Below are 288,358 nucleotides of genomic sequence, written 5' to 3'. Positions count from 1 at the left end.
TACTAGACACTGATAATAAACCACTGCACTGCCACAACAAATAGCTGGACAGAGTAATTACTTCTAGAATGGGAAATATGATTTTTTTTTTCTGAGGCAGAGGACTGAAGACCATCAAACCAACCCTAAGATGACTCAGGAAAATTTACCAAGAGTAGCATATGTACACAGGGAGACCCTTTTTGGCATTACAGACTGTAAATTATGGTTATTCCTAGGAGGCAACAAAAGAGGTTCTGTCAGTTGTACAATTACTTTTTATTGGCAGGGCTCTTTCAACTCAAGAAAACATTGGCTGAGGTTCAAGATCCAGATTTGGCTCAAATGCCACCATAATTTTTCAGAAATGTGATGAATGTTCCTCAAGAAATAGTTTCCTAAGAAAGCCACAAAAATGTGTCCAGCTAGGTTACAGGATATCTAGAATGATATCCAAAAGTTGCTCCCACTGAAGATCAATTGCCTTAAGTAATTTCACCAAATGAAATTTTTACCTGTTAGACTGGCTGATACTCTCTGACAAAAAGATACCCAACACATTTGGATGAACTGTTTCATAAATATTGATGTCTGTATACATGTATATAATTCATCACACATATCTCAAGCATTCATTTTGAAGAATAAACTATTAAAAAAAGAAAAAAAAATCTAGCAGCAGTCGAAGAAAGTTCTGCCACTGTGAAGGTAATGACATTTTGGACATGCACTAATAGCCTGAGGGTCATATAATGAACATAAATTCAGTCAATATTGTCTCATGCCATATTCCCAAGCCTGAGTGAAAACTTAACTTCATTGAAGCTGATGTGAATTTTTCCGTTGCTGTCAATGAAGGCAAGATGTCAAAAGTTTCTCCTGCTGTCTTCCCTGACGATGTATCCCTACACTATAGCAGCGGTAAAATGTATCATTACTGATCTCAGTTCTAGCAAACTTAAGAATATTAGTAAACATTAGTAAACTAATCTTTAGCTTATCCTGACTAGAATCTTAAATTGCTAGAAGAGACTGGAGATGAGTCATGTAAAATGTGCATGTTTGAAAAGATCACAAAACACCTTTAATGATTACTGCAGTTATCAGGAACACAAAACACTACTTGTAGCATTTTTTCTACAACGCTTTATACAGAAATACTGGAAAATTGCTAGGTACTTCCAGAGAATTCCTGTTTGCAATGGGATGATGACATAAGAGCATAACCATCAAGCAAAAGCAGGAGAAATAGTAATTTCTATCTGTACAACATTCATACAATTAGAAGTGTATCTCTGAGGAGGCAGATTTAAAATCATCTCAATTCTAACATATATTGGGAATATCTTCTACAATTTCAGAAAGTTAATCTCTTTGCACCTTTAATCAGCTGTACAAACTGGTAATACTAATTTTCTTGTTGGCAGTATTGAGTTAATTAAATTTAGTGACATATTTAGAGATTTACCAGCGAAAGGCATTGCAGCTAGGAAAGTAGTTCAACCCTCCCCTAACTGAATGGGCCTCTCCAAGCCTGTATTTTTACTCTTTGCTTTTTTCTTTCCTGGGCTGCAGAAAGATTTTAGGTCCATAGTTAACCCAGAGGATGTTTCCATCTCTCTACCAACTCTCCAGTGAATTCTTGTTACTTGTAGTTTTGATACGAGTGTCATCAGATACTTCTTCCTCACACTCATTTCCAAGTTATTTTAGATTATAAAGGCCTGGCATACTCTCAAGCACAAATCTTAAATTTGGCAACATTGCTAGAACAGACACATGCATACAGAAAGCAGAAGGCTAGACAAAACAGGGTAATTTGAAGACTGTATTTAATAGCACAGGAAAGAAACAATTAAATTCCCCCAATTCGATAAGATTGCTGCAAAGAAATGAACCTGTAGCTTAGTCAAATGTGTAAGTTTTGCCTCTCTGCAGGCAACAAAAATTAATGCTTACTAGTTAGGGTTCTAATGTATTTAAATAATTTGGTTCCTATTTAACTGCCTTTCTGGGGGACTGAGAATAAATAGAAAAATATCCAAAGTTTGTTTATACTGATTAAAACCTTTCCCAGACCTTAAAATACCAGGGGGAATTTTCTTCCCAAAGAAAGGTTAGATTGATTCCTGATTTAATCAGTTGCTAATCATCATTTAAATCAGGGGTTTATATGGTGTCTTAGACCCAGATATTAACCCCGTACCATCTGATAGTACCCTCTATATGAAACAGACCAAGAATATAGTAAGCAGGTGACAAAAGACACCACAGAAACAGGTGATAACATATTCCTATGTCTTTAATGGAAACATTTTGTTACAATTTAGGTTATGTGATATTCTTGCATTCTTAAAATGTGTGAAAGAAAATGCATAGAATAAAAAGTCAAAGGACACCAATGAATGTAGATATTTTAAATGACCAAGTCATAAAAGAAATAAAATACATTACACAAATAAACAAAGGTTATATCCACAGTCATGAATATGCACTCTCCTCTACACAAAAACAATAAATAAAGTCACATTATATGCAGATAGTTCTACTTACATCAGTACAATATACTGTGCAGCTTTCCATTTGTTTTCTACCAAACTGGTACTAGGTTTCTCTGTTGTCCAGTATTTTTACATTAATAATGAACAGTATCACCAAAAAAAGGGGACAAAGTTAACGTCCACAGTGTCTGTCCTGAGTCCTCTTAGTTTTGTGATAATTACACCCTATGCACAAGAAACACAGCAAATTCTACCCATTGCCTTCACCCTGCCATTCTACCCAAGTCTCCTCAGCACCTTTAGACCTGCACAATAAAGATGACATTGTTACTAAGTAAATACCCAACCTAAGGGCATGGTACACCCTGAGCAGGTCCTATGCACCACTTAAATCCTGTTTAAATTTTACGTAAGGGAGCTATGTGAGATTTAAAAGGTGAATAAGCTTTCTGCTGAGTCTCTAAGAAAGTAGACATTGAACAATAAAGACAGTGTACTGTGCAGAAAGAGCTTCATTCCATCCTCCATACAGTCAATAGTATCATCATGGGAGTATAATCAATCCTGGAGCATTTTCCCTCTTCTCTCTCCCTAACAAAACTGCACAGATATTTTCCCTATATTCTCAACAGATCTTTTCATGCTTTGCACCCTATACTGCAGAAGTCATCACATTATCTGCCACAAAGCTACATCAGGGAGATACTAAATATGGGAGGAAATATTTATCATCTCACATAGCACCAAGATAAATGACCACTGATTAGTAACTGTGATATTGCCATTTCAGTGGTGGCTCGTTCTTCTGTCACACTGCATATGCAGTTCACAGAGAAAGAGAAGTCCAGATCATCACCAAGTACGAACCAACATAGCTGTGCTCGTTATGTCTGCTGATGGTTTAGTGTAACATTAGCAAAACCTCTGTTCATAGTTTGGAGGGCAGAATTGTGTGTTCCCTTTGCATACCAGTCGGGATTACAAAAGAAACCATTAAAACAAGATTATTTTTTTAAATACCCTTTTTGGTACATTTTCTTTGCTTGCTCAAGTGTCCTCTAGAAACATTCACATGACAGAAACACCAAGCAACAGTTCACACAGAGTGGATTTTAACCTTTCAAAGATTTAACACCTAATGAATCCACATAAGATTTCTGAAGTACTATAGCTTAACATACAAACTTTAACAGTGTCAGGTTATTTAGAATATTTTGCCTTTAATGCAGAACATTAACTTAGTGGTTAGTGAGAGATTTTGAATGAACCTCTCCTTTCGAAAGCTAGTTTTGTATGCTGTAAATTTGGTGTATGTCAGTTAGGAGTCATTCTGAAAGGTAAATTCTGGAAGAAGGAGTAGCATAATAAAACAGTCTATGTAATGACACACTGGACATAATTAAACACTAGCCCAAGAAAGCCTCAAAGCTGTGGCATTATCTTCTTGATCAAAACCAGCAGTAACCTCATAAAAACCACCAACATTAACCTTTATCCTTTCTTCCTCTATGGGTGAGATAAAGGGAGAGCTGCATTTATGCCAGACTTAAGGCTTCTCTGGGGCAAACCACAGCGCTTAGGCTTCCTGTCATTCTTGAGAAGAGAAAAGACACTATCAAAGTCTGCCGCACAGCTTGCTGACCCCTGTAGAGAGCCAGGTCTGAGGTCTCTCACAAACAGCTATTTGTTTTAATTTCAACAATCATTTTCCATCAGTCTCAGAGCTCAGATGTTAAAAGGTATCTGAGAATGGAAAAAATACAGGCCTCAAGCCATCTGAATTCATTTCTGCCTCTTAGCAGGGATATGCACAGTGCAAACACTTCCATTCTTCCACTTGAAAGGTTTCACACACACACAAATCTTTTTGTGCTTTCAACAGCAAAAAAGAAAGGGGGGGGAGGAGAGGAGACACACACAACACATCTGAAGGCAAAACTTTTTCCAGCATGTCCTTAAAAACAAGATTCCGAAAAGTAACTTTTTTATTTCTTTGTTTCTAAAAAGGGCTAAAATTGCCTCCTACAAAACATGCACTTTGCTGAAATTTGTCCCTTCATCGCTCACTGTTGTGAGACAAGTTACTAGGGCATGTTGCTGACCAACAGAAAAGGTAATGTACCATTAGAAACTCATTTCTGTTCCCATATGCCCTGCTTTGGGGAGGGTGGTCACTAGATTTGATGTCATTTTAGAGCAACAACAATTAGGGTAAAAAAAGAAAAAAGACTAGCTGACATCACTTGACATCATCTCACCGTGCTTGGACTAGTGCATCTTCTGTGAGCCCAGCAGTGCCCAGTAATCATTTTAGCTTTAATGGGACTGCTTCTATAACCACAATTTACGGTGCCAGCCTTGGGTGTTTTTAAAAGGAAAGGATGCCAGCTGCAGAATTCAGATTAAACTTCAGAAGGTTTTTGGTCAATCCAATTTTCCAACTTTGCTTGGTTAAAAGACAGGCAACATCAGACAATTCTGGGTCTAGATCTCCAATAATGGCCAATGTGGCCATGGGCCAACACAAGGTGTGCTGGCAGCTGAGCAGCACAGCGGCAATGAACAACAGCTGAAATTACGTAAAAGCCACCTCTCAGTGAAGAGGGAGCATTTCTGACTAAATGATGGGAAATGGCTGTCTCTTTTCAAAGTACTTCTGAAGTTAGAGAAAAGAGCATGAAAAAAATGGGGAATTCAACAGTGTTCACTCTACCCTGGGAGAAAATGAGGAAAAATAACCTCAACTGCTTTATTTAAAGAAACAGAACAGCTACATGGCTACTCTAAAGCACAGAGGAGGGTAGTGAAGGATGTGGAACTGTCTTGAGCTCCGGAAAAGGTGGACTGAATTGCCAAAGAAATTTATGACCAGGACTATTAGCTTCCTGTCTTTGATGTCTATTCTTGGCTTTCCAGAAGCATTATGGCATTCATGAGGTGAAAATCGTGCTGGAGCCAAGGTCAGCTAAGGCTGATGCAGCCTGTTCTACTGCAAAGCTGAGAAATCACTCTGAACTGCTTCAAGATGCTGAGTTTAAAGCCTGAAGACACTTCACTGAGGGCCTGAGTTTACTTCCACTGAAGCAATGAGAGGTTTTTTTCATCACCTTAATGAGAGTGTGATCGCATCTCCAAGCCAAAAAATGAATCAGAGATCAACCTTCCAGTAAAACATGCTGTCAGGGAGCACAGTCTTATTTTGTCCAGCACAAATGTTTTCAAAGCATTAGCTACACCTTAATAATTCTCCATTAAAAAAACAAAAAAATACTTTCAATAATGCAATAAAGCATTTCTTAAAGACAAATTGAAAACAGATCAATAAAATTTATTTTCAGAAGTGAATGAATATAACTCTTTAATAAAGTGAATTCTGGCCACAATCTTGCAAGGTGCACAGCACTCTCAATCAAAAGTTTCAGCAATGACTGAATGTTCTCAGAACTTAGCTGGGTCTGGTCTTCAGTGAAGCACATCACAGAAGGAACTGGTAATTAACTGGTGATGGTGGTAGTCACAGACAACTCAGGACACACAAACTGTCCAAAAACAAAACTTCCAGAACTACCAATGGCCCAGGACAAAGCATCTAGGCATCTGACTCTGAAGTTGTGGGTCTCAGCATACTAAATCACAGGCACTATTGAAAGTTTTGCTTCATCTTTGTCAACTTGCAGTGGAAGTCTACGCGTTGAAGATAAGAGGGTGGAAGTCAGGTAATTTGTCCATAGAATCCTCAAGAAGAGGGTTCTGAGGTGAATCAGGTATTAAGCTGACCAATATTTGGTAATTTTAAAAAATGCTAAATTAACAGAATTTGTCAAACTTTAAACAAAAACAAGTATGAAGCCACTAGTTCAATTTCAATTTAACAGGCACAACTGTAAGATTTAGCAATAAACATATGGCCTATGGGGCCAACCTTTCTCCGATTCAAGCACATAGCAAGATTCCCTTTGGTTCAGCCATGGCCAGGATCATACCCTTTGGTCCCAAGTGAGCAAAGCACTTAGAAGCTGAAGTTGAGCATATTTTAAGTGTGTTCTAAAGTGCTGAGCTGAGTCAAGGCCCTTCTTGTGCTGCTCTGTAATACAGACGTATGTTTGTAATACGGGCAATTTGTTGAAGCCAAAAATGTAGGTTTTGAAAACTCTTTTGAGAATCAATTATTATTATTTTGATTAGACATTCCCTTATAGAGTTTGAAGCCTAAACATTGTGGCATTGAGCTAATGCAGATGAACCAGAAAGGAAAAGTGCATTAGCTGGTAAAGAATCTCTCTGCTGAATAATCTAAACTCCAGGCAGTTTTTCATCTATGGTCCATAGAAGACCTGGGAACTATTAGCAAGAGGCCTGTGAAAGGCAGCTAAGAACAGCAAGTTTTTTCATGCTATACAGGAATCTACTTATGTGAAATGTCTTAAATGATCTCCACACTTCCATGGGAAAAATGCACAGGTAGGTGTGCATCAATTTAGAAAGATTAAAACCCATTGATCTAAAACGTTCTAATGTGCAAGAAAGGTTCACCTTTCCTGGGATGTGCTGGGATGTAAAGTTGTGGCTAGGCCTCCATCAGCATCCCAACAGACATCTCATAAAAACACTTCTTGAGGTCATGATTAAAAACCCTACATAAAACTGGGGATCAGAATTATTATCTTTTCAATTAAAAGTGACCTTTCGCTACACTTTTTTTTTTTTAATATGTTTAGTTATAGTAAGATAATGCAATAAAAACGCTGTCTTAACAATTTATTGTCCCAGCCAGATCTCCTGGCTCAGATCTTCTGTTCTGACCTGACTGTGCACGGCACAGGAAAAATGCAGATCTACACTACTGTCTTGCTCCCTAACTAGTGACTGTTTGAGTACTAGTTCACACTGCAAGGCAAGTCACAACAAACATCATTTTGAAAAAAGTTTATGCTTCAAATCATACCCTCTTTTCTCTACATATTTAAAAATTTTCCTTCCCTTTTTCTGTTGTGAAGTAGTCAAATGGATAAAAGAAAGTAAAAATACTGAAAAGCATATTTGCAAAACAAGAAGTAGATCAAAACTCCTTTGGAAATTATTTAAAAAACCCCAAACCATAAGCATGCCCAGGGGCTAGACAAACTCAACTGCTTGAAAAAAATTCCAAAAACTAATCAGGAAGTCTTTTTTTCTCCCCAACTACACAGCAGTATGAATGCTGCTCTAGCCTACATTCTTCTCTGGTGCCCATGAGATAAGGAGGCTACTTCAGAAAACTGTCCATTGACCGCAGTGTTACTTTGGCTAAGGCACCTTTGCAGAAGGCATACAGGCCCAGACTGGGAAACGGGATGCTGTAAATCTACTGTGTGAACAACAGCTGTTACAGTGAGTCCTAAAGACACCACATCTACCTGGTCTACATCCACCACCTGTACTGGAGCTGCCCTGACAGTCAGGAAGCCCTGCCCTCTGGCTGCCTGGGACATTGGACAGTATGTCACAAGGGCAGGTGATGAACCCCTGCATATGCTAAGAGACAGGTGAAACATAAGAAAAAAAAAAGTCCAAGAAAATAATCCATGGGGTATTTCCCCATCAACAAATAAAAGGCAGCAGGAAGAAGACAGAGCCAGCTTTCGCTCTTCATTCACTTCCAGCTACCCCAAAATGGTTTCTCTGAATTGGCACTCTGGCTTCTCAGGGCCTAGAATTTTTGTACAACACAGGCTTCAGTGCCAGTTTTGAGATTAACTTTCAAGTCTGACTATGACTGCTAAGACCAGAAAGTTCTGCTTATCGAATCAGAATAGGATAAACCAAAAGATTTCACACACTAGAACCATAGTCATAGCTGGGTTTTCCCACAGACAACATTTTTATGGATCTTCACCACATTTATAATACGTACTGTTCCTTTCCATTTGTTGACTGGAAAGCGCAGAGCTCTCCCTTGTCTAGTATAAAATAACCTGTCAGTAGCTAGTTCATCACAGATTCAGTTTTGCTCCTGCTAAAGTCAATGGCAAAAGTCCCAGGGCTACTGATGGCAGCAGGATTAAAGTCAGCCCTAGAGTAGTGTTTTACCACCGTGATTTCCTGAAGGTAGTTCCTTGTGTGTTTAATTGTACACACATGAATAGTTAGTCTCACCAATTAATGTAGGACTATTTAACATGTGAAAAGTTCATTACTTTCAGGATCAGGGCCATCATCACACAGACAATTCAATAACTGCATTTATATTCTTTAAATAACTATTTGAATGTTGCACATGCCTGGAGAAGAAAGTGGGGCAAAAAGTCTGTTAGTATCCATAAAGTCACTTCTCCCCTAAATACTGGTTCTAGAATGTATTTACAGCTGTTGACTTTCCCTGCATGTTACTCCTATCATAAAAAATATGTCTTCAAAACATCCTCTCCCTTAATTTTTAATCCTACCAAAGCAAAAATAGATACTTTAATAGAAAAATACAAGATAAAAAATATCCTAAAAATAAAATGGTAGCATGGAATGTCATTTTTACACAAAAAAGATCCCCTTTTGAATTGATTCAGCTATACAAACATTTCATATTTACAATTTTGGATGCAGTCCTGTGCTCACTGAAGTTAATGGGATTTTGCCATTGACTTCACTGGGAACAGGAGCAGGCTCTACATGGACTATATTTGCCTCTCTGAAAAGTCATGGCAGTGGAGAGAAAAGAGCGTGATAAAACACATACAAGACTGAGCAATTAGCCAGTCCTCTCCAGAGGCGAGATTGTCTTCTCTCTCACTATTTCACACCAGTGAAACTCCTCATCCTTCACTGGAGTTTTTCCTAACTCCCAGCACCTAAGAGGGAGAATCAGTGCTTTTGATTGTGATACTACACAAACAAGGAAAGAATGGTGTGTGTGTGGGTGTGTGTTTCTACCTGCCTGACTTTCTCAGTGGAGTTAATTACACTCCAGTGGAGTTAATTACACCCAAGTGCCAGTTCCCTCCCAGAACTAAACTCCATATGCCCAGTCTTGTATCCCCTGTAATCAATGGCAATGATTCAGTGATGCAGGATCATACCCCAAATGAATCCCTTTTTTCCCTTTGACAGCAACCAGCACCTGCGCCTGTGAAACCATATTTGACACCTATGGATGAGATGCAATTAAGGAAGGAGGTGGTAGGAGCTAAAAAAAAAAGGGAACAGAATGAGGCATTCCCCATCAACTAAATCTAAATCTGCTGCCCTTAATGCATGCCTTAAGAAATACTGTCTTTACATATTAAGTACATCCTATAACATCAAACTGCATCATTTTCTTTTTTCATGAGATGAAAGGCCATGCGGCATAACGTGATTAGTAAATCATTCCTGAGCTTCTGAAAGAAATTAAGACAAAATTACTGCTTAAAAGAGTGAGTTCTTCAAGAGCCTCTTCTTTTTACACTGATGTCTTTGGTTGTGTCGTTTTCCCTAATTCTTTTTTTTCCCTAGGAGGAATGGGATTCTTTTTCTTCTTTTTCTTTATGCGGCAGAAAAATGAGATCTAATGGAGTCTTCACGTAACTGCCGATGTTTCCCCATGTTACAGTCCTCCTGTCGAGTTCGTCTCTCAATAGTTATTCTGTATTTCTTTCTGCATGAAAGGAGAGGAACAGTGAGAAATCCTTCTCCAGCTATAGGATAACAGGACTTCCCTTATAAAGAATGCCTGTAGGGGACAGCTGGGTGCCAGCTGAAAAATGAAATGTGGCAGAATGTGAAACCCTGGTCAAAGATTAAAGTAGTTTGCCTCGAAACATCTTACCCAGGCCCAAGAATGCCTGTTAATTTCTACACGGCAGTCTCAAAGCACCAAGACACAGACGTTTGCTTCTTTGAAAATTTCTGATCTAAGTGATTAGGAAGTTTTTGTGCCGTGTCATGTGAACTGTGTCACATCACTGCTTTATATTGATCAAAGCCAGATTTCTTTCCAGTATACAGGGTGGGGGGGCACTCTCTGCAGAGTTCAAACAACAGATCTGGCTCTATTCAGTGGCGTTTCTCACTGAAACTATATATTAACTAACTAATCCTCCCATCTCCCTCTGAGAAAGCTACTATGTTTGTAATGTCAGAGGAGGTAGTATGATGAATTAAGAAGAGGGATGTAGAGGATAGATAAGAAATAAATACAATTGCTCATGCATCAGACACAGTTTTTCCTGTGTGTCTTCCTCTAGGGCCTTTTGAAGAATTCTGTTACGTTACTTTATACATCAAACAAGCCCTCTGACTGCCTTTCAGTTTCCCCTTTAGTACCCAAATCTCCCTCAAAAATTGTAAGAAAATTCACATTTATATTTTATGCATTTATGCTTCTACTCAGTTTCAGGACCAATTTTTCAGAAGGGCATTATTGCAGCCCCATGTGCATACAGTACTGCTTGTGCAGATGCATGACAAAAGGCTTGTATGCCAAGGAAAGTTCTGCTCCACTTGCACGTGTAGCAGGAGTCAGAGCTAGATATGTAGCAGCGGAAGAATGACTTTCAAAACACCAAGGTTTTAATTTGGGTAACAGGGCTTAATAGAAAGTGGGAACCTAGAAGTTCTGAAAGGATTCCCTAGACATTTGTGTCTGTATCAGCAGGCTCCAAAATAATTTGAAAAACCTACGTTCTTTACTTCATTTATGTGTTTTCAAGTCAGATCCTTCCACAGGTCAGAGCATGCACAGTAGTAGCTCATGCACAGGGATAGGTGCACATTTTAGAAATGTAGCTCTTTAAGTTTAAATCCTTTCAAAGCTACATATCAGAACTACTACCCAGATCTTTTAACGGCTTGCATGCACACTCAGAACTGCGTTTGCATGCTCATTTGTGGTAATTACAGACCCAAATGAGATGTAATCAGAAGGTACATATACAGTTTGAACGGTACAGAAGCTGCAGGTACAAATTACTTCCAGCCACACAATTGCTAGACATACATTTTCTGAAGATCTGACCCATACATCCTGATATGTTATGTTTCATATGCTTAGGCTAATGGTGGAATTAGAGGGTTGTCCCTATTCCTGCTTTGAGTGAGTGCAATCAGATCTCCAGGGCAAAATTCACCCATGTGTCTTTATGTGTCTCCAATGTGCAGATCCATCTGACAGAGTACCCGTGGCTTCCTTCAGTCAATGGAGAGAAACAGGCATTTCTAAGAGGCATTCTTCTGACCTGATTTAGCTTTTACATGAGGATGACATGAACTGCACCAAAAAAGTGCTCATTTCTCCCCTCTGACCATAAATACAAAGACTGGGTGTTGACCTCAGGTGCGTACACCTACTTTTACGGACACTCACCTTTGCTCACATGGATTTCCAATCCAAATCTTTGTGTCAGATGACTAAGAGTTTAAGTCCTGTTCCTACAATGATGTTTTGCATAGTTTTATACCAGCTCAGGATGTGTCTTTTGCTTAATTTCTTGTCCTCACATACCAATTCCCTCCCAATATCAGCAATGCTAAAAAACACACCTAAAAATTACCTCTGATTGAGAATGTATAAAAGATGCAAGAACCTCTGATGACATACAATGTAAAGACAGGCTTGTATTTTGTTTTTCTTTTAAAGACAGTTTTTAATCAGTCCCAGCTAACTTATCTTGTCTCAAACACAAACAACATATTATATAAGCACCAAACACATGCAAGAATAAAATCACCCTGCAGAATTTCAGTTGTAAGCAGCTGATGAATAATCCTGGTTCTGGGATCTTTTGAAACCCTGGAAGTGTGCTGGTGAATTGAAGCAGATTTTGCTTGTTTCATTTCATTAACATTTTTTTACGAGCAGGTATTTTTATTGGATAGAATTATTTGATTCTTATATGCAGAGGTTAATTATATTCTCCTATCTGCCTTTTCCATAGCATAAGAGGATAAATTATAGCATACATAAGATGCTGAACATGTATAACTAATTTATTCTGTCAGCGTAGGATCAACTGTCAAGACTTTAGATTTGCTGACCAGCAGTGGAAGAATTATTTTACTTAAACAGGAATAAAACACTGATCACCCTGCACTGACCTCAGCTTATTAAGTTAAATGCACAGCTTTGCAATCCAAATGCTCTCTTATACCAAAACAGAAATCTCTTTCTAGCTTCCAGCACAATTCCACTCAATACTCAAAAACTAAGCATGGTACCAGGCAAGTGATATAAATCTCTTGCATGATCACAGCCTGCACAATTGTGCTGGCAAGGAATACTAAACAAAGGCGGCTTTCAAGACCAGGGCACTTTACTAAAGCAACTGTGAATGACTGGAACTCACTGGAATTACTTCCATGAGCAAAGTTACTCAGAGCCGTAAGTGGTTACAAGATGAGGCCCTGAGTCAATAAAATGATTTGGATATACCCAAAAGGACAATGAAAGTGTATTCACTGTCTTTGGTGGGAATGCTACCACAGATTATTATGGCGCCTCTCTGTCTCCCATCAAGGATATGCTGCCAGGAGCTGAGAGGTTTGGATGATGAGTGAAGAGTTTACAGAACTTTCAATGAATTGGACTAACCTGAAAAAGTAAAAAGCCATTAGCAATCCTGCTCCGAGCAAGGCGCCCACAACTATTCCTGTAACTGCTGATTCTCCTAGACCACCTGCTTGAAAAGGGGAAAAATAAACAATCAGGGTTCATATTGAGAACTATTTGCATTCACGCATTGGAAAATACACACAACTAGGAAATGAGTGACCAACATCAGATATAACTAAAGCCTTTCAGAGCTCAAGACTCCATGGGAACGTCTTCCCTAGTTCCAGTTTCTGCATGTTTATTTTTTGTCCTTGCTTTCCTTGGGGTTAAACAAGCCCCTAAGATCAGCATCAGATGAAGACACAACTCTAGAGATGTGATACACAGGAATGTTGTTAAGAAACTGGTCTGGACAGCTTGGTCTGAATCATAACACAGACTGGGATTACAATGATGCACATAATAGGAATCAACACTGAATATGCACTGAGTCACTATAACAGAAACAAACTCATTTCACCCGGTTTAGCATCATAACCCTCTATCACCTAGGTTTATTAAAATGACTGTATGATTATCCAACAGCTCCTCAATATTTTTTTTTTTCTGAACCTATGCTGTTTCAAGTTAAAGCCATATGAGCTTCGCCTTGCTCCAAATCTCAACAGAGGCAGAGCAGGGACACAGTGGCTGAAGGGGAGCCCAAGCAGGGACTGTTGCTCTGCAAAGTGCAGGGCAGCTGAAGAACAATGGCATTTTCATGTGGGTGCAGCCTGCTCCCTCTTCCATGCCTACCTGGGTTTGTGGAACGGAACAGAGAATTATTAAGGAAATTAAACTGCTCCCTCCTCTTCATTTATCCTTGACCGTTTGAGGGGATTTTGTCTGTACCTCAGGATGTGCGAAAGGAAAAAGGTGCATAGCTACACCATGCTGAGCATAGAGGGTATGGCCTGGAACAGTCTCTACAGCATGTGTGTACACACAGGTTTTTCAGAGATCGAAGAATTATCAGGCTGCAGATACCTTTTCACTACAGGACTAGCAATTTGTTTCCTGTGAAAATCTAAGACCATCCTTTGCCACTGAGGCCACCAGTATCTTCCTACCCTTATGTCCTTGCAATGTCCTGCTAAGTCAGTACGCTGGAAAACAAGGACACCTTCTCTGTGGAGGGTAGTCCCAGCCTTCTGTATTCACAGGCGTTGCCCCATTCAACTGACTTCACTTCTCAGCCTACTGGGGCCCTCACAGTGCCTTCTCATAGCACTGAAAATCATTCTGCACTGGGAGAACAGTGATCCCACCAGCACTGGCCTCCCCAGCTGCTAATTATCTATATGATTATTCTCTGTTTGGGGTTTCAGTTATATCCTTCTTTCTGGCTAAAAGAGATTTCACCTTTTAGCCCCTGGAAAGTCCTAAAGCCTCCAGGGCCCTGGGCTGTGCATCATGATTACTGTCATGTTTAAGTTCAGGGAAGTGATTCAGATCATGTACTACGCATGGCTGCCAGACCTTAACTTCCCAGTCAGTCAGCAGAGAGACATAGTCATGATGTCTCAGTTGGACGACTGTGCTAAGCAATTTAATATGGCCCGTTATGTTGCATCACCGCATGGATTTCTCTCTCTGACAGCCTGGGCAGAAGCATTAAGTCACTAAACTTACATGATTTACACGGTGTATTGTTTGTGTGCTCTGAAACTCGGCTTTCATCTAGTCGCAGCCTGCCGTGATTCCAAGGATATTTCACATTTGATCGAATTTCAAAACGCCCCTGCTTTCCGTAGTAGTCCCCGATCACCTATGCAAAAAAAGAAAGGAATGAAAAGATTTTCCTATCAACTTAGGGAAGTAAAACAAACAGGAGAGCGGCATCACTTACTTGGACTCCTGTGGCAGGATGTTGAATCACAGAGAATAGAGCTGAAGGGGTCTGTGGGAGGTTATGTAGTGCATGCCCTGCCCCAGGGCAGGATCAGCTGAACAAAAGCATTCCTGACAGATGTTTATCTAACCTGTTCTTAAAAGCCTCCAAAGCTGGAGACTTCACAATTCCTGCAGGCAATTACTCTGGAACTTAGCTATCCTTACTGTCAGTGGTTTTCCCTAACATGTAACCTAAATCTCCCTTGTTGCAATTATACATCACTACTTATCGAATTGCCAGCAGACATAGAGACTCTTCCTTTCTGAAACATTGCTTTACATATTCACAGGCTCTTATCTGGTCTGCCCTCAGGCTTCTCTTCTGTTCACACAAGTTTTTTAAACCCTCTGAATATTCCTCCTGCTCTCCCTGGGCTTTCTTCAATTGCTCCATAGTGGGTTGAGTGCTCAGGACTGTCACCCAGCTAAGTGAAAGTATCATTTCAAGTATCTTGCACGCTGAGGCTCCTGACTACATAATCCCGGCTGGACTTTTCTGTTTCGCAAGGATCTGGAGGTACTTGATCATGTTCAGCTAAAATCTTCAAATCTTCTGAAGAACTACGACAGAGCCTGTCATTCTGCACCTTGTATTTCTGCAGTTGTTGGTATTTACACAGAAAGGGCCTTTCATGCTTATTATTCTGGTAGCATTTCAGACCAATTCATCAAAATACTTCAGAATTTCAGTCCTGTCCTGAACAGTAAATCCAGGCTTTATTCAAGATAACATATGTTGGATCTACTGCAAAGTTGCAGGACTAAATTGTGCTAACAGTAGTAGGTCACTCATCTGCAAATAGTTCAAAAAAAATCTATGTACAGTGATAAAGGCCAAATGTCATGACACTGAAATAGTCAGAAGCGATGGCAGAAGCACATCAAAAGACATATTTGTCCTACCATGGATAATAAGCATATATTAATACACTAGGTTTAGAATTCAAGGCACCAATAGCCTGTTCAAATCTTTCACCTACATTTCATTTTGAAGGGAAAGAGTTAAAAGATAACGTTTGCCCTGGTTAGATATACAAAGGTAGATTTCACACTAAATAAAGGAGCTAATTTCTCTCCCAGTTTTGCAACTGGGAGATAAAATCCTTAGAAGAAAGACTTTTTTGAACATTTGTTCAAAAATAAAGGCATATTCAGTAAACTGAAAAAAGCAGAGGGAAAAGACCTCAGAGACCATTTGCAGGCAGCAGACTATTCATTAAGAGATTGTTTATCAAACAGGAGTGGGAAAGTCCTCTACCAGCAGGGCTTACTAAATATGAAAGCATGCAGAAAGGCTTAAGAAGAACAAATAGCTATAAGCAGTGACCAAACAGATTCAGATCAGAAGTAGGATATAGTTAAAGAGCAAGAGTGGTTAAACAGTGGAACAAACATCGAGGGAGCAAGCAAGGCAGTCCCTGTTCTTCAGTGCCTCCAAATGAAAAACAAATGCCTGTTACAGCGTGAGCATTAGTCCCATGTAAACTACGGGGCTCCATACAAGGGTAAGAAACCTGCCTGCCTGTAATACAGGAGAGGTGAAACTAGGTAATCTGGTGTTTTCTTCTAGCTTTAAACTCTGTGAATGGACCTGGGAAAACAGCTCTGCCCGAACACCCATTCATCTGGCTCAGTTCAGCTGAGAAACGCTCTCGTACAGACAGAAAAAACTGGCAAAATGAATAAAACAAGGCATCACAGAAACAAGGTTTTTAGAGTGAGGCATGAGGGTAGAAATGAATGTAGCAGACACAAGTAATAAGTAATCACATGTAAAATATGTTAATTGCATGTATATTTATATACATCATAAACAAAAGAGAGGGAAATTAAAATGAGCAGTATGTTAAAAGGAGAAATGTAACATCAAAGAAATAAAAGATAGTTTAAATCGCAAGTGAAAGAGCAATGGAAGAAAGGGTAGGAGCGGGGGATTAAATTCATAAACAAGATAAAAAGATAATGGACTGAACAAACTGAAGAGATACAAGTTGTTCAAACCAAAGTTATCCCAACCAGTTTGTACTCCTAGCTTCAATTAATGATGATTACTCCTGTCCCTGGGAGTGTCCACAGTTTACTGCTGTAGTTTTTCAGTCACTTTTATACACCAAAACACACTAGACATCCTCATGCTTTTAAAAAAGCTTCTTGAGTTTGTCTTTGCCACAGCACTGACAAAACCAATATAACTTCACAGGATTCAAATCCACATGTAGAAATCTCCAGCTCAGATTTACTGCTGCTTTACGTTTGAGCTTGATGAAATAGGGGAGGCCAACAAAGCTTAGGTTGATGCTGACTTTGCAACTAACAGAAGCTTTACACTGCAGCTGGAGTTAGGGCAATGTACGTATTAATAAACTCAACCCAGTCATGCTATTCTTTATGTGCAGCTGGTGCTATTTCTCATAGACTTTTTCACAGTCTGGCTGCTTTCACTCCTGTCGCATTCAGTGGAATAACCCACGTGGTGTATATGGAGCTGTCTGATTAAAATGCCTCTTAAACATTGAAAACGAGGCACTCGGGTCTTACTGCCTGATAAACAAGGCGAGGCAAGGTCTGCACTCCTGCCTGTGGTTGACCACAGGGTAAGATTAAAATACCTGTACTCACTGTGTTTATACATCACGGTAACTTGTACATCCCTGTTGCTATAAGACTAATCTTTCTTCTTACCAATGAATAAAAGGCCTTGCTCATTTTAAACAATAGCTTCTCATATTCAAAATTTATCAGTGCTTAGCTAGCTTGTGAGATTTCACCCTTTAAATTTGAAAGACTCTAGCATCATGTGAAGAAAGACGTATTGTTAAAGAAAAGAAGTTAAGAAAGCTTAAAAAAAACTTAGGATAACTACTTCAAGATAATTATTTTACCGAAAGGATTTGGTCTCCAGGTTGGTAAGATTGAGCAATACCATTTTAATGTGTATATTAAATAAACAGATGCCCATGAAGTAAACAGATGATATCATGTTACATTACATTGGCTAATTCATCAGCAGCCAATTGCAATGGTATTTGTTTCCTTACCTCCTGTGTGCCTGCCTCTGGGTCCGTCATTCCAATCACAGAGAAATCCCCGTATCTGTCTCCATTGGCATCAATGGACACCTGCCCTGCGATGCCTAAAGAATGGCATGTGAAGAATTAGAAAATTAATTAGTTAAAATACTGAGTCTTTCCAAGGAAAACAAGAAAACAGTGGACAGGTTTTTACAGACCGATATGACAGGAAATCTCATCAGTCTCCCAGCATTTTTGTTGGCATTCCAAAAGAAATTGTAATTTCATCTCGGTGTCTGCATTCCTGAATTCTTAACATTTCTCCTTTTTAAATATCAAATGTGTGAGACTGTTTGGGGAATACGTGAGAAAAATGTAATCCAAAAGCCAGCATGCAAGAATAAAACACAAATATATTTAACGCAAATTATTTACAGAGAGCTTAGCCCTGATATATCTAACGATGCCTCAGTTCAGCTCATGTGCTGCAGAGGACGCAGGGGCACAGCCCTACACCCTGCAGACTGACGGGGTTGATGCACCCATACAGCCAGTCCAGTGTTGTTTCCATCTGATGCGATACTGGAGGGGGCATGGACAAGGGGCACCATGTGCACCACATATGCATTAAGTCCTGCATTCATTTACATAGGATTAACTGCATAATATGGTGCTGTTTGGTTTATATTTTTAGACCCCCAGTTCACTTCCTTTCTTTACAAGTTCTAGGAAACTTTACAGAAACTGGGAATCATAGACTTATAGGACAACTCAAGTTTGAAGGGGCTTCAGGAGGTCTCGAGTCCAACCTCCCACTCAGAGCAGGGTCAGCCAGGAGGTCAGAATAGGAGGATGCTCAGGGTTTTATCTGGTCTTCAAAACCTCCAAGGATGGAAACTGCCCAGCCCCTCTGGGGCAACTCGTTCCAACTGCGATGGTGAATAAACACTTCCTTGCATTCAGTCTGAACCTCTTCTTTCAATGCATGCCCTTGCCTACAAAGAGCGTGGCTCCAATTTCTTGCAGTGTAAGCCAAACAGGTTCTTAAAATCTATCAAACAATACCAATTAACTATGATGAAGACATTGTAAGATTTTGCTGATATGCTTTATCACCTCAGATATTCTCAAACATGATCCTCCACTGCCTGACACCAAAGGTAGCCATTTGCACCAGTGCAAGTCAAACAAGCATCATTATACATCCATGTTACACCAACTACATGACTAGGCACAAAGCAGTAGAGAATCAGGTTCTCAGGGACTGTAAATCAGAAGAGACATGTCAGATATGCAGCCAGAGTATAAATTCACCTCAACATACCTAATGATAGTAAACATGCAACAGATTAACACACCTCCATTTATCTTGTCTCTGTTCCCATTTAGTGATGTCAAGAATGCTTAACTTACTGTGATTTTCAAAACATGTAGTGGTCATCAAAAGATTATTGTCAAGCATCTGTTTCATTATAACAATACAGTAATCAAACAATTGCTAATTTGATTACTGCATGAAAGCAGAATGGGTATAACAATCACTTGGCTGTGAAAGCACTGGAGGAGGCCACTACGAAGAGCTGCAATGTCCTTGCCTACACAGCAATTTGGACTCTGGATCTGACAGGAGGTGTTAATTGGAACAGACACCTTCCTGGCCTAAGAAAGCCAAAACTCAATTTTTGGAAGTAGGTACTAAAATTTGCTGAAACTCAGAGTTCCTATGGGATTTTTTTTTTTAATGGGAAAGACTAATTCTTAACTTTTCCATCTGAATCAAAGCAAAGAGTTTGAAATGTCGACATGTCCTGCAATGTTCTTCCTTAAGAAATGTATTTAGGAAATTTTGAAACAACCTTAATGAAGAACTGTGTTTGGATGAAGGTGGAAGGATTTTATCCAGACTCTCTTTTCGTTCTATTATGTTAGATACCTACATACAGAAAATTTTGCTACTTTTTCAGAGGAAATGCCAATGAATAGAAAACATTCTCCACAAAATGTGCCCTGCAGTCATACCACGGTGTCTCTAACAACCCAAGCAATAAGAAATCCGTCTCAGCCTTATCCTTTCCTAAGCATATGAAGTTGCCTGTGCAGTTGCGGCTGGCAGACTGTGAACGCTGCAGGAAAGAGCATCCACATTCCACTGCAGTTCTGATGGGTGACCTATTCAGAGCAGGCTGTAAAATGAGGTGCCCAAGCAATTAGATATCTAGATGTCAGCAGTTAAATTGTCACTAATGAAATTGGAGTTCTCATCATCAAGGCCTGCAAAAGTTTAAGTGAATTATAAAGCTTCAGTCCTGCAGTAGAGCCTGGTGGGTGTATGCATGGACCGTACTCTGCGATGCTACATTCACTTCAGAGCGGGGCTTACAGGCAGAATAAAGGGACATGATTTTCCTAAAAGGACTGGCTCAAGTTAAAGGCCTCTTTCAAAATCAGTTTTATCCTTGTAAATTATGTCCAGCAAAGTACTGCCACGGGGAGGAGATGGCATATGACTTACATGGCATTTTGACCTTTTCAACTGCACCCTCACAGCTCTACGTGACATCTACATTTTCAGAATAGCTGTGACAGGTCAGCCAGCAACAACAAACTGGTTTTCACAAGTGGGGAAAGAGAACATTTTTTCCTCCTGGCTGGTTTTACAAGAAAGGTGTGAGAATCAACCATGCAACCTGCATGGAGCACATGGTACTACAAAAGACTTGCATGGGCACACCAGCTGGTGGCTTCCTAGAGCAGAGAAGTAGGAGTAGAGAAAACACAGACAGGCTGTGCTGGGGCATCTGTTCGTACACAGGATAACCAAACAGTGAGGCAAATTCTTAGACATCAGAGTCCCTCTGTTAAAACAGGGTGTTTTGGGAAGCCATGGATGCAAACGGAGGTAGTGGGACATCAAGCACAATCTCCAGCTGGTGCAGGGCTCCTTATGGGATGACTGCAACCAGCATAATTTAAAGCAATCCCTGTGTTGCCTTAAGCTGCCCTGGGGACCGTTTTGCCTTGTATTCAGGCCACAATTTGAGAACAGAAAAGAGGTTTGGAGCTGCTGTCCTTCTTGCCTTCCTCTGCTATGTCCAGTGTGTTCTTAGAGCAGAGAACCTGGCCACTGAGGTTTTTCTTACACATTCAAATTAATCATTCGCTTCTTATCTAGGGGAAATGTTTCCTTCTCTTACGTATTTCCATAGGAAATCTTGCCAATCCTACACCAAAAGATTGGATTATTATATGAGATGGATGGGAATATTCTAAGAGATGACAGATGAATTCAATAATCCTCGGTTTCTTTATTACGATCCCTACCTGGCAAAAGCACTTGCATCGCTTCGCATCAGCAGGGTGACATGTAAGTACCAGTTGCAACCTACAGGATTAGGCACAGAAAGGCACAGTGCTGTTCAGCTGCTGCCACTGCTGCCTCTGAGATAACACACACAGCTCCTGAAAGGAGGCTGGGGGGAAATCCATCTAGGGCCCAAAGGAGCCCCATCAGGAAACAAAAAAAAAACCCTGGCACCTGCTTGCTTCTATCCATTCCCAGGCTCTTAAGATAAAAAAGTCAAATGGAAAAAATCAGGCAATCTCAGAGCTAAAAGATGCACATGAGTAAAGCGAGCAGCTGTAATCTTTTCAAAAACAAAGAAGGAGCCTGAGAAAATTATTGGTATTTCTTTACAACATCAGTGAGGGTCATTAAATTCAGAGTTTTTTGAGCTGAGTAAGACCTCAAGGGTTGGTGCAAAAAGACGTCACACTGGTGAGGTATGTGAGCCAGCCTTAAAGATGTATATGGTTTCATATGGTTACTTTCCTCTCTTTTAAGAGTGGAATAGGCACACGTCCTTACTCTGCACATGACAAAGACCTGAATTTTTTTGACTCTGAAAGCTGGAATTCCATATTAACTCTTACCTTCGTACGTTCTGTTCCGTGTTTGCTGAACAATTTTTTCCCCATCCTTCTTACTGAAACCAAACTTCAGGACTTCCTGTAAAGCTAGAGCATAAAGAAGAATAGCATCATGGAATCCTTCCACAAACATGTTCACCTAAAAAAAAAAAAGAAAAAAAAAACCAATGGCAATTAACACATGAAAAACTTTTCTTCCCTATGGAATTGATTAACTAGAGAGACTCTCCATATCAACCAAAATGACTAACTTGGAGGGTTATTTTCTCAACTGCTGGAACAGAAAGGAATGTGTCTCAAAAAACCCAGGGGGAAAATGGCAACTTTTGACCCATTTTTAAAAACAGTTAACCACATTCAAATCACACTTCAATGTTGTGTCTGAATAGCTCTGCAGATAGGGGAGAAATTTGCAGATCACAGTTCCCATGCCCAGACGCAGGAATTCTGCAGCTGACCACGTGAGATTCTGTAAGCTGCTGAGCACCCTCATCCCACAGCACCAAGTATGTCCTCCTCCCCCTGCACAGAGGACTTAGCACCTCTCAGGATTGGGAGGTATGTTCTGCCATGATTTTTTTTGGAGAGCAGAACTGGTGGATTTGCTTGTTTAATGATTACCACTTCCATTTCTGGCCCTTGTTCAGCTGAGCATCTCTCCACTAGCAAATGAGCAATGGAGGAACTACTTACCCTCTACAGTAATGCGTTCTCTGTAACTGCCAGGAGAAGTTTCCTGTCCCTTACAGTTTTTTCAGTAAGTGACATGAAATGAATGAAATGTTGCTTTCTAAGCTTAATACAAAAGAAGACCGCTGCCAACCAGCTCTGCCTCCCACGAGTCTACACAGGCAACCTACAGCTTTTGGTCTACATCACTGGAGTAACAACAACAGTTAAAAGCAGAGTGCTGCAGAAACATTACAGGTTTGTTCACAGGAGCCTGGCGTGCTTCAGGGATGAAGCAATAATTATTTAAGGAGCTGAGTTCAGCTGCAGACCCATCAGCAGAAGCAGACACACATGGCTTGAGCAGCACAGGTACTCCTCTTCTGTAAGCAGCAAGTCACATCTCAGTAGCGCAACGCACCCTGGCTTGATGCAGAATAATTCAGAATGAATTATCTTTCCAGCTGCAAGAAAGATGTTCCCATTCACTCACAGTTTCATTACAATGGAAAAGCTCCTGACATCCTAGCAAAGGCATAATCAACGATTATACCACATTATGGGATCTGTTATTGCCATTTCCAGTGAATAACTCACCTCTACAAATATTCTCCTGGATAGAAACATTTAGCTTATCTTCCACTTCAGTGTATCTAAACAATTTAAAATGTTGGTAAACAAAGTGCTACTCTAACTCTCGCAGTTTTAGCTGGACATTAAAAATGTTAAAAGATAAAAACATGTAGCCAGTTAAGTAAATAACTGCTCCACAGATAAAAAGTATTACATAGCTGATTGGCTAAGCCAAACTAACCAAGCCCCTGGTAATGTAATTACATGCAAGGCATTCCTTCACTCTTAAACCAGTTGCCAACAGGAAGGGGAATTTCTGAATTATTTACTGATAATACAAAAGTTTACATTGCTCTGACATTTAAAATTGGACTTTTAGATAACTCCGTCCTATGTTTCATTAAGAAAATGCACCACCAGTTTAGGGGAAGAGCCCACAGTGCTACAGAAAGCACAGAACAGCTCAGCTCAGTCTGACAGCCAAAGACTAAAAAGCAGCTGCAGTTATTCTGACCTAAGGAGAAAGCATGAAAGAAGAGGTGAAAGTCAGGCTTTTGGTGCAATAACAAGAGCTGATGGACAGAGTGCACACTAGGACAGGCTTTGCCAGCGGGGGGTTTAATTTTTCAGAACTGAAAAGAAAACCCAAACCAAGAAACCACAAAGCTCAACAACTGCTTTGTGTGCCAGCGTTAGAGTCCAAGTGGCCTGTGGATGATCAAACATGGGCTTTCTTGATGTGACACTCATTCTCTCAGGAGAGAAATGAGTCTCTCTAGCTGCTTTACCTCCCTGCTGGCTGATTTAAAGCTTGTGGCTGGCATCCGCTTCAAGGAAAGCTATTTGTCCCTTCCTTTGTCCATGGCAAAGACCTCTCAGTGTAACAGAGCAACCTGCAAAATCCATTTTGTCAGCTAATTTGCTCAATCTGAAATCTACCCATGCCACCAGCCTGAAAACCCTCCTGTAGACACTGCAGTTTTGCCAAATGAGCCCTGTCAAAACTCACTTGGCAACTGGGAGGTTACTGCCACAGTCCCTTGCCTTGACTCTTGGCCAAAAGCCCTGACATTACATACGAAAAATCACATTAGAAAATCATCAGAAGATCATCTGTGCCACCTCTCCGTTCCTCACACACAAGACCCAGCATTTTATCTTACGTTGTCAAGGAAGGTGAAACTGCTGGTAATCTATGCCATTTCAAATCTTCTTCTAAAAGCGTAATATTTACTGTTTGCAGGTGAGACTGCACCTACACTCCCCAGCCAAACCATCTGCTGGGCACACTGGCTACTTTTCACATTATTCCAGGAACATGTTCAAGCACCAGTTCTTGAAAGGGGATGCAGGATGCCATGACGGGCATAAAGTTTTCCTGCATATCATCTTGCTCAATCATTTAGAAGTTGCGACGATCCTACACAGAGAATGGGTTGCACTGTGTAGGACTGCTCTAACCTAGAAAGGAGAAAACATCAGAGACGGGAAGTATATTACAATGCGAAGTAATGGCTGCAGATAATTTTGAAGGGATTGCTCTTTCTTCATTCCATTTTCCACCTGTCCAGAGCTCACTCAGGTGCATTTTGCAGCCCTGTTGCCTGTGACTGTCTACAACAGATCCTCTGAGTAAACAGAGTGCAAAATTTGTTCCATCCAATACCACTCCCGACTTACTAAAACAGTGTCCCAAGCCATATAGTCCCAGGACTTCCTTTCTGGACAACATCAACTCTGTTAATGATACCTCACGTAACTCACGGGTATGAAGGATTTTCCTTCTTCTTCTTTTTTTATTATTTTAACATAGCTTCTGTTCTACATTCAGTCCTATCAGAAATCATGAATCAGCAACCTATCAGAAATCATGAAACAAACTGACACCTAATTTTCCTCAACAATTTTTACACTTTTTGGCCTGTGATTATTTGAATTTTAGAATACCTAACAAAAAACCCCCATCCTTCCTTTGCTGCATGAAAAAGGTTAAAAAGGGCTAGAAGAAGTATATGTCCCATGAATGTTTCAAATAGGGATCAGCGTAAATGTGAAGATGTCTTCACAGGTTGCTTGAAGGTCTCCATGGTAATTAATAACATGGTTCAACATTAGACAGCCCTCAGGACAAAACTAAACAGATTATAAAAGCTATTAAAGACCCACTAATCTTGCAGGTAATTAACAGTGCTTTTAGTTGAGCTCTAATAAAAAGCTGAAATTTTTTATTATAGTATTTTCCATTTTGATTTATGCTGTTTTTTTAATTACAGGTGCAAGCTGAGCTCCAAATGCTGTGATCATAATTTGCACGTCAGGTCTACTAAAATGTTACTGTCCCTGACCCATATTGCACAGCAGAGGCACCCCTCAACATGTGTCATCAGCAATACGAGTGGCAGCAGAGAAGCTGCCAGGTTTGCCGAACATCTTTGGAGGCTGCAATATGTGGAACCCCCCCTGCTGAGGTATCTTCCGTATTACTTTCACATCCCATTCAAGGTACCACATAACTAAAAAGCTGGTAAGCTAACTGCATAGCTGGATGAGATAAGCATATATTTGTGCCTTTTATTTTCCTACCTTTCTACTCTAATTAACCATCTTCCATCAGAAAAAAAAACCCTCTCCATGGAAATCACATGAATAAATTTTACACAGTTCAAAGTTATAGTTCCCCAAGCAGCTATAGTGTGACCACACTATTCATATATACCAAGGTGTTAACAGCACACACAGCAATGCAAAATACTACCGACGTGGAAGACGGCCAAGCTACAGCTATGCAGGACCCATAATTTTCCATATCCTGCCCACTGACTGTTAAGTAAGCTTATTCTCTTCCATCTGGAACTGCCCAGCTCTGAATCACAGCAATTACAGCAATTCATACCACTTCAGTGCTAGGTGGGGAGGATCATCATCACTTTTTCTCTACTGCAAAAGCAGACAGCTAACATTCCCCAAACTTGGTCTCTGCATCTACTTCCCAGTACATCCGCAGTGATTTTCAAGTTGTCAAACTACAGTCCCAGCCAAAATCAGTGAGGACCCTGGGGGACTGCATAAGGTCTACCCAGACTTTTTGCAAAAATCTTACCAATTTACGTCTCAGGTGAGCTAACGCCCACTGAAATTCCACTGATATTTCACCCTCTTTCAGGGATGAAACTTCAAGCAATCGAGTAAGGAAGTTTGATCCTATAAACACATGAAGCTCATCTAACCTCAGGACTATGAATACTGTAAATAAACGCTCATGAATTTTAGCAATACTGTGTCATACTGTAAAACTATAGCATGACACAGTAAAAATATGGCAACGAAGTTCAAATACAGCAACTATATTTCAAATATACGTATGCTATGATGTACTTCAAACCAATCTCATGCCAAGTTGGTTCACTTACTTCATGACTATGGACTTCTCCAGCACAGCAACACATCTTACCGTTTAGGTAGATGTTTTCCTACTATCTCATGCTGTTTCAAGGTGTCTCAATAAAATAGTCTTTTTCTAAGCAGTTGCAATTTAACTGTCAGTTCTCTCCTTTTAATCCTTCTTCACCAAGCCAATTATAATTACAGTCCTTCCTTTATGAGCTTTTCCAAGAAACACCGATGTAGCTAACTTTTTTACATGCATTTCTTGACACGTATCTTTGGTTGTCTTCTGTCAATTGACTCACTATCCAGCAATATACTCTTCCCTTAATTTTGGAGCAGGGACTTTTCTCTTTGATACCATTTGCTGATGTTACACACTCCCATTCAGGACATCGCCACTGCTGATGCTGTTGTTACAAGTACTCCTTTATGTTCCTGGAATGCCCAGGGGCCCTCAGCAGTTCCTTGATGAGTTGCTATGCCCTTGCTTTGAGCTGCACAAATCCAGAACAAGGTGCTCATGATCCCCATACAGTAGATGATAGACAGATAGAACTGATTTGGTTTTAATTTTTTTTTTAAAGACAAAATATGATTGTTACAAACTGATTTTCTGTTAAACTTTTAGTTTGCGTAAACTCAATGAGAAACTCTGGATGGAAGCGAGATGTAGATTGAGAATGTGAAGCTGAGGGAAGAATATCCTTACATCTGAGCATTACCTGCAAATAGGTGAAGTGCATTTCAGATCAGTAATGCCGTGTCTAGTTTCAGCTTTGCAGTAATTTATTAGTCCTACTGCCATAACACTACCGCATATTATCCTGCATGTTACCATCATAACAGGATTATCACAGCTCTTTTTAACTCACCATCCAGCTCCTCAGATCCTCACATGATTTCTTAATGCCACCATGCAACAGAAACTCACAGAGTTCCTAAATCTCACCTATGGATAACAGCTACTCTCATACATGGGGACTGAGATTTCAAGGACTCCCAAATATAACAAATGCAAAGCCACAGGATTCACCCATAGCCAGCTGTCATCAACAGCACATCTCAGGTGCCTACAGACATGGATACATGATCTGACCTGTTTCCACAGAGATTGCATCACTGTGAAACCAGCCCAACAACTGGAAAGGAGGATAAAGCTGTAAAACAGTTAATCAAAGCTGTATGTTTAGATGTCTAATACTAAAAATACAGCCTGTTCACTTGGGCAACCAGATCGCTTCCCTAATGGAGCTGGACCTTAGTGGTTCAAAGAAACAGGAAGGGAAAGAGAAAAATAATAGAAACACATGCCTTCTCCAGAGAAGGCCATTTCCTCAATATTTAATTCACAACTGAAAAAGAACATATGGCGTTATGCCAAATTCTGGGCAACACAGCTACAGCCAAGGACAGCGTCTCACTGTATTCACTGATATCTACTCTCTATCAATAAATAAATACATAGGCTGGCACCTGCTCAAGAACACATGAGGCCAGAGCTCAGGACTTGGTTTTCTAAATGAAAGGTAACTGTCCCAACTCTCATTTGTTATTTGTGGCTGGAACACACATCTCTCCCTAGGAAAAGAGGATGAGCATTCCCCAGTGTAAGGAGATGTCATATAACAATAAAACCTTGTGCATATTTAAGAGAGATTTATTTGAACACTGTTGCATCAGTTCCATCTTTCACAGGGAGACAGTGTGTATGTGGAAACCCATATGAGACTTTTCTTATAGGGGAGCATGTGACTTTATTATGTGAATTCTGCAAACTGAAGCTTATACTCTGCTTTAAAATTACAGCTTAAAAATTCAGCACTGCAGTCGAACAAGACATCACTTCCCTTTAACTTTACGAAGGCTTTTTCCAACAAGGCTGCCTGCTTGTGTCCATCTCCTCGCCAGTATTTATTGGTACAGCAGTAATGCTGAGCGCAGAGGAGATGGAGACGTGCGCCTCTGCCTAAGCACTCTGCACACCAGGCAATGTGGCCCCAGCATGAGGACTTTGCAATTGAAGTGCAAGTCGAGAGAGAAGGCGTAGGTAGGAAAACCAAGGCGATGATTACGTCTGGGGAGCAAGCAGTGGTCACAGCCCATCAGCTGCCCACCTCCATCACGAAAGATCCTGCAAGCACCATTTGGGAGACAAGATGTATAGAAAGACTCCTGCTTTTACTGCACTTTCTGTTTGACTTTGACACAAAGACGCTCTGCCGCAGCTAAGCCCTTTTCCTTCAGGGTGAGACCGTGCCTTTGCCTGCCTGCACTGTTCAGCCATGCATCTGACCAGCTGGTACACGAGCTGATGTGCACCCTGGGCGTGCTGAACCATTGCTACCCTTGCTCCACCTAGACAAGAGGATGCTTACTCCAATGGGACCGAAATACCACCAGTGACAAACTCGCATCCACTTTAGAGCTAGCTGTGGACCAGAAGCCGGCCCTTTGTTCCACAAAAAGGTCTGCTGAAATAAAAGAAATTAACAGAAAGAAAATAAAAGTAAATTAACAACCAATACCTGGGATTTACTTAAAAAAGGCTGCCAATTTCAGGGAGTTAAGGGATTTTGTCAGTGAAGGTTATTTTCTTGCTAGGGAAAGAAAACTAACCACAAAGCCAGCTCCTTTGCTCTTGTATCTCATCCTCATTCTTCATGCTCTCTTCCTTGTTTTTCTTAATACCTCATTCCTGAAAAACTGGTAGATTTACTCACTGTCATCTGGCTGGGGCAGCCACAAGTTGCTCTTTTGTCTCAATGGTGAATTGAAGCAGAAACCTATTCAGTCCCAGGCTGCAGGGGAGCTGCACCGTGAAATGCCAGCTAAAACACGACAGGGCACAGCGACAACCGAGATGCCAGGGCATGGAGGAACCCTTCCACCCCACTGCCTGTGAGAGCTGCTCATTCTGTGTTTGTTTATTGCCTGCAACACTCTCCTATGATTATCTAGAAAACAACTTTAAACCCCTAGTGCCTGCTGCCAACAGGCCAGGCAGAAAACTTTCAAGATACAGCCCAAACTTGCTCCTTCCATTAAACACAGACACAGGAATCGCCACCTCAGCAGATTTAGAGCCTTACCCGCAGTCAGCTCACGTCAAGGGGCTCTTACTGTCGCTTATTTGCACGAACTTTGGACCAAACCCACGGCCTGCCATCACTGGGTCTCAGATCCACTCCCCAGACCTCCAATGGCGCGGTCAAAGCAGGAGGGGGATGAGCTGAAAACTGCCCTGCTCCAGGAACAGGGAGCACCTCTGGGACCAGATTTTCCCCCTGCATACCTGTGTGGGATTTATTCCTGGCTCTATCCAACACACTCACTGATTCCTTCTGCAAGTTGGTACCAGCCATTTTACCCCTCTGTGGTTTTGGTTCCTGTATTACCTTTTAATATTGGTCTCAAAGGAGTGCAATCGATGTAGCTGAGGAGCAGCACTGCTTTGTACCAGAAGTGAACTACCTACAGAATAATCATTTAGGGGAATTCTTCCTTTATGTATATTTTACACACACACTATTCACCTATGTAATTTAGCTCTAAAGGGCTCCAGGCCACCTATCAAGGAAAAGGACAGAATCAGAGAATGCATTAATGTGCTCTTGCAATTAAGGTGAAATGTACCTCCCCATGTTCATAATACATCTCTAACTCCAGGTAAATGACCAATGTAAAGGATCTCTAGCACACAGCACTATATTATCATTGCTTGAATACTGAAGTGATCTTAACTGTAAAACGTGTAGCTGTCGTTTAAAAACTAACCATTCTACTTTTTCAGGATTTCCTGCCTTCTAACAAACTACGTGGTCATATATGTGATGAGTTACAAAACTATGTTCAGAAATCATACTTCTAGTCACAGTGGTGAAACACAAGAGATATTAAAGAAGTTACTCTTTAATACAGACAGAAATTAAAACATGCTTGTTTTAAATAGATTTTTCTAAGGATCCCATTGGTACTCTGATGATAACCTGTTATACAGTTGTAATGAATGCTTACATTTTAAGTTAGCATTATGCAACCGTTGGGACGGTTTAATTGCAGATAAACACCTAGTAACCAAAAAAAACCCCAGTCCTTTCATTAGATACTAAGTTTTAAATGTCAGTGAGCAAGTTTGTTTTTCAAGCAGGAACATATTTCAGTTTTCAGGATGACAGAGTCACTCATCTGAAAAAATCAGTTTCACTTGCTAAAATAAGCTAACTGGTTTAAGTAAATGCAGAGCTAGGACAAACAGGAAGGACATTTTTTGTTAAATGTTTATCCTTGCACAATGTGCAATTGTTTTGGGTTCTGGATTTCTAACATTATCACCAAACCACAAAAATCACGGAAATATTTTATTTTCTATACTAAAAATTCTCATGATCACATCAGTTCTCAAGCAAAACTCAAGAGAAAAATCACTATATCACTGTTGAGAAAACTCACATGTTCAAACTGAGTTTACCTGTGCTACACTACCTGGTGAATAAATAGTATGAGGGTGGGCTGGTGAAATCTTCAATGGGGTAAAAAGCCATCTGATGAAAGGACCATCTGATTTCTGCTTTACAGCAGGTTAGCAAAGGCTACCCAGCAGAGCGTTTGCTTTAAATACAGTCTTAAGGGCTAGATAAACACGGATGATTTAGGCACAGCCAAAAGTGGTGCTTAGCTCAAAAGTATGCTCTGAGCTGGGATTAGTCATCTAAGCTCCTTATTCAGGACCAGGCAAAAATTAGGCACACAAAACCAGGATTCATAAGCACCAGCACCCCGCCTCACCCTTGCCAGCAGAGGAGGTGGAGAATGCAGGATGGACGCGACCCCGTTACTCTCACACAGGCAGGTAACGAACTCCCCGCTGCATGGAGATGCAGTCAAGTCTTTACAAAAATCCCACAGGGAGCCAGTCCTTTCAAATCCCCTGCCCGTTTCATCTAAAAGCCCCGGGGCCATGACTGCTGTGCTGGCATGAGAGAAATTCAGGATCAAATCCCTGATTTCAGGGAACCTGAACTCCACCCTTCCCCTGCCCTGTCTGCAGGGCATCCTGGGGTGCGCACGCCCAGGAGCTGAAACGCAGGTGCTGGGGGAGAGGGATGACCTGCCAACACCTGGGGTATCTCTGGGCTGGGAGTAAATAATTTGCCAGAGGAGCCCACCTGAGGCTGAGGTTGCCATGACAAATGATCCTTTTATTAAATATCAGGGTAAATGGGCATATGAACTTGTAAACCTTAATGGCACGGAACTAACGCAAACCCTCAGGCTGCTATTAATCATGCTTCCATTCCAAATAATTTAAAAATTAATGACTTGGTTTTGTTATTTTCTTTCAGATACTGGGTATCTGATGAAAGGTGCTCAGCTGGCTGACTAACCATCCCTTCACTGGCATACCTGCGAGGATCCCACTAGCATTGGAAAGGAGAGATACAGCAGCTATCTCAGAAGATATTTATGTGTACCTGTCAGCAGGCAGTAATGTTGCAGCTACACACCTGGAACGTCTCCTCCCCGGCTCCAGCAGCAGCATGGCAGTCCATGCCTCAAAACTTGAGGATTTACAGCCCCTCCAAAAGGTTAAAACCTCATTCTTTTAGCTTCTTGCTTCCTTATTGACTGATCCCTGAGATCCTGCTTGATTTTGCTTTCTAAGGTATTTTATAGTCTGCAGTCTGGTGGGCTAACTGGATGCACTGTACAAATGTGTGTCCCATCAAATGTAAATGTCCTCCTGCCTACTGAATGTCGCCTTGTTCCCGGCTGCGGAGCGAAGGGCGCCCAGAGCTCCTCACCTACCCTCCTCCCATTGTCCCGCGCCCCTTTCTCATGCCCCTCTTATTCATTTGCTCTGGGACATAGACAGTCCTTGTCTTTTCAATCTGCCTTGATATATTAGTTCTTCTTAGAATGGACTAAACCTTTTGATTTCTGTCTCAGGCTTCTCTTCCTAATGAAAAAAAAAAATCTACTAAAGAGGGAAGGAAAGTTGGGAGTATCCTCCTGTGGGTTCCTATGGCTCCTTGTGTGCACAAGAACACCGCTGCCTTTATTCACATAGCCTGTCCTCGCAGGCTGACTACATTAACCCCTTCGCATTAGAGGAATTGCTAAATATCTACAGAAAAAAGAATTAGAGCTGGCAGCGTGGTATGCTGATCTTCTTTCATAGCCCAGGCGGGGCACACCCGAGCCCTGCTGCCTGCCTTTGCCCTGCCAATGCTCATACACCTGGGTGTCTTGACTCACCCACAGGGCCAGTGTATCCTCCTGCTAAAAGATTTGTCCCTCTGGAGCGTGAGTCTTTCTCGGAGCTACGTTCAGGTTGCTTAACCTCCCAGCACTCAGCCATAAGAAAATAAAGTGCCAACGTAGCAAGAGATCACAGACTTGAGATGTTACTGATTGCCACCTATACTGTTCTTTCAGAAAGACTTGTCACCTGAATGTCATAAAGTTAGACCTTGCCCTGCTGTCATTCAGGATCGCTTTCACCGTATCAATAGCTCAAATGAGTACAGGAAAGCTTCCCTGAACCACCTCAGTGTGGGACCTGCCCCTGTTGAGGCAGTATCTCTTCTACCCTGGAGCTCTCGAACAAGGAATACGCATTTCTGGCCTTGAAGGATTGTCCTTCCCTTATGCCCCTAAAGAAAACAAAATGTGTCTCCTTCCCCTCAACCCCTGCCACCCTCTTAATCAAACTCTCCAATTAAACTGTTTGGCTCAGCCAGATTTCAAACGCTGAACTCTTAACCCAAGTCTATGTCACCACAGCGTGAGGCTACCCGCACAGGTGAACCCTCCGCAGCACCCGCAGTGCTGAGGCTGGAGCATCCCATCAGCCATCCGGCAAGCACACCACTCCCATGAGAAAACAGCTTCCAGCTGCCTGCCCAGGACCCTGCTGCTGGCTGCAACGGCATCCTGACACGGGAACAGGCTCACCCAAACCTCCCACTTCAGGCCTTGTTGAGCTGAGGGTTTTTTCAAGTTAAAAAGGAAACTTTCAACTGACTGTTATTTTCATAAGCTACTCAGGGAACAAGGCTCGTACAAGAAGGTATTAGCTGCTAGAAAGTCAGTTAGCAAAGGTCTTTCATTTTTTAAGTGTCATTTTGTGTAAAATGAGATATAGAGTCTTTCCTTGCCTTCATTCAAACATCTCAGAGCTCAACCTGAGGAATACTTAATACCAGTATCAAAAAATCCTACAAATTTACATAAAAACAAGACATCAATGGGACAAATTAGCTTTTGGATCATTAGCAACGCAAATGGCATGGAGAGGCATTAAAAACAAAAACAGGTTATGAATTTTGCTGGAAGACATATTTTTCACACTTTATTAGTGGAAAATAAAGTGTATTTCTAGCAAGTACTTCAAAGGGAGAGTGCCTTGCCCATAAATGTCTGAGTGTCTGTTTAGTAAAGTGGAATGTGAATATCTGTGAAACCCAAGTAAAAACATGGGGCTATGGAAAATATACAATATATATATGAAGATCAACTCTAAACTTTTACATTCCCAAAGAGTTCAGATGTTACTATTTTCAGATATACCTACAGTTTTATACTATCTCCTCCATGGTTTAAGACAGATTCAAAAATATGCTTAGACAGGCTAGAAAAACTAAACAGAAATCCACTGGAAGAGAGAAGAATAATTTCTTTCTTTTACTGTCTTTTATGACATCTGTTAATGGCAAATAACATACTATTACGCTGTAGTTTTGCCTAAGACCCCAATGTGGAAGACACTAGTCTTTCATATCACTGAGAAAGCATTAACTTCAGGAAAAAAAAAGTGTCTGCTGTATTCACCAAATTTAGCAGTCCAGAGTTCAACACTGCTCTTACAGAAATTGAAGAAACTCTCATTAATTCCAAAGGGTGAAGGGCTGGTCGCGAAAATCCAAAATATGTTTTACTAATAGAATTAATCTTGTTAATAAGCTGGCATGTGAACCCATTTTTTCCGGCTGCTGAAAGCAGCTTGTGGTTTGCTTTTATTCTTTCGAACACAATTAGCAAAGCACTCCAGCAGCTGAATAGACCTATTCATTTGAACAAATTATTCCTTGGCAGGTTTGTTTTTTTTTTTTTTTAAAATCTCCCCAAAACTCTCTCCCATCCTGGTGTAGTCAGAAGAAACACAAAAGCCTGCCTGTCATTAATCTTGCCTGCCTGTGCCTGAAAAAAGACAACTGGGACGTACACTGCTGAATACGTTACATTTTCAGCGTCTCAGTGACATGACTGAATTGCTCGCTTCTCCCAACCCTTATCTTAGCTGGTGTACAATCCTAATTAAAGGGCTGACGTAAGGAATACACACGGGAAAGAGTCTGGCACGGATGTTATGGATGAGATGATAAACTTTATGAGCACAGCTACCTCCCACATAGCTTTTGTAGTTAACTGTTGGAGCTCGAACAGTTGCTCTTATGTGGGCCATTTCTCATTTCAGAGAGCTGAAAACGTTAAATAAAACAGATTTGCCCTTTCTAATAGGTAGTAGCACCTCACTGATCTAATTAATCTACGTAGCTCATTCTTTCACTGAGATAACTTTACAGGCAAATCGGGCTCCAGTTCCCTTCTCCTGCTGCTCATTTTTGGTGTGAAAAGGGCTGTGGATAGGATAAAACCCATGCATCCACCTCGTGAACAATGCCGTCATGTAGTTAACATAGCAGAAATATTTGTTTAATTAGTTACATTTGCAGCTTTTAAATGAGAGGAACAAACAAGCCATGGGTGGTCTGTAACCTCAGAAGAGCAAATATCCCAGGCTGTAAAATCATCCCAGCTCAGAATACTAGGTTGGACATAAAAAAAGCATTTATTGAATCCTAGGCCTGAGTCAGGAACAGAAGGTGCATTAAGAGCTTCCAAACTGCAGCCTACCGCCAATTCATTAAGTGTTCGGCATTATTTAATAAAAATGGCTTATGCATATACTTTAACTGAAACGCTATTTATTCATAAACATTTTTAACTAGAGTATCTGTTGGGAGTTATTCACACACCAATTCAGAGACAGTTTCAAATTCTTCCTTCAAGTAAACGCATGCAATTCCCATTGCTGTCTGCCTCACCTAGGCTATAGGTCTGCAAGCAGAGCTTGTCCTGTATTTTGCAATTAAACCAAGGATCTCAATTGGTTCATAGAGACCAGGACACATTGCTGTTAATGTGTTGGTAATGCATTGACATTACAGAAGTAATAAAACTGCTATAATTCGTGTAATAGTGTTAACGTGATTCTACTGTCCTTATGCCTGAACCCCAAATTTGAATGGATTTTTTTAAAAATTGCTCTTTTTTTGGCTATTTTATCAGAGAAGTCAGTCTCCAGGTAGGCATGAAATAAAATGGTCAGACTTTCTACAGAACTACAGGATGTTTCTTGAAAAAAAATCATGACACTATAGAATGAGGAAACGAGGGCTGAGCAGATCTGATGCTTCAGCCCACAGTTCTTTGGGTTACGTTAACATGACAGTAACTGCTTTCAGACTCTGAAAGTGGTGACCAAGCAAACTAATAATATTTGCTAATGGACTCAGGCAGCTGTTGCAATGGGATGTTGCAATGCAACATTGCAGACAGGGAACACCATCATTTTTAGCCCCATCCTGTGGCACTACTACCTACCCAAATACTTCTAAGATACTTTCTCAGAACCTCTCTGCCACTCTTGTTTTCAGTGCTGTCTCGTTAAAAGGTGCATAAGGAAGCTTCTTCCTTTACAAGAGAGATTCCTGGAGGAGTCAGAGACAGTAGCTTTTCCACACTTTCCTGCTCACTCACAAGGCACAGGTTCTTCCACCTTCCCCATTTCCACAGCATAACACCCATGTAGAAACAGCAATTTCTGACCTGGGAAAGACATACCCAGAACACGTTTTTCTCTCTTCTGTGTGATTTCACAGCTGGAGATGAAGATGGCCAACACCCTTTGACCTGTTACTCCTCCAAGGGCCATATGTGTTCTCCATCTGGCAATTGGACAGCTGCTGCTTTAGGACTTTGCCCTTTCTGTCTCCCTTATCTTCCCTTTTGTCATCTGCTTATTTTCCATTTTTATGATATTCTTTTTTGGTAGATAATAATGCCTTTAGGATTAGTGCTGGCAAGAGGCCAGGACAAAATGGCAGCACTAAAAACTTTTGTTTGAGTTAGGGTCACTGCAAGATAATTTAGACCACGGACCCGGGGCCCCATTTTCCCATGACACTGGAAAAATCTACACAGAGAAGCAGTAACACTGAATGCTTCAAATCCAAACCTCCCTGAATTCATCCTCTTGGGACACAGCTTGCAGAAAAGGATGAGGATTATATTTCAACACCCATGGATAGGACTTGAGATGGACTGTACTACCAACTATCTTTTCCCAGAGTTTTTGTTTTCAGGAGCAGAATCCAGCAGAGAAAAATCCATGTCTGTTGCTTCCCACCCACTCAGCTGAAGGACCTCTCACTCCCAAGCTTCCCTTGGAGGACACAGCCTGGCTTAGCACGCACGCCCAGGCCAAAATTGCCACTTTCTTTCCATGCTGCCAAAAGAAGGACCGTTAATGAGGTGCCCACTACCCACATATCTTTCAGAGAGGAAGACACTGGGCCTCAGTTTGCCTTTTTATTTTTCCCCATTAGTTTTTAAAATGGATTTTTTTCTTAAGCCTGAAGGCTGCCCCAAAATATTTCTCCTCTGAATACAGCAGCAGGACAATCAGTTAAGCGAATATGAAGCATCTCTTTCCCACTGGCCAAAGTGGGGAAATGCAAAATTAATCATAAATGATGAAAAGCAAACCAGATAGATAGTTAAAATTCACACACTGTTAATGAAGTAACACAGCTAATGTTTTTTGCTATGCTCAACCCAAGGCTACCCCTCTTAAAGAAGTTTTATCTTCCCATTGGGTTAGGAGGCTGTGAGAAAGCAGATAGGGGAGGCTCTGCTGAGATATATGTAAGTTAAGGACACTCTGCATTTGAAACCAAACCTCCTTCCCCCATAGCCATGATCTGTAGCTCCTCCAAAGGGAGCCCCAGATCCCTATGGCCTCCACCACCAGCCTCCTGTGAGTCAAGGACCTCAAGGACTGATGTTTCAGATGGCAGGCAGCTGTGGTAGGTGTACATGGATCACAAGTCCTCCCTCTGCCCCGACAAGAAGAGATTGGGAAGGGTGCAGAAAGCCAGGTGGGAAAGGAAGAGCGGGAAGAGGAGTAGGAGAGGCAGCAGCAGGCGGGCCCCATGCCACTGCCTGGCCCTAGCAAAGGCTGATGTTTTCGGGTGAGGGAGTGCTTGGAGCAAGATTAAAAGCTCTAGATCACAGATGGGAATGGGATATAGGGCGAGACAGCCCTCAGAGCCAGGCAGAAGAAGGTCAAGGACGAGGCGGTAGGGAGCCAGGCACCCGCACAGCTGCCCTGGGACAGCCAGGAGCACTGCCAGCACGGATGGCTGATTGCACAAGCAACCATAGAGTGAGGAAAGAGAAAAAGAGGACTTCTGGCAGTTGGTATGCAGCTGTGCAAGGAGGCTCCCCAACAAACACATTAGCCTGCAAACTCTCCCCACTGCTGGCAAACTCTCCCCACTGCTGGCACGGGGGGATTTGCTCTCTCATGGATCCACTTCTGCTTGACCATAACAGGGCTTGCATCTATCCAGCACCTATGAACTTGCATAGGGTTTGCAGTGGGTCCCCATCCTAAAGAACAGCAAAGCATCCCCTTGCCTGCCTCCAAACCACCCACAGACAGCATCCTGAGCTCTCGGCAGTTTAACACTTCTCTTGTCTGGGGAAATGGCCGGACTAGAAAAGCCACAAAACTGTGGATGACTGGATCTTTAATACTCAAAATCACATTTCTCACCAACCACAACCAGGAGCACATGGCAGATTTTCAAAGTACATAGCGTGCTAAGTGACACCTGCAAAAGGGCAGATAGAGGGAAAAGGGAGGAACAGCACAAACTACAGTCCCACGCCTTCTTCAAAACTCATTTAGCAGGTTCTTCAGAGAGCAGCACCTAGAACTCGGCAGTTGGGGTTTCTCCACTAACTCAAGGCAAAGAATGCCAACAGAAGACTATTTCTGCCTGCCTAGACTTTGAAAGTTTCACAGGCAAAATACAAGCCACTGATGTAATTCAAACTTAACATTTTAGGTGAAATTTTTAAATAAAATATATTCAAGTTTTAAGAAGCACAGGTTTTCTGAAGACAGCTGAGGTTGTGCAATAAACTGCAGGAAATGTCATTTATTAACACAACATTCAAGTTCATCAGCTTGTTCTTCGAACTAAAGATGATGCCTCCACCTGTCAGGGATACAATGCTTAAAGCAAAGAGATGAAGTAGGTGCCTAAGGGGGAGCTGGCAAATGAGGGCTTTGGGTTGCTTTCTTGAGTTTCAGGCATAAATTCCTAGCTCTCATTTCCTACAGCTAAAGATTGACTAAACTCTCATCAAGCCTCTTTTCTTTATAAGTGTATTTGGGAAGTTTACTCCCTGTCGCAGGGAAGGCTGACTGTCTGGGAAGTAATTGTATCAGCATGCAGATATCCCTATAGGTATGTGCTACACATTCTTGCTTTCGCAGAAGACTTTTCTATGAAAATGTCTAACGAACTAGCTTAGCAGTAGCTCAAAAGCAATTTTCAGAGGCATCTTCCTCCTACATTTGGAGAGATTAAAAAAAGATATACTTTCCCACACCCATCTCTGGAGGACAGTGGCACTCCCCTAGGCTTAAAACAACTCGCAAGGACTATACTGGTATTTTAGACAGTTTAAAATAAACAACAGCAACAACCTAAATATGCTTAGTTGGGAAATAATACCACTCTTCTCATTCATATCAAGAAAAACTTCATCAGATGCAATACAGAGAGTGTAACTTTCTGAGATCTGATTCTACCAAAAAAAAACTATTGGGAAAAAACAAAAAAGAAGAATATAGTTCTTTGCCTGTTAAAAAAAGACAAGTGATTGGTGACAAAGGGAGAGAGACCTGGCACTCTGCCTTTCCCCAACCTTCCTGCTGATGAACAAGGGGACAAGCACAGGACAACTGGTCATGGATGGTGGTGCACAAACCTAGTGCACCTAGACCAAGTCTATTCTTGGTATTTGCATTATTCACAAAAAAAAAAAAAAAAAAAAAAAAGAGAGATTATATAGGCAACAGTGGGATTTTACAACTGAACCCAGGTGATTCTGTCCTGATAAGGCCTCACTGCTACTTTTGCTTTAATTAGGAGCATATTTTTGAAGATGCTAAGACCTGAAGCCTGTCATCAAGTACTTACATAGTCATCCTCATGCAGACCTTGCTTCTGAACAGAACTTTTCACCTCCAGGGAAAACTTCTCAAACTCAGGCTTCACGGTCCTCAGCAGAGTGACAGTTTGGAGGTACGAGTATGCCTTCTTGGCTTCAAGGTCATGTTTGTCTCCTCTTCTCCAAGAGCCATTTCCTAAGGGGAAAACAAGCATATTTCCAACTCCAAGTTAGGTACCATTATAGGATTGCCCTCCTTTTTCCACCCAGAAGTTCCCTCTCCCACACCCTGGGGAGATGGCAGAGTACAAGGAAAAACTGAACCTGCTCCAAGACGTGCAGGAAACCAGGCAGGGAGGAATGGCTGGTGGGAAGTAAATGTGCAAACAGAAGGACAACTTTACTCCCATGCTGTGCTTGCTTATTTTTAAAGGGTGGGATAAAGCCTAAGTGTGAGAAGACATCTCAGAGCAAAAAACATGTGCCAGATCTTAAACGCAGAGATATTTAAGCTAGAACAATTGAGGGAGGATTCGACCACAAAGTTTTTGTTACATGTCACTCCATCAGCAACGCTATTGGACAGTCAGAAAGGCACCAGTAAAGTCAACAGTATGATCATCACCCCGAATGGGAGGCAGATGGTGCAGCTACTTCTCCCACAGCTCTCCCACTACGGTCAAGGACAAAACCATGTGTGCAGTAGCTGCCAGACCAGCCCTGCTCTTAGTGGAAAAGAAACACTTAGCAATAAAATGGGATCCTGCACCTAGGCTGTATTTATATGTTTCGTGTTACAGCAGGGGAACAATTTAACTCAGTGTGCTGGTTTTGGCTGGGATAGAGTTAATTTTCTTCATAGTAGCTGGTATGGGGCTATGTTTTGGATTTGTGCTGGAAACAGTGTTGATAATACAGGGATGTTCTGGTTACTGCTGAGCAGTGCTTACACAGAGTCAAGGCCTTTTCTGCTCCTCACACCACCCCACCAGCGAGGAGGCTGGGGGGGCACAAGAAGCTGGGAGGGGACACAGCCGGGACAGCTGACCCCAACTGACCAAAGGGATATTCCATACTATATGATGTCATGCTCAGCATATACAGCTGGGGGAAGAAGAAGGAAGGGGGGGATGTTCAGAGTGATGGTGTTTGTCTTCCCAAGTAACCGTTACGTGTGATAGAGTCCTACATTCCTGGAGATGGCTGAAGACCTGCCTGCCAATGGGAAGTGGTGAATTAATTCCTTGTTTTGCTTTGCTTGTGTGTGCAGCTTTTCCTTTACCTATTAAACTGTTTTTATCTCAACCTACAAGTTTTCTCATTTTTACTCTTCCAATTCTTTCCCCCATCCCACCGCAGGGGAGTGAGCGAGCAGCTGTGTGGTGCTTAGTTGCTGGCTGGGGTTAAACCACGACACTCAGACCACCAGTAAAGTAATCAGATTTTTAAAAAGTAGGATAGCTGACTGGTTGTTAATTAGCAGAGGAGTCCTTCTGCCTCACAGGGCCTGACCATAGCAGGTCCTGAGACCCTGATCCAAAGCTTCACAAGATCAGTGGAAAGGTTCACATTGCCCTGGACCAGGTTTTGTGCTATTCTACATAAACGATAAATAAAAGAGGCCTAGAGGGAAGAGTGGTTACCCTAAGCAGTGTGCCTTTAAATGCTTACAAGTAATTAAAAGCCAGACAGTCATTTTATTTTTCAAAAAACAGCAACAAACCCCATCATGGCTAAATGAGCCAAGACGAAGACTAACGCTAAGCTCCCAAGGGTGACCTGGAGGCACACAGGACCCTGAGACGAGAGAGGATGTGGCTGCTTTGCTTGGATCGAGGACCATGGTGTCATTTGGACCAAGAGAAGCAAGCAGTTTGGGAGTGGCGATGCTAACAGAGACGGAGTCCAGGCCTCAAACCCATGGTGCTCCTTGCACAGCACCACCAGCTGCATCACATGCCTGCAAGGCCACCTTGGTCCCCCCGAAGCAGGTGAATACAGAGCCTACGTTTTGTCCTCCCAGTACCCTGGCACTGCTGCTGGGATTTTTATTTTCCCTTCTTTTTTTTGACAATAAATGTAACTGGAGAATTGCTCTGCTTCCTCAGAGAGCACAGGGGAAGGAACACAGGACTTGCACCTCGCTGGAGGGCAAGTCTTTCCTCCTGCTGCTTTTGGCTCCGGGACAGCTCCTGTCACTCCCAGCACAGGGTGGGCGGCACAGGACCACCTAAGCCCTTTTTTCTCTTTTCCACCCCAAGAAAGCCTTATTTACCACAGCTCAGCACCAGCTTGGACTGTAATCTTTATAAATACTATGAACCTTGCTAATTCTTAACTTCTTTTTTTTTTGTTTGTTTTGTTTTTTTTTTTTTTTTTAAAGGAAGTTATTTCATTCTTTTAGGAAGAAGCTCTAGACACATCTGCCTTGGTTTCGGGATTTCTTTCCCAATACAAAGTTTAACCGGTCAAAATTACTTATGCCAGGACCCTGTTCATCAGACCTGATGGAAACACTAGAGAGCAACCAACATCCCACTGTCTGGTTTTGCTCTCAGAGGTAGCACTCTTCCCTTCAGTGCCTGCACCCTGTCCTCGTTACTGCTTTCGAAAAGAAAGAAATGCACATCTGGCAATTGTAAGCTAGCACATCTTGCTGGCTTCCCCACAAGAGGCTACAAGCCCTGCCGGAGTTTTGAAGCTGAAAAGCCTCTGCCCAGCTAGGCACCTGCCTTTCAGAGGTGCAGTATTCAAGAAGTACGGCGGAGACTACAGCATGGAGGGCTTTGCTATAGCTTTGTATTTACAAATGGAGATGGCTAAAATGAGTGAGATTATAGACCAAAAAAAAAAAATTGTAGTGCTGGTAGAATGTGAGTAAGTTTCTGTCCTGGACACTATACATATTTATTTTTAAAATATTTATTTTTAAAATATTATTTATTTTTAAAATAAATAAATTCCTGACACTGGGAGCAGGGAAGGTACACTTGCATAACAGTGTACCTAGAATAATTTACATACTTAAATATGGATTATTTTGTGGGAGGTCGTCTTGCCACAGTACTTATGTGCAATTATTGCAGCCTTGGCGTTTAATATGCCTGCCCTTCTGAAAAATTAAAAATATTCAGAACAGAGGGCAACAACAAACTGCAATATGGTCATCTGAACTTAAAGGCAAAGTGCCAATTTGCCAATCACACCCACTCTTAGATTTTGTTCCTTTTATAAGCTATGAAATCTAGTATGTCCAAGCACTGGGAACAGGGAATTTCGGGGGAATTTCTCTACACGTCTCTTTTATGCTTGCTTTCCACATGTGATGACCATCTGCACAAAAGCCAACTTCTGATGCACAGTCATTTCACTCTTCATGGGAAAAACATCCACAAAGAAACAGAAAAATTGGTTTCAAAGAATTATTACTTAGAAATGGCAGGAAATGCCACATTCTAACTACACTACACTACATCAGAAGACAGACAGTTTTCATTAATCCCTTGGAAAAGCTGCAAGAAGACTGGACTACCTGTGATGCAAAGCAGGATGGTGCTGAGGCTACCACACGACCACGGGGCAAACGGGTATTGCCCCCATCACCGTGCCATGTGGAGATCCCATGCCAGGATGGCACAGCACTGCCCTGTACACGGCTGAACAAAGTGCCATCTACTGGGGGCTGCATCACTGGGGACACCCACCCCACATCAGCTGTGATGCCAGAGTCCCTCCTGGGGCAGTGTGCTGAGCCTGGGGATTGCAACACTCCCTCCTGCAACCACTGCTACCTTCTAGCAAATACCATCCTGGAAAGCAAAACCATTCCAAAACACAGCAGCCCACCTCCTGCAGCCGCTGCTCTTAGGTGAGCATCCCCTGCTCAAGAACTTTGGGTACCATCTGTCCCAGCCAGCTTCAGTGCTTACCAGGTAGTCACCCTGTGCTCATTTCAGCCAAGGCAACGAAACCATCAGTTGTAGGGGATGATTCACCTGAGCCACTGCGGACACCTAAGGATGAGGTGAATCACTGTCCACGGATGCCTTCTTCTCTTCTGTGACTCCAAAGGGAGCCCAGCTCACACAGACTTGTACCTATGGCCAGATGAATCGTTTCTGATGCACTTCTGCTCTGTGAGATGAAATGCAGCAGTAGTGCAGCGGTAACGAGCCGCCGCCGGCAGCCAGAAGAGTTACTTGATTGGTGGTTTCTAGTAAAGTCAAGCCTGCAAAGCTCTCAGGGTCTACAGAAGGGCCAAAACTTCAGGGTTTTGTGACTGCTGATATGGGTAGACCTTCAGCTTTTTGCTCTGGTCCCGATTAAGGCTGCAATGCCAAACAGTTTTGCTTATGCCACAAGGGATAAAGTCACTCCAAAGTCAACTCAACAAAAAGAAAACCTTGATTCGAACCATTGGCTTTGATCTTGTACTGCAACTTTATCTTTTAGTTATTTAAGTGATTTCCTTATTATCTGGCAATACTTGGTACATCTTTAGCTAACCTAGACGATACATGTAGCAGTATCTGTACTTCTGTATGTATCTACATCTCCGAATTTAAATAGCTACATACATTCATTATAGAGCTTTTCAACAGCACTGTTGACTGTGAAATAATCTCAGAGGTGGTAGGTGGATAACAAAAAGTTTATGTAGAAGAATTTAACTTACAATTAACTGATTTAGTAAACAAAATACATCATCCTTTTGTGAATTCAGTTGTTCCTGTTGGTCAGCTCTTTGAGGCTTGAAAGGAAAAAAACAAGTTTTCCTTCTTTCTCAACTCCCACTTGGTTTTCAATTTGAAATGAATTTGTTATTGTAGTGGATTAGTTAAGGCAGCCTGCAGGGGGGAAGTTATTTTCTCTGCACCTGCAAAAGAGGCTGCTCCTTTCAAATGCCACATTCACAGTTCAACAAAACCTAGTTCTCAGGCATGAACTCACCTCAGCTTCAGCCACCTCATGTTGTTTAAACCCAGCAAACATGTTGCTCCAGTATTACTTTGAATTTAACTGAGACAGCTGTAGCAGCTGAGAGCAGGTTTAGTCCCTGCCATCCACTGCCATAATATCAAATGTAACTGAATGTAGGTATATTTCAAAAAGTAAATGTATTTAATTTACATTTTAAAGTCATGTTTTAATTTGACAAATCTGATTGTTTTTACTTAGGGGTGGAATCAGCCACTTTTATCCACCCTGCTCTAATAAATTTGGACTGTCTGTGTCCCATCCATCGCTTTCCCTTCAACATAACACTGCTGAATATTTTTGCAGATGCAGTTTCTGATCAAAAGCTGAAACAAATTAGACGTGTGGATCCCCCAGCACAGAGATGACTTCTGGACATGCAGGCCCTGCAGCTGCCCACAGCCCCAGCCGTTGCTAGTGCCTCCTTCCAGCCATCTGCACAGACTGCAGGCCACTGGGCAGCCAGGAATACCTCTGCCCCGAGATTTGGCAGTCACAAGGGTGGGGACGGTGCAAGCCACCTAGAGCTGAGCACACACACTGCAGCATGGGGTACCCACACCTGGCTGCTATAACCAATGTCTCCATCTGGTGCTGCTTCCCCTACAAGTAACTACATAAGTGACGCCTATAGTGTATTTGGCATCTTGTGATCCACCCAGTGGCAACTATAGCCACGAGGTCCGTTTTATTTCCTGCAATACCATAGCCCAAGTGGAAGATAACTGCAACAACAGAGAGAGACAGTGGTGTATTCTGAGACCCAGTGCTGCGTATTTTGAGGCTAACTAATCTAAAAATATTACCAGGCTTACAGAAGACTTTGCAACATACTTGGGCAGGAAAAACATTACCATATGATGAGCTGTTGAAGAGTTCAATATTGAAGAAAGCGTAGTCCCCATTGGTCATTCCTTGCCGATGAGCAGCCAACATGATGTTCCTGATTGTGTCACCGCTGGCACACATGATTACAACTGGTGGAAGAAAATGAAAAACACAGATAAGAAGCAGCTCAAGAACTTCAGGGAACAGCCTGTTAAGCACGAACGCTGCCAGAGACAGTGACCTCAGCTGTCCTCCCAGTGCTGCAACAACCGTGACAATGCAGATGGCAAACAAAGCTGATTTCCCGAGCAGCCAACAGGAGACAGGTATCAAACACAGAGAGGCTTCCTCCTCCCTTGTCTCCTCTGAAAATAATTAAATAGAGCCTGTGTGCTATCTAAGCTTTTTTCCCCTGCAACATGTGGTAAGTTCTGGCTTCAAATTTCTTCAACCGCATATATTCGTAGAGTCGATTGCAACCATAAGCCTCTGTTGTTACTTCTAAGTGGACATAAGACAATCTGAGGATGAAGAATTAAGGTGATATAATGACATGACCATTTTAATTTCCATTCCATTGAACAGTTTGGTGTAGATTCATCTTGCCTACACCTCAGCTATCTAAAATTTAGGTATCTGGTCTAGAATTTGTTGCCTCTACAGTTAATGGAGGGCAGCATCTCTGCAGCTGTCTAGGGACAGTGGTATGAATCTCTCCATAATGTGACTTTCTCTCCAGAGACTATACAATAAGCCTAGGCAACGACCTTTGATGGGACACTTAATATTCAGAAATGGGAAAAGCAAGTGCCACTTTCTGAGCGTGAAGATTAAAGGTGGTTACAAGATTAAATGCCACAGAGCCTCACTTATCATGGACCAAGAGCTAAGCAGGGGCTCTGCTGCTACTATGGGACCTACAAGCCCACAGGTGTGCTCTGTGTGGGCACCATGATCCACACTGTGACAACTGTGGTTGAGAAGTCTCTTCCCCAGCCTGCTGGGCAGGGGGGACTACTCCCCTTGCTACCCCTTCCCTCTGCAAAGGGAAAGAAGAAACTCAGGCGAGGTCTTCAGCAATGGGGAGACACCTCCCACACTGAGCACATTATACTATAAACTTTTATATAGGTTCACAAGACTATGGGTATGAAGCCACTGACATCAGAGGGAGCAGCAAAGTATTGTACCAGTGCGTGCTTCGGGGCTATACCCTACAGCAAAGTTGTAAGAGATCCTGTTGGGATGACGATTTGAAACCAACTGCACGCATGTTTCCAAGAACGCCGTCACGCATGGCAGGGCTCAAAAGCTACAATAATGTACGCAAATATTTTCACTCCAACAATAAAACTGAATCAAAACCACATTCAGTTTTTCTGGGTAGAAGTGTTTGCTATTATAAGAAACGAAAAGGCCAAACAGGCCAAATCTTTTCGCACACAATGACTCTTCTCCCATCGCTTTTCTGGTTGGATGCCATCGCAGGCATAAAGCTCCAGATGCGCCGCTGGGGTGAGTCACGTTTGGTACATCCCCACGCTTCAGGAGAGTTATACCATGCATAGCTCTGTCCTACTGATTATAGCAGAGTAATATAATAATTTCCAGAGCAACAGAGCAAGACATATTTCATGACCATTGTGAAGTATATTAGCATGAAGGAAAAAAAGAAGAAAAAAAGTTTTCTTACAATAAAATTTGGATCAAATCTTTTCCAGATGCACATCAGGAACGAATTTGTCTCACTGTTCCTAATTTCAGTATAGGTGAGAGATTTCCTTTTGAAATGTTTCTTTGCTGACCTCCCAATTCTCCCCTGACTTCGCCTTTATAATTTGCATCTATCATAAAATCGTAATCTGTAGATGGAATCAAAGAGATTCCCACAACACCAGTAAAAGACCTTGAGCAAAAGGAATGAAAAAAAGAGTGGGGGGAAAAAAACCTACTTTCAAATACATTAAATCATATTTTGTAAGCCTCTAAAGGAATGTAAGGGAAGTAATATTAACTATTTGGATGTGGTTTTTAACCCAGCAGGAGAGCAAAGATTCCATATTTCAAGATTTTGAAGCAAATAAGCTATGGACATGTCTCTCGCAATCTTCCAAAAATGTAAATTATGTGTATTTAATCTGCATCTGTACCTTACTATTGTGTACACACAAATGTGTACATGCAAACACATACAAAATGTTCTCCCTCCAGTATAATACACACAGACCACAGGAATTCTAATACTAATATTCTGAATTTATTGACTAGGATTATTGACTCATCCTGCAAATACTTAAGAGTTTAATTCCAGTTAAAGGAGTAAGCGTTCCCTTTGCTACGGGCATCCCTTGGACTACGTGCTTATGCAGAACACATTTAAGCACAGTCCTGGGTTTGTGACCACTATGGCAAACCTGAGCCTACAGCATCAATCTGCAGTGTGGCTACCCGAGCCTACAAGGGAGCTTGAACTACTAATGAAACTCATTAAAGACAAGTGGTTAACTTTTATCATCATATTTTTCATCACGATTTTGTTGTGGCTCCAAGACTTGAGTCTTTTGAAGTGGCTTCAGGGACTGAACAGGGAGCCACTGGCAAACACGGGTGCATGGCTGACTCCCGGACAACCGAGAGCTCAGTGCAAACCCCCAGCCAGCAGCAACCTAACCCATGGGGCCAGCCTCTGCCCCAGGTCCCCATAGGCCAGCTGGTGGGGCAGCTTCTTTCTCAGCCCTGGGAGAGTTTCAAGCAGATATCCTGTATCTGCTTAAAAGCCCACTCCCACTCAGACAGCTCAAGGAAGCCCAACCACTCAGGTGGGACCACCAGCAGCAGCAATCTCTGGAAACAGAGAAAGTGTGGGGTCAGAGCACAGGACAGTGTCACAGTAGGTGCGACACAGGAGCCCTTAAAAACTGGTGAGAAAACCAACCAACCAAAAGCGTTTCTAGAAAGTGCTCTGGACAGTGCCCCATGGCCCACAAGCCCTGCTGCCCCACTGGGTGGACCTCCAAGGAGTCTCCAGAAGAAATGAAGACCTCATCTGGTCAGCTAAGGCATATGGTGCATCCTTCACATGATATATGACTTCTAAAACATTGAGATAACCTGAAAGATGCTGTGAGCAGCAGGACCACCCCTCAGGCCCAAAGGAACGTGCCAGACGAGTCCTGCGGTCAGTCTTTAAAGTCAGAAAGGCACAAGTGGAAGCTATAGGGCCCCACTTGCTGCATTTTGCAGTAGTGGCATGAGCTAGAGGACAAATGCAGAGGTAAGACGGACGGAAGGACCTCACAGGACACAAGGAGGGGGGAAAGAAGTAAGACAGAGGGCTGCTTTTGTTCAGTCATTTGCAAGTTACAGAATCATGCAAGACCAAAGGTCTTAGCTCAGAAAAGCATTTAAGCCCAGGCTGAAAGCAAGCCTCTCTTCCCTGACTGTCAGCATGGTCTGAAAAGCATGGTTGTCTTTAGCCATCAGTCACGTTTCCACAGCATAGCCACAGCCCCCTATGGCTAAGGGCGAACGCTTGTCTTTTCCTGCCGTAAGCATGCTATTACACTTCTAGCATCAGGAAAGCCGAACACACAGACGCACGCACACGCACACACACACACGTTATGCTGATTAAAAAAGAAAAGCATCTTTCCCCATGTAGCAGTTTCCTCTAGCACTCATACATTTCTTCATCTCCATTCAGTATATTTCCCGGAATGGTACTTAATAGGAAAGCTCTATTTTAAGCACCTGTTTCGGTGAATAGAGAATTAAAGAGCCATATGCTGTTAGACCTCAGTTATCTCACACACACTCCTGTGCACATTAAGGATTTCACAGCAGCGTTAACAACATCAGCAGTGCAAGGCTGCTCTGTCTGCAGCCTACAGCACTATAACACCAGTTGTGCCAGTCATCCACAGCATGATCTTTATTGGTCGAATTTTGATGCTATTTTAACATTCTACAATCAGGGATGTAAAAATTGTACAAAGCACTTTGTACATCTACGCCTCTTTTGGAAAATAGCTAAGGACTTTCTTTAACTTGATCTTGCGGTCCACTCCTGGAATACACCTTTTCTTTTTTTGCAGTAACTTACTGGGGAAGCCTATGGCTGTTAACAGCCTCTAACAGAAAATGCCTTTTTGATAAGCCCATGTATCCATACATTGCTTGGTGAGATCTCACTTTAAAACACATCTAACCACAAATTTGCACGTCCCAAGGCGCTTTGAGCGTTTTACTACTTCATGATGCAAAGCCAGTTCATCCAGCCCAGGGGTGCCTTTCCAAGATGTTTTACAAGCCATTTATCTCCACAGTGTTTTGCTAACAGTTGGTGGCAATATTACTGCACACACTCACGGGTTTCGCATCCACACATCCCCTGAAATGACCGCTTCCCCTAAATGCATTTGTTATTTATGAGGTACTCAACGGGGCTTCCAACGGCAGGAGCAGGGAAAAGGATCCCCGTGGCAAGACACAGCAGGGCAAGAAGAAAACGTCTTTGCTTAGACTTTGAACTTACAGAGAGTCACTGCAAAAATCTCAGAGAATAAGCAACATATTTGCTGCTCCACAGATGCGGGCAATTTTGGGTAACCCAGACTGCCAGCAGAAAGCTGATTTCTTATTATGCCACAAAACCCTCCCAGCGCTGTCCCCGAGGGCAAGCCTCCCTCCTCGCCGCGGGAGGCAAAACTCTAATGAACTTCTGTGGGCACAGGTTTCACTCGGGGCAGCTGGTCCCCATCCATTGGGGGATGCCTGGCCCGGGGATGCCGGCACAGCACCGCAGTGAGTCTCCCCACGGGCAGGGATGGGACCTGACTCCCCCCTCCCACAGGACCTTCCCTCCCTGGTGCTCCCACCGCCCCAGCGCCCCGTCCCCGACCCCAGCCGCCACCGAAAGGCGTCGAGGAGCCAAGCCGGGCGCCCCGCTGCCACTCACCCCTCTCGCCGGTCTGGAGGGCGCGGACGACGTCGTCGAGGTCGAGATGTCGGCTGCTCTCGTCGAAGCTGTGCACGGCCATGTGGAAGGCCTCCTCCTGGAAGACCACATGGACGCCCTCCATGGCGAAGTAGCAGCTGCGCTCGGGGTTGCTGTCGCTGTAGAGCAGCGTGGCCCGGCTCCACTGGTGGTGGCGGAAGAGGGCCAGCAGCATCTCGCCCATCTTGGCATAGGCGGGGGCGACGCGGGTGAGGTGCGAGTACTCGCCGCCCTTGGCGCCGAAGCCGGCGGCCAGCGCCCCCGCCGACAGCATGGGGACGTCCCAGTGCGCCGCCAGCCGCGCCACCGGCGCCGCCGCGTACTCGCAGACGGGCCCCAGCAGCAGGTCGGGGCGGCGGCGCTGCAGGGCCACCATGTCCACCAGGCTGAAGAGGGCGCGGTTGCCGCACGCCGAGTCCTCGTAGGTGAGCTGGAAGGCGTAGCCGGGCGGCAAGCCGGCGCCGCTCTCCCGCAGGCTCCGCACCGCGTACTCGATGGCCGGCCGCACCCGCCCCAGCGAGAAGAGGTAGGCGTCGTCCTGCGGCAGCAGCACCAGCACCCGGATCAGCTTCTCCTCCTCCGCCGCCGCCGCCGCCGCCGCCTCCGCGCCCGCGGGGCCGCCGCCCAGCGCCGCCCGCGCCGCCAGCACGCAGCAGAGGCTGCCGAGCAGCCAGGGCGGCATCGCGCCCGACCCCCCCCGAGACGCCCGAGCTCCGGCAAACTTTTCGCCCCCCTTCCCCGCCCGCCTCGAAATTGTTCGGTCGTGCTTTATTTCTCAGGTGTTTGGCGAATTCACAACCTGCCCCCGCCTGCGGGTTACGGACGGAGCATCTCGGCTCTGCTTTTCTTGTTTTCTTATAGAGAGATTATTATTGTTATTATTGTTATTGTTATTATTATTAGCCTCTCCCCCCCCGCCCGCCCCCCCCCGCCGGATCCCCCCGCGGGGCTGCCGGGCTGCGCCCTCCCCGCTTAAGTAGCGCGGGAGCGGCGGCGGCTCTCCGCACGCCCGGCGCGGCGCGGCCGGGTTTGTGCGCAGGGAGGAGCCGGCCCGGGCGCTCCCCCCCGCCCCGCCCGCCCCCTCCGGCGGCCCCCCCGCCCGCACACCTCTCCCGCCGGCCGGGGCTGCGGGGGAGCTCCGAGCGTGGAGACTGCCGACACCGCGGGGCGGGGTGTCTCCTTATCATATATATGACACTTATGTATGTATATACGCGTACCTTCCTGCTCGGCTGCCGCCCTCCCTGCCAAGCGAGTCCCTGCAGCCAGGGTTGGGGAGTAAGGGATCCCATGGCACTTTCATTTTTTTGAAGTATTTTTTGGGGGTTGCTTCAGCCCGGTTAAGCTGCGCTGTCCTGCATGAGGGAAGCATTTGAGCCCCGCTCCGAGGGCTCAGGGGTCGGTGCTCGGTAGGGCTGGGGGATTTGGGGAAGGGGGGGTTGCGGTATCAGTGCTGGGGATGCAGACAGCACCCTGAATGCTGCTGCAGCAGGGTACAAGCAGGGCTGCCCGGCTGCCATCTTCTCACCCGGAAAGGTGCCGTGCTCAGGGACAGCATAACCCTATGGGGAAGCTCGCACTGGATCCCTGACCCCTGCCTGTATCCCTCTGGGGTCTTTCTGAGACCCCCATGCCAAGAGGGCCCAGAGGCAGTTTTCTGTTACTTCCCACCCTCTGTGTCTCAGAGGCACAATTTCATGCCCCAGGCAGCAGAGGTTTCCCCAGTGAAGGAGACGAGTCCTGTTCTGAGACTATTTTCTTGGGAAAAAAAGAAAAATTACTTTTTGAATTATCTTGACAACACTGCCTAGTCAGAGCATGTTAAATGCATCCCTGTTCAGCTCTGCTTACTGGCCGTAAAGCTGCTATGCTTAAGATTTTGTTAGTGTCCATTTAAAATGGACACTCCTGTTCTGGAATAAAGTCAATGCGAAATGTGCAAAATGTTTTGTGAAAGAGGCTTTGGAATACCTGATGCTTTTTGACAGCAAAATCCTAAAGGATGGCTCTCTGTGGAGTTTTCTGTGTCCCATAACAGCACACATCCTCAAACCTGGAGCAGGGCTGCGCGGTTTGATGTTTTATGGTTACTCAGAGAGTGCCAGGTTTGCATTCGAAAGGTGAGTGAACTGCTCCTGGCTTTACAGAAGGGATTTGTTTAGTTCAGCACAGAGGTCGTTGTCAGGGCAGTATGTGTAAACTAACTTTTGTTGCTGCGTTCACTGTGCAGTCTATGAATGGGAAACCTGCGCTCCTGGCGTGACCATCTGCTCACCTTTAAGAGGCCTTGAGTAAAAAGAAAAGGAAGCTGGCAGCGCTTGTGCAATTACAACCAAGAAGTGGAATGAAAACAGCAGATAACATGATGTACAGAAATAATCATCAAAAAAATCTTTTTTTTCAGGAGCATTTATCTAATGGAACTCGGTAAAATAAAGAAGCTCAGAAATTCAAACATGGGTAGTGTCTCTGAGAAATGTGCCTCTCATGTAGTTTTATTTGATTACTGAATCGAACTTCAGAGTGTTCTTGAAGATTACATAAACATCCACCCTGGTGAAGCTGGTTTTGTATGTTCCTGTACTGTAAGTTATGTCAGGCATTTTTTGTTGTAAATGACTCCATATAACATAGTGGAGATTAAGCAGAATGTTACAATATACAACACACCAGCCATCTTCACCACAAAGCTTGCAAAAACATTTTCTTAAGACACATTTTGAAATGCTGACCTTTGTAGTCACTGCTTTATGGTGACCCTACAGATGTGTTTACAACACCGAAATCTGGACGGATCTCTCTTGATTCCCTCCTTCCCCCACCAGAACATCTTTTTCATTTTACGTGTGAGCTCCATACTCTCCTAGCTGTCTTATTTGAGCGTAAGCTGTGTAAACACAACGGAAGAGATAGTAAGCCCATAAATCACAGAGCTGCCGTCCCTTCACACTGGCTGCTCCTTGTGAGGTAAAGTACTGCTTGGAATGAATAAAAGTGGGAGAAGCAGTGCCAGCATGAGGGGAAAAAGAAACAAAAGGCATCTAGCCAGTACTGTGTAGCAGTAGTAGGGTCAAAGACCAATTTTGGTGCTTTCAGAAAAAGACTTGGCCCACAGTATGTGGTCCTTACTCACCTGAGCAATCGCATTCAGCCTTATGGGAGAAGCAGTGTCTCTGTGGGCCCAAAGTGTCATTAACGTTTCAGTTGTTCCCCTTCACCATAAGCGGTTCTATAAAGAAGAATCCCAGCCTGTGATTGATTTATTTTTCTGAGCCCGAAAGTTATGCACGAGAATTTACTTGTTAATCCCAATTGAAAATGTCACTTAATCCACCTCATCATTAGTTCACTTACAGTATTTTCCATAGCTATAAGTTCAGACATTTTTTTTTTCAGCTACATAAATGCTTTTTAATAGGAACAAATCCTGCAGTGAATCAGCACCAGGCAGAATGCCTGCAGACTGCAGCGACAGTGAAGATTTCAGGCTGGCCCTTTAGGACTAAAGTCATTTCAGACACAGGCTATTTTCCCCCTAGAAATAACTCATACACAAATCAAGAATCACTTGCCTCGTTCCAGCTAGCATTAGCAACAGTCTGAACTGCCTGCTGCAGATTAAGAAAATTCTTCACAGGCAGGTTCGCTGAAAACATAGTCCCCCCTAGAGGCTGAAAAGATGAAATATTTTAAGATCATCTGTACTGCAAATATATCCTGCCATTCAGACTTTCAAATTCTTTCCTTGTTTTTTGAGAAATCTATTCTCTTTTTATTTCAAGGAATCTGTACTCTTCTGGAACACACCTAAGGGGTTTCTTACTGTGACATGATGTATCTGGGTGTCTCTTTTTGTGTTTTGTGGTCTTACCTTCATATACTTACGTTATGTAAAAATGCAATGCAGCTTTTAGGTAAAAAAGTTGCAGCATGAAAACTCACGATGAGCCGATCTGACGCTAAAAAAATAAATGGAAAGAGGACATATTTACTTGTTCTTCTTTTAATTGACACCAGCTTCTGTGTAGATATGTATACAAGAACTACAAGATGACAAAACTACACACACAAAACGTGAGCATACATACATACATACATACATACAGTAATAACACTTTGCAGAACTCACTACTCTTGCTATTTTAACAGCTTCCACTTCACAGCACAAAGTAAGGTAAAGGCGGGCAGGTGGATGTCATTTTTGTTTTACAAATGGGAAGAACAGAACTTGGGAAGGCAAACTGTGATGTTCCAGAGGTCTAGGATAATCTCAAGATCATCCCTCCACTACACTGCTTATTTTCACTACCGCTGCTAAAGTCATGGCTTGATGCTCCTCAACAGTCACACAGCGCTACACCTACCCATCCTTTCCCAATGATACTGAAAGGTGAGCTGAGATGCAGCCCCACAAGCGATGTGCTGTTTAGTTATGTAAAAGCAGATGCTAGGATGAAAAAGACTGACCCCCGGCAATTAGTCGCAGATTCTGCTCATGCTCCCAGAGAGTATTTCAAAAGCACATACTCCTCTAAAGCATACAAATTATGGGGCTAAAACCCAGCCTGATAACCCAAGGTAATCCGATCAGTACTTGCTGTGTTTCCTCACATCTACAGGGCAATATTGAATGTGAGGTAACAGGGTGAAAGACAACAAACCAGGAAATCTTTGCAGAGATACAACATTCAAGGCAAAATGCAGGAGAGCTGCCGTGGCTTACAGAAAAATCCTGCTCTCAGAATTGTTTTAGGAGGTCCCAATCTGGCATAAGAAGAATTATGACAGATATGCACGTTAGGGACATACTCCGATTTATCAAAATTAGATTATTGACAACTGGTATGAGTTACAGCCACTTCAGGAGGGCCCAGATTAATACCTTCGGACTGATAGAGTATAAATCACAGTCAGCAAGTGTGTCTTGTAACGGTCTTATTTCTGTGCCCCATATAGATATAGCAAAGGAATTGGATCCATACCTTCATTTCCATCAGAAGACTTTGGAGACTCCCTGAAGCACTGCCCTTCACTGCATGCAGGAACAACATTAACGACCTTAAACTAGAGATGTCTCATTAGCTCTTCCATGATACACTTTCAGTCACCTCGTTTCTTCTCCCCTTCCTTTTCGGGTCAATCCATCTGGCATTATAGCAGGGATAAATCAGCTCTGACATATTTTATGTAAGAAAAAGCTGAAGATAGGCAATAGATTTCTTGTGAAGTTGTGAGAATAACCCTATTTTACAGTAGCAGCCTGTCAAGACAGCATGTCTAAATTATATTCCATGTTTCCTTTCCAGTTAATGCCCTAGTCTTTGTGAACAATAAACTGTCCACCTTAATAATGAATGTGTCTAAATATATGATACTTTGCCAAGGAAATATAGGCCTCATTCAGATTAATGTTAATTTTAAAATACAGAGAAATAGTTTTTCATTTCTATGATGCCACTAAAATTGTCATGAATTGTATATAGCATTTTTCAGTTTCTAATAACTCATCACCTGTGTCAGGAAGGTTATCCTCTGATAACTGCAGGAGGAAACACTGCAAGTCCTACAAGGGACAGGCAAAATCATCTTTTGAAGTGTTTCAAAATAAGAACAGTGTGCACAAGATTGTACTTCTATTGGAAGTTAATTTCTCTTCAGTAGTCCTACCACTTCCAAATTGAAGTAGTTGCTCTAGGGATTATTACAAAGCACGTTTTTCTTTCCCTCCCTATGACTAGCATTAATGAAAAAATAATTACCTATACTTCTGCAGTCAAGGCATGTCTACAGCTGCCACAGTAACTTTGCCACACCTATGCTTTTCATTTCCAAAATGAAAGAAAGCTAAAAAAGACATGACTATGGAAAAGGTCCATAGTTTTCAACAAACACAGCAATAAGACACCTTAGCTATTATAGTGTTGTTAGTTCTACCTACTCTAGCCTGCTTGATATTGCCCTTTATATAATGGCATTACACACAGCCACTATATATAAACTGACACTGTTCTTGGTTGCTTCTCATTTTAGTTGAACATTAACAGTTTGGGTTCAAGTTTTCAGAATGTGTACCTACCATGGCATTTTTTGGTTGTTGTTCTTATTCTAACTTCAGCTGGAAAAGCTTGGCCATTCCTCAAGAGATTAAGGAGATATTAATTGCCTTACATCTATAAAAAACTCTGGCAACTTCTTTTTGACTTCAGCCGTTCAATTTGAGGGGGGCAGGGAGCCTCTGTGTGAGGGACAGGCACATGAAAAAGTATTTGCATTTAACCAGGTGTGAATTCTAAGGTTAGAAAGACTGTTCCTACAAGCAGTCCTACAAGCAGCAAAAGGTTAACAGCGTAAATGCAAGATTTCATCTCTCCTACATGCGCACCATCCCCTTGCAACTTGCTTATCACATTGTACCTGTACTGTCTGTCACCAGCAACTGAGCTTTATCCCCACCCCAACCCTGTACTCAGCTGGTGATCCAATGGCACATACACAGCACCACAGGGATGAATACACTTGCTTTGGGCCAGGACTTTGAGGGACCTCAGCTGCTCCAGACTGCTGGATGAGGGTACCAGAAATAACACTGGAAAGCCTCATTTTGTTTTCTTTGTACAGTCCAGGGGAAACCTGGACTGATTCTTCTGCCTCCTCCTGGGACATCGCAGCACTGGCAATTCTCCGGGGACAGCTGGGCACAGCAATTCCTATCTGTGTCCTACCACAGATTTCCCAAAGCACTTCATGTGCTTCACAGAAAGAAAAAACCCTGGGTAACTGGAACCAATCCTTACATTTTGTATTCAGTTTAGGCATAATTCAGTTTGGACCAATTTTTTAAATGGTTATGATTAATAATAAGAAAGTATGCTATATTTGCATGGTATTTTAATTATAAAACTGTGCCAGGAAGAACTTAGTCTTCTTATTATGTATAGATGTGTATCTATTGAACTCAATCTCAATCCAGCATCCACAAACTGTAGCCTCTGAAATTATACTGGCAGCAAGCAGCAGAACAAGTAAAGGTGTAAGAGTTCAAAGGCCAACCAGAAATCATGGACTCATTTGTTAACATGGCCTTATTAAAAAGAACCAGCTGACCATCAATTGCCAGCATCGACTTTGAAGGTAATTAGCTGCCAATAAAAGCCAAGAACACCCATTCAAATGCAAGCCACTGCATTCTCAACGTAAAATTTGGCAGGTGGCGCACGCGCGCATGTGTGTGTGTGTGTGTGTTACAGAAGAGACAGAGAGAGAGAGAGTTACAGAAGAGCTTGCATGGTGTTGAACCAGTGCCAAACATGGAGCCAAACAATGTGGACAAACACTCAGAAGCAGTGCAACACTTGCGAGCTTCCCTGAAAGACAAAAGAGGAAATCTGAAATGACTGATCAGGCTGAGCATAACCCAGGTCACAAGTGGAAATAAGAGGGTTAGGCCTCACGGGCAATGGACCATGGCATTACTCATAAATCCACAAATGAAAAAGTGCTCTGATTGTATAGCACGGTTATTGATGTGGTGCAGGTGTCATTTCTGTACCACATACAAACAAGAGCCAGTGTTCTTCTGGGTTAATTGCAAACCTGTGAGTAATACAATGCTCTGCTGTGAAAGTTGTTTTGTGGTGGTGTTGAAAACAGTTAACAGAGGCTGTTAAAATAGAGATCTTAATTTTAAGCCAGTCCCAAGTGTTGGTCAATCGAGTTTAAATTTTTTCTTTATTTATATGGGAATTACTTGTAAAACTTTAAATGTAATCCAAGTAAAAATTCAACCACCAACAAAGTTCAGGATTTTAATTTGCTTTATGTCTTGAAAATATTTAATATGGTACTGCCATTGGAAAGCTATATCTGATCAAGTGATTTGTCATCAACTGAACTTCAAGAAAAAAGGAACAGAATTCCCAAAAAGGACAAAACAGTGGAGTTCCACCATTTAGTAGCAAGAGTAAAATTACAGAAAAAACTGGAATACGTCGATTTTTCCCTTGAAAGTCTTTGTGAAAGATGGTCCTTGTTTATGGGTCCACAGACTAGATCTAGGTCTGAAACTCTGAGAGCAATGATGAATTACAAGGAATTATCGCATTATACTTCAGATGAAATCTTGTCTAGTTTCTATCGCTAGGTGAAAAAGCGTATCTGTTTTATCTTTTGCCCTAAAAAATCCCTAAACAACAGCAAAATGCAGTGCACAACAAGAATCATATTGTCATTCTGTGAAAAAAGAGACCAATATCCTGAACAACTGGAAGCAGGTGCCTCAAGTAAACAAACTGTACCTCTACAGAAATGAGAGGCCAGTTTGCCAGACTCCACTGACTTGATTTGAGCTCTACAGGGTTACTCCTCAGAAGTGTTCGCTTTTCACAGAGTAAAAGTTTTTTTCCTTTCTCTTCCATGAATAGTAAAGATTAAACTTCTTTTCATGGCTGTTCAAGGAGGAATAATACTTCTTGTCTGCTGCCTGCCACCCCAGACAACATACAACATAGGCAAAATGCTGCTTTATACACAGCAAATGTTATTTACAGTACATATTAGTCTTTTACAGCAAATGCATGGTTCTGCTGAAGGACATACTGATCGTAAGTTAACAACAAAACCTGCAAGATAACTTTTATTTCTAAGAAGAAAGATGTTTTTGTATTTATTTTCCATGTAAACAAAGTATCCTCACACTTCCTCTGTTTTTCAAAGTACTTTCAGAGATGAGAGAAATATTGAGAAAGCAATTGTTGCATTCTTTTTAAAAGTGTAACCTTATAAAGTACCCTTGACTCATATTAGTTCTCCCTAAAACGCACTGTCTTCTTCTGCCTAGGCTACATTAGAAATGATTCACTTTCTTTAGGCAACTGATTTCTATATTTATAGATAATACATGGGTGTAGAACAGACCCTTTATGCTAACTGAGCTGAATTAGAAGGATAAATCATCTTGGTTTGGATCAAAGTGATGCTGTAATAACTACTTGAACTTGTGGAGATTTTCAGTTTTGTTTTTGTTTCCATGTCTGAGAACAACACCTGCAAAATTTGCCCCTGGGATTTTACTAATGTAAATACCTTGGACTCTCTCCTGGGCTCAGTTCAGCCTTGGATGGTCACCTCTGAAGTGCACAGGACAATGGCCACCTTGTTCCTCATGTGCATTTGTCTCCAAGAACTATATCATAGTTCGAGATAAGTAGCAAGTACTGAAATACAAACATCTGCTGTGCCTTACTGATACCATAGCAATTCTGTCCAGAGGACTTAAAAGGCTGTGGAGAGCAAAGATCATTTCTGCTTGAGATTTAGTAACTTTACAATAGGTACTCATATTGCTTGTAAAAGAAATGTTAGAAATATTGTCATGGTGTCCCTCAAAAACAGAGTTGGGATCAGACATCCCAGATCCACTGTCAGCCAAAGAGTTGGATTGCTGTTATGTGTAATCTCAAAACAGGAACTATTCTAATGTGTTACTTTCACATATATTCCCATATAAATGGAACAGAAGTCTCATGACATACAGAAACCAGACATCTACGCTTTGGCTGGATATTCAGCACTACAGGCAGTATCAGTTTACATAGTAATATCAGCCCAGGAACTGATTAATCTTTAAGAATATTCTGAGAGACAATGCAGATTATTTTTTAAGACAGATCACTTCATTGATATGGTTTGCAGTTGTGTTGGCATCGCAGAGCAAGAGATCTGAAAGGACAGCAGCAAGCTGCCAGAGACAGGAGGCAGGAACTCCTTAGAGGTGGCATAGCACTGAAATCTCTGTATGTCTTTTCTCTTGCACGTTAATTAATGATTAAATTATGGGGAAAGCATGGAAAAAACCACTTTTAATATTATTGACAGACCTTGTTCCAGGGAGTTGATTTTAAAAATATCTAAAATATTCAATTAAATAATAACATGTGCTTCAGGAGTTCTGTCATTTCCAGTTTATTAAAGCACTAATGTGATAAAAAATGAAGGTATGGACTTGGTGGAATACACATTTGTCATTTGTCATCACATCACTGGAATGGGAACAAATGAGATTACCGAGAGAGAAGGACAAAGGCTCCAGGAACAGATGGGTGGATGGAGGAAGACGTGGGACAGCAGCAGTCAATAAAGTCTTATGCACCAAAGCAAGTCAAAAGAGATCTTACACTTAATGAGGAACTGGCCATTTCATACATCAGTTAATGTCATTTAATTTGACCGAAATGAGTAAGAGGTCAACAAACAAAATGGACAGAGTTTCACAGGTTCTAGTTTGTGCTAGAAGGCAGGAACTCGGCAGTGCAGAACAGATCACTTCTTCAAGCTGCCAGAAGCAGAGGAAAAGGAAATGGAGGTGTCCTCATCCTCTCTACAAAGACAGAAAGGCCTTTTGGAAGTGTGGCTTCTATTTGCACACTGACAACAGAGACCTCTAGGAAGTGACGTCTTCTTTATGTGCAGTTTACCATGTATTTCCTAAGAGCCTACTTGTTCTTTCCTTTAGTTGTGTATTTTGCTTTTGCTGACAGCATGAATAAGTGCTTTTGTGACATACACACACACACACAAAAATTACTGCTTGAAAATGTTTAACTCGTTCTCCTGTATGTGCACTTGTAGACTAAGGTCAAAAGGACAGAAACGTTCCTTATATTTGTAAAAAAAAATACCTCTTCCATGTCTTTTGCTGCCAAAGCAGGCAGAAAGAGAAAACATGCAATTGTGGAAATGTTAGCACGAATTAGACCTCTTTCCAAAGAAGTAAGCCGTTTTACACTTCTTTTCTCTTAAATTTTCCCAGCAGTTTTCACATAAGAAAACAAGGACAGAAAATATCAGTTTTAATTCTTTTTTTCTCCAACTTTAATTGTTACATCATTCTTTTTTAATACCAGACAGATCTTTTTAGGAAGATGATTTTGGCCAACTTTGTTCTCTCAAAGGCAATCGGGAGCCACTCCAATGTAGGACACAGCAGAGCAAGACCCCAATGTAATTTGAAGTGAGACTGTTGTGGGTTTTGTGTACAACTGTTCTTGCCGAAATCAATTGGACTGCCGTGAATCAAAAAAAAAGGGCAAAGAACTGGCTTGAGGTCATAGCCATTCTGTCAGTAGCTGATCTGAAAGAAGGGGCTTTGAGGATGGGTCTCCAGCCCCTAGCTGGCTGGCTGGCTGGGTCCTGCTGCCAGAGTTTACTGCCCTTCCAGATATGCCAGGACAACTGCATGTGTAATTGCTACTTACCCTCATTCTGTCAGTATGATTTGAGCGTAAAAGGTATTTCTGCTAAACTAGGTCATTTGACAGAACCAGGCTAGGGAGCGGCTCCATGTGAAGAAATGCCAAGAGACTAGAGGGGGTGATCATTTCTGGTGTAGTGAACAAAACAGCTCCAGGTGAGCTGCAGTAACAGATTTCGTATCCAAAGGCAGCTGCACCCAAGGTGGCATATTGGGCTCAGGTGATCTAGAAGATAAAATAAACACATATGTAGACAATCTCTGTTTTTACTATCTTTCCTTCTTCTCTTGTGGTTTACCCTTGGTGCCAACATTAAACAGTACCCTTGTTCAAAGGGGTGATTGACCCTATGATGTTTGTGAAAGGAAAGCTTTATGTACAGAGCCTAGCAGCACAGGCTGTGTAAGTACGTGCTACATACGATGAATGATGCAGTGCTTTCCAGGTATGGGAGAATCACGTGAAGACAGAGCCAGAATCATGACAAACGAATGGGGAGACATCAGAGAGACATGAGAGCAATAAGAAGTGCAGCTAGCCCTGACAATAATAACTTCATTGAAACAAAAAGGTCTGTATTAGTATAGGCTGCATTAGTTTACTGAACACTTGCATGACTAGCTGAAACTGGCAAAAATGTTTGAAAAAAATACACTTAGAGAGCAGCTATCAGCCAGCCTCTGTTAAACCAGAAGGATATTTCAAGCTGATTCTATCCTGTGTTTGGCTCTTGTCCAAAAAGTCATTAGGTGCATGAAGGAGGAAAGAGTACGTGTTAAAAATCTGTGAACATGTCAAGATGAAAGAGGACTGACAAATACTTTAAAATTCTGATGATCATAACAAACTAGAGAGGTAGTTTGAAGTCAAACAATCAGTTTAATAATATCCAGTGCTTTGCGCTTCAGCAAAGTGTACTGAAAAGCAGAATACAGCACAGAACAGCGCTGCAGAAAAGATTCTGCTTGTCCTAAAGAGCCACGAACTGAAGGCAAGTGAGCAATACAATGCTGTTACATTAGCAGAAGTGTTGTATGTCAGGTCTGAGCAATAGTCCTCTCCGCTCTGCAGGAGTACTATGTTTGCTTTGAGCATTATTGTTTTGAGAGAAACACAGACAAACTGCAGAGTTCAGAAGGGAATAACCAGAGTCTGGAAGCGTGTGCCCCTGAGACAGGTTCAAAAGTTAAGTTTGCTTAGTCTAGAAAAGACAGAAAAGAGATGTTGTGGTCCCTTCATATGGAGCAGATGTTGTAAAGATAGTGCTCAGTTGTTTTTTCTGTTTGATACTATTGCCAAGATGTCCTATCTCATTCTTCCAGGTAAACTGTGAATAAATAAAACTTTGTATCTCCCCTCAGAATATCTTTTTACTCCGATCAGCATCTAACAATGGAGTCTCTCAGGAATCCATCTTCTGCCAGCTACTGCTAACTAAGGAGAGTTTTCTGTCCTGTATCCCTGCAGTTATAAAACCTTGAGATGATTTACCAGTTTAGTATTATTTTCAGTAAGATTCCAAATATTTCCAAGTGAAAAGGACACAAAGAAAAAGGCCTTTATATAACTTGTCACAAGCAGTTTTACAACACTGACAGTTAAGATATCCCTGTTTTCGTCAGCTTTCATGTGTTTCTTTATTTGAAGCAATGTTATTGGATTGTGTCCATGAAACATCATTAAAAAGGGATGTTAATGAGGAAATCCCCAGAACATTTGAGTCATAGCTAAAAAGAAAAACTGAGAACATACATTTCAAATAAATTTCACTGGAAATGTGTGAAATTAAGTCATAACTGCAATGAAAAATATGGTCAAAGGAAACAAAACCCTAGAATGCAACATCTGCTTTCCCTGTGTTGTCTGCTATTTCCCCCCCAAATTGTCTGATGGAGCACTTGCAGGAGAAGCTAATGCAAGAATTTTTTGTCCTTTGGTATTTGGCGATCGTTTCCAGTGCTATGGAGTATGATGGAGATTGCTTGGAAGAATAAGCAATAAGAAACTGAATTTGGAAAATCAATGGTTATGGACTGTACCAAAGGAATGACTCGGAAATGCATTTCTTGCTTCTAATCGCATTATGTAGGAAATTCCTCCACGTGCCATGTCATGCCATGACATGGAGGACTCCACTCACAGAGCAGATGAAGGAACAGTTTGGTCTCCATAACATGCAAATCACTACTTTTTCTGTTAAGAGTATCAGGAAGGATGTCTGATCAGGCTAATTATTTTTTGTGCTAATTATTTTTTAAATTTCATAAATTACAAAATTTAACTTTTCATTGTATAGGCGTTATGTAAATATATCTGTGGTCTGCTGTTACAGGCACAGAAAAGACTATTCTGAGGGAAAAAAATATCAATGATATCTACAGGGAAAAAAAGCTCTTCAGAAATTGGAATTCCTTTATTACAAAAATATCTGAAATCAACCACACTCTCAGACTTTCAATTCTGAAATACACACTACAATGAACCATAACAGTTTCTTGTTAGGGAAAAAAGGTTACCAAAAAAGTATTTTGGATTCTACAAAATTCCATATATGGGCAAAAAGTTTTATGTAGTAGAACAGCTTGGTGATGCTCAGTTATAGTAAAAGCTAGTTTAAATTTAGGTACAAAAACCAAGGATGTGTCCAAGAGCCAGAAGTCTGGAAAAAATGTTGTATCAATTGGATTTTTAACATTGGTTCGTTGTAACAGTTTAAGTTGTGATTAAAGACAGTTAAGGAAATGTGATTTTAATTTTTTCCGTTTATCATCCCTCCTCCTCAGTATATGAAATTGCTAACATTTTGCCTTTTTAAATGACTGCGGTCTCACTGTTTTATCTTAACCAAAGAATAGGAAATGGAAGGCCGGAGCTCTGAATCCCCATCTCACAGCCCAGTCACAAGACTGAAAGTGGAGACCAGACTGGGAGTCACAGGTCCGCACAACTGCAGACAGCACATCTTTTTCTGACACCAGTATCCAAAAAAGATTTTAAATTAAAAACAAATACTGTTTTTACGTTTTTAAGTGCAAATCTTATTGGAAAATAGAAGTAACCTGCTGTAATACTGTGAAGGGGGGGCAAAGGCATTTTGGCAAAGGCACTCCCTTATCTTAAAGGCAAAGGTTTGGAAAATATCTTAATCCTAGATACGTCACTTGGGTTAATAATGTGCCCCCCAAAATTACATGTATGAGCTCTATGAAAAGAACATGGGAAAGATCTGAGTTTAATTGAATGTATGCACACCTACTACTTTTCATGACGTGAGAGAACAAACTACTGTTGACTCAACTGTAAGTGTGCTAAAAGTTTTTAGCCAAGTGAAGTAGGGGTAAATCTGAGATACAGGGGAAATATGAGACATGAGTTATCATTGGTATGTTTGTTACAAAGAAGCAGAAAGCCAAATCTAATTTTACTAGAGAAAAAAGAAGGAAAAAAAAAATCACCCAGCATCTCACTTCTTTAAAAGGCCCAAAGATTCCTAGGAGTCTGATGCTTCTCTGATGCCAAGGAGTGAACCCTGGGTTTAAGTTTACACCTAGAATTTGTAACCTGTGATTCCACCATCTGTAACTATAAGCACTGAAAGTGGATGTCTCCTACATTTGACCAAATACAACCTTACTGTGTTTTACTCAAAAAACCTGCCTGGTGGTAGACAACAAACTGAACCTGAGTAATTTGACTGCATTATCTCCACAGTTGCAGGTATGAAGAAACGGTGGCAAGAGGGGCAGTTGAAGAGGATCTGCACCCTGGGACACAGGTGGGACAAGGCTGTCACTGTGCAGTGTGCTTCCAATCTACAAAAGGTCAGTAGGATTTCTGCTGTTAGTAAGGATTTTTTCCCTAGCAAGCACAAGCATGCATCTCTTCTGGAAGAAGCAGAAAAGTGCCTGGGAGATGTGGCAAACCTCTTGGCACCACGAAGGCTACTGGACTACATACTGTAGTGGCTGTACACAAAGCTGTCATGGATATAGAAACAAAATAAAACTAGTCTCCTTCTTTGCATGAAATATCAGTTATTTCTGTTATCCTCCTAAAAATATGACTATTTTCTTTTAATAATAAGGCCACAAAAGTTGAAAAAATATCAAAAGCCAAGGCTTAGATTCAGTTTTCCTAGCATGTTCCACTTTGAATCAGGACTTCAGTTATTTTCACAGGTATTTTAATTTAATGTCAACTTTATTTTTTTATTTAACTTCACATGTTGTTAAATTGCTGAATCTACATTTCTAAGCTTGCTATACTGGACTTCTAAGAAGTCTACTGCTTTGTTGTACCAGCCCAGGTGAAATTAATACAGCAGAAAACTGCACAAAAATATTTCAATTCTCAAAGCTGAGGTTCCCATATTTGCATGATTTTGTAATGAGAGCTGATAGCTCTTTGCTTGATGTGGGCTTATGGAAATCCATTGGGCCTTGAATTCAAATGATATATTTAGAACCCTGGATGTAAATGGGTGGCTTTCATACAATTTGATTTTCAAATTAGCTGGGAGTTTGTGAAGTTAGTAAATACTCTACAGTGAATAGAGTTCATTTAATGTACACCAAATATAAACAAACCCAGACACTGCACAGAAAGGCCAGTGGTATATCACAAGTTAGATGGGTTTCCCTAGAGCTGCTGGTGCAAAGAAACAGTGTAGATACGCTACAGGTCATGAAATATTTTTCTTAAAATATCATCTCTTTCCCCTCCCTCAGTTCCTTGTATGTTCATTTACCTTTTGTTTCTCACTCTTTTTTACTCTCTTCTCCTTTTTAAAATTCTGATAAGCTTTTTTTAAGATTTTCTTTTCTTAAATTTTTTTTTAAATTTTGATTTTCATTTTTATTTCATTTTGATTTTTAGTTTTCCTAAATGAAATATAAGCCAAATGACATTGAAATGCCAATCTAACTTTCCGACCACATTTTTTCCAACAAACTTCAAATGAAGGGGAAACATCCATTCATTCACTTGGTGATAATCATTAAAGCACACTGAAATCAGTTTACACTGGCTTAGAGTCCGGTTGAATTCAGTCACACATCTTTAATTACGGTGCTTATGAGCGAAGCCAGTAAAACAGTCATTTAGTTTTGTATTTTACGGCATAAATCCTGTTACCTAAAGCCAAGAGCTGTGAGCAGGGTATCCTGCAGAATTAGTGTCTCATCAGCAAAGCGTGTTTCGCTGCTGCCATCTTCTGGCAAAAGGTACCGTTCGCCTACAGTTCTCCCGATTGCTTTTGAAATATTTAATCATCTTTTCTCTTTAACAGTATCAGTACAGGTTTTTGTTCTTTTGGGCGTTAGATAATTTATCTATAAATTTTGCAATGTGCTGTCTCTTAGCCAGTTCTAATTCGTCCACGCAAAAATATTTTAGAAGATACTGCAAATCTAAAAATTAGTATTTAAAAACAAACATCCTTTGTATTACTAAACATTGTATTGCTACACAACGCCTTACATATATTATTAAATGTAGCTGTTTAAGAAATGTTTTTGCCAATATTTATGCTGCTTATATTTTACTTTTAGACAGCAAATAAATTATTCAGGTCTAGGCCTGATTCTGTCTTTAAGTTCATATTTACTACACCTTCCATTTTAATATTTTTGAAAATATAAAAATATTTGCATTATTTTTTAAGCTCCTACATTTGTGGTCAAATAATGTGGTGAAGTTCTCTCAACCATCCTTCACCCCTACATAACCAGTACTTGAAAGCTATACAAAACTGCCTATTTTTCCTCAACATTTTTCTTACAGTACTTAAGTTCCTGGGGTCTGAGGTGCTCTGATGTGCATCTGAGTACATTTTATCTGACTGAAACACTCTAAAATCCCAGATCATTGCTGCAGATGAAGCAGAAGCTGCTATTACAGGAGGCAGAAGTGGTGTTGGGTGCTCTGCAGGCGGCAGAGGTCCGAGCCAAGCCGTTGCCCTGACCCCCGATTTAGACTCTTTAAAGTAAGGATGCTATGCCAGGATTTCTTGAAAACATGAAATCTTGTAATAAACACCCTTCTTAAACTAGGCTCAGTGAGTTCACCAAACACACCAAGGGCCTCGGGACTGACCACTCTGGGAGTCCTTGGCCACCACGAGAATATACTGAGAGAAAGTAACCTTCCTAAATGAAAATATTATATGAAAACAACAGTGGGAAGAGAAGGGGAGGAAGGTTACAAAGCAAAAAGCCGTGCCTGCGTATCACATCCTCTTCTTAGAGATGTCGGTAGCCTCCAAGGCCGCCCCCTCCCCGAGCCTCCCCTCAGGACAGGGCTAAGCAAAGCTGCCGCACTCCCACGTTCCAAGTCTGACAGCATCTCCTCAGAATCTCTTCCACTTTTTATCCCCTGGGAAATCAGACATCGCTCAATCCGATTTTAATTTTACTTTATTTTTGTCTCCTTTCCAAAGAGTACTGCCATTAGTTGACCCATCCCTGACTGAACCTCTGCTTCAGGGGAATGGTAGCTAGGTCTCCCCGAGAGCCAGCCCGTCCCTCAGCCCCTTAGCACCCTCGTGAGGCCCTACGGCCCTGCTGGCGGGGGAAGGCTGGTTATGTTTCTCTCCCCAGGAGCGAGGGGAGCAGGGGTGCAGGGACGCGGGCCCCGCTTCCCGCCCTCAGGGGTGCTGGCAGGGGCTCCGCCATCTTGAGCTGCTGGGGCCCCTCACAGGCCGCCTCCACTCCCGCCGCGTCGCCGCCTCGGCCACACACCCCAGGGTGGCCCGGCCCGGCCCGGCGCGACCCTCCGGCCCCATCGGCCCGGCCGCGGCAGCTCAGGTTGAGTCGGGACGGGACGGGACGGGACGGGACGCCCGCGGTTGCATCAGCTGCGGCGGCCGAGAGGCGCCTGCGCGGCCCCGTCCCCGCCTCTTCCCCGCTGCGCCGGGCGGCTCCGTGTGCGGCAATGGCGGGCGCTGACAGCCAGGTGGGCCCAGCAGCGCGGCGGCGGGTCGCGCTGGAGCACCGGCTCTCTCCTCAGTGCGGTTCCCCCTCACCGCGGGCCGGGGGTGTCCTGGGGCGGGGGGTCCCCTTCTTCCCGCCTCAGGCCTGACGGGGCGGGGGGGGGGCAGCCCTGTGAGGAGGACGGGTGCTGGCGGCAGGAGGGAGCTAGGCCTCTTCCCCCTCACCCTTATAGCGGGGTCGCCGGGGGTTTCCCCAGCTCCGGGTCGAAAGGTGGTGGGATTTACCTGAAGGTAGAAGAGCAGGGAGCTGGGCTGGGGTTTCGCGGGGCGAAGAGGTCGAGTGTCTTCCCTGGTTTGTGGGACTGAGGGGGGTTAAAGCGCCGTAGGTGTGAGCGACTGCTGGACAATGAGGAAATGGTGCTCGCCCTCCTCAGGTAAATGCTGGGGAAGAAAAAAAGGCAGACTGCGGAAAGAAGAAAATGAAGGAAGGGGCCGGCGATGGAGGGCGGACGGAGGTGAGCTGCCCTTGGGCCACGGGGGGTTGAAAGTTGCGGTCTCCTGGTTGCTGTCTTGGGTACTGCTGGCATTGCTGCAGTTCATCCCTCTGAAGTATTTTATCTGGTGTTACAGTTACTCCTTTCCCCGCTCTCTCTTACTTCCCAAAGTTTGCCATGAAGTGACTTTATTGCTTTTTACACCAAGTTGTAATGGGAGAGCAGCTCAGATTTCCATAGTTGCTGCTTGTTGATGCTCTTCACTGTGCCCCTGTTTGCACCAGGAGGTAGGCAGTGGATCTCTCAGATGAGGAAAGCCTGCATAAGGTGCTCTGTCTTTTCCGTCTTCATGGTGGGTAAATACAGATCCCTCTGACTGCACAGAGAGGGCCAGCTGCTAGCCAGCACTAATCCTCAGCCAACTGCATAGCTGTATAACCTTGGTTATGCCCAAGCTGACAGTCCTGACGTCATTATATGATGTGTAGGCTGGAGTCAGTTCCTGTCCAGGTGGCTCAGAGTAGAGGTGCTCCCTCAGTTTTTTGACCTAATAAGAAAAATCTATGTTGAAATTCTACAGTCTTTTCAAATTGATTTTTGTCCCTGTGTAGCTTATTAAACAGGTATTTAGTAAACTATATAGTAGCTTATTAACATATGTGTAGTTTATTAAACAGGTGTACAGTGGTACATTTCAAAATAACAATTTTCACTAAGCTAAAGTCTTATTACTGTATAGTTAATACTATATAATTAATCTGTTATAATAATGATTGTTAGATATAGTACCTATATAGATATGGTCACATAGCTGCTTGTGAAAAGTACATCCATTCTGTTTGCGTTCTTGACATAATGTGATACTAGATTACTCTAATAATCTGTTGATTTTTTCCTTTGTCTTTATTCATGATATATAGCTGAATCCCTGGCCTGCATTTATCAATGAGCGTTTAGAGATGTACAATAAACTTAAAGCTGAACATGATGCACTCCTTGCAGAAAGAGCTGCAAATGACAGTAAACCCATTAAAGTTACATTACCTGACGGCAAGCAGGTTGATGCTGAATCTTGGAAGACTACTCCTTATCAAATCGCTTGTGGAATTAGGTATGATTCTATTCTGTGATACACTCAATCATTTTCAGACAGCTCTATGTCTGCAGGTTGTGGCTGTGAGAATACAGGTAAAGTATAATTTTTCTCGGTCATTTATCTCAGCTCTTCTCAAGGCATCTTGTATATAATAAACTGGAGGTAACCGATAGCATTTTAGTTTTGGAGTGTAATTTTTTGCATTATGAAGATAACAGTTTGTAAAATTAAATAAGAATATAATTGAGATCTTTTAGACACACATTACTTGCATATTTTTTCCCACAAGTACTGTCGTTGCATTAAGAACTAATTTGCTAATAAATCTACTCTATCAGATTGAATGTTAGCCCGTGCAAACCAGTTTGCATCAACCTGGGGAAGATGACTGCTGAGTGATGTTTCAGTTGATTTCAGGGAGAGTTAACAGTTTGAGTATCTTTCACTTAACTGCATTTTTACTTGCATGGGAGATGCCCACGAAAAAGAGCATTGCATATCTCCAGGTTACTCAGACTTGCTGTGGAGTAGATTTGAACAAGGCACACTGGACACTCTGACAGTTAAAATTACAAAAAATTGGTGATTCCTAGAGGTGAAATGCTATTTTTTTTCATGCTTATGTGCCTTGTCATTGGAACCTTCTTTGCTTTTGTGATTTGGGATCAAGGAAAGGGTTTTTTGCCTAGTGGAAACAAAACTGTAAAGTTACTACATCAGAAATGGTATTTGATAATTTTTAGAAGAGAAGCTCTGTCTTTTATTGCAGTAGGATTTTGAAGTCAGGTTAGTACTTTGAGGTGGCTGCCTCTAAGTCAAGTATGTTAATGAATGTATGAATGTCGAGTATACAGTACAGTTTTCTTATCTCTGAGATGTGAGTAGGATTTTCATGAATGTTCAAGACCGGCTAAACTGCTCTTCTATTTGGAATTTATTTATGACATTGTACCCACTCTGAGCACTTCTGAAAATCTTATTCAACATGGAGGGCAAATTTGGGGAACTTCTACTTGATGATTTCAAAAGATTATATACCGTATATTTATTCTGTAGTCAGGGCTTAGCTGACAACACTGTTATTGCTAAAGTGAACAAGATGGTTTGGGATCTAGACCGTCCTTTGGAGGAGGATTGTACCCTGGAGCTGCTTAAGTTTGAAGATGAAGAGGCTCAAGCAGTGAGTATCTTCTACCAAAATTTGTTTGCCCTTGGATTTGCATGAAACTCAGCCTGGAGTAATTATTTGCATCTTTACTGTGTTCAAAAGATGAGGAGATGGGAACAGGTTTGCTGTGTAGGTACATCTGCATTTTCTAATAGTTCCTTACAAGGGAGATGCAGTACTGCAGATAATGTTCATTCTGCTGTGTATTTGTAGCCAAGTCTGCTAGCAGTTGCTGTAGTTTATTTCAAGTCTGTTCTCATTAAAATTATATATTTGCAACCTTCATGTTAATGTAAAGTATGTCTTTTGAACTGACCTCTTCAGCACTGACTTTGAAAACAATACTGAGTACGAAAGTACTGTCTATGTACAATCATAAAAGTACTGAATAGGCTGCTCTTTTACTTTGTACGTGCAAAAGTACGTACTTTATTTTGGCTGCTCATTCAGATAAATGTGGATACGCAGTAAATTTGTAAATACTGCCTTTAGAAAAATCATTTGATACAAGAAGTTGTCAGTGAAACTTATCACAGAGGTCTTGCATTCAAACTTAAGGTTTTCATATTGGCTAAGTGATGGCTCCTGTGAGATTTATGTTTTCTAGTCTGTGCAAATAAAAGACTGAAGTCTTATAGATTTGGTTTTAATTTGTCAAAACTTCAGGTGCACTACAAGATGGAGTGTAATTTTTAACTTCATGAACGTTCTACTTCAGTGCAGGATTTCCCATGCATAAAATCTTCGGATTAGGACCACAGCCTTATGTTGAAAGTGCACCTTTTGGTCTTTATGCAGAGCTGATTGATTGACATTCATAGAAAAAAAAGTTTCTGAATTAGTTTCCTGACTTCTTGACAATAATTGAATCATTTCAACAATAGTTGAAAATAAGAATTATTTGCTACCAGGCTGTAAATAATTTTCCAGTGTTACCTTCTGGAAATATTGGTGCTTAGGATGAGAGTGTTGCTGGGCAGGTCACTTCTGTTCTGCGAACTGCTCTAATGTGGGATCTGCATCAAGTATCCTTAAAAGCAAGTGTTGCAGAAAAGGTTTTAAATAAAATACTCAGAAATGCATTGTGCATATTCAGACTGATCCCCTCTTTTTTTACTTCCATTAGGTATACTGGCACTCAAGTGCTCACATAATGGGTGAAGCTATGGAGCGAATCTATGGTGGCTGTTTGTGCTATGGCCCACCAATAGAAAATGGATTTTATTATGACATGTTCCTTGAGGAAGGGTAGGTTTTGTATTTTTCTTTGTAGGAGCTGGGGGATGGCAGTCACAGCAAAATTTCTGTTACCTGCTTGTTCCTGGAACAAAGTCATCTGCACCAATGCGGATTGCTTTGTTCTTCGCAGTGTGTCCCGTCCACAAGCTAGTGCATTGCAACTGGATCAGAAATTGCAAGTGAAAGCAAGAATGATTTGCTTTTTTACGTGTGTTTATTTTAGGGGTGTATCAAGTAATGACTTCTCTGCTTTGGAAACATTATGCAAAAAGATAATGAAGGAAAAACAAGCCTTTGAAAGACTAGAAGTTAAGAAGGAAACATTACTTGAAATGTTTAAGGTACGCTGTTTTAGAAGGTTGTTTCTGGCATCGTGCAGTTATTCTTTAAGTATTTGTGACTTCAGCTGCATGTTCTGTTAGTGGTAGAGGAAGGTCTATCAAATTAACTTTTTAAGGTGATGTGTTCTTAAAAGCTCATTTGTGATATTTAACCAAAAAATGAGCAAAGGTGTAATTCTTAGGTTCTTGGGAACGTGCATTAGATTTTCTGCAATGGTAAGAATTCTCATTCTTCCCCTGGGTGACCTTGGCAAAATCTTTGAAGCTGCATTCTTCATTTATTTCCCACAGGTGTCAATTTACAATATATTATATGCAGTTATGTTATATGCCTATATTATATTGTCTGTTAGTAAAATGCTGTGGTGATACTATAACTGCATGTGCCAGTGCATTCAGAAAGGTTCATAGAATGTTTTTTAGAATCAGGACTTCTGAGAAAGTCCAAGCAACACTAAAAGCTGATCCTTTCTCTTTAGTACCTAGCTGCAAATAATTTACTGGTGTTCCTGAGATAGACATTACTCAGTTTTCACTGTTAGGACATCAGGAGAATCATAGTGTAATTCAGGTTGGAAGGTACCTCCATAGGTCTCCTGTCCAATCTCATGCACAGGGCATGGGGTCAACACTGAAGTCAGACCAGGTTTCTCAAGGCTTGTCCAGTTGGGCCTTCAAAACCTCTAAGGATGGAAACTGCACAACCTGCTGTCTGGGCACCTTGCTCCACTACTTGACTCTCTGTCTGCCTGTCTTTTATAATCCTCTTTTGATGCAGCATAGCATCAGGTTTGCAAATAATTTAAACTGCTGGCCCATTCCCTTGCTTAGCAAGGAGTTAACAAATATGTGTGTTGCTTTTCTTCTCAGTATAATAAATTCAAGTGTCGCATCCTGAATGAGAAGGTCAATACTCCAACTACAACAGTATACAGGTAATTACGCATGCATCATAATATTACTGGAAATAACTTTCTAGGATGAAATATACCAAATGAATGTTTTCGTATTCTTAGGTGTGGTCCCTTGATAGATTTATGCAGAGGGCCTCACGTCAGACATACTGGCAAGATAAAGACTATAAAAATTCATAAGGTAAGTGCTGAAACTGCCTTAGACAAATGTTTTCACTGAAAATGTGTTGCTGTCCTTGGGCAGTATGATGGTGGCTTATCCGTGAAATGGCTAGCCTGGCCAAAACCTCAATGTAACAAATTGGGAAAGGGTTGTGTGCTAGAATGATACTCAAATGGTGTGAAGCCCAACTAGTTGGCCAGGATCTGCACTTTCAGCACAGATAGGAACATGAGTGTGGCTTAAGGCTTGGTTGAACTGTATCAGTTAGAGTTTATAGTATTTGCTCAGCTGATGGTTATAGCTGAGTGTGAATAAACAGTTGGAATAGAATGGCTACAAAGACAGCAAATAGGCTTAAAAAAAAGACGAGAGAGCTTGAAACCATTTTTACATATTCTGTTCACCTTTTCTTTCTGGATTTTTCTAATCAGCGTTCTGAATTTAAGATTAAAACTCTCCTTATGCCTTAGTTGTTCTACGTTAAGTGTAGTGATTTATTAACAATTGCATGCCTTTTCATTTATTTTTCACATGCAGAATTCTTCTACCTATTGGGAAGGCAAGGCTGATATGGAATCCCTCCAGCGGATCTACGGAATTTCATTCCCAGATGCAAAAATGCTGAAGGAATGGGAGAAATTCCAGGAGGAGGCTAAAAGCAGAGATCACAGAAAGATTGGGCGGGTGAGACAGTTTTTCTGGTAATGTATTTCAGAAATACTGTGTGGATCTAACCCCTTAACTAGAAGCATCTCAAAGACAGTGTATACTTGCTGCCACAACAAGATGTGACACCATTGTATTTTCAGTCGAGTTGTAGAGTCAGGGGCTTTTCTCTCAAAGAGCATCCAAAGTCCTAAAGCAAATAACTTCTCTTTACACTTTTCATTGTTTTAAACACAATGACGTCCTTATTCCACAGATCAATCAGAACAGAACGTGAACACTTCAGTCTGCAAAACATGAACACTTCAGCCTGCAGGCAATGCTCATTCCTACACAGTTTGCTGCATCCTGTTCACTCACAGTTGTTCTGTGTGATTTCAGAATCCATCATACATTTCTATGGTTTTTTGGTTGGTTGGTTTTTGGTTTTGTTTTTTAGATGGAAATCCCTGTCAGATAATTGATAGGCCTGAACACTGTTACAACATCTGCTGCTAGGACTCAGGAAAACACACAGAAGAATTCACTTTATGCAGTCCTCAAGCATGTGCAGTTTGTCACAGCATTAGCCGACTACAGTTCATACATTCCGTTCATGTGCAATTAATTAGAGAGCTGCAGCAGCAGAACTAAACATCACTTGTGAATGTACAAAGGGAGCTGTGGGGGCACAGTTAGGAGTTGCACATAAACATGAAGTTTTGGAGCATCAGTAATGAAACAGGAAACTGAACAATCTCCTTCCCGTATAAGTACTGATAGAGATATAAATACTAGTGAAAATGCATCTGATCTATTAGTATTGCTTTTTTTTTTAGTTTTTTTAAAAAAAACCCCTTTGATTAGTGGTGCCCAGTCAGTAGTTATTCATTTGAGAATGTTAAGTGAAAAAGGTGGTTTACAAATAATAAGTTTTTCCAATACTGTTTTTCTGCAGGACCAAGAACTGTTTTTCTTTCATGAGCTCAGCCCTGGTAGCTGTTTTTTCTTGCCAAAAGGAGCTTACATTTATAACACATTAATTGAATTCATCCGGGTAAGTAATGTCTTTTGGAAATCTTCTTATAGAAGAAATTGCTTAATTTTAGAAAAATACGTAACGGCATGCTACATATAACAGTATTAACAGGCCTTCATTTCAAGTTGTTTAATCTCTTAGTTCTGTAAGGCACGGAACTAAAGAAACCTGGTTTCTTTGAATTGGTCTTGTCACAATCTCTGCTAAGTTACGTTTTTATCAATACTTTATACCTGCAGTTAAAGCAGTGATAATGATGCTTTATAATATGAATTCTTTGATATCTAATAGTACAGCTAAGCTCCCACTACAGCTGTTCCACTGATGTATATTGATTTGTTTTAATAAACTTATTAAATTTGGCCTTGTAGAAGTATTTGTTATGAAATTATGTGTAGGAAAAAAAAAATCCGGATCTTCCTGTTGTAATACTTAAAGTCTGTCTTATTATTGTATATTTGGGCTGCAATGTACTATCAAGTGTCATTGAATAATTAGAGACTGCTGCTTTGCTTGCAGGGAGGAAACTTGTTCTTCTTGCTTACTACAGAGGAATTGTTTGGGGGAAGGGTGGTGCTGGTGGAAGGGATGTATCCTGGCATGTCCAACTTGAATTTTTCTCTCCTCTTCCTCTTCTCAGCTCGAGTCATTGACTTTTGTAGGCCAGCATTTGTATATTTTTATGGCTGCAGATTGAAGGCTGAGCACCATTACTTTCGTTTGCTTTATTAGTTATTTTATGCACTGGGTCTGTTGTTTTAGAGTGAGTATCGAAAACGTGGATTCCAGGAGGTTGTCACTCCAAATGTTTTCAACAGCAAACTGTGGATGACTTCAGGGCACTGGCAGCATTACAGTGACAACATGTTTTCCTTTGAAGTAGAGAAAGAAATCTTTGCTCTGAAGCCTATGAACTGTCCAGGACACTGGTAAATACATAGCAAATCCAGTTTACCAAAGATGATGCTGATTCAAAAAAGAATCCTGTTTCTTTTGCCTGCTTAATTGTAAAGATGGCTATCTTCAGGTATCCAGATGTGACATGTTGTCAGGAGTGATGTAATTATGAGTCTTGTTGTCTACATGCTCTCTTTACTTGAGACACTGAGAAATGTCATTTTTGCATCATTACAGTGACTGTGTTTTAGACTTGAAGCTTACCTTGGTACTTCAAAACCTGGATGTCCAAAATAGATACTGGGGCATTGTCAATTTTGTGGCAATTTAGGCATTCAGGTTTTAATGCTCAGTTTTAGGAGCTGTTTTATCTTCTCTCTGTGAGGTGGGGGGAAGCCTATCAGCTATAAAAGGATATCTGCATTTGTTTTCTTGACAAAACTAGACGTGAATGATGGTTGTATTCAGATCACATCATTGGCATTACGGGCATCTGCTTAGGTACTGGCTGCTTCTCATTGGCTGTTCTTAGCAGAATTTTGATTCTGGATGAGCTTCAAGTAATGAACTTTTCCTTCAGCCTTATGTTTGATCATCGTCCAAGATCATGGCGTGAGCTGCCATTACGGTTGGCTGATTTTGGTGTTCTGCATCGCAATGAACTGTCAGGAGCTCTTACAGGACTCACTCGAGTACGTCGGTTCCAGCAGGACGATGCTCACATATTCTGTGCTATGGAGCAGGTATGGGCTGCTGTTAAAAGAAATCGGGTATTAAAATCAGATTAACTGATTTTTCCATATTTGAGACTTTATTTCTATTCTCATAAAGATTGAAGAGGAGATAAAGAGTTGTCTGCAGTTCTTGCGTACTGTGTATGATGTCTTTGGATTTTCCTTTAAACTGAATCTCTCCACTCGTCCTGAAAAGTACCTGGGAGATATTGAAGTGTGGAATCAAGCTGAAAAGGTAAACAGTAGTTTTATTAATTTTTTATATGAAAGCGAGGCTGCAGCTGGAAGTCCTGTAAGAACATATTGCCTTCTGGGAGGTACAGTGACAGCTGGACATGAGCAATATAACTTTAATAACTGTCTTCAATTCAGTCTGGCTGCTGGAAATAGCTTACTCTCCATACAGAAGCAGTCTCCATGTCAGAATCAAATTATCTCTCTCTCCTTGTATTTTTTTGGTAATTAAAAAAAAAAAAAGAGGAAGAGAACCAATTCTGGCAGCCCCTGTAATAAGACTTAGCCATCTTCCAAAAGCCAGGTTGCATTCATGGTTAAAGGGATGGGGTTAGCCCCTGCAGGTGCAGTGCTGCGGAGTAGATAGGGCAGGAATAGACATTACATGTATCAGAGTGGATCCCCTCTCAATATTATCTACAGACTTTGAATCTAGCATAAAAATTTCTTGCATCTTAGCTAATGCTGCTTGTTTGGCCTCTTCCAAAACGAATGCATTAATTTTGTTTATTTAAACTTGGACTAAGTATTTTTTTAGCTGGGGCTCTTCCAAAACTTTCCTTTTTGAGAAAATAAATGAGTTGCAGCAGTTACTGAGAAGTACTGAGAATTGGTCGTGTCACATATCTGTAGCAGCAGGCTGACCTGATGCTGTAATATGGAAAGACAGCAAATGATTGAGAAACGTTGAAGTGTATGTGTCCTTTATCTCTAGCAACTTGAAAACAGCCTCAATGACTTTGGTGAGAAGTGGGAGTTAAACCCTGGCGATGGAGCTTTCTATGGACCTAAGGTTAGTATGTTGATAACCCCTAGCTGGGGTAGGCTTTTAATTCTGTTTGGATGAGGCAGACGAAAGTTATACAATTCCTTGCTTTCCATTGATACTACCATAATCTGGGCAGTAGGGGTAGCATGCAAATACTGTTCTTTGCAGTATAGTGGATGAGTTGGAAAAACCTAAAAGTCTTCACGTGTTTACAAAATGATGCTAAATGTCACTTTCCCCAGAAGGACAAGTGTTGGGCATCTATTTGTGCAGAATGTTTGCCAGATGACTTCAAATAGATACCTGACCAAGACAAAGTCTGCATCTAGTTAACATTCTGTTCTAAGTTAATTAAACAAATACAGATGGACGCTAAATGCTGTTAATATATAAAGAATGGTTTTCGTATCTTATTATGAGCAAGGGGGAGAAAACAGTATGGTGATGCTCTTGGGTTTTATTCATGATCTTCTTGGTAAAGACAACTTTTATTTTTCACTTACTGTCCTGCACATTCCCTTCCAAGGTAATGTTATAACTAAATTTTTCGATGTCAGTATGCGTTTGTAAAGTATTGGTGCTGTTCAGGTTTGGCTGGAGGATACAGAACAAAACTGATTCTTAAACTGACAAACTGCTACAAGCTGAGATTGTTAAGAGCTGGGATTAGGAAGAGGGGATTTTTTTTATAGTTATCTAATACGATTTTAAGATGGTATACGGCTGAAATTTTGTGTTTTTCCAGATACCTAAACTCTGACATACTTGAGAGAGAAATAATACTCTGTGATCCTGGTTTTCACATAGCTTTAACACTTATTTCATTAATTAAACCAGTTTACATGTATAACCTATTTGTCTGCTTAAACAGAGCTGATTGGTTTAGTGGGAGACGTGAACAGAAGGCGGCACTGTAAGATCTGTATTACTGCAGCAATTGCTGCCTTAGAAGTAATCCTTTGGACAATAAGTGAATCCTAGGTCATGAGAAAAACAAAAATAAACTTATTGGTAAAACAAATTTTTGAAAAATGTTGCTTTTACTGGCATAGTTTTGTAGCTGTGTTGGGTTGCTGGTGGGTTTTGGTATTTTAAAAAGCGCCTTGCATTGGTTTTGTGGTTTTGTTGGGTTTTTTTAAAGCTGTCTCTTCAGTATGCACAGATTAAGTAGGGCTTTCTAGGAAATTTCCTGATACCTTTGAGCATAAGGACAGAGAGCCTTACAAAATTACTTGTAAATCTTTCCGTAATAAACATACACTACATTTATGTCTATATTCAGTCATCTAGTAAACTGGTTCTGATTTCTCTCTTTGTATGCTAATTCACTCAATTTCATTTTATGGGTTGTAGGTGAAATGTGTTGTAGGAGCTAATCATTCATAATGTGAAATGCAAACAAGATTTAGTAATTTCCTCAGCTGATTTGAAAGAAGGCAAATATCTACAGGAACCTTTGTTAACCTTAATTAATCTTATACTTGCTCCTAATACACTCTAGCCAAAGTAGGGTGAGCAAACATGTAGCATTTTGCACTGGTTTTAATGGAAACTAGTTAAAGTTACATTTTTAAGTTAAGCTCTACTTCTAGGTTACCTTTAAGCTACTTGGTTTTTTTTTTTTTTCCCTACTCTGTAACTGGGTGATTTGAAATTAAAGAAGGTTGTAAATAATTTATTTTGATAGAAGCTCTTTGAGTAGCTGAACTGTGATAAAGTCTGGCTTCTGAATGTAAAATTGAAAGACATTTAGAACTTCAGTTAATAAAACAGTGATCTGTGTGTTTGATACGTAAATTAAAATAAGGCACACAGCCCCAAGATACAGCCGTACTGGTAAAATGATTAATAAATCTACTGTTTTCTGTCCGTCTCTCCATCTAATTTGTATCATAAGTGTACTCAGGATTAAAGTGTAAGATGCAATAGAAAGAATAGGCTTGACTGTAGATACTCATAGTCAGAACAAGTGTCATTGATTAATATGATCCCTACTGGTAAGTGGACTATTTAACAGTAGGATTCTCATCCCATGTTCATGCCCTGAATTTGTAACATAAGCTACAAAGTACTGGAATACTGCATAATAAAGGAGTCTAAGTTTGCCAGTTTGAGGTTAAAGAAACCTCTTTTTTGGCGAGACGTGTTCAGTTCTGACCTTGCACTTGCACTTATGTGCTGCTGAATTCACTCAGTGAAAAGGCCCATGAAAGTCCCAGATTGAAACTCACAAAAAATACTCTGAGTTATGAAATGTAGTTCCCCCCTGAAGTAATGTCTCTCTACTTGCTCACCCTATTTTTAGCTCTAACATCTTTTGTGTCAGAACCTGCAAATCATTTAAGTCCTAATGTAAGCTGAAGTAAAAGTATGTTGTCTAAAACCACATAAAGTTCCTCTGCATTGAGTGAAACCTTCCATCTTAAAACAATGAGTTTGCTTTTGGAGGGGCATGCTTCTATCTTAAACTGTAGTAAAAGCTTGTGTCTTTTTGTTTCTAAGATTGACATTCAGATTAAAGATGCCATTGGCCGCTACCACCAATGTGCTACAATCCAGCTCGACTTCCAGCTGCCAGTCAGATTTAACCTCACCTTTGTCAGGTAAGCACGGAGGCTGGTGGTTTTAATTGCTATATAATCTAACTTTCCTGCAACTAACAGGCATAAGTTTACATCAAGAAAAAACCTTACATTAAAAAAAACCAAAACCTTTCTTCACAGCCATGACGGTAATGACAAGACCAGACCAGTTATCATTCACCGGGCTATCTTGGGATCTGTGGAGAGAATGATCGCCATTCTAACTGAAAACTATGGAGGCAAATGGTAACGTTGAAAAGTAGATTTATTAGTCCAGTTTGAGCAAACACTCTATGTAGAAGAGAAATTAGCCCCAAGCATGCAAAAATCAAGAGGGTTTGTTCTACTTGCTTGCTAAAGAGACGTGCCGTAGGTGTACCACAGGGCAATTCCTTCTGAACCACCTTTCTTAGATATTAAACAATTCTAGACATGGTAGCCTCTACATGATACCACTCATGCAGGTGCAGCATACAGCTTGTCTGCCTAAGATGTGTATCTCTCAACTTTGCTTTTGCAGCTGGGCTGCCTTGCAACAAGTCATTTATATAGGTCATCTCCTTTACCTGCTGCAGTATAACACCTGATGGGCAAGACCCTTCTGACTATAACAAGACTCAACAGTAAATGTTTTCCCATCATTAGTTAGTAGTAAGCTCAACAAATCAATTATGATTTGTTGTCTGTTGTAAAACACAACTTGAATCTTCAGGTCAAAAAGTACTTCTGTCCACACTGCAATTCTTTTAGACACTCATTTCTTTTTGGGAGATAAATTGTAACGAACGTGGGGCTGTCAAGGCCTCTGAACCCAATCTAAGCAGCTGGCTTTATGAATTTCTTGTGTAGATTTTAGTCCTATCTGTTAAGAGGATTTTTCATCCTAAAAAAATACTGAAAGCTATATAAACGTGTTCTGTTTGTTTGTTTAAGGCCACTCTGGCTGTCCCCACAGCAGGTAATGGTGGTACCAGTGGGACCAACGTGTGATGAGTATGCTCAAAAGGTGATGTATATGGTTTTGGGCCTTTTTTCCCAGTAGCTTGTATTTAGTTGAGATAACTTGGTTATTAATGATTAACAGTATTTATCCCAGATAAATGTTATAAGTCTTTGCATATTACATTGTATCATTTTTATATTACAGTGACAATTAGCTGCTGAAGTTGTAGATGTATCTTAAAGAGGACCCGAAATAGATTTTGGGTATCTAAACAACAAATGCTGATCTTTGTGGGGCTTTTATTTTTGGAAAACTTAGGTTTTTCTCTCTAGCTCAAAAGCTGTCTTACCCTTCAGGTTCTAGTCTCCTATGGCCATGTGCATATTGCAAAAGCAGTAAGAAAGATGAAGATGGGTCTTTGCATATTTAGCATCCAGCAGACCTTCTCCTGTATTTCTTTCAAGCACATTATACGTAAATAAAATAGTCTGCAAAATAAAAAAAAAAATCTTCTAATCAGAAAGCTCCACCATCCTGCTGCCTTTCACAATATCAAATTCAAATCACTATTCAGCCCAAAACATTAGATACTCACATCACTGCTTAGTCAAGTCATACATAGTTCATTGTCATGAATATCGTATAGTGACAGTTTAAATAGTTTTTTTTTCTCCTAGGTCAGGCAGCACTTCCACAACGCGGGATTAATGGCAGATGTTGACATAGATCCTGGGTGCACGCTGAACAAGAAGATCAGAAATGCTCAGCTTGCACAGTACAACTTTATTCTGGGTAATGTATAGTGCATTTGTTACGTTATCCTGGCTGACTTTCTTGCATAGGTTATAGGATTTGATCTTTCTTCTGTGAGCAAGGCAGAGAGTGGTAGTCAGTGGTTTAGGTCACTTTGCTCCTAAGAGTCTCCATTCCAGAGAGCTTCTCCTGCCTGCATGATGGGCGTTCCTGGCTTGTATAGCTGTCACTGAAAGGAGATCACTGTGGCCCAAGGCATTACTGCTCCTTTAGAAAAAGGTCTTTGCTGTCATCTGGCCAGCAGTGTGGAGACATACACGAAATCTCTTGCCCTTTGTCAGTCAGACTGTTAAGCGATTTTTCCACCACTCCCCAATAATTTATGGTCTTGTTTCAAGTGTATCAAAAGAAGTACCATATTTTCACTGCATTCGGCTGTCGTGCACTTCTGAGCTATACGTGCATGCATAGGAGAAGACTATTCCACGAGAGGGTGATGCAGGGACAATTAGAAACTGACCCTGAAGTATGTGATTTGAAGCACCATGTTAGTCATATCATGTAAATTGAGGCTCCAGCATTGACCCTAAAACTATCTGGGATCCATTAGAGTAGAAGGAGCCTTTGACAGAGAAACTCTACCCTCAGTAATTGATAGAATCATTAATAAAGTTCTTTTGTTCTTTAAAACTAAGCATATGATACAGATAAGACACAACCACATTTTACCTTCAAGACCACAAACAAATGATCAGCCTATCAGGGAAAAAAATCTCACCTAATTTATGTTCAGAGGTTGTTTCAAAGAGTTGTCCCATTGAATGTAGATTTGGTACCAGAGAAATACAGTCTCCTGTAGGAACCTCCAAGTATATTATATAAAATTTATATTAGTAATCAGACATACATATGTTATCTTGGTATCTGTATCTTAATGTTTAAGTAAAATAGCTTTGGGATTTTCCAATAAACTGTCTTGCTGTCTCTGTAAAGAAAACAAATAGCTTATTGGTTATTTACAATCAAGTTGTCTTTCTAATCTTTCCCTGTGGAGTACTCCATGTTTTTTCTCATTTTGACTTTGTGGTTCTCTCTATTAAGAAGTCAGTCAAGCTGGGCTTACTAAGTGTACTTTTCTCTCATATTTTGCTAAGTTGCTGTTCATAACATACTAAAACCTATTAAATGATACGAGATTAAATAAGGTTATTGGCTGTTGCAGATGTAAGTGGGGGGAGCTGGGAGAAGGGCAAAGAAGGATTTGATGTGTTGGTTGGGAAGCTTTTTAGAATTTTTGTTTAGTGTGCCTCTAAGTTTTAAGGGAAGGGGGGGGGGCGGGAAGCTTGCTAAATGTTAAGTTCATTCCTTTGTGTCTTGGTTGTTTCTAGTTGTTGGTGAAAAGGAGAAGGCAAGCGGAACAGTTAACATCCGCACCCGAGATAACAAGGTGCATGGTGAGCGTACAATTGCAGACACTGTGGAGAGACTGCTGGAACTGAAATGCTCTCGCTCCAGACAAGCTGAAGAGGAATTTTAACACCATCTGCTCTACCTGGCATAAAAAAAGATTCTAGTTTTCCTAATTCAGTTAACTACAGAGTTTTTGTGCTGAAACAGATTTGAAATATATTTCACATTTGGACCTCTCGCTCATTTTAGCAGAGATTTTTCTTTAGTGAGAAATGTCTCTTTTTGTAAAAATCAATTTTTCACAAACCTTGAAGTAATATTTCCTGGCCTCTGACCAATGATAGATGAAGCAAGATGAAATGACTTTCTGTGACTGCAAGGGAAAATGGAAATGTTAATCAGGGATACCCATAGCATTCTAACTACCCTATTAAGAATAAAATACATTTTGGTAACAAATGTTTTTCATGAAAGTTAAACAAAAGACCTCAGGCTTAAGAAACTGCATAGGAACCATGTGCTGCAGCAGCTTTCGGAGTGTCTCGTTTAGCAAGGAAAGTGATACCTTGCAGTCTTGTCCGCTGGTCTTACACCAATTAAATATATTGACTCTGAACAGTTCCCAGTCACAGGAATGGGGAAGTGAACAGAGGTCTCCCACTTCCATAGCTGTTGGTGCCTCTGGGAGTGTCTCGGCTCTCACTGCCTGACACTCCTGACGTGGGGCCGTCTGCCACAGAGCACCAAGCTGCTAACCAGATCCAACGGTACCCTTGTCCAAAGGCGGTATCTGAAATGTGCTGGCTCTACGGGTGAGGTCATCAGAGCTGTAGAAGCGGGATAAGACAGTCTGGAAGAGGTAGGGCATAGCAGGGCCAAAGAAGCAGCTAAGAAAACCAGGATTCTTGGGAACAGGAACTCTTTCTGTTCATATCCCTGAGCTGTCCTTTCAGTAAGGCTGTGTATGTCACAGCAGAAACAAGAATGTACCGAACTAAAAAGGATGAAGTGTTGGTTTTTTTTTTTTTTAAGACAAATGCTATTTTTCAATTTAATAGGTACAGTCCCCTTCAGTGGAACACTTCCCTCCCAAGCCCCTAGTCCAGGGCATCACATACTCAATTAGCAGCCTCTCCTGTCTCACAGTTGAGGGATGTCATCAGTTGGTTTTGTGTTTGGTTGGTGGTTTTGTTGTTTTTTTTTTTTTATTCTTGCACATCTGGCTGACAAGAGGCAAATGTCTGTCACTGACAAAAAATAAAATCATGGTCTGAGTTTTTTTGGTTTTTAGGGGTTTTTTTGTTAACTGACCTAACAGCTTCCAAAGGTGGTTGATAACTGTTCCTTTAAAAAGAAAGCTACTGCCCCAGCCTTAGCAAAGATCAGACAAATCTAAGGACAGGTTTGACCCATCCTGTCTTATGAAAAACCTCCAAGTCTCACCATTTCCATTATGTCTGGGCAGAAGCATTTCATCTAGCCTTTTCTCACCTGTCTTTCTCAGGGGTGATGGTAACGTATCAGCAGTTGAACCCATTGTGAATTCAGTCTCACCAGACCACAACCCCAGCAACTTTTAGCAAAACCTATGTCCTCCTCTTTTGGTTCATTCAGACTAAATGTTGCATCTAACTGCTGTGGAAAAAAAAAGGAAAGGGGGAAATTGACTTCCCACTGCCTTGCTGCTTTCAAAATTATCTCGGTGAGGGTTAAGTGGGTTATTTTCTATATTTTGCACCTGCTTTACTTTGCTGTGAAGTGACTGTTGCTTGTGTAAAACAGCAGAATCGGATGTCAGCTATCCCTGGGGCAGAAGGACTTCACTGAATGTTGAAGCAAACTGGTCCCCCAGGGAAGAGGCGCCACTAGCTCTGTTTCTCTCTAGGAATCGTGCCTCAAACCACCTTTCCACTAGGCTGGTGTATTTGTTGATTTTCACAGAGAGCTCTGCCTTTTGTTTTGCAGGGATCCCTAGGCACTTGAGCATTAAACTGCTGTAGTCATGTAATGAGATACTGGTGCTGTAAAACACTAGCCACTACTGTGTGTGGCTCAGTAGGTGTCAGTCTTGGGCAAGTTATCCTTCTACAGAAACCTCATTTACTTAGATCATGCTTTTAAATACCTATCTAACAATATATGTGTACATATATGAATACGTTACTAGAAACACCACCTAAGGGTACAATCCAATAAAATATGTACCTCCAGCAGGGTGTGGACAGAACCGAGGTGTCTATGTCCAAATCATGATCAGTGCAACGCTGCACTCAAGCGCCATCTAAACTCATGCTCTCTGCTGTTTTAAGTTCTCCAGCTGCCAAGAGCTGTGGACGTGCGCAGAAGCAGGACTGGCCTGGCCCGAGCAGCACATCCTCTCTCAGTTCAGCCAGAAGTCCTTTGAAGGGACAGCTTTGGTCACTGCTTATCACCTTTGGTAGGACTAAGCTCCCGACAAAGGACTGTGCGTGTCTCCTAAGGCAGGAGGATGCAACTTTGGTGTCATAGCTTAATGGTGGGACCGCTTGTCAAGCAGGAGAGAAGCCTTTGTATCGTTCTTTCCAGGGTCTGAGAAGGCTGAAAGCTACCTCTCCAGTTCTGCGGAGCATGCTCTGATTACCAGCATTAGGCAAGAGAAATACAAAACGTTTGCAGCTTGGTTTTTAGTCTGTACGTCCCTGGGGAGGTTTTCATGGGCATGTCAGTCAACTCATGTTTGCCACAGACTCCTCCAGGCCGTGGGCGTTTGCTGTGGAGTAGCTGGTAAGGTATAGCTCCAACTCTGCTTTACTTCACAGCAAGTTTTGTTTGCTCATACCTTAAAGCAGATTTCAAAGCAAATAGCTGAAGGAGGCACACAGAATGACAGGGAAGGAAGATGCCTAACCTGATAGATCATCCAAGCATATACAAATAAGGTCTGGCAGGAATATCTGTGCCTGCCAGGAACCACTGTGCCAGTGTTCAGTTTTCTGTGAAACTCCTCAGTTCTGCAAACGCCTGTGAAAGAGCTTCCCCTAGCCCGGAGCCATCTGGATGCTGCCACGACCAAGGGTAATTCCAGTAAGACTCTTCCTGTCACACCTTGGGATGAAATTCCCACAGTGGCTGATACTACTTCCTCAGTTACACCACGGGGACAATCTGATGCAGTTTCAATATTCAGATTCAGTAATGTTACGTCAACTCCTCTAAAAGCAGTGAAGCATCACCTTCAGGGAGAACCCAGCTGTGAGGTAAATTGTTAATTGGTGTAGGCATCTTTACACAGTCAGTCTTACCCTGACTATGTTTTTTTCCATTGCATCCAAACCCAGTCCATGCCTGTTTCCCCAGAAAAGCAAACACAGCAAGCCCTCTGGTAAAAGAAAACTAGTTTACCAAGTCTGACTTTCCCCGTGTTAGAGTAGGCCAAAATTAAGGGGTCTTTGAAAACTCATTTCAGGCCTTCAGCTCATGCCCTCTGTTAATTTCATGATCGCCTTAGTCTTCACCATTTCTTAATTGCACAGTCAATACTGGCAAAGACCTGAGCAACTGGCCCTCAAACCAGATAACAGTAAACTGATGCTATGAAAATTAAGTATTGCTAAAGGCTATGCTTATTAAAAAAAAGGCAGCACATACTGCTTGGTGCTTAGAGTATTTCCAAAACCGTTCAGCCTTTCTACACACTAGTGTTTTCCACCTGCCTTGGACAGGAATATTCCTTCACAGTTGTCTGGTTGGGGTTGATGCCTTGTTAGCCACTGTGAATGCTCACACAGAATGAGCTACATTTGGACTTGTATCAAAGTTAAGTTTTTTCACTTAGGAGAGCCTCTGGAGCAAGGCATGCATTAACATCTTCCAATAAATCACTACAGAGACCATGCGCTCAGATAAACTGGGGCAGCCAGGAACGTTTTGTAGTGTTCTCAGACATTAAAGGTAAATCATCTGAGATTACATATTTAGTTTTAATACATAAGGTATCTGTATCCCTCTCAAAACAATATCCTTCCACTGGATCACAAAGCTTTTCTGCAAACAGGAAAATGTTCTGAGATGCACAGAGGGCAGCTGTGAAACTGAAAAAACTCCACCAACCAAACCCAAAGTGTTCAGCATTCAGGAAAAAAAAACTATTTATGCCAATTAAACATGACAGGGCTTCCACAAGGCAACTGTGTATATCTATCCATATTAAAAGATAAAGTAGTAGGGACCACTAGAATGGAGGCACAACAGCTGAATCCATACTGCATCATGGGACAGCCTTGTCTTCCCCAAAGTCTTTGGAATTGCCTCCCTGGGATCCCCAGAGAGAGAAGCAGAAACAGGGACAAGAGGGTTGGCAGAGGGGAGCAGAGATTAGGCAAGAAAGCATGGAACAAAGACACGCAGTGCTCTCCTTGCAGACACCCACATGCAAAGTACAATTAAGCTCCTTGGAGTCTGAAGCATCCCACCCTGTGATGGGTTTATCTCACTAGATTAGAAGAGAATATGTTCCCAGCACGCCGGTTTGGGGCTGACACTTCAAGCACCTTTTGCTATCCATCACAAGAAGAAGCAGGCTTATAAAACAGACATTTATTGCTTTATTACAGTCTTGAAACATGACTCTTCATTTCGGGAATACTCAAAACTAACCCTTGTACATTGAGTGTGTATGGCAACATCAGCACAACTTAATATTCTGCAAGAGCTTAAACGCACAATGACATTAATCTCATCATGTTTAATATGTGATTTCTCAATTGCACACTTCAGGGACAAACTGTAACCTGTCTACAGCACATTAGCAATAAAAGGAAAATTTATCTCTATTTTTGTTTAATGGGATAAAGGCCCATAAGGATGTAAAATATCTACCCCTGTGCATCTGCAAGGATGTCAGGCTGCACATTGGAACAGCTTTGAATGAAGTGAGCAATGGACGACTTCTTAGCTATCAATATGAGTATGAATATGGAAAGACACCTTTTACTGATGCAGCCACTGAAATGTTAAAATGGGTTGAATTACTAAGTATACCTTTCCAAGAAGCCATTGCCAGCTGAGAGTTAATAATCATACAATGACATCATTAATTCATAAATACTCCACTTAGCTATGGGAAATCAAATCACATATATGTGTTCCGAGTTCTGGCCCCCACATCAAGACAGACGGTGTCAGCAGAGGGATCAGGTGGAGTCCAAATACCTTCACATCATGCCAATAGGACAAAGGGATCAAACAGAGACTTTCTTTAGGAGTAAGATTCCTTTCTTTAGGATTTTTACACCACTGTAAGTCTTTGAGCAGATCATCCCTGAACAGATGGTACATCCACTTTGCTACCAAGGTTCCCCTTTCTCACACTGAAGGCAGATATCCCTACACTCCTCAGCATCAGGAGGCTGAGCTATTTGTATCTCTTATTGCCAGAGATTTTTCTGAGATTGTTCACAGGTTGGAAATAAAAATAATTTCAGAATGTTTGGGTTTTACTTTCCAATGACAAGTTTGTTTTGTTTTTTTCAGTACAAGACTTTTTCCACAGAATAAGACACTCAAGATCTGACTAGAAATGACAATCAAACAACACATCTCCATTTCATTGTATGATATACAAACTTGAATCATTCTGGATTTGCAGGTGGGGAAATGAGACTTAAGGAAGAACAAAGAACACATTATTTTAAAGAAATTCAGAGCTGTTTTTTCCAGGGCTCAGCTCCCTCAAACTAGAGCTCGATAATTCTTTCAGATTTCATGTACAGACTGTCAGAGGAATCCAGCATTTAGCCTGGCTGGTTTGGAAAGGACAACAACTCACTGATCTGGAAAGCTGACAAAAAGAGCTGTTTAATAAAACTGAACTCTTGCAACTGAATTCAAGAAAGATCTCAGCATCTAGAGTGGGACTCGGCTGGAAACTAGAGCCCAGTTTCAGTCCGTAACTGATTCTGCAACCAGCTGCTGCTGCCTGGCCCTGAAGTACCTAAACTGTAGAGGCGATATCTTATTCATCTTAAAACTCACCACTTGCCATGCACTGAGTCCCTGTCCCAGATGTAGCATCCCCCATTTGGTTCCCTCCTCTGCCTGAGGGGATTCAAACCCAAATCCCCAACATCCAAAGAAGAGCATATTGTGAGGCTGGGGCTCCCTCCTATATAGAAAAAGACACAAGAAAAGGGAAGAGAGTAAGGAAATACAGAAAACAAAGCCTGGCTGTGCTGCCTAGTAGATCTGGGACTCTTATTGGGAGTTTCAAACACACTTCTACTTTACAGGAAGGAGCTACTCTCTTCTCACCACCAGCATATAAAGTTAGGATCTTTCTTTACTATTTCTGCTTTAATAAATCTTGAATTCCCAGCAATTAAGTCCTGAGTTTTCAAGATGCTCCACATAGAGCCAGTGGGGTACAAGGTGCAATGATGTGGTGTATGGCTTTGTGTTCTCAACAGAAGAATACCTTGCAAAGCAGTACTTTGTTTACAGGATAATCTGTTATCTTCCAATTAACAAACTCATCAGAACAAGTATCATAAACCACTGATAAAGTCATTGCAATCGTCCCTATGTATGGAAGATAGTGCAGGGAGATTATGGCAAGCTGTCACTCTTCGTCTAGCAGTCTTTCCAAGTGAACGGAAGAAAGTAGCAGCTATAGTTTGTGACATCAGTCTGCACATGAATTAAGATATACCAAATAATGCAATTTTCCTTCCAATGCAATGAAGAGAAGTATTGCATTGCTTAGAAACATCTGTCTTGCACTACTCATTAAAACTCAAGATGGAGAGAGGTTATCAGTATGTATCTCATATGGAGCACTAGTCTCATCACAGTAAATGAAGAACCTGCTGAAGGTCGAAACACTGACACCATTCTTATCCCACCCTGCTGTAACCAGGATAAAGTGCTGCCACTACTGGAAAACTGCAACAAAGCACATTTCAGCTTTGTTTTCCTGAACAGCAAACAGGAGGCAATCGTGCAGTATCTAAATCATGGCCTGAGCAGAGATCATCAAGTGAGAAAAAGAAAAAGCTGCAGGAACTGTGTGAGAGAAGGACAAGGAATGGAGGAGACAGCAGGGTACAACAAATGAGGCAAACAAGGGAGTGCTTTTAGACTCAGACCTGGAATGGGGAAGAGGAGCTGTTATCTGCCCGTTTACATTCGTGTGCCATTTTGCTGTCAGCACAAGGCAAGGGCTCCACACAGGAGGCGAGGCCAAGCTCTCAGAAGCCATTTATTTCCATGGTTTGCTTTCCTCTTCGCTTTCATTTCCGCAAATGGGCTTTGTCAAACTGCTGCAGCAATTACATGTGAAACAACCGAGGCCTGTTCGGCCTGCGAGCCTCCATGACCCATGGAGGCTTTTCCAATACCCCAACCCAGGGTCTACTGAGCAACTTCTGAAAATCAGCCTAGTTGCAATTTTCCCTGCTAGCTTTCACCCGGAGTCCCTGGCTAATGGAGAACCTCCTCCACCACTGTCTCACCTATACTACCAAAGAAAATATGTCAGGCATTGTTGTCTGGCTCCAAGGCCAAAACTCTCTTTCCCCTCCCCAACCGAAGATGCTGTGCCCACGCTGCCTACTGAGAGCAGTGTCCTCCAGCTGCCTCCCCCAGCCGTGCCCAGCCGTGCTCTGAGCAGAGGGCTAATGCTGGGCTGTGCCGAAGAATATGCCGACCTGCAGACATTGTAGAGAGTTACGGACCAGAGCCTCAGCCAACATGCTGAGCATGGTTTAGTTACCGTACATCGACAGCTAATCGGTCACACTTGTTCAGACAAGTATTTCTGGGCTTGCTATATTAGGGGGTGCTAGGAAAGCACAGGTGCCTGTGTCAGGGCTCATAGGGTGGTGGGCATTTGCTGTCCCCGCTCTCCTAGCACAGATGCTGTTTTAGATGACAAAGGAAATGACAATTTGAAGTTCAGCTGCACGTGTCAACCCAAAACAGGGACAGTGAAATCTCTGTTCTCGTATGTGCCAAGAGCTGCCAAGGGGGTCTTCTCTGCAACTCCCCTCTCTTCCCTGCCACAGCTGAGCAGGCCATTCATTCTCAGCTTCAAACCCCTGGGAGAATACCATTTGCTCATGAATGGTAATTTATAGTGCCTTTGTTACGTAGCCTCTTTTTGAACATGACAACATGAGCTTAAATGGATTATCTGTGTCACAGCCAGAGACAAAATAAATAACAACAGCAACCAATGGCGCAATCTAAAGAGAATTTCTACAAATCTTAGTTCACTGATGGCTACCTGTGCAAGCCAGGGTTTTATGCCAGTTGAAGGAATAAACGCTAAGCTCAAAATTATAACAGAAGTCCGGAGTAGAAGTTTTAACTTCCCATCCTCAGCTCTGTCCCTTCATCGCAGGGTCATTCTTCTTAAAAACTGTCCTGGTGATGTGGCAGTAAATCATATAATATGATTAATATAATAGTATTAATGCAGTGCCAAGGGACCTCAAACAAGATCAAAACCTCATTGTTCAGAGCTCTACAGAGGCAGCCTCTGCTCTGAGGAGCCGGCGATTTAATTACAGGGGGCACCAGGAGTGCAGAGCGCTGCGGTGACTTACTGGGTGTCACCCTGCAAACCCCTGGAAGAATTGGACCTTCAGGCTTGCAAACCAGGGCTCTGCTCCCCACGACACACTGCCTCTTCTATTTGCTTTGCCAAGTAGCATTTTTTATTAGATTGCATTTGTTAGAAGAAAGAGTAACCATGGACGTTTGTATATGTACGTGTGCAGAGTCTGTCTGCACCACTGCAAACAAGCATGGCACGAGGGGATTGCTGTTTCTTGCACCACTTATTTTTAGCAGCTGCCAGTACTCACTGACCCAGAGCAGTAAGTGAACCACGCTATCAGCAACAGAAAGAGAAAAGAGATGTGGTCAAACCTTTGTATCTTGAAAAGGATGGAGCTCCTGTGCTGTTTAAATTGCAGCTGTAAAAAGCCCTGCTCCGAGTCCCTGCGGCAATGCTCTGTGCTGTAGCATTTAGTTTGTGGGTCGAGACAGTGACTCCCCGTCTCAGTGGGACCACTTTCACCTCAAATATTTAATGCCTTTTTCCCCCAGCCTTGAAGTGCTGGTCTGGCCCAGCAGCTGCACAGCATTTGTAGATATTCACAGTACCCCTCTGAGGCACAATTCAGCAAAGCCCTGGGGCCCTGCAGAGGGGCAGTGCAATGTCTGCTAATGCCGACAGCAGGATCAAGCCTTTGCCTCTTCCGGACACTTGCTGACCAGGCGTTTGCCACCCAGCCCTGCCTGTGTCACCCACCTTGTACAGCTCTGCACGACCTGTTCCTCTGGACTGTATTGGCTCTGGCTCAGGGTGTGCAGGAAAGAGCAATCTCGCAAGGGCCGTGCTGCCCAGACGGCAAGAGGAGCCCTGGGAGCCCAGAGAGGTGCCGCTTCAAAAGCTGCAAAAGGAAAAATCAATCAATCAAGTCGTTCTCTGATCTACCTTGGCTTATGGTATTTCAGGCCCATTATTGATTCAGTGCTCAAAATATCACCAGTGTCTTTAAGAGGTTATTATCTATAAAAGGTCTTCAGTTCTTCAGAAGACAACAGTCTTCATAAACTATCATGGATAACAAAGTCTGGAAAAAACAGACAAAAAAATCTAACCCACTGTTTACTTCTGCCCCACAGTTCATCAGCAGGGCTTTCAGACCTGGTACATCCACCAAGCAGGCAGTTTTCATCACACATCATGATCAAGCATAATTCTAGAGGCAAATGAATGTGTGCTGAGGCTTTGCAGCCCGGTTTGGGGTTATTACTGTAGATAACCCTGTGCAGTGTTTAGGCACCAACTTTGGTGGCTGGAAGATCTCTCTGAGCCACTCACAAAGGCTTGATCCCTCTCCCCAGTAACTTATCAGCAACTCTTTTTCTCCTTTGTGTTCTATTCCATAAAAGCAACTTCAGAAGTTGGGTGAGCAATGAAGATGTTGCTACACAGCTCTGGAGCGTGCAGGAGGATCTATATTACCCACTTGAAAAGGCAAAAGCATCAAAAGCTTGATTGCTAGCGCTTTAATTTTTCCCTCCCTCCCTCAAACAGTTTTCAGTCTTCATGGTGGAGGTGGAGAGATTTTTCTCTCCACTGCTCTTTATTGTTGTTGGATTTCTGTAGCATCATAAAAAAGGCATTTATACTTGACAAGAACCATTGCTGCTCAAGAAATGGGAAGAGCTGATGGAGGGGAGGCGCTGGGCGGGAAGGGCATCACCACAACCCTCGGCAAGGATTACCTGCTATAATAGCAGCACACGAGAATTTCATAAAACCAAATCTCATTAAAGAACTGCAGCTGATGAATAGTTTTCATCCTCAGATACAACTCAGTGCAAGACAGGCTGGTTTTCTTTTCTCCATCTCAACTGCAAACAACATTTGGCTGTCAGTTACCCTTTTGTAAATGCGGAATGAGAAGATTGAGGACTGAATTTTCTCAAGAAAGACAAGACATTATTTGTTTCAGTTACCTACACTCTGTAAAGGGCTGAGCTTGGTGAATATGCTTCTAGTCTGTACTTGCTTTTGACAGCCTTTTTGCTTTGGGTTGCAACTGTGGGCACTGTCAGCAGGATATTTTTGTGAGCACATCTTTAACTGCCCCAGGTAAAGACTGCTGGGCTACCATCAGCCAAGCAAGTCAGTGTTTTGAATTCACCTACCTGAATACCTACCTGCTGTCTTATCTCAGCTTTAGTAGGGCTTTTACTACTGTCTTCTGTAACATCCTTATTGACAAATTGATGAAGTATGGACTAGATAAGTGGGTGTGAGGTAGACTGGAAGGTGGCTGAACTGTCAGGCTAAAAGGGTTGTGATTAGCAGCACAAAGTCCAGCTGGAGGGCAGTGACTAGTGGTGTACCCGAAGGTTGATACTGGGGCCAGTACTGTTTAACATCTTCATTAATGATCTGAATGATGGGACAGAGTGCACCTCAGCAGGTTTGCACTGGCAGGAGTGGCTGATACACCAGAGGGTTGTGCCACCATTCAGACAGTCCTCAGCGGGCTGGAGAAATGGGCTGACGGGAACCCCAGGCAGCTCAACAAAGGGAAATGCAAAGTCCTGCAGCTGGGGGCGGATAACCCCCAGCACCAGTACAGGCTGGGGGCTGACCGACTGGGAAGCAGCTTTGCAGAGAAGCACCTGGGGATCCTGGTGGACAAGTGGAACATGAGCCAGCAATGTGCCCTTGCAGCAAAGGCCAACAGCATCCTAGGCTCCATTAGGCAGAGCACTGCTAGCAGATCAAGGGAGGTGATCCTTCCCCTCTGCTTAGCCTGGTGAGACACATCCGGAGTGCTGCGTCCAGTGCTGGGCTCCCCAGTAGAAGAGACACGAACATACTGGAGAGAGTCCCTTGAAGGGCCACAAAGATGATGAAGGAATTCTATTAGGGAGAAATCACGCTTCAGATGTGATGGAAATAGAATCAGCAGCAGGTGGCTAGAAGAGTCGAGCTGGAGACTGAAAAGGATATTGTAAAAGGATACACACAGAGACGTTTGTCAGAAAAAAACCCTGCACTGTTGCCAGAACAGTTTTCAAATTGGGAACTTACAGTCACGCAAATCTCATCCAAGGGATACTGAGCTGAACACCTGAAGCTTCCTTCAAAATTATCCAAAGCTTTGCAAAGCTTTTTTGTGAACATGGACTGAATTTCAAGAAAAATTACGTTATAGAGCAATTACAGTTTTGTTTCTCATTTAAAAAATGGGGAAAGGGCAAGCTTTGGCTGATGAAAATCTTATGAATTGCTGTTCAGTTTTATTCAGCTGCCTCTTCAAAGTTGCATGACTTGGTATTTGAGGTAGAAATCATGTTCAACACATCATTTTAGGACTCTCTTCAGATCTCAGAGATAGCAATTTCATATGAATCATGATTTGAAGTTGCATATGTTAATAAATAACAACATCCAGTGCCATATAACATATAGCATATAAAGGCTATTTAACAGTGAACAACAATAATGAATGATAGCACAGCTCATCAGTTACCATGCAGTATTCCTCCAATCTTTATGGGGGGCAAATGCAGGCAGAGAAAGGAAATTAGACAGGACATCGGACTTAACAGCATCATTTCAGAAATGTGTTAAGTGTTATTTCTCAGTAGTTGCTAGGACCGCACACAGGGTCAAACAAATAGACACAGGTCAAGGTTTTGATTGCTTGTCAGCTTTCCACCAAGAACTAGAACTTTGCCAAGACTTTACTTTGAAAGGAAGATGTTAGCTATGGCTATATTTTTTTTTTCCCCATGGAAAAAAAAAAATCACTTTGCCTAATAAGATGTCATTTCTTCTAAAACATGTCATTTTCTAAAATGAATTCTGAGCTTCCCACTGTTGAACAAAATCTCTTCAGTGAAGTCTCTTTTTATCCATTAAAAATCTCCTGACCAGCTCCAGTTCTGAACTGTCTAGAGATTCAGACTCCAGCTGTTATAAGCTAGATACCATTGACATTTGAAATAATATCTGATATTATTTCATATAGAAGGTGGCATTTTACATCATAAAATGGCTAAACAGAGAGTGAGCTCAGATCATCGAAGACAAGCGTTCCCAAAATTGTCAGTTCAGAGGCAAATTATTCCTTGTTCACAAGCTTATACAGTGGTGGCACAAGGGGAAAGTGGCAAGTCCTTTACTAAGACAATGAAATTCCTTCTCTTATGAAAATTGCACACATTTTTACTTCATTTTATCAGTCATTAATAACTACCACTGCTTTGGAATTGTCCGTGAATGTTTTGCCTGACCACAAGCCTATGGCTGCGCTTTTGGGATCCATTCGGAGGGATCACAGCTCAGCACTACACAGGCAAGCAGGTCCAAAGAGCACCTGGATTTGTAACAAGGTAAATTTCACCTGCCTCCTCTCACAAATCTCCCCTCCTTCTTTCTCCCCCAAACTAGCAGTAGCTGGATCTGCTTATAAACAATATACTTTCCCTGCTAACCTGTTACTGAGCTAGACTAGTATCCCTAGATCAAAAGCAGCTCTGTTCCTGGCCTCAGCTATAGAGATCTTGATGATTATTTGCTCAATTAAGGCACTGATAAGGACAGCCAGTTCCCTTGCCAGCCTTCCTTCCTCAATTTGGTTTTACTCTGTAGGAGCTATGGCCAACTAATGGCCCCTGGGGAAAAGCAGGAAGGCTCTGGATTAATACCTGTGTGCACCAACGTGGCAGCCTGGGGTTGGGAGGCACCTTTTCCAACATGAGCCTGGAGCACAGCATCTCCCATTGCACGCTCCCCTGCTGATCAAATCTTCAGGCATATAGAAGTATTGGCTCAGGAAGACTTTAAAAACCAGAATCTCCCACATCATAACCCCCTCAGATGTGCTAAAAGGTTGCTCAGCCTGGGCTCTGCAAGGAGACAGTGCTCCTGCCTGGATCCAGACAAGCTGCAAGCACGCACAACTCCCCGGTGGTCCCTGTTGCTGCTGCCACCCATCAGAAGCAGTAGGTTTTTTGCTGCTGCATCTCAGCGCAGAGTCTACAGAAACAAGGTGTGTAACATCTGGGGACACATCAGTACCATCCTCACTCTATAAAGTTCAGGTGCTTTCATAGCGAGGCTTCATCCAGCTGTAAACACTGGGCCTGCAAGTTCCTGGCAGACAGCTTCAGGGGATGCCCTAGGAACATCTGTAAGTTGAAGCTTTACAGTCAGCGTATCAGCCATTAGCATGAAGAGAAGCCAGATGAAGTTTTTCCTTTGCTGTAATGAATTCCTGGAGTCTCACTGTTCCCATGCGCTGGTCTGCAGCTGGTTGGAACAGCAGCTGCTTAAGTTTTCAAAATTCCTATGATTTCAAATGCATAATTAGAAGTGTCAAAAGGCAACAGAGAAGCATGTCATGCAACAGATCTCCTCTACAGTCTCTTACTTTGCTTTCTTCCCATTTTGGACGTTTAAGATGGCAACCAGCCAGCTGACCCAAAGATGTCTCAATGGTTATGCTAAGAGAAAGCTGAGATGAAAGACATTTCAAAGCTGTTGTTGAGCATGTTTTGAGTGTGCCTTGAGGTTAAAACTTCAGTAAGACAAAGTCTAGGGTTGTGGCTTTTACTAGGTTGGTTTGACAAGAACCAACGTAGTAAAAGTCACAACCCTAACATAGCTTCCCTCCAACAGACAATGAGCTTGGTTGGCCTGGACAAAAGTTATCTGTGAAAAATTTCAGTTTGCCCCACGCAATATTTTGATTGTAGTTTATACAATTTATACAATACTACGTTAAACACCAGCACATTCAGAATTCATCATAAAAATAATATACAAGGGAAACATCAACCAAACACTTTCATTCCTGTAGAGAGATATTCCTGCCATTAAATATCTTTATTTAATGATCTGGAAGAAAACAGAAAATCAGTGCTGAGAGTATTTGCAGATGACACAAAAATTGGCGAGACCGTAAATGAGGGAGATTGGTTAGATAGGGTGAACTGGGTCAGTTGCTAAAGTCAGTGGAATTTAAAGATCTGCTTTCATAAAGGAAGACAAACTAAAAGCAAAGATGAGAGGTCATATATAAGACGGGGAATGTATGCTGAAGTTCATGACATTGGAAAATAGCAGCATGGTAATGGCAAACTACTGAGTTTATGTTTATAACCTAATGCTAGAGCTGTAATAAGTAAAATTTGACCCTGAAAAAGTAACAGAATACCAATGCTGTGTACAGTGACAAGACCAGATTTGCAATACTGTAGCAAGTTTTTGCTACAAGTTTTGCAGCAAGTTTTTTTAACTTTGCACTTCAAAGTTAAATTTTTAAGGGTTCAAAAACAGAACAGAAAAAATTGAAGTCCATGAAATACCCCTTGGAATAACTGAAGAAACTCAGTGTATTTATTTCATTTAAGGGAAGACAGAGAGGTGATTTGACCAAAGTTTGCAAGCACTTCTCTGTGGAATAGATTCCTAATGGAGGCTGCACCTATGCCTGGGACTGAAAGAAAGCGCAGTCCTGAGGTTGGAAGCAGAAGGTATAAAAATTGCAGCTAGCAAAAGGCAAAAAGCTTGAAAATGTGTAGTAACGAAACTTGAGGTTAATTAGGAGTTTCAGTCATCCTAGCAGCCCAACTTATGAGCAAACAAGAAGATGTCTTGATTTCACTGGAACACAACCGCCGCATAGCTCAAATTAAGAACATACTTTTCCTTTGATCGGAACAAGTCCTCTTACTAGCAACCTTAATTCACTAACCTAGGGCTAAATATTTACAGTCATTCACCAAATGTAAAGGAAGCCAATAAATAAAGATGATGAAAGAGGAGAAAGAAACTCGTTGCCCACGTAGCTCTCATCTAGAGTGGATTTTGTGCGCCATATACGGCATATTTTCATCTCAGCACACAACTCCCATCCGAGAGGGAGAGGTGGCACGGGCTATTGCAGAGGATACGCAATGTTCTTTCCTCAGAGACTCATTTTATTGTTTCCTCTATAAAAGGTCTTCAGGCTCAAGCACATGACAGCCCTGTGTGAGCAGAAACAATGGGAGTCAATCAGACATACCCTATAAATCTGTTTGGGGACTTCTGGTAATTGGTTACTGGGCCAATTCAGCATCAACTTGCCTTGGCCGTGGGCTAGTAAAACACACCTGGTGAAACCAACAACTTTCAGCTTTGTGCTCAGCAGATTTCCTGTATAAAACCAACACAATGTGTCTCGCCACCAGAAAATAACTAGCTTTTCTGAGTAACTGTTTCTTCCTCAGCTGACTGATTATTTACTAAAAAAAAAAGATCATCTAGGGTCAAGATGAAACTGAGGTGTTTCCCTGTGCGCTGGAGAGGGGACTGCTCCTTCCTTTCAGCTGACAGCCCTAAATTATACGGTTTGTGCTGCCATAATTGTCACTATATAGTGGAAAACTCTGTCAGGAGGAAAGACTGGAAAGGGACCACTCCAGCATCCTGCACAAACCTGCACTTATGGCACTCACACCAAGTTGCACCTCGGTACCTGATCCAAATGCGAACTCCAAGCAAGTGGCAGCTGATGGACGAACCACCCAATAGAGGTTCTGTCCTGTGAACAGCACCCACCTACATTGCCCAACAGAAACATTTCATTTCAGAAATATCAAAATTATCAGTTTTGACATCATTCATGATTTCTCATGGAACCTGACTTTATGTGCCAAAGGTTTCAAACACTCTAATACTCCACTTTTCAGCAACTAAACTTTCTAGCATAGTTTGTCCCTGTTGCTGCTTAACAAAAACTTCACATTTACACAGACAAATTCATTCTGCACCTAGGGCAAGGGTGACTGGCTGTAGTGGATGGAAAATTTCAACTCCAGTCTTGATTACCTTTCTGCAGTTTCAGACCCAATAAGGGTCATGGCCATGGCAGTCACAGCAGCAGGATAAAAGCTCCCTGGACAAAGCTTCCTTTGTAGTAGTGGACGCTTTTTGCCTCTTCACATGCTTGTAACAACAGCAGTCAATGAACCCAGAGACATGGGTTGCTCAAAGGATTTGTTGAGCTCGGCAGAGAATGTTTTTGTGTTCCCCATCTCACCACTCTTTTGGATACCATGAGTCCAACAAAGGGTGAAAGACACATTTCCCATTCGGAGGGTGAATGCAGGTCAAGCAGACTGAAGCTGAGCCTGAGTGGGCGTTGAAGAGGCAAAGGAGCAGCAGATCAAAAGCCCCAGCATCCTTGCACAGGTTTTACGCCAGCATTACCTGCTCCCAGCAGGGTCCCCATATAAATGAGGGTACCCTTGTCAATCAGACCATGTGTTCTTTGTGGGAGGGGAGCAGGAGCCAGCAGGAAGCTTCAGCCAAAATCAAGTTAGCTGAACGTGTAACTACAATAATGGCCAAGATCAATTTCTGCTCCCATTAACTCCAGCAGAGTCTTGCTGCTGCAACATCCCCTCTGCCTCCTTGCCTAAACACACACTTGGAAGGCAGGCATGAATAGAAATGAAGTGACCTGGGAGCAACAGGGAACTGTCAGCTTCCAGGTCACATGCAGGGAGGACTTGCTAACAAGGGGGATATCTGCTGTAAGCAAACTCCTGCTTCATGCTGGAGCCTGAGGATGCTCATGGCCTCCCCTCAGCTCAGATGCAGTAATTTTAATTTTACATGGCTGTGAAGCCAAGACCAGCTGGGCTCAACATCTCACTAGATGGGCAGGAGGAGTAAAGTCAGTTACGTTTCATCTAGGTCCATGGCTGCTGGGTGCAGGGTCTGGTGCAGCCTGCTTTTAGCTGGGGGCAGAATCTCACTGATCTTTCAGTGCGTTAGTCATTCCAGTGACTTGCTTTGACTACCAGGGCCAGGGCTGTGTCCCGTGAAGGCTAGGACTAGAGACAGGGACACATAGAAAAGAATTTGCAGTTTTCCTCTGGAGAAAAATGGCATTCAATTAGTTTTCAGATAGTAGGCGTTGCAACAAAGGACAGTAATTTTATAAGCCAGCACTGTTTGTTATGAGTCTGATTCAGGCTCCCATATATTATAACATGACACTATATTTTTACTTCCAGAGCCAGACAACCAAATAATATACTTCCAAGCAAACACAGTGGATAAGAAGTAATTTAGTCTCAAGCTTCATTAGGTCAGCTATTGTATGAAACAGATAACAAATGCAGGAGAACAGACAGAAAACATAGTCTCTCCGTGCCTGCCATCTGCGTAAATAAGCATGTGGGGAGCTTGAAAATAGACTCCACTCCCGTTCACAGAGCGTCCTCATGGGTTTGTAATAAAGCATTCCCTCTCTGCTAGTTCATTAATCAGCTTCACTCACACTGGAGCTTTTCTTATGGCTGCTTCCCATTAATGCCACATTTGCCATCACTCCAGCATGCCAGTGTTCCCAGTGGGAATTTTCCGAACATCAGCACTACAGTAAACAGCAGTGCCCTCTGCCCAGGCAGTCTGGCAAGCAGGACCATAGATGTGGCATTATGAGAGGGCAGCACTGGGTGCCTGTTCACATCCCAAGGATTACTGCGGCAGTAAAGCCACGTGCTGCCTTGAAATCGTCGGATGTACAGTGACCCTCACCTGCCTGGGACTCCCCCTCTCATTTGCAAGAAACTGGCTTGACCCCACATGCAGCCTTTTCTTGCTTCTAGCCTCCCCCAGCCTCTACACACGAAGCACGTTCTCTTTTTGCTAGCAGACAGTATTTACTCAAATCTAAGAAAATCCTTAAGGGTTTAAAATCCAAAGTTCACCCCTTCTTTCATGTATTGAGACTTCAGGCTAAACAAGAGGGAATTCAGGGTTTCTGTTCTGCCTTTACAGCATAGTAAGAGCTGACTCATAAACCGTGTCCTTTGCTCAGTGCCTTGGGCACTATATTGGCCTATTAATTAGGAAGCTGGGCTCAACCCCTTCCCTTTCAAATCTGGAGGGAAGTCACACTGCAGCTTCTCACAGACCAGGCTTTGGGGCAAGCCTCTTTGACTGATTAGTCTTCATGAGCCCCAAAAGTACTGCTCTCCACAGTCAATATAAGGAGAAGAGATACATCATGTCTTAGCCCCCAGCCAAAGCCACTGAATCACTGAATCCAGCGGAGAACAGACAGCTGCTGAGGACCACCTTCTCACCTGCTTGTAACATGACAGAGATAGAGGTAACTCCAGAGGTCTAGCAAGACTGCCTCCCCAAAACACCCAGTCCCTCCAAGTAACTATTTTCCTCTGTGCCAAATATTCAACTTTGATTTAGTAAAAGCTACACCTAATGACTCATAATGGTAACAGTGAATTAGCAGAAGCCCTCAAGAACCTTGATAAATTTTCTTTTTGATTTGATTGTGCCTTCAAGTAGGCATCCGATGGCAGCCCAGATATTTAACAACTTCCTGGTTTTCACATATTCACCACAGATTCCTCCAAAACCCAGGCACCTCCGCTTACAGAAGATGGTTGGCCACTCTGACGGTACTGTAGTTATTGTTCATCCTCCTGGCCCTTATGCTGCCACCACCATGTCTGTAGGAGAGACTTGTACTCCTTGGCTAACATATCCCAGGTTTTGTTCCTGTGGGTGTGCTGGAGATATCTGCATTTGTTCATTAGGAGAAAGGAGGCGGTTGGGATCAATCAGTCACAGAAATAAGCAATATCCTTGTGTGAGCTCCCCATATTCTACCACCTGCAGGCATAAGAGCTGGGGAGGCTGCAGTGCTGGGCAACAGCAATGAACCATGATTCTTATCAATCACCATTCTGTAGCAGAATGAGTCCCTGTAAACAGAGTCAGATCAGTCAGTCCAATGAAGAGAGAGGTGTCTGGTACCAAGTCCTGTTCTCCATGGGAACATAATAATACACTGAAAACAAGGACATCTAGGACATTCACTTCAAGAGGGCTGAAATTTCTCCCTCTTAAGTCTCCAATGTACTGTGTTTCTGTATGCACAAAATTAATCTATCAGTGCTGCTGGATTAAGTGCCTCCATCTGGAACACCACACCTCAAATCCCTACTTCTCTCTCGCCTCATCCCATCATCATGCAAGGGTGCTCCTGCTGGCAGAGAAGCCTGCACATCTAGAAATCTCCGGCTGAAAACGTCTAGTTCTGATTGTGCTTTGATACCACAAAATAGCTATTTTCACATTTAGGTACTAATGAGACTCACACCTATATACACCTCACTGCCTAGCCCGCTAGGATTGCAGAGCATGAGGTCAGACCCCATGTGAAACCCAACTGAAAAAATAAGTTATTCCAGGTTGATGTTGAGGACGGTCATCTGGCTTTTGGCTTACCCAGAGCTGGTTCACAGCAGGGCTGCTGTCACTAGGTGCCACAAACCATACTCACCCTTGCAGCCAGCAGCCTTAGAAAGGCTTAGAGAAGGAAGACGCCCAACATCGCTGTCCGTGAGTTGCAAGACGGTACTTGACAGTTTGAGGCACACGCAATGCAGAGTTTGCTGTCACTATGTGTTACATTTAGGGTCTTCCTGAGCAGTGTCTTGGATCTCAAATTGCCCTAAAACAACTTGTAGAATGGACAGATGGAAGTTGCATATATAACAATTAGCAGACAATCAGTTAGTGATACTTATGAAATGTAGTAGATAACTTCTCCCTGTAGCTATCCCTGGATGCCTACATCTACATTATATACACTTAATTCTGTTTAAGCATGGGTAGTATCAAGCACTTCTCATGTATTTCCATAAAACTGGTACAGCCACTGACTAACACTTTTCTACAGAAGTCGTGGGGGAAAATGGACAACCGATTGCTCAAATCCACCCACACTCCAGGGACCCTATTTCTACTAAAAGCATGGAGGGAATCACTAGAGCCACAAACACAATGTTTCCCCTGCATGCTGATTTCATTTTGAGCTGATGCTAGGCAGCCAAAAGGCAGTTCTTTTGGTGGGTGCTGCATGCTTGGCCAGGCCAAAGAAGTGCAGGGAGCCTTGCCACACAGTGCACCAGACAGGAGAAACTGCTCGTCAGGCTGTGTTGTGCAGCAGGTCATCCAGTGAATACCTAATGAGCCTTTGCAAAGTGGAGGGAGATTCAACTCATTTCTCAATTCAATTCATTCCTCTTCCTTAGAGCACCTGTGCAGGATGCTGCCCCTGTGGGCTGGAGATCCACTTGTGAAGTAAGGAGGAGCAACTTCCTGCAACATCCATAGGGTATTATGAGGCTCAACCCATGGATGGATGCATGGGTGGAGTTTGGTAACAGTGCAAACTGATGGTGCTCTCTACCCAAGCATATATGCCTAACTGCGATGCCTGTGCTCCTGGGCTGCATGTCAAGGAACAGCGTTAGTGTGATTAAATTTCTGGACTACAGCATCAGCAGTACTTGCAAAACTTGAGTATTGAAAAGATTCTGGGGGGGTGGTGGGGGTGGTGGGGAGTGGACATGATCATATTGTATACAACTCTTCAGGAAAACAAATACATACCACAATAGACACAACAGACATGCACGCATCTGCTGCCAAGGAGCTAAGGCATGTCTGCTTGGACTAGAAGTGCTAAGATGTCATCTATTTCATAGGAAATAACTAGGCCTGTTAATGTATATTTTTACTTAGCAACATGCTTTATTCTGCTTCTTTTTCCCTCACCCTTTTTAATGATCTCTTTTATGTTGAAATATCAAGCATCAAAATACCTCAATGATGAGGATTCCCCTGGAATAGAAAAGTTACTTTCTAAGCTTTTTTTTCCTTGGAATTCCATCTTATGACTCTTCTTGCACTGGAAACATAAAATACCAGAGACATCAGACATAAGGAATGCCATTTATTGAAGCTTGAAACAAATATGTCATCATAGTTTGCTTTTTAAACCTTGAAATGTTAGAACAAGCAGTGAATGTGCCAAATACACACTTTTTCCTGAGCAACCTGTTGAAGCTGACGTGTCTCAGGCTAACATGATAATATAGTATTACACCTCTGCACTTAATACTCTATTCAGTTTTGAGAATAGTGACCATCTGGGTTAGGATCATAAATCCACCTTTACTTAAAAATAGTTAAGTCATAAGAAAGGAATCTTGCTAAATAGATGGGAAAGATGACTGCACATATTATTAGCATAGAGGAGATATTAGGCTGATGAGTGCGATGTAAGAACCTATGTAAAACACAGCAGTGGCACTGCTCTATTAAAACAGTTCATGTTGTTGTCACAGTCTTTTCCCTAAAGTTTTAAGCTGAGCAACAGTGATGACTGTGCTTCCCTGGGTAGAAAGATTATTGTGATTAATGTCCATAATATAATTTATTCACTTTTATCCATTTCAAATGAAATTACAGCTCCCTGAAGAAAACAATGAAGCCAGAAATGGCTTTATTCCACACTAGCCATAAGGAGCACTGGAAGGGACAACCCTCCCAGGCACCTTTCCTCCCACCTGCACTATATCCACTCAGTCAGCTCCTTTCTCATCAGCCCACATACTTGATGGCCCACTTCTGCTGACCTCTGTGGATAAAATGTTGCAGGTACCTCTGAGCACAGAAGAGTCTGACTCTGAAGTGAATCTAACTTACTCCTGCCCAAATCCTAGAAGATGCTTCTGGGAACATCAGAAGCATCTGCACTGTCCACCAGCCTAGGTTGTTTGACCATCAGAGAACTGCCTTGGACACAGCAGTACAGGCCCTGCTCTACACAATGCAGCCGGAGGCCAAGCCCTGCCCAAATGCTTCCTGCATCAGATGGGACACCTCCACTCCTTTACATGATTCAGTATTTCTGTGTCCAGTGGAATAAGAACTGCCCAGATTTCTATTGCTCAAAGGGACAGTAGCCATTCAGGACCTCAGAAGGACATAAGCACACTGTGAAACTTAAAAAGCATTATGTCTGGCATTGGCCAGCAACACCATAGACGTGTTATTTTAAGAGTATGTGCATGTATGCTACGTACACACATGCATGCACATGCACCATTGTAAGTCATCCCCCTCATCTGTTATACTAGCACCATATTTTTAACAGTGGATTTTAAGTTTTACTAGCACCTATAACCAGGGTTATATTGCCATCACAGAGGTTAATAAATCTAACCTTACCATGCTGCATATCCTGAACTCCCAGAGACTTCCACTGAAGAAATGAGCCCTTAGCCAAAGGTCACAAACCTATGAAAAAGGACAATTAGACTTGTGGCCATCATTAGGTTAGCATATTATAGCCAGGCCCAAATATTTCTAATAACTTTCATAAAGATCTGTCTAGAAATAGGGCTATTACTAGTCATAGCTCTGTAACCACAGTGACACTTGGATTCATGGCTATGTGTCTCACTCTACACTGCACAGAATGTGACGTTTCCCTGTATTACAATCTCAAATTGTCAGGTAGCTAGGGAGTAAATCTGAGATTTTCAAAAGAGCATGAAGAACCAAGGTGTCCAAATCCTACTGAATTTCAAAGGAATCTAAATGTTAGACTCTGTCCAGCTCTTTTGAAAAGGCCCAGCTTTGCTTCAAAGGGCCCAGTCTAGTCTCTCTAAAGTTTGTTGTGCCATTTTCTTCAATAGCAAAACAGATACGCTATTTGGCTAGTGCTCTCCTAATGCCTGAGGCCCAGAACTACGGAGATACTCTGGGTCTCAGGCTCCTGTCCCAGGTGCCCTCACCCTCACTATGATCAAGGATTTACACTGGAGAAAAGTTTGCTGTGAGTGAGGTGACAGAGCACTCTTGTGGATGTGGGCTTACGCTCTACTAGGAGCTACCAGATTAAATGATAGCTCTATCACTGAATATTGGTGTGAATTACAATCTGTCTATTAAGGTGGTAGATGCAAACAGCTTTGCTTTCATGGTACCAAGAAACGTTGGTTAAAACGTATTTGGGAACTTAACATCCCATATTTGGTGGGGTTTTCAGGTTACAGCAAGACATTTGTAGCAGAAGAAAACTGGCCAGGACAGGCTATTACTGAGGTATCCTTTAGAGGTTCTGTCAAGTACTAAATGAACATTTTTGCTTTTGAAAAACCCAATGTTTCAATTCGGCCTGCATATCATAATCAGTTATTATAAAACTCTGCTTTGAAATTTATGAAGTGAGTGAACAATTTAGAGAAACACTGCCACTTCACCTTGATTCCTAAAAACAGAAAAGTGAGTGAGCATAGAGGGATCTGGCCCAGAGCACAGGTCTATGTCTGCTGCCCTGTTGGCCACCTTCACTCAGCACTCTTGAGAAAGCGGTGCTGTTGTTTCAAGTGGTTTTGGAAAAGGGATGGAAGAAAGAACAATTAAAATATTCATTTAAAAAAATAAAAAAAATTTTGCAAGCTTCTTTCTAGCCTCTATGCATGCCTAAGAAGTACTAGCTGCTGGTACATTGCAAATTATGTTACAAATTTTGGACTATTACAGAGAAAAATTTGAAGCAGTTAATTAGGACTGACAACCCTAAGGGATGTGTTTTCCCAGTTTTGATCACAGATTTCCATTTGTGTTGGATGGTTCAGAAAAAAAAGAAGGAACATAAAACCTGTAAACAAAAGCCCTATTCAAAGCAACGAGATAAAAAACAGCTAGTGCTGAGCAGCTTGGTTGTTGTTTTCTTGGTTTTGAGGTGATTTTCTTCTAGATGTAGTGTAATTTTGTTGTTTGAGGCCTCGCTGATCCCAATATCTTGCTTTGTTACGAATTCGGGGCTGACTACACGTGAAGCAGCACTGAGTCTGTATTGATGGCAGCAAGCACTTGCCAATGCCTTTCAGCCTCTGGCAGAAGTGAACCGACAGTTGGTCTTTGCTGCAGGGTAGCCCTATGATGGAGAAGATGAGAAGAATTAGCTATATTTTGCTGACAAATTATCTGTATTTCTAGAATTTTAAGCTGCGTTATGCCATACAGTCATGCCTGTTAAGGCTCTTATTTATGATGGCTTTCTCTTCCTTTGTATTATGGGTCAGCTTGATCCCCCTGAAATTTTAGGACTTTTAAGTGAAGAGGTCCTATTAAACTTCACACAACCTTCTATCTTGGAAAATACAGCACTCTTAATACTGTTCTCAGCTGCGAGAAGAGATGGCTAGGCGCAGAGTCAAGGTTCGCAAAAGCAGGAATATGGTGGATTAGCTGAATGCAAGGCTGTTGTTCAGCAAATCCGTCAACACTAGAACTAGGGAAACTCAATGAAACTAGTATAAAGGTAATTTAAAACAGATAAAAGCATTTCTTTTCACAGCAGGCTGTGAACCTCTGGAACTTGCTGCCACAGGAGAGGGTGGAAGCAGACAACATCACAGGGTCAAAAAGGGATGCAAGATATTAATGGAAAAAGTTCCAAAAATTTAAACTAAAAGGCACTAAAAGGGGTGCCTTTAATAGCCCTAATATATCAGTTGGGAATGCTGGAGGAATACCATGGAAATGAATCACAGGAAAGGACTAAACTCCTGTATTCTCTCTAAGTAATATCTTCTAATGCCATTGCTGGAGACACAACATTGGGCTGCATGAACCACTGGTCTACCCAGTAGGGCATTTCTTATGTTTCACTGGCCTCTTGGGCTTTTATTCACAGAAATAACTATTACTAATCTGTATAGGTAGTATTTATCTGAGTCTGTCTTTCTGAACATGAGAGGGATGGGAGATAAGCAGACCAATTCAACCCTAGGGCAAAACATGTACTAAAGATCTTTGAACAGCAGGAGTGATGCATCACTCTCAAGTGTATGCCAGATCTGCACTGCCCTCAGGAGTCAACCTCTTGTCTCATTGCCCGATTGGACCCTTACTGCTGACTTCTAAGAGGGAAGAATCCTCCTCCAAAAGGCCTTTGAAGGCTCTTCCAGGTCTCTGAGCTGTTGCTGTTCTTACCTGAGGGGACCTGCTGGATACTGCAGTACACAGACTGTAGATAAAGATACCCTTCTGTAAGCTTCCTCCCTCCCCTGCCATTTCTTTTCTAGGCTATTAACCATCTACACAACTGGGCTCCTGGGCCCTTGAAGGAGAGAGGTACAGGACACCCTGAGCAACAAGAGGACTTCTCTCCACCTCTTCATTTTGGAGACAGTCTCACCCTGTGAGACACTGAACTCATAGTGCCAAGACTGTATCTGGGTTCACTGCCAGTCAGATTTTTCTTACAGTGTCTGTCTCATTTTGCTTGCTTCCACTCCCAGACCAGAATTTGCAGTTCCCATAGGGGTATCTGTCTTAAGTAATGGCATCTGTTTGAACTCACAGCATGTCTCTCCACAGCCCTCAAAGCAGCCTGTGAGTTACCTAAAACAGGTCAATACAAGCAGACCTATTCATTTAGTTGTGGCATCATAAATTAGGGATGCATGCTCAGAGAACTGCATTCCCCATCATGGCAACACAAGGCCAGCATGGCTGGAGAACAGGACAACGTGATTCTGCCAACAGTGCAGCTGAGCAGCAGCAAGTTAGGCTGACCTATAGTTACTGAGCCTGTAGTATTCACAATAAGCTGATAAATTGGGTCAGCTCCCAGTTTTTGCAGAATCTGAGCACAAATGGAGAGCTTTTTGGAAACTGTCTGATGGAGGTGTATTATCATACCTGTACTTTTTCTGCACTCTTGCAGATTGCATTTCTGATACTCTATGGGCTTGGGTTTATCCACACACATACTGTCATCTTCAGTTTCATTAGTTTCTATATTCATGCACTTCACAGTTCTTTGCTGAATGCCCCCTCCACAAGAAACGGTGCACTGAAAGAGAGTAATTTTAACATATATAAAAGTCTTTACATGGAAATTGTGTAATATGCCAATATTTGAGCTGTAATGTGATGGGAAACTAAAAATGCCATATGATCCAGAACCAATGACACTAAAGTACTTTGCATACTGTATTCTCCATCCAGACACCTCCATGGTGCATTGTGGCCAGATATGGCAGGATACAGTGGAGGGGTAAATAGTATAAATACAGCATCTTGGAATGTGTAACCAGGGTGAGAGGACTGTTTTCTACAGAGGAGGATGAAGATAATCTGAAATGCCAGTCCTACAAAGTAAGAGAGTAGTAATCCAAATTAGTACTGCACACTGACATTTTTAGTTTCCTGTGTTTTCTCACCATCTAAATTAAACATGAATAATCAATTGCAATGTTAGATTTAGAAATGACCGAGCTGAAGATTTAAAAAAAGCTCAGTGAGATGTTTTTTCTTTGGTGACATTTACACTGTGGTTATCCTTTCTTTGTGACGAGAAAAAACTGCCAGCTGCTTGTGCTGGCTGCACACAGATGGCCATAAAAAAAGAACATTTTCAATATATGTTCCTGTTCTGTTCTGAAAATGTACTTAATTCTTCCGACATCCCAGAGCATCTGAGAATTCCAGTTAACGTTAAAATTCTTTTTCTCTTCAGATAAATAGTGGCCAGCAAGATCAATACTTCAACAGATAGAGAATGCCAGCTAATGAAGCGCAAGAGATGAAGACAGGACTGGTACGTCTTTAATTTTTCTGCAAATTATCCTCTCTCTAATGTATATGTCTGTGCATAAGACACAATATTACTGGTGTGAAGCACATTAAAAGATCTTAGGTACTCTTGTGGCAACTTTAGATTAATGTTTAAAATAGATTTTTTATAAAGTAAAATAAATGGGATTAATAAATCAGTAAAATAGTTGCTATACATTTTGGTATTCAGTTGCTTATTTTATGCATGTCCCAACATTTTCACTTCCATATTTAAGTGTTAGAGTTACACTAACTCTACGTTACATTATACTTATATCCCATCTAATGGCTTTGTGTCAAAAACAACTCATTAAATTTTCTGTATTAAATGACTCTCCGCTGTTTCCTTATTTGTGGCTCCTGGCTTTTGGTGTTCTTTCAATGTTCTTTTCTGCTGTGAAGAGCATTTGTAATGTATGAATAGGTTTATTAAGGAAACTGGAGGGAAAGGTTTATTAGATATACCAATTTCTTAATATCTAAACATGTATTGCAGATACTGGAAGGTTCCCCAAAGATACACCTCATATTTGTCAATTAGATTTCCAGGTGCCAAAGTAGAAGGCTATTGGTCAAAATTCAGAATTTCTGTTTGTGTGGGCAAGTCCAATATTCCACAAGGTTGCTTTAAAGGTCACACCACCCCCCCCCCCAACAGTCTCGAACAGTGGAAAATTTCAAATAAGTAATGGAAGAATGGTATCTCCTTTTTTATTAGAAAAGGAAAAAAAACCCCAGCTCTCCAACAACATCTAATGCAGCAACAAAAAGTAAAAGCTACAACGTCTACCACCTGAAGGAACTGAGACAGGCTGGCTCTGAAATGTTTAGTAATATTTTCAAAAGATCTCCCATTGTAGCTCCAGCTGTGCACAAGAAACTGTACTTGCCACAGGCACTGAGGTTCACAGACAAGTGGATAATATGACCACATATAGCCAACCCATGACAACAAGTAAAACAAAAAAGAACTGAATCCTACCGAGCCCCATGCCTGGTTAATCCACTGGGTACAAGGCTGCCTGTTACATGATGCAATGGCATTAGGTCTTTTTGTCCAGTCACAGTAGCCTTCTTCTGGGCAGTAGATACGTCGCTTTTGCTGGCCACCACCACATGTTCTCGAACACTAGCAAGAGAGGTGCACAAACCCATGAGAAGAGAGGTGGGGATGGATGAGAACCCAGAAACAGACCATAAAGACAGTACGAAATGTTATTCATTTAGAAATGTGGAGCCACAGGTAACAAGAAGCATGTCACTGACCCATGTGATTTAGAAAGATGTACAGGCTAGCCTGCATATCAAGTCTTACAGTCCAGATATGAAGAAAAGCTCTCCACTGAGACGTTTATTTCATCATATGCTTGGAAATAGACAGGGAAGAAGCCATTATTGGTCCAGAATACTTGCGGGAAAGCTGTTCCTGATACATATTAATGCAAGGAATGTAGGACAGCATGGAAGTGGCAACATAGAACCGGCAACACAGAACTGCTCATGCAGCACCACCAGCAACTGTAACTTCTCTAACAAGAATGAGATTGGAAGTCACGTGTCTGCAGGATTAATCTGTAATATTTACTGAAGACAGTCCAAGTTCATGAGATGCAGCATCTCATTTTTATGAGGTGGTTGGGGACATTAAAATTCACCCAATCCATACAATAAATTAACTATTTGGTAATAAAAGTGTCACACAAAGACAGTGACCCAGTTTATTTTTTAAACATTCTTTAGTTCACATTCTAGTATTACTTACCAACTGATTTTTTACTATTATTCACTAGGTCTGCAGTAGAGCCTGCTTGAAATACACAAAAGATTTCTTACTCTGACATGAAATAAGGCACCAGATATACTTTGAATAATGCATTGTTCCTGTCCTACAAGGAATTGCATCCCTATGGACAGAGGACCAGAGCTGACATCTGATAAATGAACCTTTTCAATCCAATTCTATCCAGTATCCTTAGCATGAGGACAACTGCCAGGGGTGGACAAGTGTTTTTATAAAATATTTTTAGTGGCAAACAGGTGCAATCATTTGGCTACTCTTAGTTTTTTCAACCCTTGCTGACTGCTCTGACAGGAAACCCACATCCTGGTCACCTTATTGCAGGTGTGATTTGTCAGTGGCCTGTAAGGAAGCAATGGGATCACCTCCCTTGAAATCCAAAAGTATCAGGTCCACAGTGCTGCAAACATTGTGGCACTTTCTCCAAAGCTGCTTTTAGTGGGAGTAAACACTAAAATGTAATCAGACCACATGCTTTAGCTGACATAAGTATGTGCCTGGCTCCCTATGAGTTTGTTGGTACAGATTTAGATTATAAAGTGACCCAAAAGTCAGGTTTATCTTATGTCTGACCTCAGTCTCTGGCTCCATAAAATTCCAGCCCAAAAGTGTAAAGGAAAATTCTAAATTAATCATAATGAGAAAGCAACATTAAAATGGCAGCAAAAGGGATCAGTCTGAATGAATCACATTTACTGATCCAGTCGGATAGCTAAAACAAATCTTCCAGTCCATCTGCTTCTCTCTTTTAAGGCATGGTAATATACAGCTCTAGCTGTGTATCACATGCAATCCTAAGACTGATTCTGGGAAGTCTTACGAACATCTATGATAACTTTTGCTGTAACCATACACAAGGACTGCAGAGCCTCTGAGTGGTACTAGCTGTGTGTCTTCCTTTGAGCGAAAGTTTACCTAACAGCCTGGGATCTAACAGTCACTGTTAATTGACAGCTAATTGCTCATTCCCAAAGCTTCTTTTAAAGAACAATACCTCATTCCAGGGCTCCACTTGCCACTGCAAGCAAGGCTCCATGTTACAACTAGTGCTGAGTTGTGGTTTATATCCGAGTAATTGGCAATGAAAAGGCCTGAGAAGTCGCTTTTCACGAACATCAATGCAGTGAACATCTCGGGTCTTGAAACCGCCGTTGCAGTTAGCAGAGCACTGTACACAAAACAGAAAGGGGCACATCTCCAAATGATGCTCCGCTGAGGGGCTGTTCCTTCCCCAGTCACAGAGGAGGAGGACAGCCTGAGCTTTGCGCATCCTGACTCACAGAGGGAATTTCCAGTTTACCATAACAACAATCTGTTGTTAGGCTTAAACACTGTGGTTTTCATCAAAGCAAATCAGAACACGCCATATAAAGACTTCCTTTTCTCCACTGGAATATCCATTAATATTATGGATGTATATTTAATTAGGAAATCTTGCCAGCTATTTAAAAAAATGTCGTAGTGAAAGAGTCATAATGCAATAAATACAAAAAATGAATCCTGTAAACAGGAAAATTGTCGGTTCTTTAGTTGTTTCGGAGGGAGGGAGGGAGGGAGGAAAGAGGCACAGTTGCCCGAGTTGATTTCTTGTTCAGCCATGGAAAAGGTAGGTGTCTATGGCAGCAGATTGCTCGGGCTGGCAAAACCACTCCTTGTCTTAGCCCATAGACTTGAGTTGCTGCTGATACCACTGGGAGATAGTGGACTCATCCCACAGCAGCAGTTCCCACCCTCACCTTCCTTGCTCCTCCATGGCACCAGGAGGATCCATACCCCAAGAGCAGCCTGGGCATGAGAGAATGGGAGAGAAGAGAGAGACAGTCTGAGCCTCACTCACAGCCTGTGAAATCGCTTCTCAGCTTGGAGCACTACTGGCGAGCCAAGCGAGCCCTTCCAGTCTCCTGTTTCTCCCCAGAGTTTGCTCCCAGGCCTCACGCAGCAGCACCAGGTTCTGTCCCCAAATACCAAAGCCCAGGACCTCTCCTGCTGCTGAGGAAGAACAGAATTTGCTACCCCAAGGATAAAGACAAATACACATTTAATTATTTTGTCTTCATCCAGAATTAAAGCCAATTCTGCCTACACCACTGAATAACATCAGATCAGCTTTCGTCTTTACTGCCATGATGCAATATAACAACTGATGCTGTTCTCGCAATATAACAACTGATGCTGTTCTCCTTTGCATAAATAAGCATTCTTCAGTTGAACAAGGAACCCAAATATAGTACTTCCCCTGGGAGCTGAAGGATGGATGCAAGGGGAGTGCATACTCTTGTTCACAGAAGTTTCTGTCCCTCTGGATAGTAACAATGGATGGAAGCGACTGTGCAAGAAACTGAGTACACAGAGCCCCAAAATACGTGCAAATGATATTTGGTATTAAACTCAGACTGTAAGATCTAGTCTGAAGCACCTTTCTTTTAGTGGAGGGGAATAATTAGACGAGAGTAAAGGAACAGAGAAAGCTCTACCACACTAGCAGGGGAATATAGCCATCTTGCTGTCATAAGGTGCCTTAAAAAAAAAGTCTGAAGTAACAAGAAAAACAATTGCCAGTTGCAAAAGCAAACAAAAAATAGCCATTTTTATATATGAAACTGTAATTAGATTTGTATAGTTCAATTGCTGGAAAATAAGGGTGGCTAACACAACAGAAATGTGCTAGGAAAAGCCTTTTTTCTCAAACTGGCCTCACAATTGGCCTGACATTTTAAAACATTTGTTTCCTGTAATATTTCATCATTAAACCTGATTTCTAGCTACTTTCTGTGACATAACTATCATCCACTTGTTGCAAGATCAGTAACATTTATGAAGAAAAAGTGGAGGTGAAACATGCCCTACTGCAACTGGGACTGCAGAATGTCTATGTATCATTTAAAATTAATTTCGAAGGCTTAAATGTGGTTATGTAATGCCTTGGCCTTTCCTGGACTTTCTAAACAGGCATATATTTCACGTACAAATCAATTCTATGTCAAAGAGTTCAATAATATAACACAGGTTTTGTAACTGTAACCTTTTATTTGTATGTATCTGCCCTCTAGTCCAATGGCAACAACATTGTCTGCAAAAACGACAAGTATTGAGAAAGTTTGAGAGATCTATCTTTTTCTTTATTAAATCAGCATTATTTCAAATAGAATTTTGTAGTTTTTCTCTTTTGAGTCTTGAAAAACAACCCACTGTTTGAAGCCCCAATTTTAGACAGCGTGAAGACAAAATGTAACAAGCTTCAAGAAGTCACTGAAATCCTTCCAGGTGTTCATCACACATCTTACAATACCAAAAAAGAACTCAAACAGAATTCCTTGGGTTCCACTTACCACCTTGGACACTATTCTGTCTCTTGACCAGGCCTGTGTACATAACTAGGACCAAATAAGACCCTAGCCATAGCAGGCATTCTCCCCACTACATTCTTCTTTAGCTTTTGTAATGTAAAAGTTAGAGGTTACATGAATGGGTAACAGACCATGTCACATAAGAGATAATACACGGTGGCAAGGGTGAATAGGAACATGCCAACTCCCTCTCCCAAATTCCCACTTGCTTTGTAGAATTAGGATATGCCTTTGGAGGCAGAGATCAAAAAGATGCCACATGCAAATACGTACAGCTTTGCCCTAGGATCTCCACAGAACATGGATGGTGAGCCCTGCTTTAGCTCTAGATGCAAGAGTTAATGAGCACGACCCCCACACAGGAAGAACAGAATTCACAGCAGATGCGTTTCCACAGATAACTTAGTCAGGAAATTAGTAAATTAGTGCTGAATGGTCAACCGGGAATCATGTATGCATTCACTGAGTAAATAATTATTTTAAAAATGAAGTATTTAGAACTCCCTACTCTTTGAAATTAGCAAGCTTACTGTTCACACACGGCTCTGAACGAAGTTACCTTGCTCCAATTTCCTGTTTTCCAGCTAGCGCATGGGCGGAGATAACATTTTCTTGCAGGATCAGGCTTTTTTGTGTGCTGACAGTGAGATGTGTTCCTGCTGCTGCACTCCACGTGTCTCCAGAAAGTCCCCATTCCACAGGTGGTAGAGCACTGCACAAAGGTGAGAGGAAAGCCCAGGGGAAAACTCAACATTAGTAAATCATTCTGGAAACAATCCAGGAACCTAAATGTAAATATCTAGAGCCATTTTAGATGACCTAGGTTATCTGAGATACTCAAAAGAAGATTTCAAATTCACCTAAGTCTTACCTAAGGTTCTGAAGGAGGGCTTTTTGTTGCTTGGTTCAAAGTTGGTTTTGAAAATACCAATTCTGATTTATACCATGCACTGCTCTTTTTTGGCAAACTCCTGCTTACTGAGACATTCTAAATCTGTATCAGCTGTTCCACTGTTTCCTTCTGTTATCTTTGGGGATCCAATGTAAAATGTCATTGCATCCAATCTTCAGCACTGTTCCCTCTCTATCCCTAATACTGCTGATGAGATATTCAGCAAATTGAGTGCATGATGCTGAAAATCTGAAATAAATTGTGTGAGACTATTGGGAAAACTGGGCAGGAAAAGGATTTTTGAAATGATGAATTCAGAGAGTGGCTAAGTGTTTCCAACATTTGGGAGGGTTTTAGTGTCTGAGGTAAGAGAATATTGACCGTGCCAGTCCAGATCCCAAGAGTGCACACTCTTCACCAAAAAAGTCACTATCATTGTATTCTGAAGCAGGAAGGGGTGAAAAGTGGCTGGAGACACCCATTTACCTTTTTCTCCCTTAAAAAGGGAGGGACAGTGAACACAGAGTCAAATCCAACACACGCCAAGCAGCCTGTAGCTGGCATGAGAAACAGCATAAATCATCTGGGATTAAGTCAGCAAAATGATGAAGAGAGCAACTGCTATTGTGTGGTTTGAACTCCCTACACGGAAGTGGGAGAGTTAAATAGGGAAAGCTGAGTTAGTGTCCTTGGAAAGATAAGGAAAGCTCAGCTGAAGCTAAGGCAGAGAGAAAAAAACATTGAAGACATGGAGCTGTTACCAGATTCAATCAGAGAAATGGAAAAATGGTTAATGGTCACAACAAAGAATTTTGGAAAAATTGCACATTATGAAGAGTGTGAATCTGCAAGGCCTCTGCAGCATGCCATCTCCAGCTTCCGTGATTCCTGGGACATCTGTCCAAGAGGCCACAAAGATCCTGTTAAAGTGGACTGTGTACCACTGTCCAGTTTTGCATAGTCACATATCTATCCAAGACAACTTGTCTGTTCAAGAGGATGGACTGTCCTTGTCTTGGTTGCCGACTGTCTGATGGCTCCCCCCAGCCCTGCTGTACCAGCCTGACAACACCAAGACCTTACTGAAGGGCTGCTTAGTCTTTGACCAAAGCCCCATTCTGAGCATTCATGAGAAGACCAAAGATAGCTCCAGGGATGACGCTGGACAGATCATACTTACAAAGTTTTATGTTCTTGTCTGAGGGAGGTGAAACACAGCAGGATTCTTTCAAAAATAGTTGTGTGCAGGTACAGAGCCAAGAGAGAAAGGCATGATGCTGCAAATAGTACTGGGAGAAAGCTTTAGCTTTCTTGACCATTGTTTCATGTTACATAAAGGAGACTGATTGCTCTGAAGTTCAGGAAGACTTATTGCTTCTCCCTTTTGTCATTCAGAAACCAAGACTTCCCTCTCGTCACAGTAGATGTCTATTAGGGAGGAAGTGCAAGTGACTTTTCATGATCAATAACAGAGGTGCAGAATAAGCAGATCTGGTGGTAATGGGGTATCTTTGGTACCCAGAAAGCTCTTAGAACGGGAAAAGTGACAGCCCACAACGACCTGGGATAGCAGTAGGAAAGAAGTTAAAAGTTACAGACAGAAGCACCAGTGTCATTGGGCACTGTTTTGCCCTACTCTAATTAGCGCTCTCCCTTGGGAGGTAAATGCCAACACTGTTATGGGACATGTTACACCATTCCATCTCAGTGACTATCACTATTCTTGGGCACTATTTATTTACTAGTATAGACATATCCTAAGGAGCAAGGAAACGTCAGAATATTGGCAGTTACTAGAAGAGAAAGATAGAGAGCACAGCAAGAGATTCATCTAGGTAGATGCAGTGGTCTTGAAATATCAATGCCTCAGAGAGTTGTCATCTAAAAACAGGCACAAAATTTTACTAAGGACAGGTAAACAGCAAGAGCAAGAATAAAGTCAGAAAACTGTAGACCAAAACCGAATTAAAAGTAATGAACAATAAGAAAAGGTTCTGTGAATGTTAGAATCAAGGTGTGTGGGGGAAATACAAAACTTTTATTTCATGAGAAAGATAATAGCTGACTTATTTACAGAATCACAGAATGGTTGAGGTTGGAGAGGACCTTTGGATGTCACCTTGTCCAACCTCCCTGTTCAAGCAGGGCCACCTAGAGCCAGATGCCCAGGACCATGTCCAGATTGCTTCAGAATATCTCCAAGGATGGAGATTCCACAAATTCTCTTTTTCACCACCTTTTCTTCTTCAAACTTGGGGGGAAAAAAAAGTTAACTGTGCCAGGCTTCACATAAAGTTAATTTTAACAAGAAACAATAGCTTGAACGAGAATAGCAAAAGATTACTAAAACATTAAAGAATAGTAAATGATAGCAATTATTCCATTTTATTTGCCAGGTCTCAGCTGGGGCCATAATGAACACCACTGATGAAGAAATATATGATGCAACTGAAGCAAGTCCAGAGGAGAACAACAAAGTGACCAGATATTTAGAAAACACAAGGAAAATCTGAAACGAACCAGATTGTTTTGTTTAGAAGTCAGACCCCAGAACAGTTATTAAGAAGACAATTATCTTCCATAGTCTGCATATAAAAAATAGAATCTTCATTTTCAATACAGAAGATGTTGGTTATGTATAAGGAAAATATTTCTAATGGGGGTAATGAATGACTAGGACAGACTGTAGCATCTCTGTATTATAGACTTCTGTTTGGTATATGCTGGGCTTGGGAGCACAACCTTTGCCTGGACTTTCTCTTCTAGGCTCTTTCACCCAAGCAGATCTAAATGCAGGTCTTTGGGCATGCGCAGGAGGAAATGCTTCACTTGTCCCACTTGAACATGGGAAGCTAAAGCCATTCTCACCTGGCCATGGGAAGGCACAAGATGAAACTTCAGATTGCCACCAGGAGTGCATGTCCTGAACAATCGCTGATGTGGTGGTGACAGAGCAGGATCTTACCCACTGGCTGCATGCAGACAGAGGGCACCAGCATGATCTCGGTGGTCTAGCTGTGTCTCCACTGCCATGGGATACACTAAGTCATCTCTTGCTGTCCTTTTTAGCCCTGCATTTCTGCATTTCCATTAATTTACATCATTCCAGGCAGACCCAAGAGCAAACAAGTACAGAGAAACAGACTTTTGATAGCCTTCTCCATCAATACTGACAGACAGAGGCAGATCAGCGCAAGGAGGTCTCCAGATCTGGACCCCTGACTGTACTGATTAGCTTGGTTAAAAAAGACCATCAAAAAATGAGGTAACTTGTTCATATACCAAAGTCTCTCAGTTTAGGTATCATGATTTGACGAATATAAAATCCATAAGCATAAGAACAACTCTGTTTACATAAAAATAAAATTTCACAGTGAGAAGGACATTAAATAGAAGTTTGTAAAATGTGAGTAGGCTCCCTGATGACTATATTCTCTTATTATAGTTGCAGAATTGGGTGGCTGCCCCCTCACCAGCCCTGACCCTACAGTCACTACTGTCTCAGGACACAGCAAGGTAAGAGCACAGAAACCTAACTGCCAAAAAGCCTGGTGCTGGGTATTGGTAAAGGAAAGTCAATAGCAACACACAAAAAACAGTAAGCACTCCTCTGAGGCCATAAAAAACTTTGCAACCTATATTGCTCCTGCACAGAAAGTAGAAGTTACCCAAGTATTATAACCATTCAGTAACGACCAGGGATCAGGAGAAACTGGGACAAGTCATCACCTTTCCGACCAAGTATCTTCCAAACTTCCATGCTTTACACTTCAAAAGAGTTTTCAAACTCCCTGTAAGCTGTACCTGTTTCATTTACTCAAGTAGAAAGACAGCGCTTCTGAAAGTTAGTATTACAGGATGTTAACACCTGTTCTGATTGAATTTCATTACCTTTAGAAACTAAAAAGTTCATTTTGGGACAGCCATTAATGCAGATAAAATAACTGTTCATTTCTACATTGAAACAAGACATAGTATCACACTGTAATTATCAGCTGCTGTATCCAAAGAATACTGTACAACCACAACCACTGGCCTGATGATTTTAATTTCTACGCCAACCAGACAAAATGCTTTTACTTTAGCACTGCTACAACCCAGTTCCAATATACAATATCCTAAACTTGAAACAAAGGTGCAGAACTCCGTATTACAATGTCTCCCCATGGGCATGTGCTGGACAAATTACAAACCCCGGATATACCAGTTTAACTTTGGACTAATATTCTTATCTTTGCTTTGCAGATTCAAACTGGTTTTACCAGTCTGAATACTGCTCTGAGTTCAGAGGCATTTGCTTAATGGTGGATACAAATGCTGGTGGTGGGATGAGATAGAAATGCACCACAAAAATCTGTTATGTTAATAGGCAACTAAAAATATGTTTAAGTATCCACGGTATTAATGTGCTTCCTACAGCAATAAAGCTAGCTTATCTAGATGACCTTGGTCACGTACTAAGTTAGAAAACACACATAATTTAGAGAGAAATGATATGCAAGTAAAGGTCAGAACATAACAGCACATCTACAGCTAACTTGCGTTATGTACTTATTTGGACATACAAGTATATTCATTTGGTGTCTCCAGGATTCATCTAATAGCTTAACTTTTTGCTGTGCTCTAAAACAAAACTCTTGAGGTATTTCTGGTTATAGTCAAACCTGAATGTCGTGTCCCTGGAAGAGTTATAGAATAGAATAGAACAGAACAGAATATTTTCAGTTGGAAGGGACCTACAATGATCATCTAGTCCAACTGCCTGACCACTTCAGGGCTGACCAAAAGTTAAAGCAAATTATTAAGGGCATTATCCAAATGCCTCTGAAACACTGACAGGCTTGGGGCATCAACCACCTCTCTCAGAAAGCCTGTTCCAGTGTTTGACCACCCTCTCCATAAAGAAATGCTTCCTCATGTCCAGTCTAAACCTCCCCTGGTGCAGCTTTGAGCTGTTCCCATGCGTCCTGTCACTGGATCCCAGGGAGAAGAGACCAGCACCTCCCTCTCCACTTCCCCTCCTCAGGAAGCTGTAGAGAGCAATGAGGTCGCCCCTCAGCCTCCTGTTCTCCAAACTAGACAAGCCCAGAGTCCTCAGCCGCTCCTCACAGGACATTCCTTCCAGCCCCTTCACCAGCTTTGTTGCCCTCCTCTGGACGCATTCAAGGACCTTCACGTCCTTCTTAAATTGTGGGGCCCAGAACTGCACACAGCCCTCAAGGTGAGGCCACTCCAGCGCTGAATACAGCAGGACAATCACCTCTTTTGACGGGCTGGTCATGCTGTGTTTGATGCACCCCGGGATGCGGTTTGCCCTCTTGGCTGCCAGGGCACGCTGCTGACTCAATACTGAGCCTGCTGGCGACCAGCACCCCCAGATCCCTTTCTGCAGGGCTGCTCTCCAGCCACTCCTCTCCCAGTTTATCCTTGTGCCTGGCATTAGTCTGTCCCAGGTGCAGAATCCGGCATTTGGACTTGTTAAATTTCATCCCATTAATGATTGCCCAACGCTCCAATCTATCTAGGTCCCTCTGCAAGGCCTCTTGTCCCTCAAGAGAGTCAACAGCACCTCCCAGTTTGGTATCATCAGCAAACTTGCTAATGGTGCATTCAACTCGTTGGTTGAATCATGCATCCAGATAGTTGATAAATATATTGAACAGAACTGGCTCTACAATTGAGCCCTGAGGAACACCGCTGGTCACTGGTCAGATGTAGCCTCATTCACTACAGCCCTTTGAGCCTTGCTGTCCAGCCAGTTCTTCTCCCAGCACACCGAGAACCCGCTCATCCCACAGCTGGACAACCTGTCCGGAAGCATGCTGTGAGGGACAGTATCAAAAGCCTTACTAAAATCCAGAACTACATCCACTGCCTTCCCTTCATCCACTAGGCAGGTGACCTTATGATAAAAGGATATCAAATTAGTTAAACAAGACTTTCCCTTTGTGAACCCACGTTGACTGTGCCTGATGATTGCCTTGTTCCTTAAATGCCTTTCAACAGTACCCAGTATGATCTTCTCCAGAATTTTTCCATGAACTGAGGTTAGACTAACAGGTCTGTACTTCCCTGGGTCTTCCCTCATACCCTTTTTGTACATTGGAGTAACATTGGCTAGCTTCCAGTCAGCAGGGACCTCCTCAGACTCCCAAGACCTTTGGTAGATGATCGAGAGGGGTCCTGCCATAACATCCGCTAGCTCCTTCAGCACTCTGGGATGAATCCCATCAGGCCCCATGGACTTATGAACATTGAGTTGATACAGCTGGTCCCTTACAATTTCAGTGTCCAGTTATGCACAGTTCTGCAGAATCCATAAATACAGACACATTCTATCTAAGCAATCTAATATTAGATATTCCAAGTTACCAATTTTTTTGTGTATTTCATTTGAATGTATGATACTTATTTCAGATAATCATGACAAACTACGAAGCTTTATTTCCTCAGCAGTGGTTCAGACAGCTGTTCACACTCTCCACTTATGAGTTAAAAATAACTTACCTCACTCCAGTTGCCGACTATCCAGTAGGCATCACTAGGCAAATTGTTGGATGTTATTAGGTGGCTGTTGTCTGTGACGTTTGTTAAAACACCCTCAGATGTTGCACTTTGGTTCCTGAGAGCATGGTCGAGAGCTGACGACTGTGTGCTGGTGGTTACGGTGTCAGGTAGCTTCATTTCTCTTCTGTTGTCAGTCTGGTCTCTTGGTACATGACCAAACACTGTGGGCACTACTGTAACCAATGCTTGTGGGGTAGTTACTTCTACAACAGGCACATCAACTTGCAGACTGATATGGTTTGCTGTTGTTGGAAATGCCAACCCTTGTGCTTCTCTGCTAACAGGAAGGAGCGTAGAAGTGTCTCGGTGATGAGATGCTGGGGGGTGCTGAGAAGTCACACTGTCATTTTGAAGGACAGGAGAGCCAGTATCTAGGGTTGTGCTCCTGGTTCTGATTTCAGGACTGAGTTCTGTGCTGTAAAGAAGATCAGTGGGTTTCTCACTGCCTCCAAGTGACCCATCAATGTCGTCAGATTCTTCAGTTAAGTAATCATAGCTGGAAGTTATTTCTGGATTACTGGTAAAAGATGAGACAGGAGGGTCCTCACTTCTTTGCACCTCACTCTCTACACTAGAAACTGGCTCACTTTCAGAAATATTTTCAGCATGCCTTATAATTTCAGTACTTAAGCTATTACGAAAAGGCCATGAAGTAGTATTTTGGTGCGAACTATTTTCAGTAGAAACAATCGGAAAATTGTAAACATCACTTGGTCCAGGAAAATTATTTTGTAATGTTCTGTTGGCTGTTCCTTCTTTTTCTGAGACATTACCCAAACCAGAGGACGTAGGCAAACAGGGAGTTACACTTTCAGGCTTGGGTATTTTTGTTGTTGTATAGGACCTCGGGCTTGGTATGGGTATTCTGCGAGGAGGACTCCTTTTGGGATTAGTAGTTGTTTTTCTAATTATGATCTTTCCTCTTCTGGGTGCCAGTGGGGGTATCAGAAATCTTCCAGCAGAAGGACATTGCTGGAGACTACACAGGGCCTTAGAGTTTGGTCTCTTGGAAGTATCACATGGCTCATCATTATTTTTGGCACAAGTGACATTACGAGTCCTTATTCCACCACCACAAGTAACCGTGCACTGTAAATGAAACAGAATTAATACATCTCCCTTCTTCATTCTGCTGAATGAAGAGACATATCAATAAAAATAAGTATCAAATAGCATCTGTTTATAATAAAGAAGCATCATTATAAATAATCAATAATAAAGCTTTTCCTGAGGAACAAGCCCTTCATTCTAGTGATGTTCTGCTATCATGGAGCTCCTTCCAAATTTTTAGAACAAGCCCTTCATTCTAGTGATATTCTACTATCATGGGGCTCCTTCCAAATTTTTAGAACAGTGAATGTCACCATGGGGAAAGAGCAGTGAAAAAACACTACATGATAAAGAAAAAATATGAAAGTAATATGCTAGAATTTGATTTCTTTAGTGAATCACAGAAGTTGTTTAGCCAATACCTTTTCCACCAGGGTTATAAAAAAAGAGACTAAAAACCTGCCATCAAAAATATACCTAACTGGCTCAGTGCTGGCTACTCGCAGTACCACAAACCCGCTGTGATGATCCATGCAGCTCACAGATCCTTGCTGACTTAATGAAATGGATTTTTCATGCAGTCTTAGTGCAACCACCACAGGCTGCCAGGGCTGCTAGCATGCCTCTCCTAAATTACAGACTACTGAAAGTAATTAAACCTATCTGGCTTCTATTTAAATGGGAGCACTGTTGTGTATAAAGAGTGCTGGAAGCTAAGGAGACCCAGTTTTTCTGTGATGTTTTTCATCCTCAGCCCCACAGGCGCAGCCATGCCTTCAGCAGCTGTCGCTCCACTGAGGTCCTTCTGAAATTTCAACACACTTCTCTGGTTTGAGGTACTAAGGCTGGATGACTGGTTGAGTATGAATGGAGATGTTACATACAACCTACCAGAGGAAGCCTTCCTAGGATGCGAGGAAGCCTGACCAGCTAATTCAGCTGGCTTAACCCAGGTGCTCAACATGAAGTGATGAACACTCCTATTGCCAGCACTTTCAAGCCCCTGGGACACCTAACCTTTTTTAGAGCTAGTCTAGGTCATGGGGCAGTAGAAACACCAGTGACCTTGTGTTACTGGGGCGCTCTCTGTTGTTAACACCTGTAAAATAACATCAGCTCTGCAGCAACAGGAGCAGGGAAGAAAGCAGAGTAACCTCAGAGTAGATAAGTTCATTACCTATTCTGTCTGTCCTCCTTGCACTTCCAGCTGTATAGCACATTTAAAGTACTCAGAGCTATGCAAGTTTACATCAGCTGCAATTTGACCTCAAGTTATTCAGTAAAGGATTTTGCTTATTGAGGAAGACAGCAACTACTAACGCTATGTTGCTGCTTACACAGAAATACAACACACTTATTTTGTCAGACTTTGCCACTTGGATGATTTAGATTAGCATTCGTGTGAGTTAAAAGGAACATCCAATCTCATTAACTTTTCGGGGGCTCTCAGAATTAGCTTTGAAAATCTCTGCTTTAGATTACAGCCACGTACTAAAGAGATTTCAGAATGGCTACAACACTGTACCTCATTATCTGCCTAATTAAGTACATTCAGTTTATAAGATACAGAATGATTTTCTAACAGCCAGATAAGTTCACAGCAAAAGGAAGTTTTGCCTGTGTAAAATCTCTCCCTTACATTCACCAATAAAGAACATTCTGCAGTTACGAGTCTCCTGACAATCCTGTCATTTGTGCAAGTGAAATAGTCTGTCCTACGCTCCCTCCCCAATTTCTACAGGTGTAGAAATTTATTTTTGTCAGTAACTTGCAAATACAATCCAACAACACGAGCACCGGCTGTATTCTGTAATAGCATGCCATTTCTATATAATCATACTGCTAGCCATGTAATCCCAGTCTATTTTTTCACAGGCAGTTAAAACATGGTTGCTACTCAATTCACAAAACAATCAACATTCAGTGATGATGGTTTGTGAGCAGCATAAACTGAATTAATACTGTCAAAAATTCTATTAGTTCATTACCTGAATCTGCTCTCAAACACAACAGTGAGTTCTGTAAAAAAAAGTTAGGAGAAACAAGGGAGAGCAGTTTTCAAAAAGGAAACAGAACAGAAAAGAATAGAATAGAACAGAACAGAATAGAATAGAACAGAACAGAATATTTTCAGTTGGAAGGGACCTACAATGATCATCTAGTCCAACTGCCTGACCACTTCAGGGCTGACCAAAAGTTAAAGCAAATTATTAAGGGCATTATCCAAATGCCTCTGAAACACTGACAGGCTTGGGGCATCAACCACCTCTCTCAGAAAGCCTGTTCCAGTGTTTGACCACCCTCTCCATAAAGAAATGCTTCCTCATGTCCAGTCTAAACCTCCCCTGGTGCAGCTTTGAGCTGTTCCCATGCGTCCTGTCACTGGATCCCAGGGAGAAGAGACCAGCACCTCCCTCTCCACTTCCCCTCCTCAGGAAGCTGTAGAGAGCAATGAGGTCGCCCCTCAGCCTCCTGTTCTCCAAACTAGACAAGCCCAGAGTCCTCAGCCGCTCCTCACAGGACATTCCTTCCAGCCCCTTCACCAGCTTTGTTGCCCTCCTCTGGACGCATTCAAGGACCTTCACGTCCTTCTTAAATTGTGGGGCCCAGAACTGCACACAGCCCTCAAGGTGAGGCCACTCCAGCGCTGAATACAGCAGGACAATCACCTCTTTTGACGGGCTGGTCATGCTGTGTTTGATGCACCCCGGGATGCGGTTTGCCCTCTTGGCTGCCAGGGCACGCTGCTGACTCATACTGAGCCTGCTGGCGACCAGCACCCCCAGATCCCTTTCTGCAGGGCTGCTCTCCAGCCACTCCTCTCCCAGTCTACACTTGTGCCTGGCATTAGTCTGTCCCAGGTGCAGAATCCGGCATTTGGACTTGTTAAATTTCATCCCATTAATGATTGCCCAATGCTCCAATCTATCTAGGTCCCTCTGCAAGGCATCTTGTCCCCCAGGAGAGTCAACAGCACCTCCCAGTTTGGTATCATCAGCAAACTTGCTAATGGTGCATTCAACTCCTGCATCCAGGTCATTGGTCTTGCAAGTTTTGAAAAACTTAGTAAACTTCATTTTTATTGACACCTGAAATGGAAAATATTTGTTGTGCATTTGTTGTCATGATTGTCAGCTACACTGATAGTTAAACTGCCTATTTGTGAGATGAACCATGAGCAAGTCGTACAACAGAATCAGAATAATTCTAAAATTTCACGTGACTTAAAACCCACTTCTCCCCACTCCAGAAGAAATATCTTAGTGCATTTTTAGTTTTCATGGGGAAGCAGACTGCTCCACATGTTGGGGACCCTGAACTATCCTTGCCTTCAATGGAAAGTGAAGTTGTGAAACACCTGTAGATACCAGCATCCTAATCTAAAGAAAGCTAAGAAGCATGAGGTCCTTCCACAGATTAAAACTTATGACAAAGCACATCGAATGAGTGCTCCCTACTAATACAAACAAACATTGTTGAATATGTTGCAGTATATTTACACAAATTTAGTATATTGCAGTCGTCATTTTGATGACCTCACATTCTGCATTTCATCAGCCGCCAGTGAAATAACTGCACAATATTTAATTAACTCTTGAAGGATACACAGGTATTCTAGTGTTTGTTAGGGCTTCAGATTAATACTAGAAGTAAAAACCTTGCATGCTATGGCAAAAACAGCAGTTATGAATGCGAGAGACAGGAATGTAAAGAATGTAAAAATGCTTCTTTGTACGCCTACAGACATGACACAGAGCCTCCCCCCATCTGGTCCACAGCAGTAATGAGTATTACACAGACTTTTTAGCACGCAAGCATGCTCTGTTCTACAGTCCCAAAAGCTCAGCAAGCCAAACCCCTAGAAACAGTTAACACGTAACACTTGCTGAGGTCTTTAGCAAGCAGGGCAGCTTTTTTTCCCCTTGCCAAAGTATTTGTGGAGACACGTTAACAAAAAAAAAAAAAATTAATAAAAGGCAAAAAAGCAGGTCATTGGTCCTCTCTGCTGACTGTAATAGGTCATTTTGAAAAACATGTTCAGTATTACAGTTGTCATGAATTTACCTCAGTCCAGTTGCTCACTGTCCAGTCAGATGGGCACAAGACATCTCTGTTGCATGACAAATGGGTCTTTGGTTTAAGCAGGTGCTGGCACTCTGTGACAGCCAGCACCTGCTCATCAGATCCCACCGTCTGGATGCAAAGTACAGTTCGCTTCTTCTGGCCTGTTGGGCCACATGTGGCCGAACATTTCTGCCATTCTCCTGACCACCATCTGTAAACCAGGGGGGTAAGAAACATCAGAAAACAATCCATCACAAGCACATTTAGGAAAAGGTCAGAGACTACAGGAAAAAGAACCAGTAATTTAAATTCTGGGTTCAGATATATGCTTTTCATATTAAGTCCAGATCACTCAAGCTTTCCCATCTGCCCTGTGCTCCAGTACCAGCCAGTCACTGAAAGATGCTGATTCCCAGACAGCAGTAGGCACCGACTATGATGTTTCTACAATGCATAAGAATCCACCGAGTAGATGGTCTTTCAAATCCAAATTTGAGGAACTGCTAGCAAGTTTAGTATTCTATTTACTGTATCCTATTGTTTACCTGTTTATTGCTACCTCAGTACAGAAAGAGTTAAATGGGGATCACTGGAGGGTCTGCAATGACAGCACAGAGGTGGAGAAGGTCCCCTCACACATGTCTATGCAGCCAGTACTGCACAAGTGCTCAAACTGGCCCTGTGTTACCTCCAGAAGGGAAAGCAGCAAGGCACACAACCCCAAAAACCAGGCTGGTCAGAGCTATGCTGTGTGCACTCACGTGGGATCAGTGCCCTGCAGTGCTGTACCTCTGGGCCTAGTCTCTGGGTCTGCTCTAGGCTGGACCTTTCTGTACTTTGTTCCTTCATGAAGCAAAAACGAGCCCCTTATGTGTCTCTCTCCTGATTAAAGACAGTCTTCCGTAGCGTGCTATGCAACGTTCCACTGAATGAAAGATAAATGTTTCCTCTAGTGCAGGATTTTCCAATGCGAAACACCTTACTGACAAGAGCCATCCCCTTCATATTCGGTTTACCTAGCCTTTCTCCAGCTTCATCCACCTATTTCTTCTCATGCTGACCCAGAGTGGATCAAATCTCTGCATACTTGCCTTCCATGATAAGAAAGGAGGGCAAAAATTTCTGGGTTTCTACTATTTGAGAAGCATTGGCATCAACTGTGACATTTGCCTTAAGATTACCTTTATACTTTTTTCAAAAAAAACCCCAAGAAAAGTCCTTTTCCTTCCAGTTTAGAGTGCCCTAGGCAAGAACATAGCTCCAAGCTGCTGTAGAAAAAATCTGGTCCAGCTGTGAACTCTAAGCCACAAAAGCTCCTAGACAATACTACTTGTTCCTGAGTTTTGAAGCAGGCCATGACAAAGCCTTATGCTGAAAAAAACCCAGGGATTTATTTAGGAAACACCTTTCTAGACAGAAAGGCAGAAAAAATTGGTTTTGGCTTACAACCAACACCATTCTATTGTATTTTTTTCCTTTTAAGGTCAATGAACTTAGAGCAAAATAATCCCATTCTGATAAATACATCAAAGTTCAACATCCAGTTTTATAACAGTTTTTGCTCCTTGCTTTGTCTCCCATCTTACTGCATTTCTGGCTTCTTCAGTTTCCTGACAATCTCTCTCCCCTTTCCTTTGTAGTTTCCATGTTCCTTCTCTGTTTTCTGATTAATTAATTCTTCAGTTGCAAATGAGCTGTCACTGATGTGGAAGGCACTGATATCTATTCCTAATCATTTAAAAAAAAAAAAAAAAGACTCAGAGCAATCAAGCTATGCATACAGCTCATTTGTGCAACCATCTGGTCTTCTCTGGGGTACCTATACCTACCTTTCTTCTCTTTAGTTATGTATACATACTGCAGTTCCTTTTAAATTACCCTAGAAGCCCTTTGAGGCACAGACTGTTTTGCTACTTGCTCTAGAATGTAGCCCATTGCCACCACAACCCTGTGCAAGGCCTCTGGACATTGCTGTAATAAAAGAGCAAATTATTTTTCTCCTTCTCCTGCCTTTCTTTGGATTGTTCCTTGCTCTTCCAGGCTTCTGCAAATGACAAAGGAAAACTAACAAGTGGTTAAATAGAAAAAGCAAGCGCACCTCAGCAGAACACAGCAATAAAAAAGAGAAAAATATATTATCGCAACCTGAATCAAGCCATTTCAGGGTGGTTTTCATCTCTTGCATCTTCTTTCCAATTTTGTCATCTCTAGTATCTTGTAAATTGCTGACACTTTGGCACAAATGCAACGTGACGTATGTGAATTGTCCTATTAATTTTAATGGAACCAGATCATACATTTCAAGCTACAGACATGCTAAGCTGACACCCCCTCCCTCACCATTTTCATATGGCTCTGAGTGAGCGTTCAGCAGTTTGCAGGTTTACATACTGAACTCCTAGCTATAAATTACCAGAGCTTACTATAGAACCTATCTTGATCAGCTGTAATGGTGTGTGATTAACTATGGCATGTAAAACATTTTTAAAAAGTCTTGGAAGAAAGTAAGGTGCTGCAAAGTTAGGAAATACCAGAATTAAGATTTTATCCTATTGCACCTTCATGGTCAATCTTAAACTACATTTAGTCATGTAACTTTTTCTATAGAGTTCTTCCTCATTCAGTGCAGGTAACAGACGGTACTGGTGAGCCAATTAGTTAATTGCCCAACACCACGTTCACCACACACACTTCACAAAACTTGTTCTGACTTCTTATCAGTAACTGGAGTTTTTGATGGTGCATTTTCCTATTTCCATTCTAGGGTACACGCATGTGCCTTAAACACTCAAGCATGAGAAACTTAACATGGAAGCACATGCACTTCTGTCTCTTCATGGTCTCCACTGAGAACTTCTGAACTGTGGCATCCCAGCTGAAGGGGAAGAAAGGCAAAGCAAGGACGGCAGAACATCTACCATCCATTTGTCTGTTCTGGTACAGGATGCCTCAAAGCAGGTCCTGGACCACACAGAAGGGAGTAGCACCTGAGTGACTGCTTTGCCAAACTCCATTTATCTTCGAGCTTCTGCTGTCTCCTCCCACTGCAGAAGCATAACTAAAACTGGAGGTGACTGCTGAGCACACATCCAGAATTGACACAGCAATCTGAGATCCAAACATGCAACTTCTAACTTGAAATGACCAAGCTGTCAGACCTCCCAGCTGTAAGCTAAAGAGTGGAGGGCACTGCCAGACAGACTTAGTTTTGGGCAGGTTATAAACAAGGTTTCTTTAGATGACACATACAGAGAGATACTTGGCAAAGAAAAGGATATGGGGAAGAAAACTGGTAGGTAGCTGTGCTGCTTGTCGTGAGAGACTGGGACAAGTTGGTGGAAACTGAAGCCTGATGGGAGTTGCCATCCAATACTTGCTCCTACCTCTGGTTTCTGACAGCATTTACCGCTACAGCAACCGAGTGGTTCTTAAATATTAATGCATCACCTGGTCCCTGCAAAGTGACAGGACTGTCTTATCTCCATAGGCAGGCATGGCATGGAAAGATTGTGGTAACAAACAAACAAACAAGCAAAATGCATGATGTGGGTAACTAATTTGTGTGACCGCTAATTTTGCTGTGGCTGTCGAACTAGAGAGTAGTCTGCCTGGTGAAAGCATAACCTCAGTTAGTTTTCAGCTGCAGCTGTGAGCACTCAGCTGTTCTGCAATCCAGCTTGGGACATAGGTAGGGAGAAAAGCTGATTCTCTCAGGCGGCATTCAGCTGCCTTAAATGAGACCTATCTCTTTTCCTCCCACGCTGAGTTTCCAAGGTCTGTAACAATTAAGGCGGGGCCCAACAGCCTTGTCCTTTATACAATCCTCATGTATACCTAGATGATGTGTGCTGAATGAGGTGTGGATTCTGTTGAAAAAGTAGTAGCATGGGATTTTGGAACCAAAGTTTGCTATGTTCATGCCTATGGGGCTGAATGTTCCCTCCCTCCCCTCATATTGTGTCACACCTAAAGAAAAACTGTCTTCTTTTGCTATGATTTGTATAGCATCAGGCACAGCAGATACCAACAGGGCACTAGTGTTCACTCTGTGTATTATAATAGAAACAAGATTTCCTATTCTTATTATGCTGTTGGAGTCTACTAAACAGTCTGGAAGCAGGACAATACAGTAACAGCAGATAAAAAGCAGGAGATCCTAAGTACTTGTAAAATAATCTATTTATGGTTACTCTGTTCAAGTGGGTAGTCAGGTTAAAAAGGCTCCAGGCAATTTTCTTTACAGAGGAGAGCAAAATTTTTATTCACAACACTATAAGTAGTTAAAATCTCACTCCTTTTCTTCACGTGTTATCTATTGATTTTTATCATTAACATCTATGGAGCGAAAAACCTGCCTGCCAAAGAAACATATAACTGGAAACCATATTCCATAGCCTAATGTGGAAAAAAGCATCCATTTATGCTACAGTCCCGTTGCAATCCTCCTAAGCAATATGACTCAAGTTTTATATGAGCGGTTGTATGACATTTTAACTCTCAACTGTTCAGCCATCTTTATTTTGTTCTGAGTCAACATGTGGCACACATGTATTGTGACATTTTAAATATTTTATTTGTTTTGCTCCAGATTCTTTTAGTAGAAAGTGGGGGAAAAATAAACATAGACCAAATCAGCTAACAAATGAGAATGTTATGACTTGGACTTCTCAGAAGCCTGTCATTTAAACAGTTTATAATTAACTTCCTGAAATGGATTAATGAGATAAGATCTGGTTTGTGAGAGTCACAAATATTATACTAATGTTATTCTTTGCCTGTAGCTACAGTTTGATAAATTATCTAGTTCTGATTTAGTGGTCTAGTAGCTAGTTTCATGATAGCATGTTTTCCATCAGTACGATTTAGCAGATCACAGGAGGGAGGGTTATGCAAAAGAACATCCTTCTTGTTTTAGATAAGATGTTCCCACAAATAAACTGGTTTGCTGTTGGGAAGCGTGAGATCATCTAACAATTTCAGTCCTGTGGCTACAGCACTAACCAAAGGTCCTCTGCAGTGTTGTGTTTAACAACACTGTCCTCAACTCTAGCACAGAATTTAGCCACCTCTCTCTAGAGAACACTTGTTCTTCAGCAGCTTCACGTGAACTCTTAGTTATGCTGCATCATGCTGTATGGGACAGTCATACCTTCCTTCAACATTCAGATTTTCTTTAGAACCAACAAACAACCAAACCGCACTAAGTACTGTCTTGCATTTCAGATGGAGATGTGCAACTATCTATCTGGATTAGAGGTGACACATATACTATGGAAAGTAAATACCAACTAAATCCCATGCTGGGATGCTGGGACTACAGCATGGAACAGAGACCAGATCTACAAAACTAAGGGCTTGGGAAGGGTGGATAGGAATCCGTTCTTCACTGCCATCTCTCCCAACAGAAGAACTCAGGGCCACCAACAGAAGCTAGTGAGAACCAGGTTCAAAATAACTAAAATGAGGTGGTGCTTCACACAGTACGCATTAAAGCTGTGGAACTTCTTGCAGAGGAAGTTGTATATGACTGAAGTTCTACAAGGTTGCAGAGGGAGGCTGGACAAGTACTTGGAAGAGAGGTCCACTGGATGTTACTGATTAGACAAGCCATAAAAGACTCTGGAAATGCCTTGAATTAAAAACAGTTGGAAGCTGGAAGAGTATTAGAGAGAGAAATAATTCGTGCTTGCCTTGTCTTTACTCTTCCTTAGTCATGTAGGCCCTCTGGGAGCCAGAACAGTGACTCAGGTAGACCCTTGGTCAAACTACTACAGTCACTCTTCTGACAGGAAGAGAAAAATAAATACACAATGTGACTCTAGAACTAAATATGTATGGGTTTCCCACACTGTATTTTGTCATTACTTTGCTGTCCTCAGAAGGATAACTAGTCCTTTCCTCTGCAGTGCAGAATGAGCTTGAGAAGTATCACTCAGGCTGGCAGCATATGAGAGCTTTTCTGCCTGGCCTGCAGAAGAGCTTGGTTCACATGTCACGTAATTCTATAATCTGCCCAACAAGGGACAAATTCTGCTCCCTCACTTTCACTAGCAGAACTGAATAATGCAGGCACTTAGAACAAATAGGATAAGTTCAGCTCATTTGGAACTCTGGAATAAATAGCACAGTTTATACGTGCTATAAATAAAAAACACCCCCACGCATGTGGGTAGCCTCAGCTCTTAACTAGTCAACTAGTTAATAAGTTTGATCTACTATCAATTGATTTCCTAGCAATCTAAAAAGAATTATGAAATGCTGGTGGTTTATGCTTTTAACAGTCATTTATAAAGGCTGCAAGCGCAAAGATGTAATTCCCAGAGGAGGCATCGTATACTATTGTGAAGATACTTGGAAACAACTAATAAAATCAACAGCCATGCAGAATTTTTTACATTAAAGCTTCATGAAATTCACTGTTGGCAAATGTAATGCGATCCACTTTAAGGGAATCACTGTAACGACTTTGATTTGATTCTGATTTAACTAGAATTACTAGGGAAAGACTGGTATACCATTGCAAACAGCATGATAAACAATTTCCAAAGACAACGAAAGGCAAAAGCAAGATGTTCCAGTACCTAAAGCATGACTAAACCTGATATTGATCCCTTCCAGCAAATCTGTGCCTATTTTACAAGCCCACAGTTCTGCTGTCACCTGGAATGTTTGCTATGGTTAGTCTTCCTTACCTTACTTGCTAAAATGGTAGAACAAAAAACACAGAGATGAAGACGAATTAAAATAATGTTATGGGAATGGAAAAAATGATTCCCATGTGATCACAGAACAAAGAAAGCTGCACTTCGCTGAAAGGAAAAAATAAGAAGGGACATGATAAAAAGATGCCAAATAGTAAGCGTTATAAAGAAGGTACAATAATTAGAGTTATGGAAGTGGGCATTTCCACTCATCCTCCCTCACAAAAAGGACAAAGGAGTATCAAAAAATACTGAAAAACAGCATCAAAAGGCTGAAAAAAACCTCTCTGCAAGTTAGTTTTTCGCACACACAGTAATACATTATCACTTGAGCTAAGACAGGAATATGATTTTTAAAATAAGTAAGAATTTATATGGTTTTCAGGCCTACACTGAACAAAAAGAGCATCTATACAGATGAGAGAGCAATCGCTGCCATTCCCAGCACAGACTGCTCAGTAACTTGCATTGGAAACCTCTCAGGGCAGCTTACTCTTAATTTGTCCATTACTGGGTTTCTGCCACCTTGCTCTGAAATGCTTGGGAGCTCTCACCGTGGCAGGCCATAGATGCCACACTAATCTGGTATTAGAACCAACATTTTCCTTTGAATAAGGCTGCTATTTAGCATTACCAGAGCCCTCCCAGTATCTGTTACCTGGGCGGACAGTCCTTTTCATAGCATTTCTTTTGTCGCCCATTTGGCTGTGTTGCAGGGTCGCAGAAGGAGTTTTTGATCGCTCCACTTCCCTTCCGCATGCAGTGGGCAATCTGGCGCTGCACCCCTGCGAGAGAAAGACAAAAAAAAGGAAGAGTAATCCCTGTAGGCTGGGGATGAGCTGCAGAAATCCTCTAGGATGGGGAGGACACACTGGTCATACTCCACATTCCAGAATACAGCAACAGCTGTGAAAGTCAGTTCTGCTGAATGTCTGAGCTAAGTCAGGTAAGAGCATCCTTTAATCAAGCTGAAAAGGTGTTAAGCAGAGCTCTTTTGGATCAGATAGCTCAAGCAACACATTAGAAAGCACTTTTCTTAATCTCAATTTAGTTGTCAGCCTCAGAAAGCTGAGCTTTCTGCAGGCTCTGAAGCAGGTTTAAAGGGCTACGAATGGTTCTTGGATTACTCACAGATAAGAAGCAACACAGCAGCATCAGGCTATTCACAGCAAGGGTATGTTTGCTGATCTTTTCTTTGTACTTCTGGGAAGGCTGTTTAAGCAGAATACAAACTGGAGTGTAGGAGCAAAACTATAACTCTGTGACTCTTAATGCTGAATTCCACTTTTAAGAAGTTTTGGTACAAGTCTTGACTGAAAACGATGATGCCATAATATGAGAGAGAAAATCTTTTGTTTTCTAAATAACTAATACACAACACTCATCACAAGAGGCAAACCACAGTGATGAAGAGACACACAGAGACATCCCATACATACAATATGGGTTATTTCCTAACAGTTCCACTTATAAAAACTCCCACTCATTTAACAGAAAGGAACATGAACCAAAATACTGCATTATCCTAGTGTGAATCTAAAGAAAGCCAGTTTCCAGGGGCCTGCTTTCCACAGAGTTCTGCAATAATTTGAGGTAGGTGCCGTGCTGCAAACCCAGTTTAAAAAAAGTACTGCATTATTACAGTTTGAAAGGTTGTAGCTAGACTGATACAGAGGCCTTAAAATAGTGGCATGAGGCCCAAACAAATCCCAAGGGCTAAAAAGACTGAAGAAACATGTTTATTAACTATAGTTAAATTAACTGTGCTATTAATTCACAGTAATTAATATGCAGATGGTAGGTCACTGTATCTCTGTGACATTTATCCTTCTCTTGGGAAGCAAAGGGCCTAATAGCACAGTTACTATGGTGTCGTGGATAAGTGTTAGGCTATTTTGCAGTATGTTTAGGAATCAAGCTTTTCCTTGCCTCAAACCTCCTAATAACTAGTGCAGGAAACTATCTGGAAGATAAGAACAGTAATCCATAGATAATAATACTTGGGAAATATGAAAATATTCCTCTGTACAACATATACTTACGTTCCTCTATACAGCAATGTTGCCATATATGGCAATTAAAACGTATTTCCTAAAATTTCGTGCTAGCATTATGGCTAACTTGCTTTAAGTAATTTTACAGCATTCAATTTTTCTTTCCTCGCCAAAATGTAACAATCTACTTATAAAAATAAATACAGAAAAAACAGAATACCAACTCTAATACTAGGAAATCAAAGCTAGCAACAGCGGTAACTTTTGGTGGGAGAACTGAGCATGGACTGCACGTGTGAAGGGGAGGTTGTAGTCAGATATTACTGAAAAAGGCCTCCACAACACAAGGAAATTAATAATTTCTATGCATATTTGGGTCATTCCATAGAAGCAGATGGAAAACCTGTATCTCATTTTTATAGCACCTTAAGACATCAGGTCTGTGACACTGTGAGGAAATGCTATAGCTTTTAGAGTACTTTCAAACTTGCACCTGAGACATGTAAGACAATTACTGGCAACAGCACAGGATTTGATGACTGAGTCTTCTCCAGTCATACATGAAGGTTGATTTGCTAGAACAAGGATTAGTTTCACCTAGAAGTGAGGATTCAGAGACTGCAGCCCTGTGCTCCCATTAATACTCTTCGCTGAGGCATTCAGGCTCCAGGATACATGATGTGGAAGCAGCTGCATGACTCTGCAGCATGGCTGGATGTGGCTCTCTCCTGCCCCTAGGGGACTTCAAGCAGCAGAAAGCTTTTTGGTTCAGTGCGGGACTCCCAGTGAGCAGTGCTGTTTTATGCTATGAAAAATATAACTGGAATAGTTAGCAACCTTCCTGCTAGTTGTAAACAAAGCAGTTCACAGAAATATGTTTCTGTCCCTTTCAAAATCATGATATGTTGCTGTTACAAATGCAAATAAGAGAAGAACTCTTTTGCTTTCATAAATTTTTTAGTGTCATTTCAGCTCCTGTAATTCACTTTAAAACCGCTATAAGTCTTTGCAAAAGTTTTGTTTCGAGGCTGTACATTCTCATAAAACATTTGCTGATTTCTGGCATCAATAAACTAATTTATTCACACAAACAATTTTTATTATGGAAGTTATGTGAACTCCCACTGTAGTTTCAAAATCTGGAAAGTTCTGGGATGGATGTATATATTTAAAGAAGCCATAAATGCACAGTTTTTTCATCATGACTGTGTATATTTTAGTTCCAAAGTTGGAAGGAATCATATATGCATGTATTGATGCACACATATATATGTAGGTATACAAATAATGACATAATGAAACAGTTCTTTTTTTCAGCTTGAGCAAGTTGAACTAGAAAACATTGCAAAAGGAGAAAACTAGTCACCTCATACTGACCCTGCCCTACCAAATATTTACACAGTTACATAACTTAAATGTGTAAAATCCTATTTACGGATTAAAAATTCTAAATATACTTAAAAACTCAGTAAAATTGGAAACCTAAACACTATTTCTATACAGGCTCTGAGACGATAGCTGTTTCCCTCCCTTCACCTCTTTTACTCCTCTCTGACCTCAGTGCTAACTAGTCCACGCTGACAACTGTTTTGCATGCACAAAGATGCTGGCTGTATTCATGAGGACATTGTCTCTGTGGTCATAATCCCACTGCAAAGATCTTGCTTTTTCCTCTGGAGTGGGAACACTCCATTCCTTTCTGTTCACGTCAGCACTCACTGCACCGTAGCCCTTCCCAAACCCATGTTTCTTTACACAGAAGTGTACCATCTCAGCTCTGTGAAAAAAACCCTACAAATATTTCTGGAAAAAAAAGAGAAACCAAGAATGACAACAGTAAGATCAAAGAATGGTCTTGATTTCTCTAAATCTGCTCAGAGATTGCTTCTACCTCTCTGTGCCACTTCATCCCTAACGCAGGACTTTTCAGATGGGAGGTTGACCCACTCAGCTCCTGATTTCTCACTCAGTTTGCAAAAAAATGTGCCAGTTTAAAATTATTTGGGTGTGGAAAGTTTTTGAAACAGAGGTTAGAAATCTGTTGGCTGCATAGCCCTCAGTTTGGGCAAAATTAAGGCTGAGAAAAACAGAAACAAAGGACCAGAAGCAAACATACAAAATGTGTATGCAAAAGAGCATATTTGGTTGTAAAACTAATTTGAACATGTAATTGTCACAGTTGTGCATCAAATCAGATACTCTGCAAGGAGTTCACTTTGGTATTTGAATGAACAAATTATATTCAGTGCATGCACAAGTTATGTACACAATACAAGAGCCAACCTTTACATTCTTGGTGTTATAAAACTTAGACCCATAATAGCAGCAGTCACCTTTGTTTCCTAAAATCAATGCTACAAGGTTAGTACTACGTTTCAGTTCAGAAACACCTGGAGGTAATTTTGCAAAGTAGCCCTGATAACAGTTGTGAAGGATTTAGAGGGCACATAACAATTAACCCCCAAACAAATCTTACAGTTAAGTCCTTTTGCAAAGCTTTGAAAATTTGCCAATTACTGATGTTATCTATGGAGAAGTAAATTGTTCAGGTTGCCTAATATTCTCCCTTAGTTGCAGCTGTGCTGTGCTTTGCTTCTTGTTATGTTCAATGCCACTCAAAGCTAGTTCTAAGAAACATGATCAAAGCCTTCAGACAAGGATGAAGGACTTATACTTGTAATTTCTAATTGACCATTATTTAAAGAAAGAATAATGGGTAGTTGGTCTAGAAAAAAACTCAGTGAGGCATTTAAATTAATCTTCCTATAAAAAAAGCTTAAGGGCTTTACATGGTGTCTTGACAGTAGGCTCTGGAGGGACAGGCTCTTGGCCAGAGGGTGCAGCAGTTTGCAGGACACTGTCCAGTGTGCACATTCTGACTGCAAAGCAATTCCTTTCTGCATAAAGCAAATGGCAGGCAGATAGTCAAACTGCCCGGCAGTGAGGACAGAGGAAGGCTTATGATTTTTACTATAAATTATCCCCTTCAGTGTTTGTTTGCCATGAAATGGACTGCAATGTAATTACTGAACTATTTTCTACATTGTAAATGGATATCAGGTATTCCAATGTGTTGTCCTTTTCCCTGCATGCAGTATTACATGTTTGCTACAGAAAACATTAATTTTTCAGACAATATTTTTTCCCTGTTAAATGGTGTTATTGTAGACTGGCTAGATCTACTCTTTGAGACTACAAAAGACAGGGGCACATGAAGGAAATGAAGGAAAACATGAGGACATTTGCATCTGCTCTTTCTCAGTTGCAATGGAGCTGGGGAAGTATATGGGTCAGGGCATGGCATGGTGCTACCTTGAGTCCAAGAATCTTTTGGAAAATATCTTTAGGGAGCTGCCCTGAGTTAATTCTGAGAAGAGACAGCTTCACTCTACAAAGACATTATTCATCATTGGGACTTTTTCCAGGTACGTCTCCCTTGGATAAGGAGCTGTATCACAGGGCTAAAACAATATTTTTTCTCTTAGGACAGATGAGGCTTTCCTGCATCAGCCCATTCCCATGCCTGTAGCCCCATTTGTCACTCCCTAACTCAGCTTCACTCTCTTGGCTCCAGAAAGCATTTGTTTGCATTGTCCTGATCACTGTGGCTACAAAACACCAAAGTGTCCTCGGATTTACAGCTACCATATTGACTGGTTGTGATGACAGGCCCTATGCCAAATCTTTAGGCAGGTCCAGGTTTGCCAAGAGAACAAATTTCTAGGTAAGGATCAATTTCTGCTGCTGGCTGTGGCTGTCAAAGTTAGTTCAATAGCTCACCTTTCTTGGCCCTCCCTTTTATCCTGAAAAACTATTGGTTTATTATTTACCAAATGATAACTGCAAAATTCCTTGAAGGTTATTTTACTAATATCTTTAGTCTAAATAAATGCAACTTATCTTCTTGACCCCCACTGTAGGCTTGTCTTCAGTAAGACTTGTCATGCAGCACACCGATAGCAGAAGATGATTCTGCCTACTTGAATGCACTTTATCTTAAACCCTTCGAAACTCTTCAAATGCCTGCGATTTGACACAACAGGTCTGTTACTGCCAATGGCAATAAATTCTGAATCTAAACAGAGTGTACATGCAGATAAAATCAAGCTCATCATTCAAAGCCAGAAGGAAGTTCTGTGGAAGTCAGAGAAGGGTGTTGTTTAATCCAGCAACATTGGGAACATTCAGTTCTGCCTTTATTCTGCCTCCTGGTCCCGAACTGAACTCAAGGGGATCAAACCACAACAATGCGTAACTGTGTGAGACTACCTGGTTCTAGGTCAACAATCACTACCATGTCCATATTCCCTGCTAAACATAGCAAGACTTAAGAGTTTCCAAATTTCCATAATGATGGAGAGCTAACATTTTCCAAATACACCTTCCCTGCTGCTATGCCCATTTTTTTATGCAGCAAAGCTCCAGGTATTTTTGCTGATGTGTTTGTGCTCTGATCATCCGGGCATAAACCTGCTATATTACTGTGCCAGTGTGGTGCTTAAGAGGGCCAGCTAGCTCAGATTCAGTGCCAAGCTAATATGACAACAACACAGCTGGTCCACATTCAGACAGCCCAGAGCACAACCAGATTAAGCATCGGGTACCTGCAGAAAACTGCAGACAGACTGTAATATCGGAGCTCCCCTGGTTCAAGTGATGCACTGAAGCTCTGTGCCAGGGTTTCCCTTTTTTCTGGGCAGGAAGTAAGCAACAATACCCTGACTGCATCATATATTCACAGATTACATCCTCCTTTAGACCTGTTCAGTTACTTTTATAATTGTATGTACCTAGAGGGAAAGAGAGCAAAGGGTCTAGTAATTTCTTTTCTCTTGTCCATGAAGCAATGTAGACAACTGAGAAGGTTTCTGTGCCCTTTTTGAACTGTGATGCACCTCTTGGTTCCCCTGGAAACTCACGTCACTAAGTCCACAATCTTGCCTGAAACATACCATTTCTACTTATGCAAAGAAAAAGACAGTGAGCTCAAGAAATATTAAGAGCCCAAAGACAGTAAGCAGGGGAAGCCACTTATTAAATAAAAACTGAAAAAAACCCTGTATCCTGCAGTCCTCTATTTAAGTAATCCATGTGGCAGTTAGAAATCAAAGCCAAGTCACACAGTTCTTTAGCCAGAAAGTAGTACACAGGGTTATAATTTACTTAGTGAGAAACAGGTCTGGGAAAAGTGCAGCTGATGTAAAAAAAAACAAAACAACATAATGAACAGTCTAATAACACTTTTTTTCCTACTCTTTTTGTTATAATGCCAATTGTTACATTAAACACTATTCACCACTAGGTATCAGAACTAAAACATACAGCATGCAATTAAGCAAAACACTTGTTTTGGGTACCTATTTAAAGAAAATGTTTGCGTTTTTTTTCTGCTAACCAGAAAGCACATGGTGTTTTGTGCTGAGAGACTTTCTCAAACCACCCCCCCCCCAAACAAACTACACAAATATTTGCACAAACATATCTATATGGATGTATAAATATGTCCATTATATAGATAAAATATTTTTTTTTATAACATAGGAATGTTGTTGGGATTAGGTAATTTACACTCTTCTTCTAAAATTCTACTTTTAATCTTCTAAAATTAAGGCCATACAATGTCCTTTGTTCAAACCACTGAAAAGGCATTGGTTTTGTGTCTTCCCTGACAGGAAAGATTAAAAAATTGTTACTCCTGTAATCATCACTGCTTCTAGACTCCTAACTGGATTTGTTACAACATTTGTTTATCTTTTTCTTTCCTTCTGGAAAGTAGTTAAAGAAAGCAATAATCATCAAAAAACTTCGACAATACCCTAGCATTAGGAAGAGAAAAGGCTAATTTCATGTTGTTTGTCCAATGGCTCTAACATTGATCTTCTACTGTTCTGTACAGTTTTCACACAGACGGTCAAAGAACAAGGTTCTCATCCTATCTCCAGGACTCTTGTTCTGTCCAGTGAAACTCAGGAACTAATTCAGACGGAAGGCTGCAATCTCTTCCCCCCAAGCGAAAACTTCCTTTCACACACAACATTTTTCTCATCTTTTAAAAATTATTCCCACAAAGGATGGATATAAACCTTTACTTTTGTAAAGAAACCTTCAGCCATTTTACCATTATTGTTGGTTTACTGCAAGTATTAACTTCGTCTCATTGATCTGTTAACTACTTTAAAGAAAGTTTTCCTACTAGCATTTTCTGTGTGTTACCAAAGGCAAACTTGTAGACCTGTTGTTAGATCCTACTTCATGGCTGTCATTCTGCTTGTCTGGTTTAACATGCTGCACGGAACTACAATATAACTGCAGCTGTTACCAAGCCATTGTACTGAGAGTGGGAAAGACTTCTAAGTTCTCAAGACTGATTCAAATAATTATTGAGAAATGCACAAAAAGCATTGTTGCTTATCAAGGCAGGACAGAAATGAAGAATATTTTTCGTAGTTAACATAGTAGAAAGACTCAGTAGGGAAACAAGAGTAGGTCATAAATTAGTATTGCTGCGAAGTAGGGTTATTGTGAACAATATTGACAATAAATTATGAGGAAAAGAAAACTTTAGCTTTTCATCTTGGTTCACAGAGGTTGAGAATTTCAGGGCAGGTGTTACAGAAACCTATTTGCCTTAAATGATTTAATAACATTTTATTTTAAAGCCAAAATACATTATTGTAACCATGTGATCTGATTTCCTACCAAATGCAGATTAAAGAACTTTACCTCTTTGAGGACACTGTCTGGATAACTTACAGTAAAGATGAGATTTGCCAGTAAGGAAGACAAACAGTAATAGAAAAAGGAAGTAAGGAATTACCTCTTCCACAGGTAACACTGCAGGCTGTCCAGTCTCCATACTGCCAAAAATACTCTGGCTCTCCAATCTCATTCTCATGACTTTCTTCTTTACGTACAGTATATTCGTATTTGATTCCAGGGTTAGTTTCTTGAAAAAGTAGCTGGAAAAAGAGTATGGCTTATTTAATAACTTATGATTTTAATAATCTACTGGCCCAAAGCTTTCAAAGCGTGAAAACAGAAGAATCAGCAAGGTTTAAAGCAGCCCATTCTGGAGTCTACTACCAGTTCATAAAGGCGGACTGGCAAAACTTCCATTTGTGCACTGACAGTGGCGTACATGTACCTGTCTAAGACACAGTTGTTTGCCACACACTTTTGCAAGCACAGGTGGGAGTGAGTGGGTCAGCATAATTGGTATGCTATTGACTGTAAGAAAAGATAATGCAAAGTCCATCCAAGGCACTGCCAAATGTGCTGCTGATTAAGAGCTATTGCCTATCACCATTATAAATTATAATTTCCCTACCCTTCTGAAATAGGTGTTACAAAACAACTAGTAGGTCAGAAAATTACAGACTTTATTCACACACTGCTTTCAGACACTGCTTTAATATTCTTTTTCAGTGTTCCTGGATTAAGAAGGAAAATTCCAATTGAGAAGAGCCACTCAAGAAATTTACTGTTTGGTTGATGAGAGGGAGAAAAGAAAAACATCATCAAGGGATAAAAGACTTCAGCAATGAACTTCTACTCTTCCTCCTAATTGTTTCCTTGACCTTGTTACTGACAGTGAAGACTGAGCACCCATTAGATGTGCCTTCTCACCAGACATTCAAAGTCTGAAAGTGGCTCCCATCACAGCCCTAATACTTCTTTTAATTGCATGGTGGATACCCAGGCAAACAAGCCAGGAAAGATACATTCAGAGAACAAAGGGGCAATTTAAAACTATTTTTTCAGAATTAACAGAAGCTGGTTACATTTAAGTTAGAATCTATAAAAGCAACATAAAAGAAACAAAAGGGAGCAACCTCAGTCGATGATAAATGGATCCATTTCACTTACCATAAGCTATTAATCCATCTACCTAATGCTGTATTTTCTTGCTCAGTGTAAGCTGTCACTACTGTCAGCCTTCCCTAGCTCTCACTGTTCACAGGCTGACATAAGCTCCCTTTTTGTGATAAATAGTTACTTTCCACCTGGATCTGGTTCACATCACAGCCATGTGTTGGTCTAAGCTGGCACAAAAGACAAGGAAGTTTGGGCAAAGGACTGACCAACTACAGGTGGCAGGATCCCTATCCTAGTGGCAGCACTGGATTATACCAGCCTTCAATAATCATCAGACTATGATACTGGCTATCTATTTTCAGGCAGGATGAATAACCCTCTCAAGCAAGGTGTTTATTTCTCTCCAAAATAGCTCAACTGATTTTTGCAAGACAGCATGCTAATAGAGTGGTTTACATACAAATATGTGTATTTTTCCAGCCTCCATTTCAGAGCCCCAGCACATTCTGCTGCCATCCAAACCCAGCAGGTTCTGCTAGTGATCTCCTATTTACCTGAATCCATATTGTTTCATTGGTGGGTCCTGGAGCAGTCAGATTTTCTAGATCTCCTGTTCTGTCATACTGAAATATTGTGCCTGCCACTTTGTATTCACCATTCCACTGGATGATAAAGCCTCCATTCAGATAATATTTTTCTGGGTCTTTGCTTCGCACAGCAAGGAAATTTCCCGCTTCTGCAACTTCCATGACTTTGATTCCCCTCGCACCTTTCGGAATTAGCCCAATATCAACGTATCCTAACAGACATGAAAGGTTCATGGAGGTGAACAACACAAAACGTCACTGCATTTTACTTACGTATAAGATTATCAAAATATTAGTTTTGCTTGAAAATATATACAAATGTGCTATCACAGAGCTTGTATTTCAGTTAGTTAATAGTGTGACTTTCCAAGCCAGGTTTTCCAGTATCAGCTGGGGAATACGAATACGCATTGTGTTTAAGCAATGACAGTGGCATTTAGAAGGGACATGGAGGTGAATGATTTTCTGAGCTGCACCAGGGGAAATCTGCTCCACAAATGAGCATTAACATCTCCATAACCATACCCAAGGGCTCTGGCATACTGCAATGTGAGTAATCTGGAGAAATGCCAGGGAGTCCCAGCAACTTAACAGTCTGTTGTGGGAAAGGTCTTTTCAATTTGCAAGGAATGCTTTCATCTGTCACCAACATACAGGTATGTACATAATTCCATGTACCTTCTCTTAAGTCATTTAACTTCTCTATGACTGTTTCCCATACATAGCCTTGCTACCAAAATCTGAACGTTATTCAAATACCTCAAATTACTATGATCAGTTGAACACATTTTTATAAATTACTGATTTTCATAAGGAAGTTCAACAGCTCTTCATGTATAAGGTTATCTGTAAAAAGAGATTTTTGGTATGTGTGTTAAGAATGAACCCAGAGCATCTATTACAGAATTTTGTTTGCACCACAGGCAATATACAACAGCAGGCTCTGTGCTTCTCACCTTACAGGGAACTGCTATTGCTATTGATACTGAACTGTAAAAATAGGAAGTTCACATAGAAATTTGAACACAAACTCAGATAGCTTTCTTGCTGTTGCTCCTGGCTGGGCTTTAGAAATCGGATGGATGACAGCTCTACAAGCAGGTGCACTGTGAGTGTGAGCTGCAGTTTGTGCTGGCTTACTTCAAGACTGCAATATATTTGGTTCCCCAGTTCTCATCACACACTGCTGAGGTCATGAATTAAATTCTGAGACTCATATCCTGTTCACCTTTCTTGTGAAATAAGCTTATCACTTTTGATCACTCACTCACATGAGTGAGACAAACCACACTGGGCATACTAAGCGATCTTCAGTATCAACGCTCTCCACCTACCAGAAGTACTTATATGCTGTACAACAACCTGCTGTCGTAAATAAGTGCTCCAAAGCCTTTAACATCTGAATTTTGTTTGCAGCTCTTTTGTGGGGTGATAAGTATTGGTTCTAATGTCATATGTTGCTTATGGTACAAAGAAGGATCTGTCTACTTCAGGCCCTTCCTAATTGCATTAATAATATATAATTATATATTTTTTTTTCCAGTGATTAATGTTCAAGAGGGAGAGTTTTCTGGATGTCACCTTTTGCAAGTTTCCTAGACTGACTGTGAAAATCCAAACTTTTCATTCTTTCATAAATGAAGGGAATAACAAAATCTGGAGGATTACTGAATAACTTCTATCACAGGAAACCAGCGGTCTAGGTCTATTTTAAGTAACCAAGGTCTAATGATTCTCCCAAATGTTCTATTCATTCAGTGCAGAGGAGACGTGTTATGAACACAGTGTATGACTGTGTAACTAAAGACCTGATTAGAAGGCATACTCTCAAGCAGGCCAAATTAACACAGCATGGAAAATCTTAATTGTGTCACGTCCTGACAGCTTGGCTTTGCAACGTTGGTGTCCTTTTCCAGTAGGTTTTTTTTGGATGTAATTAGAATAACATTTGTTCAAAACACAAAGTATAAAAACAATAAACCATAATTTTCTTTCTGTTGTAATATAAAAATCTGTATCCTCTCAAGTGTTTGCATATTTATTTTTGTCTGAATCACCTGCTGTTGCTCATAAAACTGATTTTAAATGTATTGCAACTGTCTGGTGATAGATGTTACCATTTGGTCAATGTATCACACTCCCTTCTCCCTGGCCCTCCCTTTTTTGGCTAGCTAAATTATCTCCTGATTTCCCAGAACCTCACACTAATTCCCAATGAATGTTATCTGCTTTTGAAAGCAAAGCTAATCAGCAGCAAGCTTTTGAGTTTGTCACTCAACATAATAAATTTTTGTTTAAGAACGATGTGGACTGTGTTTACATAATTGTTCCTGGTTATATGGTTTCATCTGATAAAGATCTAGAGATCTGAGATTCAATAACAGTCAAAAGGTCAGCTGTCTAACCTACATGCTGTGCTCATTAAATCCTGGAGCATCCATATTGTGGGTGCTACCACGCACTTGTGAAATGGCAACTCTCAGATGCTATTAATCTTTCCCTTTTTAATTAAAATTAAATCTATATGCTCCTAACACAGACGAGAGTACAACATGAATAAATTCATGCAACCCTTGTTGTAGGCACAGCTCTACTAGGACTGAAGAGCTTGCTCTCTTTTCCCATTGCTGAGAGAGAGGAGTAATGTCATTCAGGTGGTTAGCACAGTATTGCAGATCAGATGATAATCAGATCTGGCTATTTCTCCTTATCACAACAGCTCCCATCCTGCTCTCAAGTTTGTTGTATCTGCAAGCTTCTCTCTCTTAAAAACACACGTTCCTGAGGCACAATTTTCCTTTAAGCCAGACTCTAGGCACTACCACAAGAATATTACATGGAAAACAGCACAGGCTCGCAGTGGCATATCGGGTTTGCCAGTTAAGGTATGGTTGCATACAGCCTTCCCATGGAACAGAGGGAGCACTGCAGTGTGTGATGGTAATAGGAAAAAAATTATAGTCTAGATACAGTCTCCTAAGTGACGATCCAGGAGACCTTCCAGTCTCTCAGATCAGTATTTGCATCATGGCTATGTCCAGACTCCATCTCTGGGCTAGGTTCAGGCACATACCAGATCTCCGTCTGCACTTTGGTTAGATGAAAAGGAAACAGGTAGCAAGGAGACCATGGCACACATTGATTCAGTCCCGGCTAAGCTGGTCAGGAGATAATGGGACCAGGATAAACCTCCAGGTTAGGGTGAGTATAGCCACAGTTTCCTTGTTTGCCCATCCCTTTGCTGAAATTCAGCCCTTCACAGGAGTGACATGCACCTGATCTTGCCTTCTGACTGGCAAAGTAAGACACCTCCACCCCTATTGTACAATCCCTCATTTCCTAATTTTCATAAATTTGCTACTGGAAGTTGGAAAATTCATTTCCCCCTACACACACAAAAGGGTGAAGACAGGACAATTACCCATCCTTCTGACCACCACTTGTTTCCTAGCCACTCCTCCTTCCCAGCCAGATATCTTGTCTGATCCTCACCTCATTCCCCCTTTTGGCTATCCGTTTAGTCCACACTCCCTGCGCTTGCCACAGTCCTAAACCCCGGTCCCTTGTGCCTCATTCTCCTACCCTAATGCTTCTTCTCATCCAGCAGCACAATTTAATCTCCTTCCAAAAGAGTTTGCACACCGTGCAAACATTTTGCTGTACACAGTAATACTCCTTTGCATTCATCACAACAACATGAGTAAGAACAGGGATTTCGACTTTTAAATACTCCACCTCAAAATAAAAGCAGATTTCTTCTACCTTAACAACAAGAGAGCTTGTGACTTCTTTGCCCAGGCCTAGACCTTGCTTTTCAATGCCCTGCTCATGTTGCAACCTTTCTGCCATAAGAGTTCAGCTGAAGCAACTTAAATGATTTTCAAACAAACCTCCTGAAAACGAGGTGCAGACGAGGTACTTGCTAATATTAGTGTCAACAGCTGAGACCATTTGTGCACATCAGACCTCTGATTTGTTTTCCATCATGAAACTCTAATGGAATCCATTATACAGATGATGCTGCCATTCCTGTGGCTGTGCGGGGAGCCCCTGGACTGCTATTCCCATTTTGCATCCACAGGAAAGACAAAGAATTTTAAAGAAAATCCAAGTAATAATACAGATTTTAAAACTTCTCTTTCTGAACATGAGGTGGTAAGACTTCAGATAAAACTGATCACCCTGCCCTGCAGTGAAAGGCTGAATTATTAAAACTCTTTCCTAGCATTTCATTAGTCTGACCTGGCAACTTAGTCAACTTGCAGACAGACTACACATTGCTACAGCACCAGACCCAAGAAAGGCCCTGCTGGACTTAGGTTCTGAATAAAGCTTTAAATCAAAACATATTAGCTTTGATTTCGTATTTCTCTGTGCCATTAAACATAGAAAAAAACTCTTCAAATCTTCCGTGCCAGTGACTGGCAGCAAGCTTTGGTCCAGTTTTGTTACCTATATTGAATTTATGAGCCTGAAGTCTTTATGTTTACATAAACTGTTCAGTAGCCACTCTGCCATAAATCTGTACCGCAAGACAGAACACCACAGTACCTGTCAGAGACAAAAAGAAGCCAGACAGATACTGTGAACAAAACCATTTTCCTATTCTATTTAACACCTGTAAACATCTGCAAGATCCACACATTGTCTTAAAAGCTGAAGAGCCCACCAACCCATGCCTTTCCTGACACTTTTCCTTATTTTGTCTGCAATGGAGTCAACATCTGTAGAAGGGAAAGAATCTGCAGAATCAATCCATTTTTTACTGAATCTAAAGAAAGTGATGAAATAATTTTACTTAACACTCAGTATTCCGCAGCAGTATCTGTCAGTGAGGCTTACTGAATCTTGGGGCAAGGAAAAACTAAGTGAGGATTAAACACAAAATGAATTTAAATAAAATAAGAGGCACTTATCCTCCCACGTATTACAGTACTGGACCTTTTTAGTAAAACTGTTATATGAAAATAAACTTCACATCATCTGCAGCCTTGGAGAACCCACGCACAGTCAAAGGAAGAGAGAATTTTAAAGTAGCAGAAGCAAAAGATCAGAGGCTGGAGGATTACTGTAGTATTGGAGGAGAGGGAGCTCTAGATTTTCCTTTGTAAATCTCACACACATATACAGCCTGCACTCCTGCATGGTTGCAGGCATCTTCACAGTTCACCTGTGGGATACGGAGAGGAGGAAAGCAAAGCCAAGTACACAGTACAGAAAAAAACCTGAAATACTAAAAGTGCTTTTCCCCCAAACTTTGGAAAATTTTCTCAAACCAGCTCTAAATTATTAGCACAAATCATATTTGTGCAAATTAGAATTATTTTATTAAAAAAACCCACAAACCTAAAAGCCAGCCAAAGCCACACCCTCACCACAGTTTCTCCCTCCTCACTAGCACAGTACCAATTATTGCTCACATACTTCAAATATTGCTCAGAGACTTCACATCTCTGCACCATCCTCTTTCTTCAGCCACAGACCTTGCTCTAAGCACACTCTCCAGTGCCCCATCTTCTCACCTCTCCCCCTCCTGTGCTGGTTTCCCATTCAAAGCTGTTCATCCTGGCTGTCTCTTCCATCTCCAGCTCACCACCATGGTTCTCACTCAGTTTTAGTCTCCCACTGCCTCTTCTAGACTCTCTGGCTCCCGTTCATCCCACACAAGGCAACTTAAAGCCTGAACGTCTCACTGCTGTCAGTGAAGAAAGGCTCAGTCCTCTGAGTGCTGATTCAGACCACCTTAACTCTGCAGGGAGTTACTTTTCTTCCCTTTCAAGCCAGAGGCATCCCAGAGAAAATTTTAGAGCAACCAGAAGTGCAAAATTCTGCATGGGGAAGAGGTGGCACATGGCCACCAGAGCCAATGGCTATCAGATTTATGACACTTAGAAATGAATCCCCAAACCACTCACTCCCGCATTTTCTTGGTGCTCTACACTGTTCAGAGATTTGGTCCAGATTTTCCAGGGCGATAAATTACATTCATTTTGCAAATGCACTTGCTATTTTGGCTTTTATTATCATCTGCGTAACTTGCATAGGGCCTGTTGGTCTCTGACATGATTTTTATTAGACAAGGTGAACTTAAAAAGCACAGACCACAGATCTTTTCTGGCAGAAGCATGACTCACTATGAAACACCCATTTACAATTTCCTACGTGGATCAATCACTCAGTTAGCAATGAGAATTGCTTAATCCTTTTTATGTAGAGAAATGATTTCACCAACTGAAGAGTTTAAAAGAATAACCCATTTTACCAAATCCTTCACTTTGATTAAACATCATCTTCACTGTACGACAAGCAGAGCCATCTCCCAGGCAAACTCCACACTGGTCTTCGGTTGCGTTGGAATTTATCTCATAATCACAGCCAATAGCCTAGAAGGAAAAAGTTTCAGAATAAATGTGGCATCCACAATGAAATACTCAGACCTCATGTATTGCTGCCTTCAGTGTACTCTGCTCTTCTAAGAAGGGGGAGAATCAATTTTGTGGAAGAGTATATATCCTATATAAACAAACTAATAGTAGAGATAGTTCTATCTAGGTCAAACTCATGTGTATGATATGAAGGTGAAAAACAAACAAACAAACAAGCAACAACCACCACCATGTCATGAAACATACAGTAGTGACCAGTTACTTGAGATGGAAACGTGCCACCCAAATGGCCTCAACATCTAGGATTGGCCAATACATATAAGATTGGTGTCTGCTTTCTTATGTTGTAGAAGCATCCGTACCTTCCCAGGAATACAATGCAGTAACAGAACTGAAATCTCTGTGTCAGCTTTTTGTGGCTGTGAGACAGTGCAGAACCTCTACTGCAGTCAAACCCCCTGGCAAAGAGAAACTCTTCAGCAGGCATGAAGTTTTATACCCATGACAGCTGCTTCTCCAGCTTGCCAGCATGGGGGAATGGGTCAAGAACAAGTTCTGGTAAAGACCGATTTTCTAGTTCATGCTTGCTACAGGGAGAAAGTGAGAGAAAAATTTATTCATACTGAGTCAGGACAAAACTTCTTCCTTGCCCAAACCAAAAATTCTGTGCACTAATACCTTTAAACTTCAACAAAACCTTCATTTGGTTTTGGGGTGGTTTTTGCCTCTCTTCAAAAACTAGCTAGGTTGCAGAACACAACCTTATGTCCAACACTTAATGGTTGTTAATAGTATCTAAGATATCTGGAGGCCTGTGATTTAGATGAATAACAATAAGTCTGGTGGTATGTAAAGTTTTTCTCAGCTGATTTTTCTCAAAATAAGCTTTCAGGTGTGATACCTGACAACTTCTATAACACTCTCTTGATGTATGAAAATCTGGGTATCCCCTCATTTGATTTTGATCTTATTTTACCTCCAGTACATCAGCTACTGCAATCTTCTGTAAGCTTCTGACAGGAAAATCCATCTATTAGACTAATCTAGATATAAAGGCTCCTGCATTCTCTAATTTTTTTCCATCATTTTCAGCTCAGGAAACACCTGAACTTTTCCTCTATGCACCAGTGATTTAATGAACAGCTAGAGAAGCTGCAAAAATGGAAGCAAGGAAAGGCCTCAAGTTACAAATGGTGTTAAACCATGTCACTTGCGTTTTTACAGAGGATTCAAAAAAGACTCAGCCATCACTTAATGCCAACACTTAGCCAGCACCTTTGATACCTGCTCTGAAAAACAATGGCCATGCCAAAAGGTTCTGCAGCAGCCTCACCTTCTCTCTCCTTTCAGCGAAGGCTACTTTCAAAAAAGGGAAAGTTTGGTAATAGTCTGTCTTTCACACAGACACATCTCGGCACCAAGGACCATGCTTATGAGCAGTACAGAACATTACAGAGATAAGCACATGTTAAGAAGGTGACTACATTTTTGCCTCCAAGCATGTAGCTATTTGACCAAGGATGGATTTAATGAAGTATTCAAAGTACACAGATGCCACTGTGATAAGTACAGGATGTTTCTTTATCTTGCCAAGAGTTCAGATCTGACTCTTCACCTGCTATCTACAGATGCACTGCAGTTTACATTTAACAATTCCTAGGAATTTAAAGAGGTAGGTGTGTAGCTATTTTCTTAAAGAGATGCATTCGGAAGTATATTTACCATACTATCAGTACATTTTTTAATTATCGACACACAGTTAGTAAAGTCATTGCTATTAGGTTTATTACTAGACCAGAGGAGTAATCACCCTCTCTGGGAGTCCTGAAAGTTGAAGTTTATTTTCTATTCTAGGCATATATTCACTATTAAACACGAAGCTGGGGAAAATCTGAAAATGGAACCCTTGCACTTCATGTTCTGCTATTATAACATATTACTAACAAGTGTTTTGGAGCGTCTTAAAAAAAATTACTTGTCTTCAAATTGTATCTTTTTTGCCAAATTGAAGAGGTTTCTGTTCATCTTTATTTACTGTTCATGCTTGTTTGAGTGGTTGCACCTAGAAATAATTTATCTAGTTCAGGCTGTCCATCAGACATTTTGAAATGAACATCACTGAGTCTACCTCCCTTGGGATTACTGTGTAGTATAAAAATTCCCAAATGCTGAACAAATTAGTCCTGAACTACTGCACTGGCACTAGCAAATGAGTCCAGTAGCAGCACCACAGTATCATCAGTTTCCTGCCTTTGGGGTGCCAATTAGTGTCTCTGCGTGGGCCGTACTCTGTATCAGCTCAGTCAGAATCAGCTCAGATCTTTCCCTCTTGGCCATACATTTGCTTTAGCAACACATCCATGGCATCAAAATACGACATCGCTATGACATGAAGGGAATCCCTTTGTCCCTTCCAGTTATAACCACAGAAGCTTGTATTTTGTTTTTCCTCTGATATTTGAAACATAGTTTGTATCTGATCAGACATCACAGACTTACCTATACATGCAGCAGGGTGAGGTGCAGGGATCCCCAAGAATGAGGCACTGCAGACAACTGTGGCAGGGCAGGCAATTTACTGTGTCACAGTAAATAAAGCCTTCATTTTATTCCCTAGCTCTGGGGTGCTGCTGGTGGTGCAATGACCTTCATTCTAGCAACAGGGCCTCATCTTACAAGGCCATTAATGACCATCACAAAGTGTATATTCTCATGTGTCAGAATAAACAGCTCCAGTAGTCATTCATTCTAAGTACATTTACATGAACTTTAATTTCCAGGCCATGTTTTACTTTCCTGCTCCAGTGAGTATCACATTATTTTTGTCATCCATTAGATTAATTTCTAGATGCTTCCTCCTCCCCTATAGTTACTTTCCTCATTCTTCTGATTCTTCTAGATGCACAGTAGGCATATTTTCTAAAACTGCCTTAAATAATGTGCCTTAAATTTCTGCCAAATTGCCTGTTAAAAGGGATCTGGCGACTAAATGCAGGTTATAAAACAAGAAAAAAATCAGCAGCAATTAGGCTCTGATTCTTTTGCACACGTATGTGCTTGTGCACCCTCTGCCAGTGAAACATGCTGTGCTACAGCAACCACTGTGTGCCATAGCACGTGCAGTGCAAATTAGCATCCCTCCATGCAGCCCTTTGCCATTGCCCCATTCACCAAGAGCCTTTTTGACACACCTGAGACTAGCTTTATTTCTGGTCCCAGCACACAGTGCGGAGGGAGAGATAATGACCTGAATTTCCTGGCTACATTACAGGAAGGAGAAACAATTTCTTTTCTGCTGCTCAGTTACTAAAGGGAAAACAGCCAGAGATATTACCCTTTTGCCACTTCCACAGGGAGAGACTTTTGTGTCAGATTGGCAGCGGGGGGCAGATACAAAAAGTCCTTGCTGTCGCTGAAGGGTACGGGCTGGATGTACTGCCTGAATATCAAAGTTACGTGGATGATATATTGCACTTTTAAGCTCTTCCTTCCGTTTGTCTCCCCCACTGGTCTCCAAATAAAGAAATCATGTTCATGTCATGTTGGCCATGACATTGCCTTGAATGGGGAGAAATGTGTCCTGATGTGCCTGTTTCTCTTATAATTTGTCTAGGTGGGTCTGAATCAATGTCCTGTCGGGCTAGCACTGGGAGGAGGAGAATGAACCATAGTGAGAGGTAGTAAAGCTACTACAAAAAATCAGAGATGTGTAATTTGCTTTTCAGCAAGAGAAAAAAACCACTTTCCTCCCTAGTACTACACAGCTGTGTAATTGTCCAATACAGTGTTAGTCTCTCAACATAACAATCGTGAATTACCACAGAGAACAGATCACAGATTTGCATGACTGAAGGTCATTTAAGCCTATTAAAATTCTGTGCGGGAGAAGAATGCCTGTTAGAAACAGCAGAGAAGCCAGGTCCTCCACCCTCAGTGTCTGCACGCTCTCAGTGTGTACACCATGTAAGCCTTCACTTTTAGACAATGCTATGGCTTGTATTTGACCAAACTCCTCAGTCATGTACGTATCACTGCTCAACAAACATACTCTGATGGCAGTATCTTTGCTTACTAACACTGGGGGAGCAACTGACTGCTCTAGTAAGAATTAAGAGTGCACTGGTGATGTATAATTTAAAACACAGGAAGACAGGATATGTGCTTTAAAGATCTTCCAAATAAAGGGAAAAAAGTGACACTCAAAGGATGAGCATGGAGGAATATGGTTAAATAGCAAACTAGTCATGGTATATCTTGATGATTTTAGATTAAATTACTGACAGATCTTGTTGACTCCCTCCACTCAAAGCTGTTTATGAGTCAGCTATCATGACAGCAGAGGCTCTAAGAAGGTACCTGAAGGAAGGCCAGGCTAGGTGCAAATACAATAAAAGGATTAAGGGGACCGCATCTCTCATCTCCTTATTAGCACCACCTGGAACAAAACATGGTTGCAACTGCAGGCACATAGCTTTGAGATCCCCCTTTGCAGCCACTGGTTCCAGCACTGAGTGATTTAACAGCATTACATGCGTTTAGGGAACTCCTCTTCTGTGTAGGGACAAAGCTGAGAGAAGACCCAGCTATTTTATACGCCAGGCCCTCAAATGAGTTAACAGTTCTACCCTGTCTTTGAATCGATGAGGCAAGTTCTAAAGGAATACCATACCAACATCTCACTGGTAAGGCTTACTTCTGCACTGACGCATAGGTGGCACTTCTAAAAAATTAGGACCCATATATTGGACAAATTGCAAGGGCCAAGTCAATCAACACTTGTGTGTGTTTGCACTTACTTCCCACTTGAAGATGCACATTATGGCTTTGCCAAGGTGGCTAGGAAAGTATCCAGTATACCCCAGGTAGCTAAAACAAGGCATCTCAATCCACATTTAGCCCTCATGATAAGACCAATTTCTCTGATTGCTCTGACCAAAACCATGGTAAACTGCAAAATCAGATTGAAATCAGCTGAATTTAGGAGATTAAATTCTTGATTGAATCTGATTCTATTTATCTTGTTTTGACAAATCCACTAGGAAAACTCTGAACTAGGTTTTTAAAAAATACCTACTCTGCGCACTAACACGTGAGCAATATAGACAGTGGATCTAATGTACGGCATCTCACCATTTTAATTTTTTGCTCCATTTCAGACCTAAGTGAAGTGTTATTTTAGTACTCAGAACAAACGTGAAATGCTTTTGTGAGATATAGTACTGAAAACCAGAACAGGGCTTTAATAGACATCGCCACTAACGTTTGTGAACTCCTTTTTCACATCATTAGCAACATGTTGCTATCGGCACACAAGAATGATGTACCAGACTAATTATATTAAATGCATTTCCAGATTTATTCACCGTGACCTGTAATGTATGTATTGTGTTTAACTATCTGGACTAAAAACTAGTGAATTATACGGAAATACTTGAAAAAGCTTCTCCTCAAGTGTTATGTTGGGTACCTATTTCAGATAAAAGCACGCTATTTTTCAGAAATGTGTGCTATTTGGTCTCATTTGTGGCAGCTGCATGATTATATTGTTCACTTCGTGATTCTGACTCCAGTCAAATCTGTCTGTCAGAAGATGTGAAGCAGTAGTCAACATGTGAAATGTTGACAAAACTGTATTTATGACAGCACCAGTACCTTGGAGGAAATTCTTCAGAAAGGCTTTGAGTCCCCAGAACTATTGATGCTAAAGTGTATCTAGTATCTACAAACTGTAATGAGAATTAGCTTTCCTTTCACCTCTGATCTATCGCTTCTGATGAATTAAGTTTTTCTATTTCTAAAATAGGTATAAATTTGAACTGTCACGGGCAAGGTTCAATACAGAAAGCATACGGAAACTAAAATTAACCATAGTGATCCCAGTCCACCTGGGCTGGAAATCAGAAAATGAAAGTGTAACATCATAAAGACAGCCTTCTGAGTTTAGCCCTTGGCCTCTTCCAAGTGAAGGTCAAAAGCACTGATATGGCACGCAACATTTACTACGTGTTTCAATATGCTAAAGATGTGTTTCCATCTGGCTTGAACTGCTCAAGGCCAGGTCAGGTCTTTCACCATCATAGTTACAAGGCCCATCCTGGCTCTCAGCAAAGTCAAGCAGAATCTCTTCACTGTGAATTTGAGCAGGGTCTCAGTAACTGCCTTTCACAAATGCATGTCCTGCAAGGAAAGCTTAAAACAAATATTTTATTGCTGCTCTCTGAGGCACTGGCATTCTATTAAAATAGAAAGTCTTCAAAGAGGGTATACCAATGACCTACTAAAAATGTGGAGTTTCCATCACTAGAAGTCTTTAAGAAAAGAACGTGAAAAATGTCGAAAAAGGAACATGATCCTGTAAAGGGATGAAACAGATGACTTCTTGAAGTCCCTTCTAGTTGCATTTTTGTATGATTCAATGACTTAGGATATACAATCCCAAGCTCCCTACAGTAAGCTAATATAGTTTCCACAACACACCAAGTCCTGCTTTTGTTTCCAAAGATGTTAAAAGCAAAAAAACTATCAAGCTTCAAGGGATTACAGGACACAAATCCCCAGTTTGAAGAAATAAACCGTAGTTGTAAATACATCCCCTACAAGTAAAGTACTCATTTTATTTATGAGAAATTCACTAAAACCAATGCTAAGACTGTGGGTGTTCCAGCATTTACAGAACACACCTTCAAATGCCACAAACACACACATCATCCTGGAAACCTACTACCAACATGCAGAATATACAGAGAACTTTATACTTATTCTTCAATAAACAGAACACTATTGACCATATACTCTGTGCTGGCCCATTATCTCATTGTACAGCATTATTCAATTTACTGTTGTAAACTAAAATAATTTTTTCTGCCCTCAAGTGCAAATGTCTAATCCTATTACAAGTCAGTTCAGAGCTGCTACATAATGTGTAATGTTAAACTGCATTTTCATTAAAAAACCACAGAGAGTGGTGACACCAATTACAACCCTAAAGCTACAATCCTTTGTGAAAACATCTCATCAGAAACAAACAGATTTTTTAAACTGATGTTTTAAAACAACAGAAGAAGAAGAGAGGAGTTAAAAGGTACCAAAAGTAATTAGTACTCAGTCTAATGGATTCATTAAAAAGGATGGAAATGACTCTTATGTCTATTTAGAAAAGCTGTTTCTATAAACTTGTTTCAATGATCATTAAAAATGTGATAAAATGGAGTACTTGGCCTCGATCCTCCAAAATAATTTGTTAAACATTTTTTCGTAACTTTCTAAAATAGAATTGTAGAGAAGGAAACATGCAAACATACCCAATACCTTACACATGCCATTAATACAGATATCTCGGCTGTGCCTTCCTTCAAAGCAAGGAGTACCATCAATGACTGCATCAAGCATCTTCTCTGAAAAATGGCCGTCTATTGGGCGACAGTGGAGCTCACAGGGGTTTGCTGAAAGGCAAACAAAGATACTTTCTCAGAAAATACTTCAGCAGGACATTGAACTGCAATGCACAGCGAATGACAGTACGTCTCTACTGCACCTTCCACTCATTTTCCCTGCCATTTGACAGAAATGGCCTAATTAGAAGCAGTTAGCAGAGCCAGGGTCGTATTGCTGACAGAGTGACACAGGCCTGATAAATGCCACTTGTGGACTTCTAGGAAGCAGTTGGAGGCTGGTGCCCTCATGCCTCCATGCTCTCCATTACTGGTACGCTAACAGCCAGCTGGCTGAGTCGAGCAGTAATGAGGCTGTCAGCTGTGATGGAGAAAGGGACCAGAAACCAGCAAAACCAACTGTCATTAGTGAGGGGAAAGGAGGAATTTGGGGGTGAGATTGCTAAGGGCACTGACAAGCAACAGTTTTCCACCAGCTGATGACTGAGTGATTTCAGAGATAATTTATAACTGCTCATCACTGCTGCTAGCGTCTCTCAGAGAGCAGTCAAACGGTTGCTTCTTATCTTCTGCATGTCGGCAGAGTGTCACATCACTGCCTATTTTCAACTATCTGCTGGCACTTAATAAACTATTTCAAACACCGGACTTTTTTCCTGCTTGGCAACTTACGAAATGGGGATAATATTGGCAGGTCTGACAGACCCAGGCTGTTCTTGGATAGATGTGCACAGAAGTAACAGGAAAAAGCTGTAGCAAAAGCAATCTGTGGGTCTCTGAAACAATATTTTCTGCAATGGACCAGCCTTAGTCTATCCCATCCATGGAGTAAGAGCAGCCAAACACACACTGCCCTGCCTCACAGACACTGGCCCTTGGGAATGGGAGATTTTGAAACTCAGGCCTTGGAGAGTCAAAGGACACAAGTTTCATAAATAAGTTGTGTACGTGGAAGGTGAGTTAGAACTGAAACCAGGGTCAAAGCAAAGACAGATATAATCCCCGCTCTTGTATCACTCCCTGGAAACCCTCCAGCAGAGCCAGGGCTATCTGACCAAAAAAAAAAATTATCCGCTGTCATATAGATGAGGGACAGCAACAGAGGACCTGTCTTCTGGTTTTGGTCTATTCCAAGACCCCAGTCTAGCCAAGTGCTAAAGCAATTTGTTCATGCTCAGCAAGGTGAAATGCTTTGCTGAGCAAAGTAGTGGGCCTTAAAACAGCCAGTCAGGAGGGACTTCAAGGCACCATTATTGAGCCATTTTAGTACAATCTCCCTGTGTGCTGCAGAGGTGCCTCTGCTGAGGGACAGTTTCATCCTGTGCCTGACAGAGCTGACAAAAGCCACTCCCTTGGTCTCAGAGGGATGCGGGGTAACTATAAATCTTCTACATCCTGGCTAATGAATTTCTTTCTCCCTCTTCCTCCTCTTCCTCCTTTCTTGACCTGGCAAAGAACTGTGTTTAAAATTAGAGGAATTTCTAGTAATGAGAGAAATTCAAACTTCTGGTAATGCAAAGAAACCAAATAATTTCCTATAAAAGGGTTTATTCTTTTGAAGGGGGAAATTTGCTCTCACTGCTCTAGTTTGTACAGCACCAACACATACACACCACCATGCAGTGCGCAAAAGTGACAGCAGCTCCTGCCCCCAAAGTGCTTGAAGCTTAAGGACTGAATCCTACACAGCCTGAGCTTTAAAACCATGAATCTCATCCACATAAACAGCATCTCTGCAGAACTGGGATCCAAAAAATAAAAAAGGGGACACTAAAGGAAATCCAAAATCTTAATGAGGAGTTTTGTGTTTTCCCTCTTGTCGGTAGAGCTAAAATGGCACCTTAGGACTGACAACAATGTTGTGCTTGTGGCTTCTCAAACAAAGATGCCTTCGTAAAGGCCAATAGAGTGATTAGAGGCAGAGGACACACATGAACCAAGGTTATAAAACTGGTGGAATTCAAGGTGATGTGAGTCATGTTCAAGAATATCGACAGAGATGGAGCTACAAAAGAGTCTCAGCCAAGAACATAAGGTTTGTAATCCTTACCAGCCCTCAGTCCCTCTGTGAAAACTGCCGGCCATAACATCCATCAGTACTGATAAGAACTGTCATGATAAGTGATACCAGTAATTTTACTTCTATCTGCAGAAATCTCTTTCTGGCCATGTGGCTAATTTGATTACTGCTCTAAGTTTTGTTTCACCTTGCTTACCTTCTCAATGCACCATGTTTTAAACACAAAGCACAATACCCTTATGGAAAGGAGAATTCCAGAATTCCAGCTAGTCTGTTACCCGCTCAGAATCAGTCCTGACAGACACAGACTTTGCAGAAAGCCATTTGAGCTTTTACATTGTTTGTAATGAAATATGTAGAGCAGCAGCTTGATATCTGTACCTCCTCCCTAGCTGTTGATATAACAAGCAAGATGGTATCCAATTTAATTTCAGAAATCACTGAGCAAGAAAAAGCAGGCAGTGCTGACTGCTGACATATTCCTGTCATAACTATGATGCTCTAGGTATGTAACTCAGAAAAATGTTGTAGAGAATGATAATGCCCTTACTAAGACAAAATAAAAAGTAAAAATAAATAACAAGCAAACTTTCAGACTTGCAAAGGTTCATGATTCAAAGAAGGGCTTTCTAGGCATGAAAGCTCTCCTGGTTTTCCTAATTGTAGTAACTGATCTAAAATTAGATCCTACCTGTACCCACAAATTTTGTATTGCTTTTCTTCCTATCAGTTTTCTACTGAGCCCCACTGGAAATGAGAAGATATTGCTCCCTCCCCACAAACTCAATCCTATCCAATATTTATACTCCTGTCATTCTTCAAGTTATTTTGATATTTTGTCTGCATAGAAGGTTGCTTAGGGCACCACTGAGGAAATCATGCTTGCACTGTATCAGCCATTCGTTTTCTAAAATTATTTACTTATCTATCGTTACTATTTTTTTACTGCTGAGCTCAGGGACCTGACAAAAGATCAGGGCTCCCTCATTCTAGGACCGTAAAGAAACTGTACCAGAATCAGCCACTGTCCTCAAAAAGTCTAACATTTTAAACACAAAACAGATACAGATGTAGAAATCACTTTCATCTCCTATTTTCAGATAGCGAACTGACACACAAGCAAAATAAATACACTTCCTGAAATGATGGAGGAACTTGAAAGCAAAGACTCACACTGAATTCAGATTTTCTAAATCTTATTTCAGTCCTGAAAATCTAAAAAGACTAAACTGAGATCAATATGAGCACTAGGGTTGCTCAGAAGTAACTCATTAAAGCAGCTGGTTTAGTTTCCGTTACTTCAGTAAATTTGATTAATTCATGACGAGACTTTAACAAAAAGGTTGTCATCTTAGTAACTTTTAGGCCAAAATATACAGAAATTCTTGCAATCCAGCATATGCATGAAATACTAGATCCAATCTGTGAATACTCAGTAATGACCACGTTCACACAATCCTTATTCACAAAAAGCACACTGAATTCCCATTTAAACAGAGCTGATTTCTGCCTGCATAAAGCCTACAGGATTTTACCCATCCTTCCACACCAAAGCAGAATCAAAAGCCACTTAAGACTGCTCCTGCTTAGACTGTATTTATATCAACAATGATAATACTCATTCCTCAAACCCTCTAACCTGCTCTAAAGTTTAAGCACCTATACGGCAACGAAGATTTCTTCATGTGTAACCTAAAGTTCCCTCGTGCTGTTTTGGCTGTTACTGCTTGTCCCACCTTTCATGGACATGAAAAACTGCTGGATCCGTCTCTCTCTGGGGATACCTGTACTGCTTGAGTGGAGGGGATGGGAAGTTGCAGTATGAAGTACAGTGAAAGAAAACTTGATGCCAAATCCAAGTTTGAAAGCAGAAGAGCTACATTCAAACTCAGCTGATAAGACCACGGGGTCCTGCTTTTCAAAGTCAGTTAACAAGGGCACAGAACTGCTTGGATCTTGACAGCTTCTTCCAGACCCGAGCACAACACTGCACAGAGCCATGCAGTCTTGCTAGCCTGTATCTCTACTAGCTCAGGGATATGCATGCTAAATACCCTTAGAAAGTGTCTTCAAGTAGTTGGCATTTAACTCACTCCATCTTCTCTTTTCTAGAGTAAAACTTGTTCTTGTCAAGCTTTCCCATAAACTACGTTTTTGAAATCATTTGACTTCCTTGTTGCTCTCTTGTAAACCTCCTCCAGTTTGGCTGCAACTTTCTGGCAGTGCGTTGGTCCTAGCTGGACATAAGATTTTAGTTGAGGTGCCACCAACACTCAGCAGCCTAGAAAAATTACATCCTTTTTTTCATCTGTAGTGCCCATATCCTGCATCAAGATTATGCTGCTAATTTGAATAGCAACAAGATCAATCCTCTAAAACATAGAAGAAACCCAGATGTAATGGAACCCCAAGCCACAGAGCTCCCATAAGTGCCTAGTAACTTATTTGTAATCAGAACGGGACTGAGGAAGCAAGCCAGCAAAGCTGAGTAAAAATCTTAAAATTCAGGCATGTGATTGTTTTCCCCTCTGTATATTATAATGGAGTTCAGATTCACCAAGTGTAAACGGAACAACATGAAGATAACTAGAAAGGAACATATCCCCTTCTCAATTTACATTTGTTTCCCTCGCAGCTGACTCCCATGAGTTCACAGGAACGATCCAGCTTAACGTGACTGAGAAGGATGTGATTAATGTGTCTGCCAGCAGAAGGCAAGGGTTCAATACTTTTTCCTGCTTCACAAGGAAGAAAAGAGGTGGGCATCTTCTCACCTCTGTGAGAACTCAGAATGGTTGCGGAAATCCAAAACAAAGAGAATTAGAAAAGACAATTACCAAACACAGACAAAACGGGGGAAAAAAGCTGAGGTGAAGCTACTTTATCACTTTAACCAAGCTTGGAACTCCAAAAGAAAGTTTAATTTCAAACCAGTGACAGCAGAAACATTATCTCATGTTGTTAGCAATGTAGGTAGATAAATAGCTATATCCATGTACTGTAGTTCTACATTGACGTTCATTGTAACTTTACTGATCATGCATTGTTGAGGTGGTCTGAATGTTCTGACATAGGTTTTCCATGAAAACATTTTTATTGTGTTTTTAATTTATTTATTAAGATGGATTATCAGATATTTATATTCAGCCCCTGCAACTGTATCACTACAGATCTTACTTGATACACAGACATATTTTGGAAGAAATATGAAATTTAAAACACTGTAGCAACATAACAGCTATTTGCCAGTACATAAGATGATCCTGACACTGACTGAGAAAAGAAATGTATTTATATAATTCAATGTAGGACTCATACATACTACATGGAACTTAAGCCCTGAGAAGCTATCAGATTCAAATAAATGTAATTTGTCAAATGGTATGAAATAAATAAACGTGGGGTCAGCCTGATGGCAAGAGAAGTAGATTAGCACCAAAGTCTGACTAAAGTGTCAAAGTAGGGGCCTGAGTCATGAGAACAATTCAGAAAATATCCTGGTCAGAGCTGCTGGATGCTTTATCCACCCTTGAACTTGGAAGTCCCCTTCATTTTAAGACTCCCAGGAATACTCAGGTGCTCCAGCTTGAGCACATGGGTTTCTGTGCTCTGGAGCAAACCCACAACAGGACTATAAAAGTTCCTCAACAGGCCTAAACTCATTTAAAACAGAAGGGAAAAATCTCAATTGGAACCTTAAATATAGTTAGCCTAGGTAACAGTGAGATGTCATTCACTGCTTTTCTGCCAGGTTGCTTGTTAAAGCTGCTTGTTGCATCTCACCTTATATTAAATCATAAGCTATTCAAAAAAGAGTCTTTGTACTTTTGCGAAGGTACTATTTACACAACAGATAAGGACATTATGACAGTGTTTAATTATGTGACATTCATTAGAACTGGCTTATGTAAGCTATGAAATTAAAGCCAGGAGAGAAAATTCTGACCATCTAGATCATTTACTGTTTTCCAGAAGGATGAAGGAACACAGAATGTCTAAAATGTCACAAAATGTCTAGCTCATGGTTTCATTTCCTCAACTGGATGCTTCCAAACAAAAACTGTTATGTGCACTCAGGGTTTGGTAAAGCTTTGTGATATTTTCTCTTCCCCTTATATCCCATGTGCAGCACGAGAGAATTTAAAATGCCTGATAATAAAACACAAGCTGTACTGGGTTTGCGTGGCAAGCTTTTGGTAGTGAGGGGGGCTACAGGGGTGGCTTCTGTGAGAACCTGCTAGAAGCTTCCCCCATGTCCGATAGAGCCAGTTCCAGCCGGCTCCAAGACGGACCCGCTGCTGGCCAAGGCCGAGCCCATCAGCAACGGTGGTAGCATCTCTGGGATAACAGATTTAAGAAGGGGGGGGAAAAAACCTGCACAACAGCAGCTGGAAAGAGGAGTGAGAAAATGTGAGAGAAACAACTCTCCAGGCGCCGGAGCAGAGATTCCCCTGCAGCCTGTGGTGAAGACCATGGTGAGGCAGGCTGTCCCCCTGCACCCCATGCAGGTGAACGGTGGAGCAGATATCCACCTGCAGCCCGTGGAGGACCCCACACCAGAGCAGGCGGATGCCCGAAGGAGGCTGTGACCCCGTGGGAAGACCGCGCTGGAGCAGGCTCCTGGCAGGACCTGTGGACCCGTGGAAAGAGGAGCCCATGCTGGAGCAGGTTTGCCGGCAGGACTTGTGACCCTGTGGGGGACCCACACTGCAGCAGTCTGTTCCTGAAGGACTGCACTCCGTGGAAGGAACCCATGCTGGAACAGTTCATGAAGAACTGTAGCCTGTGGGAAGGACTCATGCTGGAGAAGTCCGTGGAGGACTTTCTCCTGTGGGAGGGACCCCATGCTGGCGCAGGGGAAGAGTGTGAGGAGTCCTCCCCCTGGGGAGGAAGGAGCGGCAGAAACAACGTCTGACGAACTGACCGAAACCCCCATTCCCCATCCCCCTGCACCACTGGGGGGGAGGAGGTAGAAAATTTGGGAGTAAAGTTAAGCCTGGGAAGAAGGGAGGGGTGGGGAGAAGGTGTTTTTAAGATTTGGTTTTATTTCTCACTATCCTACTCTGATTTGATTGGTAATAAATTAAATGAATTTTCCCCAAGTCGAGTCTGTTTTGCCCATGATGGTAATTGGTGAATGATCTCTCCCTGTCCTTATCTGACTCATAAGCCTTTCGTTGTATTTTCTCTCCCTCGTCCTACTGAGCAGGGGAGTGACAGAGTGGCTTTGGTGGGCATCTGGTGTCCAGCCAGGGTCAACCCAGCACACAAGCCAAAACCTTCTTGGCGGCAAGCTAAAGTAGTAACAGAGTGCTGTGAGAAGTCTTTGCAATTGTTAAATTGCACCACTTAAGGGGAAAAGTAAGAGAAGCTGGTGTACACTGACAAAGGTTGGAGTACACATGGTGGACATGGTGATTAAGTCTCCAGAACCCTGAAACATCACCTCTTTTTTGTGTAGGGCTTACAAGAGGCTGTTGGTTTGCTTTTGTTTAAAGTCTTGGTTTGTTTAGGACAAACCCAAGAAAGGCTCAAACTGCCCCATCTCACAGAGAGAGCACTGTTTCATGACCCTGTTTGAAGTTATTTTGCCCAGGACACCTTTAGCAACCGATGGAAGGTGAAAGAATATTTGAAACTGAGGTGGGAGGAAAACTCTCAGATGTATTTCAGTGCAGTAGGTAACGCTGGCTGGACAAAACTGGAAGCAGCGTGCCCATGACAGTCACCCACCCTGTCATACAATGATGATGTCAGATGAAGGAGCAGCACAGGATTTGGCCAACTCCCTGCTTAGATGAGTGTTCCCGGGAGAGCCTGCCTATCTGAGGAAGCCAGGATTTTTCTAAGTTAGAGTTTAGCAGCAAGAAAACACTTCAAATGCTGTTAATGGAATGTAAGAATGAAGTTGCAAACATTAAGGACCTCACAGATCACGGGGGAGACACGTAACTCTAGACTGAAGTTCTGGCTGCTGAGAAGACAGGTGAAAACAGTCAAAAAGCTTTTCAAGCCACAGAAAAAATATTTCCTTGCTATTTGAAGGATTTTGCAAAAGGTCACTGAAACCCAGGATGTTCCAGATGAAATACATCAGGCTCAACAATGCAGCATTTTAAAATTGTCTGTAAAGCTCCAAGCAGCTCTATTTGAAATATGGCATGGACACACCATAGGCCTGCCTTCCAGCACGCAGGAAGCATTTGATTCGTGATTCGTAATGCCCTTTAAAAGCAGACCTTCTGCAACAAATACACATGCAGAACTACCAGTTCCGTAGCACTGCCCTAGACAGGACATGAACAGAACCAAGGCTGTACCCTGCAGTGGTACACGTGAGTAACAGAGAGGACTAGAATCCCCATTTCAGTGACAGATGACTGCAGAAAATGGTTTATGAGTCTGGCTTTGGACTAAGCCTTAGGCTGTTAGCATTTACCTTGGTTTGTTTTACTGGGAGTCCTTCTGAAAAAGTCTTTTTCTATCAACCGTATTTTCTTTCATCAGAAATTTTCCTGCAAGTCTGTCTGCTCCAGGTTCATCTTCAATGGTGTATTTGTTAGATGAAATTGAATCAGTAGCTGAAATTTAGGGAACCTACTCAGAACTGTCAATAACTGTGACAATGCAATGAACATGCTGAAAAATACTACTGGCAGACGAAATTGAAAGTTGAATCCTGAGCTTCACTTCCCTAACTGATTTATTTTTTCATAAAAAAATTATATTGCTAGCTTCTACTGGGTAATCTACACCTTACATTTATGCATACACCAAGAATCAAACTGCATGGTAATAACTATTACCCCTGTATTTAGTAACTAGCTGTTACAAAGCAAGTTATAAGGCAGAGGCATCGATTCTGTCTCTACGATACAGGGCAGTACGATACTGAACCTGTTGAGGTATTACTTCCTCGGTGTGGTGCCAGGTCACTTACCATGCAGATCTGAGTTTGGAAGTAGTAAAGCCACATTTGTGCAGCGGAACAGCTCTGCTTATTGGGTGCAGTGACGCCTGCAGGCCCAAACATGCAGCTCCATACTATGTTACTGTACTTCTTGTTCTGCCGTTGACATCGGAAAAGATGGTTTAGGTCTATCCCAAACAATTAGCATAGACGTGACTTCAACAGCTTTTCTTAGTGCCACATCTTTCCAGGAACTGGGCTAGTTACACTCACAGCCGTTATCACCAAAGCTTTGCAAACACATCTATACGTAGAGGAGAACCGCTGCCTTTGTGTATACACAAAAGGCACGCCTGCGTATGGAGGCACACCAGATTTTTCTCTCTAATTAATTAAAAGACTTATAATTCAGTGACTTCCTGTCCTCATAGAGGTTTCTCATAGGTCTTTAAATTTGACTTTTTATACAAGATATAATTTGTAGCTTCATACCTGTGTTATAAACAGGAACCCAGTGGTAGAATTCGTTCTGGTATGGAACTGTATCAAATTCACTGCACTGCATCTGACGAAAGGTTGGCAAGCCTTTGCGACAGGGGCTAACGTTACACATGCGATAGCGTTTCCTTTCTCCAGTGCAATAGTCTCCTCCAAACTGTGGTCTAGAAAGGGAACATTGAGATTGGGACATGAGATTCTGGGTAAAAGATAGTTTTAAAAGTGCAATGTCTTTCAGGTTGCAATGGGATAACAAGGTGAATCTGAATCCTTGACAGGGTAGAGATACCGTTCACATGTTCAAGTACCCAAACATGTCAGTATGGAGCACAGAGATCTAGACAAACCCTGTATCCCAAAGAAGTGCTTGGTACATTGCACAGCTGAGCTCACAACAAATTACCTTATCAGATTAACTCCCCCAAAATACCATATTTTTCTTCCAGAAAAGCCAAGTGATTTCTGCTGTTAGGCACCCTCTTAGTGATTTCTGAAAATGAGATGTAAGGTCTTCATGAACTCAGATACGTATTAGAAAATTCTGCCTTTCATGTTCTGTACCTGTCAACTCGTGTCTGAAGCTCAAACAAAGCTGATGACTAGAACAAAACATGAAAGGTGAGTCCTTGATTTCCCTCAGGAACAGATTGCTAGCTACTGTTCTCAGCCGGTGTTTGAGGACAAGTATTTATTCATGGCAGTATTATTAAAGCAACATTTTTATTATTTCTGCAAATCCTGAATGCTAAAGGCTTTTTTTCATTTTGTGTAGAAATAAGCTCCATGGAGGGTAAGGATTAAAGAACGAGATGATGATTGTAAAAGGTGAGCCAACTGAATTTCACACAGGTATGCTTAACTGGGAAGGAGAGGTGTTCAGTGTCTTGCTGTGGCACTTGCTGATAACAGTCTCATACAAAAGAGGTTCCAATGTCATAAGTACCTCAAAGATCTTGCATACGAGGTAAGAAAAGATTGTGCACTCAGCTTACTCTGGGCTATCGCATGGTCTCTCTGCGCTCTGAACTCCTGCCCCACATGTCCTTGTGCAATGGGACCAGGACGACCAAACGCCCCATCCGCCATGGACTGCTTCGGGAGTCTTGCCTACTGTAATGCACTCACCAGAGAAGCACCACTGAAGAGAGAAGAGAAAGGACAAACAGCTTAAGATCATTATTGGAGGAAAATGTTATTGTGAATTGTTATTTCAGTCCCAGAAGGTCGAAAACTTAAGCGGAAATGTAAATGGAGATGTCACAGGATGCCCCTCTTCCACACTGAACAGCGGCAGAGCTACTCATGGTGCCTCTGCTGCCCTTTTGCAGGCAGCACAGCTTGCAGGCAGCACAGCTCACGGTCACCTTGTTTTCTCCGCACCGAGTTCCATCTGCAGCTGCATCCAGTTTGGAGCGGCAGGAGCCTTTCACTGAGCACCAGAGTGTTTGGCAAAGGTTCTGGAAAAGAAAGAAAACTGCAGCAGTCTGAAGCAGAGCTGAACTCCTATGGCCAAGATTTTCAAAAGTCTCCCACAGTTTTGTACATTCATTTACAAAGCCTTATAAGGGCTGTGTTTCCAGAGACAGATGTTCAGGGTTTTCCATGAGTTAGGACCCACCGAGGGTCCAAATTTAGATACTCCTCATTAGTGTACAAGGAGGGACTATTTGACAAATACAAAATGGTGAATACTTTCTATCAAGTGAATTACCTGAACTATGTGAGTTCAAATATTCTCCTCATTGGCTGCTCAGCTCCCAGCTACACACAGGTAAAATGGCTTTACAAAGTTTGGGCACTACTGTTTATAGCGAAGATGAACAGAGTTTGTATTATTTTCATTTGATGAGTACTAATGAATACAATGTTCAGTTTTGCATTGCTGTCTGCCTGAAAACATACAGTGAAATCAAAGAAGGTTAGAGAAGCCAGCCAGGTAAGTAAAAACAACATCATGTCTCCCAGTACAACAGACAGGTTAATACTCATAGAGGTTCCAAAACTGGATGAGGAAAAAGAGATCAAAACACAGGTCTCCTAAAACATCAGCCAAGCAGATGGCAAGGGAATGATCTGAAAGAAGCAGTCCAGGCTAGCTGGCAGAGAAAAAAGCCTAGTGGGCTGGGCAGAGTAAAGGCTCTCATTAGCGAATGCTTGCATATTAAGTTACTCAGAAACCGGTGCCAGTTTAATGCAGTACATTGCCAGTAAAGGACAGTATTTCAGCTGTTGCTCCATGTGCAGTGGTCAGCTCCACAGAAGGGATAGAAACTCCTGAGAGTCAACAAAGCTAGCAGGGCAAGAAACATTACAGCTACCTTATAACAAGTCTTCTTCACTCAATCAGAACTATTCTCTAGAGAGTGAGGACAGACATCGGGGGCTATTCCCCCCTCCTCAGTTCACATGCATCCAGCTTCTCTTTTGGTTGACACACAGGAGCCCTGCATGCTTGGGAACTCCTGAATGAGCAGGGCTTTGTGTGGAAGACCACTTCCGAGTTGGAGAAACCAGGGGTGTCAGAGAGACCGTGCACTCCCAAGTGGAACAGCAGAAGCAAAAGCCCAGGGGCTCTGGGCCAGGTCTTGGCGGAGGCTGTTTGAACTGCAAAGTTCAGCATTGGGAGAGGGAACAGAGCTGGCAGCACCTGTGAAGCAGGGACAGCTCTAAGTGTCATCAGAGAAAGGAGTTGATAAGAAGGATCCCACTAGCAGCACCCACGGGGATTCTCAGAGCAAGCAATGTGCCAGGTTTGGGAGCCAACACAGAAACTGAGCACTTGCAAAAATCCAGCTCTAATGAGCTAGCACCAACATTTGGCCGAGTATGAAATGCAAAACTTGGCTGCTGGTTTCTGGCCTGCTTCTATTTAAAATAGCTAAGCTTGTGCACAGTCTGTTTTGAGAGAGTTGCCTTTTATTTACTTTCTGCATTGTGTGTTCACCTTGGTTTTCATCTAGAACACCGGAAAGAAAGTTGATAGTACAGAACATCTCAAAGGACTCCAAATCTCCAGTTGGAATACAACGTCTGGGGCATTCCACCTCGGCTCATTTAGCTGCTTTTGGGCAATATATACAAGTCAAAGGTTATTTTGCAGTTCCCTATTTATAGTTCAAGAGTAGCATTACTTAGCAACTCTTTGTGAAGCCATCTTTGTCAGGTTCTTAAGGCAGAGCTACCCAAGTGTTCTGGTTGATGAATTTTCTTTCATTATGAAATTCATCCTTTATTTTAACTCTTGTATATAGAATATGTTTTGTGCTTTTTAGTGTATAAAGTGCACTCCTGCATTGTGCTTCAGATACCAGAGAAAGGCACAGAAACCGAACACAGCTTTCCACTGCCAGTTACATTTTTATGAGGTGCACTCATAGATTTCAAAGTTGAGTTCATGGAGGAAATTCTTCAGTTTTGCAAGAATTTTTCCATATTGATCTCCATGTAACACAGCTTTTTTCCATCTTCAAGAATACTGGATTAACAACAGTACAAGAAAAAGCCATGTTTACTGTGTGCTTTTGGAGGTAACAGCCAGAAATTCATGTACCATGGACTCACTGCAAGGCAAGTGATCTTTATCATCAGCAATACGGTATACACTTTCCACCCAATCTATGAGATCAGGGTCTGTGCCTTAAAGAAAGTTGAGTCCAAAAAAACCCAGTTTCACTGAAGTCAGTGGAAGTTTTGGAGATAAAGAGAGGGCAATAAGATAAGGATTCTGAGCTCCTACAGCCTGTCCTACCGGAAGCTATGGATCTACCTACCACTTGGAAAATTCCTCCCCCTAATCTGTATTTTGCTTTTCTTTTCCTTATTAGAGGGACAATACTTATGTACTTCACAAGATGCTTAGTGGACTTACTACCTAAATAGTTCATGGAAATCACTATCTGAATTATAAACCTCAGCCTTTGCTAAGTGTAATCGCTGAACCCTGGGGCATCTTCAGCTGAATGCAGATTCTTCTCTCAAAAACAATCTGTGGATCAAATTCAGTGAGACATTAAAAGTTACAGAACAAATATAGCCTGGTCAGTAAGCGAGCGTTAAGTAAATAGTGGAAAGGCAAAGAACAGTCAGACCTCTTAGACAAAATTACTATACTGATCATTCAACATGCCAGGCAGACTATATTATTCACAATTCCTTTCCTTGCCAGTGCAGCTACCTGCAAAACACAGGCCTTCCAGTAAAATGCAAAATGAGATGATACCAATTAATTTTCTGACATATGTCTAGCTGTAAAATTGGTTAATCAGGAGATGTTGAATGTAAAGGCCTACTAGGTTCAAACCCAAGGAGAGATAGAATGAACCAATACTGCAAAATTACACTTTAATTTTCTATCTGTACCAACAGACAAATTACAGTAACTGAGGAAACTGGAACAGCAGGTAATGAAAGCAATCTTTCAATACCTGCTTCAGATTCAGTAGTTGCAGTTCAACATTGGTAATCATGTTATCTATTAAGGCTGAGAAGATTAATCAGAAATAACCTCCCTAACAGAAGCGTAGATGAGGATACACATAATTATCTGAACGGAATAAACAGTCAACATCAGCAGTCCCCAGTCCACAGCTGTGCACAACACCTTGCCTAAAGAACACTCCAGCACTGCTGATAGCCATAATGCCTCTTCTGCCACAGCCCTGTTTAACAGGGGGAGCAAGCTGGATGCTGTCTGCAATGTTTGCTGCATATAGCTGCCTAAAACACAGCAAAAATTGGTGATCACTTAGCTAGACTAGCACTTGAAACCACTGTTTCTGAACTGTTCTACGTAGAAAAATGCTGCACAGAGCCAAATAGCTCTGAACATGCTATGTACAGTTAAAATACCATACCACTGCACCTTAGCTAATATAACCTGTTACTCTGTAGTGGCTCCCAGCTCTTGCAGAGAGTTGTGCTGCTGTGACCGTACTGCTCCCTTACATCTCCACACAACACTGTTTTGCTGTGCTGTGAGACAAACCCCACGGTACTTTGTAAATAACATATTTCCACATAAAAATCTCATGTTTGATGGGAAAATAAAGATTCTTCAAGGTACATGGACTGAAATTTCCTTTAATTAGTTAGACCATCAAGAGTGTGAAAAATCAGGACATGGGAAGAGAGCACAACCTTGATTTCTTCGGAAAACTCTTCCTGGAACGGAAGACTTGTTCCCAGAATGATTTGGTCAGTTGAAAGCTTGAAGTATCCTGATTTTTAAAATGGGATTTCAGCTGCATTGATAATTTACCTAAGATCAGTATTATAAGTTTAAAACCAAAATGACTCCACTGCTGAAGGACAGGCATTTAAAAATAGGTATGGGGCCAGATCTAGTAAAGGCCTCGCAAAATACAAGGCAAACAATGCAACAACTCACTTCTAGAATCTGCAAAGTGGAATTAAAACAGTGTTAGGCAATGCCTGCACTGCACATCTAGCCTATGAGACTCTGAACACGCTGCGTTTGTAGTTAGCAACTGAGGTTCACTGACTGCGCTTCCGCATCATTCAAGAAGCTGAAGTTCTTAATAGGAGAATGAAGAAAAACATACAGCACTTACGTCCACATCTTCACAGAAAGTAGCATTAGAACCATACTGAAGCTGGCACTGGTGATGTACATCATAAATCACTCCAGGAGCAATGATTGGGGACTTCAAAACTTCTTTTTGGGGGATATCATCCAGACAGAATCCCCACCCGCGGCTAAAAGACAAAAATTGCATATTAAAAAAACCCACCTACAACCACACTTTTTTAACACTTCTATACAGATTTTCAATATCTAATTCTTAATGGTAATTTTTTAGATGGCCTTTGGAAATAGTACTCCCAGATTCCAGCTAAGATATGCTGAAGTGCTGCTAACAAACAGCACTCCATCTAGTAAGGACAGGGTTACAAAGGCAAAACATAGCTTATCAAAGTGGAAATACTATGAGGTCATTATGGTTTGCAGAGTGGCTTCAGAGCACACCACAGCCTCTGCTTGAAGTTATACCATATTGCTGCTCTTAAGAAGAACATAATAAATTTGAACAAGTCACTGAAGTCAAGCACATCACTGTGGCCAAAGGTAAGGTTTATGATGTTCCATTAGAGTCCTTGATGGAAAGGCTTCTTTCTTCCTGATAACGGCAAGAAGCTGCAGGCTGCACCAAACCTGAGCCGATATGACAAGATCTGAGTTCACCTCCAGAAAGCAAGAATATAATGGAGCTTTTCCCAAATACTAAGTAAGCAATAAGCTTGGGGTATACCCTCCATGAGAATTAACTCAAGCGCACTACAAAAACCTACATCTAGTAATGTAATAATACAGGATTTACTTTAAACTCCACATAAACATCTCATACACATTTATTCATTCCAGGGAAATGCTATAACCTGATCACTCACTCTAGGAAACGTGTGATGTATTCCTTGCTGCACTGCGACCAGGTGAGTGGAGTAGGATCATACTGCAACTGTCGGGACATAATATATGGGCGCTTTCCAACAGGCTCACAGTCATTCTCTTTTCCATCGTGCTGGATACCAAAACTGGAGATAAAAAACAATATCTAGTAATTCCAGCTGCTTGGTTGTACCACAACACCTATCTATGAGTTCCACACTGTGCTTAAAAAGACACTAAAGTTGCTTCTTCTCCTGGTGGGCTGTACATACCTTTTGCTAAAAAAACCATATAGAAGATCTGACCCAAAGCCTACCAAAAAAATCTCCACTCCAACAAACATGTCTGTTATGTACAGCAGTACTGTCCAGCACAAAATAAAGAAGAGACTGCCAGAGACTATATTCAGGCATATTTTTAAGGGAGTCAAAACACTATTGCACAGTTGGGCTGGGAGTCACAGTTTAAACCTCAGTTATGTTAAAGCTGCTAAAGCTAAGAGCTTCCTAGCTCTTGGATCCCAGTTATTTCAGATTTGTACCACTTTAACTAAGATCAGGCTTTGTTACACTCTGTCTTACACTGTCTTATAATCACATCTCTATTGCTTGTTTCTTTTTAAATCTCTTTTGAGACAGAGATACCTTTTTCCAAATTACTGAATGGTCAGTGAACTAGCTTCCAACCTCCAGTCCTTCTTCCTATTTAGCTTTCTCAAACTGTGCCTTACAAACAGACCTCCACGGCAGGTCCTCCCAACATGGTTCTCTCCAGCTTCTCTGACTTATTAAGGGATTTCTTTATTCAACAACTTGGAAAAGTCATAAACTTTAAAAACTTTGGGTGGGATTCAGCTGATTAAACATGCATGCCTCCACGTCACCTCATTGTGAAGGAGATTATCTGAAATAATAATATACAAAGATATCGATCTATGAAGATGTTGACACCTACACTGTTAACATCTGAAGGTGTGGAGGCCCTTGTGTGAAAGAGCAGTGAAAACTGACTCAGGTCCTGATTCAGTCACACATCAGACAAAGTGAGCTCAAACCACTTAAGACTTTGTTTCTGAAAAATGTAATTGTACTATGACTCAAATGTTCCAAAAGTAGGGCATGATTTCAGTCTGAATCAACTTCAGTAGTGGGTCTGAGGTATAAAAGCAAGTGTGTCCCCTTAGTGACAGGCTCTTTTCCATGAACAGGGTCTGTTGACACAGGAGATGGCAAACATCTAGAGGGACAGTATGGGAGAGAGTTGACTTCTGGCATCTATCGAAGGAATGGGTGCACAGCTTTCTTCTCATTTTTTGTTCACCTGTTTTTAGAGACTTTTATTGTCCATATTTGAACTTTTTAACATATGTACTCTAACCTGGCTTGAGGGAAGGACAGTTTCATGTTAACAACAAACCCTACAGTATTCAGTTTTCTTTGTGGAGACAATTCTTACAGGCAAGGCCCTGTACCACTCCTGCAAAGGCAACTATAGCAGTACTCTGTCTCACAGCATCCAAAGGACAGTGAGTTACCAGCCATCCAGGCTAGACCAGGAGAAGGTTACACACAGCTCTATGGGGAAGAAGTGTCTTCTGATAACTAGTGTTAATGAAAAAAGCTCCCTGTCAGTCAGCAAGAGGTTGTGGGAACTAAGTAACTAAACCGAAAGCACCCAGATCCAATTGTAATGATTTCAGTATTATTTACTTATACGATTTCCTTTCTGGCAACTGAGGGGTTAAAGAAAGAAACGCCAATTAATGAGTGAGAGCATCAATACTTGAGTAATCTTTGTATCCGATTATTATTATTATTATTATTATATCCCATCAGGAAAGACAGACTTCATCCTTACTGGTGGTTGGGTGCATAATGAAAGTAATGTGATTGTAGATACAGCAGTGAACATGTCACCTAGTCAAGCAACATGGTCCACCTGAAAAGTGCAGGCATTACAGACAAACTGGAGTATCCATGAGATAGGCCTCTACCCTGGGGAAAACAGCTCAGTGTCAAAACAGATTCAAAAATCAGAATTTTTTCAGGTAAGTTTAATAAACCAACTAACCAGCCAAAACACCCTTAGAAATTGGAAATAATAAGAAATCTAGTTTCAAGCAAAAATACCCTATCATAAAAAAGCTGTGTCCAAAACTAAAATCCCAGGAACTCTAGTTGACTTGAACCTACGTGTAGCCACAATAGCAATATCAACATACAGAAGATACCAGTTATTAAGAAATGCCCAAATGTGACTTTATTTGTTTGTCAGAAAGGAGAACAAAGACTTGATATTTCTGTGAAGTTTGACTGCTTGAATTAAAAATGGTTTCTAGTTAATCTACAGTATTGAAATAGCTTGATATAATGAAACAGGTATGTTTTATGTAAATGATTTGGAGTGATTTGGAGATCACCTAAAGTAATTGCATAGTATTCAGTATATGTTTGGAAAAATTAGCACGATTAAGTGATGCTTCTTTGTAGCTTAATTATTTCAGCCTGAGGTACTGCCCTAGCAGACCGTGTTAAAAAGGGGCAGAATGAACAGTTGTAAATATAAACAAAGGTCAAAGGCTTAAGAATCTCTTTCTTATTCCTTTGCTTAGAAAAAACAAACACAGTTTTGATTTTAATAATAGAGACATTAACTCACTCCTTGTTTTGTTTCTGTCTGGCAATTTGAGTATTAACATACAAATAACAAATTAAACTCAGCTAGGTCCCCTCTTCACTTTCAACTATACCTGTGTCCAAGTTCATGAGCAATAGTGAAAGCCAACGGAAGGCCAGAATCTTCATTGATGTTACAGCTTCTGTGAGGTTGACACATGCCTGACAGATGAGACAAACCTAAGGTTTCACATGGACGATTCATGCCAGCACAAATGTCCTTTCTAGAATCACAAAAGAGATGTGCCATTAAAAGAGCTTAAAAACAACTGTAGAGTGTCACTTACATTGGGTGATAAGTCTCCATCTTATAATGTATCAGTGCTAATCTGCATTTTAAGCAAAGCATAGTGTTAACATTTTTACAAACATATATGCAACAACAACATGCACTTGTTCTGCTACTATCATATTATACTGCTATAATTTGTAGCCAATATTTATGTTGCTGTAGTGCCTAAATACATATGTTTATTGTCAACTCACATAAGAAAAAGTTTTAAAACCGCCACCTCTGACAGCGTTTTGAGGAATGGTTTATTAAACTCACCATAATTCAGCTGCATTCAGGTGAACTGTTTGAAGTCTGTTTATTTGGAGAGGTAAACCACACATCATTGTGAGACTTCTTTTTCTCATTCTTATTTTAAGATTTGTTGACTCTCTTCTTTAGTGCACCACTTGAGGGTTTTTTTTTGTGTTGGATTTTTTTTGCCTGACAGACTTTAACTTAGGACCTTTTTTTGCAGACCTTAGACCCAATCTTTTCTCTCAGTTGTGTGCAGACTGGATCCATTTTTACGGACCTGTAGAAGTTCTGTTTCAGGCTCTGCCACAAACTCCCTGTGCAACCTCAGACATCACCTTTAAGTTTTCTGTACCTCCCTTGCTCACACGTAAAAAAATATTTTGCGTCTCCTTAAATACAGAGATAATACTTAAAAATCATACACTTTAAAGCTTAAAAATAAATGGCACTGTGTTCGCAAAATACTCTTCCATTCTGAGCTGCACCTGTATATTACTTTAGGATTTGTCATTATGGAATTGTTCATCTATATGCTACATTGTTTTGGTATATTGTCTCAAAGAAGAATAGAGAAGTGATTGAGCACAAAATGAGACAGGATCAAGTGGGGAAAATGACCTGAGCTCTGCAAATTGTTAATCTATCGAGACACAGAGATCTCAATTTCCTGACTAAGATGCATCTCTAATAAAACACCCACATGCATACATAAAGTGTTATATGTACTTTGAAAACAAATGAAAAACAATCTCTTTAAAAGGTACAGCAGGTCTAACTTTAACCACTTGTTTTTATAATATAGCTCATATTCTCTGCCTGTATGAGTGTCAGACACGCTCACACTAGGTTATTTTTGCATTAACACTGTGTTTCAGAAACAGCATGTCTTCATCAGACCACTTTACTGGCTTCTATGCAGGACGAACTAAATGACGGCATGAGACTATAAAAAAAATACCATCAGCAAAAACCCGCAACTAAACAATAGTCAGCCACAGCTGCTGAACTGCTGCACACCTGGTTAGAAGGACAGCCACGTCGTGGTGTGTAGGGTTGACATCACTCTTGGGATTGACGCTCTTTTGCCATTTGCAGAAGCTGGCTAGTGTCTTATCAGCATGGTGAACTATCTTCAAGCCTTGCTAATGGGAAATGAAGGAAAATATTATTGTAAAGATCACACTGCACTGCAATAACATGTCAGTTAATTTAGCTGTGAAGCTGCGTAATCTTTGAAATGCAATTGATGATGCTTTTGCCTAAAGCTAAAGCCATCATTAGAAGCAATGACATCTATTTATCTAATATATTGAATATTAAGTTAAAATGTTGACATTTTTGTAATTGGTGCAGCTAAAGGAAAAATTAAATGCAGAAATTTACATAGTTTTTGGTGAGCTTCATAAGATCCAACAATGAATTGAAACTTTGAAACAAACATTTTATATTCTCTTGAAAGCAAGTTTTCCTCTAAAGAGAAGGTAAAGAATAATTAGTGTGGGACTTCATGCTCAAGTTTGTCACTCAATGTTATGTGAACAATGTCATGCTCAGGGAACTACTACATTTCTAAGGGCATATTTCTTTCACAATATTTTTCAATTCCAAAGAGAAACAATGCAGTCATAGATGTTTCTTCCTCATCTTATTACTACATAGTATACATGCAAGTTACTGAAATTTCTTCTGAAATACAAAGTATGGAAAATAAATTCATTCAAAAACATATTTTCTCATTTCTGGTCTTGGGCATTCACTGTATCTTGCCTCAGTTTACTCTATTTAAGTAAAGTAAACTTTTTACAAAGCATCTAAATAACTGTTACCAGATAGTAATTTCTGGGTAACTTAAAACCAAATTTTGAAAGATATCCAACACTGCCACTTCCAACATTGCCATGCTCAACTGAACAGGAATCCATGGTTTATTATCAAAACAGCCACAGAAATTTAGCAAGTAAACTTAATTGGAGGTCACCATGGACTTCAGGTCCTAATTGTCCTGTTAAGATGCGAACTACAGTTTTTGGGCTGCCTATTCTTACACTGAGGGCTATAAGGATAGACTCTATCCTAATAATTATTTCTGAAGACATAGCCTGGCCCCAAGGCTTGGTTCACTGCCTTCAATAGCATTGGGACCATCCAGCTTGTGGCTATAAATCATAAGCCACTCAGAAAATCCCCTTAATGTGTTCCTACAGTCAGAGCAAGCTATGTCATGCACAGTGTTTTAAAAATAACTATAAAATGATGGCAATCAGCATGTATTTAAGCACATAGCAACATATTTGTGAACGAGAGACATTGGAAACTACCAATATATAGCTAGTTTACAGCAATTAGCATCTGCTTAGTCCTCATTTTTTTGTTTTGAAAGAGATCTAAAAAGAAAAATGTGTGTTTGAGCTGCACAGTAACAGATTTACTTATTCAGAGACCTGCAAATACTATAGCATTACACTTTATAATACATTTCAGGTAATGCTAGGTAATTAGATTCTGAGTGATGATGCATAATTTCTGTTTCTCATCTAATCTTCCTTGGCATCCCATGTTCTTTTGACACTGGGGAGATTCCACTTCCCCGTTCCTAATTTGCCTGTTTTAATTACATTTTCCTTGGCGATTTTATGCAGAAATGCCTGAAGTCATCAGCTAAATACTTTGCTATCGAGGGTAGCCTTTATTCTAAAAAAAGACGCGCCAAAAATTAATAGAAGAGTAAAATGAACACATTATTTTAAGCAAATAAACCCTCCTCTCCATAATTATAGCTCAATGCATTGAACTCCCAAGTTTTACAAGTGACATTTTGAGGAAAATAAAAACCTTACCTCCTCCTCCTCAAAGAGAATGAGCCGGACCAGCACAATGTGAATTGCATTGCCAATGCTTGGATCGTGGAACAACCCTGTGACCTGTGCCAGAGCCAGGAGGTATGAGATTAACTGATTCCTCTATAGCAGAACAGGACTTTAGAGAGAAAATACGACATTTACTTCAAGCACACTGTTCATCTTGGGGTAAGGGTGTTGTTTTGTTTTTTGAATCCTCAAGGCACTTCATTGAAAGTTTACTGAAATGCAATAAACGTTAGAACTACTGCAAAGGGAAGCTCTGCCAAATGAGTGATGATACAGGATTTGGCAAAAGTTACTAAGCTAAAGAGCAAAGGCACACACAAGACCATTTTATGTCCATTTCTCTTTCAAGAACTTCAGAGTTCTTAAAAAACACTAGCAGAAAGAACGTGACATCTAGAGTCACATAACACTGATGGAGAGGTCCACTCAGGGTGCAAAAAAACTAGCATATCAAATCGTTCTGTTTTGATTTGACAGGAATCAGCTTCTGCCACAACAAAGTAAAAATTAGTCAGTACTAGGCAAAGAGAAAACAGTTAAATGATGGATACTCTTGTGTTTTCACAGCACAGAAGAGGATGATGAGAACAAAAGCAAAGATAATGAATCCATTAAAAAAAGAATCCACATAAAAAAAAGAGCACAAACTCAACTCAGCAAAAATTTGACCCAAATGTCATAAGCATCATCACAACACTGAATTAGGCAGGAGGAAAGGGAATCAGAACAGAAGATAGTCATAACCTGTCTATATGTGAGCTATGCCATATATCACAAGAAATACGAATGGACAAAATGGATTGTATTTGGGTCAAAACTGTTTTGGAGAAGACCATTAAAGGAGATATTACCAAAATGAAGTGGAAATTGTGTTTACAAAGGTCTGATTTGGATATGGGTCTTTTTCAAGGTACTAGACTGAAAACTGAATCATTGTGAGTAACCCTAATATCTCAGGTACAGACCGCAGAGAAAATGTTAAGACTTGTTTGCTCCTGAATCTGATCATGACAGGGTTTTATTCCACATGTTTTCCCTGTGTGGACAAAACCTCACGTGCTCAAACCAACTTTGTGTCTGTTTAATCAGGCTCACTGCCTCAGTAGCTAGCCAGACTGCTCAGGGCACAGTTGGGAACATACTGTACAAACATAAGGGGCAAATTGGTTACCATGGCTAGAATTACACTGTGATTAATTTCACATATATTACACACGTACCATGATAACGACATAGAAGACATCCTCAATAGACTCTCCAAGGTCAATATCTACTATGATACAGATAATAACAGAAGACATATCTGTAGGCAGTCTCATGAAACACTATTGCTTTTCCCAGATCAACTTACATTTTGAAACTTGCCACACAGGAAAACATTGAAAGTTAAACTTTTCTTTTTTTTGCAATGTGGACTTTGTATTATAGGCAGGATACTTATCTGGAAAAACAGTTGTACTGGTTTTAACTGGGACAGAGTTAACTTTCTTCATAATAGCTCATATGGTGCTGTTTGGATTTGTGACCAAAACAGTAACATACTGATATTTTAGCTCTTGCTAAGTTACTACGATTTCCACTGGGCTCCTGCGTGCCTTTCTCACGCACAGACATGGGAAAGAATCCATATGCTTAAAACTGTATAATTTCTCTCTGTTGCTGTAGCTACCAACCTGAAATCACCAGTGAGCAACAGGTTCCAGGGGAGACAGGGAATTTCAGTGGAAAGAAAATTAGTGCTAGCATTTATAGCTATGAAACTTCTCTCACTTAAAATCCAGAGAAAAATTATACCTATGCACCTATGCAAAATATAAGGTAAAAAATACTTTAAAATACAGAGTTTCAATGAACATATATGAATGATATTACATTTCTTTCAGTGAACAATGTTACAGACTTGTTTCAAGGAGATCAGTAACATAATCAAGTTAAAATTTGCTTCATTCATCTATCTAAAAAAAGGAAATATTTTACATACCATATTCATTATAGTGAGGATATATGATTCCACATGGTCACTTCCATGATATTCAACCATCTTACTGTCTGCAACCACAAGCGTCTCCACCCATCGCTCCTTGCTGACAGAGCGCCGAGAAACCTTTCTGACAGCCATATGATTTTGTTCCCATCTCTCCCTCTGATTCTGCTGCTGTTTGAAAAAGCTGAGGGTATCTGGAAGAGTAAGAAGCAATGCTGACTTGAAAATATTTTTAAGCTTGATTTGAAGTGTATGGCTGTAACGCTTGCAGACAGAATGGCAGCATTGCAGAATCACAGGATGATATAGGTTGGAAGGGACTTCTGGCTGCCACCTACCTGACCCACAGCAGGGCCAACTCCAAAGTGACACCAGCCTGCTAAGGGCCCTGTCCAGTAAAGTTCTGAATACCCCCCTAGATGGATTAAACGTGCATCCAGAAATTCCCCCTACTCAAACACCAGGGATTAAGGTGCGAGACAGAGCCAAGCTAAAAAAATTGAATTGGGGATGCTACTTTCAAGGAATTTCTCTTCTGTGGTTTGCTCTAAACTCGCTAACGACACCAGTTCATATTTAAAATAAGGAATATGCTTTCTCCACAGGTAGCTCTTATTCTTAGCAGGACGGCACGTCAAGCCCAGTGCTGTGGCACATCCAGGAATGGTTTGTTCTGTGCATGGAAAATATCCCTGAAGAGTGGGGACACTTCACCAGTAGGTGTCATCTAAATACCAGCCAGGCAGACGGCCGTGGGCTCCTCAGCTGCTGTCATGTCTGACTGACAGGCGAGACACCTTTTCCACTATAATTTTGGGATCTGTGCATCTAAAGCCTTTTGGGAAGAAGTCTTTGCTCTGCAGAGTTGCTAGCAACTTTGCACAGCACTCAGTGGGGCTAATTACTCTCCACTGATTCTAGCTTTGCACACCAGCTGACTGTGTTACCAGGGGAATACCGGGGATGTAAATACCCCTAGGCCTGAAAAAGAAGTGAGAGATGCCAGTTTGACAGCAACTGGTGGCATTTTTCCAAGCCAGAAGCCAGAGAAACACTTCTACAGTGCTGGGATTGCCCGAGTCCTAGGAAGGATCAGGAGCGCTTGTTGCTATTACAGATACTGCAGCAGTCCTTTGGCATCTCACTCATGGAAGAGGATGTCCTTATTCCAGATGGGGCACATCTGCAGGCCAGAAAGACAGCTCCTGCCTCAAAGTGCTTACAGCCTGTGCGGCATTACCCCACTCCTGTGTGGCAGGGGACAGTCATCCAGCATTACCTTCACCTCCCAGCACTACTAAGTGTTGAGGGACAGTTACCCAGACCACTTCTCCCTTGAAGAATGGATGACCTGGCAGCTAGGTACCAAATTTTGTGTTCACACCAGCAGAAGATCTGTTACACCTTTGTCATGAACGTGTTGCTTGCCGTTTAGAAGACTTAAGTGCAGCCAGAATGTATTGTGGCATCTCGCGTGTCTACAAAATGTGGCACCACTGGACTATTAATGATGTGTATAATACATCTGTCAGCGTAAAAGGTGCTTGATATCTTGGTTTACTGTATATGTGCAAAAGAAGATTCACAGGTTTTTAGAAATTCTCTGAGGTCAGTCTGAAAGATGCCTAGAGAAAGAAATGCTGGTACTGATAACACATTATATGTAAAATTGAAAAATGCCACATTAATAACCAAAACTACAGCAGCCACATCACATTTAGAACTGAGCCGCAGTGCACAAGTTTGCAGTACACAGCAGCTCCATTAGTTGACACATGCTGTGACGAGTTAGCACTGCGTCGCAGAACCAGTTCAGGATTTCAGCCAGCACCAGGCACATACCACCACAACGCACACAAACCTACAAACCTACTGCAGTCAGGTTCATTCTACTAGATGGAAACCTGTACGTCCCTGGACCACCTTTTAAAGGATACTGTATGAAGCTGAATTAATATACTATGCAGAATGTCATGTATTCTATATTGTAGATTTATACTATAATAAATAAATAAATAAATAAAAATAGTTGCAAGTAGATTTCTTTTTGCATGAACTGGCATTTGCATTTTAAAAGATGCTGAAAGTACTACTTGTGAAGGACAGAGAACCATAACATTTTTGACCTGCTTGGCAAGGCAAACAGCATAAAAAAATAATTGAATGTAAGAGAAGTTTGAATAAATGTAAATAAATTCCAATAAACATGTAAGCTTGTAATTTTTACTATCTGTACACTGTCACAATAAAGAGCCCAAGTATATCAATTTCCTTTGTGATTACCAACCCAAATCACTTGTCAGTGTCATCCTGTGCACCCACACAAAGAGACTTTGTCCTGTAGATATGTCAACTAGTAAAAAAAGTTAGTCAATAAAGAAAGTTGCCTTCCCACCAAGCTAAGGGACTCAAAGAAAGGCATACATTTTTGTATCTTAATCTTGAAGAATGAGCTGCATGGAAAAATAGCTTCTTGTCTATATGGAAGAATATAATTCGTGAGTAAAGACAAAGAAAAGAAAGTGGGTGGTTTATTTGGTTTTGTTTGTTTGGGAGTTGGGGGGTTTTCTTTCAAGAGATGGGAAATGGACTATCCTTGGATAGTCTATAGGACTAGTCCCTGTAGCAACTATCACTGCTATAACCTCTACCCTAACCCCACTAACCCAGGCTGCAGCATCACTCCTGCTGTCTCCCTCAATCTTTCTTCAGTTACTGCAATAGTCATCTCTATGAGGGGCTATTTATGAGCTGCATTCATTAGTCTCCCTTGTACATTTGCATGGTTTTCAGCATTCTTTTTTCTATGAAGCACAGTTCTCAGTATCTACATTTTATGGGTTTTGTGCTGAGAAAAACCTTCCCCACAGCTATCTGAACAAAAAATTCTGTTCAGATTGCTGGTTAAGTGATTTGTTTATGGCCAAATAAAACATCATGCTAGCTGTCAGGCTTTGTATTCACATCTAGCAAAGAGTTTTGTCTGGACAGATGATAGCACTGGAGGTAAAAATGTTTAAAGCCATACAGACTGCAACAGTGAACAATCCTCAGGGAAAACTCTGGAGTCCTGGTTAAACATGAGGCTATGTACCACAGGAAAATCTCAGAAGAGATTGGAGTTGTGAGAATTAATGCCAGGTAGCAAGAGGATTCTGCAGACAAAACTCTCTCCTCAATGACCGATCCTCTCTGGTCCAGGGATCTAACCTGGAACAGTGTCATCTAAGGACTGGATCCCCCGCTATATTAAGTCTCCTGGCAGCTTTTTTAGTTAGATGAAGCAGAGAGGGAGAACCTCTGGGAGCTACACTAACATACAGGCAGCTATAAAGTATGGTTCTACTTCTGGTTTTATGTCTCTCCAAATGACGATTGTCTCTGTTAAGCTTTTCATTCTGAAGTAAGTAATTTCACCTTGCTTTTACCTTAAATTAGCAAAGTGTTGCAAGTGATTTCAGATTTGCTGAGAAATCCCAGGCACCCTGTTCTCCAGGAATGGAAATCTTGGCTAGGAGCCCACCAGTTCAGGAATACCCAAGAAGTGCTGGATGGTCTGAGACCTAGTAACATAGAGTACTGTCTGAGAAAAGTCTGCCTCCCCATACTCTTCCATCATAACTGCTGACCACAGCACACTCCACAAGCAGCAGAAGAGAGAAAGGACGTACTTGAACCCTGAAAGTTTCCATGTATTTTTGAGAAAGAGATAGAACACAGGTAGATATAGTGCTGGAGTCCTTAGGAATAGAAATGAAGGTACTGCTGAAAGTATACCCAGGACAGTTTAAGACTAAATAAAAAGAAGGTTGGTAAGAGATTCGGCTAACAAACTGCATGAAATTCAAGCAGCAATACTCAGAAGTTTCTATCTGTTGTGGGAGATAATTTTGCAGATGTGAGGCTTTTATTAGAAGACCTGATTCAGCCAAACAAGTCACACAGAATGTTCCATAAGCCATATGTGAGATCCAGCCATATCACTGTATAACCAGGAGAAATGGTGTAGATGACAACATTTCATCAACTTCTAGTTAGAAATGGCTGATGAATTTCAGCAAAAGGGTTGGTTTTTTAAATCAAAATCCAAATTGTTTTTAGTGAAAAATAAAAATGTCTCCTGAAACTAGCCATACAAATCCTACTTGACTAATTCAACAACATACAGGACCCACAACCCTCGGCTACAAGGAAAGATTTTAAGTTAACTGTAAGTCTCAACTATATATGAAAAAACAGTACTGTACAAACTTCTCCATTACAGGTTAAAGCTACATGGCTTCTGTGTAGGAAAGAAAAGTTATATTCTCTCTTTTAGCAAATAAATTCAACTTTTCATTAGATGACAACAGAACTATATCATAATTTGCCAATCCCTATTAAGAAAGAGCTTTCTAACCTTTAAGAAGTAATGTCAATAGACTCACTATAAAAAACATTTAAATTGTTCTTCACTTTGAACAACTCATCCACTCAAAATGTTGCTTGATTAGGGTTTTTTGTTAATTTCTGCCTTTTTCCCCTCAAAATCCCTTAAAGAACAGATATGACTCACCTCACTTAGAGGCATTATGTGAGATTTCCATATCAAAGGGGGTTTTTTCCACTTTTGTTTCCTGCAGGTGTTGCTCAAGCAAGAGCGGAGCATACAGTGCAACACAAGGGGACCTCAGGGTGCTAACTGCACACAGCCACCTTTCATCATCTTTGCAGATACACAGGGCTTTGAAGAAGCAAGGTGAAAATGTCTGGAAATTCCCAGAAGAGGAGAATGCAGCCTACGATTGAAGGCTGTCAGACAAAATATAGTAGTACTGATTTATGTCTTCACTTTCTCTCCTCACCTCCTTTCTCTTTGTGCAAGAGCTCTTTCATTTTTACCACTCTATATTATTCACAGTCAAAACGCTACATCTCCAGACATCAGGTATGAACGATGCTAGGGATGCTAGACTAATAAATCCCACACCGTTCAGAACTTGCTACATTATGATTTTTCCTATAACCTTCACTTTGTCTTTGTTCTAAGACGTGCCTTTAGTTTAAGTATTAACAAAAGACTATAGTTTTCAAGTGAGTTCTTCAAGAGGTCAATAAACTCTGTTGAAACAGAGCCATTGTACAAGGGAAGATGAATAAACATATGAAATCATCATTAATAACATTAACCTAGCACTAAAAAGTACACACAAGTCGAACCACAGACTAAATACAGGAAAGGCTGAGGAGTGACTCAGTTAGTAAGAGTTAAAAGCATAGTAAGGCAAAAGTTTTCAGAAAAGTGATTATTATCCGATCAGCTTTGGGCTAGATCTAATAAAGTACTTGGGATTTCCCAGGACAGTGCTCTAGCCACCACACTTCTGGATAAAGACGGTGGCACCTTCTCCTCTTTCACTTATGAAGGAAGAGAGCAACTCTAATAGCTGATTTACTGCAAGAACTTACTAATTATTCATAAAACTCAAATACAGTAAGTGAACTCCTTCCCCTATTCTAACTATCCCTGTGGAAATAAATAAGGCAAATATCTAGGAAAGCTCAGTGAAACCAAATACACTAGAAATTTTGTACACATAGTGTCTTCTTATACATACAATCGTGGTTACAAACACCCATAACAAAACTAAGCCTGGATGCTGACAACGTGAGAGTAAGGGCTCACATGCTATATGGAAAAACTGTTGTAAAACAAGGAAGAAAGGATGTGACTTTAAAACAGAACAGGTAACCAAAGCAGCTCTTTTTATAAGCATTTCTGAAACAGGCTAAGCTAAATCACACAAATGCTTTCTGAGTGTGAAGCAGTGTTCACACAGCAAACTATTACAGCTATTTAATCACATACTTCCCCATGTTGACAACCCTCAAGTCCCAACAAAAATAAGCACAGAGAAGGAAAGCTTACAACTTTGCAAACTTTGTTTAACATTCCTGCTGTCAAAAACATGAAGTATCAAACAGTGGAGTCACATCACTCTAATGCAGAATGAAGCTAAAATTGGACCTGTGTTGACTGATGCACTTAATCCGATACTACTGCTGAGTGTGTCTGCCACTCTTTACCACTTACGCTGGAAGGATGGAATGATAAATGTTTTGGGCCACTGGCATCAGGAGGTACATAGAGAACAAAGCCGTGGGAAACAGCTATGCCTGGAGCTGCCTACATTTTGCAACCATGATTTTCCTTCTGCCTGAATGTTCTTATTTTTTTCCCCAGGGATTAAACCCAAGTCAATAAGGGACAATAAAAAATTATAGCTGCATAAGATGCTTTTCTAGGAGTACAGTACTCAATGTCATTTGAACTTTCCATGCTCATTCACTTGGTAACTTCAGTGGCTGGTTCCTCTTATTTTGGTGAAAACATGGATGTGATGGATTAGAATAACAAGGTGACTTTTCTATGAATTTATCTAGCACTTGCTAAAAAGGCATCCGAAAACAATTTAACTTGCAGAACAATTCTATTTTCATTTGATGAAAAACAAGTATCTTCCAAAACAGAATACATCTCACTGTAAGACAAATCTGCAGATTAAAAATTCCCAATAAATTATGTCTATGTCTCAATGTCTCTTACCAAATAATTTAAGAACTGTTGACCTAAGAATGACAGAGAAAGGCAGTTTTCAGGACCCATTATGATGCAAATGAGAATTTAAACACATGGGCTTTATTAATAATTTTTCTTCTTTTTACATATCTATATGAAAATTCATTTGCACAAAATTAATGCAAATAACTGAAAGTGACATCTTGAAGTAGTTGTCTGTGCATTGTCAGGGTTGATCTGCTTTCCAGCAAGGTTAAGCGAATAGCATCCAGAAGCTCTTGAATCAGACTCAAAAAATTTCTATTAATGTTCCATAAATTTCATTCACATCATAATGAAGAAAAACCAAACTGGTTATATGCTGGTGATCAGAGGTCACCAACCTGGTTAAGTCAGGAATAAGAATAAGGCTAAAAGACTATAAGGATCTCATTCACTACAAGAAAGACACTGAGGTGCTGGAGCGTGTCCAAAGAAGAGCAACTAAGCTGGTGAAGGGTCTGGAGAACAAGTCTTATGAGGAGCAGCTGAGGGAACTGGGGTTGTTTAGTCTGGAGAAAAGGAGGCTGAGGGGAGACCTTATTGCTCTCTACAACTACCTGAAAGGAGGATGTAGCGAGGTGGGTGTCGGTCTCTTCTCCCAAGTAACAAGTGACAAGTTGCGCCAGGGGAGGTCTAGATTGGATTTAGGAAGAATTTCTTCACTGAAACGATTATCAAGCATTGGAACAGTCTGCCCAGGGAAGTGGTTGAGTCACCATCCCTGGAGGTATTTAAAAGGTGTGTAGATGTGGCGCTTAGGGACATGGTTTAGTGGTGGACTTGGCAGTTTTAGGTTAGTGGTCGGACTCAATGATCTTAAAGGTCTTTTCCAACCTAAATGATTCTATGAATCTATTCCCTAAGCTTGCATGCTGCAGGCAAGTTTCTGCAGGCACTACAGAATTCAGCAGTGAAAGAAAGTGTTGAAACTCTGGAAGGACACATGTTTTGTGGAGCTTCTTGGACATACGGACAAGAAGACAGTTATGAACCAGCAGGACCCAGAAACTGGCAGCACAGATCTCTGGAGTGCCCATTAGTTCTTCGAAGTTACGTGTGATTTCCACGACAGGCACTCATTGCAGGCTGCCCTAATGCCAAGCTTCAAGAGATGGTGAGAACCTAGGAATGGTGGACAGAGAGTATCAACACAAGGAAAGGTGCCAGAAAAAAGCAAAACTATGCTGGAAGAGGCAAAGGACAGGAAAGGACTACTAAGGGTTGTAATTCCAAGGATTTGGGCAGTGTGAGCTATTTAGATGGAAGGTTTGCTCTTTGCATGTGGTTGGGACAAGAGAGGAACATAGTTTTCAAGCTGTGGAGATTGCAACCAGACACTATAGGGACTTGAGAGTCAGCTGAAAGGGGCCTCCACCTCCTGGGCTTTAATAAGTTGTGTACCCAGCGGCAGGCTGGGTGCTGTACCACAGGGACTGGGGAGGGCCATTCCTCTTGGGCAAAAGCCATTAAGGCAGCTTATGTACCCACACTTACATATTTGAATTCACAATACTAACCGAATCTAAAACTGGTGAACATTTGCAGTCCTCTCGTCAAGAAAAAATGACTCAGAATAATCACATTCGATTCAGGGATTATAAGTAAACTGGTGCATTTCCTTGTGCAAACATTTTACTTCAGAAATGTTGTGCAGCTCCTCTTTTATCAGACACCAAATTCTACATGGTAGAGCTACCTATCAAAGTCCTAAAATGAAGAAACATTTTCTTTTGTTCCCCAACAGAACCACAAGCTGAAGTACTGCAAAGGAGGCAGGTATGTCAGCATAATGCTCTCCTCTGGTCCATAAAGTGCTTCCTTCCACACCGGTCCATCCTCCAGCCAGGGTATAAGTTTCGTGTGGTTTGACCAGGGATAAACAGCTGCAGAGCAGAAGGGGAGGGTTTGGGATTCCCCTTGAGGGAAAACAAGAGGCCTCTCTTCCCACTTGCAGTCTTGCTCAGCTCTCTGCAAATACTTTGAGATTTCCCTGCACCTCCCTGGAGAGGACAGACTGCTGCTCCGTACACCCAACATGCCCATATTAGCTTTTTCAGCCTTGCAACAACTGAGAAAGGACTCCCTCCACACAGACACACTTCACAAAATCCTCTCTGTACTATCACCATCACCACAAAACCAATATGCCCAGCACTATTTTGCCTGTTTATGCTCCCCCATGCAGAACCAGAAATGTCGGGTGGGTTTAAGAGCCTCTTCTAGGTCTCCAAGAGCCGACCTGTGCACCACAGGAACTCCTCTCTGTTAATGCAAAACCAGCCACTTACGTCTCTCTGTGTTTGCATATGATCAGTACAGAACCAGCTGGGACCAGCTGCTCCTGCCTCCTCTCATGGAGGGATAGGAAGTCAGAGGCAAACACACAGAGGCAGCACAGAGTAGCTGCAAGATGCCACCACTCCTGTGTTTACCCAGCCTGTTGGGTGGTCCCAAAACAGGATGCAGCCTCCCTGCGGGATGCAACCCTGCTCCAGCTCATAGCTTCACCCTCACAAAGAAAATTCCAAGTTAACAAGAACTGAATCTCAGCATTTTGGTTTGCAACTGTCTGTGAAAAGCATGGCTGCTGAACTAAAGCTATTTCACGTCACCCACCTCTGTTCTCGTGCTCGTCCCGATCTCTTTGCATTCTTCTGCGCCTCTTGCCCTAACTGCACCTCTTCTCTTCCCAAAACACCAAACAACTCCCCTCGCTGAAGGTTCCAGCTCAGCTGTGACTCCCATGAGCAAGCCCAGGCATCCTGAAGCCCTCATACCATTTTTAGGGCCAACTCTCTCTCTCTCAGATGTCAGCACACTCTGCTCCGTCGCCTCCACTCTGCTTGGACTTGTTCTGCGTCAAAGACAGCTTGGAAAGTGCTGCTCAGCTCATCCCCCAGGAAGCTCCAGACAGCTCTAACAGTCAAAACCAGCAAGCAGACAGTTGTTCCTGTCAGATCTTCTTCGACCTTGTGAATTAATAATCCATATTCTCCTGGCTAAAAAGTTGAATCATGGAGAGATTTTTCAGCTGAGGGAAGCATTAACTTTGCTTTGCAAGTGGCAGATTTTGTCAGTTGTATTTGTGACATAAGTGTTACAAAAATACAGGAATTCAGCATATGACTCCAGGTCAAAAGCTTAAGCTGAAATCTGCCACGTCCTAGGTGAACTGTGGAATGAATCACATCAAATTACATATTGGGAGAGGGCGCACTTACCTATACATGGACTGGCTGAGGACAGAACAGACTCCAAAAACATTTAGGGACCAAAACAGGTCCTCCAAGTCTGTCAAAACTACTTAGGTCACCGACAGGTATGAGCTCTTTATTTTCCAAACTGTCCCCAAGCGCAGAGCATGTATCCTCCCCTCCAGACATCCTACCGAGTACCATGAATGAACAGTATCTACATATATTGAGTCTCCATAGAAAACCTAACAGTTATTGAGTAGCTGCTCTGGGGCAGTCTCTTGTAGTTAACCAAGGCATTTCATGTTTTCTGTATAAAGCTTTCTGTCATGAGGACAGCTCACAGCCTGACTAGCCTCTGTAAAGAAACAGAAACTTAACAATATTCCATGATAATTGACTGTCTCTAGCTTCCAAATCACATTGTACGTTAAAAACACTGATTCGCTCTTCATTATCTCCACTGACTTCTGGAAGTCAATGGCAGTTCTTTCCATCTCAGCTATTACTACCAGAAATAGTAATTCTGCAGAGTTTTTTGCACTTGGGCAATATTACCAGTATACTGGGCCTCTACCTTACAGATACTCATCTCACTGTTTTCTACACATAGAGATTATTTTTGATAGCATCTTAAAAGGCATTACATTTCACCTCTCTTTATAATTCTAGTATTTGCTTCATTCACTTCCCAGCAAAAAGAGAACAAAAACTGATGGTATTTCTGTGGTAACAGATTGGGAAAAATGTGGCAAGAGGTTAAACCTAGCAGTGGCATCCAGTATAGCTCATATTTGTTATTTAACTAGTCTTAACTATTAAAGTTGACCCCCTTAAGTTACAGACTGTCTGAAGTGTTCTGTAGCAGTGTTTCCTGATCACTGATGATCCACAGATAATGTACAAGACAGTTAAAAAAACCTAACATCTCTACACATATGAGCAAGCCAACAAAAGAAGAGCCACAAATGATCACTCAAAGTTTAGCCAATTTTTAGCTGGACATAAATGAAAACTGTACAAAATACTCATTTGTTTTCTCACCTAAACCAATTGATGCTGCAACTAAAAAAAGGCTCAGAAACACTATTCTGTAACAACAGTTACTAATGACCAGTATTCTTGACTTGCTATGAGTTAGCATAGGGAGTATTCATCAAAATACTATTACAGCATTGATTTCTGACATTACTACAATGTTTAACTGGTTGTCTCTACAGCTGTACATTCAAGTGACTGAGAAAGTGCTGTTCTGACATATGAACACGGTCCAGAGCTGCAGGAAAATTTTCAATCCGCTACTTTTGTCACCAAAAATGTAGATTCAGGTCAGCTGAAACTATTCACAAATTCATGTTGATACTTTAAAATTAATTGTCAAAGAAACATTGTAAAAGTCAAATGCTTCACTTCAATACTTTCAAAATTAGACTTTTTTAAAAATTATGCAACCATTTTCAACCTGAATAGTTCTGTTTACTTAAAACAGGCTGAAGAACATGAAAGCTAAAAATGTTTCATTTCACCCTAGAAATTAAAAATGCTTTATTTGTGCCTGAGCAAAACGGTTTTAAACCTGAAATAACTTTCTATTTTTCCTTTTGCTTTTCATCACAACAAAATCACGTTTCAAAGTGCACCCTAACATATGTGTCATTTTTCTCTTACACTCAAATCCCTCTTATTTTCCAGCTTGACCAATGAACCGAAACTTTTTGTACAAAAACCAACCCCCTGGTCATACCTCAGCAGCTGCAACCAGAAATCGCTCCTGAAAACTTGCTTCCATATTTCCATATGGAGAAGCAATCCTCAAACTTCTATTTGACTCTTCTATTTCAAAGTGACGAGAAACTCCAGTACTCTAATATAACTGGCTTATTCCTGCTTGACCTTCAGCTATAAAACACTGACACCTTTGGCTTTCTGTGAATGGCATCCTTACATTTCTAAGCCATCCTTGCCAGAAGAGCTCAGCAGCCTCGCTGTCCCAAGAGAGACGTTCTGCCAGGGCACAAAGCACCCACCACTAACTTGGTTCCTCTCCAGGTGATGCGCTCTTTGTGTACCACGGATATATAATGCCACTCCTGAAGCTTCATGGAGCAAAATAGCACTCCATCCTCTCAAGTCCTCTCCTTCTTACCAAAAAAAATACAAGAACTTGCCCCATCAGGCTTTGCCTACTCCAGTAAGTTAAATATAGTCAGGGAACAAACACACACAGACACTAGAACTTGTTTGCCTACTCTACTGAAGTGGATGGTTCCCGGTATGGCCTCAGTAAGGGCCAGCGAGCACACTCTCAATCAACTCCTGAGCATGGCACAGGAGTGGACACAGGCCAGGAATCCCTCTCAGTAGTCAGGATCTGGCCACTCTGTTCAAGAAGCTGAGAAAATTTAATGTATGCACACAGACTGTTCTGTGCTACTTGGCAGCAATGCCAAAGACTACTGGAGTATTTCATTCATTAGCACAAACATGGTCTCATTGTGTAGGAACAGTGGTTGCCATGAATATCTACAGTGTTACAGTATGAGAGTAAATGCCAGCTCAGCACTCACAGATAAAAAGTAATACTGTAAAACAGAATATATACAGGAATACCACTGGCATCTTTTAAACAAATTTTTTCAAGCAAAGTTGTTACAGAGGATGTCTATTTACATTCATCATATAAACTGCCTGCCTTTGCAGCTGTTCTATACGTTTACAATGTCAGGCTTTTCCTACACATTCTGGCATTGGATTAGTATTTCCCGGGTATTTTTCTCATTCAGTTACTCAAATATGTTCACATTTCTAAGAAATAATAGTTTCTAGTTCAGCTTTCAAAATGTACAGCTTAAACTGTGACATTTCAAATAATCTCTTTCAAGACGTCAACAGAGAGGATACGCATGGGAACTGGGGAACTTAGTTGAAACCACCCCAGCCGGCATCCCCTTATTCTTTGGCACTGCCACCACAAAAACCTTGGGTAGATTTCAAGAAGACAGATTTACCTACTTTAACTTTTCCAGATGTGAAAATAAGTCAAGAATTCAGCTAAAAATATCTTTTCAAGACTGGATTTGAGAGAGTTCTCCAGCTGTAACATGACAGTCCAATTATAAAGCACTAGACAGAAATAGATGAGTTCATGTCCAAACATAAAACACGTAAAATTTAAAAAAAAAAAAAAAAAAATTGTTCTAGACAGATCTTTGTCTTAGTATTTGCAGAATTGACTGGTTAAGAAATAATTTCACCCCAGGTCCTAAATATCTAAGTAAAAATGTATGAGGATGCATTTACTTATATAAACCAATGAAGCATCCATTAAAATATACAAAGGATTTTTTCACTGAGCACTGACAATGAGAATTTCTTGATCTTATAACCAGTAGTTTAAAAATTGTCTCTTAGCTGCCTTGAAATCCTGACTTATAATAACAAAAGGACAGGAAAATACTAAAAAATTATCTAGATTACACTTTCCTTTTTTCTACATTTAGCTTAGGTCTATTAACGTAGAAGACAGAACCCCATTTTTTTCAAAACTTACCAGAAGGTACCCTCTATGTCAGCCATAGAACTACCTACTGTACATCGTAGCCACATCAAAGAAAATGTATCATACAATTTTTAGCAAAACACACAGAGGGAGACGGAGGTGGAAGAAAAATACTCTAAAACCCAATATAAAGTATTTGGAGTACCTCTTGTAACTTTTAAATAAAACTTTTTCAACCATCCAAGGAGCTGAAAAGAAGGTCCACTAGTGTTCCTTATATAAATTGCCAGGCTTTGTTTTAGCACTGTGTTTCAATATTTTATTTTGTTCATGGATATAAACACATTCCTTTTCACCTTTTTTTTCCCCAAAATAGTTTCTCACAGTTAATAGGTAGTGTGCACTAACAAGACTGGAAAGGGGTTTTAAAAGCTAAAAAGTAAGACAGTAATCAGTGCTTTCCAAATACTCCAAAGTATTTGGAGTTGAAAAACTAGTGTCCTTGGCTGTCAGCAAAGCAAAGATGAAATCCCAATTTGGTATTTGTATTAGCTATTTTATGTGTTATTGGCATTCTCAGGAATTCTCCAGTGCTCTCATTCTACAAACTCTACCTGCTTATTAATTCAGCTGAAGGTAAGGTTACTCAGGACAAACCAGAAATTATTGCAGCACACTGGATGTGGCACAGCAGACAGGCTGAGACACCACAGAATTCAAGTCATGGTGCCAGACCTGCCTGAGAATCGAGAAAAATTAGTCTATGCTGAGAGCCTGTATTGGCACAGCCAGCTTAGCAGTGCTCCCTGTGCACCTCACCCACAGCAGCTTTTGCACCCCCATGCAACCACTTCTACACCCAAGATGCTCAGCTCTGCCCTCCATTTTCTGATGCCAAGCAGCAAGCTAGTAACTAATTGTAAGCTCAGGAAGTTCTGCAGATCTAGAAGGAACAACTGCCTCTGCGAGGGCGTATCAAACATACTGTGCTGGATCACATAGCGTGATTAGAGAGCAAATACAGCTGGCCTGTGCTTCCAAAACGAAGTGTAATCCAACAGCCCCTGGCAAACACGTCTTAGCTCACAGTTCTGCTTCACCCCTTCCAGGCTGCCACTGCCACTGCGCACTCTCATCTTGGGATCTCCAGATCTCCTGGAAATATGGCAGTACCAAAGCGGTTTCCACAGCAAAACCCAAGCCTACAAGAAAATCCAGAAGCATCTCTAACCATTTCACCTGCTACCATTGAGTTTTACTATGTAAAAGCCTAAAAATGACAAATCAGTCTGAAGACACCAACAGATAGTAATATTCAGAAAGCATTTATCTGAACTAACAGAGCAAACAAATAGGTAATGCCATTAATTTTATAACAGAACTAATTAGCTATTGTAATGGACTGCACAAGCCCCGATGTTTGCCTTCTAACATTACATTTACAGGATTTAAATTTCAACTGCTCTTTTTCCCTTCCTTCCTTCCTCTAGAATTATGGAGAATATCGTACTTTTTCCAGACATCACTCAAAGCTATCACGACTTATTTTCATTATGAAGGGACTGTGAGGAGCAGGATGAGCATGAGCCATTATGGGGGAGCAACGGTGAAAGCTGGACATAATGGCTGGATCCTATTCCTTTGCTCATCAGCCATCCTTAGAAACAGCCAAAATAAACAGATACTTCCCTAAAATACTGTAGGCCATTCAATCTTTTTGGCACCATCACATGAAACGGAATTTGAAAGCAAGATGAGGGAGTGGACAGCGCTGGGTGACAGGTGTCAAGTCAGTGAAATTCTGTGCCTCATCTTCCCCATCTCCCAGTCTTCCCGCAGCTGTCTAAAGACCTTCATGCTGGAGGCATGCCGCAGACACAGAGGCCAAGTTCTCATGAATGCACCATCCATCAGTAAGCGAGCATTCCTTGCATAGCAGTTTGTTGTACATGGAAAATAGCCATTACAGTTCACCCATAATTCCAGAAACTTGAATTGTTTAAAAAAAAAAAAATCTCAGTTTTAAATGTTCAAAAGACAGTTTAAGAAATGTAAAGTACCCCAACTAAATTAATGTATAATGTCTGTGTTGTAAAAGAGAAATGGCTACTCACAGAATAGGTCTTTGAAGTGGTAGTTAAACCATGCCTTTTAATTAGTATGGTTTAAATTCAGATTACTAAGGGAAAGAAGGGAAAGACAGTCTGGAATTAATCTTGAAATGAAATGCTATTCTTTCAAGGTTTGATATGATATCTTTAAGAAATGCTGCATATGCTATAACCTTCTTATCTCTGGGCTTATACAGCACAGTTTATTTGGCCTTTCTCTGGACAAGCTTTGTTTTTTCCATTCCATTTCTCCACTGTATTTAAAATCCCCCAATCCCACTAGTGTGCTCAAAGGAAAAAACACATGCTAACACTTTGAGGGGCCTCCTTGTCCTTGGCTGAGGCCACATGTCCTGTATTTCAGATGACGTTACTAAGCAATACAGCCTTCAAAGCCTCAGCCCCAACCCTGCTGTGCTTCTGCAGCAAACACCAGCAGTGCAAGAGCAGCTCTTACAGGTGAGGACTCCCCCCTGAGCCTGGGCCTGAGAAGGGGTTGGTCAGTCTGGGAGTTACTGAAATGAATTATGCTAATACAACATCTTGAAAACCTCAGATTTTCACTGCTTTTAATGCAGTGAATGCAGAAAATCACTGCTTTTAATGTTTTCTATTCTTAGAAGCAGGTCCTGATAACAACATTTTCCAGCTTCTTGACATTTTGAAAGATGACCATGGAGGTTCTCCCGCTCCAACTCAGCACACAAGATTTCATTTTGCCTGATTAAGCCCCTGAAGAGACACCCATGCACGGACAACAGCCATTGAAACAGCAGAGCAGGGACAGCCCATCACCCAGCTACTCCATCCTGCAACTGCGGAGAGCTGACAAAGGCGTCTGTAAACTGCTAGAAGGAGCAAGGGGAGGAACAGTGCAAATGACATCAAGACGTCCTAGGGGAGGCAGTCGACAGCGTCTTTGCAGGTGAGAGGTTAAGGACTCCTGCCACCAGGCACCTCGCATGAGCAAGTCCTGTTAGGATAACACCGTCTTGGGGTGACTGGCGCCATTCTCAGCTCTTCATGAGTACTACTGCACTGGCTAAAGTATGTTTCCAGTTTTAGCCAGAGTTTTGAGAGTGGCTTTTTCCTTTGATTCCAGTTTCATATCAGAGACTGGTTGTCAGGGGCATTATAACCTGTTGGATGTCACGATCCCATTAATTCACTTCCATTTTTGTCATGCATAGGGTGGAGGTTCACCAGGAACATCAGCTATAATTAACTGGATTCCCTGTAGTTCGCTGCCTACAGAAAACTATGCCAGAATCCTTCACATTGGATTGGGATTGGGAGCTATGGGAGCTCCCACACCAAAATGCCAAGAAGTTTGAAAGTGTTTGCTTAGAACTGGGTTTGAGCTTTGAAATTTGCACTCCCGTGGAAAGAGAATCAAGCAACGCCCTGTCAACAGACTCAGCCTCTGTTATTTTCTAAATGGCAATCTCAGTTTTCATTTGCAGAAAGTCTCTGGCTCCTCTTCTCTCCAGGTAGCCTTGAAATTATAAAGGTATGTAAACGGATGGGACCAGAGAGAAAAATGCAGACAGGTTTGTCTCAAAGAAACATTCAGTTCACACACATCATAAACCAGCATGATTAATTATAGCTTAAGGAGAAAAAAAAATCCCCAAAATGGCTAATGATGGATAAAACCAGGTTACATCCATCAGCTGGGGAAGGGGCTGTTTAGTAATCCATTCCCCAATGTTAAGGCTATCTCTGCTTGGACAACTTTCAGCTGCCTGCCAATGTTACCAGTCCAGGCTTTGCAGGAAACTCCTTTCTTTTACTGCCATTCTTCCCCATTACCTCCCCAGCAGATGAAATTTCATCCCTTTCATCTCCCTCCATCTCCTCTGAGGAAGACTTGACTGACAGAAGTACCTCACGATGGGCAATGGATGCAACTGGGACACTGAAAAGAAAATACCATAAAGCAGAGTGGTTCAGGGAGTATTTTACCTGGAGAATGTCATGCAAATAATACAGAAAATGACAGGAATGATCACTTGTTAAAACTGCAGCACCTGAAAGAAGACTTTGATCCAAATCCAAATCTCCACAGAGCTGAGGGGAATCCAGACTGGGGGCTCAGCTGACAACAGTGCAGATCAGAGAGGAAGGAACTTGATTCAGCTTGTTTTAGAGCTCAGGCAGGCAAGAAACTTGCTACTAATTCTAACTTTGGCAGAATGGAAGACTCAGACTGAGGCTGTGTTTTAATCGTGTTTAAAAAGTATTTAAAATACAAAAATCTATCTCTGCAGCTTCAACTCAAACACTGTTTTGCAGCTGAGCAAAATAATAGACAAGACCTTTTTTAAAATGAGTACAAATCAGAGACAGCATGGAATTAGAGCTTTTTTTTTTTTTTTTTTAAGAAATGAATAAAGGACATCAAGGCTTTGGACCTTCTATTTTGCACAAACATTAATTTTTGGGCAGTGTTTCTTGAGACTGATTAGAACGGTTCAGAAGAGACTTCCTCTCCTTTAGCAGTCTAATTTATGTACACAAAAACTTCATCATTAGTTGTTCAAAAAGGACAGGAATACGTAGTTTTTTCAGCTAAGCCACCTGATTACATGTTGTCTGCTGAAGTAAGTTTAAGTCAAATATTTGCAAGAGAAGAAAAGATGGAAGTGTATAAGAGATCATGACAAAAAATCAATATTCTCTTTTATGCTTTTTCATACAGAAACCTGGACATGCAACAAATGGTTCCACAAAGTCTTCAAACAAGTGCAGTATTTAAGGGCATCAACTAAAAACATTTGCTATACTTTTTAGCATAGCAATCTTTTGGCCACTTTTTTTTGCATAAAGGTGGATGCCTACTTCTGTTGGACAATTCCTTTTTCTAGAAAAAAAATTGTGTGTAATTCTGTATGATCTTTAAGTGAACAGTGCCCCTCCAGTCTGTTATTTACATACAGTTTTTTCAGGACAGTTCAGAAATACCACACAATAAAGAGGTATTCTTTGCAAAGATACCCTGCAACAGGTATTCTTTACATAAGCACTGTGAAACTGAGGAATAAACCTCACGCTACTAGAAGTCTTTCACAACAAATCAAATCCAGCTACCAAGTCCAGTAGGTCCCTAAATCTGTGTTGAGGCAGATCTTTGTTTTCAGCCACCGAACGCAAAAACAGTTCAGACATAAACACCTGTGTCAGAAATGACATCCTGGACTCCAAAAGATGCCCTCTGCAGCCTGCTGTCCAGTGAAACTGCGTCTGCTAAACACAACATCCCAAGCTACTCAATATTGCCAGAAATTCACTATGAGAATGGTCCCCACAAGCACCCATCACTGGAGTTGAGAACTCCATCCTACACTCAGCAGATAATCAGGAGAGCACAATAGGATTTGCGCACTGCAGAACATGCTACCAAGTAATTGTGTGTGGTGTGGGATAAGTCCAGATATGGCCCCACTTCTCCCTAAAAAGGAGAGAGCTTACAGTTCTCTACAAGATGACTGAAGTAGTGGTGGACAGAAAAAAATCTTATAACTTCCTAAGTTATGCAGTTCCCCTCGTTCTCAACTAATCACAAAGCTAAAATCTATGCTGAGAGGAGTATTACGATCTCCTTTTAAGTACAATTCATCCAGAGGAGTCTCTCCAAGTACACAAAACGCATCCAAGTTCAAGCAGATGCTGGGACATGAAGAGTGAAGAACACCAGCCCCAAGCAAGGAGTGGACAAACTGCAAGGCCACTGTGTTTCATACCGAAAAACTGTGCTCAGACACCTGTTTAAAGTGGGTCACGTATGACAGGAGGCTGCCAGAGGCTCATCAGGGATCTGCAGACTGAGCCCATATCAGTGCATTAGCCCCACAGCACAAATCCAGCACTTCTCAGAAGAATTAGAAATCTGTGATCTGCCCAGAAATAATAAGGTAATTGTAGTTTCTTTTTAGAAAGTTCACAGAGAGTTCAGAATGACCGAGAAATCCGTCACTAACCAGACTGAAGGCTGAACAGCTTTGCCAATACTACTCCATTAATGGGTCAAGTGTTCTGAGGAAATTTTCAGACTCCTGCAACAAAAACGTTTCCTAAATGTAGCTTAGCTTTCTGGGTTTTCTATCTCAACTGTGGAAATAAGGCTTACAATTGTTCAAGGCTAGCATTATCCTACAAAAGAGAAAGGGGTGGCATGTGACATGTAATGGTTTAATTTTAAAGCTTGCTATTGCTCTCTGAATCAGTAGTGCAGCAATTTAACATATACATTACCAAACCACTTGTTTACCCAATCAATGGCAACACTCAAAAGTGCAATAGCATCACCACAGTTTGACAAGGAAAGCTGTAGGCACAGAGCAAGAGCAGAATATATTCCTCTATGACAGTACATGGTTAGAAATGCTGAACTAAGTTCAGTGTGGATCCAGACTGAGGCTCCTCCATCTGACGAATGGTTAAGCAAACTGTTTGAATGAAGACATGGAAGAGACCACAATCTACCCTTTAAACTACAGGAAAGCAAGTGCAGTAAGCAAGCATGGTGTAGCAAACACTATTTCTTTCCGGTGGCACAGGGACCGAACAGAAAGACTCCACAGAAACACAGTGAAGCAGATTTTTCTCTCCTTATAGTTTTGACTCATATTATTTGGAAAATGGCCTGTCACAGAACTTTAAAACTTATTCAGTCATTGAGTGAGGAATTGTATCACGTTTCTGATGCCTTTTGGTGGCAACAAGTGACTATTATCACATTATAACAACAACCTCGTGTTTTCACATTTTTCTCCCTTACCTTCTGGACAACACACGCACTTATGGAAAGCACCTTGTTTCAGTTAGTAGGAGCTAGTGAAATACTGACGGTTAAATTCCAGCAGAAAAGAGAAGAAGATGAGAAAACAATCAGGGACTGGGAAAGCAGGTGCCAGCACTCTGCCAGCATCGAGCTTTCTCTGGCCCCTGTTCAGCACAGACTTTGGATCCACTTGGAGAATGTGCTAGTTTTGACTCTGCACTCATTTAACTGGAGAGGAAGAATTACACAAAATACATTATTTTATTCCTTTCTCCTCTACCAATATTTCTACTGCCTGTAACTACAGCCTAGGCAACTCCCAAGGACAACTCATCCCAAAAGTCAAAGATGACATCTTAGGATAGGATGAATCAGCCTTTGACAATGACTGTTCTACTCCACTAACTATAAAAGGAGCCAGCTTGTAACACAACTAGCTTAAACTCAAGTATTTAACTGCTAGGCTACTCAAGTTGAGAGATAAGAACCTTATCCTGTGTCCTTAAAACCTGAAGTTCAACTAATAGTAAACATATCTATTAAATATCTGTATGCTAATGAAACCTAGAATCCTTTTTTATTGCTTAGCAAGGCTACACATTTGTGCCTGCTCGTTTGTTAGAAGTAGCAGGATTTTTGACAGCAAAGTGAAATGAACACAGAAGTCTTCTTAAATTCATGTCAGATGTTAGAAACTCAAAGTTGAAGGATTCTTATCTCCCCGGCACAGAATCCAGAGGTTTTAGAAACAGAAGAGGACTCTTCCTTTTCCTGGAGAAGGAAAGCACAAGACAATGAAAAGAAGTCCATCTTATCTCTGATTAGCTTTTAATAAACTCCAGAGAGCAGCTAGGGGAAAAAAAAAAAGTCTTCCTGAACCGTGAAAGTTAGAATCTTCTGCTTTCATTTCATGAGCTTGTCAGGGGGGGAATCCCTTGATATCAGTTAGCAGCAATTGTTTCATCCACTGCTAGAACAAAGCCGCAATCATGTCTTTTTTTCCCAGGTACCCCACCCCTGAAATGCTAAATCTCCTGCTGTCTGCACAAGCAGGCACTCACTGTTTTCAGTTCAATGTAAACTGTTCCAGAGATGAGAGATACTCCATGTACTCCTGCAAGCTGTTTGTTTTGTTGTTCCTGCTTTAAAACAGAAGTCATTCTGACTGAATGTATCTATTCGCTCTTTTTTCATGGCAAGCATCTTTTAAACAGGTTAGTAGAGCCTGTTCATCAAAAGCAGAAGGATGCAGGCAGAAAGATGTTCTTCCCTCTACATTGAATTAATCTCAGTTACTACAATTCAATGTGTGAACTTACCATCCTAAGAATAATAGTCTCTGTGTTTTGGAGAAACTAAGCAAATTAAGCTGAATAGTAATTGATGTGGTTAAATACAGGATAAACAAATACTGGAAAAATGTCAGCATCATTCTTTAAAAGATATGGAAGCCACACAGCATGTACCAGGGGTTCTGCCAGCAAGCAAGGCTGCTTACATTGGCCACATTGTTCTTCCAAAAAAAGATCGGCAATCCTTTGAGAATAAAATAGTGTCCTGGGCTTTTTTTCCCCTCCCTCTTCCAAGTGGTTAAACAAAGGATTTCACTGTCAAAAGCCAAGACTAACAGTTTATGCTGTACACTTGCAGACAGAAAAATTGAAGAGAATCCTCTGGCAGTATCAAGTTAATCATCAAAAAGCAAGACCATGATTGAATAAAATCCTGCACTCAGACATAACCCTTAGGAAGAACAAGTAACTATTGTCTGAAACAGCTTAATGGCATTCTAGTCACCTGTTATATGAACTAAGCCACCAAGCCATCGTTCAAAAGACTTAAAAACCAGTTTTGCACAGATGATGTTGCTCTGCTCCTTCAGCTCTCCTCACCACTCTACTCATTTTACACAGCACCCGGCCTCTGTCTCCTCCCTCCCACCCCAGCCTTATCCTATCACAGCTCCAATGCAAAACAGCTCCAAATGCAAAATTTTCAGTTATAAGATTTATAACTCCTCTGCAGACAAGGAGTTGGAGGTCCATGTGCAGCCCAAACTAATCCTAACTAGTGATCTGTGTAGAACTCATCTACCAAATCTTTCAATGCCAAAATGAGGGTAAAGCATCTGACAACTTCTATACACCTAAAGCTCCAATGAAGTATTCTCAGAGATCTATTTTAATACCCTAAACCTTTCTTTCCTTAGTTATATATTACAGCCTACTACAGCAATCACTGGGTTGCAGTCTGAATAAACTCAATTACCCTCCTTCTAAATGACAGCAACCTGACCACCTCACCAGTCCAAGAAAAAGAAGTCCATCTATTCGTACCGTATCTGTCCCCTCTGTAGCACTTAGTCAGGAAGGGCTCCATTACATCACAGCATTTTCATTCACAAACTTTACAAAACTTCTCCTTTTTGCAGCTCACAAACAAACCAATACCTTGTGGCAGACTGCATGAAACCAAAGAGAAAGAAATGGGAGGAGATCTTTTCTTATTCCATAGAAGGGAGGATAATTCCTTCTCTCTTGCATTATATCTTGGAGCACAGTCAGGTTTTTAAGATAACCTATTTAGAAAAACAAAACAAATCCCCAGATCCTTAGTTTCCTCTCCTACAGACACAAATGATTAGAGAAGTTATTTATAAAGCTCAGGGCCACTTTTCATTTATCATTTTTGCTACTTCTCACACAGATTTCAAATGATACAGTAAGACAGCAGCTTGCAATGTACAGTATCATAATGCTGCTTTCAAGATCAGAACTCAGTTTTGCATGCAGCTAACGACTGAGTCATCTGGCAGTTGCCTAAGCAGCAGTGGAAGTGTACAGCACAAACCTAAGTTTTAATTTACATCATTTATCACAATGATTTTTCTCCAAATATCTGAAACTGTTAAAGAGACTGCAAATTATAAACTAATTAATATAATCATTGTAAAAGCACAGGAATGTAACTGATGCTGAAGCATTACTGTATGTAGCTGAGACAGATGACAAGCAGGTCGGAGCCTGGAGATTCACGTGGTTGTTGCCACAGCAAAAGTCATGAGCATGCTGCACAGGGCTTCTTCCAAGAGGTGATATGGTCCTTGCATTAAAAAAAAAGCTTGAAAAAGACTCCACAGGAGGTCAGCATCTTCTACCTATTCCCTCCCACATGAATTCCTCTATTTTGATTTTGCCTATACAACTAGTCTTTATATTCCTTGCCTGACAGACAGGTTAATTCTGACTAGAAGACTACTATTATCACCTCCCAACTTTGTGTGCTGACTTGAAAGCATCTGGGTGGTTCAACTTTTCCAAGCAAAAGTCACCAATACATTTTAGCCTGGGCACACAAAGGGTTTCCCAAGCGTAAGTTTTAGAAATGACCCAATTGTCTTAGCTTAAGTTTAAAAAACAAACAGAATCAGAGCTGAAATAAACAAAAGCAGACACTCTGCATGATGAATCTCAGCCCATAAGGTTAAAATATTTGATTCTGAAAACCAGTTCCTACAAGAGATATGGCACGCAACTCTTCATCAGTTAAGCCCCAGCCCAGTGGGGACAAAGCTAGGGCTGAGAATACAAAACGGTCACAATGTTTAATGTGTAAAATAGAGTTAGTTTCTACAATTAAATGTGAACTGTAAATTGAAATTGTTTTGTTTTAAAGTGATCCCAAAAGGCATTTTGGGGCCACTGGGCCATCTGTGATATCATGTGGGTGTACCAGACTTCTGGCACCAAACTTAACAGCATGAAGTGCTTGAGGTCTTGAAAAGGGGGAAGAGTCAACTTACCACCTTTAAAATTTATTTATGAACCAAGTATTCCCCAAAGCCTGTTTAATGAATATATTTAGCACAGAAAGCAAGAATTGACCCACTTTCCTTTTTTGTTCTGTATTTCACTTCTAATAAGAGCAATTGCTATGACAATGCATAGTGTAAACAGGACATGACACTGCCTTCTTTCTTTTTTCTACCCTTGTTGAAGAGCTGGCTACAATAGAAGCGAGATAACAAAACACACAAATTAAAAGTAAAGGCCTTTAGAGGAACCAACGATTGTTATATCCTGTCACACAAAGGGCAAAAAGGTAATGAAGGAAATGCTATTTTTCCCCTCATGCACTTTTTCACATCAATTATTTAACTTTTATCATAGTCAAGCAGATTACTGCTTGACCAAAAGCAGACATTACCTCTAAAGGCTGATTGAGTCAGGTAAACATAGAAACATAAATGACAGTATATTACTTTGTTAGTTCATAAGACACTGCCTTTGTTAGCCTGGAATATCATGAACATATTATTACCACCAGAAATAGTTCTGTCACATTAGAATGAATAACATCAGACAGGCAGTTTAAATTCAAAAGCCTATTAGAGTCAACTTAGCTAGTCTAAGTGATGAAATCTCAGGGAAGCTCTGCTCAATTTTTCCTGGCTTCCAGGTACAGCCAGTCTTTTTCTGTCTCATTCTGCAGGACTTTGAAGGAAGATATAAGAGGTAAAAAGTGAGAGGTAGAAAGAAAACAAGCAGGCTACACAAAGCAAATATACAGCATGATCCCTGGTATCTCCTATCTCCTCTCCATACTTAAAATCATTGCTTACAGATGTTATTTCATCCATAAAAGAAACCTGGAAGACAGTAGGCAAGAACAATTTCCTCATTCTTCACAGGCAAATCTAAACTAATTCCTCTCGTTTATCCCAGCAGTCATCAGAAGAAATGGAAAATCACAGAACTATTTTAGACTTAAGCCAAAATAGACATCAACTTCAGATGTCCACGGCTTTTCAACTTCAGGCTTCTTTGTCTAACAAGCAGATATATTTTTATTTGATGAAAAATAATAAGGAACAGCATTCATATTAATTCTTACAGCTTCCCCTTATTCTCACCTTCCCAATATCACAGAAGATTGAATAGCTCCGCCCAAGGCATCAGCTTTCTAGTCTCCCCCAGCTATCATTTCACACTGCTCTTCGCCAGCAAGCAGGAAGTGCAAATCAGGTCTATGACCAGAAACATAGTGGGGCTGAGTTGTTGTTTGCTTCTTTAATTTATCAATTCATATTACACAGCAGTAAAACTTCAGCAGCAGCCTTGACTGCAGATTAAAAATTCCTACATTCCTCCTTTTTTTCCACCCCTGGAAAAGAACCAACTACTCTTTAACCATTAACCTGTGAAAGACAGAAACACACCCCTGTGTATTCTGCAGCTCTATTTGTACATAACTTGGGCCTTACATCATTTAGGTTATTATCCATTCTCCCTACCAATACTGTACCTTTTCTAAAGTTTGGTGCAGACTCAGCTTGAAGGCCTCAAACATCAGAGAACCAGTGCAAGATCTGTAAATTTTTGGTATGAAGTCAATCAAGTAAATTACTTCACTAAATAAAGGAACACATTTTGGAATTATGAGATGCCAACTACCTTCTAGATACCCTCTTCCTTGCCAGGACAGTGTATTAGTTTTTTTTCCAAGAAGACACAATGCTGAGTAATACTGCACCAATATTTAAGTTATTTTTACTTATACTTCTACAAAAAACACCTTACTGTTAATGCCCTGCACTCCACTTTCAGAAAAACCAAATAAAAGTTTTTAAATATTCTGGTAACTATCACAGAGAATCTAGAAATCCTAAGTTTAAACCATGGATTAGAGGGGGGACATTTTATGTTGAGGACAGCATTTGCACGGAGTGAGAATATTTTATTAAAAAGAATAATAACTGCAATTCTCATCATCCCAGAACTACTCAAGAATTCAAGTCAAACTCACTGAACAGTTCTGGCTGGAGAAAAAACTGAAGGGGTAGAAAGGATCAATGGTGTGAAAATGATATCCCAGCAGTCATAAGGGGGATTTAAGTTTTCAGAAAGGAGCCCAAATGGGTGGCTCCCGAGGTGTTTTGACTAAGACGCTCTCCTTTTGCATAATCTCTTTTTACAGAATTTAAAAAAGCCTGGCAGAAGGAAAGGCACACACCACTGGAAAACAAAAGTTGCTCAAAAAGATGCAGACAGCAAATAGGCAGAAATCCAGCAATATTTGTACCATTCAATCCACATGCTTGTTCTTTTTCCATCGGGATCGCCCGTCTTCTCCTTAAAGCATTTTGAAGGATATTTGCCCCATAGATAATATGGGGATGGGGTGTTCCCTCCTCCTGTGGATGCTTTTTAATGGGCTCAATGAAGTAATCCCCACGGGGCAGATGGAAATATCCAGTCTGAAAATAAGCATAAAAGAGTTAATCTCTACTGTCCAGTACTGGAAGTCAAAAACTAAATAGACTCTTTTTGTATCACCATCCCTGAGCTTTTCTCATAAGCCAGTCATTACACTGCAGAAATATGAAAACAATAGGTTTTCAGCATTTATTTTGCTGCATACATCAAGGTTGCTCTGTACCTCACAAAGGCGTAACAGTCCAAAGGGGAACAGAAAAAATATCTTCTTCCTAATAACCTGAAATCTTGTATACTGAGGCAGAGGCTCCCATATTTGTACAAAGCCACTGAAAGGCCAAAAGTTAATTTGTCAAACATGATGCACTAGAAGGAGTTGTGTCATGTTCTTCTGGTGTTTTGCATCCATTCCCCAGAGAACAAGCCCTGAAGAGAAGCTGTTTCATAAGTGCAAAGCGTAATCCTGCTCCTAGCTGCGATTCCACAGTCAGATTACGCAACCCATCAGATGGGCTGGACTGTGTGGTCCACTCTCGACTCAAACCCCCCTGGCCCCCAGGCTTCCAGTGAAAGAAATAAGTAGCTTTTCATGAATTACAGCAAGCTATTGTGATCATACAATAGAGCTGCCTAACAAAGGCTGTAACATTTCTCATGCTATAACTTCTGCATCAACCTCCCAGCTTTGACTGAGCTACAGGGCCTTTGATATCCACATGGACTACACAGGATTGGTTTACACCGCCCTCTGCCATGATCCAAGAGACACATGCAACTGGACATGGCCTTGGTCCCTTGTGTCTCAGCATTTTTGCAGGGATTGCTAACATTGCAAAACCATTGTATAGCCCTTTCACTTCAACATATACAGAGCAGTACTAAATCTAAAGCAAAGGATCTACTGACATCCCAGCCCACATGGGCGATGTGACAGAACATTGAGGTATCCCACTCTTATGGCTTCGTTTCCTCTTCACCTTCTTGCTGTGGTCAGTGCAGCCTTCTTAACTTGTTCTGGAGCTGGAAAAAATGCAGTAACACTGTGTTCCTGCAGCTGCTGTATTCAAACTTACAAGGACAGACAAATGTAAAAACCCTTTTGAAACACTCCAAGGTCTTACAGTTTCCCTGGACAGCTGGGAAAGCCAGTATCAGGGTAAGGACAAGAGGAAAATCATATGAATGGAGGAAAAGCATTCTTAAAAATTAAGCAACCATGGGCTCTATGTACTAGGAGCTCAAAGGCAGCTCAGTGAGATCTCCACACAATGTGCTTTGAAGTCCTCTCTACCAGATACCTTCTGCCTCCACTCCGATTGCCACAGGCCCAATACATCCCACAGCAAACTTGTGCAAATAAATAACTGTGACTGTCTGTGCTGGTTTTGGCTGGGATAGAGTTAATTTTCTTCATAGTAGCTAGTATGGGGCTATGTTTTGGATTTGTGCTGGAAACAGTGCTGATAAATACAGGGATGTTTTCGTTATTGCTGAGCAGTGCTTGCACAGAGTCAAGGCCTTTTCTGCTGCTCACACCACCCCACCAGCGAGGAGGCTGGGGGTGCACAAGAAGCTGGGAGGGGACACAGCCAGGACAGCTGACCCCAGCTGACCAAAGGGACATTCCATACCATATGATGTCATGCTCAGCATATACAGCTGGGGGAAGAAGAAGGAAGGGGGGGATGTTCAGAGTGATGGCGTTTGTCTTCCCAAGTGACCGTTAGCGTGATGGAGCCCTGCGCTCCTGGAGATGGCTGAACACCTGCCTGCCGATGGGAAGCAGTGAATGAATTCCTTGTTTTGCTTTGCTTGTGTGCGTGGCATCAGCTTTACCTATTAAACTGTCAAGTTTTCTCAGTTTTACCCTTCTGATTCTCTCCCCCATCCCACCAGAGGGGAGTGAGCGAGCGGCTGTGTGGTGCTTAGTTTCCAGCTGGGGTTACACCTTGACACTGTCATTTCACAGAGTTGCCAGCTGGGGTTAAACCTTGACGCTGTCATTTCACAGAGTTTGCCCAACAGTTCTTAAGAGCAGAAACGCTTTCCTTCCAGTTTTCCAGTGCAAGTCAAAGTTTAAAAGCCAGAGGTTGGCCTTGGTTTGAAGCCTTGGTTACACCCACAAAGTTTCGCAGGTTCAGGACTCAAAGTCACATATGTTTGCTCACCGGGATTACAGTTACTGCCTGTATGGTTTTTGTTTCATTTTTAGAAAAAAGAAATCAAGACTTCTGATTCTTAAACAAGAAATCCAAGAACGCTCAGGTTTCTTTTTAAATTATAAATCAAGGCTACTTTTGACATAGGAACTCAGACACACTACAAAAGCAATAAATCCCATGTTCAGATTGGATAAAGATGTCAGGCAAGCATGAATCTACAGAGCAGGAATGCCTACACAGAGGCTAGACCAGGAAATCAGTAGATGTGGCTTTCTTCCTGCTGCTCAAGGAGTCAAAGCACCACCACAAATCTTTGCCCATTCCTTTTCGTTCCACAGGATTCAATCTTCCCTGGATATTCTGAAAGTCTGGGTTCTTTGACCTTCTTTTCCTGTTGTGTTTTTTAACCCAGCTGGAACCAGGAAGAACTCACCATCTTCATTGCAGACCCTGATTTTATAGGGCAGGCTGATTAGTCACTGGACTATTGTGTCAAAGTTGCATCTGTAAGAAGACAGGCCAGGCAATCATATAAAAAATGAAGTATATTAGTAGTGACCTCATTTCCCAAGCTCCCCCAGCAATGCTTGCATGTTAAAATTCAGCTCTCCATCCAAGCTGTATGGAGCAGGAGAAAAAACAAAAAATTCATCATATTTCATACTGCACATGCATACACACAGATGGCAGTAAAGGTTGTTCAATGAGCCAGCAAACGTTGGCTACTACAGAACATGGCTTCAGACATTCCCCTTTTTTTTTTTTTTTAATTATTGTTTTCTTAACTTTATCATTTTTCAGTATGGAATACCTATTTTCACAGTCTTACAGCTTTTTGCTATAACAACTCTATTCCAAGCCATCCCTGTTCCAATACAGCCACAACACCCCCAACCAGGTGCATTCTGTGGACAACATTTGTTAAGTTCAGCAGTGTGACTGTACTGTCCCACCCACCTGCGGCAGAAATCCTGCCAGTCTTCCTCTAGATCTGGGATGAAACTAGTTGTCCCTCCTGTCCTCTGCAGTAACCGCTTGTATACTATACATATACTTGTATATACGCTTGTATACTATAGTATACTAGTTCGTATACTGTTTGTCACCGTCATTTGTAGCACTTTCCGGAAGTATGTGTGGCTACTTGACTCACATCTACTGCATGTGCTTTCTTCTTTATGTTGATAGACAACTGAATATGCACAGAAACACAGTTAGCAGCACTGTCCTTCTCTGTGTTGCAATTACTACCTTCCTGCTTGTCTCCTCTTTGTTACTTGAGGCAAGGTCGACAAGAAGCCTCCTGCACTTCACGAAGAAAAAAATGGAAATTTTTAATGTCCCTTAATTTCTGGAAGAGGCCATGTCTGTGTGTCAGATCTCGCCTGAAGAAAGCTACCTCAGGCATGTGTAACTTCTACAAGACAGCTTTAACATTTGTTCTTTAAAAGAGGTTGGTAACAGCCAGAACTTTCATATTTGTTGGCTACAGATTGCTGAATCTTGGGAAGATAAAGGCTGCTCCCACACTCAACATCCAGACTGAAGTCACTGTAGAGCACGAAGAAGTCTGAGGGCCTATTTTACCAAGGAGATGCTCCAGACTTTGTAGAATGTCGTCAACTCGCAGTTCAACTTGCCACAACAGCTCCTGACACCTTGGCACTATCGGAAAATCTCTTATTGAAAAGCAGCTAAGCCCGTAGAGTAGCAAAATTAAGCTAGAGCTAGAACTGCTACTAGCTCAGAATAAAACAAGAACCCTAGGTATATTTTCAGGTTATACACAACTCTTCATGGTTGGCTTGGCAATACCGCTGGGCACACTCACACAGCCATTTCAGGCATTAATGCAATGGTGCGTCCCCACAAACAACTGATGGGATGGCACTGAAATATATAAACCAGCTTTGTCACCAGAGAGAGTGCAACCGTACCCGTCAGCCCCCTGACCAAGCATTTCTGAACCACAGACACAGCTTGTTGCAGTTTCTCTGGTTTTAGCTCTGACCTCACAATGACCAATGAAAAACACTTTTAACCTCAGTCTAAAAAGTGGTTCTTGAGATAGGAGTATATTTCCTTCACTCCCGTTGCTTCTTGCAGGGTTGAAAAGTATCAATATAATGAATTCAAGGCTGCAAGTCAGTAGGCCAGTGCTCTGCCTCAAATTCTTGGTTTAACCCAACAAAGCATTTGGGAACAAGGTATCCTTGTCTCTTTCCCATCCCCACCTACTTGTTCCTGCCATCAAACTATGGCCATGAGTCCCTCCACAGTGCAGTCTGAGGAGGGAGGAAGGAGGAGCAAGGACACATTGAGCCTGTATTGCCTCTAAACTCATTGTAACATGGTAACATGAACCTTGCACCTTGATTTAATTTATGGAACAGATCTGATGTTCTCCATGAGACTGAACGAACATTCAGCACTTGGGAATCCTCATTGAAAAACTAAGTTATAAATCATCGCTGTTGTGCGAAACTTTCTCCTGTTTTCTGTCAGTCTACAGACTAAAGCCCAGCTCTACTTGCAGTATCTAAAACCTTTGCAAAGAAAAGGCTGGGGTGACACCGTGTTACTGTTCTTACACAAAAGATCCAGCAGAACATGACAGTTTTCCAAGTACAACACTTCTACATAAGGTGACAGATTGCAAGTTGTAACGAAAAAATAATTTGCTCCAAAAGTTCTCATGGATCCTAAATTCCAGTAGCAATAGAATTTATTTAAACAAAACTGCCTGCTCTGTCTGTAACAAATTCCCCAATAAAGCAAGATATTTATAAGCAATCTTTCCTTTCACTTGAACTTTGTGCTCTGGGAGTTTCTGAAAGAGTTTGAAATCTGGATGAAACCATCATCACTACAATACAAAATAAGAGAAACACCATTACATCCTACATGGCATTTTAGTGCTATCTGCACTCTCCCCAGCAAAGAGAGCTGCCTCAATGTGTTCCCTGCTACAGAACAGAGACAGGATATTGTAACCAGGCCAGATCATCTCTCTCCGAAGGTGCCAGTCAGTGTGTTACCAAACATCCCTGAGTACTCCCTCTTCCCTGACAGTTTCAACACATGGGTATTCTCTATCCATGTTGCTAGCCTGGAATTAGTGCATGCATTGCCCTAAATTATCTTGCAACTGCAGTTCTCATGGTGCTACAGCATGTGGAGAAAGTAAGCTGGAAGAGAAGAGGAAAACAGAAAAAGTAAAATAATCTGAATAGATTCTCTGGTCTGTATTACTACTCCCAGCCACCAGGCCAAGAGGAGATAAGGGTTCTTGAGACCAGTGCCTTAAATAAAGCTCTGTAAACGTGGCACAGAAATGTTTTATGTCCTGTGTTATCTGAAGTACCATAAGCCAAAGCAAATTTAGGGAGGCTCAGGAACTGTAGACCTTTCTGCACAGCCGTATTACGCTCATAACTGCAAAAGAAACTGGAGAGTGATACCAAAAATGTGCATTACTCCATATCCTCTAAAAATCTGTAAAACATTATGACATGCATTTTATTATCTGCAAATGGCTGCACTGGGTGCCTAAACTTCCCAGAGATGAGAAGAAGACACAATGTTCAGCTCATGTAACAGATCAGACCTGGAACCTGCCTCAAAACTCTCCCCTAATTCTAGTACCATGTAATTTTCTGAATGTCTAAAAACATCTGCCAGTTCCACTTCTGCACTACAACAAGAAGAGGAGCTGATACCCTCCAGGAGAAAATTCCTCTCATGGCTATTCCCAGAAGTAACTGGAAGATAAGTTAGGCATTTGTGTATCTTCTAAATCAAAATCTTTTATCCTTGTTTTGTTTATCCTGAAACTATTTTATTTTGACTGATTGGATGTCAGGTAGAAACCATCATTTTCATTCCTGTCCAGAATCACAAAAAAGAGCACACACAAGTTGTACTCTAAGTTATAAATCAAAAAAATCCATCAATTACACGATCTATCAGTTGGAAGTATAGACCCTATACATTAGCACTAGTGAATAAAATTATCATGGTTTTAACCCTGAGAAATGTGGTTTCTCAGAAATAGTCCATTACTGTAAAAAAATTAAATACTTGATATTTCAAATGTTTTTTAAAATGTTCTTCTCCCAATACTGGGAGAAATAATATTTTTTATGAATTCAAGTTCCTGCTCTGTCTTATAGAGAAATATGTTATAGAGATACCTGTGTAAATTTATGGGTAAAGCCAATTAAGGAAATCAGAGTGGGAAATGCACCATGCCCACCAGTGCTGCTTGGGATGAAGTGATTGTAAAAGTCCGCTTCCAGCACGCAGATGTGCTTTCCAACAGCTTCCAGAGACTTCCAGCACTTACTGAACTCGCGCTTTGCACTTGCACTTTCATCCTGCACAGGCTATACACAGAGAAATGAAATGCTGAGACCAACTGGAAGAAAACACCACCAATCTTCACATTAAACTTACTTCAAAGCACTCAGAACTGGCAAAATTCCCGTTGCTGATTAAGTACTTCTTTAGTTTTGCTCTTTATATCTGTTCTTTTCTGACTCACAACTATAATAGCAAGAATTTTTCATTTAAAGTCCATCAGATTTCAAGCTATGTATACATACAATATATGGGGGGGTTTTAGCAGTTTGTAGCATCATCCACTTTTGAGAGCATTCACACAGCCTCAGAATACACAAAGGAGCGCCATTACGGAAGCCTCATTGGAAATAAGCCAGCCTTATTTATGCTTATTACAGAGCTTAGTTTTCACCACAGAAAAAATTACTTCAGCCAAGTTTCCCTCATTTAAACTTCTTTATGAAAAGCTATAACGGCCAGAAAATAGGGACTGGGTGTGGGGTGGCTGGCTGGGGGTTGGGTGGGTGTCTGTGTGCTGGGTGGGTGGGGTGGGGGGCTGTTTGGTTTTTTTCCTTCAATGCCTTTAGGGGAAAATCTAAAAATCTACCACAGAATTTTTTTCTAAATTGTTGTTCTCCCCTCCTTCAAATCTCCCCCTTCATCCCCAAATTCTGACACATTTTGGCCAAAAATGTTTCCCAGACTGTATTGGGAAGTGCTGCTACATTGCTTAATGGGATTTTCAGTTCAAGTGCCTCATTATTTTGACACAAACAGCTCCCTAGACACGTCACATCTCCCACACTGCATGTTGCTCGCCAGGAGGACATGGTGATCCCGGGACACTTCTGACTCAACGTTTTCAACCAACTTTTTTGATTTTCAGTAGAAATCTACATTTTCCAGTGGAAAGCAGATATTTTTCACATATTTCTTTTGGTCAAAAGTTCAGAGGTTTTGTCAAAATATATTTTCTGGCAGAATTTTTTCAATTAATTCCACGTGGGAAGATGAAGCCGACTCCTGTGGGAAGGGAAAAGAGCAGCTTTAGCCTTGGCTAAGGTTTTGCAATTGCAATGTTACCCCAGACAGGAGAGGCTGGAATTAGTGGGTGTATGTCAGGAGAAGAAGGGAGGGAAAAAAAATGACAATGTGCAGTCTAAAGCTATGTAACTGACTATGTTGACAATAATGCCAAAAAGTAACATCTGTAGTGAGAACAGTGTATAACTCACTGAAAGCAGACGGCAGTATTTCTGACAATACTGATAATACACGGCAGTGATGGACTCTGAAAACACGGCAAGTTCTTAGAAGCAATGTGAAACAAAAATAAGACAAGATGCTGTTTTTACCTTTAAGTACTTTGCTCCAGCTGCTTATTACAACTGTAGTGCATGGTAAGAGAAATTCAGTTTGAATAAAAGAATTTTCTATTTAGACTAGGGAAAATGTGGGCCCTCTCCGGAAGGAAACGGGAGACCTGGTTACCCAGGACATGGAGAAGGCTGAGGTACTCAACAACTTTTTTGCCTCAGTCTTCACCAGCAAGTGCTCCAGCCACACTGCCCAAGTCGCAGAAGGCAAAGGCAGGGACTGGGAGAATGAAGAATCGCCCACTGTAGGAGAAGATCAGGTTCGAGACCATCTACGGAACCTGAAGGTACACAAGTCCATGGGACCTGATGAGATGCATCTGCAGGTCCTGAGGGAACTGGCGGAGGAAGTGGCTAAGCCACTATCCATCATATTTCAGAAGTTGTGGCAGTCCAGGGAAGTTCCCACTGACTGGAAAAGGGAAAACGTAACCCCCATTTTTAAAAAGGGAAAAAAGGAAGGCCAGGTGAACTACAGGCCAGTCAGTCTCACCTCTGTGCCTGGCAAGATCATGGAGCAGATCCTCCTGGAAACTATGCTAAGGCACATGGAAAATAAGGAGGTGACTGGTGACAGCCAACATGGCTTCACTAAGGGCAAATTGTGCCTGACAAATTTGGTGGCCTTCTATGATGGGGTTACAGCATTGGTGGATAAGGGAAGAGCGACTGATGTCATCTACCTGGACTCATCCAAGGCATTTGACACTGTCCTGCACAACATCTTTGTCTCTAAATTGGAGAGACATGGCTTTGACAGATGGACCACTCAGTGGATAAGGAATAGGCTGGATGGTCACACTCAAAGAGTTGTGGTCAACAGCTCGATGTCCAAGTGGAGACCGGTGACGAGTGCGGCTCCTCAGGGGTCGCTATTGGGACCGGCACTGTTTAACATCTTTGTCAGTGACATGGACAGTGGGATTGAGTGCACCCTCAGCAAGTATGCCAACGACACCAAGCTGTGTGGTGCAGTCGACATGCTGGAGGGAAGGGTTGCCATCCAGAGGGACCCTGACAGGCTTTAGAGGTGGGCCCATGTGAACCTCATGAAGTTCAACAAGGCCAAGTGTAAGGTCCTGCACATGGGTCGGGGCAATCCCAAGCACAAATATAGGCTGGGCAGAGAATGGATTGAGAGCAGCCCTGAGGAGAAGGATTTGGGGGTATTGGTTGACAAGAAGCTCAACATGACCCAGCAATGTGTGTTTGTAGCCCAGAAAGCCAACCATATCCTGGGCTGCATCAAGAGAAGCACAACCAGCAGGTCGAGGGAGGTGATTCTCCCCCTCTACTCCGCTCTGGTGAGACCTCACCTGCAGTACTGCGTTAAGCTCTGGGGCCCCCACCATAAGAAGGACATGGGCCTCTTGGAGCAAGTCCAGAGGAGGGCCACGAAGATGATCAGAAGGCTGGAGCACCTCTCCAATGAAGACCAGCTGAGAGAGTTGGGGTTGTTCAGCCTGGAGAAGAGAAGGCTCCAGGGAGACCTTCTAGCAGCCTTCCAGTACCTAAAGGGGGCCTACAAGAAAGCTGGAGAGGGACTTTTTACGAGGGCACGTAGTGATAGGACAAGGGGTAATGGCTTTAAACTGAAAAAAAGTAGATTTAGATTAGATGTAAGGAAATTGTTCTTCACTGTGAGGGTGGTGAGGCACTGGAACAGGTTGCCCAGAGAGGTTGTGGATGCCCCGTCTCTGGAAACATTCAAGGCCAGGTTGGATGGGGCTTTGAGCAACCTGGTCTAGTGGAAGGTGTCCCTGCCCATGGCAGGGGGGTTGGAACTAGATGATCTTTAAGGTCCCTTCCAACCCAAACCATTCTATGATTCTATGATTCTAATTAAAGAAAAAATTGTGCCGTAGGAAACATGCATTACCAGAGAACTTCACCTGCAAATAATCAAAACTGAACTGGTGAAGTAAATTATCTGTAAACTCTACACATGCTAAGTTTATTTTCTTTTTTCAGCTTATGACTTAATTGCTTTCTGTACGTCATTTTTTTCCCAAGGATCTTTCTCTTTGAGTCGTCATCTGTTCCTATCTCAGTCAGAACACAAACCCAGTGTTTTTTTCAGCTCATGTCAGATGAGATTTTCACCTACGTCCTCAGCTAGAGCTACAAAAAATGGACCTGCCATGCCATTGCTCAGGCAGAAAGAGAAGGTTGATTATTTATTAGGTACTGAGAAATTTGACAAAAGACTTTTATGAACATCACCCACAGAAAAGGACAACACTCTAGCTCTTACAGAGTTCTATAGAAAAGAATGATGCTTTCAGCAGGATTCGGTGCAAAAGGTGCTACAACACTGGAACACAGCCTTATAGTTTAACATAGCTTCGGTCCAAAATTAAAATAGCTTATTTTTAAGATGACAAGATAAGTAAAAGAACAGGATACTACCATATCACAAGATTTTTATATTCTTTTGTCACACTTGCTACCTCATATATTTTAGAAGCTGCCAGAAAACTGGCCAGAGGTGTCAAAAATGTGCAGAGTTAGGCCCTGCACTCTGTGGGCTCAGAAAGTTCAGACACAGATGAAAAAAAAAAAAATCAATGCAAAGCCAAATTTACAGCAAGGTGGACTTTTGTGGAAGAAAATAAGGTATCAGAGGAGGAAAAAGTGTCTGATATCCTCCAGTTCTCAGGTTCTTAACAGTCAGACATCAGTCCTGGATACTTCAGAAGTAAGAGTCTTTCTGGCTGGGGACATACCCTCAGCAAAGGACAAAAGTCAAGTTTCTATGGTCATGTCGATCAGCTACCATACAACTACTTACAATACACGATCACTCAGCTGAGAGGCTTGGCAGAGAATCATTACTCCAGGCTACGGCATCAGCTTGCTGGTGACCACACTCAACTTCTTCTTTTCACTGCACTTGAGCAGGACAGATTCATTCCTCTTCCCACAGTTTAGTGGAGATGGGGACTTGGATGAAGGTTATCTATGTTTTGAGAAGCTAAGGCATTAAAAATCCACCCTTTATAAAAATGGATAAGAGAAGCAAACAGTCCAAATTCTGTGTTCCTTTGCTCCTCTGCTGTGCCACAGAAAGAGTTCATTAACTAATACTGATAGCCAGGACTAATTTCTATGGACCTCCAACTCACTGCAAGCTTTGCACCTCTTACAGAATCTGAAGTACCCTGGCTACGTTCATTTATACTCGAGGAAATTCTCTGTGAAATTAATCTTCTGTGGGGATTTGAGCATGCTCACATGAAAAAAATACAACTTGGAACATGTAATTTTAAAAGACATCTTTGTTCATACTTCAGGTCATGGCATCCTCCACTATCAATCTTTATTGTCCATCCTAAAAACATTTATTACTTCTTCCAACTATTTTCTGATTATCCTTAGAAGAAACAGTCCAGGTGTCTTATTCATACATTCACTTGTGGGTGCCCTGTTGGCCGTGGCTGTATTTGCATCATAGAAATATCCCATCTTACTTCTTTTCTCATCATAGAACATCCACAAATGAAAAGTGATAACTGTGTGGCTATGAAGCTGCTTAGAGCCTCATTAGGCTCTGTACAGGCTTCTGCTTTGAAATCTCCAGCAGTTCATGACGAACAGGAAGCTGTGTTTCCACAGGTTCTACATTTCTAACTGTATCACAGTGCCCAGTAGCAGTCACTTCATGTTGTCCAGTTCCCAGAGAGCCTTTCAGCTTCCTTCCACATTCTCATTTTCTACTTTTTGAAATTGTCCCATTTGATCTGCTTAAGCCAGAACTGTCCTCCTTTGCTGCATCTAAAGATCAGACACACCACTGAATTCCAACAGGGTAAAAATTTATCGTCCATTGTAGGAGATTTAGTAACTAGCCATTTTTACAGTCTTAAAATACAGCAAAGATGGCATTTAATAAATCTTACACAACTTCCAGTGCTGGTTATATTAAGCCGAAACACACCTGTGCTCACCACAGGCTGAGCATCCAGCAGGGAGACTGCATGGCACAGCTGACTCTTAATTCATTAACTCAAACACAGTTTGAACCCTCACTCTATTTACCTGTGTGATTTCGACATTGCAGCTGAGAGACAGATTACCAAGGGTTCTCCGAAGCCCAGAGCACTCCTGAGATCTGGGGCTCCTTTTGTCAACATTTCCTTGTCGCTCAATTGCTGACGAGTCCGTTGTGTCTTTGGAAAAGACAACGTTGCAGTCCTTTGGGCTGCCTGGTCTGCCCAAAGCCAGTAGAGGTGACACCCCACCGGGACAGGCTGAGTGGATGGTGCCTAGTCCATGCTCTGAGCCTATCCACACAGCAAGTTACATCACTCCTGAGGATAAAGCACACCCAGAAGATTTTCCTCCTGCAAAAAATCAGCTAGGTCACACGGGGCACTCCATCAAGCAAGGAGTATGAAAAAATAGTTAATATAGCCTCAAGCTCTACCTCAGGGTGAATCTAATAGCAAGTTAAATCTAAACTAAAAATCAATAAGCTTTGCTATCCAGCCTGAAGGACGCTCTTTGGTGAACAATAACACAATATTTTTCTGAGTCTTTGACTGTTCCTCTTATCCATGGTTTCTCCCTCCCCCTCCTCCTCTGCTTCTGTACTGGAGGTTCTAATGGCAACTAGTGCTGCAAAAAAAAAAAAAAAAAAAAAAAGAAAAGAAAAAAGAGAGAGCTGTTTCTCCAGGTGCAAGAGGCTTATTTTGACTATAGTCACCAGAGGGTGAGACTAGCAAGTTGTGACTTCATTTGGGATCCAAAAACAACTTGGCAAGTGTCACTGTTCTGAGACAAAACAAAAAGTTTGCCCAATTCCTCCAAAAATGACCTTTAGTTGGAAGAGTAGGTAAGAGCAACAGCTGTTTTATTCCTGGAAAATACTCTTGGAACATCTAATTCATATCTTTCTAATTAAACTTGTTCAGAAAGCACTGTATCCAGGGGGCTCACATTGTACAAATAGGGTTTTTTTAATCTCGTTAATATCAGAACAGCCTCTCATGAAAATGAAAATAAACACTATAAAAATGGTTTGTACTACTCAGCATTTGAAATCCACTCTGAGACTTTCGATAGCAGGATGAGAAGTTCTGAAGCTTTGATTTGGAAGCCTGTAAACTTTAACAGTTTGCAAAGCAGATCAAGTTTGATGATTTAAAGCCTATGTTACACTGAAGAGGAAAAATTTAAACACCAGATTGGTAAGAGGTTCCTTGCCTAAACTGTGCTTTCTATTAACAATAAAAACACAAGCAAGAGGATCCACAGAGCAGACATGATCTCTAATCCTGGAGACAGAAAGCACCATGGCTGTTTTGGCTTCCTGTTCACTTATATTCTAAAACTAATTTCAAGCTAGTGAGCATGACAGTGTTAATACTGCAGAGCTCAGACTTTATTAGAGAATAACTAAATGCAAGTATCTGATCAAACGACAAGTGGGTTGTTTCTATTGACAAGTATTGTTTGTATTACTGTGACCCATAGGAACCCTAGTCAACAGCCAGAAAAGCAGAGATTCAAATGATGACAGCTGCCACAACATGTGCAGATACATGGAAGAAAGCACAATTATCCCATTTTCCAGTGGATGAAAGCCTGGCAGGAGCTTTACTCTCCTTAAGAGCAGAGCAATGGAAGGTTACAGCCCAACTTCTTCCACTCCACAGAAATTATTTTGCTTGAAGAAACAGAAGTCTGTGGGGAAAAGCAACATCAGACTGGACTACACTGACCCATCTGCTGACGCTTTTCTCCTAGCTTCGTTCTGTCCAGCCCAAAAGCAAGCAGAGATGTCGAGAGCAGATGGCATATTTCAGGTCTGCAGTTGTGATCATAGGTGTGTTGGCGAAGAAGGCTTCTGCCTCTCTTTCCTCCAAACTCATGAAGCCTCTGGCTGTGTACCACAGATGGGACTTACAAATGAAATGATGAAATTCAGCATGCCTAGGAAGGCTCATGCCACCACTTATCATGAAAGTGTCACATCAAGGTGACCTAAAAGGCAGCCCGTACAAGATGCCCTCAGTCTCTTCTTCACTTACCATTTATGCTTCCAAATGCTCTTCTAAAAAGTGACTTCCCCACACTGAAGGATAACCTCAGAGCAGCACTGTGACAGGGAGTTTCAGCTCAGTGCCTACAGGAGGAATCATGGCTTCTGCTCAACAACTGCAGCTTGAAACACACTTCCCTTTTTTCCGTGGGTGGTATGAGAAAACAGCTGCTCCGTTTGCCCTGCACAGCCTTGCAACAGGCTGTGAGCCATGCTCAAGCTGCAGCTTGCACCACTGTCACTGGGGAGGAATAAAGGGGGAGGGAGATTATCAAAACCAAATACCTTACAAAACAGGAAAATTCAGTCCCCAGTTGAGGGCAGGTGTGGCACATGAAGATATCAGTGTCAAGTGAGTGACACACTACACCAAAAAGGTTATTTTGCATCACAACAGTGGCTGTGTTGAAAAAGGATTGAGAGTAAGAAATGGGATGTGGAAGGAGAGGGGAGAAGAAGTGAAATGAAACCACAAGAACAAGGTTCAAACCGAGCCCCAGAACTTGGAGGACAAAGTGCAGTCTTTAGTACACAGCTGATGCTTAGCACATGGCAGTCTGGGAACCAGCACGATGATAACTGGCAATCACAACAGAATTGCTAACCTTCTGCTGGCCTGAGGCAAATCACATGCCACTCATTTGACTTTCCCTGTTATTTCTGTCCGCCTGAGAAAGGAGAACGAAGCGATTTTATGACTGCATCTGGCACACCACCATAAATGTTTTTACAAATCTAGTACAAGTTCCAGCTCCCATGCATACCAAAGTTGAAGGCTGATCAGATTCAGCACTGGGTTCAGGTCAGTTTAAAAGCATAAAGCACTTAAGTTAGCTCTGAACTTGATTTAAATCCTCCTTTGAAGCTTGAATTCCGACTGAAACCCATTTCCATTGATATGAGAGGTACAGTGCACACACTGATACATCATTAAAACCACCTGCACGTGCAAGACGCTACAGCTTGCAGGCAGAAAACTAACAACTCTCTCAGAGGTGCAGAGAGATATCTATACTTTGAAATTCAAGTTGTGCAAAAAAAAATCCCCCAATAAGAACAAAAGCCTACAAGACAAACAAATACTCCTCAATCTACTCACAGTCAAGTTTCAGCTCAAAACTTGGCAGGATGTATACTCGATAAGAACCAAATCAAATTTGGTATAAAACCAGTAACTGAGTAAACTACTTACACTAAGACCAGCATAAAATCTCTGCTAATTCCAAGGCGCCCCCTGCTAGGAGCTTGATCTGATGAAATGCCAACTACCTTCTCTAAGGTGCTGAATACTTTAAGGTGCTCCTGAAGCCCATGGGAAATCAGCACGTTCAACGCTCTCCAGAGCAAAGCCCTGTATAATAAGCACCTGAAAAGGCTGGAAAAGAGACAACATGGGGAAGCAGCAAAAAGCACAGAGAAACCAGAGGGTTTCTGCCTGTTTGCTACCTGCCCTAGCACAAGAGGTAGGGAGCTTCAAAAGAAGCTGGCAGGCAACGAAAGATTTTTTTTCAACCAAGACACACTTAAGCTGAAGGAGCATTTGCCACAGAAAATTGCAAATCGGAAATGTTTTAGAGGTACCAGAAGTGGGTGGATAAATCTTTGTAGGGAAGATTAGTTCTGCATTTTTAAATAGAAAAATACCACCTACAGCTCAGAAACAGACAGCATGTCAAGGAGATGTCCCTATTTTCCAGCCCTGTTCTTACACCTCTCCCCAGGCGTCTGCTGTTGACCATTATTTCCTCCTGAAAATCAGCAGCATACTCAACAAAGTCAAGGGTCTGGCAAATTAACACCCTCCACCAACACAGAAATCACAACCTGCTGCTCAGGTGCTGCCTTTGTAGGACGTTTCTATTTTCTTTTAGCCATAACATCAGGCCAAGATGCCCTTCTGGGACTTCCTTTCTATCTCTTTAGACTAGCCCTTCTTGTCCCAGACTGACTATGGGGCAGGCTGGACTTTTGGGCTGACCTTGTACTGCCGTAGGTCTTAACTCCTCATGCAAGCAGCAACCACTTCCTTTAAAAAGTGCCCCTTTTCCAAATCATTCTTGGGCATACACTTTTGTCTGCTTGCAAAAAGAAAATGTCTTAGTTGTGCAGCTCACCCATGGAGATCAAAGGGATAGATTTCAGTCTAAAAACGATTAATTTAGGACTTTGATTTTTAAGAGTTTTGATACGCATGTATTTGTTTCTTTTGTAGAATATTTATGTAAAAAAATAGGTTTTGTCTGTTGAAAAAGCTATTGTTTTTATTTGAATTAGACTTTCCATCAAAATAATTCTTTGACTGCAAAGAGATAGCTTTTGCTATTTTGGAAATACAACACTGTTTGGAACAAAAGCATTTGATTTTGTCTTGCTTAAAAGCAGCAGTCAGCCTTTTAGGTTTGAACGTGGTATCCCGTCGAACAAAAAAAGACAATATAGAGAAGAATTGGGCTATTTATCTGAAAAAAATTTTTTTCAGTAAAACATTCTTTGGAACCAGGCAGGTAAGGAAAATTATTTTCCTATAGTAAAAGGACTCATTTTCTTTCTGTTAAAGCTCTGCTGTCACATCTTTTGCTCATGGGATGTTAAAGTTCTGTCTTTAAAACTGGCATGTTTTGAAATCCTCATAATGTACCTTTCAGGAATTCAGAAATGATGAAAATCCCTTTTAAAAAAGCCAGAAATGTTCAGAATTTCTAAGAATTCAGCACTTTGTTTCTTTAGGATGTATAATACTTTTTATGCGAAACCAATACAGTGATATGTGGGAGAATATGCAAAAGAATAAGAAAATACCTTTTGTACAGATCAGACAGATGTTGTCTGCAGATGAAACACCTTCCTGAAGACATGCTCGTAGTTCTGTTGAATAAAATGTCTTACTGAAAAAGTAAAAGTTTACTCAAACCTAAAAGATACTAAGTATCTTCAGCTCCTACTCAGCATGATTCTTGATAGTCTAAGAATACTGAAAATTCAAAAACTTGGTAACAATGGAAAGAAACAGAAGATAATAGAGACTAGATCATATACAGTCCTGACAGAACTCCAATGGACTTAAGAGTTCTCTAAAAGAGAGGTATATTTGACCCACAAACCTCTAATAAGCTTTTGTGTCGTCAGAGGGCTGTTTAGAAACAAATTTAGGAAGGAATTCAGGACTGAATCATCGATAATTCACAATTCACCCCTCACAAAGGTGAACTTACAAAACTAGTACATACAATAAGCAATTCATTCTGCTCTCACTATTAGCCAGAGTTGCACAGCTAAATACCAGAATTTTACTGCAGAAATCTTTACAACTGAGAGATGAGACTGTGGCTTTTCAAGAGAGACATTTTCAAAACCAGGCTTTTTGTACAGGATGATGCCAGATCATGACAGAGGCACTGAAGCATCAGTAATGGAATGCTACCATTGAAAAACAATGTTTTTGCACTAGCCAAGCAAAAGCTATTTTTGTTCCTCCCCAAAACAATTTAGGCAAGATTTCCTCGAGTTAATGTGTTTCATTGTCAGTGCTACATCTTTTTTCCTTCTTCCCTCTGACAATAAAAATCAGAAAACAAACACTGAACCAAATACATCTCTGGCTCAAACTCCTTGATTTATTTGCAGCAGGAATGGATCTGACAGCCTACATCAGAACAAACTATGTGCGGATTCCAAAGGCAGTGAATAAATCCCCTCTAGGCTCAGATGCAAAACACATGCATTGTTCCCATCCCTTCTTTTGCCACTTTAAAATGTGTTTGACCTTACTCTATGCTCAGTACTCAACACATGGCAGCACTTACAGACCCCCAACATGCATTTCGTAAGAGAAGACTTTCAAGACAGGTTCTGCCAGAGCTGAGGTGGGAACACAGAGGTGGTTTAGTCGAACGGGCTGTTAAAAATCACTTTCAGTAGGCTTCTTTCCCCAGCGCTGCTGGCTGTTTTCCAAGAGCTATGCCATCTACTCCTAGCCCAGGATGCACGTTCTTTCCTTCCACAGCCTGACTCATCCCCCCAAAAACGGTTGTTGTCTGGCAGCACATCTCTGGATTCTGCTCTACTTTCTTCGAAACATCAAGGCTCGCATGTGCCTTGTTACAGCTTCAACAGGTCTGCCCAGTGCTGCTGAGATGACAACAGCTGCCCTTCCACTGTGACTGCCCATCCAGTGTCCAGCTACCCTCCTCCTTAGGCTCTAGACTGCCCTATGAAGTTACTGTCCAAACTGTCCAAAACCCTGTATTTAGTTTCCCCACATAATCTGATTTGATTGATTTGGCACAGCCTTTGATTACCTTTCACTGAGAAGCACTGAGAATATTTAAAGGTAAGAGCCATGTGCAGTTACTGAACAAGCTCTGTTTTCATCTTCAGTCTCCTTAGTTTTCAGACAGCCTTTTCAGACAGTTTTTTTTTCCATAGCTCAAGTCTCAGCAATTATTTTGTGAGGCTCTGGGGAAGCTGTTGGGATTTGCTTGTCTGTTGTCCCTAAACAATAATTCTGCTAATTCAGGAAGACTGTAACATAGCTACAGAAATGAAAGATTAGCTCTAGCTCCAGCATTTGAAACCATGTCCAGCTCTCAGCCACAGCAGTGTAAAGTGGAGAAAGCAAGCAAATGAAGGATAAGCAAAGGATGCAGTTACACACACACAGAGTAAAATCAAGCACACATGAATTACAACAAAGACCTCAGTTGGATTCCTGCAATTACAGAGAAGGTTTGAGCAATTGTGCACTACAGCTAGACTAGAACTGAGAAGAGAACTCTTAGCACAGGAATTTTTAATTAATCCTTGACTTGCAACAAACCAGTTGAACTTCGTCTCATTTTATTGGCAATGCATAAACAAAAATAAGTCAGTTTAAATTTGCAGTCCTCTAGATGGGACATTTGTTAAAAAAAAATATATATATGTGTGTGTGTGTTAGCCTTTTTCAAACTGTAGATAAACAATTTTCCTCTACAGCCATAAATCCTTTAGAAATACATACTCCAGCTTGCTGCAAGCATGTGTGCCTGTACATGAGAAAGAGACACAGAGAGAGAGAAGTTCAGCGCACATGAGCCCATTTTATTGATCACCTGCCATGGATCCTTCACACATAAGGGATCCACAAGGATTTTTTGACAATACAGCACAAGCCACAACTCTGAATTATCTGTAGGACTAACAGCCAACAAACTGCAGATTCTGGCCTGCTGACACTAATATCCAGCAGCAAACACTGCCTCGCTGGGGCCATAGACCATCTGCACGTTTTAGGACTACTCACAGAATTGCTGGGATTTGCCAGGTGGGTTTCAGAACTAAAAGGCTGAAAAAACCCTCAGAATCAAACAGAAAACTCCATTCTCTTTGTTGAAAGGAAAAGGTAGAACACCAAAATGTATGTCAAACATACCACTTCCCAAGGGAAAAAGTCCCTTTCCAGCCTGCACTCATCCTGCTGCCTTTTGTTCTACACTGACAGTCTCACAGCAATGAATAAATTTTTGGTGATGTTTATGCAGAACCTAGCACAATGCCTGTGACTCAGACACACAGCACTACTGCCATGTGATTTAGTACTCTTGATAATAACAACAATAAAAATGAGTAATACCCAACAGGGGTAAAATTTATTTTACTGCTTGGGCTCCCTATAGAGATATGGCTTGAAAAAACATCTGACAAACAATACCATGTACACCCACTTGCCACAATGAGGTGCATGTGTGTGTTTACAGACCTCCCTCTGAGTCTCAGCAACACAAAACATCCATGTTACAGCCAAAGCTGCAAGATGTCATGAGCCCTGCTTTATCTCTTGAGGTACCCAGCAAACCCTTTGTGTGGTGGCCAAGACACTGTTCATCACAAAACCATGCTTCCTACGAATCTCTATGACTAGCCACCAATTAAGTGATTTTTTTTTTTTTTTTTAAATGCCTGACAGACTCCAGAATCTGTTAAAAGTTCACTAAATACAGAGGAATCAGAAGCATATCAGAAAGCCAATCTATAACGGAGACAATTGTCTGAAGTTTGTGTACTGAAGTTTGTCTGTTTGTACTTCTACAGACAGTTTGTACTTCTACAGACACACTGACCCAGGCCACTTCTGGTCATCCAAGAATAGCAATGTATTAGTCTTCTTTCAAACTGTAACAAGCTCTGGAGTAAACTTTTTCATTTATACTCTTTTATTTTGCAACATGTACTACTTTTCAAACTCAGTATTTTCAAATTCCCAGAAAAGCTTCATAATCCCTATGCTGCAAGTTAAATACAGTCTTTTCCTGGGTAATTAACATCAGGCCTCTCTGCAAAGAGTGAAAGAATAAGGATTTCATCACAGTCCTCTGCTGCCATGGACTGATTTCTAATAGGAAAGCCCAAACAGAAATAGAAATCTGCAAGCAGAAGAGCGAAATGCACGTGAGATATGCATTTGGATTAATTTCCATCAGATCTTTATCCAAATTCAGATCTGTCCATTTAGATGACGGCACACTCCTGCCAACATCTGGAATTTGGAAAACATATTCATTTAGTAAATGAATGGCACATTATGTAATTCGCCATTAAAGAAGAACATTGTGTGTTTTACAACATTTGGAGGAGCCCATGAAAAACTTCATGATGTTCAAAGATCTTGTTGCAAAAAACCCCCACAGTATTTTCATTCCGCTATTCAGGTGAGGCCTGCTTTCACTGCTTCTTGATAAAAACTGGATTCCTCAAGGTGCAATTACCCTCCTGCCAGCCCTTCCACCTGGACTGGCTGTCTCAGTTGTCCATTTGGACATGACCAAACAAGTGAAAAGGTGTGGGCAAAGTCAATGCTATTGCCATCATGTATTGTTTTTCCATAGGATATCGGCAGGAATTAAGTAACAAAGTTTGTGATTCTGCTCAACTAGCTTTGAAGGTTGCTGTAGCAGAATTCTACCTCTGAGTTTGCCACCCAAGAATCAACCTTAAAACATCTGCTGAGCTAATTCTCAGTCAAGGGAAAAATATTTTGCAAGGACAAGGACTGATGCTGAGGGCTGACAGCCTGATGCGGTGGAGCTGTGAAAGCCTTCACAGAAGAAGGGGTGTAGGCATCAGGGTGATCTCAGATGTTGTTCAGGCAGGTCACCTCATGACAACAAATATCTGATGGGGGAGGATCTGGACTCTTTGGTGGGACAGACTTCACCACAAAGGCTCTACTGTGCTGTTCAGGTAGATGTTCTGGACATCCTTACATCTCAGGTGAACTCCCCAAATGCTTCTGGAGTCAGTGCTGTGTGTGGGATCCCAGACTGAATTGCTGTGGGGTGGAAAAAGTTAAGCAGAGCTGGACAGGAGCCAGAAGTTTTCTGAAAGGCCAATGCTTAAGCCATGTTAGTGCAAGAAATATCCTTAAGCTCTTCTTTCCTTTCTTAATGTTTACCTTGCTCCTTCTAAAACTGAACTTCGCTTAATGATACAGCTGCTTTAGCAGAACTCAGCCCTTTCCCCATTGAGACACTGTCATGTTTTAACCCCAGCCAGCAACTAAGCACCATGCAGCCGCTTGCTCACTCCCCCCACCCAGTGGGATGGGGGAGAGAATCAGAAGGCGGGGGGGAACCAAACAAAAACTTGTGGGTAGAGATAAAGACAGTTTAATAGGACAGAAAGGAAGAAAAATAATGATGATAATAATAACAATAAAATGACAATAATAATACTAAAAGAATTACAAGATACAAAGCAAGTGATGCACAATGCAATTGCTCACCACTTGCCGACCAATGCCCAGTTAGTTCCCGAGCAGCGATCTGCCCCTCCTGGCCAACTCCCCCCAGTTTATATACCAGGCATGACGTCATATGGTATGGAATATTCCTTTGGCCAGTTTGGGTCAGCTGTCCTGGCTGTGTCCTCCCCCAGCTTCTTGTGCCCCTCCAGTCTTCTTGCTGGCTGGGCATGAGAAGCTGAAAAACCCTTGACTTAGTATAAACACTACTTAGCAACAACTGAAAACATCAGTGTGTTATCAACCTATTCTCATACTAAATCCAAAACACAGCACTATACCAGCTACTAGGAAGAAAATTAACTCTATCCCAGCTGTAACCAGGACAGACACCAAACCATCTTTGAAGATTCGGAGATTTGAAGGGATAGGAATGGTCAAGCCCACACAGAGGGCTGGGGAGCAGAAAGGGCTACTACACAGAGTCCTCAAGCTCATGTGAAGTTCTGCGGCTTGTTCCCAGAAGCAAACCTTCTGGGTGTTGCAAGCTGCGATGAATAGACAAGCCCATGGTTCACATATCATTGTGTAGCACTGGAGAGCAGCAAGATGTTTTGCCAGGAAGGTCTTTTGCTTGCCACAGGCTACAATCTCCTGGCTTAGTGTCACAGCACAGCAGTGACTATTAACTCGCATTAATACCACCACTTTGACAACGCCACCAGAGTCTTTGATCTCATATTTAAACCATCACACAAACAACTCTGAATTGTGCTGTGCTTTTTGTCTGTGGAAAGAGACAGGCATCTCCAGAGGATGACTGAAACCATGGACCACAGAAAGACCACAGATTAAGGAGGTGTCTAATTTAAAATCTCAGGTAACTAGGTGAGAAGACTCAAGAGCAAGGTACTCAGGGTAATGTTGGGTGGTAAAAGGAACAGGAATTAGCAGAGGTAGGCAGCAGAAATCAAAACCGACACTGAACTGTTAGCATTGCCTAATTTATTCTGTATTTGTAACTAGCCTGAGCGGAGGTCTTTCAGCAAGGCCAATGGGATAAAATAACCAAGTCCCATGTAGCATTGCTGTCCTGCAGTCCTCTGTGAATATGGAGGGACACAACTGGTAACATAAGCAGGGGATTTAAGCAGGCAGGATTTGATAGTAAAGATCAAAGATTTTTCTCTCATCTTTTGAGAAACTACTGAGCCTCAAAAGTGTAACTTTCTGAAGCCTTCTGAGTTCGAGAGCATGATTTAAGAGATACTTGACATATTGAGATCCAATGATGACTCAAGACAGAAAAACAATTTAGCTTGCTAGAAAAAGTTCCCTGAAAATGATTTTTTTTTTTAATTTTAATTTTTTTAAAGATACTGGATTCAGTCAATAGCCAGGAGGAAAAATAGTTTAAAACCCTTTCATGGTAGCTCGATGCACTGGTACCCAGTCACTTGCACCTACGTGGAGTACTAAATCATGAAAGTTCGAGAAAATTACTGTCTTTGTCTGCTTGAACTAGAAAGGAGCAGCTTTCCTCCCCAGACAATGACAGCTAGGCCCATCTGCCTGTGGGTGGTTTAATTAAAGATCTGTAATCTCCTGGCATTGACTAGCCATGTTTCCCCATCCCTATTCTTCATTGATAAATCATTTGTTACAATCACGATCAGAAGCATCTGCTCTCTGTCTGAAGGAAAAACACTATTCTCTTTTAATTGGCAACATACAGAATACAATACTGGAAGTGCCTTTTTTTATTCTGACTTATGCAAGTCAGGTTGACTTGCATTTTGATGCAATACAAGCAGTAATGAGTAACAGTACAGAGTTAAAATCGATTACTCATATGCTGCATTACCAAGCTTCTAGCAATGACCTGAAACAGAAGGGAATTCAAAAAACAAGAACAGTATGAAGAGTCACTATGTGTAGCACTACAGCAGGAGAAACAAGTGTATTTCCCAGTTCCAGCTGGCCACCAGTTCAAATCCTGACCAAACACACTTATGCAGTTACTGCACAATAATGATCTTGTTTATGCTCTGATTCTCGTCTAAACTATGCTTCCTGGGAGTTTAATGCAAATCTAGTCAAGTACAAAAATTCACGTCAGTGGGAACTGGACCGTGGTGAATGGAACAGTGACTGAGAAGACTCCTGACAAGACTCAGAGGGTCAGTGATCCCAAGCTGAAACACAAGTCACAAGCACAAGTTTAAAAAGCAAGAGAGAAACCAGATTACTGCTTGTGAAAGGAAAGGAACTCATGCTGCCACCAGCCCACATTATTGCAGTGAGATGACTGCAGGGTCTTCAGAAGCATCTCTGAAGTAACTCAGAAGATCCTATTCAGCAGAGCCAATGAGCATCTATGGATTTTGTGGCTACATATTAATTGCTTACAGAACAGCTACCAATGAAACTGTTACTTTGATCATATAAACCAATGTTTACTTCAGTCCTACGTTAGGGGACAGGCCACGTATTGACTTACTTTTTAGGGAGACTTTCCATTGTTGCTTTTATCCCTTTAGATTCTCTCCCTGCCCCCTGGTGTCTTGTTTCTAGCATCATGTGATACTAGAAAAGCTGGTAAAAATGAATTGCAGATGTTAAAACTTATTCTTACAAGCTGAAACAAACAAACAAACAAAAAATTACCCTCCCAGTGCTGGACAGATTGGACCCAATGAGATCCACCCATAATTTAGTATTTTTCAAGGCCAAAATCAAACTCCAGATGTGGCATTCATCTGACCAAATGCAAACATATACTTCTAAGTTTGTGCCCTCAGGATCTCTTTCATAATCAGTGAGGAACAGGCAAGTTCATCTGATATGAACCAGCAATCTTGGGATGAGTTAAACTGCACCCAAGAAAGTGTCCTAGAAGGGTCATCTTCATTGGCCCTGTAGAAGGTCTGGACAAGCTGAGAAGTGGACACCTATACATGAGACATTCATGTTTAGTCAGATACATCTTATTTACAGTGACCTGGGATACCATCAGACTATTCTGTGTTCCACTTCACGGTTCTCTCCCTGCCACACTGGGGAACACCAAATAGCTATACCCAGTTGTAAAAAACTAACTGCTGCTAAGTCTGTATTGCTGTGTGAAGTTCAGGTACCTGGGCATAACATCTTCATCTAACTCATGTAAAATTCAGTATGTGTACATAACATTGCAGCCCAACAAGCAGTACTGAGGATATTCTCCATTGCACGGAGATATTTCTAATCACCACATAAAGAAAGGATAGAGATACTGGAATATTTTTGATTTCTGAATTATGATCATTTGCAGTAAGTCCTCACCTGTCCAACTAATAAAACATTTAAAACCATAAAGCACTGGAAGCAAAATATAACAAGTGTTTCACTGAGAAGCACATGCCTGAATATTCTCATTAATTTACATAACTGAATCTTTCTCAGCTGTGGAAAATTTTTTTTTGCAGCTTTCTGATCTTTTTTTTTTTTTTTTTAATCTAGGCTTTTACGATTTTATTCTTTTCAGTTATTTCTCTTTGATAATCATTTCATAATATTGATGTTACAGTGGCAATACCAGTAAATAAAATACTGGACCAGTCAGTTGATCCACTGTGTGGTTCTTATGCTTCTGTGTAAATTTTTGCTGCTATGAAGGCCATTACTCAGAAAATACTACTTCCCTCTGCTGTCTTTGTTCCTACACCTCACAAAGCAGACCTGCAAGAGATTCAATTCTTCCATCCCATTCCAATCCAGCTGAATTACAGTGTTCGTTATCATTAGCAAATTGTAGCAATAATGAAATTAAAAAATAACAAAGCAGTTTGTAAAAATGACACTCCATAAACACCAAAAGATGTTACCCTTGAAACAATGTCATTGAATCAGTCTTACTTTTACTAATTCATATAGATGATGCTTATTATACATTCCCTCTTGGATCTCTATATTGCACAGTGATGGGAAAGCTAGTTTAGAGCACAGAGTGCTACATATACTACATCAGTTCCCAAAGCATAAGGAACAGGACCCCATAAAGCAAATAAAGTCAGGAAACACTACCGCTTCAGACCATTCCGTTTCTTAAAGCTAGTTTCTTGCCGTTACAGATGTGAAAGACTTGTGAAAACACAGCCAGAGTCTACATATGAACCTTTATATCTGCTTGAGATTGCAGGAAGCCTGAAACAAGAGCTCTGAAATATGTCCTATTTTGTTTTCAAATAGTGTTATCTCGGATACCAAGAAGAATACAATAGCCTAGTGAAGCCTGTCCTTCTTCAAAGTGCACACAGACGAAGAGGAATGCAGTCACGAAGAACTCTGCCAGTGCTTTCCAAAGCAAGTGTAGCCTGTGTTCAGAGCAGGGTTTAAAGAGTATAGTTCTTGTCAATTGGGCCCAGGACAATTGCATTTAAAAAAGGGGCCAGTCCTTAATTTCATGTGGGTGGAAAAGACAAGCACATTCTTCCCTCCAAGTGCCAATAATGCCGTTATACACTGTGTGGCAGATAAAAATCATTCTGCTCTGTTGTAGTCGCTTCTGCAGTGCTATAAAAAGCTATTTTGGAGCTCAGCACCACTTCCCCAAATCCTTGCTTGCAAGTCCTTATCGTCCTGCAGAATCCCTTCCCAGACAGCTGCAGCAGCAGCCAGAACTGCTTCTTTATTTATCCCTTTGGAGCCCTCTCCCTCACCCTTTGCTAATGCTCCATAGCTGGTTTCCAGTAACTGCAAACTAGAGTTAGCAAGCAGCAGCTAAACTGGGATTACCCTAGCGCCTCACATACTGCTGTCTTTACCTTGAATTTCTGGCTGCTCCTGGAGCAGAGGTGCTAATTAGACAAATGGGACCTTTGCTGGCTATTTAGGAATCCTTAACTGGTTTTAAAACAGCAATATGGGTAAAACTGTACACAGACATAATGACAAAGTCTTCACTGCCAGTTACATGCAACAGACTTTTTATGATACTACCTACGTTCTTCCCCTTAATTCCACTAGCTCTATTAGTCAAAATAGTGAGCCTTCACCTGAAAACAGCATTAGTTTTAATCCAAATTATGTCAGCTTTGCTCAGTCAGTGCGACAACTTCACAGGCTGGTGCTGCAAGATACCAGAATGTTAGAAACTCTGTTAAAATGAAGTGTAGTTTGCCCAAACAATTAAATGCTAGCTAAATACCACAATGGCATTTATGTGCTAATAACCATATTCATATTCCAAATTCCAGTCTCCATGTGTAATCATTCCAAAAAAACTGCAACTGATTGCAGCTATACCTAATATGGCATTGAGTTCCAAATTTTGGACCATGGCAATATGCTATGGGCTATTTCTGAATAAAATCTGACTCATCAGCCAAGTTATAAAACCAACAGAAAGCACACTGGCACATTCCACTTCAGTTTATGCAATAACTCTGTTTTACCCCAATACAATCAACAGTTTCTGAAGCCCTGTGGAAGTATTTTACTAATATTTTTTTAAATATCAATATACAATTCATAGGTAACAAATGACGTAGCTGTTAAGGGCTTGGCAAAAGCCAAATTTTTGACTTGGCTCTCCCAAAGCGGACTCTCCTCAATACAAACAACAAGTAACTGCTGTCTGATTCTCCTGCTTATGTCTAGTGGTGCAGCTACAGGACAATGTGCAAAGCCAGATTCTCCTGTCCACTTCTGCTGCTCTACCCTTTGATAGCAACTCATCATATTTTAGAAAGAGGGAAAGAAAAAGGTTGCGTGATTAGACCACCATTTGTTTATATCTGTGACCATATGCCGGAAGAGAATAAAGGACCTATTGCTAAAGCAATCTTCAATAATTTAATTCTACTACTGCATCTGTTGTAGCATTCTTATTTGATGTTGGGCACATCACTAACACAAAACCTCATAAGCGACCCCTGATAAAATATTACTTTTTTTTTTAATAACCACCCTGCAATGAAAGCTGGCAGGAGCTCAACATACAGAAACTTGTGATTTTATGTTCCCAGGGAAAGGATAAATGAACTTTCTCATACTTTATAGTAAATATCTCAAAGCAGTGAGCACATCTGATTTTAATCTCTCTGTACTCAGTTATAATATGTAAAATAGGGTAATACTATCACCTTAGCCACTTTAGCTTTGTGAAGCTAAAATGAAAATACAGGCATTTTTGTGAAAGTCACACTGCTGAGCCCAGAAAAACTCAAGAAGAACTACATAAGTTTGTTCTCAAAATAAAAAACATGTTCTCATTAAACAAAACATGGGTCCGCACAGCAAGCAATGAGAAACAGTTGAAACAGCAACAATTAAGTGTCACTAGGAAAACCTGAAAGGAATCAATCCAAAATACCACATGTACCCTTCATTCCATACTTGAGGTTGTAACAGCAACACTGCAGCAGGCATTTCTCAACCTTAATGCTGTTATAGTAGATTTCTTTAATAAAAACCATGTAACAACTCAATTTGCTGTGGGTTCTTCCCACATATTGCCACCTTTTGCAGGAGTGATGTATTTGACAAGGGCACTATGTTTACTGCTCCAAAGTATCCTCCCACAGCACAGCTATCAATAATAAAGAACATACAGCAGCATGTATTGTACCAGGTGGCACAGAAAGAAAAAAACCGCACACACAATCCACCAACAACAGTGCTTTAATGCAACTGTTTCTAATTCTCAGTAATAGAATTACAGGATTGTAGGGAAGTGAGGTCGTACATATGGCTTCCCAGTATCTGCTATTCACACACACACGAAATCAGCAAAATCTTATTTTTAAAAGCTAAAAAGGATGCAGGAGACTGAGTCTGTTTCGTAGAGACTGAGCCTTCATTTCAATGCACATCCAGACATAACTAGGCATACATGGTCTCCAACAAACTTCCAGATACAATAATCTTTTGGGAGAAAAAATATTTTTATTGCTATTTTGTATCTGTTCTTCCCTTAATTTATTTTGCATGTAATCAGCAATCTATTCCTGGAGCTTGAGGAGAGGTTTTTTCTGAAGTTTTTCTAGGGCAATTAACAGCTTTCAGTAAAACCTCTCCTGGAGAAGAAAAATTAAGCCGTTCTCTTGTACCCTTCAGATTCACCTACAATTCTTTAATTCAGTTTACTTTGAAACAATCAGAACCAGGAGAGTCCTAAATAAGAGTTTCAAGCATAGAAAAGCTGATCTAAAAGAAACAGATTTATCAACTGTTGTACTGTTCCAGATCATGTCATTCCCCACACTTTTTCTTTGCGCGCACCTTTCTAGTGCTCAGACTACATACTGTACCCTCTAACCATACACAGCATGCAAGTCTTGGTCCAAAACAACTTTCTCCTCTCCCAGTGATGCTAATGACTCACTGTGAGGCTTAGGCAAGCCACTTCTGTACAAATTCACTACCTGGAAGAAAGACAGCACTTCTCAACCTCACACCAAAGGAAAATTAAAAGGAATAAACAGCAGAGATGGATAAAGTGTCCTTAGTGAAAGAAACAGACTGAGTATCTTCAGATTTCAGACGCAATTCTAAACTCAAACCAGCTTCCTCTGACTGCTGACATTGGGGATGAGTCAGATGCAAATGAATCCTGGCTTAAGGACTGGAAAAAAGGCTTCTGTTAACATCCTCCAGCAACAGCCTAATCAATTTTTTAGTTGCACATAGTTGTGGAAGAAGCCTAGAGAAACTGCCTTCAATGAAAATTTGTCTTTGGCAAAGAAAAATATAAGCTCAGAAGGACAAAACCCATCTGGGTCACTCTTTTAAACACTGCAGAAGCAGCAGGAATATCTGCACAGAACTGCCACCTTGCACCTACAGCAACAATAACGTGTGCAAAGCCCATAGAAAATAAGTGACGCTACTAATTTTTTAATGGTCTTTCTAAAGAAGAAATGGTTACATTTTGCACCAATGGAGATTCCTTCTCAATCCCAGCCAGGGGAAAGGAAAGAATAAGTTTCAGTCAGCAGCATAGTCATCCAACAGATCATTATAACCAGCTATCACACACACAGAAACCCCACATTTGCCAGGGAAATGACGTATTTTTGGTCTATCCTGTTGTATGGCCAACAGCAGCCAAGGTTTGTTTATAATGTGCGGTGTGCATATATTTGGGATTGTAATCTGAGTAACTATCTAGAAATAACAGAGCTCTGAAGAAAGAAAGAATGCGAATATAATCTGTGCCAGTAAACATTATCTTTAGATGTCTGACTAAAACTGTGAAGATTAAACTAATCCCCAACTGTGGGATTAGGATAGATCTTCCTCACATCAAACTGTCAGGGACCACCAGAAAGGAACCAGCACCACCTTCTGCAACACAGCACAACTTACGTACCAGAATTCTCTGGACATACCAAACGATTTCCTGCCACTTATGGGACTCAGGTATTTAAGGTGCCCTTGGTCTCCCCTCTTCATCGTTAGCAGCACACTGAAGTTTAGCTCCCTAATGTTAAACACTGTCAAAACACGGCTAACTGGGTGAAATTTAAGGTGAGAATTTGATATCTCAATTCAAATAGGTAACAAGTCTTAACGTTGTATTACCTTTTTAGGCCACATGAGTTAATTGGTATCACTTTGAGCCAAAAAACCACCCCTCTCTCCACCACTGCAGTTTCACTATCATTTCAATAAATAACTTCACAGCATGTTGCATGCATGGGTTTAAAAATAATAATTCTGAAATTGCTAAACCTGAAGTAGTAGGTTGGATTCACCTGTTTAGGACCTAAACTCAGTTTGAGCTCTTCAGCTTCATTTTTCGTGCTTAAGCAGGCTGCCCAGAGGCACACTAGGGACTATCCTGTTTTCATGACTATACAAGCTGTATACATGCATGCTCACAAATCCAATGAATTGTAGAGCCATGTATTTAACAAGGTATAATATATTTTCTTGTAAACAGAGGAAGAATTTACTCAAATTAACAAAAGAACTCAGAAAAATAGTCAAGTCCATCTGCTTACCACACCTGAACTTCAGGATTCGTTTACAAGCACTGCTCAGCTGTAACTTGCCTAACAATATAATTCACAAGTCAAACAGAACACAGCTGAAATGTAAATGAAACATGAAGCTAGCATCTATGCTGGTTTGCTTAAAAAGCTTCAAATAGAGGAAAACACACTCACAAATAAGATTTGTTTCAATCATACACGTATATTACTGAGTACAATATCAACACCAATGTTATCTTTACCAAAGTGATACAAAAGTAAGACTTTGACTCAAAGTCGCCATTGACTCAAAACTGGACAGTACAAAAGCACTTTTGTCTATACCAGAAAAGGCAAATATGTAAGTCTATTCTATACCAAACTCAACAGCATGGCATTAAATGACTTTAAGTCCCCAGAACAGCTCAGAGAAATTTTCAGTGACAGAAACACCAGCTAGGATTGTAAAGTGTTTGTTTTCAAATGGGATTTTGATCTCCTGCTGCCATTCATGCATGTCAAAAATCATCCTCAGGTCTAGCACACTAGGTGCTTAATGCATTAAGACAAGAAAAAGCACAAGAAGTTGCACATCATCCATCTTGGTTTTATTACTGTACTGTCTGACACTGCTTTTCCTCAGCATGCACAGCACCAGCTACTTTTGGTCAGGGATTTTTTGCTGTGGGTTTTGGGGTTTTTGGAGGATGGTGGTGGTGTGGTTTTTTTTTTTAAATGGCTATGCCTCCCTCTTCATTTCCACAGAGGGAGTGGGTATCTTCCCTAAAAAAGAGCAGGGACTGAATGCTGTCTTGTCTATAATAAGTGCAGATGAAAGAAGGAGCAAAACCTTCCTGTTCCTCCCACTGCTCTGGTTCCCCAGCCTCTGCATATTTTAAGGGTCAGGCACCACATAGCGCTCAGGAACCTACAGTCTGTACTAGAGAAACAATCTCATTTCCCAATTTCATTACATCTGTACAGCTCTTGATTTCGCAGGTTCAGAAGAAACCTGGAGCTGAAGGCTGAAAGATCAAGTTCTTTAGCTCTGGGATGTTAATAACATGTTTACATTCAGAAAGCTTGCAGATCTTTCTTTGAAAAGCAAATGAAAAAAGCAAATGAAAAAAGCAAACACAGGATTAAGTTTAAGACCCATGTGGTCTATCCTAGGGAAGGGCTGTACAATGAAGTCCTTCTCTCAGCTCAGTGACTTTGAATACTTCAGATGGAATCACACAGCCAATTTAGTCACCTATTTATGCAGATACACCACAGATTTAAGCATTTAATTCTAGATGGTAGAGATCCAAGGCTAAAGTAAGACCTGCATTTCCTGGATGTGCCAGGGAGAAATGAAAACCTCTTGAGTTGAGCCTTGAAATGGGTCGCCTACTTACTGAGCAAAATATTCTCACAAGTAGGCTATAACACAAAAGATGAACATTATTTCCCAAAATCATTGCCACGACCACAATTAACTTTGCATTGCCTTCACTAGAATCTAGGTCTGCAGCCAAGCTGCAGGTGAGATGTTAGTGTGCAGGAGCTTTCAGGGTTAGATAGCTCCAGAAAGTAAGCAGACTGAATCCTTTTGTGGGACTGTGGTAGGATTTTACATACCTGGCTTAACAATTACATAGGATTCAGACAGGATCTTATCTTCAGATATCTGGTCTCCCTTTTCCTTTCAGCACAGCTGAATGGAAATACACATTGTAATAACTTTTGCCAGAACACAATGGGTTTTTAAGCAGTCACTGCTTTGAAAAGTAGATAATGTCTTGAACCCGTGAAACTACTATCCGTTTCACTGTGCATTGTAGACACCTTTGAAATAAAATTCATTACTTCTGTCTGTCACTAATGCGGCACTATCAATGCAGAGAAGTGAGTATTGTCTAAAAACCTGCATTAGTCAGTAGTCTCAAGTACATCATACAACAGCAATAGGTATTGTGCAGAATAAGAGCACATCAAAGACAGGGCAACCATGCACCACCAAACATGTATTTTTCAGATGCTTACTCTCACAGGAGAAAGGAGGAGTGGCTGGGTTTGGAGCTGCCACACCAAAGAAAGGGAAATGCAATCGCTGACAACTGCGGGGACAGTCTGTGCTCCTGCAAGCCAATTCTGCAAGAAGACACTTGAAAAAGTCAGGTCTGACAGGTATTTAAAAAAAAAAAAAAAGCTGTAATGAATTTCAAGCGTGCTTCAGCTGGAAAATACACTCTTCTCATACATACCATCTCCATGCAAGCTAAAGAGCCTTCACCAGTTTTGCTACGCTCAGAACATACAACAAGAGGACTATGACTGGGGAAAAAAACCAAACAACTATGAGATGTAATCTATGAAAATGCTTGAGAGATTAGGGTTTCTCCAGATTAATTTTTACTTTTTCTTTTACCACAAGAAAAATAATAAAAAGGAGCTTCTTTGAAGATGATATGCAGGCAGGCCAGCTGTGTCAGTCACGCACATCCCTCCACTTTCTCTAAAAAGAAGAGTTATGATTTCAAACACATTCCTATGTACCACCAGGTGTGAAAAACCCTATAGCCCAGGGCCACACTGAAAAGGCCATTTCAATTTCATTTATTACGTACGCACACCGGAGCTGTCAAACAGGCAAACAACACAGAGGGAGAGCTCTGGACTTTATTTAAGTTTTTAAACAGAAATAAAAAAAGGCTCATGCAGAACTAAAGGTCCACGCTGCCTTTAAAATTCAGGTAAGTGGTAGCACTTAAGCAATCAGAGTCATCAGATGATAACTCAGCAGTTGTTGGTAACAAGAATAAATCTTGATAGCTGGTTATTTAATATACTTTTACATTTCAATAAGCTCCCGCTCATTTAAGACATGTAATGGGGCCTGTATTTAGTTACAGCACTGCAAGAGACAGCTATGGGGTAAAACACCACAGTCAGTGCTGAATTCACCTTGCCCAGGACAGGAGAGAGCTGTTTGGGCTGCTGTCAGGAGGTGGAGTTTGCTGGAGCTGGACCTTTCCGGTACCTGAGCTAGTCTAATCCTTGCTCACGCATCTTCATGTTCCACCGCATTACAAAGCACAGATGTAAGCAAAGACAGCCAGATACCCAGGCAAGCCTGGAGACAGCCGAGCTGCTATACAGTCTCTTCGCTACTCTCCTCCGATTACCGTATACTTAACAGAAGGCCACTCAGCCCTCTTGTCCATCTGAGTAGCACCTAAACAGTCCTTCTGCCTGCCGTCCCTGTCCAACTCCCCATTCTTGGAATATCGTTACAGAGTCTGTTCCCTTTGCTACAGCTGCATCGCATGAAATAATCCTTGAACAAAGCAGACTTCCACCTGTTATATTGAGAGCAAAAACTGGCCCTCCACGATGAAATCCAGTATCTTCCACTACACATTTAGAGGCAGTTCACTCATTTAAAAAAAAAAAAAAAAAAAAGTAACATTGTAACATAAAAGCAGGAATAAAAATAGTTTCTAAAAAATAAAAGCATTTCTAAACAGAGCAGGGAGTCATATTTCTAGTCATTTGATACCCATTTCTTCAATCTATGGATATCTCCACACCATACATATTAAACTACCTGGTAGGAGACATGGCTGGAAAGATCAAAACCACAAAAGAATACAAAGTGCCTACCTCTAATAATTTAATTTAAGATAATGCACAACAGGTCCATGTAACATTTTATAGGAGAACAGAGGGGAGTAAGAGACAATAGTGTTCCAAAATTAACTCTCATTTTCGCTGTTGGCTATTGATGACTTTGGTTGCCACAGATCATTAACAAGTTCTTAGACCAAATGAAAAGCAGTCAGAAATAAAATGAGAAAAAACCACCCCAGGGTCATACTTGAAATGAGAAAAATGCACATATTTTTAACCAGATGGTTTTCCCTCTGAGTTATAAGCTTTTATAATATGAAATCATTACTCCACCTAATAAGTATTACTACTCTCTTGCTTGCACATGTTTTTAAATTCTAAGAAAACCTAACTGCTGCATCACCTGCAGTGGAGACTTTCAGGAAATGTTAAGAATCAGGATACTAGTCCCTCCAGCATCAACCTGTTTATTGAACAGCAGCCCAGAGCTGAAAACTCAATCAACTGTGCCATGGGCTCACACATACTGAATGAAGTCCAATATTTGTCAAGATAATTTGCTTTAGCTGGGATGGAGAAAAGAAAGGAAAACAGCCAGGATTATGAAAAAGGCAAAAAGCCACCATTTTGTCCAGAGAAGATGTTAAATTATGGAGCCATAGCCTAGACAAAATGTCTCATTAAACCAGTCAATGGGTAAGGATTCTGAGTATCCTTTTAAGAGCCTCTCAGTATGGCATAAACCTGAAGTAAGAGCAGACTAGCAGATGGAAAAATTCTGGCTGTAGTAACTTCATTTCTATCTGAATGTGCAGACTTAATCCCTGCTTAAGTCAGGGATAACACCATAGATTCCCTCCACCCAATTTCAGGCACTTGAAATACCTATTTAAATTATTAATGAAAGATAAACATGACCTGTGCTAGATAAGGCCTTTAGAAAGCTATGAAGCACCAATAACCACAGCTAAGAGCTCAGATGCTGAAGGACCTTTTTAGAGGTCTTCAGAAGAATGACTCTGACCAGGCTGGACCACCATCCCGAACAACCATGCTCCCACCTCAAGATCCTTGGGCAAGTGTCTAAAATAAACCCATATGAATCCAGTTCTAAGAGCACTGGGTTTAAGCATGAACAAAACTAAAATTGGTGCCCATACAACTCTCCGAACGCACCTGTTGTCATTCAGACTCTCTTTAAAATGCTGCCAACCAAATCAGCAATATAAAACCATCAGACAGTTACCCATCCTACTTAAACATGATCACAGGAAAGCAGTTAACATCTGTGACTTGATTTCTTTCAAAATTAAGACAGGACATCAGCCCTCATCAAAATGCCATATGGTGGTGCCAACCTATGTTTCATGTCTTTCTGAGAACCGGTTTCTCAGAAACAGGGGAGCACAAATGTTTGGCCTTCTAATACACAGCAAAGAATTATTTTACAAGACATTTCAGTAAATGAGGGTAGCATATCAAATAACGTTTCTAAAAAGAGCAAGTTGCTATGTATTTTTCAGCAATAATTAACTGACCATCAACTTTGCAAATGCCACTTACTTTCTTTCATATAAGAAATGTTTTATCTCTCGTTCCAATATGCAACAGCCTGACAGAACGTAACTGCAAACAGCTTTCCAGATCATTGTCCTTGGACTCAAATACAAGCTGTATTAATGTTCTTTTCCCCAGTGTTAAATGTTTTTGATAGCTAAGAGAAAGGCTCCATAGTGTAAGAGCTAGTTGCTAGATGAGGGCATCCCACTGTGGGCTGTATTTGGCACTTCTTTCCTGTAATGTGAAAGCATGACACCCATTAGTATAATTGGGATTTACAAGCCTGCACAATGAAGCAAAACTTATAAAAGACCCAAGAGAGTGAACATAAGCTATCATCAACAGGGGTGAATTTGACGCGTAAGCCATAATGCTGCTACTAGAGCATTTCTGGCTTTCATGAAAAACAAAATTCTTAGCATTGTTTGGTATTCATATAGTTCATCTATTTTGTGCTTTTAGTTTTTAAAAACAAAAGTGAAAAGCCAAAACAAACAAAGTCATTCTAAAACATGATACAGCAACACATTAACTAAAAAAAAAAAAAAAAAAAAAAAAATCTTTGAAAGGAAGAAATTGATGGAATAAAACCTGCAGGGAGACAGATGTGCAGGTCTTCATTTCTTCAGCTTTCTTGTTAGCTATTTTAAAGGATCAATCTTATGTGGATGGCACAGTTTGAATAACTGATTTTCTCTGAACTACACTTGTGAAAGGATTTTTTTAAAAGAATCTATTTCTTTTTAATGCTGCTCAAATTCCAGTCAAAAGCTGGTAAATCTAAGCCCTGGTCCTGCATCTGTCCACTAGAACTTGGCTTCTCTCATGTCCAAACTGAGTTCAAAAATAATGGCTTAGATGCCCGAAAAGCTGCCCACATACTGCTGTGTTATTTTAACACACACTGTCCTTGCAATCTCATCCTAATAAACTGTACCTACCATATGTCCGTTCACATTCATGAACAAGTCATCCTACCTGACTCAAAAGCAAGGGCTGGTATTTACAAGTTTCCCCTAGAAGTATCCTCAAGAAAAATGAACAGATGCCCAGGGTCAGCAGAGAGGAAGAATTTAATAATTCAGTTGAGGTAGACAACTACCTTGTCTACATCCTTTCTACCCCTCAGATGGTGATTACTAAGCCAGTGAAACACAAATATAACATACCTACTGGAAACTGAACTACAAATATAACTTCTGGTCTGTTATTAAATGGAGATGATCGAACTGTTGATACACAGAAGACAGCCAGAAAAAAAACACAAACAAAGCCAGAATTGTTTATCAAAGTGTTCTTGTTTTGTATGTGGGAAGACAGTCCTGCAATGTAGTCATACTATTTCTACTTTAAAAATAACTAAGGAAGATGTTAAACAGCAACTCCTAAAGCTTGACACTTTTAGGGCCAGCAAGTTTTGATAACTTGTATCCAAGAGTTGTAAAAGGGGAGGTCAAGAACTGTGCGGGAACTTCACAGTGGTGGTCAATACATTTTGGAACAAGAGAAATTTTCCCAAGAACTTACAAAAGTCAATGCTGGCATAGTATCTACTGAGGGCACACAGCACAACATAGGACATCACAGTCATGGCAGCTTGACATGATGCAGGGTGGGCAGGAAGGGAAAGAAGGAAGGACAGCTGATACTAACCAGACTAGTAAAGAATTAACAGCAGGAAACACGGCCAAAGCCAACTTTATAAACAACAGATCCTACCTAATGAGATTAAAATTTTTACATTTTCTAATCACATTTCCTAATGAGATTGTAAGTTTGACCAGTAAAAGATACAGTATGCTTATGACACATTTAGGCTTTGTAAAGCATTTATTTTGGCACATTTTGATGAACAATGATTTAAAAGAAAATCAATGCTATACACATTCCACTGATTCAAAACCTGGCTGAGAGAGCTTAAGATACAATTATAAATGAGGAGCCATTATCAAGCAGGTACGTTTCTACCAAAACCCTCTGGAGGTATCAATTTTGCCCCTCTAGCACTGAACATTCTTACAAAGATTTGAAAGATGACATGAAAACATTCCTGGTGCCGTCTGTAGATAATACAAAGATTGCGGGAATGCATCTTTATCAGGAGGACAGGTGACAGACACACAACCACCAGAGCCATTTGTAATCTGAGCTCCAGGAAACAGCACAAATTTCTATACGTTCAAACAAAAAGTCACACAACAGAGAAATTTAAGCCTCAGGAAACAAGGCTGTAGTCTGCAAAGCAGCAACTCTGAAACTCCTGCTGTCACCTTAGAGTGGCTGAACACTAGGTTGTAACAGACCTCTGCAGTCAAAAGGTTTAACACAATCCTCGGAGACACGGAACAGGATCTCAGAATCTCTCCTGGCACTGCCATCTATTGCTGCAGAGGCCTGCTTACATCTCTGCCAACTCTGCTTTGCCTGAACGATACATTTACTCTACCTTCACTGATATCCAGGCTTCTCTTGGCACAGAAAAGCTTTGCTAGAAAGCAGGTGCCAGGCTAGTATTGCTTTCTTTTTTCAGAGCTGCCACACCAAATGACAAGAAAAAGTATACATTTCAAAATTACACGTTGCTACCATCATACGGCAAGCAGTATGACACTTCATATTTTTCTCCATGGCCTTTTTGTCTTCAGCTGCCTGTACAGTTAGACCTTTACTTCTGCAAGCTATACTTACTACAACCTCGTTATTCTTCCATCTGCCAGTGCTGATTTGCTCATATCAGCAGGTTAGCTTATGTTTCCTTAGAAACAAAGAAAAATACATCTTTTTCTGTGGCACAGCAACTGCCATTGCTTTACCCTTCTCTCCAATCTTTGTATTTTGGCAAATCCAATGCAGCATTTATCTTTCTTTGCAAAGGCACACACCAGCTCCTGAAAGTCAGTGATCCGAACTGTTTAAACCTGTCCCCATTATCAGCCCTTCAATTACTATTCATTGATGTGTGTTTCTGAAGTGAGATGCATACAGTATTTTTAGGACAGAGTATAGTGGGCAGAGTAAGAGGAAGGCACGTGTGGCAGCTCAGGAGAATATCTTATGAGTTTCAAATCAGGCTCAAGTCAGCCCAGTCCTAAGGACATAAACTGGCTATTTTTCCCAGTAAGCTCAAAGGCATTACCATGCAAGCAGGAACAACGCATTAAAAAACCTGCTTGAAAATTAACTTTGATTAGATTCCCAGGGGATTCTTCCCAGCTGCCTGCTGCCTTTCTTATGGGCTTGTTATTTCAACAAATATCAGCTGTGGCCTGCTATAGTTTTCTGTATGCAAAGAAATTCTGTTTTCCACCTCAAACCGAACAATATATATTAGATTTAAAAAAAAAAAACCAACCAAAAAAACCCAATCAAAAAACCCCCAACCACTCTGGATGCAAACTCCATGTTCTGGGTAGGATGCAGTAATTAAAACAGCAAACTGTCTGTTCTGATAACAGAAGTGGGGAGTGTTCTAGTCTTGCATTCTCATGTCAGACATCCAATTTCCACAGCCGCATACGCCTCATGAACCACAGCAATACAAAACAGTCTGAACTGCAGCAAGCAGACCTCTGGCACTCACAGGTACCATCTTCACTGGTAATCTGCACCTCCCACTACTGCTCACAGCATCAGGATACTATTCCCAAATGTCCCACTTTCTGCTCCATCCCATCCCTGGCTTCTCCTGCCTGTCTATTCTAGTTCCTTACAAAGCTTATCAGGAATGCTTCCTGATTTCCCTCATGGGTTTGAAAACTCTCCTGTACCCTTACTTTTATCACTAGTAGTTACACAGACAAATAGTTCACTTCAAATTTTCTGCTAAGCATCACCTCCAGTTTCAAATAGTACTGAACTATATTTAATAGAGCCAACTAGATACCAACACTACTTCTCCATACAGTTCTTGACAAGACCACACAAGTAACCTGAGCTACATTGAAAATGCTGACGTTATACTCTTCAGTAAAACACTTAGTCAGATTGTAGATCCTGCCCTTGTGTAACAGCTGTGTTGTCTAATAATCCTACAAAAACGGGAAAATTATTTAGAAGCAATACATTCTTGCTTCATTATACACACGGAAATCTGTATCAACATACACCCGAAGATCTAAAGTTGTTCTAAGCATACGAAAACATTCAACATCACACGCTGTTGTTTACCCTTTTCTTGGCTCTGCAACAAGAGCAGAATTTGGCCCTTAGCTGTGACTGACTTTTGCAAATATTCTTACGAGTTTTTATGGCTCAGCAAATGTTGCTTTGCTTATGACAAAAATCCCTGCTCTTCTCATACTCCAAAAACCCCTGGAGATACTATGCCAAACTGCTGCGGTATTACTGCTTAACCAGCCCTTGCACGGAGTAAATTAATGTGCAAAACCAAGTACTTCGCATTTAAACACTGGACTGGGCAGGCAGCGACTGGGCTGACTGGGCAGAGGAGTCAGCTGGCCAGTTTGTGGGAGCCAGGAAACCTGCCAGAGACTGACAAGACTCACCACTGGCTTCTGCCCACAGAGGTAGCCAAGAAAACACCAGCAAGGTCCCCAGCAGCCGTGGGCACCCACTACACCTGCTCACTCTGCTGCCCAGCTGTAACTATCGCTCCTCCATTCCCAGCTCTGACCCCAGCACCTCTTCTTGGCTCTAGTGGGAGCAGTTCTACGCATTTTACAGATTAAAAAAAATCTGGCACGGTTAATGAGTCAAAAACAACGCAGTATATTGTCTGGGACTACTGTCTCTTTTCCTACTGTAACCACAGCATGAAACTGCCCCTCTGGGTAAATCTTTGCTCTAATGACACGTAACACAACATGAAGAACTGTGTTACAAGTCAGCTATTTAAGTTTGCGCTGCTGCAGAAGACAGAGAGCACATTTCATTCTTCAACGTTATAGTAATACAGAAAACCAGAGATGGTCTTTGTCTCAGCCTCTGTACAAGACAGATCTGGAAACACTAACAGAGTATTTTCTGTGATGCTGTCCAACACACAGAGCCAAACAATTGGAATTTCTTGTCATCAGCATCAAGTTCACCTCTCTGTTCTTACCACAGTCCTTGGAGTACAAATTAGCCTTTCAGAGATAAAAAAAGCAGAGACTACAGAGTAAGCACCATGTCTGCTGTCTGACTAAAACCAATGCAAGTCTATACAGAAAAGAATCCAAGCCAGAAAGTAAATAGTTTGCTGCCTCACATACTTCCCCAGTAACTTCTTAAAGTGCAAGTTCAGTGCACTTAAAGTGACCTCAAAAGCCTTTCCAGCCCTGGCAAACTCCTCAGAAAATAATTCTCTAAGGAGTTAATCTTGCTCTTATCGTTGCAGAATTTAGCATGCAAGTACAGGAAGCCCAGGCTTCTCTCTCTGCAACTCCAGTGCACTGCGATCATGTAACAAACCAACGCAGGAGACATTATCTTACTTCAGCAACAGAAAGCAGTGAATTTGAATCCTTCATGAAATCAACACCAAAAAGACACATGATAGTACTAGAAACTGTAGTACTATTAAGCCTTTTGGACAAAGGGTTAGGGAGCTTCAGGGGACTCTGGGCAACACCTATAGTCACTCCCAGGTTACTCTGCTCTTGCTGACAAGCAAGGATATGGCCCTGGGAGACACCAACAAAAGACAGTAGGCAGTAATTGGAGCCTATCTAATTATAAAAGTCAGAGGCTGTATGTAGAGTAACTCATCCCGCCCTGTCATCCCTTCACTCCCTCAATGTACAAGACCTCTGCTCTCAATCAGCCTACTCTTACAACCAAACATTTCTGATACTGCACAAAAGTGCCACAGCACTTTGCTGAAGAGAAAAAAGGATGCCACCAACCACAGGGAGGGAAGGGGGTGCCCAGGCTACCTCCAAACCCATCACCCTCCTCGTTTTTGGACTGGAGAGGTCATGCAAGCAGCCAGCCCCAGCTGCAAGCAGGGGTCAGAGGGAGTAACAAAAGCTGGAGCAAGCAATGAACAGAAGAGGGCTGAGCCGCAGCACGAAGAGCAGTGTATGGCAGATGACAGTCACACCTAAAAGCTGGTATTACACTACACAATTGCACTCACAAAGCAACGCAGCATCAGTACATCATCCAGGAAGGGACAACGGGGGTCTTATGAAAAAGCTATGTGAAGACAAAGATGTTAATTTGCTTTAGACATCATACACACTAAGGTATGGCTAATGGATACAAAATACCATAGCAACTACAGTAAAAAGGTACAGTAAAAAGTACAGTAAAAAGGTACAGCTTTTCCCAAAGCAAAGGGAAAGTTTTAAGAGGACCTTTTTCTTGTTAGGTATTTGTAAAAACAATTATGGTGGACTCATGCTCTTTAGTGCATCCTTCCTTAATGATCCAGCAACCCTCACTGCTAAGTTCAGAAATTGTTCTTTTGAATGAAAATTGGCCAAGAAGATGCGATTGTAAGGACGGGGGAAAAAAACTTCTGAAGCTTGCGCCATTCAGCATGTCCAGAATGTTGACGCTCACAGACATTGCTTTTATCAGGCTATGCTTGGCCAAGCATGGCAGAGCATCCCACACAATCACTGCTCCCCAAGGTTCGCCATCTAGAGTGGACAGGTATGAAATGTATTTGCATAGGTAGGTTCATCTCAGAACAGGACAAAGAAAGAGGTTATAAAACCTCCTAAGTCCTGTCTGGAACTCATGCTTGCCTCCTCCCTTTCACTGCACCAAATGCCAAAGCACTTGCTGTTGTGGGCACTGCACCCTTCACATGCCAATGTACTGAGATGCTCTCTCTTGCTTTTCTGAGGTAGACACTCCAGTAACCTATCCTTGGTTCTCCTGAAGGAAAGAGGTTGGGCAAAAGTCTGATGAGGAGAGGATGATATTTGATCAGGTCCAGACTGCAGAGCCCTCATGCAAACCCCATTTTCAGGATCCATTTCATTTTCTCTTGCTGTATACCAGTAGTGATCAGCAGAGAAACACTTAATACTAGGGAACAGAAATGCCCCAGATGGGAAGGCAGACGGGACAGCCTGACAGAACCCATTTGCAAATATGCTTTTTGCCCAGAACAACATTTTCTGCCACAAGCAGCAGGAAGGAGGTTAATGCTATGCCAGCTGTAATGCCGTGGCATCCACAGCCTGCTGCCCCTTACTAAAAGGACCAGACAATTATGCTACAACACCTCTGAAAAGCAGGGCACAGTTCAGGTATTTTGCTATTCTTTTGAAAAGTCTTCAGCAGTTTCTAAAGTTCTGCTGCAGCCTCCCTAAATATCTGTGTTCCCAAATAAAGCCACTGGTGAGTTGATGCTCCTGATGCATACCGCTGCGAAGCACTCCCTGACACAAGCCCTACAGGAATATTGCTGCGCTCGCTGTCCTTTAGACATATACACACTGCGCTGCCTTAGCTTCTGTATATAACAGATCCCAGACAGCTGAACTTTACAGCTGCCAAGATCTTTTCTCTGCAATCAGTTACATGAACAACATCCTCTCCTTTCCGCCCCCCCACCTCGTCTTAAAGTTCTGTCTCTCCTTTACTTCTTCTCTCCTCTGTCTCCCTGTATTATCCACAAGTGTGTTAATTTAGCTCATGTTAGGTATCTCACCTGGTTCAGAAGTCTTTGGGGTATTTGGGGGTTATACTTGGGAAAGGTGCTGGTTTCAATTGTTTATATCAATTGCATTATCTGGACTCATACCAAATACAGGCACACTGTGCCCTGGAAAATTACCTTCACTTCAGCCTTTATATCCTTAAAAGAAAGACAACATTGAAGTGAACAAAGGCCACTTGTGAAGGACGTAAGATGTTTATCAACCAGATTTCAGAGTAGTGCTAAAAGGGAATGTCTTGACTTCTTGAAATCCCACCCTTCAGATAGGTCCAAGTATGCCTAAAACATCTCCCACAGTTACCTAATCTCTTATGCTCCAATTTCAAAGCTTATTTACTTTTTGTTAGTTTTCCAGGTCTTCCCAAGAATGTTAGCCTGCTTGTTCCAAGAAGAGTCTGTGAATCCTCACAAACCACTCTGGTCTGAGCATCCAAAAAGGTACTCAGGCAGCTAGAAACAGGACATGAAGGGAAACCCTAAATCAACAGATCCAGTTGCCAGTTCTCCATCGCATAAACTAAATCTCTCATAAGAAGAGCAGGACTGGCTCAGACCAACATCTCTTAGCCCCCCATCCTATGTCCCAGAACTGCCAAATGCAGACACCTGGAGAACAGCAAAATAAGACACGATACTTCCCACTAGTTCTTTCCCTGCCTTTTTCAAACTGTGTGATGAGAAATGCCTGCTCTATTCTAAGTGAACCTTTAGCCACATTTTCCCATATTTTTCTAATCTCTGCTCAATCCTAGGATCTTTTTTCTTTCTTTTTTCCAAGGCAACATCCTGCTAGTAATAAACTATAAAAAAACCCCAAACTATAAAGCAAGTATATTCAAGTCATGGTCTTACACTTCCAATAGATGAGCTTTTAAAAGCAAAAATTCCTATTATTTGCTAATTTATGACTTCACACTCCAGACTATGACACTTGAATTTTTCCCCCCTGCAACTTCAAGTCTAACATTACCTGGTTTAGTGATAAAACATCCCAGTCCATCTCTGTACTGATGATACTTCTCAGATTTGCGTCTTGAGCAAAGTTCATCACATGTTCCTTATTCTTGTCCCATGAGTGTCAATGAAAATTTTAAATAAAAGCAGCCCCAGAACAGAGACTTAAGGGACTATGTGAACAGTCTTACTTCTCCCAATAATTTCCCCTCACTTGATATTCTCCCAATTTATGAAGCCATTAAATTCAGTAGACTTACTTAAAATCTTTGCTGTGGTATTTACAGTTTTATTGGCTTCTTTCTCCAGTACTCCAGAATGAAAGTTGTTACTGTCTTGTCCAGGACCTGTGGTACATCTGTCTCACCACACTGCCACTAGCTCTGCAAGTAGGTGTCTAACACACCAGGAGGTTTCTGCTATCTGTTCTACCCTGGGGTCTGTTACACACCCTGCCAGAGTCAGAAAACCTCTGCAATCGCCAATTACTACCCCCTTGTCCCTAGGGGCTGCATTCAGGTTCCTCTTTACCGCTGCCAAATTAGACAAATGGGACAACTGTTCTGCAATCAGTCAGATATTATATCCAGGACAGCAATGAGCAACTCAGATGAGCTGAGTCAGACAAGCTCAACTCCCTTTCTAGTCAATGGACAGGAAGCGTTGCAGTGCCTAAAGCAGAACTGAGCACAGCTCATGTCTTGACACCGACAGAAGAAAGCCAGGTACCACTGACCTGCAACTTGTAACCCCAAGCAACGCAGTGCTCTGAAACGCAGAGCTATCATTACCAAATACTGGAGAGTAAATGCTACACACAGATACATACATACTCATCTTGCCATATACGTACCATTAGCCTGCTTAGCTTTATGCAGCTGGATGCGCAGAAAGGATGAAAGGCAGTTCCCAAATGCCTAACACGACTCCTTTCAGTCAGTAACACAGTGGTGCTTCACCAATGGTAGATGTACCATGCAAGTACATAAATCAGTGTCCTGATTTAATTCTACAGTGGACAAATGACAGTGAAGAATACTACTCAATTCTCTGCGGCATTGCGACAGATCTAACACAGAAAAACAGCTCAATCTACTGCCATGATCAGGTTAAACACCTAAAGAGACCTTGTCTTGTAATCAGGTTAAAAAAAGAAAGAAGAGAGGCCCTAAGCACACCGGTTGGGGTTAGGGGTTTTTCTGCATTTGTGGAGGTTTTCTGGTTTGATTTTTTGGTTTTGTTTTGTTTTTAAATCAGATCGGTCTGATCTCCTGACTTGGACAGAAATGGGACACAAGTGACTTGCTCAGTCACAAAAATAGCCTGTATGAGGGCTAAGAGTCAGGAATGCCAGTGGCAGGCTGACAATTCATAAACTCCTGCACTTCAAAGAAATCCATCCGCTTTGAGAGTCTGAGCTATTATGCCTCATGTGTTTTTCTGATTTGGACTTTTAACTCCCCCAAGACTTATCCATTTACAGGCTTTGTACATCACTGCATCTGTGTTCTGCATCTTGAGTCTCCACACTGAAGTGTATGGATGAACAATGACTTCCCACGTAAGTGTTAGATGGGACTTCATAGTTCAAAGAACAGAAATTCTTAGTAATGGGGAAACACAGAACATTTGTCAAAGGATGAAAAACGCAACACAGTTTGGCTAGCCTCAGTCTCCATAAAGAACCTTGACATAAACAAACTTGGCTGGTTTATATTTTAAAATATTTAATTGTCATTCAAGCTCTTTACTGAACATTTCTTGAGAAGTGTTATGATAATCAACTTAACTAGAAGAAGTACCATATAAAGCAACATTCACAGCCATAACGTGAAAAGACTACGCCAAAAGCTGCTCTGCTATCTTGCCAGAAGAAGACATATCCTAATTATAAGAAAATGGCCAAAAAGGTAATGTAACTGGATTGGAGATCGTATTCCTTTCTAATGACCAGAGCAATTCAGAGCACTGCTACAGAACAGATTTGACAGCCTAAAACGTCACCTGGGTAAATCAGTGTAGCTGATGATCTGGCACTACATATTTAATTAATTTAGTATTTATTATTTATAGTTATTATTACTAAATTATTACTATTAATATTGATATTTAATATTACACTATTTCAATATACAGTTACCCCTTTTCCTGGAAGACAGTGATTACTACTGACTACTAAAAGCCCTGCAAGCAGGGGCTTTGTGGTTAGTCATAGCTAATTTATGCTCTCCAGTTTCATTCCCTCCTTAGGTTTGGATTGCCTCCCACAGGAGCAGTAATGGTCATTTAGCTTTATAAGTCTCCTTGGCATCTCTCTCCTGAATTACTACTACTCTCAGACTTTTGAACTCTTCTCCAAAGCCAAGTGAAATCCATTTCCTCATTTCAAAGAGAACACTTAATTGGATAAACAAGTGGTATGTTGTCCCTGTAGCTTAGCTAGCAATAAAATAAGAAACATGCGTTTATCTGTGTAAGGAGAAATCTGTACTTTTCTAATTTACCCCTTTTTTATGGCTGTTGGGACTGGGGTCCTACTTTGAAGAAATAGCACTAGCTTCCTCTGTGCATTTGATGCAAAAAAGGTTATATGCACCTGCCATTTTGTGACAAGCATCTGCTACTAGGCTGTAATTTAACTAGATTATATAAAGATACATCAAAAACGGTCAGCAAGTACTGAGCCACTCTGAATTGACGTGATGTAAAAATCTGTCGAGGGAAGAAATACAGCTTCTCCTTTTGGTTATGAGTTATTAGGAAAAAGACTACAGCTGTTGTAAAATGTGTAGACAATGCAGTTCAAATGCCTTGGTGTCATCTATAGACATGGCAAAGACTGTTTAATGCAGATTAAGATCTAATGAGGCCCTCTGAGGACAAAGAGCAACAAAGGACATCCAGATTTCATATGGAAAACAAAGCCAGAAAGAACTTATTTCTAAAAGAAATCCTCACATCTCATGGCAGCAACAACAGCCAATTCTTGTTTTCTATACCATGCACAACAACTTTCAATAGATAGATAGAGCAAAAATATTCCTGGTTGGTGAAAACCCGTTATATACCCTATGCCATAAGAACACAGGAAGGGCCAGACTGGATTAAAATAAAGACCCCTTCAACCCAGTAGCCTTCAGCTGGCAGCAGACAAGAGTGGGTTCTTACGGAAAGGCTGTAAGAACAGTACAAGGATGAAAGGACACAATCCCTGACCTCCAGATGTTCTGGCAATCTTCCAGTTAGGGACTTCTCAAGTTAAAGGCTGCTTTCTCATCACTTTGCTGGAGCTTTCCTCCATCAGCTGCTCATTTGATCCATTTACTACTCTGCCATCCAAGATATCTCTTTGCCAACATATTTATCCACCTTCTAAGGTCAATTTAAATGATAGATTATGTCTCACAGTTAGTAATTCAGCAATTTTATATTAATTCATTTCGAAAAGCACCTCATCTTAGTGATTTTTTTGTTTTTCATTAAATAATGTAGCTTCTCTGCTACAGCCTTGTCTCCTTCAACCACTTCTTTTATTCTCAATCACACACTTGTTCACAGAATCTCAGGAAGGTTTCCTGATTCTGAAGTGTTTGAAAAAGCTCCAATTTGTACACCTTTAACAAGCTTTTCTTTAAGGCACTTTTTGCTTACAAACCAAGTTTTTTCAGTTATCTTAGCAGCTTGTATGTTAATTTTCATTTTTCCTACCACCTGAATATAATTACTGTATTTGCAAGAACAAAATTTTGTTTCTCCTCTTACTTGCTTTTACTTCTTACTCTGTTTATTCCCACCAGCTTTTTGTGGTTTTCTTTTTTAAAGAATTAAGACAATAATCATTAATTATCACTTATCCTGAGCTTCCAAGAAGATATCATTAAACAAGTCCCATACAACTTAAGTATTTTACCCCACCAGCTGCTTCTTTTTAACCTTTCATCATTTTTAAGCAGTTTCCCTTTTAGAAGTTAAACACACCCATAGGGGACACACACTAGATCTACAGGATTAGAAATCAGAGCTGCAAGCTCCAGCACAAGTTAGTAGTTACAAAACATTGCTTGTAATTATAACAGATCTTAAAGAGTTCTAGTCTTAGATCCAGTACCTTATTATATTCAGCACAGCGCTAACACAATATAAAGACGTTCTTCACCCTTGCAGAAGGACCCCTGACAGTCCCAGTGTGAAAAAGAAGTTATAATAAAGGCTGAGAAACACAACATTGTTTCCTTTTTTTTTTTAAATAATGAAATACAATGCATCATTAAGACAAGCACAGTCTCCTCTTCCTATTTGTTTTGCGCACCTTAACACAGCAGAAAGACTGGGGAGGACAAATACTATGTATTTAATACCTGTTTGTACAAACATTTAAAGACATAAATAATCTTCCTTGTCAGAATAGGACCACAGATTAAAGAAGTACTCACTGACAGCTATTGTAATAATAGCTGAGTCAGCTAAAGAAACTTAGCTAGAGGAAAGTACAAATGAAAGAGCAATCTCAAGGGTAGTTCTACTTTGGCAGCTGGTGTATTATGCCATGCTGCACAGCAAGCAAGGGGGAAAAAATAACATATCAGCGATGTTGCAAAGGGCAGTTTTATTCCATTCATGATTCCATACTCCATTTAAGATGCTTGAGTACACGGCCATTGATTAAGAAGTGAAGCTACCATGCCAACTTTAATTGCCAAGGTAAAACAGGGACTACACATAAGACATCAACTCTAGGCATCTGTGAGCATGATTCACTATGATTATTCATGAATCAAGTTTGGAAGTCCTTTCTTCTGAGACATTAAATTTTCCCTTTCCTGAAGGAATAGCAGATTGGAAACCTACACACTCACCCCAGAGAGATCTCCAAATGCTTTTTGCCTCATGTGAGGCAGGCTGCTGGGGTCCATTGGTTTTATTCTACATACTGCTTCACATTATACCACACCTAGTTTGTCAGCCACCTGCCAGCATACTGCACTCTGTTAGAAGTGCTTCTTTATATGGTAACTCTGCTAAAGAAAAGTTATATTAAAAAATCCACCTTACGAAAAAAAGACTCTTTCCCACCCATGTGAGATGCAAGACTCAGCCCTATTCATACTAAGTAATATTTTTTTAGTGTCATACGGGTATACAGGACACCACCTGAACTGTCGATCTCCAATGCAGCCCAGACAAGAGGCACACATTACATTACCTTCAGATGGAGGCCAAAGGAACGACCCATGTTTTGGCCTCCTCGCTTCTCCTGGCTGAAGCACATTCTGAACACATCATGTCTCCTGGCATGCAGGACCAGCTGTAGCGGCCCCTTCACACTGCCTAACCTCAGCTGCCTCCTGGCTGATGCTTCCCATGCCCGGGAAGCAGCAGCAGCAGCACCAAGCACCAGTACAACGGCGAGGGAGCATTACAGCTCCTTGCTGTTCCACATGGCTGCCCAAACAGACCCAGACACTTAACTGGCTTCATGCAGCCCTCTCATACATCCGTGCACTGCAAGAACCAGGCGTGCGATGTCTACAGACATTTGCTCAACCCTCTGGCCTTCATACAGATTTCAAAACTTACAGCCCAGTAGCATATTCTTGCCCTGCACAGGAAGGGCTCCATGCCATGAAATGATACACAAGAGCAGTGAAGGACAGCGACAGCTTATATTCACCAGGTACTCTTATTCAAGCTCTTTCTTCATCTAACCGCCTGCAAGTGGGCAGAGTTGTGAGGGGTCAGAGCAGTCACAGTACTGGGACTATTTTAGAGTAAACAGCACCAAACTGAATTTTAACCTAAATGCACTCAAGTCTGCAACTTCCCCATATGCAATTATTATTTACATCTCAAGACACAGCCCCTCGAAGTCCCTGACAGTACTGACAGCACAATGAAAATGCTGCCTTTTAAACCCAGTTACTAGATTGTCTGGGGCAAACCATCGTATACGTGACCTAGAAAAACTGATGATTTCTGGCTTATTAAAATACGTTATTACCACAGAGCAACAGTTCTAGAGAACTCTGCAGACATAATTTTCTTTCACTTAAAGGACCTGAGAAAAAAAAAATGAGCATAAGTTTAGGAAATTATGTGCCAGGCTTGTTTGTTTTCAATTTAAGATGATGTTTCTGACTATAAACATTCCTAGATAACAATACTCCTCTGCCAGTCTTGCAAATACAAATTCGACCCATTGTAGAATGCAAAAATGATTTGCAATGAATAGATTACCACCACTGTACAAATCATAAACAATAATTATGCAACATTCAAAACATCAAAGACACTAGAAATATTTGCATGGGTGCACTACAATATCATGTCTGTCATTCAACACTGATGGAAATACAGTCCAAAAAAAACTCTACTAGTTCAGCTGCCCCCGTGTCCACCCCCAAAGTAACAGGCATCTAATTGGGGAATAATTAAACAAAATTTTTGAGATAGGAACAATTGTTTGGGATTTGTTGTTAAACTACCTGGCATTCAGAAATATAAAGCTGAGGATTTTTTCTGTCAATTCCCACCCGCCCTTAAAAAAAATGCAGATTGAGATCAACTAAAACAATATAATAAACAAACTGGGAGAATTTTTTTCCAATAATTTCCATAATTCCAAAACAAAAACTGTTTGCTAGCTTTCATTTTAGGAAGCTGTCCAAAATTACATACTGAGAGGCAAAATTCTAAACAGAAATCTAGTTTTGGATCCAACTAAAGTTCCAGTTAAAACTACACTATGTGAGCATTTTCGGGAAAAGGGGGATGGGGGAAATGTTTTGTTTGGTGATAAAACTCTCCAAATTACATGTAGTTGATCTGAAGTTACAAGTAATTATTCATAGTATACTTTTTGGTAGAGACATTTTTCTCAAGTGGTACACACGAACTGAAGTGTAATGGACTTCAGTAAGGGTGAAATACTACCTACAATGTCATTCCAGCTCCATAAGTATCCACCAAGGAGATTTGCAGTAATACAAAGTACTTATATTTCTCTTGCTACCACAGAAGCATGTTAATTCTTAACAGAGGAGTTTCTGCAAAAAGAAAATAAATTACGTACTAATTGGTTTTTTGCCAAAACCAAACACGTTTTATCCCCCCAACACCTAATCCACTATTTGCTTGATCTGATCTAATCATAAAGACAGTGGACCTGACTAGATCTTGATTTATCTATTTAATAAACTCAAATTGGAGAAAATATGGGAGAATAGAAAATGAAGGTAAAAACCACAGGTGCCAAAAATGAAGGAAAACATTTGCTTGAACTATTAAGTTCCATTATGCTCCAGAGCTATGGCCATGTTAACAATGTTGCAAAAGAACATAAAGAATTTTTTCTTCATGGCAACTCTCCTTGTGTTTACATTTTGGATTAAAAATTAGTTTAGTCTGTTATACAGGATATAACACAGCTATAACAAGTTATTCAGGAGAGTAAGGACAAAGGATGACTGATGAACTTCAGAAAACTCTCCAGAGCCTGAGCAGCTGGACAAGAAGAAGGAAGATGTAATTCACTGTAGATTAATGAAAATTGATTAAGTATGGCATGGTGAAGGGGAAAAGGCAGCAGAGAAATAATCCCAATCTTTGTGTATTAAAATGATGAGCTCTGACCTACCTGCTGGGCTCTGCCCTACCTGCTACTGTGCAGAAATAGGAACCTAAGCTGCCATTTTCATGGAAAAAAAATTTGGAACTATGTAACAAGCCCATCTCAACAGCTGTCCAAAAAGGCTGTGTCAAGTGTTCGGAATTACCAAGAAACAAAAAAATAATGAAGAATACACTATGCCACTGAGTAAACCATCTCAAACACTGTGCTCAGTGTTTGACTGTTCATTGTGTCCTCCAAGACAATAGCTTCAGGAAGCATCAAATGAAGCTGATAAAAAGCTAGTGAAAAACAAAAGAAGATACATCGAAATCCATTTTTAAGTGTTATAATTCATAGTAAAGATTCATGTTTCTAGCACCAAGTGACTCAGGGGAGACCAAGAAAGTATGTGAAAGACTAATCTATCGATAGATTCTCAACAAAGAAAACATACCCACATCAACAAATCTGATCTGAGTTGAAACCAGAAGCAAGGATGAACAAAGGGGAGATGTCCTACTGCCCTGTTCTTACTCTTCCCCAGATATTTACTTAGTCATTGTTGGACAGAGGATGCTGGATAAAACAGACATTCACCCTATCCACAGTCTCCATTCTTACGATTTTGACCAGATTTGGTCTGGTCTTTTGTCCTAGATAAGGAAACAGAGTTAACATTGCATCCAAATAAACAGATATTAAAGTTTGGACTGAGCATTTAGAATCGTCTCTGTTTTAAACACATACATTTAGAAATAGAAAAAGAGTGGAATTTGAACAAAAGAAAACTTCAAATCAATGAACAGTGTTTGCACAAGCCTTTACTGTGAGTTACAACCACAATGGATTTAGATCTGCTCTTGGGCCTTCCATGTATCAACAAGCCTAAGCAGTTTATTAGGGACTTGCTGTTTGCCATGAGAACTGGAACGCACAATGGATGTGTTTAAACATAGGCCCTGTTTAGCCAAGACAACCAGCTTTTTTTATGACTACTTATTTACTCATTTATTTTTAAAGCTTGCAATTTCAGATGAGTCTTTCTCCAGAGCAAGCCCTGGAGCCCGTGTGTATACAAAGTGCATAAATATCCCAATCTAAATTACTAAATACTTAAATTCTGTTCCAATTTACAAACGGGTTGGGATAGTCCATTGTTAAGTGCCAGTTTCTGGGAAAACCCAATATATTTGGCCATGGCTCAGTAATACCCAATACATACAACAGCACAGAAGCCTTCTCAGCACAGAGCATGGATCTTAAACCAAGAGCTTTAGCTGCAGTGTAACTGTTCTGCAATGACAGAGCTACATATACGTACATAGATTTGCATATGTGTGTGTGCCTGATATATGTGTATACATAACCAAGCCCTGATGCTGACACTGCTCAGGGACTGCAGCTGCTCCTCTCTGGCAAAGAGAATTGAAGAGGCAAGACCTGATCTTCAGGCTGCTGGTTTTCAGCTGGTGCCAGAAGCCAGGCTCACACAGCTGCTGTGAAAGTACCACTAGCCCATCTATCCTCGAAGTGCAAGCAGTAGACATGACTATTTGGGTCTGTTGTTGACATCACCCATTGCTGTTCACCACCTAACATCCTGCCAATGTTTGTCTGCTCAGAACAGGAGCAAGACAGGCTTTTCTTGGTAATTTTCTTTTTTTGAACAGCTAGAAAATAAGGCATGCAATTGGCAAGATTTGTCCCTATTAATGTCACATTATATGCATCACTGACTGGGTATGAAGGAAAGCTTCAGTTCTTTCCCTTTCTTCTGCTCATTATTAATGATTACATACAAAGCATGTGCTGTGATGGGCAGCAGGTACAGCGCGTTGTTAATATGGCAACCAGTGCAAACAATTCTGTTTACTTCAAGCCGGACCTTTCCTTCAGCATCATGAAAATGGATTAAAGAAAAAAAAAAAGTTCTATGAACAGCAGAACTATCAAAATCTTGTTTCCCCACAGATTTGCTTCTCACACGTGCTCCATTTCCTCACTTAAAGTCATTTTCTCCAATCTCTCCTGAATCCTCCAGCACTCCTCACCATCAGCTGGGCCATGGGTAGCAGCACACCCTGCTCAATAACAACTTACAGCTCTGCTGAGCCACTGTTCAACCTGCATGTGTTCATCCACCACTTCACTGATCAAAAGTTCCCACCTTTACCTGCAAAATTCGTAAGAACTTAATGGCTTTGATACCTCCATTTCTCTTTCGGATTGGGCTGAATTTGGCCAACAACTTCCAAAGATACTAGAAGAAACAAAGAACAGACCATCTTACAAACCTCACATTATTAAGAATCAAGGCAAAATAGATGTTATGTATATTTTCTACTTCTGGATTCTGAACCTTTAGACTAAAGTCACAATCCCACAGTTTTCCCTCAATAAACAAGACACTTTTTTAAAGAACACCACACTCATGAAATCTTGAGTGAAGGCTTTCAGAAAAAAGAAAAAAAAAATACACACACACATACATAGAAGATTCATTAAAAAGACTCATGGAAACTGGAAATATGATTGACAGCTCTGTACACTAGCAATATTCCAAAGTAATTAGCAAATAAGTAGGTACAGATTTAAACAAGAGAACAAGATTTCTTAAAACTATATAAAAAAGAGTCTGCCTTTCATATGTTCAAAAAATAGTTATCTTAAAGGAGCATTCTAATCCTGGGTACTCCATTCAAATCAGTTAATCCTGACTAATCCTTATTTTAACCTACCCCATCAATGATTGTTCCACTGAAATGTAACAACTACTTTATAAAAACTCCAGCCCTACCCAGCTTCTGGGCTAACAACTTCATATTGGTTAAAGGTGACAAGGCCAAGACCAGGAGCCACAGACACAGCCGGATTCTCATGTATTGAGATCACTGATGAGATTCGTTTGACCTGTCAATTAGACTATTTTTGCAGACAAAAGACTGGGGGAAGGGAGCTGGCAGATGGATAGTTGAAGTTCAAACACAAAGAAAAGGGATGGATGTTAAAGTACTGCAGCAAATACTAGTCAAAGTTTGAATGATGAATCTGTTGGGGAAGAAAAACCCCAAACAACTAAACAAACAAAAAACACTACCATACACCCTATCTTTGGAACATCTTCAAAAAAAAACCAAAACCACACAACACAACCACAACACTAGTCAAGCAAGGAGAATATCCAGATATTTATTATTATATGGAGAAAACAGGCAAACCAAGCACAACATAGAACAGATGCACAGGGAACACTGTACTTAGTTTCAGTGTAAATTTTTCTACTTACAGCATTTTCCATACTACTGCCTAAGAGAAGAAACATACAGCAGATACACAACAGAGTTAGTCAGCAGGTCTTTCCTTCTTTACACATGCCAGAACAAGGCCAATCATAACATTTAGACTTTGCAAGCTCCATTATATCCAACCATGGAGCAATTCCCATCCCCAAGGAAAAGGCTGGCAGCTTGCTTTCACGCCTGGCATTCTCCAAACACCTTATTCCTACATTTTGGTTCCAGCAGATTACCACTAGCTGGACAAACCAAAAGAGGCTGCTGTGGAGATGTCACTGACATCTAAATAAGAAGACATGACTGGCAGATAGGGCCATCTGCCATACTTCCAACCACAAGCAAGACCCACCAAGTACTATACTACGGCAGGGGAATAGCAAACAAAGAAGTGAGAGACTCTCTTAGAGGAAGCAAGGGGAGATGAGTGAAGGGGAAGAGACCCCTGAAGAAGAACTTGTGTATTTGTCTCCCAGTACCCTTGTTCCCAGAATGGAATTCATTTATTTGAGGTAGCACTACAGGAATACACTCCAATTCACCTCTTAAAACAACAGCCACCAAAACAGCCTGTGTGTCCAAATGTGTTCTGGGGCTGTACAATTCCATGTCAGGGATCAGTGCTGAATACAGTTTCAGGTGGTCACGAGTGCAACTGAAGAAAAGGCTTTATCTCCCCTTTCATTAAGTGTATTTCTGCACTGCCACACACTTAGCCACTTACAATAATTGAAAACCACTTCCATTTGAAGAGAAACAGTTTTACTGGTCACAGGTATACCACAAGGCAATAGAAAGATGTGGTCATTTTCTGGGCTATAGGAATGAATTGTGTAGAACAGTAGCTTTGCAGAGCTCTGGTAACTACCTTTAGCAACAGACTAACAAATTGTTAATAGCCAGCCAACCTACCTCACAAATCAGGAGATACAGAAGCAAATAAAAATCCCTATTATAAGCTTAGCAATGCATTGTATTCTTCCATTACTTTAGAACAAAATATTATAAAACTGTTCTAAAGTAAAGATTCCTTTATCCCTAAACCTCATCTAAGGAAAACACCGAGTAGTCCAACATCCCGATGCAGGCTTGCCATATCCATAGGAGAGGAAAGTCTAAACAGCAGTATTAGACCACTTTCACAGGGCACACTACCACTGGAGTACTGTTACGGTACCTGCACAGAACTGTTCAACCTGGGACAGATGATAACATGACACCATGTGGGTCAGCATGGAAAAGGTATCTCACACTAACTAGAAAAACAACTTGGCATGTAGCAAGAGGACAGAGATCATGCTGAATTCCCCAAAACTGAAGCAAGCCTGCAACAGATAAAATGCCATTGGTGGATTTTATGCTACATTGAGTGGACCAGATTAAGAATACAGGTGACACTGCAAAAGTACCAGAGTTCATTCTTGGGCTTCATGTAATGGTGATATCCTGCAATAAGGAGAACGGTTACATTCGAGCAGAATTCAGCCACCATTACAGTTTTCGGTGACAAACTTGCCACATGTGTCAGGGCAGGCACAGATCTGCCCAGAGAGGTCCCACTTGGAGCACCTCCCACCAGCTGCCATATAAAGAGAAACAGTCATACAGCCACAAATTAAATGTTCAGAGGGCTGCCCTGACTATGGCTACGCATAGAGGGAAGAACTGAGGTGGGGGAAACCTTTCAAAAATCCTGGGCACAGGCAGCAGACTTGACCCTGTTTTCTACAGATCACCAGGGTATGGAGCAGCCACCAGGTTTGGTGTGTATGTCTGTCACTGCTAAGAAACAGCAGTGTTCTGCAGTAGCTGGATTTTGGGAGGAGGAATAAATAAACAAACAGTGCTTCATGACTTTGCACTGCATTGGTGTTGCCTGGGCAGCAGACGACGACAGCACTTCTTGTAAACGCTGATGCCCATCAGGACAGAGGCAACCCTCGGACCAGCTGGAGACAGCCAAAGCATGATCTGTCCACAGTGCTACGCAAGGCCCAGTATGGCCAGGAGCTTACCAGGTACATGCGTAGATTGTTCTCTGTTTCTGTACTAATGTCCTTCCATTCTTCTGCCATTTCCATGCTGATGCTTGTATAGCCTTTGAAGATAAAAGTATTACCAGCAGCAACTGTCAATTGACAGCTCTACACTGTAAACAAGTGTCAAGGAAACAAAGCCTTAATGATGCTCTGTCTTCTAAAAATACTATAAACAATGTCTGTGTTACTGATGAATAAAAGAGGGCCTTGTTCCTAATGAAGAGGATAGACTATGAGAGAAAAATTCACTTCCCAGCTGTATAGGACTCAGTGCATAAACCTAGGGTATTCATTCAACTTCACTGAGCTTTGCTCTCTCCCAGCCCTACTGAGGGGACAAGGTGACGCTAATGCTGCAACACAAGGCATCTCAGAACTAACATACAACTGAGAATTAAGGCATTAGTATTTGGAAAAGTTCATTATAATCTTCTGTGGAAAGGCACTGTGGAAACATAAAGCATTATTAGAAGTGTGCCCTAAATAGCCTGCCAAGACAAATCCAAATATTATTTCCACTGAGAGAGACAAAAACAAAACTATTTTCTCCCTTTACTTCCTCTTGGAAACCTTCCTGTATCAGAGATTTCATGTCTGCTGTCTTCCCAAGTGCCACAGTTTGATCTGTTTCTGGTGTTCCACTAGTGACTTCCTCTCTGGGGTTTCCTCCTCCAACTATGACCCAAAATAAACAGCAAGGTCTGCCTCACTCTTCCCATGTTAACACAGTCTCAGGTATTATTCTACAAGACCCAGAAGTGCAAAAGATTTAACTAGACAACTGACCCAGAGAACAAGAGACAGAGCTTACAGCATCGTGTTTTTCAACCTGTTAAGAAGGTCATGACCTATTTGGCACGAAAGGGAAACAAAGATATCACAAGGTGTTAGAAAAAAAAATGGATTTGGAAATTACAACTTAGTTCCTCCAGATCTCTGCTAGTTTGTCCTCTGTATCCTCTTGTCCGATTCTGCCAAATCCCTTTATGAAACTAGCCATTTGTTTCCATATATATTCCTGAAAATAGAGACATATTTACATTTTTTAAAAGAACGATGTCATACAACAACTGTCTCCCCCATTTTTACATCTCAAATCTGTCACTCTGTTATTCCCCTTTCAGGCCATTTTGGGAACATATAAATACACAGGAAAACGAACTCTGTAAGACATCAGCATACTTCGTTTTCAAAACAACTAAGGAAATGCTTAAATTCCTAAGTATGATGACATTCTAGCTGAAAAAGCAACGTACTGTCAACCTGGAGAAGCACTGATGGCAAAAAGCTGTTTCCCACATTTTGAAAGTGTCACTTCTCTTTTTCAATCATTTGTCAATATGATTTAGTCAAACAGATGCCCCTCTGAAAACCACATCTTCTCAGCACCATCCACTTGATTTATGCAGAAGAAATTTGATTCTGAAGAGTGTCACAAAAAAAAAAGAATTGTAAGAGTTATATCTTTGCAACATGAACAATGCCCATATAATACCAATGGAAGCAGGAATATATTTCAAAAGTAAAAACACAAGGAAGATGAAAATCCATTTCTAGGTTTTCTATACTTTCAGTGCTGTGTGTGAGTGATCTTTATGACAGAACACAAATCTACACCACACATCTTTGTTTTGTTCTTATACACTGCTATTATCCTGGAAATGAACTAACTGGTTCAAATATGAACCAAATAGACTTCACATGAGAGGAAGTCATTCCAGAAAGAGGACTAAAACTAGGATTCCCCTCCCACAGGCATCTTTAGGATTTTATTTTGCCCCACTTCAGGCCAAAATCTTTAACTGGGGGGGGGGGGGGGGCAGTGTTGCAAAAGATGACATATTCTTAAGCAATTCACTGGGACAAAATTACAAGATAACATTTCAACCGTTTCCCACTAAAAATGTCAACAAAAGGGATAGTCCAGTAAAACATACTTATTTAATCGAATCAGTATTTTCCAGTATTACAAATTTTTTTACCAGCTCCTATCATTAAGAAAGCCAAAAATTAACAGTTCAGGGATCACACACTTCCCTGTCACTCTTAAAGTCAGAGATCACACTTATTAAAGACCATCTCAACAAAACAAGCACAGTGTGTTTATCATTTTATAACGTACCTGAGCTGTCAAGCCAAAACGGCGTCAGGAAAGGAACATCACTAATATTCCTGTTCCCTGTATTTGAAGGCTAAGATATCGGCTCTTCCCAGCTCTCACGTTATGAGGCTTGAGCACATCAGCGCTCTGCCAGCTTGCAGTTGTGGGCTGAGGAGCTAAGTTTTATTGGGACCCATTTGCCAAAGCACACACTCAGAGTGCAGTCCCGACCCAGGCTGTCACAGGTGAGGACCTGTGCAGCAGCCACTGCTGCCAAAGCGTATTCTGGGAAGCTGGCACCTTTCAATGGCACTGTTTTGTTATCTTCCACTTCTTCTCATCTCAGCCCCAAGGATCCTTATCAACTCGCTCTGTGCAATTCACTGTTTCATATAACTCTTTTTATCAAGTAGTTTAGAATTAATCTCCTACAGTAAACAAGCTTACAATTTCTCCTCCTGGGACAGGTTTTTAGTATCTCAAATAAGTTGCTCTAATTCCATGGTGTTTACCTATTCTCAGTTCTCCTTCCCTCCCTCATAAGAATAAAGAGAAAAATTATTTTCAATGGAGAGACACACAACCTCCCAGGAAGGAAAAAAAAAAAGAAAAAAAGAAAAAAGCAGAAATAGACATAGTGCTGAAGAGCAAAAAATTGGGGATCTCCAGGATAGAAATAATTTACCATTAGCTCAGGAAGCAGCAGACCACCACAAACAGTCTCAGAAACGTCAGGTTTTTATCCTAAAAACCAGACTGCATTTCTCAATGCTGGCAAAGCTATTCATTAATAATGTTTTCATATGACACTGTACCTTTTGGAAAACTTTCAGGGGAAAGGCAAGCTAAACTACCTTTCCCCAGCTTGTGGCACTCAGAGGAATTAAGAGATTCAGACCCAACTCTTACTGCAACCTCTTCAGAGCAGTGACTTCTGGACTTCAAAAGTCATCGCATCAAAACCATCATGTTTTTCCCCAGAGGTCACGTTCAACTTGAATTAATTTATGATTCCGTATTTTCAAAGTTTCATTTTGGGGTAGGGGGGAAAACCAAACCACGAGAGTATTTTTCTGATACAAGTGCTTTGTCAAAAAGAAAGAATCCCCAAGCCTGTATTCCAGCAAACTTTGTTCCAAAAACCTCCAAATCAAAGTAAACCTGAAAAAGTTTGTACCCAAATGAAAGGATCACTTTGAAGGATATTAGCAAGCTGAATTTAAAATGTAATTTGAGGGTTTTTTTTTTAATCCTTGTTGCAGACTAAACACTTCAGAAGGCATAACAAAGACCTAGTACCTCATTTTCAAGTTCTCATCCTAATGAAAACTAACAAAGACATTCTGGTAAAGCATAAGACAAACCAACCAAAGGAACTACTTGTATCACCATATCTCCTTTTCCTTACTGACCCTGTATGACCATAACACATTTCAGGGAAGTTTTGATAAGTTGGTCCCCACTGGAAGAATTACTTAGAAAATCCCTGATCTTCACGCCTGTGGGACTGAAGCTTCTGACCTCAAGCAATGGTCTGTTTCTCTAGGCAACATGCCAAAACTGTTGCCAGCACTTGTGTAATATTCCAAAGTTTCCCATTTCATCTACATCAGAGCTGTCTTCATGTTGCTTTTCATACATTAACCAGGATACTTCTGTAACCCACTCATTTTCCAAAGCTTCTGAAAGCTTCATACTATTCAATAACAAGGAACACACTTTGATATTGACAGGTTGGCAGGGAAAAGATGTACTTTACAGATGCTCACCTTGGCGTTGAGTTCAGGCTCAAAAATGAAACATCAGTCCCTAGCCTGTTGCAGACTGAGATGTCTTGGCCAAAAGGCATCAGTGCACTGCTCTAAGCACTATCAAATACAATCATTTGTCACTCAAGGATCAAGGCGCTAGAGCACATGCACACTGCACACGTTTCATCACCTCTGCCTGCACACTCCACAAACCCTTTGCATTTTGCCTCTCACAGATTACATGCGCCATTTTACACAGCTCCCTACAGCGTCCCCTTCACATTCAGGCAGTTTGTCTCTTCTTCCCCTCCCTGACAAGATAGCTTCAGCCTTATCCTCTAGAAATAGAAACCAAAGCTATGGCAGTACTAAAAAACAAAGTACAGCAAAAATAAGGTTTCCACCTCCTTGTCTCAGTCTGAACCACAGGCTATTGAGAAATGTAAGACTTCAAGCTCCAGCCTTAGAATTGCTCTTTTGAATGAGGGATGCCTAGAAGTGGTTCAAGTTTGAATTCAAAGCTCTGGCTAAGGTTGCATCTATCCTACCATTTATTTCTGAAGTTGCAGTGCAGTTCTGAAGCAAATCTCCCAGTTTTCCCAACCTACCATCAGTTGGTTTGATTTGCAGAGCAGTTTCAGTGCACCTGAGCTACATTCCTTTTAGAGGAAACTAAAACAGAAGCTTATATCCAGATGCATAGCAAAGGCACTCCAACTACTAATGGGATCACAGCAATGACTGGATATTTGGATGGCTTCAAGCCGTATGAATGACAGAGATGTTCAGTCCAGACCACCAGAAAAAAAATCTAGCAAAAAGTAAACCCCAAGGGGCCTTAGCATCAACTTTTGACCTTCTGATTCTCTCTTGCAAAAACCCAAACAACATCCATAGTACTAAACTGATTCTTTTAGAGCATTATGTCAGTAAGGTATCAGATTGGCTCATTCAGTTTCTTACCAGACATATTCATATATCAATGCTCTAGCTCAGTTGTAATGACACCAAAATTAGCCCAGAACCCCAGTAAAGGTCACATCACTTACCAGGCCATTGCAGGTGCTGATCGCTGCTGTCCCACTCCCCGAACCTGGCTGCAACACTGTGCCAATGAAGTGGCAAGGAACTCCCGAGCGAGTTGCAATCTTCGCACTAGTGTGGTTGCCACGTCTCCTTTCTACTATGTAGTTATGCGAAAGAAATCCCATGTGGACAGTCAAGTTAAAAAACAGATCCTTCTCCTTGTGGTTAATTTTGTAATATACCACATTTTCCTTTTTGCCGAGATCTCTCTTCTTCCTCGTGTTTAAGATGTGATGGTGTAAATTAAAAGAAAGAAAGTGCCCGCTTGCGTCTACTCTTGCTGGATCAACCACATGGTATTCTGGCAATGTCTTGATAAATTGCTCTGAGAGAAAGGGGAAAAAAAAAAGAGCACAACTAGGGTGAGTGCTAGCCTGTTCAGATGTCGCACGATTTAAAGAGAAATTCAAAAGTGACTGCAATTCACCACACTATCCTACCGACACAAAGGCAGGCAATGCACAGACTACTGTGCAATACAATCCTCATTTGGGCTTTCTACTCTCCCATTATAACACTCAATTTAGAAGCTAAACATTCTTCTTTTCAAATATTTTGTCACCATTCATATAAAAGATTGACTGTCACACACAGCCCTTCCCAATCCCACAAGAGCTGGGAACCCTCTCTATCCTAAGTCCCCAGCACATGATGCTCTCAAGGAGATCATCCTCACACATCCAGAAAGCTGACCACCTGAAGCAGGAGACAGAGCCTTACAAATACACGAGTGAAGAGAACACTACTAATTGGCTTGATAGGCTGTAGCAATAGCACCTCAGTAGCATCAGCTTTAGCAGATGTTGCAGTAAAGGAGGGAATTTTAAAGAAGGGTTTGAAGGGGAATGAAGTAACTGTGCCCTTTTGTATAAGGGGTTCCAACTAGAATAAGATTGGACATCTTATCACTTGTCAGGATCTAGCAGGGGAAGAAAGCGTTACCGGCATTCTTCTCTCCTGCTATGACACAGAACAAACAACACCTGTTCCAATTTTTTTTTTTAAATAGTGTAAAACTCAAAAGCCCAAAGCAAATAACATAAACCCACGTGAAACACAGTCCCTAAGAACTCATACCCTAAAGGCTAGATCTTCTGCTGGCATACTTGACTTCAGCCCAAGAAATCAGTCTGAACATATTTCTTCGAAAAGAAATTGTGAGGATACATGTCATCCCAGTTCCTCTTTCCCCAGGGCTGTTCTTCATTCCTGAAGTCCCAGCCACTTATACATGAAGCGATTAAACTTTGTTCACCAATTAAGCTGGTTAACAAAGCAATTAGCCTGCTCCAGGTACTTCCAGAGCAATTTACTCCTCCCTAGGATTGGTAAGACAATTCTTCTGGAGACACTTCTCTCTCCACTGCCTACACCTTCAAAGCCACACAAGATAAACCATATCCAGACAGATAGCTGTCTGGATCCATCCCCTTCAGGAAGGAACATATCTCCTTTGACCTCATTAGCTGCAGTATGAGACGTGGCTGCTCGTGTTTCCTGAGGCCACGGACCCCTGAGATACATGCACTGAAACACTCCCAGTTCAAAAAACCGCAAAACAAAACACAAAAAAACGCCACTTCCCAGCACATATACAAAACTACATGAGAAATATGGCCTTGTCTCAGTAGCATCTTTATTTCAGAAGCAAGCTTATTCTCATACACAACAGATTTCTTTGTACACAAGCCTTCCCACCTGCCTACAATGTCTCCACAGTGGCAGGTCTTGACAACATGGAGACTAACACCCACCACAAGTTCTGAGAGACATCTCCTGCCCTTGTCCACTGTCCTGGTTTCCACTGGGATAGAGTTAATTTTCATCTTAGTAGCTAGTATAGTGCTGTGTTTTGGATTTAGTGTGAGAATACTGTTGATAACACGCTGATGGTTTAGTTGTTGCTAAGTAGTGCTTATCCTAAGTCAAGGATTTTTCAGTTTCCCATGCTCTGCCAGCAAGCAGGTGTGCAAGAAGCTGGGAGCGAGCATGGCCGGGGCAGCTGACCCGAACTAGCCAAAGGGGTATTCCATACCATAGAACATCATGCCCAGTATATATACTGGGGGGAGTTGGCCAGGAGGGGCAGATCGCTGCTTGGGCATCGGTCAGCGGGTAGTGAGCAATTGCATTGTGCATCACTTGTCTTTTCTTGGGTTTTATGTCTCTTTTTTGTTATATTCCTTTTCATTACAATTATTATTATTATTTTAGTAGTAGTAGTAGTATTACATTTTATCTTACTTTAGTTATTAAACTGTTCTTATCACAACCCACAGGTTTTACTTCTTTTTCCTGATCCTCTTCCCCATCCCACTGGGAGGCGGGAGGGCGGAGCGCCTGCGTGGTGCTTAGTTCCTGGCTGGGGTCAAACCATGACATCCACATAAGCACAGCAGGGACTGAGACATTGAAAACTCAGTCCACACCTTCATGCCTGCAGTTTACACAGCCCATAGATAGCACAAAAGCTGCCAGCTGCCTGACAATTTAGCAGCTGAAGCTAAACTGAGGTCCCCTCTTCCTCACACTCCAGAGGGAAGCAAAAAATGGGCAGGGAGAAGAGAGAAGAAACACCCAAAAATATGGCTTACCTGCAGAAGTTGAATTATAAGATTTCCGGGAAGTTTCACATCCCATACTGTGCTAGCAAAGACAGGCTAACAGAGAACGCTGCAAGACCAGGCCCCCATTTCTATGGTTTTCAGCACAACTCATGAAATAATCAAATTAAATGCCTGAAGGAAAACTTACTCATGTGCTGTCACTGTGCGATTTGCCTCTGCTTGATGTCTCGAGATTAATTTGTTGTGGCTTAACTGTTAAACTCCGTGCAAGACCAAAGACTTGCAGTTCTACTGAAGTCTATAGACTTCAAACCATTCAAGGAAGTTTTTTATTTCATCACTACAGTAATTAGTGTGTAAAGGTTAAGGCAAATTAGACATCATCATCAGTAAAAGGGAAAATAATGCCTAAGCATCTGGTGGCAACAGGATTATCAAAGCAGAGATATGTAACTTCTTCCATCCACTCCTTAAATGCTCACTCCTTGAATGCTAGTCACTGCAGAGGGGAGTTATGCTGCAATAAGAATATACTGTAATATAACTGCAGAAATGAATTATTAAAAAGTTTTCAAAAGACCAGAGGGAATAAGATTACAACACAACAAAGTTTAACAAGATGAGGCTAAAGACATTTCTGCAAGTAATCATTATCAATTTTGTCTAGACTGTTGGGTAGAGGTTAGCAAAGGCAATCCTACCAACAACAGAAGAATTTACTGAGCTCCACATTAAGCCTAACATACCGCTTGACCTTTCTACCTGGAGAAGAGTCTAAAACAAAGACAGGAGGTACAATTTTGGTGAAACCTTTCTGCCCTTTTAGGAAAGAATAACACTGAACTGGAAAGCAGAGGCAACAAACAGAATAACTTAATACATGCAACCCAGACTGCACAAGAATAAGGGTTGTATTCTTCAACACTGACTGCCTCAATTTTCCTAAAGTAATAATTAATTCATATGAAAACACCACAGGTTCCCATAAAACTTAGTGCCAGCAAACATTAAGCGGTGGGAATCTATCCCAGTGCCACTGACAAGCCTTGAGGCTGGCATGTCACAGCATCCTCCTTGGCCACCTAGAATATTCTCCACTCCAGGGAAGCCCTGCCTGTCCAGTGGCACTGCTCAGGATTTACAGGCCAGGAAAGGGAAGACTTCCCTGGGCAGCTTGTGTAGCTTCAGAGAATGTTGTCTTTCCACAACTGCAGCCTGAGCATGCCGGTTTGCATCAGTGCTGCGAGCCAGACCAAAACATCACACTGAGCAGGACACATCCAACTCAGTCCTTTGTCTTGCAATCACGGTGTTTGCACAGGCACTTCAGGGCACATGGGACAAGCAAGGTTCAGGCCCTTCACACGTGTTTGGCGAGTCTAAGAATTGTTTAAGTTGTTGGAGAAACCTTCCCTGCAGACCATCCTAATTCTGCATCATTGAAAACATCTGACAATATTCAAAACCACTGCTGTCTGTTCTGCTCCTCTGTGGATTCAAACTCACCACACATGGCAGAGAACTGCCTATATTAAGAAGGGCTGTACACAGGGCGAATCAACTAGGATAAAGAGAAAAACATACACAGTCTGTCACACATGACAGGAAAAGCACTATTTCTTTTAGACAGATAACATGTTTTCTGACAAAATTCCTTTAAAATGTGACACATCATCATTTGCCATTGTCTCATCTCCATCTTTGTAGTTCATCTACATCTGCCCCTCAGACCCTCTGGCTTCTTTTCAAACGATTCCTTGGGATAGGAAATAGCATTGCTCATCTCTGGAGGAAGCACCTTCCCAAGCCAAAGAAAAGCTCTGTACCCAGGAAACACACCAAGCTCCGAAGCCCCATGGTAGGGAGCAGGCCTTCAACATTCAGCAAGGGCATCCTTAACTGTCCCATGTGCCACACTCGTCATGGATGTGGAGGGAGCACAACACTTAACAGTCACTGCAGCCATACGAGATAGAAATTTTAGTCCTTCACACTTAGCACTGCATTCAATCTTCCTTTGCAAAAAATTAGCCAAATTTTGAACTGTCCCTTTACACAAAGCTATTTGCAAACTCTTGGAAAAGCCTAGGTTTTTCATGCCCAGAAAGTTAAATTAATTCAACATTCATTTCCAAATGCCTGACAATTAAACAGCTACTACGTGCTAACACAGCCATCCCTCTTCTGTCCCATGCAGAGTTACAGGAATGCAACGATTGTTTGCATTCACTTTAAATAAATCCAGCAGGAACTAACTTCGCGATAATTGTTCACTTTTCAGGCAGCTTACTTAACCACTTTTCCTTTCCACAGTCTCTGAGGGGCACAGATTTTCTCTTCTGTGTTCAAGCTCTCCCACTGACAGCACCACAGCTGCTGATTGCATCAGGAAGGTTTTCAGGAAGCAAAATTTCCTCCTACACTTTCGGGTCTTCTACCACCAGGCAGAGTCTTCCAGCTAATCATAATTTTCCTCTCTTGGGAGCTGCTTCTCTGATTTTCCTTAAACAGGCAACAGGATGAAATTCCTGAGTTACACTCCCCCAGGGAGGTGTGCAGCCAGTAGCAACTGGGGGAATGAAGTTAATCAAGAGACTCCTCCCGCAGATGAAGCCTCACTTTTAATTTACCATCCTCACCAAATACGAATAACTCACAGTGGGTTTTATACCCTGGTAACACCAACGCTTCTGTAGCTTGTGCTGTTGCAGTACAGAAGTGATCATTTGTTTAAAAATAAATAAATAATCAGGACAGTAAACTTTTTCAGTTTACTAGTATAAAACGACTCTGGTGTTTAGAGAGATGCCTCTTAAGATGAGCAAAAAGCAGGATTTAGCAATACCTTCATCCACACAGTGCAACTCGATGACTTCCAAAAAGCGGCAGGAAGGCACAGCCAGAGCTGTGTGCTCTCACTGCAAAACTTTAAAGGCTGGAGCAGCCAGTCCCAGGAGGCGCTGAGGGCAGCGCTGCGAGCTCGTACCCCCAAGAGCCCGGGCAGTAACGCTAACACCAAACCGAGCACGGCGGGGGGCCGAAACAGCGAGGCTCGCCGCCTCTCCAGCCCGAGCAGCGCCAAGGAGCCGCGACGCGACCGCCTGGGAGCACACTCGGGGCGAGGCTGCTCGGCGGGGAGGCGGGGGCGGCGGGAACCCGCTCTCCCTCACGCCGTGCCCGGGGAACTCGCCGTGCCCGGGAACTCCCCGCACCCCAACCCGCCGCCGCTACTGACCTTGCCTGCCGTCGGGGAAGAGCGAGCTGCCGGCCGGCGGGGCCTTGCCCAGGCAGGGCGCTTGGACGTGAAGGACGAGGAGCCAGAACCAGACGTGTGCCGCCCGGCTCCGCGGGACACATGGCATGGTGCGGGCAGGGAGCGCCGAGCGGGGCGCCGCGACCGCCGACGCCTAGCCGGGCCGCGGCATGGCCGGGCGGCAGGGCAGCGGCGGAGCGGCCTCCCGGCGCCGCCCGGACACAAGCGCCGCTCCCCAGAAGGGCTGCGCGGGGCCGTCCCGGTGTCTGGTTTCTGCCGGCGGAGGAAGGAAGGCCGCGGGGAGGGAGCCGCTCCCGGGAGCCCCCGCCTCTGAGCCGCCGGGGTTAACGCGCCGGAGCGAACCGGGCCGGGCCAGCGGGGACGGGAGAAGAGGCCGCCAGCGGGGGCTGCCGCCCCCCCCCACTCCGCCCTCCACAGCGGCAAAGGTGGGGCGTTAGCCCCGGCAGCCCTCGGGGAGGCCGTCCCGCACAAGGCAGCCTCCCCGCCTTGGCCCAACACCGCGGTTGTCCGCTGAGGGGCCGGGGGAAAGGAGGCCGCCGCGGCCTCGCAGCCCCGCACCCGCCCAGGCAGAGGATCCCCCCCCGGCTTGTGGCGAAAGTGCTCGAAGCACGCGGGTGTTCGACGCGTTTTCCGCCACTTCCCGCCGCAGCGGCAAGGGACTGCGGCGGCCTTGCCCCGCCTGAGGCGCCCGGCACCCAAGGGCCCTCAGGGCCCGGCCGGGGCCTCTGGCCCTCGCGCAGCCAGAGGCCCGCTTCCAGGTTGTCTCCCCAAGGTGCTGAGGCTGTTCCTCTGTTTTAACAGTGTGCTGCCACGTTGGGGTTACTTCTGAATGTCCTCCCTCTCTAGGGAAAGTTTCTAATAGACTTGGCACCTACGTTTTTAAGTGCATGCCCTATACTCTCTGCCAAGGATCTCCTCGCATGGCCTCTGTTCCCCAGGTACCACAGGTGGGTGCCCAGGGCACGGCTTCGGTGCCGTCCTGTCCGTGAGACCTGGGCTGAGTTCCTTGTCTGCTTTGATAGCCCTCTGCTTAAAATTGACTCTACCATGGGTTTCTTGGATAGTTTCATGGCAATCTATGCTTAATTACGCTCATTCCTCTGCTCAAACTTTCCCAAAGGCGAATGGCTGTCACAGTTCAGCTTCCTTTACTGTGAGAACACTGCACCGTAAACTCCAGAGAACGAAAATGCAAGAAAGAGTTAAAACTCCAAGGATTTCTAAATCAGATAGAAATGTGGCTTCTCCCAGGCTTGAGGCATGATAACTGTGGAAACAGAATATATTTATAAAAGAGTGGTATTTGATTTATGAGTCATAATGTGCTCTCTTCTAGCTAATGGAAGGACACAGACCATGCAAAAGAGGATGATTTTGTGTAATATTTGATATCCAACAACACGTGCCAAGAGAAGATTTGCTCATTGCATGGTGTTTATTTTAATATAGCCGTCCATATATTCTGCATATGCATAACATTATTGCCTGTTACAGCCACAAGTTTCCTGATGTGCTTGCCGTTAGGATTCTTTGAATAGTCTAGTCACATAGTGGGCACTGGACTGTTTTGTGACATTGGATATTGTAGCCTGCTTAGCTCTTTATCAGTACTTCCCTGAAACTAATTTAAAGCTAAGCGTGACCTGAAATTGATGTAATGTCTATAATACTTAACATTTTAAAAACACTTGACAATTGTTGCACAGAACAAGCTACACAATTTGCCATTAATATTTTAAAATAATTAAATTGGAGAATAAGGAAGTATACCATAAATGGAATAAAAATGAAAAGGACTGTAAAATGAGCAGAACCAGCTAGGAGCATTAGAAAGAAGGGGTGAAAGTTCAAGGGATGGGCGTATGTTTACTGGTTTAACAAACTTCGTGAAGGCAATGAGAAAAACAGCCCTTCTGTGGGAGGCATTTAACTATTTGCTTCACTTTCCAGTCATCTTTTTGGGTAGGAGTTCACTATGTCTGATGGGAGGCAACTAGTATTTCATGCAGGATTCCATCTTGGTTTCTTCCTCAGCAGGAAAAGTTAATTCCCATTGCCTATAATGCTCTCCAAGCATGAGATGTTTTCCTTCTGCCCTTTCCTGAGACTACAGAGCTCCTCATTCTGGACTAACTCTTTCAACCTGTTACTCCTGCCTGTTTTCTTGCCTGTTATCCCTTCTCCAGACAGCATCACATGAGAGAAAGACAAAAATCAGGAAATGATAGAGAAATAAAAGCTTTAGGAACTCAAGAGAGTTTGTGGGAATGTGGGTGTTTTCTTTTGATTTGTTTTTTTTTTTTAAATGACCAAAAATTGTAGATGCAAAAGTCATACAGAATGGAGAAGGAGAACTGTGGGAATCTGATCCGAAACATCTATAACTCCCTGGGCTTTGTGCCAGCATGCACATACACAGAAGAAATGATTCACTGGGTGTAGTGTCAGAAAATACCCTGGGGGACAGTAGGGTTCCTGCTTAAGGGATGTTGTGGCTGTAGCTGACACAGTCACATACAGTTAAAATGTGAAGCAGTGGCACAAGTAGAAAGCACTTTCCTGCTGTGAGGACATACTGGGGCCAGCTATTTAAGTGGACAGAATTTATGGCACTGTGTCTTCCCAGTACAGACCTGATTTAGAAGAGCATTTGTGGGCTATTAAAATAAGATACCTATATATTAAACTATTTGGTCATTCACAAAGAATTGTAAAAGTCTAATGATAGGGAATTAATTAGTGGTTTCCTGTTCCAAAGAGGTATAAACTGAGGTTTTGGAGCCTTTTGTGAATGTAAGGGCATTTTTTTTATAACCTCAATTATAAAAAGAAAAAATACACCACCACATCAACGGTGTTCTTGTGGCAACAACAGTATTGCAGTTCAGTAACTGCAGCTCAACACAGAAAAGCCCGTACATTTATTGAAAGGAGGTCAGAAAAGAACAAGATACATGATCAAGAGACACAGTCAAGCCTGGATTGACAATCCAGGCACAATCAATATATGGATTCTTTTAAATTTAAGTAGACTTCCAGGACAGCAGTAAAAGAAATGTGCGTATAGGAATTCATATGCTTGCTTAAATGCGTACAGAGAGACAGAAAAGCAGAGGTTATGAGCAGTGAGGAACTGCAACTTAAATTATATGATTTGATGTTGAGGAGTTGCTACAAAACGAAGCCCAGCTGAAGACAGGAAATTTTGCTTTACTAGGAATGAGATTCTCCTGCCCAAAGTTTAAAGATCTAAAAGGCATCTAATATACGCATGCTTCTCTGCTCCTTCAGTCAGCAGGGAGAGAAGATACCTCTGGAGGATAATGCATCCCTTTCTGTCACATGCAAGGTGAAACACTGTCTAGACCTGACTATCTATTAACTATACAGGCAGCTGAACGATTTGCTTGGAGTAGAAATGTTAAGAAGATGAATCACATGTGATTTGGTGGGCTGTGTTAAAGGTACTGAGTATTAGCAGAGAGATGAACTGAAAGAGAATTACTCTGAATCCCAAAAACTCTGTGGAGTTTGCTGGGTCATTATTGTGCATCCGTTGTTTTTTTTTCTGAGACAGACTTAGATGGAAGTTTGTGAGTACTTTTTTTTTTATCTTATTGCCTCTTTCTCATTTAGAGATGCAGCCTCTTAACACAACTAACTAACTATTGGTAATTGAATCAGAGACACTATTGGAGCTCTCAACTTCCATTTCAATTATAAAGATTTTTGGAATTTCATGTGTTACTCATGCAAAAAAATATTTGCTGACATTCAGCTTATGGTGTTTCTGTGGGCAGATTCAAGTAACAGAATGAAGCAAACTCTAAAGTAGTCGGTGATTCTATTACATGAATTTTTGGGCGATGCTCACATTCAGATTCCCGATCGGTGTTCAAACATGGATTGTTATTTATAATTGGTGAGCTAATTCACAAAATAATAATTTCATGCTTGGACTATGTGAATTTAAAAGCTCATTTGGTCTTACTATCCATATTAGCAGTTTTAAAGCATGTTTCTGGAGCAACAGGTCCCTTTGAAATTAAGTTTTTATGAAAATTAGTGCCAGGAAAATATGCTCTCAGTGATCTATCTAGAAAGCAAATGAGGAGAGGACATGAACATGATTAAAGTAATTTTTTAAATTAAAATTTATATCTGTATTCAAATAATACTTTCTGGAGAATACGTCTGTGGTCCATGAAGCATACCTGTGATGGTATGATCATTGTGTTGTCTAACTGAGTATGTTGGTTGTGTTATCTAACGGAGATTTTGTAATGAGAAACCTGTATACATTTCCTTCTACACTTTTAAGAAAAGAATTACCATGAAAATCTTCCCATGGTGGATACACACCAAGTCATACCAAACCTTCACTCTCAGGATGGAGAAAGTAGAGTTGTAAAATCCAGTTCAAAATGTAACTGTTAACAGTTATTGTCTGAGTTTAGTGAAAAGCATGAGATTGTAGTCCTCAGCTCATAAAAAGCCAAAGGGAACCATATGGGTTCCAGAAATTAGAACTGAGAAAATAAACAAATACGAAATGTCCCTTTTTGCTATTTCCCTTCCCTTCTCCAAAATTTTGTTTTAATGAGAAGAAAATGCCACGAAAAGAATTATTATAAAACAGAATTCTATGGCAAGAATGCAACATTTAAGAATAATTTAAAGCCCATTTAAGTAACACATATTAATAACTCTTTTTAATGAAATCTGTTCAAGAGCTTTACTATTACTACTCATTGCTTCAGTATGTTGAATAGAAAAAGGCAAAAAAATCCTTTGCTGCTACAAAAATGCCCCGAGAAATAGTGATACATTCAATATTTCAGAAATCTGCTTTAAGCTACAAAACTTACTTCCATATTGAAAACAGAACCCCATCTCCCTTGCCAAAACATTTCAGAACAGCATACAGCTGGTTCAGTTGCTATTGTAATCATAATCAATCTGTCATTTGTGTACGAGGTCTGTAAAGGAAGTGAAAAATGATAGGGATCCTTCGGGGTAAATTGTAGGAAAATTATCATTTTCAGCAAATGTTTATTTGGCATATTTATCTGAAACATTTTTAAAGGCTATTTGAGAAATGCCTGCAGGGACACTTTTATCTCTGATACAATACAGTCAAAATCAATAGGCAGTTTCTGTTGGTGGTCTGAACTGCTGCAAGCTTTTTAAGTTTACTGTACAGACTGATGCTATCTGAAGGCAAACTAGCAACCTTAGCCCCATGCATTACTTTAGCATAGTACTATATAAAACTCAAAAAGCCTCTTACAAAACTCTACAGGATCTGTTTGAGATTTCCACAGTAAACAAGTCAGCCATTATTTCCCCATTATCACCCAAATACATCCCAAAAGCCTACGCCCATCAAGTTTATTACAGTTTTCAAAAAGATTGAGTCAGTAACACCAATTACTCTGACACTTTGATAAAGAGAAGACTCCAGAAAGTTACATATTAGCAACAAGCCTCTGGCAGCATTGTGGAATAAATAAGAAACAAACAGAAGACAGTATTTTCCAGAATAATAATCCTTAGGTAATGTATCTGATGAATTTTGCAATACTTTTTGAAAATAGCTGATGAGTTTTTTAACATGTTTCCAGCTACGGAAATGTTCTGATGGTATGACAAATAAATTATTCAGCGAATATTTATTTTATTATTCATCTAGGTGTATCAAGCGCCCTTACCTGCCTCTAAAACTTCTTCTCTGAGATGAATGACGAAAGAAAAAGACAAACCACGCAAGACTGAAAAGGAATTTGTCTGGTGGTCAAAATATAAGCAAAAAACCTGGACAAGCGTTTCACACTTGCAGCCCTGAGTTCAAAATTCAGTACCAGTGTTCCGGTGAGGTACCTCAGGTCACACTCTGTTGCTCTCTCTGGGTGGCTAACAAAAAAAGCAACATATCTTCAGACACGATTCCCTCCCCCTCCCCTTTCTGAATCTTTATTACTGTTCAGCCTCTGCAGTATATCAAGATGTGCCGAGTAGAGAGATACTCAAATGGTAGAGGAAATTAAGTGCAAGACACGGTTTCTGCAATTTTTCCAGTGAAATACTTAAAATTGGGCGTGGAGGTAGCAGTCTGATCAGAATGGGGCAGAATTCAATCTGGAAAAAATCCGCTTCTGCACTGTCCATCCTGCTAATGATTTACCAAGTGAATGTGTCATAGTCTCTGCATGGCTCAATTACAGATTATTTTTTCCATGTGAGCTAATAGTGGAAGGACTAAGTAGAGGGGGGAAATTGAACAAGAACTTACTTATTTCAAATATTTTACTAACCTTCATTGTGGGTAAGTGCTGACACTAGTGCTAAGGCAGCCAGCGCTGCTGAGGGCTGGGGGGCACTTCACCTCCTGTACCATTTGCAGAACCTCTGCAGTGGTGCGGCTCTGATTAAAACTCGGCATTTGCACTTTATATGGTTGTTGCACTACTGGTGTTGAAGGATCCTTGGCTTTCTCTCCTGCCTGTACTGTTTTACAGTTGGCTGTGCAACACTGATGGGGCTGATGGGGTTGTTGGGTTTCACTGCAAGGATGATTTACTTTGGGTGAGAGAATTTGAGAAACTGATGCCATTCAGCAGGCTAAGGGATACAAATGAATGCCCTACTATGGAAAACGCCACCTGAATGCAACCCTGGTCAAGTGATTAAGAGGTATGGAAGCCTAGAAAAAATCCATCGTTTGGAGAAAGTGGGGAAGAAACATCAGGAGTCCATTTTTGAAGGCCTGCTGCAGTCAGCCTTTTGAAGGCCCATTATTTCAAATTTTTTGTTTCGTTCTAGTACCAGTGTTTTTAGTACAGCAAGTAATCTGGAGTCTAAGCCTTCCCAAAGAGTTGCATTGCTAATTCCAGTAAGTTGTACTCTCATTATATGCAATACGAACTATCTATAAAACTTCCTAATTACTCTTTTTCCCCTTTAGCGCTCCCATGATCTGGCTGATACTTTTCTAGGGTCACTGTAGATATAAACCCAAGTGATGAGTGGGCTGCTGGCAACAAATGGCACACACAGCAATGTCTTTGCAGGAACTTCAACAAGATAAATCAGTTTAAAGACTATGGAGAAATAATTTACATGTTAAATCTTTCCTTAATCTCCCCCAGATGGCTGATGCACAGTGCTTTATTTAGGTATATTTAGAATCTCTTTCGTTTTCAAAACGCACACTGACTGATTTATTTAAAAGCGGAATGGGAGAGGGAAAGCCTCGGTTCCAACTCCCATCCGTTGCTTTCTGTTCCTGCCGCAAACTTGGTGGGAAAGCGAGTTTCGGGCACCGCGCAAGGCAGGGATGGGGCCGGCTGCAGCTGCCGAGCTCCCCGGGCCGGTGCCGGCCGCCGCCGCTTCCCGGCTCGCCGGGGCCCCCTGCGGGCGGGCGGGCGGGCGGGCTGGCTGCGGGGAGCCCCCGGCTGCCGGTAGCCCGCGGCCGCCCCTCTGCCTGCCGGGGAAGCGGCTTCTGCCCGCCGCCGGTCTTGCCCGCTTTTGCCTTCGCCCAAGCACTGCGCGCTACCGGCAGCCGCACTTCACAGCTTCGTTGTCCGTGCCGTTCCTTTTAAAATTAGGGATAGCCACCGTCTTCCGAGGTGCCGAAAGCAGGACAGGTGTTTGCCGGTCCCTGTCCTCAGTGGGGTCATTTTGGGGGGCGCAGAAGCACGTCCAGGGCTGGTGCCGAGCTGTCTCAGGCAGGAAGGCGCAGGTTGTTTCAGGCTCGCCCTGCAGCTGAGCAGCGGTGCCCCCAGCACTTCCCAAGCGCAGGAGGGAAGGCAGGCGATCTTCTTTAGGAGCTGGGCGGACTTTTTGGGAGAGGGCATCGCCTCGTGTCGGGCACTTGCCACACTCAGCCCACGGACGCGCGCCGCCCGCTTGGTTCACGCGCACGGTTCCCAGCCGGACCGGCGGAACAGGACGGAGGCGAGCAGCAGGGATGAAGCCGGCGTGAGTACCGCGGCGCCGGGGCGGGGGGGCGGGGGGGGGGGGAGGGGGCCGGGGGCGCGGCCGCCCGCGCTCAGCACCCGGGAGAGCTCCGCCGCTGCACCGCGCATGCCCCGGCCCCACCGGCGCGGATATAACCGCGGCGCGGCGCGGGATCGGCGCCAGCCGCGCGGACCCGTCGAGCCGGGGAGACGCCGTCCCCGTTACCGTCCCCGCCGCCGCTCCCGCAGCCCCCCCGCCGAAGAGGCTGCCGGCTGCTGCTGGCTCGGGGGTCTGGGGAAAGGCTCCCGCGGACCCGTCGCCCTCCCTAGCATGGGATGGGCGAGCCCTGCGAGCGCGGTGCCTGCTCGCCAGCCGCCGGCATGAAGGAAGGAGCGGACTGGGAGCCCTGGGACGCGCCGCTGGGTTTCCTGGGGGGCGCCCAGATGGGCAACAGGAGCAACGTATCCTTCCTGGAGGTCTTCAAGAACATCAACTTGGAGCGAGCCGACGGGATGCAAGGGGACAGCTCCGACGTGATGCGGATTGTCATCTCCCTGGTGTATTCCGTGGTGTGCGCCCTGGGGCTGGTGGGCAACCTGCTGGTGCTCTACCTGATGAAAAGCAAACAAGGCTGGAGAAAGTCCTCCATTAACCTCTTTGTGACCAGCCTGGCGGTGACTGACTTCCAGTTTGTGCTGACCTTACCGTTCTGGGCAGTGGAGAACGCGCTGGACTTCAACTGGCTCTTCGGCAAGGCAATGTGTAAGATTGTCTCATATGTGACAGCCATGAATATGTATGCCAGTGTCTTCTTTCTCACTGCCATGAGTGTGGCTCGATACCGCTCTGTGGCTTCAGCCTTGAAGAATCAGAGGCGAGGTCACCCACTGGGTGGCTGCTGCTCTGCCAAGTGGCTTTGTGCCCTCATCTGGCTGTCAGCTATCCTGGCTTCCCTGCCCCATGCCATTTTTTCCACCACTGCCACCATCTTTGATGATGTGCTCTGCCTCGTCAAGTTCCCCGAGGGCCGAGGCAGCAATGCCCAGTTCTGGCTGGGTCTGTACCACATCCAGAAGGTGCTGCTGGGCTTCGTGGTGCCGCTGGCCATCATCAGCCTCTGCTACTTGCTCCTGGTGCGCTTCATCAGTGACAAGCATGTCGGCAGCACCTGCAGTGGCCCCAGCACCAAGCGCCGCTCCAAAGTGACTAAGTCAGTGTCCATCGTGGTGCTGTCTTTCTTCTTGTGCTGGCTGCCCAACCAAGCGCTCACAACGTGGGGCATCCTCATCAAACTCAATGTGGTGCACTTCAGTACTGAGTACTTCCTCTCCCAACTGTACCTCTTTCCCATCAGCGTGTGCCTGGCACACTCCAACAGCTGCCTCAATCCCATCCTCTACTGCCTCATGCGCAGGGAGTTTCGCAAGGCACTGAAGAACCTTCTCTGGAGGATCACCTCACCTTCCCTCACCACCATGCGCCCTTTCACCGACACCACCAAGCCCGAGCAGGAGGAGCAGGCCCTGCATGCCTTGGTACCTGTCCAACCCGTCCCTGCTTCTTCCCCCGCTGCAACCATCCAGCTGGAGGTGGCCTACTACCCCCCTGGGGTGGTGATGTACAGCAGCCGCTATGACCTGCTGCCTGCTAGCTCCACGGAGCAGCGCTGCTGAGATGAGCAGGGGACTCTGGGGGGTGGGACTGTGGGGTCTGTGCAAGATGTGGCCCTGGGATATTGAATGCCTTGTAGGGACAAGGGGAGGAGGGGTGGGTAAAAGAGGGCTTCTATGTGAGAGATGCTCTTTTGGGGTTGTGTCTGCTCTCAGAAGCTTGTTGATGCAAATTGTTGTCTTGAAAATGTCCCTCAGACTGGAGAACAGGAGTAGGAGGCAGTAGTGGTGCACTGGGGATTAGGGTGTCTCTAGGAGATGCTTTTTTAGTGCTTGTACCTGTTCTGGGGAAGAGGAACTGGGGAGGGTGACAGGACTCCATCCAGGGAGGACACAGGATGTTCAGGGCACCATAGGGAGGAAAGGAGCTGGATGGGGTGGAGTGAAGCTGGGAGGTGCAAGCTGCAAGGGGCCAGCAGCCCTCCCACCCCTGCGTGTTTGTGGCAGGGGGAGGGAGCTGGGCTGCTTTTTCACTGCTGTGTCGCATTGTAAATGATGCCAGCCCGGCTGTGGTCACTGCTCCCCGGGCTCCCAGTGAGGGCACAGGGATCAGGCAGCCT

General features: G+C 41.6%; 4 protein-coding genes across 4 annotated transcripts; 2 read left to right on the top strand and 2 right to left on the bottom strand.

The window, feature by feature from the left end:
• Positions 1 to 9,229: 9,229 nt before the first annotated feature.
• On the bottom strand, positions 9,230 to 51,274 carry NPR3 (natriuretic peptide receptor 3). The gene is made up of 8 exons (XM_050912719.1): positions 50,554 to 51,274; positions 45,623 to 45,745; positions 39,821 to 39,987; positions 21,855 to 21,990; positions 17,952 to 18,046; positions 14,653 to 14,788; positions 13,021 to 13,108; positions 9,230 to 10,089 (listed from the first exon to the last, which is right to left on the bottom strand). Exons 1-8 carry the CDS (start codon positions 51,272 to 51,274, stop codon positions 9,978 to 9,980), a joined length of 1,578 nt encoding a protein of 525 aa, XP_050768676.1. The 3' UTR covers positions 9,230 to 9,977.
• A 17,480-nt stretch (positions 51,275 to 68,754) lies between these two features.
• TARS1 (threonyl-tRNA synthetase 1) lies at positions 68,755 to 85,464 on the top strand. Its single transcript, XM_050912718.1, has 19 exons — positions 68,755 to 68,792; positions 69,204 to 69,284; positions 70,184 to 70,374; positions 71,416 to 71,539; positions 72,654 to 72,775; positions 72,990 to 73,107; positions 73,978 to 74,042; positions 74,124 to 74,202; positions 74,722 to 74,868; positions 75,788 to 75,886; positions 76,631 to 76,797; positions 77,346 to 77,508; positions 77,597 to 77,734; positions 78,449 to 78,526; positions 81,005 to 81,105; positions 81,226 to 81,330; positions 82,018 to 82,090; positions 82,705 to 82,819; positions 84,169 to 85,464. Exons 1-19 carry the CDS (start codon positions 68,772 to 68,774, stop codon positions 84,315 to 84,317), a joined length of 2,136 nt encoding a protein of 711 aa, XP_050768675.1. The 5' UTR covers positions 68,755 to 68,771; the 3' UTR covers positions 84,318 to 85,464.
• A 22,365-nt stretch (positions 85,465 to 107,829) lies between these two features.
• On the bottom strand, positions 107,830 to 278,257 carry ADAMTS12 (ADAM metallopeptidase with thrombospondin type 1 motif 12). Its single transcript, XM_050913345.1, has 24 exons — positions 278,131 to 278,257; positions 272,292 to 272,653; positions 209,973 to 210,147; positions 183,701 to 183,897; positions 181,690 to 181,773; positions 179,870 to 179,994; positions 178,398 to 178,547; positions 175,651 to 175,794; positions 174,813 to 174,957; positions 170,607 to 170,699; positions 170,235 to 170,380; positions 169,237 to 169,406; positions 159,732 to 159,865; positions 152,300 to 152,420; positions 146,005 to 146,249; positions 144,453 to 144,594; positions 136,300 to 136,426; positions 128,941 to 129,151; positions 123,766 to 124,914; positions 116,926 to 117,078; positions 114,014 to 114,187; positions 112,204 to 112,350; positions 110,304 to 110,457; positions 107,830 to 108,531 (listed from the first exon to the last, which is right to left on the bottom strand). The coding sequence occupies exons 1-24, from the start codon at positions 278,255 to 278,257 to the stop codon at positions 108,296 to 108,298; spliced, it is 4,911 nt and encodes a 1,636-aa protein (XP_050769302.1). The 3' UTR covers positions 107,830 to 108,295.
• Positions 278,258 to 286,463: 8,206 nt separating this feature from the next.
• RXFP3 (relaxin family peptide receptor 3) lies at positions 286,464 to 287,801 on the top strand. The gene has a single exon (XM_050913526.1). It carries the CDS (start codon positions 286,464 to 286,466, stop codon positions 287,799 to 287,801), a length of 1,338 nt encoding a protein of 445 aa, XP_050769483.1.
• Positions 287,802 to 288,358: the final 557 nt, after the last annotated feature.

This window comes from Gymnogyps californianus, chromosome Z (genome assembly GCF_018139145.2).
Source record: "Gymnogyps californianus isolate 813 chromosome Z, ASM1813914v2, whole genome shotgun sequence".
Taxonomy (NCBI): domain Eukaryota; kingdom Metazoa; phylum Chordata; class Aves; order Accipitriformes; family Cathartidae; genus Gymnogyps; species Gymnogyps californianus.
Note: the sequence above shows the minus strand (reverse complement) of the source record. Positions and strands in the feature narration are given on the sequence as shown.

Bases quoted from the DNA above. Each gene is read 5' to 3' on its own strand.
- TARS1 (XM_050912718.1), top strand. From the start codon at position 68,772: ATGGCGGGCGCTGACAGCCAG. The intron at 71,540-72,653 runs GTGAGTATCTTC...TACTTCCATTAG, and splicing joins AAGATGAAGAGGCTCAAGCA to GTATACTGGCACTCAAGTGC. The intron at 73,108-73,977 runs GTACGCTGTTTT...TTTTCTTCTCAG, and splicing joins CATTACTTGAAATGTTTAAG to TATAATAAATTCAAGTGTCG.
- ADAMTS12 (XM_050913345.1), bottom strand. From the start codon at position 278,257: ATGCCATGTGTCCCGCGGAGCCGGGCGGCACACGTCTGGTTCTGGCTC. The intron at 272,654-278,130 runs GTCAGTAGCGGC...CCTTTCTCTCAG, and splicing joins CTTCCCCGACGGCAGGCAAG to AGCAATTTATCAAGACATTG. The intron at 159,866-169,236 runs GTATGAAGCTAC...TTTGCCTTTCAG, and splicing joins GGTTCCTGTTTATAACACAG to CAAACCCCTGTGAGCTCCAC.
- RXFP3 (XM_050913526.1), top strand. From the start codon at position 286,464: ATGGGCGAGCCCTGCGAGCGCGGTGCCTGCTCGCCAGCCGCCGGCATG.
- NPR3 (XM_050912719.1), bottom strand. From the start codon at position 51,274: ATGCCGCCCTGGCTGCTCGGCAGCCTCTGCTGCGTGCTGGCGGCGCGG. The intron at 39,988-45,622 runs GTAATGTTTTTC...TTTTCCCCTTAG, and splicing joins CTTCAACAGCTCATCATATG to GAAATGGCTCTTGGAGAAGA. The intron at 10,090-13,020 runs GTTAGTCCAATT...CCTTTCATGCAG, and splicing joins ATGGCTTTTTACTTTTTCAG to AAAGAAATACAGAATAACTA.